Source organism: Haliotis rubra, unplaced genomic scaffold, assembly GCF_003918875.1.
Source record: "Haliotis rubra isolate DU_JTF1 unplaced genomic scaffold, ASM391887v1 Scf161, whole genome shotgun sequence".
Classification (NCBI taxonomy): Eukaryota; Metazoa; Mollusca; class Gastropoda; order Lepetellida; family Haliotidae; genus Haliotis; species Haliotis rubra.
In genome coordinates, this window is record NW_025765570.1 from 14,124 (window position 1) to 302,481 (window position 288,358).

General features: G+C 41.1%; 6 protein-coding genes and 3 long non-coding RNA genes across 9 annotated transcripts; 4 read left to right on the forward strand and 5 right to left on the reverse strand.

Annotated features, from left to right (window-relative positions):
* Positions 1 to 12,336: 12,336 nt before the first annotated feature.
* Positions 12,337 to 42,997, reverse strand: LOC124271516 (protein misato homolog 1-like). The gene is given in 15 exon segments (XM_046706663.1): positions 12,337 to 12,830; positions 18,464 to 18,579; positions 19,262 to 19,344; positions 23,808 to 23,951; positions 24,345 to 24,476; positions 31,040 to 31,192; positions 32,194 to 32,328; positions 33,127 to 33,244; positions 35,513 to 35,567; positions 35,570 to 35,650; positions 36,279 to 36,351; positions 36,780 to 36,855; positions 37,287 to 37,399; positions 37,962 to 38,051; positions 42,882 to 42,997. Coding segments are annotated over 15 exon segments (1,659 nt in total). The 5' UTR covers positions 42,960 to 42,997; the 3' UTR covers positions 12,337 to 12,618.
* A 152-nt stretch (positions 42,998 to 43,149) lies between these two features.
* On the forward strand, positions 43,150 to 55,547 carry LOC124271540 (6-pyruvoyl tetrahydrobiopterin synthase-like). The gene is made up of 6 exons (XM_046706681.1): positions 43,150 to 43,308; positions 50,906 to 50,985; positions 51,938 to 51,960; positions 53,283 to 53,339; positions 54,092 to 54,162; positions 55,389 to 55,547. Exons 1-6 carry the CDS (start codon positions 43,247 to 43,249, stop codon positions 55,516 to 55,518), a joined length of 423 nt encoding a protein of 140 aa, XP_046562637.1. The 5' UTR covers positions 43,150 to 43,246; the 3' UTR covers positions 55,519 to 55,547.
* A 2,538-nt stretch (positions 55,548 to 58,085) lies between these two features.
* On the reverse strand, positions 58,086 to 60,122 carry LOC124271517. The gene is made up of 2 exons (XR_006897063.1): positions 59,963 to 60,122; positions 58,086 to 59,788 (listed from the first exon to the last, which is right to left on the reverse strand). It is a non-coding gene; the product is annotated as an uncharacterized LOC124271517 (long non-coding RNA).
* A 3,856-nt stretch (positions 60,123 to 63,978) lies between these two features.
* On the reverse strand, positions 63,979 to 161,139 carry LOC124271531. The gene is given in 66 exon segments (XM_046706673.1): positions 63,979 to 64,613; positions 66,299 to 66,540; positions 67,506 to 67,808; positions 67,923 to 68,026; positions 68,598 to 68,768; positions 69,059 to 69,201; positions 70,460 to 70,580; positions 71,381 to 71,554; positions 71,748 to 71,930; positions 72,278 to 72,380; positions 73,671 to 73,837; positions 74,403 to 74,631; positions 75,202 to 75,310; positions 75,859 to 75,951; positions 77,298 to 77,313; positions 77,315 to 77,416; positions 77,833 to 77,980; positions 78,489 to 78,583; positions 78,958 to 79,056; positions 80,622 to 80,786; positions 81,240 to 81,386; positions 81,754 to 81,832; positions 81,988 to 82,094; positions 82,698 to 82,787; positions 83,002 to 83,148; positions 83,699 to 83,799; positions 84,671 to 84,738; positions 87,115 to 87,280; positions 88,315 to 88,509; positions 89,456 to 89,588; positions 90,738 to 91,454; positions 93,690 to 93,809; positions 94,804 to 94,866; positions 95,262 to 95,440; positions 99,617 to 99,727; positions 101,619 to 101,696; positions 103,630 to 103,726; positions 104,344 to 104,390; positions 104,787 to 104,882; positions 107,156 to 107,328; positions 108,519 to 108,621; positions 109,355 to 109,465; positions 117,535 to 117,676; positions 118,056 to 118,193; positions 118,452 to 118,590; positions 119,202 to 119,464; positions 119,917 to 119,995; positions 124,354 to 124,498; positions 130,322 to 130,508; positions 130,666 to 130,820; positions 131,299 to 131,414; positions 134,092 to 134,195; positions 134,640 to 134,762; positions 135,889 to 136,086; positions 136,396 to 136,650; positions 138,499 to 138,619; positions 139,455 to 139,594; positions 139,731 to 139,853; positions 141,139 to 141,350; positions 149,842 to 149,934; positions 150,753 to 150,876; positions 152,126 to 152,190; positions 153,139 to 153,280; positions 156,732 to 156,805; positions 157,075 to 157,961; positions 161,065 to 161,139. Coding segments are annotated over 65 exon segments (9,768 nt in total). The 5' UTR covers positions 157,568 to 157,961; positions 161,065 to 161,139; the 3' UTR covers positions 63,979 to 64,371.
* Positions 161,140 to 169,180: 8,041 nt separating this feature from the next.
* LOC124271541 (non-lysosomal glucosylceramidase-like) lies at positions 169,181 to 202,191 on the reverse strand. The gene is made up of 17 exons (XM_046706682.1): positions 201,915 to 202,191; positions 188,609 to 188,697; positions 184,507 to 184,622; positions 183,438 to 183,662; positions 182,556 to 182,795; positions 181,603 to 181,705; positions 181,327 to 181,480; positions 180,638 to 180,763; positions 180,045 to 180,208; positions 178,550 to 178,654; positions 177,935 to 178,042; positions 177,432 to 177,583; positions 176,892 to 176,998; positions 175,782 to 175,924; positions 172,429 to 172,538; positions 171,830 to 172,021; positions 169,181 to 170,938 (listed from the first exon to the last, which is right to left on the reverse strand). Exons 1-17 carry the CDS (start codon positions 202,082 to 202,084, stop codon positions 170,618 to 170,620), a joined length of 2,625 nt encoding a protein of 874 aa, XP_046562638.1. The 5' UTR covers positions 202,085 to 202,191; the 3' UTR covers positions 169,181 to 170,617.
* A 409-nt stretch (positions 202,192 to 202,600) lies between these two features.
* LOC124271542 (RAB6A-GEF complex partner protein 2-like) lies at positions 202,601 to 212,505 on the forward strand. The gene is made up of 9 exons (XM_046706683.1): positions 202,601 to 202,687; positions 205,348 to 205,458; positions 206,634 to 206,782; positions 207,343 to 207,426; positions 208,405 to 208,554; positions 209,457 to 209,597; positions 210,782 to 210,909; positions 211,463 to 211,640; positions 211,971 to 212,505. Exons 2-9 carry the CDS (start codon positions 205,349 to 205,351, stop codon positions 212,189 to 212,191), a joined length of 1,161 nt encoding a protein of 386 aa, XP_046562639.1. The 5' UTR covers positions 202,601 to 202,687; position 205,348; the 3' UTR covers positions 212,192 to 212,505.
* A 5,668-nt stretch (positions 212,506 to 218,173) lies between these two features.
* On the reverse strand, positions 218,174 to 219,562 carry LOC124271543 (putative ankyrin repeat protein RF_0381). Its single transcript, XM_046706684.1, has one exon. The coding sequence runs from the start codon at positions 219,129 to 219,131 to the stop codon at positions 218,490 to 218,492; it is 642 nt and encodes a 213-aa protein (XP_046562640.1). The 5' UTR covers positions 219,132 to 219,562; the 3' UTR covers positions 218,174 to 218,489.
* A 25,362-nt stretch (positions 219,563 to 244,924) lies between these two features.
* LOC124271518 lies at positions 244,925 to 246,139 on the forward strand. The gene is made up of 2 exons (XR_006897065.1): positions 244,925 to 245,177; positions 245,337 to 246,139. It is a non-coding gene; the product is annotated as an uncharacterized LOC124271518 (long non-coding RNA).
* A 20,550-nt stretch (positions 246,140 to 266,689) lies between these two features.
* LOC124271519 lies at positions 266,690 to 279,051 on the forward strand. Its single transcript, XR_006897066.1, has 2 exons — positions 266,690 to 266,967; positions 277,639 to 279,051. It is a non-coding gene; the product is annotated as an uncharacterized LOC124271519 (long non-coding RNA).
* Positions 279,052 to 288,358: the final 9,307 nt, after the last annotated feature.

The window sequence follows — 288,358 nt, forward strand, 5'->3', positions numbered from 1 at the left end:
TTGTTTATTCGAGTACCTATAACCAGTGATGATTTCGAGGTAATTAAACAGATTGGTGAGGTTTACCAGACCAGGAGAGACAGAACAGTGTACGTGATCTCCTCCAGACAATGTTTAGAGCCCATACTGGGAGTCGGGTGGGATTACAGAGTCATCAATGCTCAAGGTGATAACTTTTTTGTCAAAACTGACACAGTCAAGTTTTGGTTTGGTAAGCGGAGGTCACTGGTTGATTTCACAGTCTTTCCAGACCACGTAGAGGAGTGTTTCCTCGATAGAGGCTATCAACTTTCATTCACCTTTGTCAAAGCCCCAGGAAACGTGTCCCGACTGAAAGATCTCCTCAATGCCACCAGTTTATAGTCATATAGGCAAGAGTCCAGCATGAAAGTTACAGTTTTACGTCTCATCATGGTAGTCATTTCAAAACTGACGTTATTTAACATATTGCAGAGTAACTTTTGGGAAAATCAGTTGACCAAAGAAAACATGGAATCTTTCATTAGCAAGTTAGAGGACGAAATTGGTGTGTCTTATATTGTCAGCGAAAGGGAAAGGACAATATGAAATCAGAATTATTCAGACTCAGAAAACAAGCAGCAACGTGTAAAAGGAAAGGTGGAAGGCAGTTCAGACATTTTTAGCCAATCTTTCTAAAAAGAATACAAGTGGAATGTAAGTATAGATGGACATCGCAGTGAATTAAAAGTTAATGAAATAAAACAAAACTTGGAGTGCATCATTGATAATTTAAAACATGAAAACCAGCAGTTAGAAACTAAACTAGTGGAAGCACTAAAACCCGAATGTAAACTGAAAAGTAAAGGCTCCCAGACGGTCCAGGACAGAGATCGGAAAAGGAAAATACTAGCTGACTGTACTCACTCTTATGCAAAGAAAGGAAAATTGAGCAGTGTAAGGATGCACTATCTTTTGTTGAAGAGGACAACACCAAGGTTTTGTCAATACTAATAGAAAAGGGTGGCAAACACGATGAAATTATCCTTGAAAAAGACAAAGAAATAAGGAAGACAGCTTGAATAGACTCTTGTATGTATTAGATGTGTTTAATGTAAGCAACAATGCTTATCATGAACTTACTATGCTGTTCAAAAATCTTCCCAGATCTCACAAAATTAAAGAGACATATTCGCAGTTAAACAGTAACTTTATCATAAAGGAAACTCCAGACGGATTAGGATATGAACAGTCACTCCGAGAGCGGTTACATGCTGTTGTGCCAAATTTGATCATAAATGACCCAGATGCTTATATTGACGGGACATGTCTTAAAGTAAAAATCTCGGCAGATGGGACACGGATCAGGGAAACACTTACATGTGATAAACGTGGCTTTTACTATCTTAACGATAGTAAATGTGGTTCTGCGCTGGGAAATTACCCTCTAGCCATTGTATGCACTAGGGAACGACACTATGAACTTACTCAGGCCCTTTCCAATTTAAGGAAGGAAACAGATGAATTAAATGGAACGTGGATCTCCATAGCTGGTGTACAATTGAAACTTACTCTTTATCTAGGTGGAGATTATAAGTTCTTACTCATTGCTGTAGGAATAAGTTCTATTGCATCTCAACACACATGTATATACTGCAAGTGTTCAAAACAGGAACGTTATCGTGTCGAAGAAAAATGGTCAATGTCGGATCAAACAAAGGGGCGCGAATTGATTATAAGGCATCGAATAGTGACAAAATGCAGAGAGAAAAACAAAACTGATTATTCTTTATCAAACGATCCTTTGTTTCCTAACATACCTCTAAGAAACGTGGTGATTGACCAACTGCATCTCTTTCTGAGGGTTACAGATAAGCTGTTCAGTCTTCTTGTGTGTGAATTGAGACTGTTGGACAATGTAAAGACAAACACTTGTTTCAAAGCTGGCCTTGATAGAAATAAGCTTAAACACATGTCTAGACTGGAGAAACAATTAAAGAAGCAGGGATAAACTTTGAATTTTTATCAACAAAGATACACGGAAAATAGAGTTTCGTGATTTGCAAGGTCCCGAAATTGAAACTCTCAAAGGTATTTAAAGCCTCTGAATTACTTGACGATGAAGAGAGGGCAGGCGTTATACAATCCGTCTGGGATGGGTTTCACTCCATAAACGATTTAGTGAAATCAAGTGCACCAAATGTGAATGAAGTGTCTTCTGAGATTAATTCATGGATCAAGCTGTATGTAGATGCGTATCAGAGATGTGATGTTACCCCGTATATTCATCCTTCAGCATCATGTTCCTGAACTGATTGGAATTCATGGAAATTTGATTGGATTTACACAGCAGGGGCTAGAAAAACTTAACGATATCGTAACTAAACAGTATTTCAGAGCAAGTAATCATGGAAAAACGTCCTTGAAACAAATACTCCAGAAGCAAAACCGAATCACCTTGCTGGAGGAGAATTATAAAAGGGTCAAAATGAAAACTGGCACACAGTTAACTACTACTAAGCTAGTTCGAGTGACGTAGACTGAGTGGTCTCACCTCACAGAAGTGTTTAACATGCAGAGGAGGAAGTTTAACTAGTAAGAATTATGTTAAAAGTCTGATGTTTCCTCGCCGCGATATGCTACATGATATAGCACTCTTTGCCGACAGTCAAGTTTCTTTATTGGCATACATAATATCAAAACTTTTCTCCTCTTTTAATGGAACAAATGCACAGGAGCCGACTTCTGGATTACACTGTCTGCAAGAGTACAAATTCCTGTACTTTAGTGGTTGTATTCGAGGAGGGCTAAAACTCAGTAAGACACCTCACGCCAGAACTCAGCCTTACAACACTTTAACCTCGACTTTAACTATGACCACAGTGAGCCCTGGTGGCGAAGATGTGGGTTTGAGACTCGCATCATTCAACCACGAAAGTAAAAGAATTTGTACTACTGCAGGTAGTTTGCTTCTTTGTATTCTTGTCTTTATGGTTAACAGTTTTATTCTTTGGAGGGTAGATATGCTCTGTCAATGTTTTTGACATCTAATTGAGTTTGCCTATTTAATGCAATTATATTGTCTTGTTTTAAGACTTATTTTTGTTCAAGCAAGCAATTCCGTGTTGATGTCGGTTGGGTAGGAGAGCTGAATGCAAAGAAGCCGTGCTTATGCTTGCTTTTGGTTTAGATGATAATTTTCACCACATGAAAAATAAATTTATTATTATCTTTTGTTATGAAATATACCTAAGGATGAGGTATGATAGTTTCAGCTTGTGATTGCTGTGTGCAAGGTTGAGTAAACTCATGTTTGGATGAACGTTTAATATCATTCGGATGTTGTTTAGAAACCAAGATGTAAAGTGATTGAGATAAAATATCAGTATATCACCGTGCGTCTGTATGTCCTCTCCTTTTGAGAGAAACCGTTATTTGATTTGAGAATGTTATTATGTTTGGAGCACATCAAAATCTAGTCTGTATACAGAGTGTGCTTTCAAATAATGTATGCGTACATGTTTCCTATTGCTGTGAATGAATAGCAATGTCCCATGTCGAAAATAACATTGTGAATGATAGCGTTAGGTTTATTTTAAATGTTTACAGTTTGACAAAGACAAAAACTTGATTTTTTCCGTTAACATAACGGAAACAAAAAGTTAAACCATTTCTGGTTCGCCTTACTGTATTTACATTAAGTTTTGAGAGCTAAAAGGTAGCTGATCTTGCTTTTCGAACTTTTTCATGTTTGTAGGGAACATCGATCAGTTTAGTGTTTTCAATTTAGCTTCCTGGTTAAGGTAAAATACAATGAAGTCATTAGCCTCCTATGTTTCCATAAGAAATGAGTTTGTTAAAATTTTGTAGGCAATAATTACATGGTTTTTTAATTAAATGCTCAACACATAGATAAAAAAAAACGCTTCTTGAATGAGTTTAAGGTTCGGTGAATAAAGTTAAGTCACTAATGGGATTGGAAATTTCATTTTATGGTTCATGTTATTTAATTTTTAGCTCCACAGGCCTGAAAGGCCGATAGGCGTGTGGCATGGCACGCAATCCGGCGTCCAGTCATCCGTCTGCTCTAACAACTGAGTGCATGGGTCATATCTAATTTGCATATTTGACCTTGCTATGATCTTTACGCCTATGTATTTGTGTGGATTGTTTGAGATATCCTCTTCCTCCAAACAACAAAGAGACCCGAAGCTCACACTTTACATGTTCCACGTACTTTATCTTCGTCAGTGTTGCCCATGTAGTAGTAAGCTGATGGTGTTTGTATTAGATATTAAAGTTGATCGCCAGCAGGCTACACAGCATAATTCACTTTCTGCAGAGCCCGTAGCGCCGTTTTAATATGGTAAGTTGTTTGGTTTACCAATCTGTCATCAGGAAATGACATATAAATATATGTAGCAGCATGGAGTGCATTTATGTTGGATGAATTAATACAATAAAAGGAATCGCAAACATATCCTTGTGTTTTATTTTACCTGTTTGAACCTGATTTACCCGAGTTAAACAGTGTTGGTGATGACAGCTACATTAGCATTATGAAAAGCAAGCGTGTAAAGGCATGAAACCTGTTTATTCAGTTTTAAGAGAAACTTTACATGAATGATTCTTAAGGGTAACAAATTGCATGAACACCGGTTATGTTATATTTGCAATTTTCCGTAAAAGACGGTTTAAATATTTATGTTAGCGGTAATTAAAATATCGTATTAGGTAGCTGGAGAATTCATCTAACTACACCAGCTCGCAATGGAAACTCTATGAATAAATGACCTGTGGAAAACGAAGTTTTGCGAGCACGAAGATCTAAATGGAGCTGAACTCAATGCTACTGAAAAGGTTATTAAAATTTTATTCGTGATGTTTGACGGTTGAAAATATCGATGAACATGGGAAATGATTAGTTGTTTATTGTAAGCTAATAACTGTAAATGTCAGGTTAGGTGCATCAGGTAACCTGTATCTTGTTAAAATGTTATTTGCCATTAACCATCAGAAGTTACTGCTTTTGGTAACGGACATGGGGATAACATGCAGAAGGGGAGATAACTTTGTCGCGAACAACTTTCAGTTGTGAAAGTGTCCCGATATGCTGGGACGATCTTGGGTCGAATTGAAGCGGGTATATCGATGCCATAATCGAGATATAAGCCATGGTCGTTGAGGTATCTTTATCAAATATCAACAGTTATCAAAGTTCATAGGTTGGTGTATTATCTGGTGAACTCAAACACTGAGCGTAAAGGCATTCGAACTAAAACATATACAGCATGTATTAAATGCTCAAAAACATATATATGGATTTTGAACATAACTGTGAGTATATTAATGACGTCCCTTTATTGTCCATTTATCCTGTTTTATATCAGTGCCAGCTGTCTGCCAGTGGAATTAGCTCAACCTCAGTATACTCAGTGCTTTGTTGACAGAACCATACGCATTACACTGCATTCACATGGCTGAAACACATAGACAATGGCTACAGAGTCAACCAATGCATCTCTGCCCCATGGACATTCCTTTTCATCACATCAATCACTACACAGTCTGTTTGTTGGTTTTAAGATCAGTTATGATGGCAGTTCCTGATATTCATCTCTGACCATCTACAGGATGTAGATAGGCTTGTAGCAAGTCTTAATGATATACATGCATCGCCATATGAATCAAAGCTTGGGCGTGAACAAAATGGAGAATATGTCATTGAAACGATAAACATTTGCATCACCCATAATTCTGCTAAAATCATTTATTTGAACTTCAAAGGCAGTTCACACAGCCTGGCCGAGACGTTTGAATATGGTTGACTGGGTCTATACAATGTGATTGAAAGACATCACAGACACTATTTGTGAATGCATGGTTACTTTAAACGGGACGAATACATGGTGAAATAGATTGACATATATTTGAATTAAGTCAACAGTAAATCTTTGTGCATTGAATAACAATGTATGTATTCTGATTCTGTGCGTATACTCGTTTGTGTGTTGTATAGTGTGTGTATCCATATTATATGCTCAGGTTTGCCGTTCGTGTGATGAAATGTTATACAGAATTTACTCTCATACTGTTATTCTGGGATGACTCCTATGCCGCTTAGTGTGTGTTTGCCTTTAAACATAGCCCCCAAACCAGAACTGGTCCATCGACAGCCAATTTGTTACAATGTTGAGTTCTCTCCAATGAACATTTAGCCAAGTCCAGAGAATGGTCCATACAGTGCTAACAAAATTGTAATTAGAATGAACAAGTTCAGACACCAAATGAGTAACAAAACAGGAAAGAAAATTACTTTCAATTTCTTCAGTGTCATGCTTTTCACTACTTTCTAAAGTGCTTGGCTCTTGACAAACAATTACAATGGTAGCATACCATAGCAGCAGGAAAAAGCAATATAGTCAGTGACGAGTAATAGCATACAGTCATTGACAAAAATATTCACCAGTCATCATGCTTCCAAAACAGGATAAGATTTGATATCCAGGGTGGAAATATTATCTTAATGCAGCTGCTGGCCTTGGGATATGATATAGTAGTATACAGTGTGGTGATAGCGGTGTGAACATGCCCCCATATATAGTATTTAAAACCTTGGGGAAGGTTATTTTTATGCCAGCAGATCGGCGGATCCATAAAACAAGAAATAAAATTGGTCTGGCCTAATAATACATTTCTAAACCCCAGTTATAGACAGAAAAAGACACCCTTGATAGCGCTTGGCATAGATTAGATGAGAAAAGATTTTTATGCACAACTTTAGAAGACCCGAGCAGAGTTTATTATCCGAGTTGAAAAATCTATTGTATGCGTATTAATTCTGTTAGTCAGGTTCATATTAGAGGTATGGTATTATGGATTCTGATATTTTATTAATTTAACACTTTCATAGACAATGATTCACATCTATACATAGTAGAAACTCCACTTGGTATGGAACTTGGCTCGTTGGCTTACGAGAGAAGCAAGATGTCTTTGAATGATATATATGAGACCAGAAATTATTGAGAATTTTAGGAATATGTTTAATTGGATTTCTAGTATAACCAACCTTGACCAGCTATCAAGTGCTTGGTTTCATTCATGAGAGACAACTCCGTTAATCCTTTTTCATTAGTTTGTGAAGAGTTATCCCCCTTTGTTTACTTGCTAGCAGACGACATTTTCAGTGATCCTCAGTATGGATGATTTAGAGAAGAGGAAGTTGATTTTATGAGTATTATAACAAGGACATCAGATCAGTTAAAGTGATTTGAAGTAGAACAGGCATCCCTTTGTCCACTGTTTATCGTGTTTTGAAAAATATTGCAAATGGATATCCGGGATATGGCACTGAGCACCAGGGAGGCGCAGGTAGGCCCAGAAAATTAACCGTTGGTGACTGGAGGCGGTTTGGTATTCTTGTTTCTAAAAAACAAACGAAGGAGTTTAGAAAACTTAAGGCTGGATGTGACTGATAGAGGAACTGTGGCTGTCTGTAAGGGGAGACAATTAGAACTGAGCTGCATGCAATGGGTTTGCAGAAAAGTCGAGGAATTCCATCACCGATCATGAGAAGCCTGAACAAAGGAGGCAGAGAAGGTTGAGACTGGTGCTTACAGCATAGGAAATTTTAACTGGGACAATGTGATTTTCTCAGATGAAAGTTCTGTGTGGCTGTTTCCCTAATACCACTGAAATTCTGGGACTAAACAAGACTGAAAAGGCCTTTGTATCAGCACTTAAAAGTACAGTCAGAAATTTAACGTGTGCAGGGTTGCATATCTGTGTTAGGGGCAACGCCCCTGTGTATTTGAAGGGAATATGAACAGTGAGCGGTACACAGATATTCTCGAGGGACATTTACTTCCATCTGCTCACGTGTCCTATGGAAATGTTTGGATTTTCCAGCGGGATAACGACCCAGAACATCGTTCAAAGCATTCACAGGCCTGGTTTCGGACCCAAAATATGATATTATTAGATTGGCCAAGCTACAGCCCTGACCTAAATCCCATAGAAAATGTTTGGGGACTGTTCACCTGTCTTTGAATCTGGAGTTATGTTCTGCTAATATTCACATTTAATACGTGAGTAATGAGTGAAAAAAAAATATTTTACAATCTTTAAATTCTCAATAATTTCTGGTTGTACTGTACCTGCTGTGGATATATGCTAGAAATGAAGTTAAACTTTAGGGATACTATTCCAAACCTTTCATTTACAGAAGGGACGTTGTCATTTGCAGTATGATTAGACACATCCTTTGTCTAGAAGAAGCTTAATACCCAAAGGAATAGTGCCATTTTACCCATTAGCCACTTGGGCCACTCTCCATCACAGGATAGTTACCCAGTAAGCTATGATGTCTTCACCCAGGATAGTTACCCGAAGTAGCCATGACGTGCTCTCCATCACAGGATAGTTAGATTGCAGCACGACATATCTCAGCAATGCTTATAGTAGATTTACCCAATAAGCACGACATGCCTCCACCACAGGATAGTTACCCAGTGGCCGACATATCTCAGCAATATGATAGTTGTGCCCCGTAGGCATGACATATCTCCATCCCTGGGATAAATTACTCAGTAAGCTACCAGACATGTCTTCATCACAGGATAGATTTTGATATCCAGGGTGGAAATATTATGTTAATGTAGCTGCTGGCGCTTGGGATATGATATAGTAGTATACAGTGGTGAGTAGCGGTGTGAACATGCCCCATATATAGTATTTAAAACCTTGGGGAAGGTTGTGTCTTTATGCTGCCAATAGTCGGCGGATCCATAAACAAGAAATAAAATTGGTCTGTCCTAAAATATACCCAGTTACTAGATAGAAAAAGACACCCTTGATAGCGCTTGGCATAGATTAGATGAGAAAAGATTTTTATGTAACAACTTTGTAAAGACCCGAGCAGAGTTTATTATCCGAGTTGAAAAATCTATTGTATGCGTGTTAATTCTGTTAGTCGGAGTTCATATTAGAGGTATGGTATTATGGATTCTTGATATTTTATTAATTTAACACTTGCTGTGACAATGATTCACATCTATACATAGTAGAAACTCCATCTTGGTATGGAACTTGGCTCGTTGGCTTACGATGAGAAACAAGATGTCTTTATCGCAATATATGAGACCAAATTATTCCCAGAATTTTAGAATATGTTTAATTGATTTCTTGGTATAACTGCAAACCTGCAGACCAGCCTATCAAGTGCTTGGTTTCATTCATGAGAGACAAGCTCCGTTAATCCTGTTTTATTAGTTTGGTGAAGAAAGTTATCCCCTTGTTTACTTGCAGCTAGCAGACGACATTTTCAGTGATCCTCAGTAGGGATGATCTAGAGAAGAGGAAGTTGATTTTATGAGTATTATAACAAGGACATCAGATCAGTTAAAGTGATGTGAAGTAGAACAGGCATCCCTTTGTCCACTGTTTATCGTGTTTTGAAAAATATTGCAAATGGATATCCGATATAGCACTGAGCACCAGGGAGGCGCAGGTAGGCCAGAAAATTGACTGTTGGTGACTGGAGGCGAAACCCCAGTATTCTTGTTTTCTAAAAACAAACAGAAGGGTTTAGAAAACTTAAGGCTGGATGTGACTGATATAGAGGAACTGTAGCTGTCTGTGAAGGAACAATTAGAACTGCGCTTTGCATGCAAATGGGTTTTGCAGAAAAGTCGAGGAATTCATTACCCAGTAGCCATGACATGTCTCCATCACAGGATAGTTACCCAGTAGCTATGACATGTCTCCACCACAGGATAGTTACCCAGTAGCCATGACATGTCTCCATCACAGGATAGTTACCCAGTAGCCATATGAGGATAGTTACCCAGTAGCCATGACATGTCTCCATCACAGGATAGTTACCCAGTAGCCATGACATGTCTCCATCACAGGATAGTTACCCAGTAGCTATGACATGTCTCCATCACAGGATAGTTACCCAGTAGCTATGACATGTCTCCATCACAGGATAGTTACCCAGTAGCTATGACATGTCTCCATCACAGGATAGTTACCCAGTAGCCATGACATGTCTCACCCCAGGATAGTTACCCAGTAGCCATGACATGTCTCCATCACAGGATAGTTACCCAGTAGCTATGACATGTCTCCATCACAGGATAGTTACCCAGTAGCCATGGCGTGTCTCCATCACAGTAGCTATGACATGTCTCTACCACAGGAAAGTTACCCAGTAGCTATGACATGTCTCTACAACAGGAAAGTTACCCAGTAGCCATGACATGTCTCCATCAGGATAGTCAGTGGAACATGTCTCCATCACATGTCAGAATTTATATGATACTGACACTGTTGCATTGTACATCCATTGGTTCCCAATTGCGTAGATCGATGCTCATGCTGTTGATCACTGGACTGTCTGGTCAAGACTCGATTATTTACAGACCGCAGCCATATAGCTGGAATATTGCTGAGTGTGGCGTAAAACTAAACTCACTCACTCACATTGTACATCCCCTCAAGCTGTGCAATTTGGTCGCTCATTTATTACTTTTATATATATCTAGAACATAATCTTTATCAGGTGGAGACCCGTGAAGATCTGGGTTAGAATTAGCCTTCAGTAACCCATCCTTATTGTTAGAGGCGACTAACGGGATCGGGTGGTCAGGCTCGCTGAGTTGGTTGACACGTCATCATATCCCAATAGTGTAGATCGGTGCTCATGCTGTTGGTCACTGGATTGTCTGTCCAGATTTGATTATTTACAGACTGCCGCCATGTAGCTGGAACATTGCTGAGTGTGGCGTTAAGCAACAAACCAACCAACCAACCTTATCAGGTGGCCTTGGATACAGGAACCTAAACTGAAATAATTTTGATGAGCTTCACGTGTCTGTCGCACCTGTTTTATGTGATTACGTGGCATAACCATGTGTAATATTGTGTTTTCCTGAATGTGCTCTCGGGCTTGACTGTATGTTAAATTCCCCAAGTAAACATGAGTATTCTGAGCATGTGTACACTGTGTGCGTGGACCGTTGAATGGTAATGTGTTCTCAGGTGGACATTTATATGCCATGAAAAGTAACAATTCATGTGTGCATGTTTCAGTCACCAGATTGCATTGTCATGGACCAGAATTATATATTGCCATGAAAAGCAGGGGACAAGTAATTCATGTGTGCATGTTTCAACTTTGGCAACCAAACATGGAAAAATAGATTCCATGTGACAAACACGTCGCAAGGAATATTAGTTGATGATCTGTATTAGTTGATGATTAGTTAAAGAAACAGGCTGACAAACTCTTTCCAAAATCATGATAAATCTTTGCTAAAAACAGGTCTCCATTGTACCACTTGGCATGGGCATGTTTATGAATTACTAGTGATGATAAGTGAGTGAGTGAGTGAGTATGGTTTTATGCCGTTTTTAGCAATATTCCAGCAAAATCACAGCAGGAGACACCAGAAATGGGCTTCACACATTGTACCCATCGCAGATAAGTGAAAAGGAGTGACTCTCCTGCCCCACTGCTGGCACAGATCACTAACACATGCAAAGGCTGGACAACTGTTCCGTAAATATCATTGTAGCAAATATCCCTTTGGAAACTGAAATTCTGCTCAACAAATGAGAAAGCATACAATAGTAAGTCACCTTGTGTCACAAGAAGGAATTGCTGATGTCACTGAAGTTGAACCCAAATACCAAAATCAAACAAATGTTATATTTGGGATTACACTTTCTTAACTTTCTTGACACTTTCTGGAATTAGCAGGACCTCCTGTATCAGACGAAGACACTCTGACAGAACAGAAACTGTTCAGCAGCCAAACGTGACATCAGATCCACATTCTTCAAGTTTTATCCTTGTTCAGTTTCCCTGAAGAAGTCTTTGAAGAGAACTTTGGCCCAGGAGTAGGACTCAATATGGCATCCATCCAAGGCACATGTCGGCACTTTTTGTGCTCAATGTGCCGTGTAGTAGTAGGACACAAAGTATGGAAATTGTGGAAGCTCTGGATCTGAAGGTTTGAGCTCAGCACATTATGGGAGACACATACTCAGAAACATGGTGACAAATACAGTCAAAGACTTCAATCTAATATGGCTGACAAACGGTGCCATTTAGCCATGTGGGTCCTACACTTGAAATTGAAAGGAATGTGATTCCTGTACTAGAAATTTGGAAATCATTGGACCAGTAGTTTGGGAGAATATTGGACTTATTTTAATTAAGTTTGAATTTTCTGCCCTTTGTCCTTGAGCCTAGAACCTTGAACCCAGATGCACTTTGTAGATTTTTTGTGAAGAGATTCTGATCACCGGTTCTTGAGTTATGATTGTAACAGAAACGGTGGAATAATAATAATAATAGAAAAACTACTCTCAGCATTTAAAACTATGCCTTGGACACTTTGTTAAAAGCTCAAGGTTTACGGAGTCCCTAGTTTCAAATACAGACAAAAAAACAAACCAAGATCAATCCAATTTCCAAACACTGGACACGCATGCATGGATCACCATTTGGACATTGATGGTTGGTTTTAAGAAACCAGTTCCAGCTGATAACAGCAAAGCAGCATCTCGTTATATCAGGTTATGGAGCCTGTTTCTGTATTAAACACTGGACTGCAGTTCATAGTTCTGTCCAGGATGTTGCAGCAGGTGTCAGGATATGGATGTGTCTGTCTTGTAGCACTGCCCCAGTGTGGACACATTGTCCAGTGTCTCTCGGTATTCGTCCTCCTCCAACCCTGCCTCAAGGTAGTGATGGTGCTTCTTGATGTTGAAGCGGGATGCCTCATTGTGGAGACTGCTGGTCAGGTTGTAAACACTGTCATTGGACTGAAGAGACGTCATTACAGGAACTGACTCCACACCTGAAACAAAATTGGTGAAGGAATTGCATGAATGTTGAGTTAAAATTCGACATTGCATTGTTTTGGCCAAAAGCTATTAGAATCATTCCTGTTATATAGAAAATTCAGTATATTAAACCTATGTTAGCATATTAATCAATCATCAGAAATGAGCAATGGAAAATGCAATGTTTTAATACTTACCTGATGCTACAATGCTTCAACTTCCCTACCTTAGCCAAACAGATATTCCTAGAACGGAGATACAGATTGAAGTAAATGCCCAAATACCCCAGAGTTATCTACCTTTGACCGATAATCCCTCATATTCTTCAGCATATGACGGCAGACGCAGCATGGACAGTAGTGCCAGAATGGCAGAAGCAACCCTTCATGATGATCCTAACGAAGCTGTTTGCATGGAGGGCCATCCTTGACAACAAGGCTTATTTCGCATGTCAGTTGTGGGCTTCTGGGTGTAGCAGATCAGCCAACAGATAAGCTTGAAGTACTGCCGAACAGGGCCAAAATGGTATTGTGTTAAACATCACTTCAGCGATGACATGGTCGGAGACCAGCACCGATATTGGCATAGGGCCCAGATGGGCCCAGTGCTAGTTGTGGTCATTCCCTGGGCTTACTATCTCAGAGAAGGACAGTAAGTGGAACCAGAAATCAAGCTGGCCTGGCTTGGTTTTTGGTAAATCACCAAAGATCATGCCCCTGGACTGCTTTTTGAAACTGACCTTTGAAACATCCAGTGTATGAATCTTGCTAACTATGGCTGCCTTGGTGAGAGCCAGAGGAAAGCATATCTTGATAGAAAGGTCCTCAAAATGCAGACTCAAGTGATTCATAAGGTGCTTGACGGAAGAATGACCCTCCAGACGAAAACCACCAAAAATGGTGAAAGGTTCTGTGGTACTGAGGCCAAACAGGTATCTGGAGCAAGAATTTCTCATTCTACAAGTGTCTCATTTATCATTTTCAGTTTCATATGACAAGAGAGAAACGAAAATGAAGATCGCGAAATCTAACTTGTTTTCTTGTAAGGTCACCGGATGTGATGTCACAGACAGGGGATGTGATCTTTGTTATTGAATACACAGTAAATTTGAAGATATTTCGTCTGGCAAACCCAAATTTAACACAAATCACTATTTAGAATGATTAATCATAGCTCACAGGAAACAAGCATTGTCACTAAGGTGACATAATCCCCCGCCGCAAATGATCAAATCAAACTTAAAAAGTAATGAAAGTGAAGGTTGTAATTATAGTTGAAGTTAAATGTCAACAAAAACATGACCAGTCAACCTCTCTTGATATCTTGCTCTGTAGTTGTTCAAATATTTTCAAGAATCACTTTGACCTTGACATGAATGTCTTAGTGTATGAAATATACAAAAATAGTAATAAAGAAATTGCTTATTGAAAAACATTCAAGGGAAGTCTTGAAAGTCTATGAAGAAAATCCAGTGAACTGTTCTTGAGATATCTCGCTGACAATCTTAACATGCAGTTTAACATGCTGAAATTTCCAAAGTGTCACCGTGACCTTGAAATTATTTGATGGTCACCAAAATCAACTGGGCCTTGCACCTTCCCTAGATGAAGCTTGGAGTCAAATATGAGGAAAATCCAGTGAACGGTTCTTGAGGTATCTCACTGACAAGCTTGACATGCAGCTCAACATGTTGAAATCTTCAAAGTGTCGCCATGACCTTGAAAATTAGGTGAAGGTCACCAAAATTGACTGGACCCTGCGCCTTCCCTAGATAAAGCTTGGTGTTGAATATGAAGAAAATCCAGAGATCAGTTCTAGAGATATCTCGCGCGACAAGGGTAAAACGTTGAAGTCCCCTTGTGACCTTGAAATGAAGGTCAAGGTCACTAAACTTGACTGGGACCTTTCTTTTACTGTGATGAACCTAGGTACCAAATATGAAAAGAATCCAGTCAACGGTTCTTAAGATATTCCAATTCGTACGTACAGACGGACGGACGGAGCCTAATGCTATATCCCCCGCTTTGCGCGTAAACATGCGGCAGGGGGATAAAAAACCATGTTGTTTTTGGCTATATAATTGGCAATATCACGGAACCAGTTTGACCTTGTATACTCCCGTGACCCGGAAACAGTAGTTGATCAACACTCCACATGCAAGTTTCTCAGTATCTTTTATTTGAACATTTCTTGATATTAGGACAACCACTACATTCTACACTGAATATGCAGATAAGAAACATAATAGTGAGGATGTATGTTGATGCTAGTTTGTTTGTTTTTTTACTTTGTCCGATGCAGCAACGTTTACAAACATCGGCATCAACAACAGGTGCGCGGAAATAGGCGTGACATAATTTGTTTCAAAATAACATTGATGCTTTTCTTATTGTGATAAAATATGATACATGATGCATATGTATTATATTATATACTAAAATATAGTGTCAATTATAGTCTCACGTGAAATTAGTGATGATTTAATGAATTGTGCGGTCATATTACATGTATGCCAAATTTATAGTCTCGCTTCAGAAAAATTTGAATTAAATTTACAGTATAAATTTATGCAATAAATTAAAATCCTTGGTGAATACTGATGACAGATTTGTAATGCTTAATGTTTCACAGCTGGTTACAACTTTAGACATTTTCATGTATTTTCATATGTTTATTGTTATTAATAATATGATAACTATTTTTCTCTCCCAAATGGTCACGGGTAAAGACACTATAAGGATTTATCAAATGCATTAGCAAATTGTAAATAACCAATTATCAATTACTGTCTTTCAGTGATGTGGAAAACTAACAATTTTACATAATTATTTAAAACAACTATACCATAAAATATATGGATAGATGTTTCTTATTATTTTGTGTATTGTTTCAATACATTATCTTGCTAATATATACCTCAAATACAGATGGGTGATGAACTACTTTTGTTTTCAACAGTAACTCTTTGTTTTGTGAATTATTTATTATCACAGACAGTATTTATTCAGTAAAGAGGCCCTCGCCCATAATACAATCAGATTGACACTGTGTTTAGTGGGTGTGCAATATAACCTTTGCAGCTCTACATCCTGGAGTTTATCAATTTCTGTACATGGCATAAGTATAGGCCAACATTGTATATGACAACATCATTTTTCCTATCACAGAAACGGATGAAATCAGATCTACAGTAGTAAGAATGTAATGTAAATGGATTTCTTAAAATTTGGAATGACGAGATACAAAAATAGTCATAGTCTGTGTGAATGCATTTCACTCAAAATCGGTATTTGTTTTAGTCATTAAAACAGCCAAACAGCACATCATTTGTTCTCCAAGTAGGAGCAAAATTGAAATAATTATGTTGCAGTTTCAAAGTTTCAATTCTATCTAGTAGTTCTTCACATTGTTTGATGTGTGTCCATTTGTTTTCTAAAAATACTGGTCAAGTGACCCATGCATATCATTTGAGGCAATGACAATATCAAATACATACAGACCCTCATCTGGGAAACAGACTGAACAAACTGGTTTGGAGCAGTGCTGACAGGATTTTGCATGTTTGTAATTCATAGTGATGATGTTGTGAATCAAGATTGTTCTTGACATATTTTGTTTTATGATGGCAGGGGCAATTTACATACTGTAGTCAGTTTGGAGCTAATCCATTGAGCATATCACTATCAGACACTTCAGCACACAGCAACAATCCTTGAAAGTTCAGTAGACATACTGTAGTCATACGAGCATATCACTATGAGACACTTATGTTATTGCTCTAAAAACCCAAAGGAAAGATACTAAGGTAAGATTTCTATTTGCTTTAATTTTAACAGAATATGAGGCCTGTTGACTTTCATCAGAGACCATATAATTAATTACATGTATATTGTCTCTGTTTTCATCAAATGATAATATTTTCTGCTAATTATACTGTTACAGCAACGGCAGAAATGATACTAGTAATTTGTGACTGAAAATATTAAGTTATTGTTATGACATACTGACATTTTATAATATTTCCCCGTGTCAGAACATTAAATTATTCGAAAATCACCGACCGCGAGATCCATTACGACTTTGAATTTGTAAACATAAAGATCTACGCACTGGCGGCAATATTAGGGGACAAAATATACAATGAAAGCAAAAAATGACAATTACTGTTAAAAACAGCTAACAGTAACCAATTGAAGGGGATTGAAAAGTTAATTCTACTATTCATTTTGGATTTTACGGAATTTGAATCAATTTAGAAAATGTATCAATGGTCGTTTTCCAACTCGTACGTATTTTACTTCCATGAGTGCCGTGCTGTACGTGCTTCCGGTTTCACCAAGGGTGGGTACAATTACAAATATTGTGATAATGTTTCATGAGCTGCATTATTTAGGTATTCAGTCGTTTTCTTTGAATGTTTTTGAGTTCAGATTCTACGCGTAATTTCAAACATCCTTCATGTCTTGTCACCTAAAAAAAAGCGAGTTTGGCCACGCCCTTCACGTGTCACCTACGGCTGTCAACAATGTCCTTGTCGGAAGGTTTGTCAAACAAAATCATTATAAACTCGATAAATATGATAATTTTGTGACAAAGACAATAACATGTACCTAATCAGACCATGTAATTAATTCCAACGAAAATAGTTGGATCTATCAAAAGGATGGCACAATTGTTTCGGTATCACGATGCATGTGGAGTTGTTTGTTTACCACCATTGCCATGATCGTTCCCATTCATCCAATCGGCGATGTGACATTTAGATTGTTTTTGTTTATAAATAATTAAACCGAAAGTTACTAATTTTTAGAAAATGGGAAACTTCAGTGTTTTCTCTTTACCTAAGAACAAAAATATTGATGAAATTATAAAAAAATATTTCGTCATGAAGAAAATATTAGACTGGGTACCACTCGACGTGATGTGCCTGAAGTCCACAATGGCCGTTATTTGCGGCTGTGTGCCGAGAAATTTTAATTCGAGGGCGTTTCATTTTAAGGTACATAAACTAATTGAAGATGTTTAGACAGCTGAGAATTAATGCTTTCCAAACATAATTCAAATGACATGTAAATCCGACTTGTTAAATAATTATTGCAAGTTTAATTTGGGGATGTCATTTTGCTGCTCCCCTGTCGAATGGGTTCGACAGTAGCATTGAGAGGATTAATGGGGCAGGCATTCTGGCAACACTGCAGGTTGGTGAAAAAAGGGCACAAAATTCCTTTCATCATCACTGTGGTATGAATTATTAAGGGGCAGGCAATCTGGCAACACTGCAGGTTGGTGAAAAAAGGTCATGAAAAACTCATATCTGGCACAGACTTAAATCTGTTTCAAATATCATTCCATTCCAGTACAGTCTATTAAGGGAAGCTAAGGTATAGTGCCAGGTAAGGCAGAGCCACAATTTCTCTGCAAAAATCATTCTGCTTCAACCGTTTGATGTCAAGCTATTGCTATGAAATAGAAAATAGAGAGGTGTCAGATAAAACTGATTGAAAGTATAAGTGCTAAAGATCATCATCAAGTACTAAGGCTTGCATGCCTGCAGGATATCAAGACTTATGACAGTGTGGATGGTATACACACCCGTTAACTAGTGAAACCTACACTATATAATAGGGGAGACAACTTTAGTAGCTACCTTGGTATGATGGCCTGTCTGTATCACAAATGTAGCCACTGCTGGACACGTTGCTGGAGAAAACATGTGGGTAAGGGGAGACAACTTTACAAGCATCTCGCATTGTACAGCCAGCACTGAAATAGGAGAAACATATATAACTGCATCCGTTTCATCATTGGTATACAAACAATTGTCATCATTGTATCATATATACAAACTTATTTGGTTTATCTCCAAAAGGTTTATCTCAAAAAGATTATATTTATTAGGAACAATAAGAATGGTTTGATATGAATATGAACTATCAAAAAAGGCATAACACTGCTAAATGCATTCCATCAAAGTTCTATTCACTATAATATTTTTATCATTTAAAGAGGATAGGTTATGGTTCATACTAGTCAAAGCAGCAATCATTCGAAACTAAACATGATACAGCCTCAAATCATTTAACCAAATGTGCAATTGAACACGAAAACACTTTGGAAGTTAAAAGACGTTTACAAACAATATTGCACACGAAAAAAAATGTTTCAGAATATGTATAAAAACAGATGTTAATGGGAGAGAAAATATGTTGTATTGTGAATAAAACTGTTGAACAACATAAGAAAATAATGTGTATGCACATCGATGTTAACACATATATTTTCTCTTAACAGATATTCTCATTTTATAACACATCCTAATGATCATGTTTGAAAAAGAAGTATAAATATTAACCATTAACTTCTTGAGAGAAGTTATAATCAGAGGCATGTTATAATCAAAGTCGAAGACACAGGTGAAACCTTCAGACAACTGTGAGTGACTTACTTAAGGGACTGTGGATATGTCTCTGACAGGTAAAGGTGGAGAACCTCAGCGAGAGAGGAACAGCCTGTCAGTATTCGGGGATGTCAGGTGTCGGCTGAGATCTAAATACAAACATACATAAATGTAATTTTTATGATAAAATTGGAAATTTTAAATATAAATTGTATATTTATATACTTATCCTATCTCACGGTATGCACTTCTCTCGCTTGATTCGACACTGAGTGGAATGATGGAAACTTTTTTCCCTTGGCCTCTCTTGTCCATCCGCCCAAGCACTCCATGCTACCCTCATTATAAGACAGCTTCCTAGTTGTCATGCAAAGCATGCGGCATGCACCACTAGCTACCCACGTGACTATCTCCGAATCATCATTCTCATTCTTGGAGCCACTGGAATATCAAGCTTGGAGAATCTGCGTGGCGGGGAGGATGGGCGGGAATCCGTCGCGTGAGATAGGATAAGTATATAAATATACAATTTATATTTAAAATTTCCAAATTTTTAAACTTATCCTATCTCACGGTATGCACTTATCCCACGGTCGGACGGCTGGACGCAGATACCCTGTGTCTTGTCAGTGCGAACAGTAGAACTGTGTAGACTGGAAACAACCGTAGATAGCGATGCACAAGGGAGGCCTGTTACGACTAGCGCAACTCCTATGCCTGTGACGAGTTCCTCTGAACTCCTTGGCTTACTAAGCACAACGTCTCCCAGGGAGATGGGTGCTCCCGAGCGATGAGGTGTTCGTCCGCAACCTCCGGAAAAGGATGCAGCTCAGCGAGAAAGGATGTCACTTCGCCACGATTTTCAAGCTTACTTAATTGCTTCGAAAAGTAGAGGTCAGAACACGTGAAATGTCTAACTCTTCCACATCGGGATACAGAATCGTGCTCCAGATTCGTCCAACCTCTGAGGTGGTAGTATCTCCGTGTCTTAGTATAAAACTAAGTGAAGTAGTTCTAACCCATAGGCAATCAAAACATAAGGCAGACATCAAATTCAGACTTATATTCAGGAAAGTACTGGGAAGCAGCAACCGCGTGGGACCGTTCCCTATCTGCGTTGTTGGGTCGTACTCAGCTGTTGTGCGAGAAACAAGGGGTCCAAACTGGTACAGGCCGTAGACGTCCTTGACTGAGAGATCCCGAGTAGTAGGAGGAGAAGACCGAGTCAGATCGCCAGAAACATCCTTCCATAATGGCGTGGAGAGAGCAGTTACTATGCAAAGACATCGTAGATGCTAACGCCTGTGTCTCATGTGGATTGAAAGCTGTCAGTGGCGGTAACCCAGCGAAGGTGTAAGCCCATAGGATGGTGGCTCTCATCCAGAAGGATAATGTGGTGCGAGATGTGTGGTGGATGTTGAGGACAACAGAATGAAAAGGGCTTTGCTGTTTTCAGGCTGTAGTTGAAGTGATTCCTCCTAGAACTGGTTTATTTACAACCCAGTGAGCTTGCTGACACATGATATGCAAATCAGGCCTGCGCAGGGCATTGGCTTCTGTCCTAAACCAATGAGCTCCCAAGCATGTGACGTCAGCGGTGTTATAACAGGTGGGCCCCCATGAAATATGGTGCAATAGCTGGTTGAGTAAAAGTGTGCGTAAGAATTACGCCGCTTACATAATCCTCCAAAACCATTTGAATAAGGGTTGCTCCAGGTGTAAAGTCTTTGATGGATCGTTTATTCATAGAGTTCATAGTCTTACTGACTTACTGGTCCTTAAAATCCTGTGACCTCCTTGATGTATGATATGAAGAGCAATCAAATATGATGGGAGCAGCCCATGGTTGCGTAAAAGTGGCTTAATGTAGAGGTCGGTCAAAGGCACGAGGATAGTAGATCTTGTTGACGCCTTAAAGTGAGTCCCGCTTAGGGCGATGCTAAGTGATCCCACTGATAAGGGGATACGTTCTCTCTCCATTGTGGGTTTTAGAGTGCGTTAAGCAGAGTTCCAATAATTGTCTTAAGACAACACATATATTGTCTAGCTGGTGTTTATTCTGTAAGTTTGAGACTTGAGTTACTCAACAGTGAGTAATTTCCCATCCACTTCTGGTGGCTTAAACTGAGGCGTAGGCTGGCCCTAGTGATATAGTTGCTTCCATGACACTAATTCCATCTAAATTGATGAGTCGAGATTCTCCTGAGAGTTATCCTCAGCTAAATTCACTACAAATACAATGTTATGATTGCCAAAGGATATGAAGGACCAACTACCGCAAAAATTTGAGCCCTTATTGAGTATAAGGCCGTAGAAGGTAAACGAGGTGCCAGCCCAACCGTCTAGGTGGGCGATGGAGGAGAGAGTGACAATATGGCCACGGTCACCTGGGATGCAGTGGCAGGAAGCGGCAAGGGGCCCTATTGGGGTGAGTAAAGTTTTGACTGTTCTTGGAAACATTAGGACAGAGGTTTCCACTTAACCTTCGTATGGAAAGGGAGATAAGCAATAAATATGAGTCAGGATCAGTTTACTTTATAAAGATATGATCTCTTGTGGATACAAACAGCATATTCATTGAGTTAAGAGTTTGTTTGTGTTTACAGAGATGAATACCTAACACAACTGTGTGCGCACTGTATAAATCCTGTGGAAACTCAAAACAGGGATTGAAGTTGTGTTGAAAATGCCTGTCACTGGATGCTTCATTAATCAATAACATAAAACGATGGCAGACAAGAGTATGAAATCTTAAACATTGTTGGACGCTATAATACAAAACATTCCAACCCAGTCCATCAGCTGCCAATCAAGACACACTAGTCTGTGAGAGGGCAGGGCATTATTATTTTTCTGGGTTTGTTTTTTGTCTGTTTAAGAAACCATGCATGTCCCCAAAACTGTCATGGGATCCCAATATATTTATCGCTCACTGCTTTATGTTGTAAACTATACTATACACTCAAAGAGGTACACAGTGTCATATCGTGAATGCAGGGAAAGTGTAACTATAGGCTATTCTTCTGCGAGTGTCATATGAAATAATGACATACTGTTGTAAAACGTTATTGGAACCCATGAACATCATCTTGAGCTCCTCACAGTTAGATGATGTCAAGCCCACAAATGCCTGACAAATTACACCTGACACAGAGATTAGTGGTGTAGTAAGGTAAGTAGTACAAACTACACCATAGAGGTATTGAACGTGTTTGAAGATCTTTGTTGTGTAGAAAAGTCAGTATCGAGTCTTATGATGATGTCATGAATCTGTGACCATTATTGATCCACCACATGTGACCACTGCACTAAACAAGGAAGCACCTAAATGATATGCCAGAAGATGGCCTCGGATGTTTAACTGACTGGTCTGCTTGCTGGCATGGTTTCCAAAACAAGCAGTTAGAGGATTTGCCCACTAAAAATCCATAGCCCTGTGCACATATATTTCACAAGGATCATGCAAACCATGTGCATTATTGCACTGAGATGAACAACCTCTACAACAAAACTTGAACTGTTTCTAGTTTCAAAAACAAATGTCCAGGACAGTCAAACTTCAGAATCCACCATCCAGAGAACAGAACGGTTTCAGTCCCAAACACAACCTAAATGGTTTCCAGCCATAAGAAACGAATACAATCAGCCTCAGAATACAGCTCAGTTTCAGCTTCAGAAACAATTCCAGCTTCACAGTGACTGACATAAGATTAAAGCCATTTGTGATTGAGTGAGTGAGTTTAGTTTTATGCCACTTTTAGCAATATACCAGCAATATCACGGCGGGTGACACCAGAAATTGGCTTCACACATTGTATCCATTATGGGAAGCGAACCCGGGTCTTCGGCATGACGAGCCAACGCTTTAACCACTAGGCTTCCCCACCGCCCCCACCATTTGTGAGGGGCATTCCAGTAATATCCCAACATGTTAAGTGAGTGAGTGAGTTTAGTTTTACTTTGCACTCAGCAATATTTCAGCAATATGGCGGCAGTCTGTAAATAATTGAGTCTGGACCAGACAATCCAGTAATCAACAGCATGAGCACCGATCTGCTCAACATGTTAAGGAAAGTCAAAAGTGATGCAGCTCTCAGACACCAGCTGCATAAGCAAGCACCCAAACACAACAAATTTCTGATTATCCATGGAAGTTCTGATGTAGTAAATGAGATGCTTGGAACCTGTTGAACCAAAAAGTACAAAATTGTTGATAAATGTCGGCTCACATTTGTCTTTCAGTATTTATGATAGATGAAACACTTTCCTTTGAGTTTAAAATGTAAACCCTCCTTCTTAACTAAACTCTCCTTAGCATGTAATACCCTTTGAATACATGAGGGGTGGTGGGGTAGCCTAGTGGTTAAAGCGTTCGCTCATCACGCCAAACACCCGGTTTTGATCCCCAAATCGGTACAATGTGTGAAGCCCACTTGTGGTGTCCCCCTCTCCATGATATTGCTGAAATATTGCTAAAAGCAGCTTAAAACTAAACTCACTCACTTGAATGCATGTTTAATGCATGTTAAACAGATGTGTGTAACCGGAGTTCCTCACCTGGTTATCTTGTGGTCTGGTACACCCCTGACCACACAGGACTGCATGTAGGGTCAAGACAGGTGCCTACATGGGGGGTGAGGGAATACCAGGGTGGGTGGTCTTTGTGGGACATCAGACTCTCAACAAATGTCCCCTGGGGTGTGAGAGGGAAGGGGAGGCTGGAGTAGACAGCTGCAACCTGAAGTAAACAAGGCTGATGCTTAGACACTCACGTCACATGGGGAAACAAACTCTCACTTATGTGACAAAACATAAGCCATCTCAACTGTTTTCTTCTCACAATTTAGTGAATACATTTGTCTGCTTGCTGTGTAATGCTGCAGTCAGGAATATTCCACCTATAAAACATAAGCTTCTTTCCTCATGAAACTAGAACTACACAATATAGAACACAAAATTTGCAAGATTTAAAACTGATTTTGATGGTCTGTACACTAATTTGAAATGATATGCAGGATCAAAGGCTGGGTACAGTCTCCCACAGAGTCTCAGAGACTGTTGTGACTTTCATATCTTTAAATCCAATCTAAGACTAACATATTTGTGATGTTTATGCTTGGCTTACACGCACCTTTCTCCCGAGATTGTTGAATGACGCTGTGATATCAGCCAGCTGTGTTGCGAAGCCCTCACGCCTGTACGGGAGAGACAGTGTATCCAGACAAGCTGCCATGATGCCACTGGTGTGGTAGTCTAGTTCCCCCTGACAATGAAATTAGAAATATGTAATATTTTCTGACTAATATAGTTTTTACTTATCCTGACTCATGCTAAATGCTTGTCTCCTTCTTCTTGCGAATGATAGTGGAACACTTGAAATCCCTTGAAGTACTCTTCTAAAAAAACAGACGTAAAATCATCACTCACCCATGAGTAGTCTCCCTTGCTTCCTTTGGCACTCTTTTTGGTCACATGACCAGCTATGTTTGTCACTCTCTCCATTTGTACGCCCGACACCTGGATTTACAGGTTGGGAGGGTTGACCTCATGAGTCAGGATAAGTATAAAATATCAATTTTACTCAGAAAATTACATATTTTTCCTTATCCTAACTCATGCTAAATGCTTGCTGAATCAGTCGGAATCGGTGGTGGGTCAGGCCACTTCCTGGATTCACTGGCTGCTGTTTTACATCCTGTATTACCCCCCCATGGGAACTTATGACGGCACTGTTGATGATTCTGTTTTTCCAACTTCCATCTGATGAGTCGGGGGGGAACCACAACTTGTCAGATTTCTTCCGAAACTTCTGACATTTTCGTGTGGATTTTAAATATACTAATGTTCCATTAGTTATCTATTGCAACTCCATCTCTTGATGCATGCATCAAGTGGAGATACGACCCTTCTTCATGTACGAGTAAGTCCTATACAAGTACAGGGTCTATCACTCATGCTAGTCTGTCCTAGACGTATGCAAGGACTTTAACCATTTGCTCTCCAGAGCATTGGTTTTCACAAGTCACGTGATAAAAGGGTGACATTTTTCTCAGCGCCATTGTGGAACCATTAGTTGTTGTACTGCAGCAAGTGGCCCAAACTGGTGAATGCCTGAGACGTTTTCGGTGGCAATGTCTCTGAGGTAGTGGTTGGCAAACACCGTGTCCGATTTCCAAAAGCAGCCCTCCATTATTGTTGTAATCGAGCAGTTTCCATGCAGAGCAAGTGTAGACGCCAGGGCTCTGACTTCGTGGGGATTGGAGGCTCGTGGAGGCTCAAGTCCTGCTGCTTTGTAGGCCCTTAGTATAACAGCTCTCATCCATATCGATATCGTTGTCCGTGAGACTTCGTGGGCATCTCAGTGGATAAGGGGGATGAATAGGCATTTGAATTTTTGTCTCCTTGTTTTTGTCCTTTGTGGGTAGACTTTTAGTGATAAATCCTGTGAATCCTTTTGCCCAAGGACTGTAGAGAGTGCAGGGATGTGGAACTGTCTGTCAGGCTGGCCGGGCAGTTGGTTCTTGGCAATAAAGTCCCATCTCAGTCCTAGATGTACGATGTCATGATGTCTTGATTCAAATTGTGTTCATTCAAAGTCCAGAGCATGTATTTCTGACATGCGTGCTGCTGTTGCTAGGGAGATCAGGAACATCGTTTTCTGTGTCAGTAGTTCAAAGGATGTCCGTTCTAGAGGCTCGTAGGCGTCACTGGTGAGATGTTGTAGAACTACGTTGAGATCCCAGGCAGGAGGCTTGAATTTCTTTTGTTGGTCTTCCAGCTTGAACGAGCGTAGTAGTGCCAGAATCTCTGGTACTTTGGTCATCTTGATACCCGTTTTCATTGTGATAACTGTACTGAGGGCAGCTAAGTAAGTTGAGAGTGTTGAACCTTTTAAGTGTCTCGTCTGTCGCAAATGACACAAGTATTCCACCACTTGAGGATGGGTAGCCTTTACCGCTGTAAAGCCTTTCCTCATTGCATACTGTTCAAATCTCTGCCACTTGTCGTCATACAAGTTGCGAGTTAATCTGCGTAGAGCCAGTGTCACTGCTTTCACTGCTCTGGCGGAGTACCCTCTAGTCTTCAGGCAAGATACGCTCCAAGCGTGTAGCTGGAACAATGCCGGATTCCTGTGAGCTTGCTTGGTGTGTGGATGGATGAGCAGGTTCAACCACTCTGGTAGTTTCAGGTTTGGACTTCCGAGTTCTTGTATGAGGACGGGAAACCATACCCTCGCTGGCCAATAGGGCGTGACCCAAATCAGTTGCAACGTTGTCGTCTGCTTGATTTTCTGTATTACTTGTGGTAATAGTGCTGGAGGTGGAAACGCGTAAGTGTTTAGTCCTTCCCATGAGATGCTTAAAGCATCTGTTGACCATGCCTGAGGATCCGGAATCGGTGAGATGAATGTTGGTAGTTGTTTGTTGAACTTTGTTGCAAACAGGTCTATCAGCGGAGATCCTACTGTCTGTATGACGAACAGGAACACTTCTTGATGTAACATCCATTCCGTCAGGGATGGTTGTAGTGGACGAGATAGGGCGTCTGCTATGACATTCTTTGCTCCTGGAATGTGACATGCCTTCATGTAGATGTTCAGGTCGTTGACGATGCTGAACAGGAGAAAGCTGAGTTTTAGCAGAGTTGTCCGTGTGCACCATGAGCCTTGCGTTCCTTAGTACGCTGTAACAGTGTTGTAAAGCGTTGATCACTGCTTTCATCTCCAACAAGTTGATGTGCAGAATTTGATCCTGACTCGACCACTTTCCTGCTGCCACTTCGATGTCGAGGTGAGCACCGCATCCTTGTAGTGATGCATCCACATAGAGATGAGTGTTGCAAGCCGGCTCTGACAAAAAGGTTCCTCCGCAACCATTTGACTTCGGAGTCCACCATAGGAGTTATGGTTTCAGGCTGTCCAGTAGTATCAGTGGATCCAAACTGTTGAGACGGGCGTTCACAAATATTGTAGTGGGCGCAGCTGTAATCTCCCTCTGCGAGTCATGTCTTGAACTGAGGTGAGTAGACCGAGCATGCTTTGCCAAGCATGTAGTGTCAACGGAGAGAGCATTGCTTGAGATATCATATGTTGTATCTTGACCCAACGATCCTCTGGGACGACCGTGTGATTCTGTGGTGTGATGAGCCATATTCCCAGAAATTGAAGATCCTGTTTTGGTTCCAACTCCGATTAGGAGATTACTAGCCATCTACTGCAATCATGTCCTACGTTGTAGGTATGTGGATCTAAGAGCCCTTGCCATGTCCGTCATGGAAGCGGAGAGATGATTGATTCTGGAATCATGGCTAGAAGCTTGTCTCATCAATCTTCCGGTAATATGTAATGAAGATGTTGTCACCAGAATCTGAACAATGTGCATCGATGATGCATAATACGTCGTCTCTAGATCAGCAAAAATCTATGATGTACTGGGACTGCAATCGATGGGAAGTCTAAGCCGTGAGCAGAAACCATCTCACGCTTGTCATTGCAAGTCCCCAGATATGACCCATGAAGATAGTCGAACCACGCTGTACCCTGCTAACTGGACTGTAAATGGAGCCTTTCCCACGTTGAAAGAGTTGTGTACAACTGTAGACGACTTCTTGGCACGTGACTATGACCGAGTTCTGCGGAGGGCGTTGTCTCTCATGGACCAATCAGATTACAGATTGGACATCACCGGTGTTGCAGGTAATTGATCCTCATAGAATCTTGTGCAGTCGTTGATTTCTTCATCAACACTCAGCCTTGTCCGTAACCTCTCTGTTCGGCTTGTGCCGGAGTTACACGAGTGAACATGTGTATAGATGGCTGAGTGGAAGCGAGCGAAAACTTCGCTGCGTAGTACCAATGTAAGCAGACTGTTCCCTGTCTGTTGTGACTGTAAGCAGACTGTTCCCTGTCTGTTGTGACTGTATTCTTCAACTTTATAATCTTTACTGTAGTCGTCAGCCTATTGTTCTGTAAAGTTGACCGTAACCGATCTCTCGCTGAGGAACTGCGACAATGCTGTTAACTGGCCCCTTGATATCTTGTAAGCCCATGAGATGAAAATTCATCTTCAGTGTTTCATCGGATGTTCCTATCTGAAGATCCATAATGTTGTGAGTCTCTGTATGTAGAGCTGCGTGCAGGTGAACGGTCCCGATGTGACCATGTATTCCTCCTCGAGTCTTGAGATATCTCTCTAGGCCTTCACAAAGGCTGATTGACGTAATCTCCCCTCTGTGAGATGTGGAGTGCCTGCATGCAGGTTACCGATGTGAGTCTAAGTCCGACGGTGATGACGATCTGTATCTACAACTTCTGTAGGGTTCGGGAGAACGCTTCGATCTGCCTCAACGTGGAGAATTCTTAGCGGTTCCTTCAGGGACGTCTAAGTCTGAGCTGACGCCGGTAGCACTGTCCAGGCTCCTAACTTCAGACGGAGAAGATCGTCGGATGCGTGAGCCTTCACGCAGGCTTCCCTCCTCTCCCAAGTGTGTGGAGAGACTGCTGAATCTTTACGCAGGCTAGTAGTCATCATAGTGGTCTTCGTAGCAGATTTCTCCTGCGCGAAGCAACATTCCATCATTGACATCATCTGATCTGTAAACTGTTGCATAAACAGCCCCGGGTGGAAGCTGAGACTGCTGCAGGGTTGATGATGCTTCTGAGAACGATGAGGCCTCTTCTAAGGTACGCTGCACTTGAGAAGAGTTGACACTGCTGCTATCTCTGGTACCCGATGTCTGCGTTGATAGAAGGTCTTCTGTCAATGTCTGCGCTGACATTGTTGCCGATGTAGCTGTTGAAGCAGGCTTCGTCTTCTTGCTGACGACTGTGACTTCAGGTATGATGATGGGGGGGATCATCATACACGTCTGCTTCTTCCGGAGGTACAATATCGGCAGTGAAGGATCTCGTCTTCTGCGTAGAACTGTGAAGAAACTTCGACGAAGTCTTTGGAGCTGTAGACTTCTTCTTCTGCGCTGAAGAAGATCTCGTCTTCTTCGTCTGCGATGAAGACAGCTCCGTTGACGACGATCTCTACTTATTCGAGGCGGAGTTCATCACTGGAACAGCGACCTGCCCTCGTAAAACGCTCGGCAATTCACTGGAATTATGAACATCAGCATCAGTAGTTAACACACGGTTATCAGCGCAATCACTCGATTTACCAGACATGACTTGTGAATACCTTCTTACCCAGTCCTTTGCACGTCTATGAAGAGAAAAAAGGTAGTTATTAAATTCAAAAGTAGTTAGTTTCTGACAATGTTTACAGCGATAGCTGGAAGAACATGTAGTTGTGCAATCAGGACATAATATATGCGGGTCAGCCACAGACAGCCGGTACCTACAACGAATACAAGTTTTCATCAATTGTAAACCAGATGAAAAACATGGCAAACAACGTATAATTTAGACATAATATCAAAACATTTGATCATATACAATCCAAAACCATATACAGCTGCCATTTAGATGTAAAAGGTCCAAAATAGAAAAGGATATGTGCCATATAGGAACCCAAGTGCTCTCACAACCGTCCTCAAGGGCGAAGAAGGAGAGAGTGACAAAACATGGCTGGTCATGTGACCAAAAAGGGCGCCAAAGGCAGCAAGGGAGACTACTCGTTGGTGAGTGATGATTTTACGTCCACTTTTTAGTAGGGAACTTCAAGGGATATCAAGTGTTCCACTATCATTCGCAAGAAGGAGACAAGCATTGAGCATGAGTCAGGATAAGGAAAAATATGAATGTATCAATGCATCATATTACCCAACACATACGAGTTATAAACCCCCACCTTTATTCATCAATGCACAAAAATAGTTTCCAAACTAAATCCAATATTCCTTTATGTATCAAGCAGCACAAAGACAATAAACTTGATATACTTGTAATAAGATATATGATCTGAACAATGTTGAGTGAGGGAGCAGCATTAGTACAAGTGAGATGGTGAATGTAGTGTATAGTTTCAACTACAACACAGCAGACTGTAAATAAATGATGAATCAAACAGGTGAGTCAAAACATGAGCACTGATCACCACAAATGGGCTTCATGCCACTCAGTCAGTCTCCAAACATCTGTGATCTATAATGAGAAATGACATTTTCAGGAGTCCTGAACTACAAAATGGGGGTCCCAGACACTTAAATATTACTACTAATACTATGTTGTAATATTGTTGTAATTCAGTTACATTTATTGTATTGTGTATCATGATCATCACATTGTTACAGTGATTAAAATGCAAATGATACCATAACCCGGCTAGTAGCAAACTCTGGGATAACCTGTTGTTACTTGATTGGAATTTTTCACAAAAAGTATTTGGACTTTTTCTGCATCCCTATGGGACTAATAAATTTTGTTCAACCATGCTCAATTTTTATGTGTATAGGGCAGGAATTCTTGTCCCGTAAATCCCTCGTAATAAGTATGTATGGTGTGGACTTACTTTGACCCACAGTGAGACAAGCATGAAGTAAGGAAACATATCCTAAACTCACATACCTGGGTCCCATTCCACAAGCTATTGTGTCCTATGGCAATCACAGAGTATGTGAGTTACAATCACCTTGGTGGTGAGATTCGTGGGACAGGACCTGGAACTGCTACCATGGAGACAACCTGGAGTATCCTACTATGACCTAAACTCCCCAAAGGGCCATTCTCCCTGTTAGCTTATAACATAACATGGAGGATACCATGACACTTCCATGTTAATTTGTATTAAAACCCACTCATACTGGAAACATATTATGTACTATATAATTCTACAATGATGTTGTACTTGTAGATCCATCTTCTGCCCTACAGCCTCCTACCTTGTAGCTGAGATGGGGAAAGTCTCGAGATGGCCCCATCTTCTTCCACAGAGAGCCGGCCAGAGACATGGGGACAAACAGAGAGCTAAAGTTACTTCCCTTGTCTAGACAGAATGCGCTGTTGATGATTCGATTGGCACGCTGGCGAACAGTCTGAAACAGATCTCTGTTTGCTAAAAATCATTTCATTCATATTTCACTCTTATGGAAAATCTAATTACAAATCTTTAATTCTGTTTTCTTGTCTGGCTACCTCAATGTCATAACATGTTTGGGCTATAAAGGATTACTGCATCCAGTTAGGACACACTGACTTTCTGCCTGTTTGTTTCATGTCTGCCGGGTTTTCAGGTTGAGTGGTGACCCTTGGTCTGCATGGAGAATATTTTACTTTTTCTAAGATATCTAAATGTTTCAATCTAAAAAGGGTTTGTTGCTCAGATGGCCAAGTGATACCTCTTAAAGTTCTATTGCACCAAACTAACTACAGACACTTACAACAAGAACCTGTTAATAATGAATGGTATTGTACTCAGTGAGATCATCTGGATCATGTTTAGGAAGGACAAACTAGGACAGGAGAACATTTTGGCAAACTGTGAATGTTAAAGTGAGTGAGTGAGTATGGTTTTACGCTGCTTTTAGCAATATTCCAGCAATATAACGGCGGGGACACCAGAAATGGGCTTCACACATTGTGCCAATGAGGGGAATCGAACCCGGGTCTTCAGCATGATGAGCGAACGCCTTAACCACTAGGCTACCCCACCGTCCCATGAATGTTAAAGTCTAATCTATGATCAGATGAATTTGGCACCCTGTGATTGCATCTCTGAAGAGCATGTGTTGAGTCAAGATGAGCAATAGTAGCAAGCCTCTTGGCTGAATCAGCCATTTGGCAAAATGGAGCACATCCTATTCATGTACATATAGCTCCAAACATGCAAGTGTTCAAATGTAAAAAGTCTAATCCTCATTTCCAAACTTTTGAGTATCTTATTCGTCAGGAAGGGCTCTTACCATTCCTTGTTTTCTTACGGTGGCCCTGATAGCATTGTTAGCAATAAAAGAACCCTAATTAAACCAGGAATCACACAGAAGACAGAAATTCACAATGTTTTACTGGTATACGTGATGTCTATTGGCAAACTCACAGAATCAGGCATGACAGCAGGAGACACGGCACATGTCATCCGAGCCTTGTTTGTGTATTCGTCCTCCAGGTACTGGAGGAGGCTAGCCCCATATCCCCCGAACCCATCACACCAGTCCAGCAGCATGTGGAACCCCTGCAGACACAACCATCAATCAGGATACTATGGTTGCCATGGTAACAAGGTGACCTCCTCAACATTCCCGTGAACAAAGATAGAGGAAAACAACGTAGAACAACACAAAGTGAACATCACAAAATACTTGTGTCAGATTAGGTAGAGAATAAATAAAAATGGCTGCATATTGAAAGCCAGATTGAATGCAATGATTGATGAGTTTGGTGTTACGCTGAACTCATCCATATTACAGCAATATGGCAGCGGTCTGTAAATAATCAAGTCTGGACCTGACAATACAGTGATCAACAGCATGAGCATCGATCTATACACAGTTGGGATACGATGACATGTGTCAACCAAGTCAGCGAGCCTGCCCACCCTATCCCGTTAGTCGCCTCTTACGACAAGCATGGGTTACTAAAGACCAATTCTAACCAGGATCTTCACGGGTTTGAATGCAATGAACAGATAAAAACATACCAACGTAAATAATAATCTCACTTACACGAAAGGTGACAGACATAATGTGGAATTTTACCATCACAAAAATGGACACAGATCCAGCACAAGAGTTCATCTAGGGGTACAATCCCTGTGTTCACTTGGGTGAGTGAGTATGGTTTTATGCCGCTTTTAGCAATATTCCAGCAATATTACCGTGGGGGCAACCAGAAATGGGTTTCACACATTGTACCCATGTTGGGAATCGAACCCAGGCCTTCAGCTTCACGAGCAAACACTTTAACCACTGGGCTACCCCACCACCCCATAGTTCAGGTAGTCATGCCAACAAACTGCCTCCCCGTTGTGTACCTGCAGGTGGTCACACTCCTCCACAAAGAAGCGAATCTGGTCCTCCATGGCATCCATGGCATCAACATTCTTCAAAACACTAGCGCCAAGCTGGAACATGTCGAATGTCTGGTCCTCACTGGAAGACAGACCTCAGGTTATACTCATGTCAAGCAATTACACAAATATATCGGTCTAACATCATTGGTACCACACACAGCTATGTTAAACATATCCACTGCTGGAACTGAACTGATGCAATTTTACTGTGAATGGCAATAATCAATAACTTGGTTGAGACGAGTTGGGTGCCAGTATCAGACCCCAGTGTTGGTAGGCATCTTGCAGCCACTTTACACATCAACCAATACAACACAAGAAGTCTCTGAATGATCACTTAGAAGTGATACACATAATAGGGGGAAAGTACGAGGAACAATACATTCTTACTCCTTTATCAGCTGAATGAAAGCTTGGTTGATGATGAAGATGATTTGGAGATTTTACTTGCACTATGATGAAGACTGACTGACTGACTGAGTTTGGTTTTATGCCGCTTTTAGCAATATTCCAGCAACATCACGGCAGGGGACACCAGAAATGGGCTTCACACACTGTACCCATGCATGACGAGCCAACGCTTTAACCACTAGGCTACCCCACCACCCCCATGAAGAAGACAGCTATACAAGTAAATGTGAAAACAAAAACAAAGACTAGAAAGTGTTTTTACTCGTAAAAACAAACGTCTCCCCCTTCCCCCAATTCAACGTTGAAACCTCAAACAATTCATTTGATTCCTTCAATTTCAAGGTATGAAAAGCAAATAAAATAAAATTTAAAGAAAAATTCAAACCCCCAAAAGGTACATCTACATGATATGGAGAGGCAGTATACCAAATTTGGTGAAGATGGGTCAATTAGTCTCAGAATTATGCTCCGGAAACGAACTTTACCCTTCAAAAAGACAACGTCCAAATTGTTGCCATGAAAACACAAAAAAATAAAATTTAAAAAAAAAACCCCAAAACTACTCAAACCCCCCAAAAGCACATCTACAGGATATGGAGGGGCAGTTTAGCAAATTTGGTGAAGATGGGTCAATTAGTTTCAGAATTATACTCCGGAAACGAACTTTACCCTTCAAAAAGACAACGTCCAATTATTGCCATGAAAACAGAAATTGAAAAAAGACTCACACCCAAAAGGCACATCTACATGATCTGGAGAGGCAGTATACCAAATTTGGTGAAGATTGTTTCAGAGTAGTTTAGAGTTATGTTCCGTAAACAATGGGAACGCTGACACCGACACCTAGGCTGAGGCCAACGGAAACTCAACCAAATACAATATGTCTCCCGACCCTTCGGGGGAGACAAAATAACAAATGTGGGCACTTAACAAGAGAAGACTGTAGATGACAGGTAGTTAACTGATTATCGATGGCAATGAACAAATAGAATCCAGGAGTAAATAGTACTGAAAGGTGAATATGCAACGACAGGTATCAAAGTAATCAATACAAGAGGAGCTCTAGTTGGCAGGGTATTACGCCATAATGAGCCCCAAATGGGAGTATAGTCCAGTCATCCTGGTAAGATTCTGACCTAACCCACCACAAATTGCAACAGAAATGATTTCAACGGTTTTAAGACCCTGAACCATTCCTTTATAATATATAAAAAGTCTAGGAAAATCATATACAGTGGAAACCTGATAAGTAAACTTTCAAGGGACTCGCCAAAATTGTTTACTTGTCAGGTATTTTACTTATCCAAACTTATAAAAACATGCAAATGACAACCATATGCATGTATATGTTTGCATATGTAACAATGAACAACTTATCAGGGCTGGCCTCCAGTTGTCAGTGTATTGTCAACTGCTTGATGCCAGCGGCTGTAAGTAGGATGTTTGTTTAACTGGAGACAGACACGTGCCCCTCATGTCGGATTATGTGGTGATCGCTAATTTAGTTATCCAGTATCTTTTATTAAGTAATTTACTTCCAGGGACCGTGAGAAGACGTTTAGTTAAGCGGTATTGTTTACTTATCCGAGTTTAGTTAACCAGACTCTAATAGTGATAATTAATGAAGAAATTTGCCGGGACCAAAGAAAAGTGTTTACTTATCAGGTCTGTTTAGTTAAGCGGTCTTTACTTAGGCGGTTTCCACTGTATAACAAGGCACAATTGAGTAGATTATAAATACAGTTTGCATTTCCATCTAAGATTTCGAAAGCAAAGATGACCCCTATGACCTTGAGGGTCGAATTTGACCTTGTTCCACCACTGACTCTTTATATGTATAAAGGAATGGTTCAGGGTCTTAAAACAGTTGAAATCATTTCTGTTGCAATTTGTAGTTGGTATTCACAGAAATTGACTGGACTAGTAACCAACTCACTTCTTGTGTATGAAGTCATCCACTATGTGCAGGGACTTGGGATGAAGGTGGACGGGAGGAAGTCAGACCACACGGACACATTGTTGTCCAGATTGTATAGTTTACGACCAAACACGGCATCTTCAGTCTCTGACTTCTCTGTCGTAACATGGTTTAAACGCATGAACATCAGCCTTACAAATCTTGTTATGAATGCAGTTTCTATGGTTACAGATAAATACTAATGGGTGGTAGTAACATGGATTTGTTTCATTGCTGTCTAATGCATCATTCAGCCATATTCCAGTTGTATGTGAAGGCAGCCTGTAAATACTGGACCACGCAAACCAATATGGCCGACTCAACAACCACGGGTTGATGTGACCAGTCCTAACAGTTCCCCACGGTTCGGGGGGATAGCCAGAAACTGACATGCAGGTCACACCATAGCATACAGCACACCTGCCCTTCTGAAAGCATTACACTTATCTACAGGCACTTCAATCTTGTCATCGTCTTAACGGGAGGGAATATGGTTTTACCTCACTTCAGCTATATTCCAGCAAGTCATGGTGGGACACCAGAAGTGGGCTACATGTACAAAACCCTTAAGGGAAATCTGACAAGGGTCTTGGGTGTGACAAAGAAACATTTGACCTACCAAGCTACCCCATCGCATCTCCATAAACCATAAACTAAGACAAAACAGTCCAAACAGCCCCCATCGCCATCATGCTGATTCTATGTTTCTGAATCAAAAGGAATTGCAAACTAAAAGTAATCGTACCAAGTTTTGGTTTCTTATCGGGGTTATCAAGTTCCTCCTCTAGATTTGGATGGACATCTGACATCTGCTCAGCCTGAAACAAAACATTGAATGTCTATCTTTTAAACACCTATATACAAATAAATCATCCACAGTTACAACAACATGAAATACAATGTTAAAATACTTAAAGGTTCCCTACGTCTATCAAAGTAACCAGACTCTGACCTGGCCCTTAATACACTGATCGCTTTGAGTATTGGCGTTGCACATTTCACTGCTCAACAGTCTGAACACTCTTTAACAATTGTATTGTAACAATGTAATGAAACACATAAGATTTACACCACACACACTGTTGTTTTGTTTCAGCTAATGTTGAAAGAGAAGGCAATAAACAAATGGTACTGGTAGTTTGTTTTACCATTTAAAGTGTACTGGTCATCAAAAATCAATCACCTCAACTGGGAAATCAGCTCAACTGATATAAACTGTGAAGATCACCTGAACTAGGTAACTTACCTCCACACGATCCAAGTCTTCCAGGAATTTATTCTTCTGAACTGGGCTGGACTCATGAAGCGCAACATCACTCTCCCTGTATAAGCATGATCAGAAAGTGGCAGTTTATTGTTCTCTCCACACAACACTACATGTTTAGATAAAAACATGCTCAAAACACTCATCAATTCCGTATCAGATCTGTCTCACATTGTCTAAACTTTGCAAAAACATAATCAGTAGTTTCAACAAACTCAAAAAATCCAATTTGAACATGTTGACAGCAAGCAGTGTTCACATAACAAAGTGATGATGATAATACACAAATCTTACAAGACAATATGATAATGGAAGGAAAGACACGTCATCACTAGTCACCATCCTGGTAACTCGGAGAAAATGAAGACACACTTCAATCAAACAGAGCTGCCAAATCAAAGACTCGTTTGCATTTTTTCAAACAAGTGAAAGAACCACTAAGACTGACAGTTCATCAGTTCTGTGACTACAAACACACATACAACTTACCACTTAACTTCCTCCTCCTTGCCTGCCTCATACAGAATTCCCTCCCTTCTCAGTGCATTCAGGCTCCCTTTCAGATCCACAGCAATGAGACGAGGTGTGTATGTCACCTCCCCCTGGAACAAACATCAAACAGGTATTAAGGCAGCAAGAGAGGTCACAGTTCAGGCTTGGAAAAACTACATATTTAATAAACTCATGCTGAGACATTGGGAGAAGTACACCAAGGGTTACATGATAGAGATCTATACAGGCTCCCCCGAGAGTGAGTGAGTGAGTGAGTGAGTGAGTGAGTGAGTGAGTGAGTGAGTGAGTGAGTGAGTGAGTGAGTGAGTGAGTGAGTGAGTGAGTGAGTGAGTGAGTGAGTGAGTGAGTGAGTGAGTGAGGTGAGTGAGTGAGTGAGTGAGTGAGTGAGTGAGTGAGTGAGTGAGTATGGTTTCATGACGCTTTTAGAAATATTCCAGCAACATCAAGGCGGGGGACACCAGAAATGGGCTTCACACATTGTACCCATGTTGGGATTCAAACCCGGGTCTTTGGCGTGACGAGCCAACGCTTTAACCACTAGGCTACCCCACCACCCCTTACAAATGATGTAATGGTGATTGGGCAAGTGATTGGCTCGAGTGAGACCTCCTCAAGTTGGACATACTCGTCTGTTTGCAAAATCCAACCTACATGCAATGTTTGTCCCTCCCTGAAGAGCACATCATGGTTAATTTCCTTGGGCCCTGTGAGTGCCTGAGGTGTGTACACAAACGATGACTCCTGAAAATGAAGATATTTACAAGATAAAGGCTATTTTTCACATGTTTTCTAGTGTCAGAGTTCAGAAAATGCATTTGTTATATTTTCTTCCTATTATCAGTGAACCAAAACAAACCTTTAATACCTTAGAGATAGCTATCTTTGGCAGATTGACTCCAGACAGTTTTGGGGCTTCTGTCCTGCCCTACCTTGTCGCACAAGTAGCGTTTGTGGTATATCCTTAGGCAAGAGACTGTTGTAACACCTCTGGCATAGTAGCATACAAAGAATAGGTGTGTCTTTTCTTGCAGGACAACTACCGGTAAGTGAGGCTGGGTGTTTCAGTTTACACAGTGTCCAACAGAGACTACAATGGGAAGGTGGCAAAGTCAGCTGGGCAGTAGATGGGATGGATTGGCTGATGCAGATGAACGACTAACAATTTGCTTAGGTTCGCAATTCTCATGGGCATAAGCTGCTTAGATGGACATATTTCAAGGGGCTTGACATATCTCTGACAAGTGTACACAACAAATTGTGTTACACTGTTCAAAAAATGTCTCTATTCACCCACCCAGTGAAAAAAAGTACCCCTGGTAGGATGAGTGAGTAAGTCAGTTTAGTTAAACTTTTATGATGCTTTTAGCAATATTCCAGCCAAATCATGGTGGGGGGCACATCAGAAATGGCTTCACAAATTGTACAGAAATGGGCTTCACACACTTGGCATGTGATGAGCAAATGCTTTAATGACTAGACTACCCCCTGGTAGAGTGAGACAGATCTTGATTTGGCATTTACCCTCCTGGCTCAGGTTGTATACTTCCTATGGAGCTGAGAATAATAATCAAATGCACACTGATCGATAGACATTGTTGACAGGAGTGATAACGGTGTTAGCAATTTGAACATGGGTGTATGAATGGCTTGTAGCTCATTACAAATATCCATTCATCTGGATCTCTTTTGACTAATGCAGTTGTTTTACGACTGACCTCCCATGCTGGACACATGACACAAAACATTTTCACACTGAACCAGAGAAATCGACAGAGAAAGTTTACTTCAAACATACACTGCACACAACTGAATGCGAAACTTAATCAGTACTTGTGGAAACAATTCACAACTCTGAAGTGTCATGGAAAGTATTACAGTTCAACAGGCACTGATTGGGGTAGAGATCAATAGACCGATCCAGTCTCGGCCGATAAGCCCCGCCCACTTCGTTTTTGACGTTAGGGGGGACAACCACTGGCAAATCACAATGGCGTCACCGCCGGCGAAACGTTACGTGATTGTGAACGTTGTTGATGAATTCTGCTTGTGATACTTTGGTATCCGTCGTTTGTGAATGTTATTTAAAGAGGCAAGTTATACGTATGTGATCTTTAATATATTTTAGCTGGCAGATTACAACTGGCGAGTGAAAATGAGTTACATGCCCGCTGAAAAAGCGTCTCGACTAGCTGCTGAGACTGTAGGAAGCGTAATTTCTTTCGACTCAATTAATCTATCTGGCAATTCACCTCCGTCACAGATATTAGCAGGGAAAGGATAACTGAATTTTGTTGTTTGGGTTTATAATTTTTTAAAACTCGTGAACACAACCACATGGTCATGTTGCACATCGCTTTGGGTATCTATAAATAGATTATCAACACTGCTGTGGTGGCATACACTTATCCGTTTGCGTTGTTCAAATTTAGTTCAATAATCTGAAAACATGGGTTTCTATCTTTTAATGAATTAAGAGAATGGTAAATAAAAAGCAGAAAATATTTCCCGTCTACTACTTCATGCACCTTATTTGTCTGTACAATTAATGTTAACAAATCAATCACAGCATAACCTTTTTGATCTTATTTGGAAATCTGGAAAGGTAATTGGGCTTGTAAACAATATGTTTCCATGGACGATATCTGGACATACCCAGAAGCAACTATTCAACAGCTGATCTGCAGCAACTCTCAGTAGAGTTTCTCTCTGTACACCATGATAAAATGACACTGAATATAAAGGAAATCATTTTTAATCATCATTTCCATTTAATTTTTCTATATGTACTTTGTTGTGGAATTCTAATTTACATACAAACTTCCACAATACTGGACTTCATGAACTGCCAGCGTTTATGTACAGGTATGTCACAGCACCAGAACACAAAGAAGATCCAAGATACAGTCTGCACCTGTACACTAGCTGACCCATCTTCCAGAAATAGGAAACATGTGGAACAGAGAATCCACAGTTATTCAACAATTAACTAGCATTGAAATAGAATGTTACACAAAATACAAATGTAGATCTATTGTTTTTCATCAGAGATGTTTAACTGCTAACTACTAGTGTAAATAAGGTGCAAAAGAATATATCCTGTGTTCAAAGCCTTCTGTCAATACAATTATTGCTTCTTAATTAAACAATGATAATCTTTGTTTTATTAGATCTGAGACCATATCCCTAGAGTACATAACACTGATTTTGATCTATTTCCTTTTCTGAGATACTTACTGGTGTCATAAAAATTATAGTAAAGTTGATTCAAAATTTGGTAAAAGTCATAACAAAGGTTTAGGAAAACAGACATGAAAATGTCCTGAAGCGTTCACCTCCTACAAACCTGTGTGCAATTTAATATGAAGCTCATTTTGCAAATAACCATCAACAAACCTTGAACAATTTGTCCAAATCCACCATCTTAATAAACACTAGCTTTGGCTCAGTCTTCAAATAGTAGTAACCTCCTAAAAAACTTATGATTAATCAGAAGAATTACATCAAATGTGGGTTTAATATATGTTTCAATCTTTATTCCATTACATGAAAAGTCACCTGAGATTTTTGAAAGTTATTCTGTTCCAGGACTAGATAATGCCTGTCCAGGGTTTGACCAAAATGTAGCCTTTGCTTTTTCAAATATTCTGGATGTTGAAATAACTTTAATGAGTTATGATACTAGCAATCACTTACAGAATTATCTTATTAGTAAATGTAGTATTTTAAAAAAACATCTAAAAGCAGGAGCCAAGAAACTAAGTTAATACCAAGTGATTGTCCTGCCTTGATATGTATGGTGTTTGTTTGCCTAGTTCTGCCTTAAAATCTAAAAATCTGATATGTCAATCAATTAAATAATTATTTATTATTGATTAGATTATTATTAATTTTATTTCCCTTCCACGTTTACTAAAAAAAGCAAGATTCTGAAAACATGTACCTTGATATCATTTCCAGTGAATTAATCAAAATTACAGTTGTAATATTACTCCTAAAATGTACCATTATATGTGAATAATTTATGTGGTAACAAAACTTCAAATAATGTTCTCATAATTAAGATATATACTTTATTTCACTCTGTCCAATACTCCAGAAAGTCACTATTCTTCTCACATAGTTTTCATTATTCGATCAACCTGGAGGATGGTAATTCAGGTCAAAGTCCCATGCAATTCTTTATAAAAAATCTGAAATATTTAAAGCATGGTTTTATAGGCACTCATATGAACTAATTTTGATACTTGGATATTGCATGATAGGCAACTGCTGACACTGACAATATTTCCGTTTGAATAAAAAATATTACTCATCGAATATTTTGCTCTGTTAACAGATACTGTAGGCCTTCAGATTGTGCTTATGAAACTTAAGCATCCTAAAATGTGTGACAAATTGAAGAATATCTAAAGCCGAAGGGGACAATATCCGCCACATTGTTCTTTCATGTAACATGTTTTGCTATTTCGGTTGAACCTAACCGAAATGAAAATTTGTTTACATTGTGTCACTGACTTTTCGCCTGTCTCTTTTTGAGCTTTGTGGGTACCAACTCAATGCCTAGTAGTGACTAAAAACGTGAAGCAAAAACAATTTTGTAGTTACAAGAATTGTCCGTGTTTATAACACTTGCAAAGTTTTAAAACTGCTATTTGTTGTCATCAATTGGTAATGATTTTGCACATGTGCAAAAGTGTGCAAATTCGTGCAAATTCTCATCAGCAGGCAGGCGTGGGTTTCCTGAACGATGGTGCAGACATTTAACTGATCGTCAGGCCTATCGCGTTTCTTGATCCGCCTCCATTTTTGTTGTCTTGACCGTAATGGTTTTGTTAAGGTACACATCAAATCGCAGCAATATGTAATAAATATAGCAAGTGTAAATGGCATAATTTGAAGCACATCGCTTCGGATGCATCGTTTGACCCCGGAAATAAGTCTGACAAATCCACACAACGCGCCCGGCCTGCTGATTGGCCAAAATTGACGCATGCGCCAGTTTTGATTGACAGACTGGATCGGTCTATTGGGATATACAGGTATAGTTATAAAAGAGCAGGACTGTATACCTTCAGTCTAAGCTGGTAAACTTAGCATGTCCGTTGTAGAAAGTTTGCATAAGGAGAGAGTGAGTGGTTGAGTGAGTGCTTTATATGTCTCATCAGCAATTTTGCAACTATTCACAGTGAGAAATGTAGCTCGTTTTACGGTATGTAAGACAATAAATGGTTATAGGTGAGCTGTCTACATATTGTTTGATTGACAATCTAGAAGTTGGTGAATAACAATTTTCCGTATCCACGTAGCGACGTTAACAAGAAGTTTATATTCCTGTAGTGGTACGCCTCCTTATAGCTGTCTACATGATTATAATGCATAGTATCGGTGTCAGACTATGAAGACGGGTGACATGGATATTAGCATGCTTATATATTCTGTGCATCTGCACCGAAAAGTCGTCCGGAATGCAATATCCAAGAGTCAACATTCCAAACACAGCTACACGCACATTAGACCACTGTGACAGTCAACTCATTTTCTCTGCTAACATACGTATTCACATTTATATACCTGAATATTCCACCAATGTGTGCCCACAAAATTTGCATAGTGACCGATCTGTAATGTGACAATCTCCCGTGTTGACATTTTCTGTGCATAACACGAAAACACGTGCGCATGAGGAAGTTGCGTGACTGATGTAAGATAAGGTTTCATTGGCTAGTATCATTTCCAGTCCACTATTTTAGCCAATCACAACTGACAATACAAACAAAAGCGTACTTCCGGTGTAAACACGTGCGCATGTGTGCTGAGCTGTCTGCTTGACTGTTTGCGCTTATTAGTGGCCTTATTTTAGTTCACACATATTCATCATTCTTCAGTACCTGTAATATTTGCATTTCATAAATTTTTAATCGGCTTTGAAGTGTGTCATGGGACCAATTGTATACATCAGCAGGACGGAATCGTTTAGTGCTTGTCACAGACTTCACAGGTACAGTACGTGAGTCACATAATAACATCCCAAAATGTAACTTCAAGGATGAACTTTATTCGAAATAATTATTTTATGAAAATGGCATCTTCCAGTTTTAATTTAGGTAAGACTTCCGCCCGTATCCCCCTAAAATTTAGCGATGAGGGAAAATTTCTTTGAGCGGCATTTTTAGAAGTTAGATCAGGGATAATCAACACCAGGGATAGGTCACTCGCTTGCTTTCTTTACCATTTGTACTAATATTAGCGTGTGCCTCGTCATGCTCAACGCACACAGTGACTTGATTCGTTCCCAGCGCAACTTCGGCTGCGTTTAACAGTACTTCAGCCAGTTTATTGTATCAGTCGGAATTTTACAATGAATGAATGAATGAATGAATGAATGAATTAAGAGCAAGAGTTATATGTGAATGAATGAAAGAAATAAAGAAAAACAACAAAAGAAAGAAATACACATGTGAATGAATAAAAGAATAAATGATACACCACGGCCATCCCTCCCCAAACATGTTAAAGAACGCAAAACTATCGCTGGAACATGTGTTAACATCAGCTGTCCTTTTTTTTAAAATCTACTTTGAGACATTTTTTTACATTAGTAATTAATTCAGATATCTTATTGCATTTGTGGAATGGCATGGACATTGACAGAATGTTAAAGGTCACATGCAACCAAAAATCAAACATAATTAAAACACAATTATCACTTATTCATGACATATAATATACATTGCTGGTTATGAAAAAACATATAAACAAAATTATAAGCGTACAATCGCAAATCAAAAGTGCAAAATTGTGTACTTGGGTTTACTTCCCAAGAAACGAAGCAGCCGGGATACCGAACCCAGTCAGAGCGGGTGGGTGTGCACTCAAGTGTAACGGCTGGTTCATTTGCCGATGCCCTCACGGCTCATTGTGTGTGTATATATAGAGATGTTGGGTTTTGTAAATACATGCTCATTTTTTGTGTATAACATTTTGCAATCAACAGACATCATAACATGTCATGTGTTCAAGTATCACACCTGCCTGTCTGTGTAATTACATAATGTGACAGAGACCGAACTTCGGGCCATAAATCAATGCATTTTGTTTATGGTGTATAGCCTGATTGGTGTTAAGTTCAAATTGCATGTGGTCAGTGATCGCAGTTGTGTATTGAATATTGTCATTAGCAGACAGGCAGGCAGACACACAGGTGTCAATAAAACAAGACATTGAGTTTTGTCTGTGACAACGACATATCTATATCACAGTTAGAAATTCTGTCAACGCTAAATAATGACATTGCTTTTAAGTATCGAACTGAGAAAGTGACTTGGTAAGAAGAAGCGTGTGGTGAAATAGACAAATGAAATTATATAAACAGTTTAATTTACTGTCATAACATATAAAAGCTCGCGCCTGTGAGATATCAACAAACATTAGGAAAATAGCTCACACCAAAGCCTTCACCGAGGATTCACCGGACAGCCCGCTTCCAAGTTGCGCGAACCTATTTCATTGCGCACATGCTATGAGCGCAGCCCAGCTGTTGAAACCAGTTTTCCCCCGTAAAGTCGGGGGAAAATTAGTGAATCGTTTGAACTCCGATTTCGCTTGGTTTTTTTCATCGCGTTATTTTTCAACTTTATAAGTTGAATTTGCATTTTTGATGATTTGTTTCGGTAAGTCCATACCGAAAGGTATCAGAATCTGCAAAGTTGTGTTTTACGTTGCATGTGACCTTTAAGTGACACTGTCACACACCCCTCAAAAGCAGAAAGTTTAGAACTATCACAAAGCGTTGTAAACACCTTTCCAGTTTTGTCAAATACTAAGATCAACAAGAAAGAAAGCAGTTTTAGAACTATAACACTCAAGCATCACAAGCATCAATGGAGGATCAGAACAGATCGCGATATGTCATATTTTTCACACACCTCAAATACACCCTAACAATTTTTTTTAAATTATACAACTATCACTATTACTTGCAAACACCTTTCACCTGATGGTATATTCCCCTCATAAAAATTAAAGGTGTATGTGAAAGATGTTTTCAAACAATAACTAGAAACACTCAAACAACGCCCTGTAGTATTTCAATGGCAGATCGTCGATATGTCATATTTTTCACACACCTCAAATACACCCTAACAATTTTTTTTAAATTATAAAACTATCACTATTACTTGTAAACACCTTTCACCTGATGGTATATTTCCCATAAAAAAAATTATGTGAAAGAATATGTTAAAGAAGTTTTAGCGATAGAATTTAGTCTTTCTTATAAACTATCACTATTACTGTGTACCGAGAACTGAAGCCAGTGAGCTACAACATGCAACATACCTAACTTGAAACTTTACTACAAATCTACTGTACTAATACTGACACTAATAACAATTATTTGACTTAAAATGAAGTGACAGAATAGGTAACCTATCTTCTACATGTAGGTTTTCAGTTGTCAAAACACTCAGCGCAAATGTAATCAGCTGTTGAAAATAAACCAAGCTCAATCTTAAAAACTACGCTGCCGCCATATTGGCTACACTGGTCACGTGACCAGCCGAGGCATACGCTCAGGGGCTTTTTTCTAGGAGTGACCACTCCCCGTTATATAGTCTCCCTGGTTAGATATGTCTTTCAATATGTTCAGATACAATTATAAAAACATGTTAAACTTCAGGTCATATGATTTGATTAGAATGAAATTTCAGGGGGGATACGGGCTACATATAGATAAATGTAAAACCACAAATTAACCAAAAATGTATCAATTCTCTCCAACTGATTATCTACTATATTGCCGGAGAATTTTTATGCATCCTAAATGATTGAACATGTGGTGAATGAAAATCAACATACCAATGTTATTCATGCGCGCCTGCCTTTACAAAATTTACCAAGAGGTCACAATATTACGTAATTTGTGAAACACTGGCAAAACAGTATGCCCTTTTGAGTATTTTGTGTTCTTAATAAAGCCGGCGCAGACGTCAGTTTATGAAAACACTTTTATTTTAAATATATTTCATACAATATATTTTGCTTTCAACTGAACTTATGTGACTAAATGAATTCTAAATCAGAACTAATTATACATATGTAATTTTTTTCATTCAGTAATTACATCATTAAACTGGAATGGAGTTTATTGAGTATATATTCATCTTTTGCAATATATTTGTTCTTTAGAGATGACAAAACTGTATGGATGATCATTTTCTTTATCTTCACAATGGCATGCTTGAAAACGGTATAAGAATCTATACCAAAATGTCGCCCATAAAGAAGTCGATCATCCACAAAGTTTTGTCATCTCTATACCACCAACTTCTAGAATGCCACTCAAACAAAAAATATTAGTTCTTTAGGCTCTGGTTTTGTATTGAAAACGATGAGAGGCAAGTTCATGTGGTTGAAGGACTCGTTGTACTCCTGTGTTTTAAAAGGTCAGGAGCTGAAGCTTTTATTGGGTATTATATTTTCTTGCTCATTTTAATACTTTTCTCACCAAAATTTTTTTAAAGTACACAATGAAATAGTTTAATGTCGAAAATTTGGGCTAATGGAAACTTGCACTTTAGCCACTTTCACATGCCTTGTGACTTCACCAGACATGCTCATGTCTTCCTTGTTGCTTAGTCCAATCCACATTATATCCCGGTATCAGGGGTTTTCGACGATGTAAGACAAAAACGTAATTTTATCTGTAATATCATTTGAAGTTTTAATTTTACTAACCTTGGGTGATAAAGGATATATTCATCTATTTCACACACAAAAATATCAAGTGTTTCCTACAAAAATAAGGTTGATGACATCGTATCGGCGAAACTGTTGCCGTTCGCCACATCCATGGATTTTGTATTGGTTTTCGACGATGAGCCATACTTTTCGCTCCCACTGCGAGGGAGTGTTGTGATAACGTGGCTTTCTATTTAAATATTGCCTGTCACCAGCAGACGAATGATCTTACTGAATTTTCGCTTGCTATTTTTTGTTATAAAGGCAATTGATTTTGCATCTGAAGTGGTATTAATGATCTCGGGTAAATAATATTGATGTGTGTTTGCTTTTTAAACAACTTAACTTCCGGTTTTCAATTGTCAATACAACTCACGACAGTGACTGGGCATCCGCCCTGCCCATGAAATTGCTTGTGCTCACCGATCGCGCACGTACTCCCCCGATAAAGCGCCAGCAACGCAATCATCGAAAACACCGGAACGTCAAATTCAGCTCGCTTTGTGATACTTACAGTGTTCCCTTCAACACTTCTCTGTCACAAAGTTAGCCTTGCTCCAAGGCTGTTCTGAATGCTGAGCCCATGGATGTATAGTACTTCTGTCCTTTGAAGAGTCAAGGCTAGATAAGCGGACAATACAGCCTTGTAAAATATCGGAATTTTACCAACCGTCTCCATGGTTGGACCCCACATGGGTACAATGTGTGAAGCCAATTTCTGGTGTCCCCCGCTGTGATGTTGCTGGAATATTGCTTAAAGCGGCGTAAAACCAAACTCAGTCAGTCAGTCAGTCCATAGTTTGAGTCTGATATGGCCAGCTGAAAGTGAAATGTCTGTGTCCCCCTACACAGTCCCTGGATGCTTTCACCATCATCCTTTCCCTTTCTGATTAATAATGACCACAGACAGCTGGGAATGTTTAATTGAGTTCCCAAGTTCAACATGGCAAATAGAGATCTTCTGGGTTTCGTAGCTCCTGCTTCCGCATGGTCATCTTTCCTAAAGCACTTCTCTTTTACTGTGAGATATTTTGCCGAAATTACCTTCAGTGCTTCCTGACATTTGTTTTTTAAGCTTTCTAATTTAGTTTTAATTACTTGAATTTCTTTCTTACACTTGCTACACACTATATGGGTGTTCTTTTCTGGACAGAAACCAATACCTATGGGTGTTTCTAAAGAAAACAATTCTCCATCTTTTCCCTACCTCTGAAAAGTTTCTTCCATAAATTTCCATTTAATACAAACACTGTTTGTTCTTGGAGGTATAATCTTTCTGCAAAATTTTCCTTCTCTCTGTTTCCACATTGATTCGTTACATTTGTAAAGGCAAAATAATATCGAGACTACCATGTCTCTACTACTGTGTGGCTATGAGAGTGAGTTTGAGGTCAAATCTGTCATTTTGCAGCCAAGAGTCATGAACATCATTGTAAGTAACTAAGAGTCTTGACAGCACTGCCCAGATAAGGCAGTCGACACAGATGACATGTTGATAACAATACCAACATGTTTGTCCCAGTGCAAATCCGGATTTCACAAGTCTATCATGGAATAATAATTCATACAAAATTCATTATTAATTATAACCACTACAAGCGATATATTAGGATTCAGAATATTAGTTTCACTCATGTATCAGTAATAGCTTAGAGAAAGACTCCAGTCAAAAAATAGTAAAACTCATCTCACAGACATACTATTGAAAAGGTATAAGCATGGCTGCACAATATCACAGATGTTCAAGATAAAATCCTAGCCTAAGGTTTTAAGGACTCAAACCTTTCAGTAAGACGAAGTAATGTCTAGACGATTTAATGAACTGCTTTGATAAAGTAAACATGTCATCACCTCCATTAAAATATATTGTGCAAACACTTTAAATTAGGGTCATTAAGCCATCTATTGTAACACCATAACCACCCAAGCAACATGTCAGCACAATTAGTGCCAGTTAAATTAGGAAGCTTCCAGGACATGTGTGTCAGCACAATTAGTGCCAGTTGAAATAGGATTAGTAGGATTAAGTACTCTCCCCTGTCTGGTCATTTCATTTGTAGGACACACCCCATACTGCATATTCTGTATTTCATTGGTTAGTATAGGGAACACCCATTTTTGTATCATTCAACGAATCATAATCTTTTTATTGTTTCAATTTTAGATAAATAGTCACCAACTCCATTTGTTCGTCAGTAGGGTTTAGACTCCCAACACAGGTCATCTCTAACCCTCAGCCCAGAGGGTTGTACCCGCCAGTCTTTGTGGCCACCCCATGTTATTTTTGTTCTTGTTAATAAAACTGTAATTAGCTTCTTGTGACTTCGGACTATTTGCTGAGCTTAATTCCCCCCCACCAGCACGCCAGTTGGATAAGGGGTTTCACCAGAACCCTCACTTGGACCCAAGACCCATATCATAATAAGTCTCTTAGGACCCGAGTCTGATATTTATTTAATGATGATATCATTAAAACTATCAGCCCTCCCCAATTTCCCTCTGCCACGGGCTTACTTTTTCAAACAAGACCTTGGAGTCAGTTTAATCCTTCAGCGCTACTCCGAGTTTGCTAATACCACCCCAAATCATGACACTTAGTGAGAACTTAGGAACCATTTTACAGCAATAACTACCTCTTCACCATTGTTTTCTGGTGATCCTATAAAACTGGAACTTTGACTCGTCTGTAAAATCACATTTGAAAAGTCTTTACCCTGCATTTCTGTGCATCACTGGAGCCTTTTCTCCATATGCGCTGTTGTCATTAAAGATGTTTTTCTTTGGGACTCGCTTGACATACCCACATTGCTTCAAAGATCTTCTGATAGTCCATTCTGATACCACAGGGGTTTCTTGCCTTGAAGCCTTCACAGCAAGTATTTTGGCAGACCAGTCGCCTGTCATCCACACTGAGAGAAGCATGTCGTCCCGATCCAGCCGTTCGCTCTGACCCTAATCCAGCTTAAAATTTCTTCAAATTGCGGCAGATTGAAACCAGATGTGAACCTGTCAAATCTGTTAACTGATTTTATACCAAGATTCATAAACACCAGGAGTCGATTTCTGTTGCTTTGTAGTGTCATGCTAAAGCTTCGGTATCGTCAGCTAGCAACAAGGTCGTTTGTGAACTCAAGGGAGATAATCCTGTAAAACATAAGCTACAGACAGCTCAAAACACATTATTTGGGCTATTTCATGAGAGGGATCGAATCTGAGGAAAAATGTGTTTGTTGCATTTTTTCTGCTCGCTACTATATGTTGATCAATTATCAACAACTCTGGAACCAGCACATCAAAGTATTTTGAGGGGTTCGCTTTGGAATCATGAAATATATTTCTAAGAAGGCCATACAACACTATTTTTCTGAGAAAAAAAGAACTCCTAATAAATTACTACATTTACAGGAAACAATGAATTTTTTAATATTCAATTAAGATGTGTGACTATTTTCTTCAGTCTCTTTGGGCTGTTTTCAGAATGTCATTTGTCCGTTTGTTCCAAACTCAACCTTCGTTTTGGCCTGTAGTGGGCATGTATTGGTACTAACCCATAGAGGTTTGTAAATGAGTGAGTGTGCATGGTTTTACGTAACTTAAACTGAGTTAAAGCAATATTTCAGTTATATGATAATGTGGAACTCAAGTGGTTTTCACACTTGTATACTTTGTGGAATCAAACCTCATTTTTGGTGATGAGCTTAAACCATGTGATGACTACCCCAGTCTCTACAGGTTTAGGCCATAATATCACGGTGGGGACACCAGAAATGGGCTTCACACATTGTACACATGTGTAGAATTATAGTTTGTATCACCAGATGTTATACAATGTCAGTATTTTGATCCTTTCCTTTCAGCAACCAGTTAACTGATGAAGAGAATGCCAAGGTGTTTGGTAAATGCAACAACCCAAATGGTCATGGACACAACTACAAAGGTACCAGTGTTGTTCATGAGAGAGAACATTTCCTCTGGATTAGGAGTTAGACATAGTGTGCACAACAGTTTTTGCTTTTAAACTGAAGTTGTAATATACTGCACAAATGTTCACAAATAAAATGGGACGGTGGGGTAGCCTAATGGTTAAAGCGTTGGCTCATCACGCCGAAGACCCGGGTTTGAATCCCCACATGGGCACAATGTGTGAAGCCCATTTCTGGTGTCCCCTGCCGTGATGTTGCTGGAATATTGCTAAAAGCAGCGTAAAACCAAACTCAGTCAGTCAGTCAGTCACAAATAAAATAGATAATAAAGTGCTTGGGCACTCGTTTTGTATAAGTCACATGGCACACTTGCTTGTGTTATAATCTCTATTTATGGGGGGCGGTGGGGTAGCCTAGTGGTTAAAGCGTTGGTTCGTCACGCCGAAGACCCAGGTTCGATTCCTCAAATTGGTACAATGTGTGAAGCCCATTCTGGTGCTAAAAGCGGTGTAAAACTAAACTTATTCATTCTATTTATGGTATGGATTAGACAAAATCTTTAGGTTTTGACACATTTTAAGTTAAACATACTTTATCAGATCGAAGATTGCCAACATGCAATATGGACCGTTAGTACAGTCAATCAAAACAGTGAATTATCATGCCTATAGTTAGTCGGGTGACATACGGCATTAAAAACCAGTGTGATATGTATGATTATATGTACTCAACACTTGTGAAAACTACGCTGTAAAATCCAGTCACTTGAGTCAAAGAGCCACTAAAAAAACATCCACATACGTCATGTGCACTAAGGTTCCTTAGCACTTGTGCTTCTGTGATAAATTAGGATATACTAGTGTAATTCTTAATCTTCCAGAGGCCAGAATAGAATAAGTATCAGTGTGTGATTATGGATATGTTTGGTTCATTTTTTTGTATGTCTTACACATATATCTGTTTCAGTTGAAGTGGTGCTACGTGGGCCAGTAAGTAGCAGTCACATGTACATACACAATAATGTGTGTGTGTGTGTGTGTGTGTGTGTGTGTGTGTGTGTGTGTGTGTGTAAAAACCTTGGAGTCAGCTTTGTGCGCAGACTCTTTCAGTGTTGTCACAACCCCTAGTGTACAGTACACAAGCCTGTGCACTTAAAAAGAACCCACGAATCGGTTGGTACATGACCTAGTTGTGGGTACAGCAACATGCAGTAAACTTTGGACAAAGTACTGTGACTATATGTGTCCCAGTTCACCCAGCTGTGAATGGGTACCTCGTAACGATGGGAAAGTCGCAATAACTCGGTACGCCTTATGGAAGCAAGAGTTGTATGCGCCCCAGGGAGTTGAGATTGATGATAATATGTGCCGTTGAGATTGACAATCCAATGATCGGGGGAGAAAATACCAGCGCCTTGAGCATGCACTAGTGTTTGGATATGTATATATAAATATCCAATAATAATAATAATAATAAATAATAATATATATATGTGTATGACATCTGACAAGTTTTACTTGAGTTTGGTTTGTAAAAGCACCTACCTTTGTGAAATTTCTAAGTACCATGGGTACTTGTTACAGTGAATATGAGATACATGTTGATTACTGGTGTGTATGAGTGCATCCAGTCGTACAATGATCTTTCACTCAAACACAATGCCTCTGCATCAAGATCTGATGACATCTGCACAGAATCTAAGTGAAAGAGGTGAGGAATCTTGAGCCAGCTTTCTGTACCACCTCCATTCAGAAATATCAGTCTTGATAACGAAGACAGCCACAAAGCACACACTTACCTTCAACAGAGAATCTTCGGTTGGATGTAGATGCCATGATTCTCAGAAACATCAAGGAGGTATAAAACATCCACAACTGTATTTTGGGAATTCCCTGAGTGTTGGGTTTTGGTTAAAATAGCTCCCGAAGCCCATGGCGCTGGTGTCAGGCTGGAAATGCAAGGTGTAGTAAAGTAAAGATCCCTGAAGCCAACTTGAATGGCTTTGGAGGAATTTTCTGCCATTGTTGTCGCAAGTTTTTCTAGTTATAAGTGCTTTTATGAATGTTTAACTTTCACAATATGTATGGTAAATATATACTGCTCAAGAGAAGTTGAGGATTACCATGTGATCAGTATTGTTTAAAAGTGCTTTTACCATAGTACAGGTGAACCAAGACCATAAATATGAAAACCTCATCGATTAGCTGGTTCAGTTGCCTCCTGTGACAAGTGATAATACAGGTGTAAGGCAATATCATATTGTGTATGGTTACATGAAAGATGTATATATATATATATATCTTCTTTTTAGGTTGATCCAGTGACAGGAATGGTTTTCAATCTTGTTGATCTTAAGAAATATATAGCTGTAAGTATGTACACAAGCTGCCATTTTTCCAGATCTGTGTCATGGTTTACAACATCAGATGTGGAGACACAAGTAATACATAGGTTTTTATTTTAATAATATTTTGGACATGTCTCTATGGGAAACATTTACCCTTCTTATGAATTCATTCTTTATTTTATGTTATTCAAATTATGGAGCTTCTCCACATGATCATTATATATATACATTACATATACATTATAAGTTGTTCACTGGTCCCTCGAGGGAGGCATGGGTTGATGTACCCTTGATGTTTGTTTATGTTCCCTGAGCCCGAAGGGTACATCAACCCATGCACCCCGAGGGACCAGTGAACAACATATTTATCTTACCGAACGCCTTAATGTTAATTTTGAATTGTTTGAAGCAAATCTTTTTGTAGCCATCGCTAGATTTTGCTGACAAGAAAAACAGATTTAGAGTTATCTCCCTTCCATCGATTTGCATTCGCAAAACATCGGTAATTTCCGTACATCATACGTGATGCAATGTAATTCGAGATAAAGAATTACTACCACGAAGTACCAAATGAGTTGCCATTGACAGCGGGGTACATTGAAAATAATAGAAGAGCGCTCAGCCAATCAGAAAGCGACATTATGTGTGAGGTAAGATAATATGTACTGTGCCTGTGGATACAATATAAACAGTTTATGATAATAACTTTAAGAAATTGTTACTTTAACTTTAAGAATAACTTAGAAATATATTCTGACTGCTGTGAATTACAGGAAGGTATCATGGATCTATTAGACCACAGACATCTGGACAAAGATGTCCCATATTTCAAGGATGTTGTAAGGTAGGTATATTAAGCTGAACTTGAAATTGATGTAACGATGTAACAGATAAACAGTTGAAGAAGGTCTGTTGATACTGTACCCCAGAGGAGTTTTATGACATTGATGTAACAGATAAACAGATGGTCTGTTGATTCTGTTCCTCAGAGGAGTTTTGTGACATGGATGTAACAGATAAACAGTTGAAGAAGGTCTGTTGATACTGTACCCCAGAGGAGTTTTGTGACATGGATGTAACAGATAAACAGTTGAAGGTCTGTTGATTCTGTACCTCAGGGGAGTTTTGTGACATTGATGTTAACAGATAAACAGTTGAAGAAGGTCTGTTGATTCTGTACCCCAGAGGAGTTTTGTGACATTGATGTTACAGATAAACAGTTGAAGAAGGTCTGTTGATTCTGTACCTCAGGGGAGTTTTGTGAAATCTGTGAAGAATCCAAGTGACACACACATTAGTTTTATGAGCTATATATTTTTGCAGAAGAAACAGAAAGAGGAATATTTCACTTTTGGACATTGTCAGACTATTAAGTAAACAATCTCACATGTCTACTTTCCTTGACTACACATTGTCACTCAGTGTCATTAGTCTAACCCGGTCAGACTTGCTGACTTGGTTGACACATGTCATCGGTTCCCAATTGTGGTCCAGGCTCGATTATTTACAGACCACCGCCATATAGCTGGAATATTGCTGACTGCGGCGTAAAACTAAACTCACCCACTAGTCTAACCCAGCAAGCTCACTGACCTGCAACACGTCAGTTGTTTTACATAACACTGAATGGTCCTGACATTCCTCCTGCAAAGCAGTTATCTGACGACATTCACCATCAACTGCTATCACATGAACATGCTACTCCAATCTTCCTTGTCAACTTCATCATGCCACTTCCTCCTCGTGATCAATATGTTGTGGGGGCGGTAGGGTTGCCTAGTGGTTAAAGCGTTGGCTCGTCACGCTGAAGACCCGGGTTTGATTCCCTACATGGGCACAATGTGTGAAGCCCATTTCTGGTGTCCCCCGCCGTGATATTGCTGGAATATTGCTAAAAGCGGCGTAAAACTAAACTCAGTCAGTCAATATGTTGTTAGCCCCTCACACTTATGATGCTACAAGATTTACAAACGACATTCTATCCTAGATTGTGATGGTAGAGTTATTGTGTAAATTATTCACCTTGTATTTGGTGGAGAGTTTTGTAGCCTACTGGTTTATGTGTTTCAGTTCGGCTGAGAACATCGCAGTCTTCATCTGGGACCAGCTCAAGTCACGTCTCCCTGACAACTTACTATATGAAGTGAAAATTCACGAAACCGACAAAAATGTAGCATTTTATAGAGGAGAAACTAAATGAAAGCTATAACTTGATGTATATAAATGTAACAAGTACAGAATGTGTAAAACGTGTTATACGAATGGATTAGACCGCTAACTTTGTGCGCGCTGGCAATGAGGGCCTGACTCAGGACTGAGAGACTTGTTATATGAGAATATGAATATGTCCCGGTAATAATATGTATGTATATTTATATAATTCAATATTGATAAGAAAATTAATTTATTTGTTTACAAGTAACTTGCATCAACCTCCTTTTTTTCCAAAATATTTCTGATATACAAGTATTTGTCATGGCCTTTTGGCAAAAGTGCACATTATATTGTGTCGATTCAATAAGAAATGTAGGGCTACAAGCAATACAAACAAGTTGTGTAAGAAATTACTAAGAATGTAGGTTTACATTCATTCAACTCCCATCTTCAGTGTCCCACTTTAGGCTACATCCAAAACTATGAACACTTAAATTTATTGTGTTAACATAGCTGAAGCATAAAATCATTTTTCCTCTAGTCTTATTACATGAATTCTGATATGTGGAAACAGATGTGCACTTCATTTGAGCTGGAAGCTTAAATCAGAAAAGTGTTGTATATTTTCACTCTGTTTTGTTTTTTAGATAAATATATCCACGTAGGTATTCCCCAGGGAAGCGACTCAAAACCTCACCAATGTAACATGTGTCTGCCCGGGAAAGCCACATTTGAAAAAAATTGCCGCTAATGCCACATTTCAAGTACAAACCTCAAAAATCAAAATGTCATTACTGCAACGGTGGCAAAAATACTGATTTTCAAAATTCTAGTCATACATTTTACTTTAAAACAGCTATGAAATGGAAAGAGTTAGGTGTCACATATGTGGCTGTTTATAGGTATAATTGTGCAATAAATAAATGGTCATTCTTCTAAAAAAATAATAATTTATTTTATTGTTGAGTTTTTAGCATGGACGTAAACATAATAACTGAGGCAACAATAGCTCTCAAGTGAAGATGGCACCTTACATACATAAGAATTTAGACGTAGCTCTAATGGACTTTTACTGATGTAGTCAGATATAGGACCATAGCAGGAGAATGTAGAATTGGTGAGCAATGTGATCTGAATGTGATTCAAGATTAGTGTCATTGTGTGTCTTTTTTTGTCCATAATGTACCTAATTAAGGAGTACAGAACTATGATTTTATGTATATTCCAGTGAAAACTAAAGTATATCTTTTATATCAATTACTGTTGATTCTTTTTAAAAATTCAATGTTCCTTCATCATGTTATGTTAATTAGCATATAAATATATTTGTAAGCACTTGTTGAATTTCAGTGTTGAATAAACACATTCATGAAACCAATCACTGTGTTACAGATCCACTGTTCTAATTACCTGTGCTGGCATGGAAACTAACGGGTTGTTTATTGTATAAATCTATATGACTGCCAAACAGCAATTTAGTGGAATGGGCACAATTGATGGGCATCTGTTTCCACTGCCATAGTCATTGGACCTTCAGGTTTGGAGATATTTACTGTTAAACTTGAAAGATTTGATTTATGGCCTTGGGTTGTTTCTTATAGCATCCTCTTCACACTGACACGGATGCTGTTCATTTCTATGGAGAGATTGTGACCACTGACTGTCGAGTTGTCTCTGGTACAAAATTCAGTGGAATATATAATACAAATCATAATAATTACAGAGGCGCTCTAGCCTTAAAGGTTTGAGCTCTGATTAAAGTGAAAGAAAAGTTTTCATTTCTAATACTGTACTGTTGAAATTATCTTAATTATAATATATAATACTGTAATCGTTATTTTCACGTGGGATTAATTTTCGCAAAAAGATCGTGCGTCAATAATCATACCAAACGAAATATTCATGGTCAAGTCATGACAAATACTCTAGTAGGAAACAGCATGCAATTTGTTTATTCTTTCAGATAACAACATTGCATGTCTATCGGTTGTGAAAACTTTGTGATGGATACCATCACTCAGGTGTTTAAAATCTCGAAAAAACAACTGCGCTAACAGGTCTTTTGTGAACTTTCCGTGAAAATTTCACCCTGTGAAAATATATAGGATTACAGGATGCAAATTCCTTCTCTCTTCAAAAACCACAGCACACAGAACCAAAATGTGCTTCTGACCATGAGATACAATTCTTGAATCCCGACTTTTCTCACCTCTGAAAGCTCTCTGGAAATATTCTGACAGGGACGGGTGGGCTTCATGGTGTGCAGAAAAACAGTCCTCGAATAAAAAAGCCCTAACTTTGCCTAGGAAAAAACCATTGTATTAAAGATCAAAGATCAATTTATCTATTTAATAACTGATATGTGTGAGTTATCAATGTTCTTCTAAAATATTTTACCTCAAAGTTGATGAATAAATAGGTTTTTGTTGCAATAGGACTTTTTTCCCGGAGTACTCTTTTTCCAAGACTTTTCTACGGAGGACTTTTCTCCCTACAGTCTTGAATTGAAAATGGAACACATTGTAGAGTCATTATGCTTGTGAAAGGACATGAATTTGAGTGAATATTTAGTGTATGATCTGTGACTCTTTAAGTAACTACACAACTCTGTGATTCCTAAATAATGACTTTTATTTCACGTGAATGTATACAAACATGACATTTTACAAGACTTGCCCTACAACTTGGCCTACCTGGATCTAAAGTGAAAAACTTAGTGTTATTTAAATGAACAACAGGCAGGTGTCAGAAAGGGAGACAACTTGGTCACATGCTGGTGCCTGTGTGGAGGTTGTCTTGACCCTGGACAGTGAAAGTAGGGCAAATGTGAGAAAGACACTTTGTTTTCAATACTAGCCGTTCTATAATCATGACGTTGAAACAATTTTTGTCACAGTGAATAGAAATATGGAATGTACCTTCATTGTTTACTATAATGTATTCTACTAATGGACATTGAAAGTAAATTGAGTTATACATAATTACTTTGACAGTAACTGTGTCACAAGGCACCTCACCAGGTTGATGTATGTATATAGAAAGGCACAATAGCTTGATATTTCAAATCCTCCTTGTTTGAAGGCAGTACTGAAAGATTCCAGAGCTATACACATGAAACAAGACACAACTCACATTTTATCTTCATGTATCTTAAAATGTATAAAATAACAGGTGTATATTTTGCTGAAATACAGAAAGTTCAGAAGTTGTCACTGGACACAAACCCTACCTGCTGTTGTAATTCCTGCTAGAGAATCACAAACGGAAAATTCAGAATTACTGAACAGCAAAAGGCACTAGTTGAACAGTTTCCTGATAAACAATGTATTGTATAAAATAATGAGATGTTTTGGAAGTGAACCCTACTTACATTTGAATGAAGTCAGATTGTTTTGTTCAAATGAAACATCTTAAACTTAAAACTATCATGCACAGCAAAAGAGTTAAGCAATCGTCTTTTATGTAAAGTTTTACATGCCATATTGAAAACCTTACAATTTAAGGTAAGGAAATGATCCCTTGTTTCATTCGACGGTATGTCGACATGTTGCCGTGTAAAAATATCCAATGTATGCCTGTCTAGCAAGGGGCATAACTCTTGTCTCATGTATATACAAATGCTCATGATTCATCATAAGCAGCTTATGAACCCAGCCTTCATTTTCACTTGCTTCATGGAAAAGACTGGAATATTCGAAGGCACTTTCAACACCAGTGTGTATACCAAGTTTCAATGCTACTGAAACATTAATAAAGATTACAAAAGCCTGCCTTTAGTAGTGAGTGAGTTAGTTGGGTTCTATGCCGCTTTTAGCAATATCACGGTGGGGGACACCAGAAATGGGCTTCACACATTGTACCCATGTGGGGAATCGAACCCGGGTCTTTGGTGTGACGAGCGAATGCTTGCCTTTAGTAACCTACTGTACATCTTAGAATAAACTCTAGGTCAGTCGCTTAAACAATCCGACATCAAGAAGAAACATACACCTCAATACGGAAAAGGAAACTAAAACAATGCATGCTTTTGATAAACACGATGTAAAAGAACGTTCAGGAATAAACACATGACGTATATTCTAGGATGTGTCATGGAGAGTACTGAATGCTGCTTATAAGCAAACAAATTTCTGGCATCAACAGTCTGAACAGTCTCTGTGACCTGGTAAGGTCGACCTTGAGCGATAGTGACATAAACATTAAAGTGTTTCACATAGTATCACTGCATGAGAACAGTACATGACATCACTCTGCTGAGAATCATGTTGAGTCTAGACTACAGTGCACTTAAAAACAATACACACACCATGATATGACTGACTGACTGACTGAGTTTGGTTTTACGCCGCTTTTAGCAATATTCCAGCAATATCACGGTGGGGGACACCAGAAATGGGATTCACTCATTGTACCCATGTGGGGATTCGAACCCGGGTCTTCGGCGTGTGACGAGCCAACGCTTTAACCACTAGACTACCCCAATCGCCCACACCATGATATGAAATCACATATAATGTAACAACCAAACGAAGTAGAAATATATGAACAACTTGCATAACATTTCTGTTATCTCACAGAAGAGTGTAGCGTATGCTATATTTGGGATTACTTTCTCAGTGAAGTACAGGAACCGCTTAGGTTTGGTCTTTAGCAACCCTTCTTGTCATAAGAGGCGACTATTGGGATCGGGTGGTCAGGCTCGCTGACTGGGTTGAACATGTCATCGTATCCCAATCAATGCTCATGCTGTTGATCTCTGGATTGTGTGGTCCAGACTTGATTATTTGCATACAGCTGCCACATAGTTTGAATATTGTTGAGTGCAGCATTAAACAACAACAGTGAGGTACAGATTCTAGTACTATACTGAGAAAGTGTAATCCCAAATATAACATGTTACATTTTGCCACATTCTGTATGGCATTGTGTTTTAACAGAATGTTGTGTAAATATGAACATATTCATACCGTTCAGAGGCAGGTCGTACCTAGACTTACCCCCCTACTATGCATGTAATTAACATTTAATACTTTGATCAAAGACATCCATCGCCAGAACTCATCACTTCATGCTGTAGACTTTGTAAGAGTAACAATATACTGAATATCACAGGAATGCTAGCTGCTGGAATGAAGAGCCTGATAAATATACAGCAATCCCCGAGGTCTTCAACATGGACGGAACAAGTATAATTGACAAAACAACTTTTGTAATCATGAGACAATCAAAAGATGAGAGTCTGACGTGGACAGGTTTTTCTTTGTCCTTTTAAACATCGTGAGTTTGCTCATTCCTCAACATTGATAACCTAATGTTAGTTTACTGACACTGACAACTTCCGTTTAAAGATATTCATGTCAATATGAACATGAACCACCTGAATATTCAATGTTCTATTATTTAATGTATAAAGACTGATATTTCATAGTGTTTTATGAGTCTAAAATACACTTGGTGATGTGAGGCCAAACATATGGATTACACATCGACATACTTTTCTCAGATGTAAGTATCACAGTATTAACAACTTAATATCAGCTTGGTAAGGAAGACACATCATTAGGGACTGTTCATAATTTATGGCTGGTGTGTGTGTGTGTGTGTGAGAGAGAGAGAGAGATGATTTTAAGGGGGGTCAGCAATTTTGTACACAAGTACTAGGGGGGTCAACAATTTTGTACATGATAATATTTAAATATATTTAAAGATTATGGTGGGGGGGGGGTTGGGCATTGATTTTGCACATGATATGAAAGCGTAGGTCACTTACTTTGTACGTAAATATTTAGGTGGGGGGCATTCACATTGTACATGCTTCTGCATAAAAATCATCATCACCCCCCTTGCCATAAATTATGAACGGTCCCTTATTATGAATAAGAATAATGATAATAATAATAATGTGTCTATTTATATAGCGCCAAACTCCACACCAGGTATGCTCATAGCACTAACAATCAATAAGGCATTATTGAAGTCCATAGAACTTTTTGTAGAGAAACGTTTTGAGGTGACGCTTAAAGTTTTCAAGGGTTGGAGACAGCTTAAGGTCATCAGGGAGAGAATTCCAACTGACCGATGCCATGTTCTGGTAAGACTTGTAGCCAAATGATTTGAGGTTCCACTTTGGTACACAGAGCAGATTAGATGAGGATGAACGCAGAGTTCTTGTTGGCATGTAAGGAGTTCAATGAATGTATGATGTTGTCAGAGGAAATTGTTTGTGATGAAGGTCAGCTACCGAACAGGACAAAGATGCCACTGCCTCATACTGAGGGTACAGAGGAACAACTCCAGGCACCCCCCTATTGGCCGTGGCCCTGAGTCAGATGTTTCAACAACTGGCCCCCATGTGTATACTGGAGTGGGTATATATATAAGCTTGAGTAAATCAATATCTATATATGTTTATAAACTTGGTTAAATCAATATCTTATATGTTTATAAACATGTGTAAATCAATATTTATATATGTTTATAAACCTGGGTAATCGAATCCTTTCATGGGCAATACTTTCAGAAGAAGTGTACAGTGAGTGAGTGGGTGAGTTCTACATCACAGCAGGAGTCACCACAAATGCAGTTCACACATTGTATCCATGTGGGGAATCGAACACGGGTCTTCTGCATGGCGAGTGAACACTTTAACCACTAGGCTACCCCACCTCCCCCAAGATGTGTACAGTTGAGTGATGTGATTCACATGGCTGTTAACCACATACTCAGTTTATTTAATCAAATGAGACCTATAACACAGGGAGAACACATATAAGTGAGTGAGTGAGTGCGGCTTAGTTTATCCCAGACTTAAGCAATATTCCAGCAATATACCATGCCCCAGTGAAGGGACACTCAGAAATGGGCTGACTCGAGCCACATTGTGCCCATGTGTGGGAATCGAACAAGTACCGGTCTTTGCGGTGGATCGAACCCACGACCTTGGATGCCTTACTCCCACTAGGTGGCTACCCACAGGGACACACACATAAGTAGTGTTTTTATTTTGGAAGGATAATAGGAAATTGGTGGGGTGTTTTAAAGAGGTGACGGACGGAAATCGAATAATTGATTCATAATGGCCTAAAATCTAATCATATCACAAGGCCTAAACATAATATATGAAGAAAAGATTCAGTGTTTTAATGTACAGATCTATAAATTATTAAATATGGCATCCCAGGTAAAGGATAAACATGTAAATGAGCATCTCAACACAGTATAAAGATATGTAGAATATTATCATGTACATGACATGACAAGCAGACCATGGTAATGTCTCAACAATGTATCCCACTAAACATAATTGTGATATACATTGTGTATATAATATTATCACATAAATATGAGATGATGTGTAAACTGTAGAAAATGACATCTAAATTCATGTCTAAATTGTCTTATGACATCAAATACATGAACATGAGTAAACTAATTTTTACAAATGTTGATACATTTAAAACTTATAGACACCTGGCCATGATCCAAAATAATTCTGTTGGTTTTAGTTTGTAACCAGTAATGGCCAATGTCCTAACAGTAAAAAGTACAGACATTATTGATGTCACTCCATTTTCTGATGTCATTGTAACCAATGACATCACAATGGCCTGTAAAGTACTATGATGTAAGTCCCTAGCAGCAACATCTCAAAGGATATGTGGAGTATATCAGGTTAATTATGACACAATAATAAATATTATATAAACATGCATCATATAAAGATTTTACATCAGAAAAGTGAAAAGATACATCTATAACGTTTTGAAGGTTTTCCAAACCATTGTGCTTAGCTTGAGCTGACACAACACCTGAACCACAACTTCTACCATCACAGATGTTGGCAAGCTTACTCAGACGAGAAACATTTATTTCTTGTTTTACAGAACAGCCGGTCGTATTTTTTCAAGAATAAGAAATAAAATTAAAATTGGAAAATTTAATATAAATTGTATATTTATATACTTATCCTATCTCACGATTTGCACTTCTCTCTCTTTGCTTCCACACTGAGTGGAATGAATGAGAACTTTTCCTGTAGGCCTCTCTTGTCCATACGCCAGTGTTCCCCAGGCTGCTCTCTTTATAGGACAGGTCCCTAGTCCCTGGCTAAGCGTGCAGCACGTTCCTCTGTCTACCCACGTGACTACCTCAGAGTGATCATTCTTCTTCTTATTTTCTTCCTCGGATCAGGAACACGGGCGTATGGACAAGAGAGGCCTACAGGAAAAGTTCTCATTCACTCAGCATCGAAGCAAGAGAAAGAAGTGCAAATCGTGTCATAGGATAAGTTTAAAAATTTAATTTTCCTCGCTCAAAAAATAAAATCCAATTTTTTTGATTGTTTTCTTACCCTTGTAAACCTCATAAATTGCCAAAAATAAAATACTTTTATTATTTAAAAGGAAAATTATTTTGACTAGTGATTCTTATTTTTATTTTTTTTCCTCCTGCCTTTTGGTTTTCTGAGGACAAAAATCTGTAAAACAAGAAATAAAATTGGTCTGGCCTAAATTTAAAACAAAGTTCAAGAACCAATAGAAAATTTAGCTCAAGTTACACAACGTCATAGGTTAGTTTGTTTCAGCAAGTAGATAAATGCAATAGCACTTAAGTTTTTCTCAATGATTAATCTCATGAAAGACAGATCTTTTTACAATCATTCAGAACTGAGGAAACCTGAACTCATAACCTTAGGTACACATCCAGTTTCATCCTCCACATGCTCAGCTAAACAAATTAAGACCAGTTGAAGATCTAATATAAACAGCTTATTGATGAATGTAGTGGACAAAATTACAGAAGTTGTTTCAGAAAAGGTAACACAATATCATCATATTGAAGACAAGGTCACATGATTGCCTAGTGTTGCCTTGGGAGACCTACTTCTTCATGACCCTTGTCACATGACAGAGCAGGCTCTACTCTTTGTCTTGTTTCCAATACGAGGACGTCGAGCTGTCCCTCGTGGTTTGAGAGACCTGAGTGCTGGAGATGCATTTGACTGTGACAACTGGCTAACAGCCGACTGTTGACTCGATGCCTGGGATGTGTTTGAGGCATCACTTGATGGCCTTTCCTCTGGCTTCTCCAGGTCTTCCCCAGCACCATCCACCTCGTCCTGGCTACCAGAAGCCTCGCGCACTGAAGTGGAAAAAACACAGTGAATGTCAAAAACACTAGTATGATGACGATAAAGCTAGTAATGATCTATGTGGGCTAGGGGTACATAAAGCTCATACTAAGGGTCTGGGTCAGCGGTGTGGTCAGACTGAGCTGTCGATTAGCCTTATGTACTCCATTAATACAATTAAGACAGTGTGGCACCATGTTATCAGGTCAAAACCAAATTGTTCATGTAAACACAAACCAAACTAACCAACAACAAGTGTTTGGTTGGGTACAACAGTTCATGAGATATTGCGTTAACAAGAATCGGAACGAAAGTACGGACGGACATGTAAACACAAACCAAACTAACCAACAACAAGTGTTTGCCCCTGATATGGCAATGTCCCCCGTCGCTACAGAATGGAATATCTATATTTACTACTCTTAATTTTTTTGTCACATTCAAGATGCCTGAAATGACTGGCATCTGCATAATCACCCAATGTAGGCCGTCAACATAATTGATTTTAATTAATAATTGATAATATTTTATGAGATATCTCGTTCAAATAAGTTTGAAAAGCGGTCAAAGTGTCGTGGTGACCTTGAAGACAAAGTCAAGGTCACCCCAATAAACTGGTGTCTGCGTAATCCCCCAATGTAGGCTGTCACCAAATGTGAAGACATTGGGTACAACAGTCCATGAGATACCACGCTAGCAAGAGTTAAAAGTGTGCAAAGTGCTGTGGTGACCTTGAAGATAAGGTCAAGGTCACCCCAATAAACTTGTGTCTGCGTAATCCCCCAATGTAGGCTGTCATCAAATTTGAAGACATTGAGTACAACAGTCCATGAGATATCACGTTAACAAGAGTTTGAAAAGTGGTCAAAGTGTCACGGTGACCTTGAAGATAAGGTCAAGGTCACCCAAATCGACTGGTGTCTGCATAATCCCCAATTTGAAGAGGATGTCAAGGTCACCCAAATCGACTGGTGTCTGCGTAATCCTCCAATTTTGAAGACATTGGGTACATCAGTTCATGAGATATTGCGTTAACAAGAGTTTGAAAAGTGGTCAAAGTGTCATGGCGACCTTGAAAATAAGGTCAAGGTCACCCAAATCAACTGGCGTCTGCGTAATTCCCCAATGTAGGCTGTCACCAAATTTGAAGACATTGGGTACAACAGTTCATGAGATATAGCGTTAACAAGAATCGGGACGAAAGTACGGACGGATGCCGCTGAAATACATAGTCCCCCGTTCCACGTTGCGGTGGGGGACAATAAAGGATTTGTTGCTTAGTGGACAACTCGCACAATTGAGTGATTGTTTAGCAGTACAATTGAGTGAGAATTTAAGGTTTATCAAAGCCTGTCAGCTTGACGCTTGATGTGAGAAGAAATCCTGCTCTTATGCAGGTGTCAGACATTTATCATTTTGGTGCCAGACATGAACCAAGAAAATATTGCATATCTGGGTAAACGTAATAGCAACTGGATTCAATGACAATAAAGAAAACATTGTCAAAAGTGTCTTGATTGGGAATACATTTGGAACTTTTCACAGCCATTATTAGTCATTAAAAGTCAGGTTGTTAGAACCACCCATCAGAAATTTGAATATCTTGAAACACTGACTGAAAAAAATACACAAGCAAATATTTAAGGCCATGGCAAAGAAATAAATGGTCTGTATTGTACAGGGTGAACTACTTTACCATGGCTTCCTCCTCCGGTGTGTGTGGTCCTTCTTGCCTTCTGATCCACCGCAAGGCTGCGTATCCCAGCAGGCACCTTCCGCATGTCCAGCCCCTTCATAGCCTCCAGCATGTAGTCGACCCGTCCAAGGTCACCTGACCCATGGGAGGTCACTGCCGCCTCATCACTCAGCACCGTCACTCGCATCTTGTTCCGATGTTCTTCACACAGCCAAACTGTCTTTCCATTGGGTAGATGACACCTGCAGGAAGCAAACACTGAACCCTTTAAAGCACAGGTAAATTGACCACACTCACTGACTGCAATATCTTTTCTAGATATATTTGACAATTTCTGAGAAAAAAAACAAATATTTGGTGAAAGTTTTTCAAAATCCACATGAATGTGCAGAAATCACACACTTCTGATTCCAAAACATATTTGGATGTTTGTCCTGAAGCCACCAGCACTGTGGTGTGCAACAAACGTTTTACCTGGCTGGTAGGTATAACCTATATCTGTATGCTTATCAACATTTCCATTCTTTTTAATAAGCATGCCATAAAACATTATAATCTGCCAAAAATGTTATGTTGATTATTTTTGCCAGTCAGCATTGTGAGTGAGTGGATGTGTATGGTTTTATGCAACGTTTGGCAGTATTCATGCAATATCATGACAACGGACACCTGAAACAGGCTTCAAACATTTTCCTTGAACTTACCTTGCCAGTTTGACCCTGGCTCTGTCTGGGTCCACCAGTATATACTAGCCTCCTGTCTGATGTCCAATGTTTTCCTTGAACTTACCTTGCCAGTTTGCCCATGGCTCTGTCTGGGTCCGCCAGTATATACTAGCCTCCTGTCTGATGTCCAATGTTTTCCTTGAACTTACCTTGAATCTGCCCATGGCTCTGTCTGGGTCTGCCAGTATAGCCTCCTGTCTGATGTCCAATGTTTTCCTTGAACTTACCTTGCCAGTCTGCCCATGGCTCTGTCTGGGTCCACCAGTATATACTAGCCTCCTGTCTGATGTCCAATGTTTTCCTTGAACTTACCTTGCCAGTCTGCCCATGGCTCTGTCTGGGTCTGCCAGTATATACTAGCCTCCTGTCTGATGTTCAATGTTTTCCTTGAACTTACCTTGCCAGTTTGCTCATGGCTCTGTCTGGGTCTGCCAGTATATACTAGCCTCCTGTCTGATGTCCAATGTTTTCCTTGAACTTACCTTGCCAGTTTGCCCATGGCTCTGTCTGGGTCTGCCAGTATAGCCTCCTGTCTGATGTTCAATGTTTTCCTTGAACTTACCTTGCCAGTCTGCCCATATGGCTCTGACTGGGTCCTCCAGTATATACTAGCCTCCTGTCTGACGTCCAATGTTTTCCTTGAACTTACCTTGCCAGTTTGACCATGGCTCTGTCTGGGTTTGCCAGTATAGCCTCCTCTCTTAGTTCCAATGTTTTCCTTGAACTTACCTTGCCAGTCTGCCCATGGCTCTGTCTGGGTCTGCCAGTATATACTAGCCTCCTGTCTGATGTCCAATGTTTTCCTTGAACTTACCTTGCCAGTTTGCCCATGGCTCTGTCTGGGTCCACCAGTATATACTATCCTCCTGTCTGATGTCCAATGTTTTCCTTGAACTTACCTTGCCAGTTTGCCCATGGCTCTGTCTGGGTCTGCCAGTATAGCCTCCTGTCTGATGTCCTGATAGATCTGGCAGAAGTCAGAGGAGTCCACCACCAGGGGGCTCTGAAGAACATAGATATCTTGTAACAAACACTTAGAGCATGAGTATAACCATCTCAGTATTACCCCTGACCCTGAGGATCCTACAGTTAACCAGCGTATCTTGTGTTATTTTATCACCCTTTAACTGGGCACATATAGAGAAATGTTATAAGGTGCTTCCTTTATAGGAAACACACAACATAAATCAATAGCTGTATAAATAAAACTTTCATGATGTACACCTATACACTGACTGACTGACTGAGTTTGGTTTTACGCCGCTTTTAGCAATATTCCAGCAATATCACGGTGGGGGACACCAGAAATGAGCTTCACACAATGTACCCATGTGGGGATTCGAACCCTGGTCTTCGGCGTGACGAGCCAACGCTTTAGCCACTAGGCTACCCCACCGCCCCCTACACCTATACAAGATACTGAGGTGTAAGGTATCAGCTACCCTGTGTCACATGGTTGGTGATTTGAAACCATATGACATCTATTTTGTTGTACCTTTCATACAAACTTCTATATTAAGGACATTATAAAACATGTGATAGTACATTCCTGTAAGTATTGAGCTAGTACTGACCTCCTCCACCCATTTGATAAACTCGCGTCCTGCCTCTGTAGCCAGGCAATTGAGGACCAGTTTCTTGCTGTACTGAGCAATGGCAGTGATTCTGGCAATGTACGGCACACACTTCTCCAGGCTGGTGTTGCTGAACACCAGGGGTAGAGGCTCCCCGCAACTGTGCCATCCCTGTAGGTAGGGGATACAACAGGCTATATTGTGATGAGTCAGCAATACAACAAAAACACGAACATGTAATAAAACTGTGTTATTTGAAAAACAGGTCAATTCTAAGAAGAATACGATAAGCAACTGAATATTGATTTGAGCTATCATGACATAAATTCAGTAACACAATGTCATTGTTTCAAGCTATATTAACAGCATGAACAATTGTTATGTAATTATGATGAGATGAGGGTATAAATGTCATAACAACCCACAGACATGTTCTACCCAAGACTTAAGAAGAAACCCACCTCATCATGTTCACAGAGTAAGTGGATACAGAGGGGGTGTTTGAGAAAGTCTTTGCTGCCGTGATGTGCTGAGGCCTGTGTCTCCTGTGTCCGGGGTGTCTCCTTCTCGGACGTCTCCTTCTGGGGGGTGTCCTCACCAGCTGCTGCAGCACACACAACATATACACAGGCTCTACATAGTGTGTACAGGTAACACCACCTACTTTACAATCCAGGGATCAAGATGATGTCCCAGAATGCAACAGTCTTGAACAGGTCAATACTGTTTATAAAGCCTTAGATTCTTACCCCTTCAGCCATTCAGTGCTGACAAATCAACTAAAATCTGATTGACCTATGACTCCATAAGCCCAAGGGACACAACTCTGCAAAGCAATAACTGTGCCCATGCCCTCTCATCAGATATATATTGAGCTATAAATCTTAAGGTAGTCTTAATAAGTTGATGACCTAAGTCTAGAACAGTAACAGAGACCTCAAGTAAGAGTGATCTGGAGTAACATACCTCCACTAACAGTGTCAGGGGAGTTTAGTTTTATGCCGCTTTTAGCAATATCACGGCGGGGGACACCAGAAATGGGCTTCAGATATTGCACCCATGTGGGGAATCAAACCCTGTGTAACAGGCCAAACACCCCCACCACCCCCTCCCCCTCACACCCCCAGGCTTAATCTTCTCTGTGGAATGCTTGTCCAAGGCCAAACTTTCTCCACCCTTGAATCAACTTTAAAGGCTACTTCTTTCCGACCCGTGTTCTTATATCATTGGGGGAGAATCTTCGGCATAACGAGCGAATGCTTTAACCATTTGGCTACCCCACCGCCCCCTTGAGTGAAAATAACCTTAGTTACAGTGACCTGAATATGTCACAGTGAAATTCTCTTCTTGTACCATTGTTATGATCCTATCTCTAAACAAAGACCAGGTCCCCGTTTCAGAAAGCTATCGTAGCACTACGACTGTCGTAAGTCTATGTTAAAGTATGGGGCCCTGGGGCCGTAAAACAACTAAGTTTTGACTTAAGAAAAAACTTACATTTCTTAAAACTGACTTAGCCAAGTCAAAACCTTAAGTTGGTATTCACAAACGGGCTAAGTCTGAAACTTAGCTAAGTCCGCCGACAAAAACTAAGTCGATTTCGCCGAACGCGATCACGTGATCAACACCATGATCCTTCCAAGAGTGCACTATGCAAGCCTTGTTCTGGTACTGAGCAATCACTGCTGTCAAGTGATACCAGCAGTCTGCATGTTAAAGTTAAAGGTTCTAGCCAGTCACATCAAACATTTCATCCTGGACCAGTTGGTTTAACATTTTACAAAGGTGCCCGTGATATTATGAGCAATGGGTCTGACACCCTGGCAGTACTAGAACAGGAACTGGATTGATACTTTACGTACCTGGTTCCTCCTTCACAAAGTCGATGAGGAAGAGTCTGGGATACGGTGCTGTGATGTCCTGCTCCTCCGCATACTGCACGATCTGCCGCAGGAACTTCCTCTGTGCCAGCTCACATAGCTCCTGGTTGATAGAAGTGAGTGAGTGAGTGAGTTTAGTTTACGCCACACTCAGCAATATTCAAGCTATATGGAAATGTAAATAATCAAGTCTGGATTAGACAATCCAGTGATCAACAGCATGAGCATCGATCTGCGCAACTGGGAACCGATGACATGTGTCAACCAAGTCAGCGAGCCTGACCACCCGATCCCGTTAGTCACCTCTTACGACAAGCATGGGTTACTGAAGATCAATATTCTAACCCAGATCTTCACGGGTCTGGTTGACAGAAGGCACACAATGTGGTCAAGACCCATTCAATCTAAACACCAAACAATGTACTAAGGAGTAGTGGTGGTCCGATTAATTGAAATAATCGAAGATTGGTCACAGTGACTAAACGACCAAGCAATCGATCATGATTTCTCATAATCGAACACAAACAATTCTGGAACACTTGTTTTCATCAACAATATTTTTCACAAGGTTGGTTTTATCTATTACATTTCATAAGCACTACAAGCTTGTTCCAAGTCGTGATTGAATTCATCTTAAAGACACCAAGAAATTTATGTTCCTAACATACTAGTCATCCTTTAAAGATGTGAAATTTTGCCCAAAACACCCCAAAAATAACTACATGTTTTTTCCTTATTTTTTTGTGCATTCACAAATTTCATAAATGACGCTAACCAATTATTTTCGATGATTGATCGGTGGTAATGAACCAATCATCAATTATGAGATTTTGAACCAATTCCCAACACTACTAAGGAGTTATTCAGTATGTTGTTTACAGCTCTGTGACAATGGTCACACACCTGGTAAGACAGGTCCTTCTGCTGCTCATTGGTTTTGTCCAATTTCTGTTTGGGAGTGAGAGTGATGGTGGATGTAGCCAGAGTTTCCTTCACAATACTGAGGAGTTTATCAAAGGCATTCTGGTTGTTCTCTTGGAAGCTGACTATAGGGTATTTCAGGGACAGCACACCAATCTAGAACACAAAAGGGTATATAATATAAACCATGACATAGAGGATCTTCCATTTTCCTGTCTCTCATCTCAAGATCTGACATACTACAGCCATCATGCTTACCTCTCACTGTTGACTACAATATGTCTCCATTGTGTTTCTTATTACATACCACATCCATTACTTCTAACAAGAGGTATCCATGGTAACTGACCTCTGAGGCTCTCCAGCTGTTTCCTGTTCCCACCACAGCGAGGACAACAGGCAGCTTGAGAGTGTTGGCTGCGTAGCGGAACTCCATGGCACAGTTGGCTGATTCAGCATACTGGTCTGAGACACATACAATCACAGCCCGAGCATTTAGGAGACCCTCAGCAATATCCTCAAACAGGCCGTGCTGAAATACCATATATAGAGGCTATAAATCCTTAGGGGGCAACCACATAATATTCTCAGGTAGGGGGCCAGCTACAACAGATTATACTTTCTGCCAGTGTTTCAAAACATCTACAAAATATCCCTTAAAGTAAGGTACCAAAAACGTGTTGGAGGATGTCCAGATTGGCTTGTGAAATGAACTTCCTTTTATTGTTTGGGGTTGAGTTTATTTGTTAAAGCATCCTTGCTTTTAGCCACACAGGATATCAATCAGTTAAACTTATCAGCAATTTGAATGTAGTGATGAGATAATTAGATATATTTCTTGAGGACATGCTGATGCTGCTGCTGCTGACAGCCACTAACCAGGCCAACTCGCTCAACATCCAGCCAGCACTGGACTCCATGGTCGTCAAGGTATTTCTTTATAGCTCGTGGATCACCATATCCTACAGCACCTTCTGTAGATCTGAACAAAGAACAAAGTGACATTCACATTGTTGGAAAGGCTATTCAGTATTCAAATAATTATGTAATTCCCTTTCAGACAACAAGACAAAAGATCCCTGTGGTGTGAGTGAGTGAGTTTGCTTGAACAGTATTCCAGTGATGTGGGGGAAAGTCCTCGTGTTGCAGGTCTCAAACATCTAGCAGTTTGGTGAAACACATGAACTTGATTACAATGCAAACAAACCTAGAAACGAAATCAGGGCAAAGTTGGTCATTATAAACATGACCAATGTTTTCGGGAATGCCTGGAGGGTTTAAACTGTGAAATACTGCAGTGCTTCGGAAGACACCGACCACCCACTTGTGCCAAGTAGCCATCCCTTCCCCAACAGTTGTGATAGAGCACACAGGTGTTGCGTGAAGGTTCAAAACCAACTCAGAGGTTTTATTTGAAAAAGTAAGCCAATTTCAAGGAAAATTAGGAAGGGCCAATAGTAAGCCAAGGGCTTACTTTTTCAAACAAAACCAAGGAAGAGGTTTTGATCCTACTTAAAATACCGATGAAATGTACAATTTACATTAATGCATTTCGTTAAAAACAAAAACAAGGCTTCAGTTGTTTATACTGTTCAACTAGGATGCGACTGGCAGCCAATACCTTGCCTTGCACGCGCTACCCATGATCCTTCGTAGTCTAGTGGATATAACCACCAAGCTAGTTAGCGAAGGGTTGCAGGTTCGAAACCAGGCACTGATACAATATATCGGAAGTTTTCATTTTTGTGATATTTTATGATCATTTTCAGTAATAGCAAGACAAAGTCGTATCAAGCCTCAAACATTGTACAAGTAAAATAATTCAAACTCAATGGCTATTCCTCAGGAAAGACCTGGGCATTCTTCAAGAAAGCCCAGAGCATTCCTTAAGAAATCCCTTGGATTTCCTGGAGAATGCCTGCAAAACTGACTGCAGAGGTTCACTCTGTACAGGAAGAACCCAACTGAACAATAGAGCAACATCATCAGAGTTTTATAAACGGAAACCCAGCCCCAGATTCAAAGTCTAGATAAAAGAACGGAGTTTGGTTTATATGCCTCTTTGAAGCTGTAAACCTACATGGTACTATGGTAGAGCGAAGATTTGTAAGGTGTTAAACAGTTACGGCAATGAAATGTCAGAGAATGAATGCCTTCACAACAGCCTTAAAGGATAATACTGAGGTCAATGGCAATCATGAACTATTTTGGTGGCAATCATGACACATTTTCAGGCTGTAAGACAACAATTCTGAGAGCAAAGACTCCTCACCTTGTGCCCCTTGCAACGGCCTCAGCGGAGTTCTGCCAGCAGTAGCTGATGAAACATGGCGGGAAGTCCTGATTCTCTGTCTCCTTCTTGACCCTGACCTTCAACACCTTCATCAACTCATCAAACTTGTGTTTGTATCTGTCTGGATGCTGCATGGTCACATACACCTGCAGGTAATATAATCAGAGTAGATTAGCATCACCAGCACAACCACATACACCTGCAGGTAATATAATCAGAGAAGATTAGCATCACCAGCACAACCACATACACCTGCAGGTAATATAATCAGAGAAGATTAGCATCACCAGCACAACTACATACACCTACAGACAGGGGTCAGGGAAGATAAGCATCATCCCAGCACTCCTGCATACACCTACAGACTTGTAAGGGAAAGGGGAGGGAAGATGAGCATACATCGGGACAGGGGTCAGGGAATATAAGCATCATCTCGGCACTCCTGCATACACCTACAGACTTGTAAGGGAAAGGGGAGGGGAAGATGAGCATACATCGGGACAGGGGTAGGGAAGATAAGCATCATCTCGGCACTCCTGCATACACCTACAGACTTGTAAGGGAAAGGGGAAGGGAAGATAAGCATCATCTCAGCACTCCCGTGTACACCTACAGACTTGTAATGGAAGGGGTAGGGGAAGATAAGCATACACCGAGACAGGAAGCCTGTCTAGCAATGAAAGTACCAGTACAAGTTCCAGCTTCTCTCACCTCATCAGCCAGCAGAATGCCAAGTCTACTGGACTTCCACTCCATGCCAGATCCCACCACGACCAAGATGATGGGTTTCCGTAGCGTCAGACGGGCATACTTGAACAGGTTACAGCAGTTCTCGTCATTCACATACTCGTTGGATATGAAGACAAGGATGACCCCTGCGTCCATCAGGGCCTTGGCCATCTCATCTGTGGTGTTCTTGTGGGACTCTTCCTGGTACCAGCTGGGGACAAAAGAAGGTCCACAAGGAAGCACTGAATGTTCAGCTCTACAACTACTGTACCTCCCAATTATGGCTCATAACAGTTAGAGTGATGAGATAGCTTGGAGTAGGCAATTTTAGTGCTAAGATGATCAGAACTTCCATATTTTAGCAAGGACTTAGGTCAGGTTGAGCACTAGGATGACTCTGTGGCATGAGCATTGGTGGTGAACATGGAGCAGGTTGTATCTGCTGCTGTTCAAGGCGTTAATGTCTCTATCAGTCTGTCATGACAAGGAGAACTGCAAAATGTTCCCTTCATTGACAGAACTACATTTCATGGCAGAAAATTGCAGATTAACATCTTTTCCTTTGAATGTTGTTAGATTAAAAATAATTTTGATGAATATTACAAAGCTTTTATAAACTTTATTCTACACATACATCTACAAATAAAGACTCTGGCTAAAGATTTGGTAAATAGTAGTCAACATACAAACATGAAAGTGTAAGACTGGTTAGTTTTGTAGAAATTTGACTAAACTTTGAACAGAAACACTATCCTTTCACAAGGCTTCAGGCATAACTTACCATTTATAATCTGCCTTCTCCAGGTCGCTGCACACAGTCGAGGGGTGGATGATGATCCTGTTGGATCTGTCCTCAGGTGCATTCTTCTCACAGTACGACACAAAGATATCTGTGAAGAGAGGAGACATGTCAGGATTTCTCTGAGGTCACCTGCTTGTGTGTTTAAAACTTCACCCACCATCAGTCCGGTCAAACCAGTGATTGATTGAGTGAGTGAATATGGTTTTACGCCGCTTTTAGCAATATTCAAGCAATATGATGGCGGGGGACACCAGAAATGGGCTTCACACATTGTTCCCATGTGGGGAATCGAACCTGGGTCTTCGGCATGACAAGCGAATGCTTTTAACCACTAGGCTACCCCATCGCCCCCCAAACCAGTGATTGATATTATGATCAATGACATGATCATGACACTGACATGCTATGAAACCACATCACCCACGTGAACACCCTATAAGATGCCTCTTCACTCCAGGTTACTGGGGATAAATTGTTATCCAGAATCTCAACAGGACTGTGGCACAACCAGTACTGACAGATTTACAAAGAAAAATGTCATGAAATGAAAAATATCATAGACACATACAATTGATCCAGTTATGAGGTCAGATGACAAATATCTAAGGACAACTCCACAGAGGGTCCCACACCGACCTGCCACCAAGTCCTTGGACAGCTCCTTCAGGCCCTGCACAGCCTGCACCAGGTGGATGTCATAGGTGGCATGGGAGTCTGGTGGCATCATCCCTGCAACACAAACACCAGGAACAGTCATGGAGTTGCACATATTACCCGTTGCAACTGATCTACATTTCCCATCACACACTCAGAGATGACAAGCCAAACTTGAAGTGAACATAGGTAAAGGTAGCTTAAATTCTCCTGCTGTAGAGCAGTATGTTTAAGGGAGATGGTGTGGAAGAACTGAGGTGAGACAGACAGCAGATCTGGACCTACCTTGAAGTTCCACAAGGGAGATGGTGTTGAAGTACTGAGGTGAGACAGACAGCACATCTGGACCTACCTTGAAGTTCCACAAGGGAGATGGTGTGGAAGTACTGAGGTGAGACAGATAGCAGATCTGGACCTACCTTGAAGTTCCACAAGGGAGATGGTGTTGAAGTACTGAGGTGAGACAGACAGCAGATCTGGACCTACCTTGAAGTTCCACAAGGGAGGTGGTGTGGAAGTACTGAGGTGAGACAGATAGCAGATCTGGACCTACCTTGAAGTTCCACAAGAGGAGATGGTGTGGAAGTACTGAGGTGAGACAGACAGCAGATCTGGACCTACCTTGAAGTTCCACAAGGAGATGGTGTGGAAGTACTGAGGTGAGACAGACAGCAGATCTGGACCTACCTTGAAGTTCCACAAGGGAGATGGTGTGGAAGTACTGAGGTGAGACAGACAGCAGATCTGGACCTCCACCTTGAAGTTCCACAAGGGAGGTGGTGTGGAAGTACTGAGGTGAGACAGATAGCAGATCTGGACCTACCTTGAAGTTCCACAAGGGAGGTGGTGTGGAAGTACTGAGGTGAGACAGATAGCAGATCTGGACCTACCTTGAAGTTCCACAAGGGAGGTGGTGTGGAAGTACTGAGGTGAGACAGATAGCAGATCTGGACCTACCTTGAAGTTCCACAAGGGAGATGGTGTGGAAGTACTGAGGTGAGACAGATAGCAGATCTGGACCTACCTTGAAGTTCCACAAGGGAGATGGTGTGGAAGTACTGAGGTGAGACAGACAGCAGATCTGGACCTACCTTGAAGTTCCACAAGGGAGATGGTGTGCAAGTGAGGTGAGACAGAGCAGATCTGGACCTACCTTGAAGTTCCACAAGGGAGGTGGTGTGCAAGTACTGAGGTGAGACAGCAGCAGATCTGGACCTACCTTGAAGTTCCACAAAGGGAGGTGGTGTGGAAGTACTGAGGTGAGACAGATAGCAGATCTGGACCTACCTTGAAGTTCCACAAGGGAGATGGTGTGGAAGTACTGAGGTGAGACAGACAGCAGATCTGGACCTACCTTGAAGTTCCACAAGGGAGATGGTGTGGAAGTACTGAGGTGAGACAGACAGCAGATCTGGACCTACCTTGAAGTTCCACAAGGAGAGATGGTGTGGAAGTACTTGAGGCACTGCAGGAATGGTGCCCGCAGTTCTGTGGCTCGTCTGATGGTGGATGCCGCAAACATGTGGGGATCTTTCAGCACCTGTACAGAGGTAACAGTGTGCTTTACCACATGGTAGACCAGAGCATAAAACACACATATTGCATGGACATGAGACATAAGTTTGTAAATATTGTTGATTGTCGGACAACTTGTCATGCCTCAATCTCCGAATCATGATGTATAATTAAATGTAGCATAAAAGTGTCTCAGAGAAGAGCAAACTTTGGAAAAACCATGAAGTATAAAAAGGGTCACAGTTATTCACTCCTAACTTGCACACATGTAAGCTGGTGGGTGTATCATTTCCTCCCCTCTAAACTTTTCATGTGGACAGTTAGATGTAGGTTATGTCCTGCCAGCAGCACACAACACAGTACATGAGCAGTGAATACATAGGATTTATCACCAGTATATGCATGTGGCCCCCATCTGACACAACATAACACTCTCCTCACCAGCTTCAGACAGTCCGGGCAGGGCAACAGGTAGTCGTAGGTTACGCCCTTGAAGGACTCCATTATGAGAGTTTCAAACACCTCATGGACAAGGAACACGATGTTCTCGGGACGTGGACCCTGGGCTCGTACTATCAGCTCAGACTCCCTACAACACATAAGAAATTAATAACAACATGTGTCAGAGATCAATTTGACAAAAATTGATTAAGGGACCATTCATTATTTATGGCTAGGGGAAGTGATAATTATTTTTATGGAGAAGCATGTATAAAGTGAATGACACCCTCCTCCCCTAAAATTTATGTTCAAAGTAAGTGGACCCCCCAACCCCCTGCATGTCATGTAAAAAATCAATGCCAGTACATGTGTACAAAATTGATGACACCCCCTACCTCCCTAGCTGGTCTGCTGTATGAGAAATATATGCGGGAAGAATGCATTATACCGGATACCTAGCAGGGTTAGAGTTAGGGTTAGGGTAAGGTTAGGTTAGGGGTTAGGGGTTAGGGTTTAGGGTTTAGGGTTAGGGTTATTTTCATCTCAGTTATATTATTGTTTCACCTTTCCGCTCGCATCACATGACCTAATTAAATATGGCAGGCAGGTATCTGGTATAATGCATGTGTACCATATATGCTTGTATCCATTCATACCTGGTCTGCTGTATAAGACATATATGCTTGTTCTTCCGGAGGAATGAACCTCTCTTCCATATCATGGCACTGTCACTGAACTGGTGTAGCCGCACCTGGGAAACAAGAGGTTTCACATGGTTTCATGTGGTTTCACATCACACTCCAGACAATGCAGCGATTGATATTGTTAACAAAATACCATACTAGTGGGTCATGTGTAATTGATCAAGTAGACAGGCAAGGGAGCTGTTTAACCTGGTATCCCCATGGGTTGCTAAGAAGATGTTTTACCAGGTATCCCAATGGGTTGGTAGGGAGCTGTTTTACCAGGCATCCTCATGGCGAACAAGAGTGAGTGATCATGTCAGTATGATAAAGTCAACAAGTCAGCTTAATACAGTAAGAGACGTTTTTGGGTTGTAAGTTGACAGAAAGTAGATGTTATAGACATAGTGACATCTCAATGGATGAATGACATTCTCCAGACCTGTCCCCTGTTGAAGAGTCCGGCAGGCAGGTAGTCAAACTTGTATACCATCTTGGTTTCACGACTGGTTCCATTCTTCTGTACCTCTGGCCAGCTGAACTGTCAGCCCAAAACAAAGGAACTCAATCAGCATCATATAACTGAACAAGAGTCACTAGCAGACGACAGTTGAGTGCAACACTATATGAAGTCCCTTTGACAGGAACTGTGAGATATATTTTGGAAGAAAACAACTCTGCTCCAGAAACAAACGCTAATCCAGACTGAATCTTATCCCACTTTGTTAACATAAGAAAAGATATATATGAAACATTACTATATGCCAAAAAATACAAGTTCACTGTATTGTGTTTGATAACAAAGTAGAACAAGAAGACAAAGTGATCAATATCCCCTGCAACGGCAAAATACTCTTTATGAATATATCTACTAGTTATGATTATGTCAATGTTTTGGAGTGTATACAGCAAAGTGGAAGGAGAGTATTGAAAGGTATTTAAGATATGCTCCAGAAAGGAGCACTACCACCAAATTCAGTTAAAGCCTAACTTGTTGCCATGGAAATGCAACAAGATGACATCCTCATAGTCACAGCCTAAGTCATGTTTCCATGGAAACAGCAAAAAATATAATTCATATCTGGGTCTAACCCACAAAAATGAACATCTAGGGATGGATCATGCTTGATATGTGTACCAAGTTTGATGAACCTAGCATGTATAGTTTGGAAGATCTGCTCCGGACAAGATGACATCCTCATAGCCCCAGCCTAAGTCATGTTTCCATGAAAACAGCAAGAAATGAAATTCATATCTGGGTCTAACCCCCAAAAGGCACATCTATGGATCATGCTTGATATGTGTAAAAAGTTTGATGAACCTAGCATGTATAATTTGGGAGATCTGCTCTGGACAAGATGACATCCTCATAGTCACAGCCTAAGTCATGTTTCCATGGAACCGAAAAAAATAAAATTCACATCTAGGTCTAATCCCCAAAAGGCTAATCTAGGCATCATGGTTGACATGTGTACCAAGTTTGGTAAAGCAATCAAGTGTGATGGAAGACAAAGTGTGATGGAAGCACGGACGCACGCACGGATAGACCGAACTCGTTTCTAACATTTAAAATTAATTAGTTGAAAGAAAGGTGAGAGGTCATTTTTTCAGCATTTGTTAACATGATGAGTATCATACTAAGGTAGGAATGACAATGAAGAACAAGAGTATTGTATCTCTTTGAGACGATTTCAGAAGTTGTAAACAATGAGCATCTTATCAAGGTTTGAATGACAATGAAGAAGACTGAGGATTGTACTAAGGTAGGAATGACAATGAGTGAGTGAGTGAGTGAGTTTAGTTTTACTCCACACTCAGCAATATTCCAGCTATATGGCAGCGGTCTGTAAATAATCGAGTCTGGACCAGACAATCCAGTGATCAACAGCATGAGCATCGATCTGCGCAATTGGGAACCGATGACATGTGTCAACCAAGTCAGCAAGCCTGACCACCCAGCATGACAATGATGAACAATGAACATCTTATTAAGGTAGGAAAGACAATGAAGAACCATGACTATTGTACTACAGTATGAATGACAATGTAGAACAACAAGCATCTTATTAAGGTATGCATGACAATGAAGAACAATGGGTATTGTACCTCAGGCTCCCTCTCTGGCAACAAGCAGGGCACGAGGTTGACCTCTTCTGATGCCAGCTGGAACGTCAGGTCAAACTCCTCTGTCAGTCGCAACATCCAACTGTGGAGGGCTTCTGGGTAATCTCGCCATACATTCTGAATCTCATCATGTCTCAAGCGACCATCCTGAAGAAGAGAAACCAGTGTTACGACTGTCTCCAGTCTGGTGTTCAGACAGTCCAATTACCAGTAGTAAATCTGAGTTAAACTCAGAAGTCATCTTGCACAGATGAATTCAAGTGGACTTCAAACAAGATCATCAGAATTTGACTTTCCTTGAGACAATCCTTGACACATTGCAAAAAGATAAGCATTTCTAACTCAAAAGATGGAAAAAACCCAGAACTGCTGAAACAATTTTCTGATGTGGACATTTAAGTGTGTGAAGCATTAAGCTGGCATGTGCTTGTGATCATGTAACAGGGTTTTCTAACCATGCATTCTTTTCATGAATCTTCTGCCAATCTGAAGCAGTGCAGCCAGGAATTAGATAGACTTGTGATCATCTTATCTGATCAAAACAATACAGAGACATACAGTCATCTCTAACTTCCCCTTTGATGGCTACTGTGACAATACCTTGATATGGGAGTCCTTGACAGACACGACACAGGCCATAACATCAACGATCCACTGAGGGTTGACCACTACGTAGGACTTGAGGTAATCGTTGGTGAAGTACTGGAGGGATCCTAGCTCATGCAGGAACTGAACAGCCTGGGACACCTGAATGAGGACAACATTTCATCAACTTCCTGCAGACAGTCAACATAATAATCTACAGCTTCTTTAGGCCACCTCCTTCAAATTCAAGGTCATGCCGTGTGATGAGTGAACATTTCAACTACCATGCTGCGCCACTATCCAAATCTCCAAGGAGCCTTGAAAGCTCTTGCAGGCTATGTAATATGAATGGTTTGACAAGGCAGAGGAGAAAAAAGCCAAATAAATTACCAGGCCATGAATAATATTCCCAGGAGTATATATGGGCAGGCAGCTATTGGCTGCTTCACCAAAGGGATTAACTAGTTGAGGGATGTATACAGACTGTGATGCAGCAGGCACCAATGGACATCTGCGCTGTGTCACTGACCTCTGACTGGGAGAAGATTCCAGAGACATGGGCCTTCTTCTCCAGGTCCTTGTACTCTATCACACTGCTGTCCTTCAGGCTGGAACACGTAGCAGATGAGTGGCAATGAACAGTCTTAATTTCCAAATCAATTGTATTATACAGCTATTATGCAGATATGAATGTATGTTAGCAAGACACTTATCATGTTTAAGATCACCCCTGTCTGTCCAAGAACATTAACTCTGTATTTACCTCTTGATCTGTTCCTCAAAGCTGAGCCACACCCCCGGTATCTTCTCCCCCATGTACTGCTGCTGGAGGGTAACATCCAGCACATGGTCCTGAAGTTCTTTTACACCCTGGGGGATATGAAACATATCTCACTGCCTGGGATATACAAATGACTGAAAGACTTGTATGCTAACCGCTACATATGGTTTAGAAGGTGAAGGTGTAAAGGTTTATAGTTCGATTGGGTTCAAATGATTAAATATCTCGAAATAGGGATAAGTGCACAAAACACAAATAAGATACATGGTCCTGAAACCTCTGTACCCAACAGGATCTGAAATCTGATGTTTTATGAATGATCATGGAAAAAGTTGTTTAAGAAACCATCATGTAATATTACGCTATTTTCATGATTCCCAGCGAGGGGTGACAAGCGGATGGTGGATCATAAAATGTCAGATTTCGGATCCTGTTGGGTACAGAGGTTTTAAGACCATGTGTCTTCTTTAAGTTTTGTGCACTTATCCCTATTTCAAGTTATTTAATCATTCAACATTCTTATTTGAACCCAAACGGACTATAGATCCATTGAGAGAATTAAATACCACCTTTTATCATCTGTTGGTATGATATCAAACCATCTGCTCTCCAGGCAGATGCTCAATTCCCTGGACTATAGTCCAAGAATCAGGTAGATACATTATATTTAGTTTATATGACCATATAGCTACCTGTCCTGAGTGGGAGGATACAAAGTGGAAGCCTGCAATGCGAGGATATCGTGCCTGCATCTCCTTCACTGGAATCTCCACCTTTGACACCTGCAACACCGGACAAGCTCATGTCATAATGGTTATCAACCAGCTGGTCAAATATGGCGGTAGGACTGCCCATCCAACCTACCTGTTCAACTGCTGCTGTGGGCTAGAACTGCCCATCCAACCTACCTGTTCAACTGCTGCTGTGGGCTAGAACTGTTCATCAAGCCTACACTGTCAAATGCTGCTGTGGGCTGGGGGTGTCCATCAAACCTACCTGGTCAACATGAGTACCCACAACAAAGATGGGAGCCTTGGGAGCATGTACAGAGATGGAGTTGAGCCAGAAGTCCAGTCCTGCATGTTCATGTCCCAGTCTAATGTTCCACAGTAGCATGTAGATGGATCGGTCTGACAGGAAGAACTGGAATCAAAACAATCGTCTGAAAACCATTTTCAATGCATCTTGCATCAACATGTTTAAAGTTCCTTCCTGATTGTGTTATTTACTGTTTTTATATCTTGACGATGTGTTCAGAATCTTGACCTAGAACTTAAGTGATCATCTCCATCCTAGGCAACTAATGCCTTCCCTTGTGTGATACCTTTGATTCATGAAAGTCCCATTCGTTTGATGTTTGCTTTTGGTATTTCTTTGAAAAAGATTTTTATGATCCCCAATCCATTTCCAAGTCCCATGATGGGGTTTGAAACCAAGGCCCTTCAGACTGAAGGTCAAATACATTGTCCAGATGACTTCAGAGATTTACCCTGGAAGCTGACATGGTAAGGACATCTGTGGGACATATGACTCCCTGTCCCACTATATACCCAATGGTAGCCCCCTATTTTCTAACACTAATGCACTAATGTTAGCAAGGTCAGACATGTCAGCAAAATATCACTTCTGTACTTTGCATATGACAAACCAGGTACAATGTAAGGGTAAGTACTGGAGTGCTGGACGTGCCTACCTGATGTGTGTTGTAGTACACAGTCTGGCCAGCGAAGTCCCACACGCTGTACGTCACCTGACCATCGTCCGTCGCCACTGTCCATGGACAGATGTCAATACCTGGCAACAAACAAACATACATACATACAAACATGCATGCACGCACACACCCACGATGATGCCGCTCACGCAAGACCTTACGCGCACACACTTACATAACAATATTCTAAAACACTCTTTGAAAAGTAAGAGAAAGTGAATATGGTATTATGCCTCTTCTATAGATATTCCAGAAATATCACGGTGGGCAAAAGCAGAAATGGGTTTCAGACATTGTAATCATTTGGAGAATTGAACCCAGGACTTTTGTAGGACGAGTGAACATTTTAACCACTTCAAAAGAAGTAATGAAAACTCTTGTAAAGGAGTAAGTATTTGGAGTTTACATGTCACAGTAGCTGTTTCTATGCATCAGAGGGCAGTGCTCTAGTCATCCAGGGTGCAACATTTGCATCAGCTAGGCTTATGAATCTCTGATTCACCTTGATTGTTGGTTTGTAACCCATGCTTGTCGTAAGAGGTGACTAACGGGATCAGATGGTCAGGCTCACTGACTTAGTTGACACATGTCATCGGTTCCCAATTGCGCAGATCAAAGTTCATGCTGTTGATCACTGGATTGTCTGTCCAGACTCGATTATTTACAGACCGCCGCCATACAGCTGGAATATTGCTGAGTGCGGCGTAAAACTAAACTCACTCACTCACTCACTTGGTTTGTAAGCACAATACGGTTGTTCAATTGTGTCGTTCTCCAAGATGGTAAATGTCTCAGAGCATCATGTTTTCCTGCCACACTCAGTTGAGACACAGTGACAATCACTAAAATACTGATCAATTAAGCCAACTCAATTCACTCACGCAGCCGTGCCAAATGGCTGTTAACAACTCTTTATAACGCAGACAGCTTTCGAGAATTAACATATCTTACCATCTGTGATATCCTCTCCAACACTCAGCTTCGTCTTGTGGCTGCCACTCAGTAATGCCTTCACCAAACTGCGGCACAAACAAAAGTCCATTACTATACAGCAGTAAGAGAGATGTTCTATCTCCATATCGGCATGACATTACAGGAGTATCAGTACATCACATCCTCAGACTGGACTGGGCAGCCAGTGGAAGGCAATGACCACACCTGCACACCTGGAATCACCACAGCTACACACCTGGAATGACCACACCTGCAGGTTCTTTTCTGGCAGATCATAGAGACCTTTGGGTGACACTACTTCCCTCCAGTTTAGGTACTTGGGGAAGCTGTCCAGTTCCACACCAGTATATTGTTTGAGATGTCGCCTGCTTGTGTTATATCCTTATTTCAAAATTTGTTTCTGTATTTTTCATTTTTCACAGGTATAAAGGTAAATTCTAGCATACAAACAATGTAAGTCTGCTACTTCTGTAAACACAAAATAACATTTTGTCAAGTTTAGAATGAACCTTCAGTAACCCATGCTTGTCGTAAGAGGCGACTAACGGAATCGGGTGGTCAGGTTCGCTGGCTTGGTTGACACATGTCATCGGTTCCCAATTGCGCAGATCGATGCTCATGCTGTTGATCACTGGATTGTCGGGTCCAGACTCGAATATTTACAGACCCCATCATATAGCTGGAATATTGCTGAGTGCGGCATAAAACTCACTCGCTCACTCAACAGACAGCTCATTTGATCATTAACATAAAACAGTAGACAATGACACAAAATCAGTAAAATGGTGCAAACCCCAAACAAACCAAACAGTTATCAGCAGACACACTAGTCTGCTAACTGGAAATGTAAAGCTGAAAATCAATGACTCAGGCACACACTCAAGATGTCCTGACAAGGATGGGTTACCCAGACCTCCTCAGATCCACAATCAACACAGAAGTTGACATTCAATGACTCAGGCACACACTCAAGATGTCCTTACAAGGATGGGTTACCCAGACCTCCTCAGATCCACAATCAACACAGAAGTTGACATTCAATGACTCAGGCACACACTCAAGATGTCCTTACAAGGATGGGTTACCCAGACCTCCTCAGATCCACAATCAACACAGAAGTTGACATTCAATGACTCAGGCACACACTCAAGATGTCCTTACAAGGATGGGTTACCCAGACCTCCTCAGATCCACAATCAACACAGAAGTTGACATTCAATGACTCAGGCACACACTCAAGATGTCCTTACAAGGATGGGTTACCCAGACCTCCTCAGATCCACAATCAACACAGAAGTTGACATTCAATGACTCAGGCACACACTCAAGATGTCCTTACAAGGATGGGTTACCCAGACCTCCTCAGCCCCACAATCAACACAGAAGTTGACATTCAATGACTCAGGCACACATTCAAGATGTCCTTACAAGGATGGGTTACCCAGACCTCCTCAGCCCCACAATCCACACAGAAGTTGACATTCAATGACTCAGGTGCACATTCAAGATGTCCTTACAAGGATGGGTTACCCAGACCTCCTCAGATCCACAATCCACACAGAAGTTGACATTCAATGACTCAGGCACACATTCAAGATGTCCTTACAAGGATGGGTTACCCAGACCTCCTCAGATCCACAATCCACACAGAAGTTGACATTCAATGACTCAGGCACACACTCAAGATGTCCTTACAAGGATGGGTTACCCAGACCTCCTCAGCCCCAAAATCCACACAGAAGTTGACATTCAATGACTCAGGCACACATTCAAGATGTCCTGACAAGGATGGGTTACCCAGACCTCCTCAGATCCACAATCCACACAGAAGTTGACATTCAATGACTCAGGCATACATTCAAGATGTCCTTACAAGGATGGGTTACCCAGACCTCCTCAGCCCCACAATCCACACAGAAGTTGACATTCAATGACTCAGGCATACATTCAAGATGTCCTTACAAGGATGGGTTACCCAGACCTCCTCAGATCCACAATCAACACAGAAGTTGACATTCAATGACTCAAGCACACATTCAAGATGTCCTTACAAGGATGGGTTACCCAGACCTCCTCAGATCCACAATCAACACAGAAGTTGACATTCAATGACTCAGGCACACATTCAAGATGTCCTTACAAGGATGGGTTACCCAGACCTCCTCAGCCCCACAATCCACACAGAAGTTGACATCCAATGACTCAGGCACACATTCAAGATGTCCTTACAAGGATGGGTTACCCAGACCTCCTCAGCCCCACAATCCACACAGAAGTTGACATTCAATGACTCAGGCACACGTTCAAGATGTCCTTACAAGGATGGGTTACCCAGACCTCCTCAGCCCCACAATCCACACAGAAGTTGACATTCAATGACTCAGGCACACATTCAAGCTGCAGTTTGACCCCAGTAACATAAATCTTCATCATGGACGTACCTGGTTTTGCCTGCACCTCCCAGCCCTACCATCATGAGTTTGGTTCTCCGACATTCTACAGACCCACTCAGCAGACGGCGCAGGTAGGCACATGTGGCAGAAAATCCCTTAGCTCTTATCTCTTTAGGAGGGGTCTTCAGCATTGGGCATTCGTCAAGTTCCAGTCCTGAATATACATGATATCATTATAGAAGACTGTTGTTGCAGTTATTGATAAGTTCAAATTTTGGTCTGTAGCTCACCTTAATGTTTCTGGAATATCATATCAGAAATGTCATAAAATGGTGGAAGAAGAAGAACCAGACTGTAGACTAAAATACATTATGCATTTACAGTCTGTTTGGGTCAAAATGATAATAATATTAAATAATAATAATGGATATTTTTAGCTCGCCATTTTCCACCAACTGATACATGCTCAAGGCGCTACATAAAAGCATACATACAATGCATACAGAGGATAAAATAGAAAAATAAGTATACATTGAAATTGATGACAGAAAGATTGATTTTAGGGATAGGCTTTGGAAAAAAAGTAAGTTTCATGATCAAACATTCATTTCAATGCAGAATGTATTCAAAACATCAGACCAACAATAATCAGCAGGAATGACACAATCATCAAGGTCCCTGATCTAACTTCTTAGTGCTCATTATGTGTGGCTCCGTAGGCAAATGGGGGGTATTACAAGCATATTCTTCAGTAGGCAAACGGGGGTATTACAAGCATATTCTTCAGTATGCAAACGGGGGGTATTACAAGCATATTCTTCAGTAGGCAAATGGGGGTATTACAAGCATATTCTTCAGTAGGCAAACGGGGTATTACAAGCATATTCTTCAGTAGGCAAACGGGGGGTATTACAAGCATATTCTTCAGTAGGCAAATGGGGGTATTACAAGCATATTCTTCAGTAGGCAAACGGGGGTATTACAAGCATATTCTTCAGTAGGCAAACGGGGGGTATTACAAGCATATTCTTCAGTAGGCAAACGGGGGGGTATTACAAGCATATTCTTCAGTAGGCAAACGGGGGGGTATTACAAGCATATTCTTCAGTAGGCAAACGGGGGGTATTACAAGCATATTCTTCAGTAGAATGCCTACAGCAGATAACACATGAGTATATACATGATTACTTGGAATAACTTTAATGTGAGGCTACAGAGAACCTGAAGCTATGACTACACTGTACTGACGTTTGAGGGGCAGGCTGCCTGTCTGTGCGGGGATGGACAGGAGGTAAGGGTTGTGGCTCAGGTTCAGGACTTTCAGGTTCTTGAGACGGCCGATGTCCTCTGGGACGGACACGATGCCCTGGTACTGCAGACTCAGATACTCCAGCTTCTCCAGGCTCAGCAGCTCCTGTGGGAAGCCACACGGCGTGTCCTCATCTACAGTAGCAGGAGATATATCAGGACATGTCACCAGCTCATGTACTGTCATATGTTATCACCATATCATATGTTATTCCCATGTCATGTGTTATCACCATGTCATATGTTATCACCATGCCATGTGTTATCACCATGTCATGTGTTATCCCATGTCATGTGTTTCCATCCAGTCAAATGTTATCACCATGTCATGTGTTATCACCATGTCATGTGTTTCCATCCAGTCATATGTTATCACCATGTCATGTGTTTCCATCCAGTCATATGTTATCGCCACGTAATGCGTTATTACCATATCATGTGTTATCACCATGTCATATGTTATAACCATGTCATGTGTTTCCATCCAATCATATGTAATCAAAGTGTAATGTGTTATCACCATGTCCTATATTATCACCACGTCATGAGTTATCACCATGTCATCACCATGTCATGTGTTATCACCATGCCATGTGTTTCCATCCAATCATATGTTATCAAAATGCAATGTGTTATCACCATGTCATATATCTTCACCATATCATATGTCATTACCATGTCATGTGTTTCCATGCAATCATATGTTATCAAAATGTAATGTGTTATCACCATGTCCTATATTATCACCACGTCATGAGTTATCACCATGTCATGAGTTATCACCATATTCTATATTATCACCATGTCATATGTTAGCACCATGTCATGTGTTACCACCATGTCATGTGTTACCACCATGTCATATGTTATCACGATGTCATGTGTTTCCCTCCAGTCCTATATTATCAGCACGTCATGTGTTACCACCATGTGTGTTACCACCATGTCATGTGTTACCACCATGTCATATGTTATCATCATGTCATGTGTTATCCCCATGTCATGTGTTTCAATCTAGTCATGTGATATCAGAAAGTCATGGGCTACCCTGTATCACAGAGAAACCTTTCAGACAACTGACCTGGAGGCTCGCTGCCCATGTAACCAAATCTGGGGAAGGTGTAGAAGATGGTTGCATTGAGCTTCCCGATCTCCGCTGGCTCCAGCGTACCATTGGTGTTCTCATCAAAGTACTGGAAGATTGCTGTCCGGTCCTGTCGTCAGACACAAACACAGAAGGGTGTAATCTCCAGCAGGGTTGGGAGTTGACACAGACACAGAGTTACACATAAACACCACAAAGATGATGTTTGGGTAGGGGATCATAAAGTCACATTTTCACAGTTGGATCATTGAAAAGGTGATCGAGTATCACGGTCGGCAGTAGTGTAGTTGTTTCATGGACTATTGTTAACTGTGCATGCATCACTCACAAACCAGAGACAAATGGGTTCTTCACAACCTAATCAGATTCTAATATTTGGTCTGAAGTCTCTGGAAAATGTTATTTTAAGAACATATTGATATAGTTATGTAAATGATGGCTCAGTTTAGGTGACTTTTACAGAAAACTGAATAAATAAAGAGGAAGAAGAGTTCATGCTTAATGTTACAATACTGCAGACAATGCAAATCATCATGGAATATTTGCTTACAGACAAGAAAAAGGAAATGTACAAAAGTTTTGATTCAAAATTTTCTCAATTTGGACACATTTACATGGAGTCTCAAACACTGCTGTAAACATAGCCTGTACCTTGTGTGAAAGGTGATGTCTTACTTATAGATTGTTAAAACTGGAAAAGTTTTGGTGATAAATATCAGTGAAAGAATAAACCAATAATTTGTGAATTAGATAAATTGGGAACATTGATCCATGCCCACACAGAAAACCGTGACATAATCCAACTTTGTGCTTGACAGTAGATCTGTTTGACACTACTTCTTGTGCATCAGCTCATGGAGACAACTGACAGTGAAGAGAAAAATCTACAGATATTTATACTGTGAAAACTGCCATAACAGCAACTATGACTACGGGGTAATAGAGACTAGGTTTTCAAAGGAATTATCAAATTTCCCAAATTTGCTTGCCCACAGCTCTAACTTTGAAAGATAGATGTATCCCTGCATATATTAATACGAAACTGTTTCTCTTTCAGTCTGATTGTCCTGTGGATTCACAGGTCAATATCAAAATCCTATTCTTGGCACAACATTGAACACAAACATACTTGAACACAAATGTGTTCTATCTGGCATTGAACAAAATGTTTAATGATCATTTAGTAGGAGAGGTTTCATAATGATTTGAAGATCACAAGAAGGCTGACAGCAGACACAGTGAAGGATATATAACAGACCTGTTCATTCTTGTCCAGGAAGTGCTGGAGATTGGCTGCCCTGAGGGTATTCTCAAAGTTTCTCTTGGAAAGAATCGTGTTGGCTTTGATCTTGACCCAGCTCACACCATTCAGTGAGAGCTGCTTCAAGTTAGTGAGTTTGGTGAAGCTGGGAGGAAGTTCTGATATGGCATTCTCATTCAGATAGAACTTCTCCAGAAGTGTCAGGTTCCCTATTTCGTCTGGTAGCGAAGTCAGCTGCATAGTCCGTATATACAAACAGACAAGCTTCGTCAACTTGCAGATGCATGCTGGGACTTCCTTCAGAAGGTTGTTGCTGATGTCCAACCTGTTCAACTCTGTCATGTTAGCGATGCTTTCAGGAATATCACAGATTTGATTACGGTGCATTGAAAGATTCAACATCTTTGTACACAGACCGATTTCCTCAGGAATTTCTTGAATCTGATTGGTGGAAATATCCAAGTCATGAAGGTTTGGGAGCTGCTGGAAGAGCTGTTTAGGAATGGTGGAAAGGTTGTTGCCCTGTAGGTGGAGGGACAGCAGGTAAGCGGAGTAGTCACTGAGCTTCATGAGCGGGACCTCACTGAGTTCTTTATTGGCTTGCCATGCATTGTAGTGAGACTTACACAGATAAATCTCATCCTCCCCAAACAGGGTGATCATCCTCTCAAGGCCAGCCTTGTCAAAGTTCTCAAGAACAGGGTAGCGGACTGACTGTAACAATCAAAGAATAAGATTTATACTGGAGAAAAGCCTACAGAGTCACAGGTTACTGAGGTTTTCCACTTCAGTTAAACCAACAATTTGAAGATCACCTAATTGCTGCAACACTACACACCAAATAAAGGCAGACCATTGAGCCACTACCCTAGCCTCCATGATACAGTTTTCCCAGAAATTATTGAGGAAATCTTTGTTTCCTAATATGGAAAATAGCATTTTAAGGTAGGTGTTACATTATGTAGTAAGTTACTCAGTATGGGAGGCAACTCTTGTAGGTTTCAGAATGAACCTTACTACATCATAAGTTATCTCCCCTGGAACCTGACGGCTTCCTTTGTTGACATGGCAGATTTGACAGCAGAAGAGAAAAGAAAGCTGGTTCTAGATGAATTTGAAAGGGTTGTGACTAATGCAAAATAGTTAGCTGGTAGACATGACATTCCTCTGTCTACAGTGTACAGAACTTTGAAGAATATTAGCAGAGTTGTGATGATATATCATAGTATCGATAATCGTGATACTTTTTCTGACAATAAATATATCGATACTTTATTCCGTATAGTGATATATATCGTTGACCTTAAAATTGTAATATTCACCAGAAATTGACGGTTATGTCAAAATTTACACTGTTTCTTGTTATCAAAATACACTTTTTTTAAAGAAAATAACTAAAGATAGCATATCGTGATATGCATCGTATCGAATCGTTCCATGATATCGCGATACGTATCGTATCGTGAAATTTCTGTATCGTCACACCTGTAATATTCAGTCAGTTGTTGGGGTTGAGCACAAGACGGGGCAGGGAGGCTAAGGAAGTTCAGTACTACGGATCGCCGGCAACTTGGTCAGATTGTGAGTAGGGGAAAATTGAAAAGCGTTGAGAATATCAGAAATGAGATGATAAATAGAGGAAGTCCTCAGGTATGTAATGAAACTCTTAGACAAAAATTAGAAAGACTTAACTGGGTGAAAAAACACGGAATTCCCTCACCATTGATGAAAGATGCACAAGAAGAAACACGTTTAAGCTAGTGTAGGTCTCACGGAAATCAAGATTGGGACATGTTCTGATGATAGTTCTGTCTGGCTTTTTCCAAACTTTGTGAAAATTTGGACAAAAGATACCGTGAAATCTATCTACCAACACCCAAAACAGCCCGAAATTTCACATGTGGTGTGGGATATTTGTGTATTTTCACTGGAAATTTGATGAAGGAACAATATGTTGACATCTTAAATGATCACCTCCTTCCAAAGGCCTGAACACTGTATGAAAATAATTGGATTTTCCAGCATGATAACAACCCAAAACACAGTGCGGGCTGCACAAGACAGTGGCTGTTGGATGAAAATGTTCAAGTGTTAGACTGGCCAATCTACAGCCCAGATCTTACCCTATTGAGAATACATGGGGACTAATGGAGGACAGAATAAATAAAAAAGGAGTTATTGAGGAAATATTGAGGATATGAAGAAAGAAGTGGTTGAATATTGTGATATGCTGTCACATGATTCCTACAAATGTTGATCGGTAGTGTACCTAGGTGCATTCAGGCGGGTATTGCAGGGCAAGGAGGTCTCACAAAGTACTGAAAAGACACTTAGATTGTAAGTGAATCATATCTCGACATATTCATTTAAGTAAAACTTTTATAGTTTACATATATGTATTAGATATTTGCCGAAACAACTTTCTTGATAATTTCTGGGAATACTATATTATTCTCTGTTATTCAACACCACATGCAAGATATGTATTGGTGTTCAGCAACTCGCGTTTGTCGTGAGAGGCAACTAACAGGATTTGATGGTCAAGCTCATTGACTTGGTTGACACATGTCATCATATCCCAAGTGCGTAGACTGATAATCATGATGTTGAGCACTGGATTGTCCGGTCCAGACTCGATTATTTACAGACTGCCAGCATATAGGTTGAATAGTGTAGGGTGCTGCGTTAAACAACAAACAAACAAACAAACAATATATACCAGGTAAACCAGTAATGGATATTGGAACCAAACAGCCAGCTTGTCAGGGTACCCCGCCACCCCCACCCCCCACCCCATGGCCAGCACTGACTGCTGGGGACCAGTACTTGGAGTTCCTGCAGGGGTGGTGCAGTTTAGTCATATTTCAACTGTCAGGACAGATAAAACTCATGACATGTGCATAATTCTTTGACTTAAAAATTCCTTTTCCTCAAAAGATCTTTCCTTACCCCAACTGCCTGAGTGACAACGTCATCATCCTCAAAGTACTCCAGAGAGAAGCTGGGATCCAGGGTGAGAAAGAGGCGGTAAGACATCTGGGTGAAGTAGAACTGTAGCAGTGACACCACCTGCAATATCATGTTCAATACTATGTGTATATGATATCTCTCTATGTTCAATACTAGGTGTATATGATATCTCTCTATGTTCAATACTATGTGTATATGATATCTCTCTATGTTCAATACTATGTGTATATGATATCTCTCTATGTTCAATACTATGTGTATATGATATCTCTATGTTCAATATTATGTGTATATGATATCTCTATGTTCAATATTATGTGTATATGATATCTCTCTATGTTCAATACTATGTGTATATGATATCTCTATGTTCAATACTATGTGGAAATGATATCTCTCTATGTTCAATACTATATGTATATGATATCTCTATATTCAATACTATGTGTATATGATATTTCTATGTTCAATACTATGTGTATATGATATCTCTTTATGTTCAATACTATGTGTTATATGATATCTCTCTATGTTCAATACTATGTGTATATGGTATCTCTATGTTCAATACTATTTGTATATGATATCTCTGTATGTTCAATACTAGGTCTATATGAGATCTCTATTTTCAATACTAGGTCTATATGATATCTCTATGTTCAATACTACTTGTATATGACATGTTCGATGCTATCTGTATGTCTGTATAAAGCATAGTTCTATGCTTGATGCTATCTGTACACGGCATAGCTCAAAACAAACAGAATAATATCTGACACAAAACAACCTCCATCTAATAACTATAATGTTTCAAAGATTTTATTTAGGACACTCTCTATAGAACACACTGTCTTTCAAAGGTTTTTCATCCAAGGACTGGACATAACAAAAGAATTAAATCAGGAAGCTGTGAAATTCAGAAATCCGATTGCAGTATGGAATTTCGCCTTAGCTCGTTGTATTCAGAGCTGTACTGCTATCATAAGATGTATACAACTTGTATACAACTCATCGTATTTGATACTATCATTCTACGACATATCATTGTGATATTTCTCGTGTCTGCACACAACTGTATCTACACACAACAGACCTTGTCTGTAGAGGGCAGGGTGTCAGGGTTGAGGAACACCTCGGTATAGTCTGGCAGCTGGAACTGAAACAGGAATCCAGAGTCACAAAGAATCCTATTTAGACAGTTAATTTAAACACAAAATAACATCACAAATATAGTATCTTGTTGTGCCAGTTCTAGTTATCAACCATCTAAAATGTTATCATCATAACTATTTTAGAATTAGTGCAACAGTGAAAAAATTAGTTTCATTCAAATGCAAGATGATCTGAGAAGTAGCTTAAGTTCTATGAAGCATATATATGCACATTATGCACATTACCGGTATGTGGAACACGTAAACAAACATGCATTGCGGTAGCATCACAAGGGTAGACAGGCCTGGGCATCAACCAAACCAAGATGGACAGCTCTCATACACTAACAAAGATTTAGCTGAGATCGTTTAGTACAATCACATTGGTTGCATAGCTAACCTGCTTGTTGAGCGCCAGCACGAAGTGCCACGCCCACATGACAGGCACTGTGTTGGTGTTGTTGGGGTCAAGGTCAAAGGGAAACCCCTGGGAGCTGATGAGATGGGAGGCCCAGAAAGGCCTCATAATGTCCGGCAGAGTGTACGTTGGCCGCAGTGTCACCACCGTGGTCATGTCACCTAGGTCAGGAAATACCTTATATTCAACTCTGTATGGGGAATCTGCATCTCAGTAGACATAATTGTATCTGTACCATGAGGCAATCACTTTGATCTTGTGCATCATAAAATATCTTGTAAATAATAAATGAATTTTAATGATTTCTAAAGAGATTCGGAGAATTACACTCATGAAGGCATGTCCTTTGCATGACATCTTCCATTCTATTTTAAATTCAATCTTGAAGCGACTTACTGCCCTAGCAGAAGTCAAAAAGTTTGCAAACTTTCATAAAACGTTTCATTTCTTCATGTTTTTTTAACTTCTAAATGCCTAACAAATATCAAAGTCATGGATAAGATTAAAAGAAATATTTTTATATAAATATATTGGCCAGGACATAGATTCACATGTGTTATTTGCTTTCAAAGTTGAATTTTTTTACTATGAATTGTATATTTATATACTTATCCTATCTCAGGTCTTGTACTCTCTTTCTTCAATTCGACCTGCAGAGTGGAAATGAACTGCAAATAAAATCCTTGGCCTCACTTGTCCATACGTCCATGCACTCCATGCTGCCCCCTTATAAGGATGTCTGGGGTGACTCCTGGGAAGCATGCACCACGAACCACTACCTGCTCACGTGACCATCTCTCCTTAGTCACCTCGTTCTTGGAGCAATGTAAACAATCTGAGAAGTTTGGATGCCGGGCAGGCATCCATCGCGTGAGATAGGATAAGTATATATATTTACAATTTATAGTGACAGCATTGACTTCTAGCTTGTTGATGTGAAGAGCCTGATCGACAAATGACCATTGCCCTGCCACTTGACGATTGATTTGATGGGCACCCCAGCCCCTGAGAGACGCATCGACGATCAGATGATGAGTCGGTTCAAAGGGCGTCAAACAATCTCCTATGCAAATGTTCTGTTCATTGAGCCACCAATGAAGGAAAGGCTGAAGAGACTTGGGAAGACAAATGAGCACTTTGGGGTTGTTGGCTTGAAGGTACGGATGAAGGGACCTTTGAATGGGCCGAAGTTGAAGTTGTCCTCTGTAAGTCAGAGCCTGAACTGAGGTGAGGAGATCTAACAGCTCCTGCCACTGAAATAATGTTCTTTCCTGGGACAACGTTGGTGGAATCCAATGCTGTATTTTGAGCCACCTGTCTTGCAGCACACAAATCATCCCCAGACAGGTGTCAAACACCGTGCTGATGAACTGTAGCCTCAGAGGCTACAGCTTGGTGGTGAACTGAAGGTGATGTAAGAGGACGACCAGATCCTGCTCAGCCTGGAGGCAATCGTTGATGTAGGACTTGAACGGTATCCCCCGACAATGAAGGAAACATACGAAGGGCTTTGTTATCCGAGTAAAAAGCAACGGGGCTGTAGAAATTCCAAATGGAAGGACTTCCCATTGGTAGTGAATTTCCTCGAAGACGAACCGGTTTGCGAAGATGCGAGTGGATCGGAACATGGAGGTAAGCATCCTAAAGGTTGAGGCTGATTAGCTAATCTCCTTTCCTCAGAATGGTCTGAAACAGGCTTATAGACACCATCCTGAAATGAGGTGGTGGTTGCAGGTACTGGGCGTTGAACAGCTTCATACTGAATATGAGACGCAAAGCCTTTCTTGGGACAAGAAATATCGGAGAGTAGAAGCCTGGAGTGACAGGTACCGGGCCGAGAGACTCTATCACACATTTCTCAAGCAACATCAGCTGGTGAGATGGAGCGAAGGTCAGAGGTGGCTATCCGATGACGGGCATCTTGTAACCGTGAGATAACGTTGAGACGTCGTTGAGGATAATCCAACTGGGGGCGAAGAGTCCCAGTCTTCCACCTACAGGCTTATCCAAGATTGGCACGACAGGGGGTGGAAGGTCCCAGTCATGTGAAGAGTTCGGTGAGTCACTGACGTCCAGAGCCTGAGCCGTCACCAGAGTCGGATCTGTAGGGGCGTTTGGAGGAGCTACTACAGCCTTGCTTCCTTCCAGTTGCCTCGAAAAATATCCCTGCGTTTCGGGTTAGAGGAAGTGAACTGTGCTGTGCACCTTTGCTTAATGGTTTCCTGTAACTGTTTTTTTTAGATCCATGGAAACTTGTAACTGCAATCAACCTTCATAGAAACATCGTGAATCTAGCTATTACACAAATAGTCAAAAGACCATGGCTGGCAAAACAGTTCAACTCGAAACCTATCATCCCAGGACGTGTGGCTGAGAGGTCCCCTTCATCTGATAGCAAGCAGGTGTCCCAAAGAAATGAGTAAGCTGGTCCAGAACTGTTTGAAATTGATCCAGCACCAGCGCAATTGATTCATGAATGTAAGCCTGATCATCAGAAGTGGCATGCTGAGACCTCATCAACTGCTGACAGGATACAATTTATAGCTGGGTAGGGTTCGACGAACGTGTTTTTCCAGGTGAGCTAACTCACGATACACAATAAGGAAGGGTGACTGAGTCCGCTTAGCACACAAGATGCCAATACCCTCATCCACTGGCGGTTCAACCACAAGCTTGGTGAATTCATTAAAATGGGTAGAAGACAAGGAAAATCTTGGTGAGCTAAACCCGTCCTGGCTCATTTAAGGCTTCTAAAAGCATCATCCAACGAAGCAGTCATTTTGGAAATGCAGGAACGAGGTGTAAAAGTTATTGAGGCCAAGTTCCAGTTATGAATAGAGTAAGAAGTGGGTAGGTCATTCACAGAAGTACTCTTGGGCAGACGCAACTTATTCACGATCCAGGCTAGAACGTGTGCAGGCTCAACCACATCAAAACTACCCCCCCCGGGTAGAGACGTCATCCGAGTAAACAGGTAAGGGTGGCACAGGTTCAGTGTGACGTATGGGTGACAACGCTGAACGAGTCGGTGCATTCGTCACTCCAGACATCCTTGTAAGGGGGCAGCATGGAGTGCATGGGCATATGGACAGATGAAGCCTAGGCTTTTATTTGCAGTTCGTTTCCACTCAGCAGGTCGAATTGAAGAAAGAGAGTACAAGATTTAAGATAGGATAAGTTTAAAAATTTAACATTAAAGTCAAAGTTGGATCACAACTACATCAAATAGTTGTTTGATTGGCATTCTAGAAGTTGGGGAGTCAAAAATGAAGCATACAACTTTATGGATGACAAGTTCTTATTTATTGCATACAGTGACGTTTTGATGTAGATCCTTACATCGTTATCAAGCTAAAAGTGATAACTTGATAACGATGTAAGGATCTACATCGAAACGTCACTCTATGCAATGAATAAGAAGTTGTTATCCATAAAGTTGTATGTTTCATTTTTTACATCAAATAGCCTTGAAATGATGGTATTACTGGTGACAGAGATATGCTTCTTCTAGATCATTATACTTTGAAACGGGATGGGATTTACTATCGGAGAGAAGAAGGGTGAAAAAATTATCGTTATTTTATAAGATACATACAGGCCTTGCTCCAAGTTTTCTTTATGATTTACTCCCTCCTGTAGTAGGTAGTCGAACAAATTATGAATTAAGAAACTCCAGTAATTACACTCAACCCTGTACAAGACTACGATATTCGACTCTATCCTTTTTTCCATCAACAATTAAACTGTGGAATAACATCCCCTTAGCTATCAGAAACTGTAAATCTGTTGTGTCTTTTAAAACTGCAGTTCATGTGAAACAAAAATGTGCACCCGTATATTTCTCATATTGGAAAAGGAAACTAAATGTTTTGCATACAAGATTAAGATATATGACAAGTACACTTAATTATGATCTATTCAGAATTAATGTTAGAAATGATGCAGTGTGGCCATAATTGTGAAAATGCTTTTCATTATTTTCTTGAATTTCCATTATATATAATTCAAAGAGAACAAATGTTAACCTCTTTAGAAAATATAGTGAATAATAGAGCATGTATTGATATTAATCTCATCTTAAATGGCAATGCAGGTCTCTCGCTTAGCGAAAATCAGAATGTTTTTAAAAGTGTACATATCTACATCCATAACACTAAACGATTTAAATAACTCTGTCTGTACATATCTATACCCTTTGTCTGCCTCTTGTTGAACTTTTTTGTAATATACACTTGTAACTATGTGGAGAGGGCTTATTTAAGTTGGAGAACTTGTGCCCAATCCGTTTCTTAATTGAATAAAATATGTTTCAATCAATCACTGGTGACAGCACTCACCTCGGATATAACACAGTGGGTGCATGTTGGTGGGAGTGGTCAGCAGTTGTGGTGATGGCCAATCAGCTTCCTTCTCACTCACCTGCTGTGGCAGCAGGACATTGGAGCTTCCTGGAAGGGCAGGATGAAAGAATTTCAAGTTGGAAGTGTACAGAAGTGCTTTAGTGTTCACTGTTTATATGTCCTTTAGTGTTCACTGACTATATGTCCTTCAGTGTACACTGACTATATGTCCTTCAGTGTTCACTGTATACTTGCCCTTTAGTGTTCTCTATGCATATGCCCTTCAGAGTTCACTGTTTATATGTCCTTTAGTGTTCACTGTTTATATGCCCTTCAGAGTTCACTGTTTATATGTCCTTCAGAGTTCACTGTTTATATGTCCTTCAGTGTTCAGTTTATATGTCCTTTAGTGTTCACTGTTTATATGCCATTCAGTGTTCACTGTTTATATGTCCTTCAGTGTTCACTGACTATATGTCCTTTAGTGTTCACTGTCTATATGTCCTTTAGTGTTCACTGTCTATATGTCCTTCAGTGTTCACTGTTTATATGTCCTTCAGTGTTCACTGTTTATATGTCCTTCAGTCTTCACTGTCTATATGTCCTTCAGTGTTCACTGTCTATATGTCCTTCAGTGTTCACTGACTATATGTCCTTCAGTGTTCACTGACTATATATCCTTTAGTGTTCACTGTTTATATGCCATTCAGTGTTCACTGTTTATATGTCCTTCAGTGTTCACTGTCTATATGTCCTTTAGTGTTCACTGTTTATATGTCCTTCAGTGTTCACTGTCTATATGTCCTTCAGTGTTGTCTGTTTATATGTCCTTCAGTCTTCACTGTCTATATGTCCTTCAGTGTTCACTGTTTATATGTCCTTTAGTGTTCTCTATATATTGCCCTTTAGTGTTCACTGTTTATATGTCCTTCAGTGTTCACTGTTTATATGTCCTTCAGTGTTCACTGTTTATATGTCCTTCAGTGTTCACTGTCTATATGTCCTTCAGTGTTCACTGTTTATATGTCCCTTAGTGTTCACTTTCTATATGTTTTTTAGTGTTCACTGTTTATATGTCCTTCAGTGTTCACTGTCTATATGTCCTTTAGTGTTCACTGTTTATATGTCCTTTAGTGTTCACTGTTTATATGTCCTTCAGAGTTCACTGTCTATATGTCCTTTAGTGTTCACTGTCTATATGTCCTTCAGTGTTCACTGTCTATATGTCCTTCAGAGTTCACTGTTTATATGCCCTTCAGTGTTCACTGTTTATATGTCCTTCAGTGTTCACTGTTTATACATCCTTCAGTGTTCACTGTTTATATGTCCTTTAGTGTTCTCTATATATTGCCCTTTAGTGTTCTCTATTTATATGCCCTTCAGAGTTCACTGTTTATATGCTCTTCAGAGTGCACTGTTTATATGTCTTTCAGAGTTCACTGTATATTTGCCCCTTAGTGTTCACTATCTATATGCCCTTTAGTGTTCTCTATATATATGCCCTTTAGTGTTTTCTATCTATATGTCCTTTAGTGTTCTCTATCTATATGTCCTTTAGTGTTCTCTATCTATATGACCTTCAGTGTTCTCTATCGATATGTCCTTTAGTGTTCTCTATCTATATGTCCTTTAGTGTTCTCTATCTATATATCCTTCAGTGTTCTCTATCTATATGTCCTTTAGTGTTCTCTATCTATATGTCCTTTAGTGTTCTCTATATATAAATACGTTAGTGTTCTCTATCTATATGTCCTTTAGTGTTCACTGCCTATATGTACTTTAGTGTCCACTGTCTGTATTTCCTTATCTATCACTGGATGTTCAGGTCAATACTCGATTATATACAGACTGCCACCATATAGCTGGAATATTGCTGAAGACAGCCTTAAACAACAAACAAATAAATAAATATAATTCGCACACATGATACAAGCAGGGCCGGCTTCTCACACCGTCATAATGCTCCACCAAGAAATGCCAGTACACATGTAAGTCTTACCAGTAAAGTCAAAGCTCTCATATTGGAAGAGAATCCTCTCCAGCTTGTCTCTCATCTTCATCATCTTACACCACACAACTGCAACAATGTTCAACAGTAATCAACATGTAATGTTACATCACCTCAACTGCAACAATGTTCAACATGTCATCTTAGACCACCCAACTGCAACAATGTTCAACAATAATCAAACATGTCATCTAACACCACACAACTGCAACAATGTTCAACAATAATCAAACATGTCATCTTAGACCACCAACTGCAACAATGTTCAACAATAATAAAACATGTGATCTTAGACAACCATCTGCAACAATGTTCAACAATAATCAAACGTCATCTTACACCACCCAACTGCAACAATGTTCAACAATAATGATAACATGTCATCTTAGACCACCCAACTGCATGAATATTCAACAATAATCAAACATGTCACCTTAGACCACCCAACTGCAACAATGTTCAACAATAATCATAACATGTCATCTTAGACCACCCAACTGCAACAATATTCAACAATAATCAAACATGTCATCTTAGACCACCCAACTGCAACAATGTTCAACAATAATCAAACATGTCATCTTAGACCACCCAACTGCAACAATGTTCAACAATAATCAAAACATGTCATCTTAGACCACCCAACTGCAACAATGTTCAACAATAATCAACATAGCATCTTTTATCAACTCAACTGCAACCATACACAGCAGTGTACAATCATTGCCATTTTCTGCTGTGTAAAGAATGCTGTCTCCATGCATTTTTTAAATTATGCATTATATGGCTAAACACACTGAATGTATTGCAAGAAATGATGAATGAACAAAACTGATTCTTCACATTGGACATTTATTTGGGCTGTTAACCAGTCACCCTACCAGCTTGGAGTGACTGAAGCAGCCAGATGGACTCTAGCAGCTTATCAACAATCTGAGGGAACTGGCTCACTTGTCAATGAAAGTGTTCACAGAATGGTTATATTATCTTGACAACTGAACAATTATCTTGACCACTGAATAGTTCACTTGCCAAACAAACAATTCTCTTGACAACCGAATGGTTCACTTGACAATGAAACAATATCTTAACAACTGAATGATTCACTTGACAATGAAACAATATCTTGACAACCGAATGGTCCACTTGCCAAACAAACAATTCTCTTGACAACTGAATGGTTCACTTGACAATGAAACAATATCTTGACAACCGCATGGTTCACTTGACAATGAAACAATATCTTGACAACTGAATGGTTCACTTGACAATGAAACAATTCTCTTGACAACTGACTGGTTCACTTGACAATGAAACAATTCTCTTGACAACTGAATGGTTCACTTGACAATGAAACAATTCTCTTGACAACTGAATGGTTCACTTGCCAAACAAACAATTCTCTTGACAACTGAATGGTTCATTTGACAATGAAACAATTCTCTTGACAACTGAATGGTTCACTTCACAATCAAACAATTCTCTTGACAACTGAATGGTTCACTGGCCAAACAAACAATTCTCTTGACAACTAAACAATTCTCTTGACAACCGAATGGTTCACTTGCCAAACAAACAATTCTCTTGACAGACAAATGGTTCACTTGAAAATCAAACCGTTTGCTTGATAATTAAATAGTTCACTTGAAAATCAAACCATTGCTTGATAATTAAATAGTTCACTTGTCAATCAAACAATTTGCTTGATAATTAAATAGTTCACGTGACAATCAAACAATTTGTTTGACAATTAAATGTCTCACTGGACAACTGAACGCTCACTTGACAATTGAAAGGCTCACTGGACAATTGAAAGACTCACTTGACAATTGAAAAGGTCACTTGACAATTGAAGGGCTCACTTAACAATTGAAAAACTCACTTGACAATTGAAAGACTCACTTGACAATTGAAAGACTCACTTAACAATTGAAAGACTCACTTAACAATTGAAAGACTCACTTGACAATTGAACGGCTCACTTGACAATTGAATGGCTCACCTGATGGTAGGGGTACTTCAGTGCAGGGTACAATGAGATTGTTTACATTGGGGATGTCGTTTGTGAGAAATGATCGATAGTCCTTCTGCAACTGGGTCTGGAAGAGAAACATGATAAGACATCCATCAATCTACGATAATAATTGTTTATCAGTCTTTTGGAAGGAAACCATCCCAGCAACCATTTGTCCATTTATAAATATAGAACAGTAAAACAAGAGAACAGCAGTCTGAATAATCAATAATACCTTTCACTATAACAATGGAAGATGCCACTAGTCAAGAACATAGGAGATTTATCTCAAAATTGAGAAATATTACTTGTGTGTGATTACCTGTGACCAGATTTGAGCAAATTTTATGATAACTGGCCATTTACCCTGGAATCATTCCAAGAAAACATGGTTTCCAATGCACTCTTGTCATAATGGTAAAACGGAAATAAACTATGCTTTGAAATTGGAAATTCAAACTAAAATAACGGGTTTCATTAATAGGCACTGAATCATTTAAATGTGTTTACATTGAACAGAAATGAATCCATCCAATGCTCAAACAATTCTCCATCCAATCTGAATCTATCCATAATCTATTTGAAACCTATCTATTTCCGATGTATCCATCCATCCATTTGACTTTGAATCCCTCCAGTAACATAGTGTCAAATGTCTTACCAAAAATCTTAACTCACTCACTAACACACTTAGAATCTCACCTCATGAAACAGCCACATTGGAGCCAAACTAGGAGCCTTGTCCGCATCTGGAAAAAACACAAACATTTTATATATCTTCAACCGTGAGACACGAAAACAGAGAGTGTTTTATTTTACCACTGTAACTGTGCACCATCAGACAATGGTAATGGGACTTTCAAACCAGTAACATCAGCAGTAGTGGTAGCATGAACAGAGTGTAGAATAAACAACAGTGTGTGGGCTGTAGGGTATTAGTAGTGAGTGAGTGAGTGAGTTTGGTTTTACGCCGCTTTTAGCAATATTCAAGCAACATCACGGCGGGGGACACTAGAAATGGGCTTCACACAATGTACCCATGTTGGGATTCGAACCCGGGTCCTCGGCGTGACGAGCCAACGCTTTAACCACTAGGCTACCCCACCGCCCCGGTATTAGTAGTGAGTGTTGTGTTGACGCCACACCTATCTCGCCGCTGTGACCTGTGATGTCCTTCCACTGCTGCAGGGATAGAGGCTGAATGCTGTCACTCAGTGGGTTGTAGTATTCCTTCAGGGTACCTGCAACAGAGGGAGCCATATCATCACTACACCATGTATACTGAAAGGCAAAAAAAACGTCGTATGTAGATGGGGTAGTAACTGGTTGAATGGATCACTCTATGGTTATAGGAAACAAGGACACAATGAAAAGATAACAGAAGTTATTTTTGACAAACATTTGTTTATTAAGGCCTTTGGTGTTGTTTGTCACATCCTATTCACCGATGACGTCACTGGAAGGAACCGAAGTCAATATCGGGTGTGACCACCATTTGCATTCACAACTGCAGCACACCTCCTGACCATAGAGTGCACGAGGCGATTCACATAGGCCATAGGAATCCGAGCCCACACCCTCAGGAACGCTCTGCGTAGTTGGTCCGCAGTTGTTGGCCTTGGTCTAATGTCATTGAGGCATCTTTGGATCTCATCCCACAAATGCTCTATTGGGTTGAGATCTGGGCTCAGGGCTGGCCAAGGCATGGTTTCCACATTATGCTGCTGCAGAGTCTGGAGGTATGTGCACGCGCATTGTCCTGCTGGAAAACATGATGCCGATGACGTGCAAAAAACGGCACAACATGGGGTCGTAGGACTTGGTCGATGTACCGTGCAGCTGTCACACCATTCCCTCTTCCTGGACCGAGATTCTGGAAGATAACCGGTCCGATTTTCTGGTTAAGTCCGATTCCACCCCAAACCATAATGCTCTGACCACCCCAAGCGTTTCTCTCCATCACACACTCATCATTGAAGCGTTATCCTCTGCGACGCCAGACCCTAGTCCTCCCATCAGCCACAGATACGCAATAGCGACTTTCATCGGAGAAGATAACAGTTCTCCACTGTCTCTGATGCCAGTGTTGTCGCTGTTTTGCCCAGTGTAGACGTTTGCGGCGGTGACGTTGCGTTAGCACTGGACCCAGGGCAGGACTTCTACAGCACAGGTTGCGGGGTTGAAGGAATCGCCGAACGGTGTGGTCACTGATTGCTCTTTGGTGGGTGCCAATGGTGTTTCGAGCTGTCTCTGTTGCCATGTTGAACCGGTCTTGCAAGTGGTGGACGGACGATCTGTCTGTCCTGGCGGACGGATGGTTACCAGGGTGCGACCACTACGTGGGCGGTCATCTGTGCTGTTGGTGGTGTTGAACCGTTGACGGAGGCGTTCAATTGTTCTTACAGAACAATTGAAGTCATTGGCGATGACAGTAGCACGTTGACCTGCGTGGAGACGTCCGATGGCCTGTTGTCGTTGATCCCTTGTTAACCTCGGCATAGCTGCTGTAGTCTGGAAACGACTAAAGGATCGGTAGTCAAGCTGGGAATTAATACCCTGTATGCGCACGAGATGCACGTGCAGTGTGCTTTCAATGTTGCGTTTGGTTGAGCTGTTCCTTGTCCAAAAACAGTGAAACTTTTTGAAATCATCCAAAAAGTTGGTGTGTTGTACAAACTTATCATCTAGTGTTCGAATCATGTTTTTTAAATGTTGTTTTCAGTCATCAAGTGACAACTAGTTAATCAAAATACATCATTGATACCAAATCCATAATCTGAAAAATACGACGTTTCTTTTGCCTTTCAGTATATATCTAAGGAAACATACAGCCAATTACAAGGAATACAGAAATGCACATTAAACTTGCTAATCACATGTATACTTCTACTTTAAGTGGAAAGCTACCCTGCCACCACCAGTCATTTGCCTTCAGTGAAAACCTACCCTTCTTCTGTCTGGGCACAACCTACCATATATGTGACTGGGGACAGCCTACCCTTCACCTGACTGGGGACAACCTACCCTTCACCTGACTGGGGACAGCCTACCCTTCACCTGACTGGGAACAACCTACCCTTCACCTGACTGGGGACAGCCTACCCTTCATCTGACAGCAGACAGCCTACCCTTCACCTGACTGGGGACAGCCTACCCTTCACCTGACTGGGGACAGCCTACCCTTCACCTGACTGGGGACAGCCTACATTCACCGGACTGGGGACAGCCTACCATTCACCGGACTGGGGACAGCCTACCCTTCACCTGACTGGGGACAGCCTACCCTTCACCTGACTGGGAACAACCTACCCTTCACCTGACTGGGGACAGCCTACCCTTCACCAGACAGAGGACAGCCTACCCTTCACCTGACTTGGGACAGCCTACCCTTCACCTGACTGGGGACAACCTACCCTTCACCTGACTGGGGACAGCCTACCCTTCACCTGACTGGGGACAGCCTACCCTTCACCTAACAGGGGACAACCTACCCTTCATCTGTCTGACAACCTACCCTTCATCTGACTGCTTTGTGGGAAGAAAAGACGGGCAATCTGTTGGTCCTGCTTGTGTGCTGAAAACCAGCAGTTGCAGTTGAAGTTGGTGGCTAGCTCCAGGACGGGTGTCTGGATGATGACATTCTTCACGAACCAGCTGTCCTCCTGCCTCACACCATCATGACCAAGTCTGGGGAGAGATAGGTGTGTCGCAATAGATGCATTTAGGTGAGGTGAAAAAAGGTTTAATGGCCCTTCATTCATATGGCCCTTTTATTGTACTAATATGGCCATATGCCAGCAGGTGTGTGGCTGCTTGTAACAGTGTGGTGCAATGCCACTGAGATACCATGATACAATTCAACTTTGATACACTGTACACTGACTCTGGATCAACATGTCCTTATTTTATACCCTGAATGCCAAACGCCAGCTAGGGTAACTACAAGTACCATTGTTTAACATTGTGACCCGGAATTGAACACCCTACCCTACCACTCACTGGGCAGAACCTATATCACTGTGATACTTTTTCCTGTAAAATGCAGTATGACTGCCTCTGTGGTCTGGTGGATATAGGTTCTGCCCAGAGAGTGGATAGCAACACCAGCTTAACCCACATGCTTCAACACAGGCATATTACATATTAGGAGTGAGTGAGCATGGTTTTACGCCGCTTTTAGCAATATTCCAGCAATATCACAGCGAGGGACACCAGAAATGGACTTCACACATTGTACCCATGTTTAAATATGCTTTGAACAGTTATTCTAGCACGACAATGTGTGATACTTGATTCTGATTGGCTGAGAGCTCATCAAAACCGTACTTAAATGACAGTTTAAGGACCGCTAATTAAAGTGACCGATTCACCGCGTATGAATACAACGAACTCGTTGACCCTATTGTTTGTAAACAAACATGTCGGACATCGGCAATTTCTATCTCGGCAGCATCTTTGGTGTTTTTAAAGTAAAAAAGCGAATTGTTTGAAGAAGAATTTCTTGACCCTAATCCCAGTGAAGAAACTACGAAGCTGGAAAATCCGTAAGCAGTGCAAAAGCGGCAGTATATTCAAAGCGGGTCCAGATCTACGTGTGTTGATGTCGACAACACACGTCGACCCACACGTCCTAACCTGACCGCTTCCGTCCCGGCCGTAATGCCCAGTCCTTCCACTTCCACTGTCCATGTATCCCACATAAAACGTGGCTAACGCGTTCAGTTTTTAAATTACATTTAGCGGTCTTAAATCAACGATAAAGGACCGCAAAATTGAAAACAGAGTAGCTTTATCTTCAAATTTAGTTGCCTTAAGGATGCAACTCTGTACAGCCAACTGCTATAGATGAGCTTCCTGTGTAACCTGCAGAGACCCACCTGATACTAGTAATGGTGCCAATGTCTGATGTTTGGAGTTTGAACTCATCCTTCGAGTTTCTCTGGAACAATGTGTCTGAGGCGTTCTTCAGGCGTATTTTTTCTGAAGTTGGAATCATTTACCATAGAAAAAGAATCTGTATGAACATGTCTTCTGTTGAGAACAAAATTCCTACTGGACTAGACTCAAGACACTGTTTTTTGACATTTCAGTAATCACAGGCTGCTTCCTGACTTGTAGTGACATACAGAAATAGCCTTCCTTTCATGTGTACCATGAAGTGTATACAAACGTAGCTGAGTGTGCCGTTTTACTCTCAGTGTGACCAACAAGAAGACTACAACACATCAATCTTCAAACATATTGAATATCACATTAATACAAAATATGGTGTCAAATATGATTCTTTCTCTGGACAGAATTTACTTACATAATAATAATAATAATAATAATAGTCCATTTATATGCGCATTTATCCATGCACATTGCATGCTCAAAGCGCTGACATATTACCCCTGGTCAACGAGTACAGAACACTCCATGTGGAGAATACAACCGGTCACCTGTCAGGCGCTCAAGGTTCAAATTCAGACTACCGGTACCATCGTATCATACCAGGTACCCAATTTTACTGCTGGGTGGACAGAGGCAATTTTGAACAAACTCACTTGCCTAAGGTGAGACCACATGCGTCACATGCGCTTCGTTGTGGGGCAGGACTGAAGTCCTAGAAACTTTCAGGAGTCAAGCTGCCAAACACGGTCACCCATCCGAGGACTGTCAATAGTTAAACTATGTCTGGTGTAGTTTAAATCAACATAAACCCATCACAAACCTGTCTCGGCCTTGTCCCCGAACAGCTGTATGAAGACATCGGCCGTTGTACCACAGTTGTCCTTGTCCCCAGTTTGGACTGTTACCAGGAAGCCTGTCACTGGCGTGTGTACTGACATACAGAAACAGTTTTACTGCCATCAGTACCATGGAGTGCACTCAAACAAGCTTTGCAATCTAAGTATGACCAACAAGAATACTACTGATCAATCTTCAAACATAAATACTACATTTCACCACAAGCAAGAAAATATTTAATTACCCACATGCTTTGCATTTACAATGATAATATTCTTTTCAATTTCCAAATCCCCAGGGATATATTGTGAGTGAGTGGTCTAGTTTTACACCACACTCAGCAATATTCCAGCTATATGGCGGCGGTTTGTTAATAATTGAGTCTGGACCAGACAATCCAGTGATCAACAGCATGAGCATCGATCTGCGTAATTGGGAACCGATGACATATGTCAACCAAGTCAGCGAGTGTGATCACCCGATCCCGTAAGTCGCCTCTTACGACAAGCATGGGTAACTGAAGACCAATATTCTAACCTAGACCTTCACAGGTCATATATTTTGAAGTATTATGTGCACATATATACATATATATATATATATATTGCATAGATAAATAAAAACAGAATGCCTTTTTCTCCAACATGTTTCGTTCTTTACTCTTCAGGGCAAGAACGAAACATGTTGGAGAAAAAGGCATTCTGTTTTATTTATCTATGCAATATTTATGACTGAACACCAGTACTACTTTGGACATTTTGTGCGTGTATATATATATATATATATATATATATATATATATACACTTATATAAATCTTATATTTAATTGGATTTAGGAGATAAACGTACTGTGTTTGGAAATTAGATGAATGTTAGACCGAATTGATAGTCTCTAAATTTTATTTGAAGCCGAACTCATTTCCAAACACAGTATGTTTATCTCCATTCTACCATAACCGATTTAACATCGAACTTCCTCGTCCTGCGGAAGACACTGCGTAATCCGGCATGGGATGAGAGGCGAATTGAACTCGTCTGATAAAGGAGTGGTAGGTTCCGTTCGTATTTTTTTTAACATTGCAACATAAAAAATATTCTGTCCAAGGAAAACAAACTACTCTTTATTCAATGCAATAATGTAACACCTAAGAGCTCGGTTTTTATAATCATAACTCCACAAGACCGAAACCAGCCTATTGTTTTGTGTGCCTTATTACTGTACCCCCCTGGCCACAGTATAATGGAATCGTCTGACCTACTTATTTTCTTGGAAGTAGACAGTTACGCAACAGTTTGAAATGGCGGACGAGCCAGTGTTTACATTTTGCGAAAGGTTGAAATTCGAAGTGACAGTGGAAAATACTTGACTGACTGTCGAACCTGAACCCTGCAGAATCGAAGAATACATCCTTTTCTGATCGACCTATAACCTGTAACTCATCAAAGACTGTTGATTTTTATGACCGGCGAGTGTCGATCATGATTTCACGTCGTGCCTCCACCCGGCATGCGAGGAAGAGTGACAGTGCAGCTTTGTGTACATGCGACTAACTTGGGATTCCTTGGAACATTGTTCTCATCATTTGGGACTGGATTGTGGCCTAGCTTTTCAAAATGTACGAACATAGCAGTGACAGCCTTCGGGGAAGGTGGCAGAGAACTGAATTCTCATGGTTCAGCTTTTGACATTTTGAACGATGCAACGGGACATGATTGAGTATGAGTGGCAAATTTTGTGTTTCGCCTGACTGTTATCTTGCGAATTTCCCATTCTAAAGCGGAAACAAATATACCATTTACCAGGTAGGTAAATGTTTACTAACGTTTGGCCGCACAAATAGGGATAGATAGGGATGTATTTTTACAAGGTTTTCTGATTTATATGTTATATATTGTTTGTTTATGTTTGGGGCTGTGTATTGTAATTGAGTTTGAATATTTTTATAATAGTAGGTAATAATTATGATAGTGAGGTCCCCTAATAATTGTGGAGGAGAAATCGTATAATTGTATTTTTCGAGTTTTAATAAATGTTTCATCAGCATTTCCATCACGTCTGTTGTGTTGATATTAATCATGTTGGTCGCCAAGCTGAAGTAGTGCGGCAGTGTTGTATACGTGCACAGTGAAGCGCCGTGAAATCAGACGCATTTTCAATCCAAATTGATACCGTCTGATTTTATGGCTTGACCAATCAAATTCGAGCATTTCACGTAGCCATGGTAGAATTACTTTTTAAATCCAATCGTGCCATGAAATCCTTTGTTCCTGCCAGTATTAATCTTTTAAATGATTCCTTGTGTTTGTCTTACCTTGTTAGCGTGTTATATGTGTGTTATTTATTGTATGAAAATAGTTTAATAGTTTTATCAATGTTTGAGCTTTGTACTTTACACAAGAATTCCCTCATGGGTAATAAAGTATTGTCATTGTCATTGTCATCATCTTACCTTTAACATAATTCTACAGACAATAAGTTGCTAATGGAAAATATCCAGGGCAATAACATAAATTTGTTTTGTGTGATCTGCCAATGATGGAAGTGGATGAATGGCAGACTGTGGTATTCTTATGGAGTTGGATGAAGTATGTATACAGAAGATCTACACTAAACTACAGCCCATACCAGATCTCATCAGTCATGTATATTTCAAATACTGCAGCAGAAACACAGGAGCAAACTTGGACATTATCAACAATGATAATAATTCACAGAGTACTACCTCCAAAACCTGATTGCCCTTTTCCTGAAATTAGTATCTGAATCATGAAGTAATTTATAAGGTATTCTGGGATTGATGGGGGACCTTCACCTGAAGTGATAGAGTAGAGAATTCTTATGATTGTTGATAAACATTCTCGCAAATTTATCCCTCTGACCTTGATTGCTGAATCTCACATATGGTTTGAAAGGACTACAGTATTCCCCTTCCAAAGCAATGAAGACAGTCGCAGTGACTAAATTTATTTGTTGCGACAACACTTGTGAACCCTTTTTGTTGATGAGGAGAATCCTTCTTGCTGCTGAAGAGAACCCTTCTTGCTGTTGAATTGATTAAGATGATGGACTTTGACGTCATTTCCAGTCAACGGTTCTTCTGATGACGTATATGTTGACGACCCTTCCGGTTTATATCATGTCCACTCAGTGGTGAACGAAGTTGTATCCCTAACTGGATATGACCTGCTTGTTATTTTAGCTGTAGTCTACGTTTTGACTACCTAACTACATCAAGAAATGTTTCCATCCAATGGATCCCATCAATCAACTTCACATAACACACCATCGCTTGTGATTGTTGTATTAACAGTTGTCTGATACAAGGAGGTCAATCTATAATCAATGTCAAATTCAGATTAAACATTTCTTCTTTGCCGGGCAACTGAACCAACTCCCCACCCAATTTTTCTCCCTTCAACCCCAAAATGAGGCTAGGCAGAAAGGACAGACTTCATGTAGTCCTTGTAGGTCATGGGAGACACTCCTTAGAATGATGCGAAGGTATAAGAACATACAAGTCGTACATACCCGCAGGCTGACATGAACTGTTCCAGCAAAAAGGTCTTCCAAGATACTAAGGATGAAGTAATGGCTCTCATTCTCTTATTTCTTGTGGACATGTTAGTGGCTGATCAGTTTACCGCTGTAACAGGCCAAACCTTCCCCGGGGAAACTTAAGCCTAGGCCAAACTTTCCGCCCTAGGCTTAATCTTCCCCACCCTTGAATCAACTTTAAAGGTTACTTGTTTCCCATCCTTGTTCTTATATCAACTTCTTATTGAAAACAGAACAAAATATCCTAGTTTAAACAGTGGGGAAAGTTTGGCCTATGGGGGTAAAAGTTTAGCCTAGCATAAACTTTCCCCGGGGTAAGAATATCCTAGGACAAAACCTCCCTGGGGAAAGTTTAGACCGGGGAAGAAATGGCCTGCTACACCGGTAATGTAATAGTTTTTGTGAACCAAGCCAAGACTGTCTTCTTGGTATGATAATGTCCTTATCTTATTCAGAAGCATCCATGATGAAAGGAATCTGTAAATACCATTTCAGTGCTCTTACTGTACATAGCACCCAGTCTGGTAGGACATGATCCTGTGTGGAGACACGAGCTGGGGTCATGATGGCTTGTTTTCCCAAGATCCCTATCAATGTCTTTTGATTCTTGGCAAGGAACTCTTTCAGTGCTCTAGTTACAACCCTAGATGGATTTTTAATTAATGCATCCAAAACATGCAGTTGTGAAATTGTTGAGGCTGAGCTAAAGCAGTTTTCCATGACAGGTTTGATAAAGATGCTTCCTCCATAGGTTCAAAATGAAGATGTAATAATCCTGATAAAAGAACAAAGCCTTCTGTAAGTATCAGGAAATCCCTGCTGATGCGAAGTGGCGCTGGATAGTTCAAATATGGGTAGGCAGAGCTGATCCAAATTGCGATGGAAACTGTCTGACTTCTGTTGTTTGAGAAGGGTTTTCCAATGAGGAAGAGGAAATGGTTGGTCTACATGTAGCAATAATGGATATGAGAACCATGATCTTGTCGCCCATGCTGTTGCAACGAGAGGCATCATCATGTGATGGTGCGAATCTGTTGATATAGGCAACAACAGTGGTGTTGTCAGTGGCAACTAGTAGGGAGAATTATTGCCCAGTGCTTGATGGCTAATAATACTGTTTTCATCTCCAGGATGTTGATGTGGACTGGTGAATTGAACTCCCAGAGACCTGAGAAGCTTGTCTATCACTGTCATAAAATCTCAGGGGTGATAGCAATGCTCTATTGTGAACATTATATCCCTCTTTGATGACCTTGAGGACTGGTCAGTCAATATGATCTTCCAATTCTCTATACAGGCTCACAAACAGTTGCCCACTGGAAGCTGTAAAACCTTCACCAGGAATGCTGGTTTCCGATAATCGTTGAGTAGACTCCTTGCCTCAGGTTTCTAAGAGATTTATAAAGTCAAGTGGTTAGATCCAAACTTGCCATCTTTTCTGCCTGGGAAACCTGTTCCCATCTCCTCTGGATGGAGTCTTGGGTTGTCTTGACAGATATCGACCCCCAGCCAGAACTTCTTTTGTGGGCCCATGTGGCCCATTTCTGGACGGTAGGGCTTGCCTGCTGGTGTCTTATGTGCTAGGACAAAACTGAGCTCAAAGCTCTGTGGAATTTCCTACCCTCTTCCGACTTTAAGACCTCCAGCACCTCTTCGCACTTGCCGCTGAATGGCTATGTTGTATCCCAAGCTCCAGTTAAACAGATGATGGGTTGTCTCCTGCATCTGCCTCAGTAGTAGAAGGGAGTATCTTTCGAACTTCTGGGATAAACCAGGCCCTGGAGGTAGTTGACCAACCGCACCAGTAACTGTAGACAGTAAGGTGCTCCAGAATCCTGGCCACAATTCCTTAAAAACGTATAACTATGGAAGGCGATTTTCACTGTTGTTTGATGTATAAGCATCTCTGCCCTGCAATGATGAGCACCCCAGACGATCCATAAACTTGAGAGTGGCTAGGCCTTCATTCAGATCCTTTGAATATATTCAGCAGCTAAAAAACTGAAACTGAATTTCATCCCAAAGATGTTCAATTGGGTTTAAATCAGGACTAAGGGCTGGCCACTGCGTAATGTTGACACCGTTCTGCTGTAGGAAGTCCCGTGTAGCTCTGGCAGTATGGGCCCGGGCATTATCATGCTGGAAAATGTTGGTGATGTGCGAAATGTGGTATGACATGGGGTCGGAGAGCTTGGTCAATGTAGCGCACCACTGTGATGCCACCTCCTCTCCCTGGGTCAAGGTTCTGGAACACCACAGGACCCACTCTCCGGTTCGGGCCTATTCCACCCCATACCATGATGCTTGCACCTCCCCCATGAGTGTCTTTCCATAACACAATGGTCTGAGTAACGCTGGCCATGTCGTCGCATATTCTTGTTCTGCCATCTGCAGTTGATACGCAGTTCCGACTCTCATCTGTGAACAGAACAGTTCTCCATTGCCTGTATCACTAGTTTTGGTGTTGTAGGGCAAACTGTAAATGTTCACGCCGATGACGAGGGGTGAGGATAGGTCCAGGGTCTATGGTCTGTTAAGACATCGGCGTACTGTATCAGTACTGATTGGTCTTCCATGTGTTCCCACTGTCTGGCGTGCTGTTTTGGATGCCTGCATGAAGGGATTTTGTACATGCTGTCGCACAACATGGCAGTCTTGTCGTCTTGTGGTCACCCTGGTCTGCCAGTACGGGGGCGATCATTTGTGGTGTTGGTGGCCCAGAAACATTGCTGCAGCCTGTAGATGGCACAAACGTTGACCTGGAAGTGATTGGCAATGGCTTGTGCAGTGTGGCCAGCTTCAAGTCTTCCTAGTGCCTTGTTCCTGCTGACGTTGTAATATGAATGTTTCAACCAGGTTTGGGGTTGCATTTTATACGGCTGGTCCTTGTGAACAGCACGTGCAGCATGAGTTGCATGAAAAAACATGGAGAACACCGTACCATCTCCGAGATCAGGTTGCGTTTTTGAGACCATTTCCTGGATTCCATTCTAAGTTTGGGAAGGAACGTTTTTGCTCAGGTAATATTGGAGATGTTGTCAAAATTATACAATCAAAACATTAAATGAGTTAAGTATCTGAAACTTAACGGTGCGTGCGGTCCATGCTACCCATGCTAGCATTCTGTTGTAGCTGTAATCATAAGCTGGCTGATCTCTGTGACAAGGTTAGTAGATCCTCTGTGGCCTTGTGGCCCCTGCAGCTTGTGTTGGCTGTGTGGTAACCATACTTACACCAGGGAGATAACTCCTACAGATAGTGCTCGGGAAAACCACTAGGAAGAAAGGCAAAGCAAGACCAATCTAAAAGATTTATTCAAGCTAAACCTGTGGATCAGAATCAAGACTCAGGCAATAAGGCAATCAAGTGTTGGAAGGATGTATTCATAAGAATTACAGGATTCATGGACAGTGATGAAATAGAGGAAGAAGTATGTCCTTTTGTAGAAATACAGCTTGATAACATTAAAATCATGCAGTGCCTTTGGTGAAGAGCTGAACAAACTACATAAAATACAAGAATACACTTGTGGTAAGCATGGGAAGACTTAAGGTGAGTTGACTCACCAGCAATAGGCATAGGAAGACCTAAGGTGTGTTCACTCACCAGCAATAGGCATGGGAAGACTTAAGGTGAGTTGACTCACCAGCAATAGGCATGGGAAGACCTAAGGTGTGTTCACTCACCAGCAATAGGCATGGAAAGACTTAAGGTGAGTTGACTCGCCAGCAATAAGCCCAAGAAGGCCAAAGGAGAGTTGACTCACCAGCAATAAGCCTGAGAAGACCTAAGGTGAGTTGACTCACCAGCAATAAGCCCGAGAAGGCCAAAGGAGAGTTGACTCACCAGCAATAAGCCCAAGAAGACCAAAAGGGAGTTGACTCACCAGCAATAAGCCTGAGAAGACCTAAGGTGAGTTGACTCACCAGCAGTAAGCCCAAGAAGACCTAAGGTGAGTTGACTCACCAGCAATAAGCCCGAGAAGGCCAAAGGAGAGTTGACTCACCAGCAATAAGCCCAAGAAGACCAAAAGAGAGTTGACTCACCAGCAATAAGCCTGAGAAGACCTAAGGTGAGTTGACTCACCAGCAGTAAGCCCAAGAAGACCTAAGGTGAGTTGACTCACCAGCAATAAGCCCGAGAAGACCAAAAGAGAGTTGACTCACCAGCAATAAGCCTGAGAAGACCAAAAGAGAGTTGACTCACCAGCAATAAGCCTGAGAAGACCTAAGGGGTATTGACTCACCAGCAATAAGACCGAGAAGACCCAAGGAAAGTTGAGTCACCAGCAATAGGCATTGGAAGACCAAAGAAGAGTTGAGTCACCAGCAATAAGACCGATAAGACCCAAGGAGAGTTGACTCACCAGCAATAGGCATGGGAAGACCAAAGGAAAGTTGAGTCACCAGCAATAAGCCCGAAAAGACCAAAGGAGAGTTGAGTCACCGGCAATAAGCCCGAGAAGACCTAAGGTGAGTTAACTCACCAGCAATAAGCATGGGAAGACCAAAGGAGAGTTGACTCACCAGCAATAAGCCCAAGAAGACCTTAAGAGAGTTGACTCACCAGCAATAAGTCCGAGAAGATCTTAAGAAAGTTGACTCACCAGGTGTCAGTCGGAGAAAACCAACAGACGAGTTTGCATCTGGAACTCCAACTTGAGCGACCCTGACCCCCTCAATCCCGTGTGTGTCCAGGGTTGTGATGGCGACCTGCATACCAGTCTCAAACCGAGGTCCTTGGCGCCACTGTCACCAGAAACACATGTTATTATCAGCTAGGATTGTACATATTAAACAGATCATAGCGTAAGTAGTAACAGTTAATAGGTACAAACCTTTATGATAGGTCCAAATAGGCAGTTACAAACCTTTATGCTAGGATCTATGAGCAGGTACAAACCTTTACATAAGGTCTATATATACAGATACAAACCTTTACATAAGGTCTATAAGATACAAACCTTTACATAAGGTCTATATATACAGGTACAAACCTTTATGCTAGGATCTATGAGCAAGTACAAACCTTTACATAAGGTCTATATATACAGGTACAAACCTTTACATAAGGTCTATATATACAGATACAAACCTTTACATAAGGTCTATATATACAGATACAAACCTTTATGTTAGGTGTATGCATGATGACACTTCCAGAGTCATTGGAACTCAGTATGATGAAGGCTTCTGAACATCTGTACCTTCTCCGCCAGATCTCTTGCCCGCACAAGCTGATGACAACATCTTCCATGCCTGCCTCCTATAACATCATACCATCAAGACAATCTGTTTCCACTTGAACCACAACATTTACACTGACTAAGAGTTTTTCCTTTACAGAAAATAAGAAAATGCAATCTGATCTTAATTTCTCATGTAATGAAGCCTTCTGAGGTGATTATCTGGTGAATACTCAGCAGGTGCTTGCTTCCATCCTCCACATCTAATCCTAATAATCTTAAACTCATTACTACTGCTGTAATGATAGAATTGTACAGCCCCATAGAATAGTTCTCACCTTGGAATCCATCATCTCCAGCTGTACCTGGTAGCCTCCTCTACACTTCCAGCTTTCGTCTTCTTCAAACTTCTTCTCACCTCTGTGAGTGATGGTGCCCAACGAACAGTTGTACACCACAGGATGATCATAGCCTTTCCTGGAGGAAACCACGTGCCATATTTCATTTATAACCTATATGGGGGTGGTCATAGCAACATCAAATTTATAGCCCAGCCTGGAGGTCACATGCACTATATGATTTAAAGCCCAGACTTGAGGAGGCCACATGCAATGTTTGATTTAAAGCCCAGTCTTGAGGAGGTCACATGCAATATTTCATTTAAAGCCCAGACTTGAGGAGGCCACATGCAATATTTGATTTAAAGCCCAGTCTTGAGGAGGCCACATGCAATGTTTGATTTAAAGCCCAGTCTTGAGGAAGCCACATGCAATATTTGATTTAAAGCCCAGACTTGAGGAGGCCACATGTAATATTTGATTTAAAGCCCAGTCTTGAGGTCACATGCAATATTTTATTTAATGTCCAGTCTTGAGGTCACATGCCATATTTGGTAAAAGCAGTACATGGATATAACCCTGACTAGAAGTGATGCACAATATAGCTTTAGATTATTAATAACTTTACATGCAATTTACATCACAGAAACCATCATCTTCCATGATCTATATAATGTTGAGGAGAATACATCTGTTCTAATCTGGGAACAAACAAGACAAAGGGATTCTTCTTCTCAACAGACTACTCACATAATCAGCTTCAGGCTCAGATCTTTTGCCATGACTGGCATAAATGTAAGTTTATTGAAGTATTGTGGCGTTAGGGGTTGAAGTATGTGATAATCAATCCCTTTGTTCGGCCACAGCATACATCCACTGATTCCTGTTTTCATGTGATTTTGAAAAATGAAGTGTCCATCTTTGCGGATTTTCTCCTCCTTCACTTGTGACAAATCTCGCATTACAATGTGGTGTGGTCCCAGGAAGCTTGGTTTGACAAAATTCTCAATTTCCTGCAATGAGAAAATAATTTACACCTGATATTTGGCTTGGCTTTTCTTTGGACAGAGTGTTAACTGGTTGGCTGTATCAGGTGCTGGTCCACCTTTGGAATGTGACATGACTTCATGGCAAATGAAGGGTTGCTGAACCTTGAATGCTATAATGTTGAAGGTTGCACCTTTCATAATATTTCTGTCAAGTTAGCAAAACTAAATGGTACACTGGAAACGGTGCTAGTTTGAAGAAGAAGAAGTTTTTCAAATTGGACAAACACAATAATGTATATTATATGCAAAGTTGAACAGCAGAAGTTTGAATACAGAAATGAAACATGGACTTTTCAAACTTGCTGAAGGCATTGAGTATTTTTGGTTTCGACCCCGTTCCATACATAGATAACATTCACATTGCTGAATATCAGTTTCATGACCTTATCTTTTATAGGATTCTGAAATTTACTTACTGCAAGATGTCCGATACAGGTGCGACAAATACCGCAGTGATGACACAGTAGCACCTGGCCGACATCACACATGCAGCACCTGGAGACAAACACACATCTACGTACAGGTGCTACAACATCTACTCCTCTAACACAGTAGCACCTGGCCGACATCACACATGCAGCACCTGGAGACAAAACACATCTACGTACAGGTGCTACAACATCTACTCTCTCTAACAGGTGCTGGTCGACACAACATCTACTCCTCTAACACAGTAGCACCTGGCCGACATCACTACCTCTAACACATGCAGCACCTGGAGACAAACACACATCTACGTACAGGTGCTACAACAGGTGCTACAACATCTAGCTCCTCATAACACAGTAGCACCTGGCCGACATCACACATGCAGCACCTGGAGACAAACACACATCCTACACATCTACTCCTCTAACACAGTAGCACCTGGCCAACATCACACAGGTGCTACAACATCTACGCACAGGTGCTACAACATCTACCCCTCTAACACAGTAGCACCTGGCCGACATCACACATGCAGCACCTGGAGACAAACACACATCTACATACAGGTGCTACAACATCTACTCCTCTAACACAGTAGCACCTGGCCGACATCACACATGCAGCACCTGGAGACAAACACACATCTACATACAGGTGCTACAACATCTACCCTCTAACACAGTAGCACCTGGCCGACATCACACATGCAGCACCTGGAGACAAACACATGTGGCACCTGGAGACAAACACACATCTACATACAGGTGCTACAACATCTACCCTCTAACACAGTAGCACCTGGCCGACATCACACAGGTGCTACAACATCTACATCTACTCCTCTAACACAGTAGCACCTGGCCGACATCACACATGCTGGAGCACCTGGAGACAAACACACATCTACATACAGGTGCTACAACATCTACTCCCTCTAACACAGTAGCACCTGGCCGACATCACACATGCAGCACCTGGAGACAAACACACATCTACATACAGGTGCTGCAACATCTACACCTCTAACACAGTAGCACCTGGCCGACATCACACGGCATGCAGCACCTGGAGACAAACACACATCTACGTACAGGTGCTACAACATCTACCCCTCTAACACAGTAGCACCTGGCCGACATCACACATGCAGCACCTGGAGACAAACACACATCTACATGCAGGTGCTACAACATCTACCTCTCTAACACAGTAGCACCTGGCATCACACATGTGGCACCTGTGGCACTCAAACACACATCACACATGCAGGTGGAGCTACAACAGGTGCTACAACATCTACCCTCTAACACAGTAGCACCTGGCCGACATCACACATGCAGCACCTGGAGACAAACACACATCTACATACAGGTGCTACAACATCTACTCCTCTAACACAGTAGCACCTGGCCGACATCACACATGTGGCACCTGGAGACATCTAACAGGTGCTACACATCTACATGCACATCACTTCTCTTGTGGCAGCACCTGGTGCTATCTACATACAGGTGCTACAACATCTACTCCTCTAACACTGGTAGCACCTGGCCTGGAGACAAACACATCACACATGCAGCACCTGGAGACAAACACACACATCTCTAACACAGTAGCACCTGGCCGACAGGTGCTACAACATCTACTACCTCTAACACAGTAGCACCTAACGACATCACACATGTGGCACACTGGAGACAAACACATCTATGTACAGGTGCTACAACATCTACTCCTCTAACACAGTAGCACCTGGTCGACATCACACATGTGGCACCTGGAGGTGCACACGTTACAGGTGCTACAACATCTACTCCTCTAACACAGTAGCACCTGGCCGACATCACACATGCAGCACCTGGAGACAAACACACATCTACATACAGGTGCTACAACATCTACAGTCCTCTAACACAGTAGCACCTGGCCGACATCACACATGTGGCACCTGGAGACAAACACACATCATCAGGTCTACAACATCTACCCCTCTAACACAGTAGCACCTGGCCGACTCACATGTGGCACACAAACACAGTAGCACAGGTGCTACAACATCACTCCTCTAACACAGTAGCACCTGGCCGACATCACACACACAAACACATCTACATACAGGTGTAGCACCTACAACATCACATGCAGCACCTGGAACAAACAGTAGCAGGTGCTACAACATCTACTCCTCTAACACAGTAGCATCACACACATGCAGCACCTGAGACAAACACACATCTACATACAGGTGCTACAACATCTACTCCTCTAACACAGTAGCACCTGGCCGACATCACACATGCGGCACCTGGAGACAAACACACATCTACATACAGGTGCTACAACATCTACTCCTCTAACACAGTAGCACCTGGCCGACATCACACATGTGGCACCTGGAGACAAACACACATCTATGTACAGGTGCTACAACATCTACCCCTCTAACACAGTAGCACCTGGCCGACATCACACATGCAGCACCTGGAGACAAACACACATCTACATACAGGTGCTACAACATCTACTCCTCTAACAACATCTACACATGCAGCACCTCTAACACAGTAGCACCTGGCCGACATCACACATGCAGCACCTGTAGACAAACACACATCTACATACAGGTGCTACAACATCTACTCCTCTAACACAGTAGCACCTGGCCGACATCACACATGTGGCACCTGGAGACAAACACACATCTACATACAGGTGCTACAACATCTACCCCTCTAACACAGTAGCACCTGGCCGACATCACACATGCAGCACCTGGAGACAAACACACATCTACATACAGGTGCTACAACATCTACTCCTCTAACACAGTAGCACCTGGCCGACATCACACATGTGGCACCTGGAGACAAACACACATCTACATACAGGTGCTACAACATCTACCCCTCTAACACAGTAGCACCTGACATCACACATGTGGCACCGACAGGTGCTCACCCACACAGTAGCACCTGGCCGACATCACACATGCAGCACCTGGAGACAACACACATCTACATACAGGTGCTACAACATCTACCCTCTAACACAGTAGCACCTGGCCTGAGACATCACACATGTGGCACCTGGAGACATCTACCCTCTAACAAACACACACCTGAGACAAACACACATCTACATACAGGTGCTACAACATCTACACCCTCTAACACAGTAGCACCTGGCCGACATCACACATGCAGCACCTGGAGACAAACACACATCTACATACAGGTGCTACAACATCTACTCTTGTAACACAGTAGCACCTGACCAACATCACACATGCAGCACCTGGAGACAAACACACATCTACATACAGGTGCTACAACATCTACCCCTCTAACACAGTAGCACCTGGCCGACATCACACATGTGGCACCTGGAGACAAACACACATCTACATACAGGTGCTACAACATCTACTCCTCTAACACAGTAGCACCTGGCCGACATCACACATGTGGCACCTGGAGACAAACACACATCTACATACAGGTGCTACAACATCTACCCCTCTTACACAGTAACACCTGGCCAACATCACACATGCAGCACCTGGAGACCACACATGCAGCACCTGGAGACAAACACACATCTACGTACAGGTGCTACAACATCTACCCCTTTAACACAGTAGCACCTGTCCGACATCACACATGCAGCACCTGCAGACAAAAACACATCTATGTACAGGTGCACAACATCTACTACAGGTGCTACAACATCTAACACAGTAGCAGCACGCATCCGACATCACACATGTGGCACCTGGAGACAAACACACATCTACGTACAGGTGCTACAACATCTACCCCTCTAACACAGTAGCACCTGGCCGACATCACACATGCAGCACCTGGAGACAAACACACATCTACGTACAGGTGCTACAACATCTACCCCTCTAACACAGTAGCACCTGGCCGACATCACACATGCAGCACCTGGAGACAAACACACATCTACGTACAGGTGCTACAACATCTACTCCTCTAACACAGTAGCACCTGGCCGACATCACACATGTGGCACCTGGAGACAAACACACATCTACGTACAGGTGCTACAACATCTACTCCTCTAACACAGTAGCACCTGGCCGACATCACACATGTGGCACCTGGAGACAAACAGATCCTTATGTACAGGTGCTACCCGTCTGACACAGGTTATTTTCTAATACCTGTGTTGGACTAATGATTACTGACACATCATGAAAAAGACATCTTGTCTTTAAAACAATATCAAAACTCTCATAATTCACAACTAACAATAATAAACGTCAAGATGAAACTTACAATGGTTAAAAATCCATGTCTCTACAAAACAATATGTTTCTACAAGTCTAAAAGGTCAAAAGGTGTAATAATTCCACAGTATTTTGCTGATTTGACTGATGTGAAACAGAAGACGAGAGGTACCTGTCTATCCGAGGACTGACGGTGACCCTCTTCCGGAGAGTGGAGCCCTCCTCCAGGAAATCCTCTCCTGGGTCCCCTGCTTCCACCACGGGGTTGCTGGCCGCTAGGTAGCTGTAGTTATGGTAGGGGACAATGCTGGGGATATCTGTCATGACACACAAGACACAGACACGCGTTGATCAGAGTTCACACCTGGGACTTCTTTTGGCAATTCTGGAGACTGTTTAGAACCATACCAACATAAAATATTATATCAAAACTTTAACAAACCTGTAGAGGTTATGAATTCTTTGAAGAAAGTCCTCCTTGGGGTACATATAAGCATTAAAATGTCCATTTTAAAATATCTACAACAGTTGTAACAATATTTCAATATAATATTTTACCAAACAAAAACTCGTTTTGTTTAGTGAGACCACCCCCCACAGGGCCCCTTACAGCCAAGAGCAGGTAATTCTGGCTGCTTATCTCGTACCTCACTTTTCATGATGAACGTATCAGACAGAATGAGGAGAGGTGGGCGGTCGTACCCCAAGGAGGACTTTCTTCAAAGAATTCATAACCTCTACAGGTTTGTAAAATTCTTTTTCAGAAGAAGTCCTCCTTGGGGTACATATAAGCATAAGACAGACTCCCAAAGGTGGCGAGTCAGGAGCGGTATTCTGTCTGGCTAACATACCCTCTAGTTCAATCGAAGGCACAGCCGAAGCCGAGAGAGAGAGAAAAAACACACTTACCGAGTCACCTGACCGCTGATGTCAATCAGGCGGGGGTGTGGCAAGGCGGGGTATAAGGAGCCTAGCTTATATGCTACTGGCAAAATTATAATGACGGACATAAGTCCCACCCCCCAACCATCAAAATGGGAAGGAATGTATGGTCAAGTCCTAAATATTTCACTCATAATCCCAAACCAGCAAAGCGCGGTGCAGGGGAAAAATACAGTGGATATTGCAGTACAATGCTAGAGCCAATAAAATCGGTAAAAAACACCACCAATATGATACCACCACCGATAAAAATTGTGGAATTTTTATAACCGACACCAGGAAGCAAAAAACAATCATGACTTCGAAAGCTCATTCGACCGGAGAGCCACAACACTGCCCACTGGTGAGAACTGTCTGAGCACGTTCCCGTGAGTGTTTGTCCAGCTGGTAATGGCGGATGAACGTACTCTGTCGGCTCCAAATAGCCGCTGAGCAGATCTCCTCAATGGGCAGTGCCGCGGCATATGCCTTTAATGTAGCCACTGCCCTAACCGAATGAGCCTTTAACCCATCAGGAATAGTTAACCCTTTGTGAGTGTAACTCATACAAATGGCAGAGACAAGCCACCTAGATATGGTCTGTTGTTCGCCGGAAGACCAGCCTTACCACCGCCATAACAGCAGAACAGCTGTTTATCTTTCCTGATAGCAGCCGTTCGTTTGATATAAGCCTTGAGAGTCTTACGGACATCTAAGACCTGAGCACTGTGAAGAGAGGTACCGGATGATGGAGGCTGAGTGAAAGCTGGCAGTTCAATAGGTGCCGTTATGTGAAAGGCGCCTGTGATCTTTGGACGGTAAGAGTCTGGCAACCGAATACTAACTCTGTCTTTATGAAAGACAGTCAGAGCAGGATCCGCTCACATCGCGTGGATATCGCCTACCCGCTGGCCAGACGTTACCGCCGCAAGAAAGGCAGCCTTCCAACTTAACAGCTGGAGTGAAAGAGAAGACAGATCGTAAAAGAGAGGACCGGACATCCAATCAAGAATGATTGACAAGTCCCACGGGGAATAAACTTCAGAATGCTGCCGCCAGATCCTCACTCTTGTTTTCCGCTGCAGACACGGCCTAGCTCCTCCATACCTCTCTGAGATGTCAACATATATGCCTGCCCATTCTCTCCGCTCCCAGAATCAAGATCTTCTCTCAGTTCCCCAAGTTCATCTCAAACACTTTGGCCATAGGTCATTCAGATTTGCAGCACCAACCCTGTGGAACAGTCTTCCTACTCCCATAAAAAATGCTTCATCCTTAGAAGTATTCAAATCGGGACTCAAAATCTTCCACTTAAAAAAATCCTACAACCTATAACTGCGAAATATTCTCATGGTCATCTTGACGAACTGTCATATCTTCCTCTTGAACTCCAGTGACTCTTTTTATATGTAGCACTTTGAGCATGCTCTGGATGGACTATGGCGCATAAGAAATATCCATGTATTATTATTATTATTATGGGACTAATCCACCGGACAGTTGTACGGATTCTGTCCACGCCAGCTAAAAAGCGCTGCACAAGAGGGTGCTGCCCCAAGAGAGCACCGTCGGCAGGTACATGGAAGGAAGAGATTGTCGTGGAGTAGCCCCGGATAGTAGACGCGGCTAAGCCGGCCTCTAACCGAGACTGTAAAAACTCCAGCACTTCAACTGCAGTTGAAGAAAAGGGATTGAGAATCTCTCTGCTGACACACCAGCGCGTATAACAGGCCCACCTATCCTCATATTGAACTTTGAAGGGTAATAGTACAGGAGGCTGAGCCAGAAACCTGAGTAGTACCGGAAACCAGCTGACCAAAGAGGTGCAAGGAGCACAAGCAGTCGAGCAGGTTGGGTGGCAAGCTGCGAAAGGACCTTGGGAATCAGGGGTAATGGCGGGAACGCCCACAGAACCCTGCCTGTCCAATTGAGCCGGAAATAGTCCGAGGCGATAGCTCTCGGATCCGGTATCCGGAATCTGGTTCGTCCCTCCAGAAGCAAACAGATCCACCTGGAACGACCCGAACAACTGGGAGATAATCCCGAATATCTCCCAACTGAGCATCCACTCGTGCGGGGCCAGGATAAAACGAGAGAACGCATTTGCTCGAATGTTGTCCACCCCGGGGAGATAAACAGGCATCTCAAGACGAACCACACGGCCTCAAACCCGCTCTCGAAGTCATTCGAACACTAACCTGACTGCTCTCAATTCTAGCACATTGATGTGCAGTTGTGCCTCGCTCTGTGACCACAGGCCTGACACTGACAGGTCGCCCAGCACGCCCCCCCCCACCCTGTGAGGGAGGCGTCCATCTGAATCGAGAGATCTGGCGAAGGGATGTCCGAAGGGATCCCCCTGGATAAATTCCCTGCCATTGTCCACCACCGCAAATGAGGAATTAACCACCCCGGAGTGTGGAGAATCAATTCATAGCTGGGAGTGAACCCACATTCAAGCCAAAGCTTGCTGAATGGGTCGCATCCTCAACCGCACTCGCCAAACAAAGTCCACCGTTGCTGCCATGTTGCCTAGCAACTGGAGCCAAGTCCGAGCTGAGGCCATGGGGGACTCGAGATATTGCAACACAACTCTCTGGACTTAGGTGACGCAGTCCGGAGATTACACCTCGCGCTGTCTCGAATCTCGCTTCCCAAGAAAACCAGATCCTGAGTGGGAACCAGTTCTGACTTCTTGAGATTGATAATCCAGCCCAACTTGGTGAGTATACTCATCACGGAAAGTGTAGCAACTCGACTCAAGTGAGCAGCAAGTGCACGAAGGAGCCAATCGTCTAGGTACGGGTGACGGCACCTGCCCTGTGACCTGGCTACCTGCGCTGGAATTAGCATGAGTTTGGTGAACACCCTTGGCACCGTGGAGATGCCGAAGGGGAGCACACGAAACTGATAGCACCTCCTGTCGAAGGAAAACCTTAAGTACTTCCTGAACTCGGGGTGCATTGGGACATGGAGGTACGCGTCCTTCAGGTCGATAGACGTGAGCCAATCTCCCTTCTCCACAGATGAGATCACTAAACACAGTGTCTCTATCTTGAAGGACGGTACCTGTATCATGTTGTTCAGACCTTTGAGATTTAAAATAGGTCCTTTTTGGTGACAAGGAAATAGGTCAAGTAATAACCCACCTCTTGATGTCCCACTGGAACCACCTCGATGGCTGCCTTGTCAAGGAATGACTGGACCTCGGCACGGAGCGCCTCGACCTTTTCCGGGGCAGGCGGCACTGGAGTGCAACCGATCCCGGAGAAGGGAGGTGGGTCTCACTTCCCTGTGGCATGTGGCCTTCCCTGAGTGTGGACAGGACCCAGGGATTGGAGGTGACCTTTTCCCATTCCGACAGGGAGAGAGAGAGTCGACCACCCACAGTGATATTTGGCATGAGGCAATGGATACCAGAAGTCGGCAGTACTCCGACTGCTTGATCTGGTACCGAGCGCCGGAGGAATTATTGCTGGGAAGCCGGGGCTGACTGGCAACGCCAGTAGTGCCTGTAGTGCCGGAGAGTACCACGCAACAGAGAGCCAAAGGCGACAGAGGCCCATAACCGCTGACATCATTTGGCAAGCCAACGACCTAATAGAGTCGCACGCCCTACATTTTAATGCTTATATTTACCCCAAGGGTACAGCAAAGCTGTAGAGGGCCCTGTGGGGGGCCATGTAGGGGTGGTCTCACTAAACAAAACGAGTTTTTGTTTGGTAAAATATTTTATTGAAATATTGTTACAACTGTTGTAGGTATTTTTGAAATGGACATTTTAATGCTTATATTTACCCCAAGGAGAACTTCTGAAAATGAATCTAATTATAATAATTATGATATTGGAGTTTTTTTGCAAAACATAACTACACACCTTTTCCAACACTTTTCATTCTATTCATCTTCCCTAACAGCATATCCCACCTTCTCCAAACACTGTATCCCACCTTCCCCCAACACCATATCCCTTCATATAAAAACCTCAAGTGATGTCACTCTGTTGTCTCGTTAGGTTCTCCTGTTACCGAGTAAACCTCTACAGGCAGTATCGCGGGCATTCTCCAAGAAATCCCAGAGATTTTCTACCAAATTGCCTGCATCCCAGGGATTTTCTGAGGAATAGCCCTTGACATAGACTTATTTTACTTGTTTTGAAGATTGACATAACTTTGTCTGGCTATTACTGAAGACCATCGTAAAGTATGACATTATTGAAAACTGCCAATATATTGTGCTGATGCCTGGCTTCGAACCTTCAACCCTTCACTTACTAGCTTGGCAATCTTATCCACTAGGCTATGAAGGATCGCTGTGAAGAAAGAGATTGTTTTTCAGTATGAACCATGTGTTCCTCACAAGATGGGTAGTGCGGGCAGCGCACTTGCATGACACGGGTAGCGCGTGCAGAGCATGTGCATTGAGTGTGCAAGGTAAGGTGTCATGTTGGCTGCCAGTTGCATCCCAGTTGATTTTAACAGTAAATACCAAATATTAAAATTATATCTAAAGTATATCTTAGGTCGGTTCATAAGTTGGATCCAAACCTCCTCCTCCGTTTTGTCAGCACTCCCCAATTTCCCTCTGCCTTTTAGTTTTTCAAACAAAACCTTGGAGTCGGTTTTGATCCTTAACTTATCAAACACCATATTCAACCTTTCTCGGCACTGCATCCCACCTTCTCCAAACACTGTATCCCACGTTCCCCCAACACCATATCCCTTCTCATCCAACACCATATCCGACCTCCTTCAATCACTGTATCCCACCTTCTCCAAAGACCAAATCCCTCCTTTCCCCAACACTATATACTACCTTCCTCCAACATCATATCCAACCTTTCCCGTCACTGTATCCCACCTTTCCCCAACACCATATCCAACCTTTCCCTTCACTGTATCCCACCTTCTCCAACACCATATCCAACCTTTCCCGTCACTGTATCCCACCTTCCCCCAACACCATATCCAACCTTTCCCGTCACTGTATCCCACCTTCCTCCAACACCATATCCAACCTTTCCCGTCACTGTATCCCACCTTCTCCAAACACTGTAGCCCACCTTCCCCCAACACCATATCCCTTCTTATCCAACACCATATCCCACCTTTCCTGTCACTGTATCCCGCCTTTCCCCACACTGTATCCCACCTTCCCCCAACGCCATATCCCAAATCCACAAACACTGTATCCCACCTTCCACTAACACAATATCCCACCTTCTCCAAGCAGCTGCAGTTTGTCAGCTCGTTTCTTGGCATTACTTTTCTCTCGCTCATATTTACAGTGGAGACCACGGTCATGCCCGGCCAGGACAACGGCAGCACTGAAATGGTACACGACCGTTCTCTGTAGCGCCATCTCATGACTCATCCCAGCAAAACAGCTCTGACATGGCGTCGTCACCTGGGAATGAATCAGAACTGTTTGTAGTGGAGTAAATGTTTCACCATGTAGAACTTTGTAACAATCCTCTGTTGAAAAGTAGATCCTGTTTATACATATCATCAGCCCATTACATTCTGGGTACATTGTATGTTATCACTACAGCATGAAGACTTACATAGGCATAGACGTTGAACTTTCTGATGAGATAATCCACACAGTGACAGACAATGTTGAGAGTTGCGAAGACACAAGATCTTGAGAACTCTGTACTCGTGTGGTCAGCTGTGGATAAGCATGGCAGACGGGCACTGACGGCTATCACGGGCGACCCTGGAGACATAAAGGATGATAAAGTGAGACAGTCTTTCTTTCGGATATCGTTCGGTTTAACACAAATACTCTTGTATACAAACAGTCTTTTTGTGAAAGATAACATGCATAATTTAATGAAAACGCCTCCAAAGTTTTTCGGCATTCACATTTGATGTTAGATTACAGGAATATTATTGTGACAGAAAATGAGATCAACACAAAGCATATCATCATTTTTAAACACTATTTCTGCCTTTGAAACATGATAATTATCTTTTTCAAGATACAACACTAATTTCTGGTGTGTGTGTTCTCTGATATTCCAGTAAAGGGGTTATTGGGTTGGATTGTTTTTCAAATATCAACTTGAACTCAAATATTGTCAATCTGATTTTGTGTCTGCTTTGCTGGTTTTAATAAAAATAGATTTAAACAGTTTATGGTGATTAACCAGGATGTTTCTGAAAGATTCTAATGAGTCCCTGAGAGAGCCTACCATCTAGATCAGTGCCGTCATTGGTCTGTAACTCCAGAAGCACCAACACTGGTCCTTGCTGGAAGAGGGCACCGGTCCTCCACAGCAGAGTCGGGGGAAACACCTTCATACATTGTCTGAAACATACCAGTCGACACAGTTTGTGTATACAACACGGATAAACACCACCAGGTGTCACTAGTATATATAGTTCTGGGTAAGACACCATCAGGTGTATCTAGTATATATAGTTCGGGGTAAGACACCACTAGGTGTCACTAGTATATATAGTTCTGGGTAAGACACCATAAGGTGTCACTAGCATATATAGTTCTGGGTAAGACACCACCAGGTGTATCTAGTACTGTAAACGTACTTATTTTCGCGTGGTGCAATTTTCGCGGAATTGACAGTTTAGACTACATTGCGCGGTCAATTATTCGCGCAATCAGTAATTGCCGGAACTGCCAGCTGTCTCTTTTGCCGCCACTAATAGCAGTGAAAACAAACAGAGTGGCTTAACCTGTCAGGCGGCGTTTATTGCTTACTCACAGGAAATCCCTATCTGTGCGATATACTAGTACACAGTAACCCGTTTACTCCCGGAAGAGATGAAAAACACATCAGTCTTATGTTCCGAATTCTGACGATCTGACGAATTAATTTATACTGTATATGAAGCTTTTTGTGATTTCAAACAAGCCGGGTTGTTGTGAATGAGATGATTGAGTGTTAGTGACTATTCGCTTCATGATGATACGTTTGTATCTAAATGAATAAATAAAATACTGCTGTATTATTTCTTTCCGAGTCGTTTCATGGTAATCTGTTTTGTATCAAACCATCTGTCATGTGACCAATTTCCATGGCGGCCACAACACACATTGCTGTTTTCACTAATTCAGTGATGGGATTTGGCTCATTATTTAATTATGTTTTGGGAAATCCATTACAGTGACAGTTAAGTATGATTGTTTATGCTACTATCAGTCGTCATTTTAAGATTCCCGTAGATTTCTGTCTTCAAACTTGATGTGTTATGGTTTATTCGCGGTGTATAAATTTTCGCGCTAAAATGTTTTGAGCGAAAATCGCGCAAAAATAAAACCTGCGCGAAATATACTACGTTTACAGTATATATAGTTCGGGGTAAGACACCACCAGGTGTATCCAGTATATATAGTTCTGGGTAAGACACCACTAGGTGTCACTAGCATATATAGTTCTTGGTAAGACACCATCAGGTGTATCTAGTATATATAGTTCTGGGTAAGACACCATCAGGTGTATCTAGTATATATAGTTCTGGGTAAGACACCACCAGGTGTATCTAGTATATATAGTTCGGGGTAAGACACCATCAGGTGTATCTAGTATATATAGTTCTGGGTAAGACACCACTAGGTGTCACTAGCATATATAGTTCTGGGTAAGACACCATCAGGTGTATCTAGTATACATAGTTCCGGGTAAGACACCATCAGGTGTATCTAGTATATATAGTTCTGGGTAAGACACCACTAGGTGTCACTAGTATATATAGTTCTGGGTAAGACACCACCAGGTGTATCTAGTATATATAGTTCGGGGTAAGACACCATCAGGTGTCACTAGCATATATAGTTCTGGGTAAGACACCACCAGGTGTATCTAGTATATATAGTTCGGGGTAAGACACCATCAGGTGTCACTAGTATATAAAGTGCTGGGTAAGACACCACTAGGTGTCACTAGTATATATAGTTCTGGGTAAGACACCATCAGGTGTCACTAGTATATATAGTTCTGGATAAAACACCATCAAGTGTCACTAGTATATATAGTTCTGGGTAAGACACCACTAGGTGTCACTAGTATATACATATGGTAAAACACCATCAGGTGTCACAAGTATATAGTTCATGGTAAGACACCACCTGGTGTCACTAGTATATACATATGGTAAAACACCATCAGGTGTCACAAGTATATAGTTAATGGTAAGACACCACCAGGTGTCACTAGTATATACATATGGTAAAACACCATCAGGTGTCACTAAAATATAGTTCCGGGTAAGACACCACCAGGTGTCACTTGTATATAGTTCAGGGCAAGACACCACCAGGTGTCACTAATATATAGTTCAGGGTAAGACACCACCAGGTGTCACTAGTATATACATATGGTAAAACACCATCAGGTGTCACTAAAATATAGTTCCGGGTAAGACACCACTGGGTGTCACTTGTATATAGTTCAGGGCAAGACACCACTGGGTGTCACTAATATATAGTTCAGGGTAAGACACCAACAGGTGTCACTCATATATAGTTCAGGGTAAAACACCACCAGGTGTCACTAGTATATAGTTCAGGATGAGACCACCAGGTGTCACTAGTATATAGTTCAGGATAAGACACCACCAGGTGTCACTAGTATATAGTTCAGGATGAGACCACCAGGTGTCACTAGTATATAGTTCTGGTAAAACACCACAGGTGTCACTAGTATAGTTCAGTGTAAGACACCACCAGGTGTCACTAGTATATAGTTTGGAGTAAGACATCACCAGGTGTCACTAGTATATAGTTCAGTGTAAGACAATACCAGGTGTCGCTAGTATATAGTTTGGAGTAAGACATCACCAGGTGTCACTAGTATATAGTTTAGGGTAAGACACCATCAGGTGTCAATAGCATATAGTTCATGGTAAGACACCACCAAGTGTCATATATAGTTCAAGATGATATAGTTCTCTATAGGTTTTCTAACGATATAAAATCCTTAAATGCAAATGGGATGACATCACTTGACATATTGCTTATTATTCACCTCATCAAGACTGGGAAGAAGGATTGCGGAATGCCAGGCAGGAATGTGTAGAACTTCTGGCCCTGAAGTGTACTGTACGGGCAGACGTCCTCCCAGAGGTGCGACTGTAATAACATCATGACAGCCAATCTCTTACAATCATTTGTGTAAGTGTTAGAAACCAATAAAAACCTTTGTCAGTCAATAGCGGAAGAAGACAATCACATGTAGTCCTGGCTGAAGAAATATCTTGCTTTCTGTCACATTTAGTAACTTCAATAATGCATGTTCAATATATACACATGAATAATGCATGGTCCCTGTTATAGACAAATATTCCCCAAATAGACATATGAATACTGCATCCACAATATATAACTGAGTATCTGCTCCAGTAGTGAAACTGTTCCTTTGTACTATATTTCTCTTCAGGATTTACTCTCATGGAACTCGACTTTGTCCATTATATATTTACACTGGCAATATTTGTTGTGAACAGACCTTCCATGGAGAACTGATAATTGTTGACAAATACATATGATGATCCTAAACAAAATGTGTCCACTCACCAGCTCCACAGCAGGGAGTGAGGGTAGATGAGCTGTCAGGACGTAGCACTGTGTAGAGTTGTCGGTGGTACGGAAAGGCAGCAGGAGGCCCAGCTCAATCAGGAGGTGATGCAAGCCTTCTGCCTGAACACAAACACTGGGTTCACACTGTCATAAAGTAATGTGGTCAGATTGAAAACTCCCAGTATCAGAGACTCACCTGACTTGGACTGACCAAGGACTTCAGGTATTGGAAACTCACCTTAGTAGGATGGACACAGGACTTCAGGTATCAGAGACTTACCTGAGTTGGATGGACAAAAGTCTCTTGGTATCAGAGACTTACCTTAGTAGGATGGACAAAAGACTTCAAGTATCAGAGACTCACCTTAGTAGGATGGACATAGGACTTCAGGTATCAGAGACTTACCTGAGTAGGATGGACATAGGACTTCAGGTATCAGAGACTCACCTTAGTAGGATGGACAAAAGACTTCAGGTATTGGAGACTTACCTGAGTAGGATGGACATAGGACTTCAGATATCAGAGACTTACCTGAGTTGGATGGACAAAAGTCTCTTGGTATCAGAGACTCACCTTAGTAGGATGGACAAAAGACTTCAAGTATCAGAGACTTACCTGAGTAGGATGGACATAGGACTTCAGATATCAGAGACTTACCTGAGTTGGATGGACAAAAGTCTCTTGGTATCAGAGACTCACCTTAGTAGGATGGACAAAAGACTTCAAGTATCAGAGACTTACCTGAGTAGGATGGACATAGGACTTCAGATATCAGAGACTTACCTGAGTTGGATGGACAAAAGTCTCTTGGTATCAGAGACTTACCTTAGTAGGATGGACAAAAGACTTCAAGTATCAGAGACTTACCTGAGTAGGATGGACATAGGACTTCAGGTATCAGAGACTTACCTGAGTAGGATGGACATAGGACTTCAGATATCAGAGACTTACCTGAGTTGGATGGACAAAAGTCTCTTGGTATCAGAGACTTACCTTAGTAGGATGGACAAAAGACTTCAAGTATCAGAGACTTACCTGAGTAGGATGGACATAGGACTTCAGGTATCAGAGACTTACCTGAGTTGGATGGACAAAAGTCTCTTGGTATCAGAGACTTACCTTAGTAGGATGGACAAAAGACTTCAAGTATCAGAGACTTACCTGAGTAGGATGGACATAGGACTTCAGGTATCAGAGACTCACCTGAGTAGCATGGACATAGGACTCCAGATATCAGAGACTCACCTGAATAGGATGGACAAAGGACTCCAGAAATGTATTGAGCTGACTCGGTCCCCAGGCTGGAATATCTGAACCCAAACATTTAATGCTGGTCTTCTGTGGTGGCTTGCTCATCAGGAACTTCTGCAGGATTTCCCCAAATTGAGGTAGGTCTGTAACACAGGGGCTGTCCTTCACATGGGGGAAGTACAGCGCAAATCCCTGCAGTATCCAAACACAAGTGTCAATGGCGTGGGTTTATGGTGTACTTGGTATTATTTTTATCAAAAGTCATTTAAGTTGGTCTACTTTATTATGTTATTTTTTGGACTGCTGGGTGAACAACAGGATATTTTGAGCAAAGTCACTTGCCTAAGGTGACACCACAGTATGGGGTAGGACTAATGCTGACATACTCCAGAGTCAAGCAACCAATATTTGTTAACTTCATCCTATGTGTGACCTGTAAACTGGACCACATGCCACCATGCCAGAAGGACTATCGGGCAGTTGTTTACTGTAATGTCTCACCATGGTATTCTGCAACTGCAACAGCTTCCCAATGTGCTGGAAACTGTTGCGAGGATTAAGTGATCGCTTTGTGTCTTCGGCAACATTGTAGAACACCTTCTCCAGATTCCAGTAGGTTCGAGGACGTATTTCCGTCAGCGCATCCAATGCTCCCTTTGAATATTTGTTGAAGATCCATGGAAATTGCACGATCATGGAGGTCACAGACTTGTAGAATGAGTCACTGATAGATGATGTATCTCGGGTGGTCTTACTCTGAAAGAAATGAGTGAGTATTTTCATTGCTAATGTTAGTATTATCATAGAGAGCAATATAAAGATTTATATCACAATTGTCATTACGGGTCTGAATAGTGTTTAGATGGTAGTCATTAATGTTTGTGTGAACAATGAGTTGTGAGGAAAGCAGCATTAATCCTGTTGTGTCATAGTTCGGCAGTGGTCAGTCCAAAGTGGTGATGCCAAAGACATCAACAGTACTCACCATGGACTGTTTCAGGGGATCAGTACTTATCATGGACAGTGTTGTCGGGCAGACAGTGTGGTCAGGTCAGCACTCACCACAGACAGTGTAGTCAGGTCAGCACTCACCACAGACAGTGTAGTCAGGTCAGCACTCACCACAGACAGTGTGGTCAGGTCAGACAGTGTGGTCAGGTCAGCACTCACCACAGACAGTGTGGTCAGGTCAATACTCACCACAGACAGTGTGGTCAGGTCAATACTCACCACAGACAGTGTGGTCAGGTCAATACTCACCACAGACAGTGTGGTCAGGTCAGCACTCACCACAGACAGTGTGGTCAGGTCAGACAGTGTGGTCAGGTCAATACTCACCACAGACAGTGTGGTCAGGTCAGACAGTGTGGTCAGGTCAATACTCACCACAGACAGTGTGGTCAGGTCAGACAGTGTGGTCAGGTCAATACTCACCACAGAGAGTGTGGTCAGGTCAATACTCACCACAGACAGTGTGGTCAGGTCAGACAGTGTGGTCAGGTCAATACTCACCACAGACAGTGTGGTCAGGTCAGACAGTGTGGTCAGGTCAATACTCACCACAGACAGTGTGGTCAGGTCAATACTCACCACAGACAGTGTGGTCAGGTCAGCACTCACCACAGACAGTGTGGTCAGGTCAATACTCACCACAGACAGTGTGGTCAGGTCAATACTCACCACAGACAGTGTGGTCAGGTCAGACAGTGTGGTCAGGTCAATACTCACCACAGACAGTGTGGTCAGGTCAGACAGTGTGGTCAGGTCAATACTCACCACAGAGAGTGTGGTCAGGTCAATACTCACCACAGACAGTGTGGTCAGGTCAGACAGTGTGGTCAGGTCAATACTCACCACAGACAGTGTGGTCAGGTCAGACAGTGTGGTCAGGTCAATACTCACCACAGACAGTGTGGTCAGGTCAATACTCACCACAGACAGTGTGGTCAGGTCAGCACTCACCACAGACAGTGTGGTCAGGTCAATACTCACCACATACAGTGTGGTCAGGTCAGCACTCACCACAGACAGTGTGGTCAGGTCAATACTCACCACAGACAGTGTGGTCAGGTCAGACAGTGTAGTCAGGTCAGCACTCACCACAGGCAGCATGGTCAGGTCAGCACTCACCACAGACAGTGTGGTCAGGTCAATACTCACCACAGACAGTGTAGTCAAGTCAGCACTCATCACAGACAGTGTGGTCAGGTCTGACAGTGTAGTCAGGTCAGCACTCACCACAGACAGTGTAGTCAGGTCAGCACTCACCACATACAGTGTGGTCAGGTCAGCACTCACCACAGACAGTGTGGTCAGGTCAATACTCACCACAGACAGTGTGGTCAGGTCAATACTCACCACAGACAGTGTGGTCAGGTCAGACAGGGTGGTCAGGTCAGCACTCACCACAGACAGTGTGGTCAGGTCAGCACTCACCACAGACAGTGTAGTCAGGTCAGCACTCACCACAGACAGTGTGGTCAGGTCAATACTCACCACAGACAGTGTGGTCAGGTCAGACAGTGTAGTCAGGTCAGCACTCACCACAGGCAGCATGGTCAGGTCAGCACTCACCACAGACAGTGTGGTCAGGTCAATACTCACCACAGAGAGTGTTGTCAGGAGGTCTTTCTCCAGCAGTTCCTTCAGAGCCTCCTTGTCTGCCTGTCCAGCTGCCATGGCGATCTGTCCCACGAAGTCTGTGCACTCCAGACGCCAAGCACGCCTGTAAATTCATGATCATCATGTAACTAACTTCCACACCATCCACACATTAAATATATCTTAGAAAGTGTATCCTACTGATCAAAGCCTGTTTCTGTGAGAGTGTGACTGATGATAATAATCTATCCAATACAGTAAGGCCAACCAGTGTTATTCAACTTCCTATTTTACCATCTTAGTGTCCATCAAACTCATCTATTGTATACACTCACCTCTAATCACAACCAATCACTCTGTACATCAACCGATTCTGTACAAATCAGTAATAAGTAATCCAATGAACATCAACCTTGTCAATTGTATATCCCGTATATATATGCAGCTATGTATATATTCTCTTTGTTTCAACTCTTTGTATCACTTCCTTGATATCGGTGTTATCACCGAAACGTCTCACTCATTGCAATAAAGAAATTGACTTCCATAGAACTTTTCCTTCATCTTTACAACTTCTCAAATGCCTCTCAAACAAGGCAGTGTTATTTCCATTCTATTCATCACTATGTACTCCAGTACAACGTCCAGCACAGTTCACTGGGCTCTGTACTTGGAGCTCATGCTCCACCATCTCATCCAGTCTCTGACTCTTGGAGCCCCCGATCACTCCCAGACAGATACAACCTTCTTGATAGCATGGCTACCCAACATGGTGCTGCTTACACAGGAGAAAAGTGGGGCAAAGGGGCTTAATCGATAGCACTTCCACTAAATGGAAACTTTCTTGTGCCTTTCCCTCTTCCAAAATTAGGGCAGTGAGGTAGCTCACTTGTGGTAGATGTGTTCATAGTGACACATCGCTGCTACCTTCCAATTCCTTACTCACTAACTCTACTCACTCTGTTAGAAAATCCAGCTGACTGTAGATCGCCCCCTTCCAGTTCTGTAGCCTCTCTTTCACATTATTCAAGATGTCTTCCGCTGACCCGACTGCCTCTCCAGACTGTACGGCCAACAATTTCACCACGACGTCACGACACTGGAGCCAAACAACATCACAATGTGAGTGAGTGAGTGAGTGAGTGAGTGAGTGAGTGAGTGAGTGAGTGAGTGAGTGAGTGAGTGAGTGAGTGAGTGAGTGAGTGAGTGAGTGAGTGAGGACTGGGGGTTCTCACCTTGGACAGTGCAGCTGCTACTCTGCGTGCTAGATGGAGGTGGAGGGCTGCAGGGTCGGCCTGTGTGGGTGTGTAGGCCACCACCATGATGCAGCCAGGACTGAGCAGTGAGTCCACCAGGGGCTGAAAAAGGGGCCACATCAAATATATCAGACATAGAGTCACAGTTCATATAACAAATGTTTTATCGAGTTTTCTTTCATGGTGTACGGATGTTGTTGGGAAAATACTAGTCAGTAACTGGGGGAGTTGTAACCTTCTATGTTGTAGTATATCCTGTTGCAACCTACAGTCTTGTAGTTTATCCTGTTGTTATCTACTGTCTTGTACTTCAACCTATTGTTATCTACTGTCTTGTACTTCAACCTGTTGTTATCTACTGTCTTGTACTTCAACCTATTGTTATCTACTGTCTTGTACTTCAACCTATTGTTATCTACTGTCTTGTACTTCAACCTATTGATATCTACTGTCTTGTACTTCAACCTATTGTTATCTACTGTCTTGTACTTCAACCTATTGTTATCTACTGTCTTGTACTTCAACCTATTGTTATCTACTGTCTTGTACTTCAACCTATTGTTATCTACTGTCTTGTACTTCAACCTATTGTTATCTACTGTCTTGTACTTCAACCTATTGTGATCTACTGTCTTGTACTTCAACCTGTTGTTATCTACTGTCTTGTACTTCAACCTATTGTTATCTACTGTTTTGTACTTCAACCTATTGTGATCTACTGTCTTGTACTTCAACCTATTGTTATCTACTGTCTTGTACTTCAACCTATTGTTATCTACTGTCTTGTACTTCAACCTATTGTGATCTACTGTCTTGTACTTCAACCTATTGTTATCTACTGTCTTGTACTTCAACCTATTGTTATCTACTTTCTTGTACTATAACCTGTTGAACATACTTAAACTGTTTTAAACCTTAAACTTAGACTATGTACAATAGTTCGTGTGGCGAAATACCATGTTAGCATTTGGCAGTTAAAAGGATGAGCATGTTTGAGGTATAGAAAACCCACAGATGTAACTCAGCTTGTGGTGCTGGTGCTGTGCATATATTCAGGGTACCCATAAAGTAGTGCCATAAAGCTTGAACCTGAATATGACCCAACAATATTTTGCAACAGCATCTACAATAACCATTTGCCATTTATGATCCGTGAGAAACTGAAGCTACTGATGTTAAGATCCACTGCAATTGACCTAACCTGGGTATGCTGTCAACAGTTTAAATTATCAACATAAGATGGCCACTTTACTTAAGTTATATAGAAAGTTTGGTGAAGATATTTATATTGTGATGGTGTAACCTTCTCTGACATGAGCATCTTTTTCCAATGACCTTGAGCTCTAACATTGACTATCAGGTAAGATGCAAATGATGAAACACTCACACTATCTGCTGGAACCTCCAGGATGTTGAATTTGCCTTTAAGTTTCCTCCTGGGGTCAGGCAACCAATCCTTCATGTACATTAGCCCAGGGGAAGGCTTCTGATTTGCTGAGCCAGTCAACAGCGATGTCACACTGACATCTATGTCCACATCACGTTGTACCACAATCTTGTAGTTTGGGAGTTTCACATATTCTTCAGAGTCGCTTTCATCTATTCAGTATGGACAAGATTAGTCAAAATCATAACATCAACATTTCAGCTGTATTCAAGTCCTTGTAAACATTCAAAGCTAAAATAATACTACCCAAAAAGGTAACTGCACTTCATGTAAAGTAGTGTTGGGAATTGGTTACAATCTCATAATTGATGATTGCTTTATTACAACCGATCAATCATCGAAAAAAAATTGGTTAGCGTCATTAATGAAATTTGTTAATGCACATAAAAATAAGGAAAAAAACATGTAGTTCTTTTGGGGTTTTTTGGCAAAATTTCACATCTTTAAAGGATGACTAGTATGTCAGGAACATAAATTTCTTGGAGTCTTTAAGATAAATTCAATCATGACTTGAAACGAACTTGTAGTGCTTATGAAATGTAACAGACAAAACCAACCTTGAGAAAAATATTGTTTATGAAAACAAGTGTTCCAGAATTGTTTGTGTTCAATTATGAGAAAACATGATCGATTGCTTGATCGTTTAGTCACTGTGACCAATCTTCGATTATTTCAATTAATCGAACCACCACTAATGTAAAGTGGTGTAAATCTTTGTCCACAATACAACCAAATACTTGGTTACTTGTCTCATCACCTACTCCCACATCTGGTTATAGAGGGCATCACATTCCCCAAAAGAGGGATTGCATAACAACTCATTTAGCCACATAATGTAATTTTCTGATTAAAATTGATATTTTATACTTATCCTGACTCATGCTACTTGCTTGTCTTCTTCTTCTTGCGAACACAGTGGAACACTTGTATCTCCCAATTGAAGTTCCCTTCAATGTAAAATCACTAATTAGTACTCACGCGTTATCTGTCCCCTCAAAAGCGTGGGAACGAGGGCGCCACCTCCTGCCATGTGCCTCACTCTCTCCTCATATAGTGAGCCCAACACTTGAATTTACAGGGAAATCCAAAGTGTTATGTGGGGAGGACGGGAGAGCTTACCTCATGAGTCAGGATAAGTATAAAATATCAATTTTATTCAGAAAATTACATATTTTTCCTTATCCTGACTCATGCTACTTGCTTGTAGAATCCTACGGATATGGAGGTGGGAATACAGAATACTTTGGATTTAGATCATTAGTGATTTGTACTGTAATGACTGTAATAACCCTTATGGGAACTTCATAAAGGCACTGAATTGATGAATTCCTGCTGCTAACTTATCAGCTGCCATATATGGGTTATTACAATATAAATATTATGATAAAAGTATATACAACATGAATACTATGCTTAAGACTAAATAGACTTAAGCTTGACAATATGATAGCATAAACTTCATAGAGTTTGTTAGATAATATACTTTAATGATATAACTATAGAACTGAGTTTAAGATATGATTAAACTTAAGCTAAATATATAATAGCAAAGACTCCGTAGAGTTTGTTAGCTAATATACTTTATGATATAACCATAATACTGAGCTTAAGATATGATTAAACTTAAGCTAAATATATAATAGCAAAGACTCCGTAGAGTTTGTTAGCTAATATACTTTATAATATAACCATAATACTGAGCTTAAGATATGATTAAACTTAAGCTAAATATATAATAGCAAAGACTCCGTAGAGTTTGTTAGCTAATATACTTTATAATATAACCATAATACTGAGCTTAAGATATGATTAAACTTAAGCTATATATATAATAGCAAAAACTCCGTAGAGTTTGTTAGCTAATATATTGTTATGATATAACAACCTTAGTACTGAGCTTAAGATAATAAATGAACTTAAGCAAAATATATATAGCATATAGCTATTTAGTACTGTTATAAGATAAGTAGTAAATCTGTAAGATTGACTTATCTTCTCCGAGGAACTGTCAACTGTTGTGCGAGGACCATGGGACCGAAATGGTGGATACCCGAGACGTCCTTGGTGATATCTCTCAGATAATGGTTGGCAAACACCATATCGGATCTCCAGAAACAACCCTCCATTATGGTATTCAAAGAGCAGTTGCCGTGTAGAGCAAGTGTAGATGCTAGCGTTCTAATTTCATGAGGATTAGATGCTCTTGGAGGGTCGAGTCCTGCAGCCTTGTAGGCACGTAGTATGACAGTTCTCATCCAAATGGAGATAGTAGTACGTGAGACTTCAGTCTGCGTAGCTGTTGATAGAGGAATAAATAATCTCTTGAATTTTTTTCCTCCTCTGTTTGGATCGGTGGAGATATATTTTCAGTGCTCTTACTGGACATAGTGATAGATCCATCGTATCATGAGGTCCAAGTATAGATGAGAGAGCTGGGACGGGAATAACCTGTCTGGTTGACCTGGTAATTGGTTCTTGGCAATAAAATCCCAACATAGTCCCAAATGCACCATGTTATGAATATCATCAAAGCGTGTTCTCTCGTAATCCAATGCGTGAATCTCTGACATCCTGGCAGCCGTAGCTAGAGATAACAGGAACAAAGTTTTCTGAGTCAGAAATTCAAATGATGTAGATTCTAACGGTTCATATGCCTCACTTGTGAGGTGTTGGAGCACTATATTTAGATCCCAAGCTGGAGCGTGAAATCTTCGTTTCTGATCCTCCAATCGGAATGCTCGTAGCAAGGCGAGTAACTCTGGGGTCTTGGTTAGCTTGACACCCGTTCTCATAGTTATAACAGAGCTTAATTCTGCAAGATAAGTGGATAAGGTTGAGCCTTTTAGATTTTTAGTCTGATGTAGATAACCTAAGTAGTCAGCCACTTGAGGATGAGTAGCATATCTAGCTGTAAATGCTTTCTTTGCAGCATAATTGACAAAACTGTGCCATTTGTCATCGTATAAGTTGCGAATGGAGTTACGCAAGGCAAGCGTGACTGCTTTGCCGCTCTGGCTGAATAACCTCTCTTATTTAGACACGCCTTGATACAGTCCATACGTGAAGTTGGAATGTTTCTGGCTTTCCGTGTGTTTGTTTGGTGTGCGGATGTATTAACAGATTTGGGCACTTTGGAAGTTGTAGTATTGGTTGTCCGATTTCTTGTATAAGAGTAGGAACCACGTTCTCACTGGCCAGTAGGGTGCTACCAAAAGAGTTGGAGGCTTTGAGTTAGCTTGATTTGAGTAACACTTGTGGGATTAACGCTGGCGGCGGGAACGCGTACGCATTGAGTCCTTCCCATGATATGCTTAGTGCGTCAGTTGCCCATGCTAGTGGGTCTGGAACTGGCGATACGAATGTTGTCAGTTGATTGTTGAATAGAGTGGCAAATAGGTCTATTAGTGGAGCTCCTATTTCCTTGATAATTTGTGCGAATATCTCTGTATGGAGCATCCATTCTGTAGGCGATGGTAGGTGTGGCCGAGAGAGACCGTCTGCTATCACATTCTTTGCTCCTGGAATGTGACATGCTCTGACATGTATGTTGAGATTGTTGATTAAATCGAACAATTGAAAACAGAGTCAATAGGTTCGGGGACCTGGTTGAGCCTTGTTTGTTCACATAAACGCCACTGTTGAATTGTCTGTGTGAATCATCAACTGAGCATTCTGTAGTAAGTTGCTCCAGTGCATTATGGCGTTTATCACTGCTTGCATCTCTAGCAGATATATGTGTAATTTGCTCTCTTGATTGCTCCATAGCCCTGATGCCGTCCTGTTGGCAAGATGAGCTCCCCAACCTTGTAGTGACACGTCTACGTAGAGATGTGTTTCCGATTCCGGCTCTATTACGGAGACGCCTATGCAAACATTCGATCTCTTGGTCCACCATAGTAGGTGAGGTTTGACGTGATTCGGTAGACTGAACGGTAGAGAGTCCTCGAGATGCGAATTAATGAGGACTTGCAACGGACGTAATTGTAGTCTGCCTCTGACTGTCATGTCTTGAGCTGACGTGAGTAACCCCAACAGGCTCTGCCACTGTCGTAGTGGTAGCGGAGAGAGTAAGGTTTGTGGGATTGATTGTTGGATCTTGATCCATCGGTCCTCCGGTACAAATATACGATTCTGCGCCGTTACAATTCAAATACCTAGAAATTGCAGATCTTACTAGGTTCTAGGTCCGACTTAAGTAGATTTACTAACCATCCTAGTTGATGAAGTTCAACTGTAGTCTGAGACGCTGTGGATCTGGATCCACTTGTATCCCGACGTCGAGGTAAAACGCGCTGCGAAGTCCTTGACGATGTAGGTGAGCAACCAGGGGTGACTGCCATCGTTGAACTTTATGTAAAAAATCGCCTGACTGCCGTGCCCTCGTCCTTACTTGACAGGGGGAGGTCTCTAATCTCATGAAGGCAGCCCAATCATGAAGGTTCAGTTTAACTGGACTGTAATGGAGGCTTTGCTCGTTCACTGATATATTGTTGTCACTTGCAACCTATGTCTTGAACTGTGAACTATGATCGACCTCTGTGTAGGGCGTTGTCCCTCGTGGTCCAATCAGAACAAGGCATTTTGATTCTGTAGTGTACCCGCGCTGTGATGTCACCGGTGTAGCAGGAAAAGGAACCTTGTATAATTTAGTGCCGTCGTTGATATTAGATCAATCGTCGGTCTTGTCCGTAACTTCCCGAAGTTACACGAGTGACCACGTGTTACGAGGGTTAAAGGTAAACGCGCGAATCTTCCGGCGCGAATTACCTCGCCCTGTAATATTAATGCTGGGTAGGTTATTTTCCTGGCTGCTGTGAATGTAACTTCAGTCTTGAAGATAATGCCGTCGTCCTTATATATAGGCTCAATAAAACTTGCAAGTTGTCAGCTTGTAGACTGCATACATCAATGCAGCGTCAAATTTGTAGAATTAATGCTGAACTTGTTGTACATATTTCTTCTCAGGAAATCGTTGACGATTATGTGTTTTACTAGCTGTAACAAGGCTGCTGCTCAATTTCGTTATTGAATTGTCTGCAGAACTGCGTAGTGGTCAACTTGGTGTGACTGTATGGCGCCTTGCATGTAAATAATCGTATCGTAGTCCGGGATTGCATACCTAGCAATATATACGGAAATGGTGATTCCTGTGATGATCTGCGAAACGTCGTTGATGCCCTTGATGTAGGTAGTCGGCCTGAAGATCCTTAATAGGCTCTTCATCTGTAAATAGTACTTCGCGTACCTATATAACGTTCAAGTTAAAAAGTTAAGTACTGCGACATCTCCGTCTTGTGGAAGTCTGTGCGAATACCTACGCCGAGGCTCCGTAATGACATATAGCGCTCTGTTGATAAATAATTACAGCCGACGTTCTCATGCGTTGTAAATAGCCTGTGCGAGTGCCTTCGCGTAGGCTTGTAGACGGCATGTGGCATACAGTTGATAGACAAGTACTGCGATGTCTCTGCTTCGCTGGATTCCATCCAGTATCTAATTTCTGCATCCGAGAATACAAACCCTCTTCTTCTTCTGACGTCTGATCACAGATAATAGAGTGAGGTGGAGTCCTAGATCTATATGAGGATCGACGAGAAGAATGTGGTGAACGGACTGACGAGAGGCTTGTATAGGGAGACCTAGGTGGAGACTTCCTTGGCGAACGCTGGTGGCTTCGTGAAGCTCTCGATGAATCCCTTAAAGATCTTCTGGATGAAGATGACTTGGAGCCACTTAACCTTCGTGGAGTCCTTCGTGAAGGTATCGAGTCAGAGTCCGAATCATTAGATAGGAGCTTGCTTCGCGAACGACCTCTGTGTTCTTCAGGGTCTGAGCTCGGTGAAGCACTCCTCCTCCGTGAAGCCTTTCGCGAATGATGAGGATGTGGGTCCTTCGTGGAGGCGGCCTGGGAGGTCCTTTGCGAAGGCTTGGATACGGGTACGGTTGCCCTTTGAGGAGGCGCGTCTGTGGGCTCTAGGGCCCTACGCGAAGTCATAGCGGGCTCTGGGGCCCTACATGACTGTGAGTGGGGTGGGCTCTGGGGCCCGCGGCTCTGAGGCCTCTGTAAACCGTATCGGTCTTCCATCAGCATCATAATCTAGTTGACCAGGTCGTCTGGGACGGTCTGCGCTGATGTAGACGCTGCCCTCTGTATGGTAGCGACGGGACCCTCAGGTAGAATCTCTGGCGTCAGCGTAGGCATCTCTAGCTGTGTGTTGATCTGCGCTGAGGTGACGGTAGCCGATACTGGTCGCTTCTTATGCCGTACATCTGGAATGATTATCGGTAGATCGTCATCATATAAGGTCAATTCTGAAACAGGAAGAATGTCAGATGAAAAAAATTTTTTTAGTAGTCTTCGTAGGTTTCACTTTTGACGAAGCTGTAGCCCTGGGGGTGCGGAGCGTACGTTGTGACGACGTAGAAGCTCTCCTGGTCTTAGACTGGGACGACGGGATGTCCTGGGATGCAGGTCGCTTCTTGGATATAGCGGACTGCGTCCCACGCTTCTCCCCCGAGGGTAACTCAAGCGGAACACCAGACGGTAGAGGGTCGTCCGCCAACAGTTGACAGGGTATATCTGACTCTGATCTATCAGCCATGACTGAAGTCTGTTTCCGTGATCTATCTGCTGTGTGTCTCAAGACGCAAAATAAATATTTATCAAAATTAGATAATTTTATACAATAATTGCAACGTGAAACAGTAGAGCATGGCGTAGTACAACTAGAGCATATTAAAAGCGGATCAGCAGCAGAGAAACGTCATTTACAAACAGTGCAGATTTTTATTAACGCAATCTACAGAGCAAGCACGGCAAAACCGTGAATAAAACTGTAGAAACACGAATAAATATCAATGCATCATGTATAAGGATACTAGTTACACCTCTATAGAAGATTATAAGAGGTAAACAACTAAATATAAATAAAGGATATAATGTGTAGGGAGACACAGGCGCTCTCACGTCCAGCTCACTGGGCGAAGAAGGAGAGAGTGAGGCACATGGCAGGAGGTGGCGCCCTCGTTCCCGCGCTTTTGAGGGGACAGATAACTCGTGGTGAGTACTAATTAGTGATTTTACATTGAAGGGAACTTCAATTGGGAGATACAAGTGTTCCACTGTGTTCGCAAGAAGAAGAAGACAAGCAAGTAGCATGAGTCAGGATAAGGAAAAATATAATGGGTGTGACAACCATTTACAGACACTAGATGATTGAAAACAGACCCTGGAGGTTGTTGCCAAACTTTCACTGAATTGAACTATTATTATTGACTGGTTTTGGTCCTGTTGGGTGTGTTCCATCAATACGATCTACCCAGAAGAGGTCTGGAGAAAAAGTAGGCATGGCATGTACTTCATACCAACATACTGATGAAACACATGGTTCAAGTTCCACACATTTAGAACATTAATCATGTGACTTTTAAGCATAATTTCCCTTTCTAATGTTTTAAGAACAGTTCACTTGCAGAAATTCTGCTCATAACCTTTGTGTAAAAGAAAATCATGAAACACAGTTTTGGATTAGTAATAAAAACAATGCAAGATGTCTTTATTTTTTCTCATCCTGACTGAAATGTAGTGGTAACTGTGTTCTTCTAAATTAGCATTAGTATATCCACAATGTATTTTTCTTATTGGGCATTTAATAAGCGATACTTTGGCTTAATTATTCAACCTCATTGCAGACAACTGAGGAAAATAAACGAGATTGGAGACAAGGGTTGGTATCACAGTCTTCCAGAAGAAGAGAGTTAGTTGAAACATCTTTCTTCTCAGCCTGTTCCAGTTTCTCCTTCACAGGGTTCATCTCTGGGTAGTAGAAGTATTGACACAGTGATAAAGAAGACTACAAATTATCAAAGGAGATCACCTACAATCTCATCAGATCATGGTAAAACTCTTCAGAGATTGGCCAAGATGAAGAATATCTCCTCACTAGCTTCTCACATCTTCACAAAGTCACCAGCCGGGAAGGATGAGATCTGGGCCCAATAGTTACCAACCACACTATCTCAGACATCTGTTAACCCTTCTACACTTCTGCTTGCAGAGGGAGGGAGCCAATGACCTGTAACAGCGGCAGTGTTGGGTCATAAGGGTAAATGCACGTGCAGTTCATGATAGTTACCTGTGCACTGCACAGTGATAGACCGTTTGGATCATTCACATTGACTACTTCTAGCTGTCATCATGAAAGCTTATTCAGATGATGCTAAACGTTTAATTAGAAATGTGTTGAATTTTTTTTAAAAAGAGAGCAAACGTAGCAAACCGATTTATCAGGTGTCGGATTACATGAAACGTACATAGCTGACCTACATTGATGAACGATGACCTTTATGACCCAACACAGCCGCTGTTACAGGTCACTGGCTCCCTTCCTCTGCAAGCAGTCTGCGGTCTGCTGTTTATTTTGTTGACAGTTAGATAGACAGATTCTTTAATACAAATGCATAAAATCGGTGATTTACAATGTGATTAGGTTGTCTGACAAAACATCCACTTGCACAATTTGAGATCGATTAGGGTCATTGGATGAAGAGATATTTACAAAAAAATGGGTCCACATATATTTCATGCCAAACTATAGTGAATGAACATATTCTCTAGCGGAAACTGATCTTGGAGACACCTACCTTTACTTGCAACACTTTGGTTGACAGAAAACTTGGGGCAGCCAGAGATGATAGCACAGCCATCTATCATCACCTGAGACACCTTTGTTTCACCTGTTGTAGAAGAGAATTGTGACAGCTTGCCCACAGGGCTATCAACATATTTAGGCAGCACACCTTATAAATCTGGCAAATGAACACATTTGGGATTTGTTTTCTCTTGAATTTTCTATTTCATTTGTGCTGGTAATCCTAAAGTGTATGCTTATAATACCCTATATCAACCATCATCATGCATGAAATTTTTAACAAAATGAGATAACAGGAAGTTTGATTCTCCCGGCAAGTATTTTATGCCACTGAATATGGAAGCATTTAGCACTACTACAACTACAACATAGTGTAAGCTTTTAGGAAACATTCGTTTATCCCTCTGTGTTATTGGGAGGCTGGTTTCCTACCTCACCACACAACACTAGGGCAGACAGTACATGGACTCCCTGGATAGCTTCATGCACTGATGGACCCGTGAAGGTCTGGGTTAGAATATTGGTCTTCAGTAACCCGTGCTTGTCGAAAGAGGCGACTGACGGTATTGGGTAGTCAGGCTCGCTGACTTGGTTAACAAGTCATCGGTTCCCAATTGCGCAGATCGATGCTCATGCTGTTGATTACTGGATTGTCTGGTTCAGACTCGATATTTACAGACCGCTGCCATATAGCTAGAAAGTTGCTGAGTGCAGTGTAAAACTCAACCCACTCACTCACTCACTCATGCACTGATGGACATACAGTCACCCATTAGGAAACATGACCTACCACAAACAGTCTGACAAATGCATCTGTACAAGGACAACACTGCCAGATAGCCATGAAGGTAACAGGCTTTGCGTTTATCTTAGAATATTGTGAAGTGACAGTAATGTTCTCACATAGTTTTGATGGCAGCTTGGAAACTCCAGTACCAACTATTCCCAGGTTGAGTAGCTTGCGACACGTCTTGGCTAACATATGGATCCCTTTCTCTGTTATTTTAGGACATCCGTGAAGCTCTGCCTAAAACATACATATCTCAATCTTTGCCTGCTCATGTCTATGCCTACAAACATATAGATCCCTTTCACTGTTATTTTAGGACATCCGTGAAGCTCTGCCTAAAAACATACATATCTCAATCTTTGCCTGCTCATGTCTTTGCCTACAAACATATAGATCCCTTTCTCTGTTATTTTAGAACATCTGTGAAGCTCTGCCTAAAATCATACACATCTCAATCTCCAAACATATAGAGCACTTTCTCCATTATGTAAGGGCATCCGTGAAGCTATTTCTATCAACATAGAGATTTGTTTCTCTGTTGGATGTGAATAAATACAATACAGAACTGATTTTGCAAGTTGCAATTTATAGACTATGAATAATTTGGATTACATAGAGCCATGAAGGAACCAGTCCACTCATGGTGGAATCTACTACAGGATCTGAATGTAGAGAAGGCAGAGAGACGATCACCGATGGTTGGGAAACATGAACAACAGGAACATACAATAAATGGAATACAACCGTAAGCATGCTAGCATTGTACAAGACTGAACATAATTCTTTTGAATAACAAAAACATTTTGCCTCAGGGGTGGAAATAACCCATTGCCCGACGCCCGAGACCAGTGTTTTTTTCTGTCGGGCAAGCAAATTTGTATATCACACTGTACCCGTGTCCAGTTGATATTCCAATGTTAATTATATTGTTTATTTAAAAAATCAACAAGAAAATGGCCAGTATAGTGGAAAAATTATCAGGGCAAGTGATTTTACATGTGCCAGCAATTTTAAAGTTATTTCCACCCCTGTACCTGTTAGTGAACAAGTTATTCAGAGTCTGAGATTTGTTGTAAATCAAAATCAATGCTGTATCCAGGAACATCATACATATATCACGCTTAGATGCATGTGTGTTTTTTTATGAGGCCAATCGTAGCCAAGGTGTTATCTGGATCCTGAACAGTAAAACAAGACATTTACATTTACAGAGAATATAGTTTCTGTCTGTACCATGATAACAATAGACACAAGTTTCAGAAAAAATGTCAATGCAATCCCGGATGGGACTCAACCCAACAAAAGTACTAGAATCTGTACTTTACTAAGAAAGTGTAATCCCAAATATAACATATGTTACATTTGACCACTTTCTAAATGGCATTGTGTATTTCAATGGAATCCTGATTTACAATTTTTTTAGTAATATTACCATATCATATCCTGCAAGTGACATACATCTACCTCACTCAAAGTCTGCACTTACCCCTAATAATTTTGGAAAGAGCCCTGCTGCCCATGTCAACCCCTGGTCAGTGAGATGAACACACCCTACAAGAAAAGGCATGCTCTCATAGTTAGCAGAGGCATTGTTCATTCAGAGGGAGGACATGAGTTATATCACTGTGTCAGGTTCATATAGGAGGGAAGTCTCTAGGTGAATGAGTCCTTGATGTTTCCAACTTCAGAAAACTCATGAGCACAGGAATGGTGCTGACAAACAGTCCTTGTGACATTATTTCACATCATATTTCATATGATATTAGTTATTGTCACACCAGTTATTAAACACACATAACATGAAAACATATAATAACACATAACTAAATAATTTGGGCTATAATCCCAACACAAATATAAATTACTTGCCAATATGTGTTTAACTTCCAAATACAATTGATCCTGAATCTCATTAAAATGAGATGTTTTACCCTGACACTGTTCCTTCCTGCTTGAACGTGAGAGGATACCTGAGAAGTTTATATACTAAGAAGCCAAATGATGTCATGGCCTGTAGACTCTCAGTACGAATGAGGTGTGAGTGAGATGTGTATATCTAATTTCTCTATACATGAAATGAGCTGAAACAAAGAGAATGGAGAGTACTGGAGAGTACTGGAGACTGTTCATATCCTGTATCACCATGGCGTCTTCACCTAACAGGAAGTGCTATGACAAAAATATCTGTGTTTCATTTGGTTTTCTTTTCTACAAGTGAACATGTCTGACCCTGGGTGGAAATGATGACTTTGTTTATTCTACAAACTAATTTAGGTTTTGGTCACCTCTCCAATAAAGATTGGTCGGCTCCCTGGCTTGGTTGACACATGTCATCGTATCCAAATTGTGCAAGTTGATGTTCAAGATGTTAATCACTGGATTGTCTGTTCCAAACTCGATTATTTACAGACCGTCGTCATATAGCTGGAATAATGCTGAGAGCGGCGTTTAACAATAATCAATCAAACAAAGAGAACGATAAAGTGTTCATAGACTCACCATTTGCAATGAACTTCTGCATGGAAGGGAAAGTGGATCTTGTAGATTTGAACAAGAGGAAAAGACTGTCTGTTAGTTGTTCTATGCCAGTGAAGTCAAGGGATACCAGGTCCGACGTCACTGCTTCGTTGCGTATCGAGTCCTACACAAACATATATTTGGGACTAGATGGACCACAAGTTCCAAAGGAGGTCACCAGTACACTGAGGAAGGTTTTTGTAAATGAGATAAACAGATGAAGAACCTCATAACTAATTTATTAATGTATTGTAATCAGGAGGGAGGAACTAGAGTCACCGACACGGCAGGCAGAGGGAGGAACTAGACTTACCAACACAGCAGACAGAGGGAGGAACTAGACTCACCGACACAGCAGGCAGAGGGAGGAACTAGACTCACCGACACAGCAGGCAGAGGGAGGAACTAGAGTCACCCACACAGCAGGCAGAGGGAGGAACTAGACTTACCGACACAGCAGGCAGAGTGAGGAACTAGAGTCACTGACACAGCAGGCAGAGGGAGTAACTAGACTTACCAACACAGCAGGCAGAGGGAGGAACTCGACTCACCGACACAGCAGGCAGAGGGAGGAACTAGACTTACCGACACAGCAGGCAGAGGGAGGAACTAGACTCACCGACACAGCAGGCAGAGTGAGGAACTAGACTCACTGACACAGCAGGCAGAGTGAGGAACTAGACTCACCGACACAACAGGCAGAGGGAGGAACTAGAGTCACCGACACAGCAGGCAGAGGGAGGAACTAGACTCACCAACACAGCAGGCAGAGGGAGGAACTAGACTCACCGACACAGCAGGCAGAGGGAGGAACTAGAGTCACTGACACAACAGGCAGAGGGAGGAACTAGACTCACTGACACAGCAGGCAGAGGGAGGAACTAGACTTACCGACACAGCAGGCAGAGGGAGGAACTAGACTCACCGACACAGCAGGCAGAGGGAGGAACTAGAGTCACTGACACAACAGGCAGAAGGAGGAACTATACTCACCAACACAGCAGGCAGAGGGAGGGACTCACCAACACAGCAGGCAGAGGGAGGAACTAGACTTACCGACACAGCAGGCAGAGGGAGGAACTAGACTCACCAACACAGCAGGCAGAGGGAGGAACTAGACTCACCGACACAGCAGGCAGAGGGAGGAACTAGACTCACCGACACAGCAGGCAGAGGGAGGAACTAGACTCACCGACACAGCAGGCAGAGGGAGGAACTAGACTCACCAACACAGCAGGCAGAGGGAGGAACTAGACTCACCAACACAGCAGGCAGAGGGAGGAACTAGACTCACCAACACAGCAGGCAGAGGGAGGAACTAGACTCACCAACACAGCAGGCAGAGGGAGGAACTAGACTCACCGACACAGCAGGCAGAGGGAGGAACTAGACTCACCGACACAGCAGGCAGAGGGAGGAACTAGACTCACCAACACAGCAGGCAGAGGGAGGAACTAGACTTACCGACACAGCAGGCAGAGGGAGAAACTAGACTCACCAAAACAGCAGGCAGAGGGAGGAACTAGACTCACCGACACAGCAGGCAGAGGGAGGAACTAGACTCACCGACACAGCAGGCAGAGGGAGGAACTAGAGTCACCAACACAGCAGGCAGAGGGAGGAACTAGACTCACCAACACAGCAGGCAGAGGGAGGAACTAGACTCACCAACACAGCAGGCAGAGGGAGGAACTAGACTTACCAACACAGCAGGCAGAGGGAGGAACTAGACTCACCAACACAGCAGGCAGAGGGAGGAACTAGACTTACCAACACAGCAGGCAGAGTGAGGAACTAGAGTCACTGACACAACAGGCAGAGGGAGGAACTAGACTCACCGACACAGCAGGCAGAGTGAGGAACTAGAGTCACTGACACAGCAGGCAGAGTGAGGAACTAGAGTCACTGACACAGCAGGCAGAGGGAGGAACTAGACTCACCGACACAGCAGGCAGAGGGAGGAACTAGAGTCACCAACACAGCAGGCAGAGGGAGGAACTAGACTCACCAACACAGCAGGCAGAGGGAGGAACTAGAGTCACCGACACAGCAGGCAGAGGGAGGAACTAGACTCACCAACACAGCAAGCAGAGGGAGGAACTAGACTTACCGACACAGCAGGCAGAGTGAGGAACTAGACTCACCAACACAGCAGGCAGAGGGAGGAACTAGACTCACCAACACAGCAGGCAGAGTGAGGAACTAAACTCACCGACACAGCAGGCAGAGGGAGGAACTAGAGTCACTGACACAGCAGGCAGAGGGAGGAACTAGAGTCACCGACACAGCAGGCAGAGGGAGGAACTAGACTCACCAACACAGCAGGCAGAGGGAGGAACTAGACTCACCAACACAGCAGGCAGAGGGAGGAACTAGACTCACCGACACAGCAGGCAGAGTGAGGAACTAGACTTACCAACACAGCAGGCAGAGGGAGGAACTAGAGTCACCGACACAGCAGGCAGAGGGAGGAACTAGACTCACCGACACAGCAGGCAGAGGGAGGAACTAGACTCACTGACACAGCAGGCAGAGGGAGGAACTAGACTCACTGACACAGCAGGCAGAGGGAGGAACTAGACTTACCAACACAGCAGGCAGAGGGAGGAACTAGAGTCACCGACACAGCAGGCAGAGGGAGGAACTAGACTCACCGACACAGCAGGCAGAGGGAGGAACTAGACTCACTGACACAGCAGGCAGAGGGAGGAACTAGACTTACCGACACAGCAGGCAGAGGGAGGAACTAGACTCACCAACACAGCAGGCAGAGGGAGGAACTAGACTCACTGACACAGCAGGCAGAGGGAGGAACTAGACTCACCGACACAGCAGGCAGAGTGAGGAACTAGACTTACCAACACAGCAGGCAGAGGGAGGAACTAGAGTCACCGACACAGCAGGCAGAGGGAGGAACTAGACTCACCGACACAGCAGGCAGAGGGAGGAACTAGACTCACTGACACAGCAGGCAGAGGGAGGAACTAGACTCACCGACACAGCAGGCAGAGGGAGGAACTAGACTCACCGACACAGCAGGCAGAGGGAGGAACTAGACTCACCGACACACAGCAGGCAGAGGGAGGAACTAGACTCACCGACACAGCAGGCAGAGGGAGGAACTAGACTCACCCCACACAGCAGGCAGAGGGAGGAACTAGACTTACCGACACAGCAGGCAGAGTGAGGAACTAGACTTACCGACACAGCAGGCAGAGTGAGGAACTAGACTCACCGACACAGCAGGCAGAGGGAGGAACTAGACTTACCGACACAGCAGGCAGAGGGAGGAACTAGACTCACCGACACAGCAGGCAGAGTGAGGAACTAGACTTACCGACACAGCAGGCAGAGTGAGGAACTAGACTCACCGACACAGCAGGCAGAGGGAGGAACTAGACTTACCGACACAGCAGGCAGAGTGAGGAACTAGACTTACCGACACAGCAGGCAGAGGGAGGAACTAGAGTCACCGACACAGCAGGCAGAGGGAGGAACTCGACTCACCAACACAGCAGACAGAGGGAGGAACTCGACTCAACGACACAGCAGACAGAGGGATTATCTAGACTCACCGACACAGCAGGCAGGGGGAGGAAGTCCATGTTCCAATCATAGTCACGCAGGATGTCTCGCCGTCCCAGTTTAACTACATCAGTGAGCAGATACATGTATGAAACACTCCTTGTGTGTTTATTGTTAATTCATTCCTTGCTTCAGTATTCAAGCATTATTACAGTTGTCTGAAAAGATTACAGTTAGTTTTATGCATTTGTACTTGCAGTCATTGATACATGCATGTATTTAGGTGTTGGTGACAAAAATAGAACTTGCCAAGATAATGTTTTCATCTTTGCCAAGTAGAGGAAAGAGCCCAACTGGAGTATTTCCTGTAGCATAACATTTCCTTATTCTCACCTGGATTGAACTGGGCCTTCCTGTTGACACTCTTGAGGCGCCTCTTCTGTGCCAAAAGTTGATCAGATGTGAACAGCTGAGGCTGAACATCAGACTTGGTTACTCCTAGTTCCTTCTTCTTGTCCAGGGCTATCAATAGGTTGCTACTCTCATCCAAAAACTTACTCTTGTCCACAGCTTCAGTATATATGCTCTCATCCATATTGTTAAGGTTTTTGCCTAAAGACATAGCCTCTGTCTCTTCTTGCAAACGCATTTTCGCTGTTGATTTAGAGATTGCTTTCCTCTTTTGAAATCCACCCTTTCCCATCTTTGACTTAGATGCCTGTGTGTCTACAGGTGCTGCCACTGTAGATTCATCAGAACCAAATTTAAATGCTGATTCAGTTTGAGGACCTTCTTGGGTGGCTGTTTTAGTCCTGGAGCCTGGCACTAATTCCGGTTGACTGCTGAATGAAAACAGTCCTGTTTCTGAAGAACTGTCTGGCAGCATGGGTGGAGGTGCTACAGGTGGGGGAAGGGGGCCTGAGGACTGTGCAGGTGGGGGTGGATTTGAACTTTGACCTGGGGAGAAGGTGGTCTTGGTGGGGGTGGGGTGGGGTGGGGTGGTGGTTTGGTGGATGAAGACTGCCTTGCAGGGACAGAAGGTTTGGCTTCTGGAGGCTGACTTTCAGGGGCAAGGGAGGTATTCTGCTTGGCTGATAATGGACGTGATGACTTGGAACCAGAAGGAGCACTAGTCATTGTTCCAGAACCTGGGCGTGACCGTGATCCAGATGAAGGTCTTGAAGGAGATTTTGGATCCATGATCACAAATACGTTCTCTCTTCAGTTTCAGACTTCGTGAATATATCTTCTGTGCTGGAATTCATTCATTTCTCACAATTCTAAATAAGAAAAGAAAACTAAATTAGTGAAGTAGTTAATTCTATACACTAAACAAAAGTACTTGGTTTCTGGTTCAATGGCAGGTACAATCAAACTGTTGATGAAAGTTACATGCACCAAGTGAGGAGAGTTTATCTGGTACAGGCTTTGCATTATCTTTTTCTGTTAATGGCACACTTAACAATATTCGAGTTATATGAAGGCTCACTGTAAATAAACAATTTTTATCATTTTTCTTTAGATTCTGGCATGAACATGACACATATATCTGTATCAGATTGCTAAAAGTCATATCACTGTTTTTGATTCGCAGACCTTGAAGAACTGGCCCTAATTATAAGCATGAATGGATGTTGCTGAAGTACATTGAGTCAACACAATGGATATTTTCTTCTATTTTCAGTTAAGTGTTTGCCGTGTCAACATTTAAATTGTGGTCTGAAAACAGGTGAGGCTGGAAATAGTTCTATTGGTGATGTTTTAATAGTATGATGGCTGGGGATGGGGTTCACAGGAAGACAACCTGGTGCAGTGGATTCCATGATTTCTGAAATATATGTTTAATCTATTGGCATCTGGTCTTTTTGAATGTCAGTTAAAAGTGATATACATAAGGAGACAGTTTTATGGATGTCAGCTTCTTTGTTATAAGGAACACAACATTCACCTGATGAAGGAGTAAGTATATAATCCGAAATGCTGTGTTCCTCATAATAACCTGAAGTTGTTGAAATATCAAACTTTCTCCTGGGTTTATAGTGTGGAGCTGGCAAGTATATTTGCACCTTTAGAATACAGCACCACAATTTCTCGTTAGGACGATCTCTGCCGTAGGTCACGTGTCATTAAGACAAGCAACCAGTTTGTGAGAACCCGTCGGACGCGAACCCGCGACCTTCGGATTGTTAGCTCGACAGCTAACCGACTGAGCTACGTCCACACTGTTGCACAATGTGCAAATTTATCGACTCATTCCTGTGACATCATGGAAATGAACGGAAAGAGTCGAATAGGTCACGGACAATTACGAAGGTTACGGGTAGACTTGGTGTCTCATGATTTAATCTACTGACAATTGCTGAATGGATCCGATGCCATTTGGGCACACTCATCCCATTACGTAATCTGCAAGATAACGTGTGGTGTGGAATGAGCCAATATGCCTCAAACTGAAAAGGGTTGTTGACGTCAGGCGTCAGACGTAGATTTCACGGTGCATGCATGAATGATGCGCTTTTATATAAATCGGTGATTTTGTGACAGAAAAGTGATGTAGGGAACACTGTAAGGATAATGTGGATCGCACTAAGGAACGAGGGAGACATGAGCATGTGTAGTGACGGGTGAGTTAGCCTTCGAATCATTACTGAACCAAATTTATGTTACGTGTGAAAGAGGCTTGAGTGTAAATTCCAGGCCAATTTCCATTAGCCCAAAATTTCTACATTAAACCATATCATAGCGTACTTTTGACGTTTTTGGTTTCCTGTTTTTGTGTGAAAAAAAAAGTATTACAATGCAAAAAGGAAAAACAACAAATGGTACTCACACTGGACATGTACCTACTATATTGGATTAGGTCCCTAGCCCTAACCCCTAACCCTAAACCCTTGAAATAATCCTAATAAATAGAATGCATTGACCGAACCGGCAGTATTAAAATGCAAAAGGAAAAACAACAAATGGTACTCACGTATTACATCGGACATGTACCTACTATATTAGATTAGGTCCCTAACCCTAACCCTAAACCCTCAGCCTAACCCTAACGTACCTGACCGAACAGGCACAAACATGACTGACGTGTCCAGTGTAATGCATTATTACCGCTTCGAAAAATAAAATACTAATATAAAACTTTTCTACGTAATGGTGCAAATTACTGAATGAAAAATATATATATGTTTGTCAGTTTGCATTGGTAAATAATTTAGACTTAATAGTTACTTAGAAACCAAAATATAAAATATATTTACATAATTTAAATAATTACATTGACCAAAATTGCGAATAATCGAATATATATAATGTAAATAAATCTAAAAAAAAAACAAAATACAATAATACACAAAGCATATAACACCTCAGCACCCCATAATACAAATAAATATGAGTGTATTAGTGAAAAAAGAAAAATATTTCAAACTGGTGCTTGCAAAAAATTGCGCATCCGCCGGTATACAACTACTGGAAACTCTAAAACATCGTTGGGCTTATGCAGTGACATAGCTAGTAGAGATGAAACACCAGTGAGCGGAGCTTATACGCATTCGTTGAGCTAAACCACCGTGTTGCCATGCAGGTGTCATAGGGCATTGTTTCGAGAGCATGCTTTCGAACAAAATCACATTACATTACGCAAAATGGTATTATGACGTATTTTTAAAGTTTGTGATGCTTTATTCTAAAGGTAGGCCTATATTTGCCATATTGCTTGTTTCTTTAACCAATCCTTAGCAACATCTTCATGTATCTTAGCCGCTGCAGCGTTTTTGTATTGCTCCTTTCCCTTTCAAATACCACTGTGGGTTGTAGTAAATTTTATCCATAATTTATTAATAATGATATTTTCCTTTAATACACCATCGTTGTTTAACGAGGACAAACGTAGCGGGACATCATTTGGGACAAATTGACTGCCAATTAAGTCATCTCAGGTACTGGCTCTAAGTCCAGTTTATGCAGTCACTCAGCTCTAAATCCAGTCATAACGTCTCGTTTGTCATGATAAAACAGATTCAGTACTTCACTAATATAATTTATACACAGGTTTCAACAACTTATTTATAAAGAGCTTTTTCATTTCGATCTGTATTTTTGTTTCAGACGCATTAACATGCGGATGAAAACATGCTGCCGTTCCTGAAAATAGTTTCCGATATATGAATAGGTCTATGCATTTAACAATGGGTCATTGTCGCTTTAACCCGGAAAACCTTTGACAGGATCATCCAGTGACAGCAATGCTAAACATGAGCCTTGATCTGTATTTAGATCTATCGCGAGGTGCCATCGCGAGATCGGATGTCGTACACAGTTACTGTGAGTGAAATTGTCATTGTGATGTTTGGATAGCGTCAAGTAATCGTGATATATACTGACTTGTACACTGACATCGGTTGACAGTCTTTTCGGGTATGCCGACATATTAATACAATCGCTGTCGCCATGCACTTGTTTATAGTTTGCCGAAAACCGGTCGTTAACAGGTGCGCGTTGTTGGTATGTCGTAAAATGGAAATTGCCTCAAAACAAATATCTGGGACAAATCTGTCCAAAAAATGTTCCTCTAACGTTCATTAATGAAAATTATGGTAAATGTATTCTATTTATTAGGTTATTTCGAGGGGGTAGGGTTTAGGGTTAGGGTTAGTGTTAGATTTTGGGTTTAGGGTTAGGGTTAGGTTTAGGCTTTTTATAAAAAACATAGGCATAGAATGATTAAAACAATACGTGGGTTACGGGAGGAAATCTTTCCAAAATTATAATATATTTCCTCTGTGGTTTTTGCAGCTTAAAGTTAAAAAAGGTTTACGAACAATTCCAGTCGTCAATACTTGACACACAGAAACAACGAACCAAGCTAATTCGTATTACATGTGCAAGTACTGAAGATCAACACTTATTCCGCACAATGACTTCTAAAAAGAGGAGATTAAAAAAGCATTTGACCAGTGTTAACAGTACACCCTACACACACACGTGTACACGCACACGCACGCACACACACACACTTGAAACAGATGCTCTCTCTCTCTCTCTCTCTCTCTCTCTCTCTCTCTGTGATATCAAGCAGAAAATAATAAGAATGTACATGATCACTTTTAACATTGTCTATGGCGTCTATTAACGAATGCACGAAAGTATTTGTCAGTACCGGATTCCAACGTTTTCGAGTAATCACTGTATTTTCCAGTTAAGACGTTTAATTTACCTTTACAGTTGCCAGTGATATTGCCTGGCAAAAGAAATAGTGAGTGAGTTAAGTTTTACGCCGCACTCAGCAATATTCCGGCAATATGGCTGTGCAATTGGGAACCGCTGACACGTGTCAACCAAGTCAGCGAGCCTGACCACCCGATCCCGTTAGTCGCCTCTTATTACGACAAGCATGGCTTACTGAAGATCAATATTCTAACCCGCACCTTCACGGGTAGGCTAAAGAAAGACCACGCCAATATTTGATGGCGGGTAAAACTGAAACAAACAAGAAATTTAATGTTGTTTTTAAATGTGATGTATTTGAAATTGATGTACATGTTTGGAACCATAAGTTTACAGTGTTTCTGTGACCATTTACATGCTAGTTGTAATGTTTTCGTCAAATATGACGTCATTTTTTTAAATAACATATTGTCGAGTTTAATACTTTCACATATCTACACATTTTCACTAAATATGACGCATTAAGAACAAATTCACAGATTTTAGTGTTCTCCAACAGCATGAACTGGAAGAAAAAAGGAACCTGTGCAACAGAACAATATATTGCCCCTATTATTGGTCAGCATGAAACACGGATTCACCATGACAGGGTCAACCCTATGCTTGAAAACGGTACATAAATATCTTTAAACCACTAAGGAAAGTTATATCCATTGTTCTTGGAAGTGTTTTATTAGCCTAACTGAATAACTTCCCTAGGGCAATTATTTCTATTTAAAAACAGTAAAATTGTACTCCTTTTGATAATCTTCATCATGCCTTATACATTACACGCGTATTAAATAAGTATGCCCTCGTGGTGTAAGCCGTTTAATCACCCTCACTACGGTAGTTTTTTAAATAAACTCTGCTCGGGCTAATGGGTGATTAACCTATACCTATCGTAACATCGCTATTGCACAATAAAGAAGTTGATCATCCATTAACGCTTGTCATTCCTATTACTTACAACTTCTAGTATGAGGGTAATGCTATTTTTGAGGGCATTATCATTTGCAGAAGCCCAAGGTCTTCTATTAACTGCATGATAATTCCATGTATTTTAGCTATAAAACAGTTTAACCCATGGACATCATCTTAGTCTGAATATGGCGTGGAGTCTGTTGTCACTTCACAAGTATCAGTTCAGACCACCGTTGCAGATAGCAGCTTGACAACGGCGCTTTGTAGACGACACAGGGTGGATGAAGACTTCGAAGGTTTGAGCTGAAGCAATACGAGCGTATACATGCGTGCGTGATTGCGAGAATTTGTTCCTGAAGTAGAAATGTTTCTTTCAGCTATTTTCTCTTCAGGAAATATTCCCATAGAACACTTTATACTTAGAAACGTTTTGCACGATCGCGCTTGCTTGCGTGAATCGTTATTTGAGGGCTCAGGAATCACTGAACTCTCTTCTATGTTACTGTAATGAGCAAGGCCAAGGCTACAGGGGAATATTGCAACACAAGAAATATATAGTTTTGGTAATCGTTGTAGGGTAAAGGGAGAAGAAAATTGGTCTTCTGATGATAACGATGATGATCATGAACGTATGGTTGTCGATAATTTAAGTTGAATCATTTAGCAAATGTAATTACCCTTGCTATATAATTGTGGACATGCCCAACTGACTTCGAAAGCTGTGACTGTTCCACTGCATAATATTGAAAATGATATTTTTCTGCAAAAGCAAAATGCCGAATAAAATAGTTAAGTATTCTTTAGTGTACATGTCCGCCTCCGTGGTGTAGTGGTTAGAGCGTCCGCCCGGAGAGCGGAAGGTCGCGGGTTCGATCCCCGACCGCGTCATACCAAAAGACGTTAAAATATGGTACTTGTTGGTCGCTGCCTGGCGCTCGGCATTAATGGGTACAACAAGGACTGGTCGGCTCGGAGTCAGTATAATGTGTCTGCTTCACTGCCGCATGGTATCTCAGTGTGCTAGCACTATAAAACCAGCTTCAGTCTGGGCTAGTACAAGCAGCCGCACATACACATACACACGCATGGGGAAATTTCATGTGTTCCATTAAAAATCACATCAAAATGGGATTGTGTGGTGTTATCCAAACCATTAATGATATTCACGTTTAGTCATGATTAACTTAACAAGCCTACAGTTCCACGAGTGAGAAATTCGCCACACATTCGCAGTAGACGTTGGCGTCAGTTCAAACAGTAAGATGTTGAAGTGGTTTAACTGTGCAAGGCCACTTTGCCAAACCTTGCGAACATTATATGCCATATCTATCTGATACTGAGCGGTCAAAAGCAGTAGGAATGCTTGAAACCGCAATCACCCAAAACCTTGTTGCTAGGCTTTTTCTGTGTTCATCGTAGCACCATACTCATCACTATGGGTTTGGTGCCAGTTTACTGACAACGCCATGGCATGACACTGTTCTGGTTGTCCACGACTCGCATCAGGTCTGGCATTGTGTATACATAACGTCACCTGCTGATCGGTTTCACACAGCCACTTTGACAGCTGGCAGCATCCATGGCTTACGTCGGATGAGTTAAAGACATTGAGCACGACGTGCATAACATCCGACCACGATGTCCTGCTGTTCGTCTTCGGACTCCATGCCCGGTATGGCCAAGACATCCGAAGTTCAGGTGACAGGCATGGAGGCACGCACGCATGCACACATACAGACTTTGACTTCACCTGTACGCGTGCAATTCAATCACCAGTGAGATCAATGTTTTACAATTTTCTGTATTTGATAAAAAAACGTTAAAGTTATCATAATCTCCACCAGAGGTTGCCTGACCATGGTTATAACAGTAAAGCTTTCAAAATGTTTTATTGGAGATCTGTGAAAGACATTTCCAAATTGGAGGCATCAGTGACAAAATGTCCCACGCAATTCCCCAGTTTCACAAGTAACACATGTTTCTGTCTTTCTTTTGGGTAAACAATTGACTATCCTTTGTTTATGATGGGTTAAGCAGGGTATGCTCATCTTTACTGGAACACTTCATGGTACCATTATTTTGAAAGTGATGCATATACACATAGGAAATGGGCAAAGGCAGATATTTCTTATGTCATGGATGTAGTAAGTGTTTTGTGACTTTAGTTGTATTGATAGTGTCTTAACGTTTTTAGCCATCCTCTTATAATTTTTAAATTGAATTTCTTCGGTCCAAGACATAAAAGATGAAAGATCGTTTGATGAATGGGTTTATCATATGTGTGTAATCTGATTGTGATTTGTTTAAATACTCCACTTAACATATTCTGGACCAGTGAAATCCCGGGTTAGAATTGATCTTCAGTAACCCTTGCTTGTCATAAGAGGCGACTAAGGTGCTCTGGTGGTCAGACTCGCTGACTTGGTTGACACATGTCATCATATCCCAGTGGTGTAGATCAATGCACATGCTGTTGTTCACTGGATTGTCTGGTCCAGACTTGATTATTTACAGACCGCCGCCATATAGCTGGAATATTGCTGAGTGCAGCATAAAACAAAACTCACTCACTCACTTACATATTCTGGCTGAAAGAGGTCAGTCTGTAAACCCTTATTCTGGACCAGACAAACCAGTGATCTATGTGGCCAATGTTTCAGCCATGTCTTTGACCACCAGTACATCTTCTTGCCTCACACCCCACCTTGCTGGATGAAGTTGGATTCAACCTGTGATTGTAGCATGAGATAAGGAAGACAGAATTCTCCAGCACAGGTTTAGTTTTTATTTTGTGTAAAAATTTGAAGAAATATACAAAACATATAAAGAAATGGTTATTCAAACATTCCACCAAGCACATAAATTAGCTGCATATGAACTGTTCAGTGTCTGTACAATATTCTTCCTTGAAACAAGGGCAACAACCAGGGTCTACCAGTTAAACTGTCAAGCTAGTTCCTCCACAACAGTTGTGAGCTTATTGCTGTTTGGAACAGCACTTCACATCCCGTTCACAACCACCCATATACACGTCTGTATATTTTGTTTTGTTAAGGTTAATGCCAAAGTCAGAGGATGATATAATTGCTATATCTGTTGATTTGCATACACTTCAGTTAATTCGCACTCAGAGGCCATTCACATACACACACATGTAGCTACACATGAGCAAACTTACTTAGGTGAATGGTTGTATTGCTACCATTGGGAAGTAAAACCCTCTCCCCCTTTGATGAAACACACCACAGTCCTACAGTCACCATGATGATACCTTATTATGAAGCAAATGTCGATCTTGTTCGACTAATTTGATTTGACTATGCATAGACTCGTTAGTCCAGCCAAAATATAACTCCATATTGCCAGCCTAGTTTGGCAAGGGTGGAAACTAGACTTATATCGTCAGGTATCTCCCTTGACTCAGGAAGATTTCCTGCACAAATAAGAATGTCATATGAGTGAAAAAGAACTAAAATTGGGTGGGTCTAAACACAGCACTACACTTAATGATTTTACAAACTCAAGCAATCATTGGGTTTGTGAAAGACATAATCATAACGAAAAATTTGATTTCCAAATGTAGGACAAAACCCCCAAGAACCTTGCATAAAATGGCTAGTATAGTGGGATCTACAAATCTAATCATTAACAGTAAGTCATATTTATGCTGCCTACAGCCACTGACTGATAGAGTGTAATATACACATCATGCAATTGCACTCCCACGAGTAAGATTAGCCAACTCATAAGCATAAGTTATACATATATTGGGAAAGATTTAGATACTAAAGAAACAAAGCGACATCAGGAGCATGCAAAGCTAAGAATAATTACATATCTATCTCGATGAAAAAATAAGCAATGGAAACAAAGTCGCGGTGGGCGAGCTGGCTAAGGCGCCAGGCTAGTGATCCAGCGAGCTTGAGGTGTCGGGATCGAGCCCACCTGTGACCGGGTGTAAAAACCTTGGAGTCAACTTTGTGTGCAGACTCTTTCAGTGTTGTCACAACCCCTAGTGTACAGTACACAACCCTGTGCAATTAAAAGAACCCACGAATCCGTTGGTATATGACCAGATGGTGGCCACATGAATACGTGCAAACACCAAGTTGCGGGTACAGGAACGTGCAGTGAACTTGGACAAAGTACTGTGACTATGTGTCCCAGTCCACCCAGCTGTGAATAGGTACTTCGTTAGGATGAGAAGGCCACAATAACTCGGTGCGCCTAGTGGCTGCAAGAGTTGTATTCTCCCCAGGGAGTTGAGATTGATAACACGATGTGCCGTTGAGACTGACATCCAATGATCGAGGGAAAAAAATACCAGTGCCTTGAGCAAGCACTAGTTGCCTGGATATGTGCGCTATATAAATATCATATAATAATTAAAAAAATGCTGGTGGAACCTAGCTAAGCAATACGACAACAAACACTTCCCACCTACACATTATGATAAACTGTAGGATGATACCGAAACAATAGCAAATACTTACTGGCTATTTTGTTATCAGCCAAAAGTGGAGTATGTTGACGAGCCAATTGCTAATATTTGTCAAATGTTTGAAAGTTACCTGAATAATATGATATTAATACCGCAAAGAAATAAAAGATGTGCTTCTGTCAGTTGAAGCAGGTAATGCCAGTGAGCCTGACAACTCGGTAACAGATTCAGCAGGTAATGCCAGTGAGCCTGACAACTCGGTAACAGATTTATCAGGTTAACTGCAACCAAAATGCCCTTGACTCTTGTAATTCTTTTTACATATGTCATTAGCTAAAAATAAATGTCCTAGTATCTGGACAAAAAAGCTTCAGTGATACTATACACAAAAATGGTTGTGTAAATGAATGTCAAAATTATAGACCACTAGCACTTACAGGTAGTCTGGCAAAAGTTTTTGAAAAATGTGTATTCAGACACCTACTTAGTTTCTTCAGAGATAACTTAAAATCTGGCTATATTCCTGGAGATTGAACTACTTACCAAATGACATATATGTTCAAGTTTATTTAAAATGTCTCAAATAATGGCAATGACGTCAGATCACTCTGTGACATCAGACAAAAAGGCATGGCACAATGGGATACTATTAACACTTTAAGTTTGCAGCATCCATTGAAGTCAACTTAACGGTTTCAAAGCTATCTAAAAAACTGGTTACAGAAAGTGGTAACTGGCTGTTACACATCTGGGGACCCGTGAAAATCCGGGCTAGAATTGATCTTCGGGTTAGAATTGATCTTCAGTAAGCCATGCTTATCGTAAGAGGCGACTAACAGGCTTGGGTGGTCAGGCTTGCTGACTTGGTTGACACACGCTATTATGTCCCAGTTCAGTGTGTAGATCTACGTTCATGCTGTTGATCACTGGACTGTATGGTCCAGGCTTGATTATTTACAGACCGCTGCCATATAGCTGGAATATTGCTGAGTGTGGTGTAAAACTAAACCCACACATCAGGGGCACCTGCCACATATTGATACAAGAGGAGACTAATTATGTCACAAGCTGAAAGAAGACACAATTTAATATAGCTGCTGTTCTTCAAAATGATTAATTTATCACATCTTATTCCAGAAAGAGTTTCAACATTAAGTACTTGTGCATTTAGAAACAGTGACAAGACATCCAGACACCTTCATATCACCATAAATCGTTCCTACTTGAGGCCAAGAGGAGAACTAGGGAATCAGAAACCTGATATTATAGTTAATGCTAGTTCCAAACACTTCCCAATAAAATATGTTTAAACTATTAGTTCTTTGGTAATTACAAACTTCAGTCATATGTTCTCTTGAAGTTAGAATACATAAATGCTGTCCTCTGTTTGTCCTTGCCTTATTAATGTCCCAAGTGAAGAAGCTCACCCTCATAACAATCATACCATTACACAGTTGAAGGTTACAATGTCACACGAGTTCTGGTGAACTTTTAAAATATAGATGGAATTCGTAATCATCCTTTTGATGTCACACAATGAATGGAGATCTTAATCATCTTTCCGATCACAATGTCACATGTTGAATGGAGATCGTTATCATCCTTCCATTAACAATGTCACACGTTGAATGGAGATCTTAATCAACCTTCCGATCACAATGTCACACAATGAATGAAGATCTTAATCATCTTTCTGATGACAATGTGTCACGTTGAATGGAGATCTTAATCAACCTTTCGATAACAATGTCACACAATAACGGAGATCTAAAGTTTATGAGAACTATGTAACATAATGTATGTTGTTCTGAACTTCATAATACTATCACACAGAACAATTGGAACTTTTATTTAACCTTGTGATAACAGTATCACACAATGCAGTTGGAGGTCTTCTCAACCTATTGATAACAATGTAACACAATGAACAGAAATCTCATTCATCTCTATGATAGCAACTCAACAATGTCACACAATGGAACTTCAGGTCCGGGTGTACAGGAGGTTACCAAATATCGGTATACATTGTCACAGGTGAGGTTATTTGAAATGCCTTATGATATTATGATGTATGTGTTCTGGATCATGTACTTTTGATACCTTTGATCATTTAGTAAAGCATCTTAGAAATTGTGGTGATCTACATAATCATGTCAATATCCGTCCAGTGGCTGGTCACTAGATTTGTCAGGTGGACTATATTTCTAAATATGCCGATATCACACTGAAAGCATACAGTTTATGGAGTTCACAACTCTTACTGCAGGAACAGTTTTGGAGAATTTGTTCAACCTGCATCGAACATGAATGTTGGAACTGGTGCAATGTGCAGTGTATAGTTCATGGAATTCAAGTATTTGCTCGTGCTCTAAGATACAACACTCTCTTAAATAATGAACTTTGTCTCTTGAGCATAAATTGGCCCCAATCACGCTCTTTGGGCATCGATTACTTCTTCATAAGGTTCGCTTTGTAAACATTTCAACTCCAATTTTATAGACTCTTTTTCAAAGTAGTCTTTAATGATATTCTCAATGTTGGTGGTGTGAAAGATTTAGCCATTTGTAATCATTTTCACAGTTGTATTGGGAAAGTAGCCTCAAGGACAGCAGTCATACCCCCAAGCAGTTTCAGTAGAGAAAAGAGTAATCCAAGGCCACATGTTATTCATTCAAACAGAACACAACAATATTGATAACAATATTGCACGGTATAGAATAAGCCTTTGGCACTCAAAGTATATCTACAACAACAACAACAATCTGAAGGATGCCATATATACACTGCTGGTCTGGTTGTTAGTACACATGATTGCATAGGTATGACCGCACCATCACAGTTCTACCTTATCCATACACACTAACTTCTGGTTTCATATAAACAACGTTCTAGCTTTGCCACTTAAATAAATTATGTAGTAGACTTAAGGAGCTAGATTTAACTTCTTTTATCATTAGCATACGATTAAACATTATTGGAGGTCTACAGACATCAAAATCCAATTTGATATTTTAGATGAAATATTTGATATTGTAATATACAAGTAATTATATTAAATATGAAACAAGGACAAAGAACGATCCAAACCTGATCGTCCTGCTTCAAAGATGAGTTCTTAGTACTTTAAGTTTTGATAATGGAATCAAATCAACATTTTTCTATATCACAATCTAGAAAACTTTAAGCATAAGAATTTGTGTTAATTTAATGTAACTACAAAGGCAAACAGGGTGGGCTGACATGATGGATAAGGTAAAGTATTTCCAAGAGAATCATCTAATAAATAAAACCCTTTAAATCTTTCACACACAAGTTATGATACAATGCCAAGTGAGGTATCATGAGTTCCTATGGTGAATAATCAATTTATTGCTCAGTGACCTCCAGCTGGATGTCGGTTCTTGTGACCCCGGACTCTGCAGTGCCAGGGACTTGTGGTTCCACCTCCTTCACAAGGACACTTCTTGTAGGCGTGACTGCAGCACCTTCTGTCTGCTCAAGTAACTGTGGCTGGAATCGTTCTAGCGTCCACTGCATGGACCAGATGCATAATGGCCGCATGTATCCGAGTGAACGATAGTGTTTGGAGGTCATATAGGCTTCAGGTGTTTGGAACTGCAGGCCGTACTGCTCCCAGCACACATGGTAGGCTCCCCATGCTGTCTGGAAGCCCTCCGATATCAAACCCTGTAAACACAACAAGTCCAACATTGGAAGGAATTGGGATAAGAGAAGAATTAAAACAAGACGACGACTGACTGCTAGCAGCTGATATCCATGATGATATGAGTCATGTATTTGGTGCTTCATATTTTCTTTCTCATGTCCCATTTACAGCTCAGTCCATCACTAGTGGGGTTAATTGAGTTTGGTTTAATGTCAAATGGACACTGTTACAGTTTATTACCTACAAGGGCAAAAATATCGGGGTTCATATTTTTCATATGACACCTAGGGCAAAATATCACTTTGCCATGGTTTACGTGACATCATGAATAATGCTAAGACGTCACGTTTCCTCTATGGCGTTGCGTTCTACTTGCGATGACGGTGGGTAGCCAGCCTATGTTTGAAAGTAGATTTGGGTAAATTTTCCTCAATTTGACGACTTCGGTAATAAATAGAATATCATATTCGTGCCCATATCATACTATGTTTATGTTTCGCTCTCGCTTGGGAAATACCAACATTTAGGCACTCGTGTCGTAATTGTAGAATGACACGGGCACTCATATAATATCCTCCATATATTATGGTGCATGGGTTGGATGTGGGAGAAGTCTAAAAAGATGCAGGTCACATTTATCTCCTTGGTGAAACCCACATTCGAGAGTATGGTGCTGACAAACTCATAACAATGTAAGATTCAGACTGATGATCACAGATACTTTGCTCGTACCACATACGGGTAGATAGAGGTTAGACCAAGAGGATCCAATGTTTCATCGTTAAAACAGTCAGTTAAACACTGAGGAGCTCAATTTCAAACAATAAAGAAGTTTCTTCACCCTCTTCACCACCAGAGAAACATTGCAGTGGTCATCAATGTTCATTACCAGCTGTGGATCATCTACTCACCTCCTGGATCATGCTGGCAGCCAGGCCGTATATCACTCCCACCCAGAATTCCTCAGCCTGGCAGCTACTGGTGTCTCGACTGCCATCGGGACGGGTCCCGTTGATGGCACCCATGTTACCGTTGCCATACTTCATGACATTGTTCTCGTAGATGGTCTTCAGGACACTCTGTACATGATCTGGGGGGAACACCTGAACAAGTGACAGAACAATACATAGTTTAGAACTACATACAGGAGAAAGAGAGACTATCTCCAGGAGATGAGAGTGAGACAGAGAGTTAGGCTTAACACCGCTTTGAACAAGTATATAGCATGGTGTCACCATGACACATAAGACTTCTTGTTTAACACACAAATTAGCGATATTTAAACTTCATGATGACGGTCTGGGAGTCACAAGATAATCCTGTTGTTGATATTGTGGACAATGATCCACAATGATCAAGGTTCAATGATCCTCAAGAACCAAATCACTCAGGTTGCCCTGTAAGTCATCTCTTACCAGTGGCCAGCAGATAAGTCAGGGGAATAAACAGAGGTACATTACTGATACAAAGGGACCTGCTCTCTACGAGGGCAAGATGAGTCTTGTTTTACCTCGTCATCCTGCAGCCCTGATGCCCGCAGGAACCACTGGCCTGCAAGTTGGTCGGCCATCAGGCTGTCATGGTGCCCACTTGTGCTGCTGTCATAGTTGTAGTACCGGCCTGAACACAAGTAGTTATAGAGTCAGTATGGTTTTACGCCTATTTTAGCAATATTCAATCAAAATCTGACAGGGGATTCCAAACCCGGGTATCCAGCGTAACGAGCAGACACTTCAACCATTAGGCTACCTCAGTCTATACCCTGCATATTCACTGACAAATGAGAGGTCTGTTGTGACTGTCATAATCTATAACCCACATATCAACTGACCAGTGAGAGGTCTGCTGTGACTGTCATAGTCTATATCCTACATATCAACTGACTAATGAGAGGTCTGCTGTGACTGTCATAGTCTATATCCCACATATCAACTGACTAATGAGAGGTCTGCTGTGACTGTCACAGTCTATATCCCACATATCAACTGACTAATGAGAGGTCTGCTGTGACTGTCATAGTCTATATCCTACATATCAACTGACCAGTGAGAGGTCCGCTGTGACTGTCATAGTCTATATCCTACATATCAACTGACCAGTGAGAGGTCTGCTGTGACTGTCATAGTCTATATCCTACATATCAACTGACCAGTGAGAAGTCTGCTGTGACTGTCATAGTCTATATCCTACATATCAACTGACTAATGAGAGGTCCGCTGTGATTGTCATAGTCTATATCCTACATATCAACTGACCAGTGAGAGGTCTGCTGTGACTGTCATAGTCTATATCCTATATATCAACTGACCAGTGAGAGGTCTGCTGTGACTGTCATAGTCTATATCCTACATATCAACTGACCAGTGAGAGGTCTGCTGTGACTGTCATAGTCTATATCCTACATATCAACTGACCAGTGAGAGGTCTGCTGTGACTGTCATAGTCTATATCCTATATATCAACTGACCAGTGAGAGGTCTGCTGTGACTGTCATAGTCTATATCCTACATATCAACTGACCAGTGAGAGGTCTGCTGTGACTGTCATAGTCTATATCCCACATATCAACTGACCAGTGAGAGGTCTGCTGTGACTGTCATAGTCTATATCCTACATATCAACTGACCAGTGAGAGGTCTGCTGTGACTGTCATAGTCTATATCCCACATATCAACTGACCAGTGAGAGGTCTGCTGTGACTGTTATAGTCTATATCCCACATATTCACTGACCAATGAGAGGTCTGCTGTGACTGTCATAATCTATATCCCACATATCAACTGACCAGTGAGAGGTCTGCTGTGACTGTCATAGTCTATATCCCACATATCAACTGACCAATGAGAGGTCTGCTGTGACTGTCATAATCTATATCCCACATATCAACTGACCAGTGAGAGGTCTGCTGTGACTGTCATAGTCTATATCCCACATATTCACTGACCAATGAGAGGTCTGCTGTGACTGTCATAGTCTATATCCCACATATCAACTGACCAGTGAGAGGTCTGCTGTGACTGTCATAGTCTATATCCCACATATCAACTGACCAGTGAGAGGTCTGCTGTGACTGTCATAGTCTATATCCTACATATCAACTGACCAGTGAGAAGTCTGCTGTGACTGTCATAGTCTATATCCTATATATCAACTGACCAGTGAGAGGTCTGCTGTGACTGTCATAGTCTATATCCTACATATCAACTGACCAGTGAGAGAGTCTGCTGTGACTGTCATAGTCCTATACATATCAACTGACCAGTGAGAGGTCTGCTGTGACTGTCATAGTCTATATCCTACATATCAACTGACCAGTGAGAGGTCTGCTGTGACTGTCATAGTCTATATCCCACATATCAACTGACCAATGAGAGGTCTGCTGTGATTGTCATAGTCATAGTCTATATCCTACATATCAACTGACCAGTGAGAGGTCTGCTGTGACTGTCATAGTCTATATCCTATATATCAACTGACCAGTGAGAGTCTGTCTGCTGTGACTGTCATAGTCTATATCCCACATATCAACTGACCAGTGAGAGGTCTGCTGTGACTGTCATAGTCTATATCCTACATATCAACTGACCAGTGAGAGGTCTGCTGTGACTGTCATAGTCTATATCCCACATATCAACTGACCAGTGAGAGGTCTGCTGTGACTGTTATAGTCTATATCCCACATATTCACTGACCAATGAGAGGTCTGCTGTGACTGTCATAATCTATATCCCACATACCAACTGACCAGTGAGAGGTCTGCTGTGACTGTCATAGTCTATATCCCACATATCAACTGACCAATGAGAGGTCTGCTGTGACTGTCATAATCTATATCCCACATATCAACTGACCAGTGAGAGGTCTGCTGTGACTGTCATAGTCTATATCCCACATATTCACTGACCAATGAGAGGTCTGCTGTGACTGTCATAGTCTATATCCCACATATCAACTGACCAGTGAGAGGTCTGCTGTGACTGTCATAATCTGTCATAATATCCCACATATCAACTGACCAGTGAGAGGTCTGCTGTGACTGTCATAGTCTATATCCTACATATCAACTGACCAGTGAGAAGTCTGCTGTGACTGTCATAGTCTATATCCTATATATCAACTGACCAGTGAGAGGTCTGCTGTGACTGTCATAGTCTATATCCTACATATCAACTGACCAGTGAGAGGTCGCTGTGACTGTCATAGTCTATATCCTACATATCAACTGACCAGTGAGAGGTCTGCTGTGACTGTCATAGTCTATATCCTACATATCAACTGACCAGTGAGAGGTCTGCTGTGACTGTCATAGTCTATATCCTACATATCAACTGACTAATGAGAGGTCTGCTGTGATTGTCATATTCTATATCCTACATATCAACTGACCAGTGAGAGGTCTGCTGTGACTGTCATAGTCTATATCCTATATATCAACTGACCAGTAAGAGGTCTGCTGTGACTGTCATAGTCTATATCCTACATATCAACTGACCAGTGAGAGGTCTGCTGTGACTGTCATAGTCTATATCCTACATATCAACTGACCAGTGAGAGGTCTGCTGTGACTGTTATAGTCTATATCCCACATATTCACTGACCAATGAGAGGTCTGCTGTGACTGTCATAGTCTATATCCCACATATCAACTGACCAGTGAGAGGTCTGCTGTGACTGTCATAGTCTATATCCTATATATCTCCTGACCAGTGAGAGGTCTGCTGTGACTGTCATAGTCTATATCCTATATATCAACTGACCAATGAGAGGTCTGCTGTGATTGTCATAGTCTATATCCCACATATTCACTGACCAATGAGACGTCTGCTGTGACTGTCATAGTCTATATCACACATATTCACTGACCATTCCAAAGTTTGGTTTCGTACGACTGCCGTCCCTTGTCCAGCACCAGCCGATACTTGTCCATGTCCTCCTTCAATCCCAACAGACTGGCCATCTCTATTGTCATTCGCAGTGAGGCTAGCCACATCCCACCACAGTAGGCGCTGCAATAGGGAAAAAATACACAGGATATACACACACATCCCAGACTGTCATCTACCACAGTAGGCGCTGCAACAGGGAAAACATACACAGAATATACACACACATCCAAAACTGTCATCTACCACAGTTGGGGCTGCAACAGGGAAAAAATACACAGGATATACACACACATCCCAGACTGTCATCTACCACAGTTGGCGCTGCAACAGGAAAACATGCACAGAATACACACACATCCCAGACTGTCATCCACCACAGTTGGGGGCTGCAACAGGGACATACCACAGTTGGGGCTGCAATAAACACACACACACATCCAAAACTGTCATCTACCACAGTTGGGGCTGCAACAGGGAAAACATACACAGGATATACACACACATCCAAAACTGTCATCTACCACAGTTGGGGCTGCAACAGGGAAAACATACACAGGATATACACACACACATCCCAGACTGTCATCTACCACAGTTGGGGCTGCAACAGGGAAAACATACACAGGATATACACACACATCCCAGACTGTCATCTACCACAGTTGGGGCTGCAACAGGGCAAACATACACAGGATATACACACACATCCCAGACTGTCATCCACCACAGTTGGGGCTGCAACAGGGAGATCATACACAGGATATACACACACATCCAAAACTGTCATCTACCACAGTTGGGGCTGCAACAGGGAGATCATACACAGTATATACGCACACATCCTAGACTGTCATCTACCACAGTTGGGGCTGCAACATTGACATCTATTACAGCAAGGACTGCAACATGGATAACAACATGCCCACATCACAACAACATGATCAACAGGGACATCACCCACCACAGACACAGTTTTTCCCACATAACCAGACAGTGACAGTCTGGTAACACACTGGTCAGGAATATTTGCCCTGTACTCCAGCAGTAGCTGGGAAGCTATGCCTGTTGTCTACATCTCAACCATTACCTTGCTCCACTCATGGTCCATGCATCAAAAGTCTGATCGGCAAAGCCACTGTTGTCAATGATACCGTCATCGTCGATGTCCCACTTGAGTGCTGTCTCGATCACTCCCTGAAAGTTATCAATAACAATATCCCCATTTACTTGTGGAACAACAATCAGTAATAGTCTAGCAATATGACCAGAATTTAAAGAATCATGTCTTGACTGGACAATCCAGCAATTAATATTGTGGCACAAGTATCCATGTCATCCTAGTACGATGACATGCAATAAATGAAATCACATAGTCTGACGTCCCGATCCATTTGGTGACCTCTTTAAAGTAAAGCTAAAAACTATAATGCAAGGTGAGAATCAGTACCACAGAACTTACAATATTCGAGTAAAGTCTATTCTAGGCTTCAGTTCCAACAGGGTTTACACTGTTGACCTTAAATTTGTAGCAACATGGAGTGAGGCTTACAATTACTTCAAACAAACACTGAATGCAAAACACCACGAAACACAGGGTGTCAGCACATCCTACTCCCTTGGTCCTCACCTTGACCTTTGGGTACATATTCTCCATGAACTCCTTGTCCTGAGTGACATGGAAGTCTCTATACACCTGCAGGACAAACTTGAGGTTCAGGTCCTTCCAGTTGGCTGTCTCATGGATCCGGTAGGCATTCACCCGCTTCCATGGCTCATCCTCTACATGAAGAAAACAGTTGACATGCTGCAATGTAATCACTAGGCAGACACAGAAGCTGAATGTCGTCACACTACCAGGTTCAATGACGCAAATACAGTACAAGCAGTACATCTCACTATTATAAGTGAGTGAGTGAGTTGGGTTTTACGCCACTTTTAGCAATATTCCAGCAATATCATGGCAGGGGACACCAGAAATGGGCTTCACACATTGTACCCATGTGGAGAATCAAACCTGGGTCTTCTGCGTGACGAGCGAACGCTTTAACCACTAGGCTACCCCGCCGCCCCTCTCACTATTACAACAATCAAGTCCTGAATGGTAATACACGTTGATGAATTCCTACTAACCTGGGTCCCCAACGTCATGGGGAACAGTGTGGAGAGTCTTGAGCTGTCCCTTATTACCAGACGTGTAGTATTTCACGCGTGTTCTGTCCTCACTCATCACAGACTGAGCTGAAAGGTACAATATATATATAGACGGCAATGAATATCAGTTCACATGACAGAATACATGATGTGTGATATGATTTACAACTTTCACATTCCAAATGATTCAGAAATGTATTGATGTTTTACAGCACACATCAACAGTAGCCAGTTGGGAAGAAAACACCATCCACATTACTAACACTGCACAGGGCCTGGTCAACGAGTACATAAATGTTGTTTATTCAAATTTCAGCTCAAAAAAACAAATCGAGACTTGGACAGACAAATTGGTGGTTGAAAGCAATGATTGGCATGACTGAAACTTGTAAATGATTGATTTCAGACCAAACCAGTGATTCACACATGAGCAAAATCAAATGTCATCAGGGTATGATGATACACAATCAGCATGGCCAACATGGCTTACCAAGTGAGTCAAATGATCGCCACTTAAGAGACGCATGGGTTGCAAGGGAACGATTCTGAACTGGAATCCCCACATGGAGCAATACATTACAAGAAACTCTGTACCGATGTCATATTGTAGAGAAAGCTGTATCTTGGGCCACAGCTGGATGAAGGCAAAAGAAGCGTAGTGATGCACGTCGTAGGTGTTGAACATCCGGTATTCATGACCTGGGAGACAGAGACAGCTTCATGAACTCACCATGATCAAAGTATGCAATCATAAACTCGCCATGATCAAAGTATGCAATCATAAACTCACCATGATCAAAGTATGTAATCATAAAGTCACCATGATCAAAGTATGCAATCATAAAGTCACCATGATCAAAGTATGCAATCATAAAGTCACCACGATCAAAGTATGTAATCATAAAGTCACCATGATCAAAGTATGCAATCATCAACTCGCCATGATCAAAGTATGCAATCATCAACTCACCATGATCAAAGTATGCAATCATCAACTCACCATGATCAAAGTATGCAATCATAAAGTCACCATGATCAAAGTATGCAATCATAAAGTCACCATGATCAAAGTATGTACTTATATAGTTGAACATATTTGGACATCGTCATGAAAACAGGGTTGACCATACCTAAAATGTGACAGGACAATGAGGTCAAATGAAAATGTGTCGGTTTGCTAATATCTGTAGTACAACAACACAGTAGGCTGGTTGATGCAGACATGGCATCATCACAACAAGAGTATATGTTGTTTAATGCCTCATATTGGTGACTAATGTTGTTTTATGCCTCATATTGGTGACTAAATGTTGTTTGTAGTCTCCCATGGTTTGAGTAAATGTTTCAGGCCTCATATCAGTGAGTGAATAATATGCAACAGTGAGCAATATCACAATGATAGGTAACAAGGACATATAATTAGCCCATTAACAATGGACTCACAGTGTTACATTCCTTTTACCCGAGATCTGTAGATCTAAGTTCCCTGGTAAGAAATAAAACAAATGAAAGAAGCTGTAGGGTGAAGTTTTCTGTCCCTCACATTACCATCTCATAGAGACTGGTCCTCATTCACTGCTGGGTGAAAGAGAAACTTTTCAACACTGTCACTTGCCTATGGAGACACCACATTAACACTTAGTGTGGGCAGGACTCAAGTCAAACTGTAAGGACTGACATTCTAGAACAAGATGTCCTGTCCACCTGTTCTCAGTGACCTACTTCACCTGAGTGAGTTGTGTGCAGTACAAACCACTGTGTATGGCCTGATGTAGGGTCTCTGTCTATCCTTCTAGGGCGATATCAAGTATGCTGTGTGCCATACAGACTCATGTTCTATCTTGCACATGTTGTATTTACCCATTACAGCATGACTGAGGCCTATCAGCTGTGTTCTTTGAGGGACTCGGGGCGGTGGGGTAGCCTAGTGGTTAAAAGCATTCGCTCGTCACGCCGAAGACCCGGGTTCGATTCCCCACATGGGTACAATGTGTGAAGCCCATTTCTGGTGTCCCCTGCCGTGGTATTGCTGGAATATTGCTAAAAGCGGCGTAAAACTAAAATCACTCCCTCACTTTGAGGGACTCACCTTCCAGATAGAGGAACTTGCTGTACTCCTTCACCAGGGCATGGTCCTTGTGGAAGAAACATGTGCTGCTGTCTCCATCAGCAGGATCCACCCACACCGTGCCTCCATCACTCACAAAGTACAGTTCATTAAACAATGCAGACTTGTACCATGCTGGCAGGTTCCTGGTAAAACATATGGGTTATAACCATTGTATATGTTTATAACCATTACATATATTTATAACCATTGCACATATTTATAACCATTGCATATATTTATAACCATTGCACATATTTATAACCATTGCACATATTTATAACCAAAAAAAGTCATCAAGCATGTCCAATGAACAGGATATTTGTATTGTTATATATGCAAAAACTGATTCAAATTTCTACTCTGGATGACTGGATAAAGACCATTTGGGTATCATATGGTTTGATTATTCTGAAAGATGTAGTTCCATTGTGTACCTAAATTGGAAAAACTCCAAATAGATGGAGGCACCTCCATGTAAGTAAACACATTCACACAGCATCCTGTCTATGTGTACAGGCATCTGTTGGAGAGTATAGCTCCTATCTGTACAGTCATCCATGTGCCTAGGTTACCTGTTGGAGAGAATTGGGTTTTGCCATTCTTCTATCTTGCTCTCCCAGTCCTTGTATCGGCCTATTGCATGACTGCTGAGCCGCCGGGCGCCAGTACCATCAGTCCCGAACCAGCGGGCGTAACGTCTGAAACAGGTGAATGCAGCATATCATATAGCATCAGTGAACTAGCACACAAAACATACCCAATTCATGTAGATTGCTGATATTCTAATTCCCGAATCAGGGGACACCATATATGAAACAATAGTTCTGGTAGTATTTTAAGAATACTACCTCATTTACATAATAAAACATTAATTCCTGTTTTGGCTGTCAATCACATAACATAGAGATTGTCCTCTTCCCTGCCAACAAGCTCTGCATGGAAGACATCCTTACTTTCAACCCATAACCATTACTACTAGATGCAGATATCTTGGCAAGGCAGAATGAACTCATTCCTTATTTAAAGCAGTTTTCTTAGATTCATACTCAATATTACAAAGTGTTAAACAAATCCCTTCGATAGCTCACTTATCTGTGCTTGTTTTCTCACCTTGAGCTGAAGTGTATACGGGCATGACCCACACCAGACTGAACTGTTTGAACCTGCTCACGTACCTGTGGTATTTCAGTCACCTTGAGCTGAAGTGTATGACGGGCATGTCCCACACCAGACTGAACCCTGTTTGAACCTGCTCACGTACCTGTGGTATTTCTGTCCCCTTGAGCTGAAGTGTATGACGGGCATGTCCCACACCAGACTGAACTCTGCCGTGGCCGACGTGTTGGCCCCCACATGACACTGCACACAGACAGCAGCAGCGATCTCCTTTCCCTTCAACGTCTTTTCACTACTTTCTGCAACAAAAAAACCCCCAACAAAAACACTTCATTGCACAGCTGTCATTAGTCAAACATTCAAATGTTCTGTATAACACAAAAAGACAAACAATGTCTAACACATCAAAATACATCAGTACCTGCTGAAGATGTAAGTTGTCCATCTTCCTTGAGGTCTGACCATACCTCGCTTCCTGTCCCCTGGGGGTCAAAGCTCACCAGATGACTCACGGACACGCCCTCCTGGCATCAATAAAACACATCACAAATATTAAAGCAGAGTCTGTATGACTTAAGCTATCATTGTACAACTATCATTGCTATAGAATATTTTCCTACATAGTTCAATTTGGGTAATTGAAATAGTATATGAGAGTCCTGTGTTCATTCTAGACTGTGCCATTGCACAATTCGTGCACTAACATTGTATATGTTGCAGTTTCACACTTTTGTTGTCACAGCAGACACACTGCTTGTCAAACGCCATTGTCAGTTTAAACTCCTTTTGTTATTCATTCAGTTTTCTTTCAAATTCATGTTGAATTGATGTTAAGTGTTTAATAAATGTGTTGAGCAGATCTTGATTTGGTTTCTCTTGTTCAAATTGTTGACCTAACCTGTATTGGAAGTTAAAAAAGATGTGAACACGTACTGGTAACTACTAAATACTGTATGGGTAAGAAGTCACAGCAATTGACATGACCCACAATATTTTCTACATGGCCCACTTTTAGACAGGGCTTAAATGAACATTGAGAGTCATGCTTCCCAATAACAGCAAGCTGTGAGGAAACAAACTGTCTTGGGTAAATTCCTAAGTGCTTATAAATGTTTTCTGCATTTTAAAATGTCAGTAAGCATCATGTTGATTTTTTTTCAGAAATGGAATACAACCTCGAAGAGTAAATTGTACCAGCTCACACCTGTTGGCTGCTGGAACATCATCATCATGTTCATAGAAAAGATCATTCCTCAAACTAGATCCACATGACTAATAACTGGCCTCATAAATTGCATTTCTTAATCTAGATTTTGAAGAGAATAAGTACTAGCTTCTGTTAGCAAGTCTCTCCTAGTCTCAGCAGTTACTGACCCTCTGTGCTGCAGACAGTGCGTATGTACAGGCCATATCTCTGAAGGTCTGATGTATGAGGACGCCGCTGACGTCGCCCCCCTCACTGTCACACTTGAAAGGCTCATTCCAGCAACCACCTGTCTTATCCTCCTTCACACCACGGCCATTTTTGAATGAGAACATGATGCTGATGTCAAGGTCGTCTGTGCTGTTGTTCTCGATGGTCCAGACAAACACGGCTGCAGGCAGTGAACTCTCCTGATCAGGAAGAGGAATGACTGCCATCAACTTTTCATTGCAGTTTAAAACATTAACAAAAGATCATTTACACATGATCTATTTTTCAGTTTACAAAAGTATATTCTTCATGAAGAGAGGAAAAGATAATTCTTGTAATGCATATACAAGACCAAAGAGTGAGTGACCGAGTGAGTTTAGTTTTACGCAGCACTCTGCAATATTCCAGCTATATGGCGGCGGTCTGTAAATAATCGAATCTGGACCAGACAATCCAGTGGTCAACACTATGAGCATCGATCTATGCAATTAGGATACGATGACATGTGTCAACCAAGTCAGCGAGCCTGACCACCCGATCCTCTTAGTCGGCTCTCATGGGTTACTGAAGATCGTTTCTAACCCAAAAAAGGCCAAAGAAATGCATACCACCTCCTGCATTTCAAAGTTAACATATTTCTGTTAAACCGACACTATGTCAAATAGTGATATTGCTGTGTGGACTTCAACTTTTATCATCAGATCACAACTGCACATCATAACATGTGCCGGCTTATTCATAATAATTTACTGTTGGACAGAGTAAAAATAATATTTCAAACTTATCATGAGTCATCATACTTATGTCAGTATGTTCAGTTTGAAGTGTCCTCCTCCACTTACCTTGTACTCGTGCGGATAGACGGGTGAGACCTGCCTGCATACCAACTTGACATTATACTCAGGAATGTTGTACACGGTCCATGCTCGGGGATATAGAGCATGGTAGGTGGCATTACCAGCTGGGAAAGTCCAGTTCCAGGCCTTGAGATGTTTCCCAGTCTTCTTATAAGATGAGAGCACCTGTTGGAGCACTGTCACTCCATTCTTGCGGATACACACTGTGAACTGTGGACATTCACAACTCATATTGAACAGGTGCTCCAATATCTGTGTCAATTTCTGTTACTGTTTCTACATGTTGTCATTGTCCAATTGTGTCACATTATCACTGTATAGAGATGACAAGACTTTATGAATGATCAACTTTTTTATTTTGACAATGGCGACGGTATAAGAATCTATACCGAAACATCACCATTGTCAAAATAAAGAAGTTGATCATTCATAAAGTCTTGTCATCTCTATACCACCAGCTTCTAGAATGCCACTAAAACAAATTATGACTGTATAGTTGGCAATTTGTGTCAAACATACATTATCAATGTCATTGGTAACTTGTGTCAAACATGCATTATCACTGTCATTGGCAACTTGTGTCAACATATACATTATCACTGTCATTGGCAACTTGTGTCAAACATACATTATCACTGTCATTGGCAACTTGCATCAAACATACATTATCACTGTCATTGGTAACTTGTGTCAAACATACATTATCACTGTCATTGGCAACTTGTGTCAAACATATATTATCACCGTCATTGGCAACTTGTGTCAAACATACATTATCACTGTCATTGGCAACTTGTGTCAAACAATGATCATGTTATGCTCCTACGTAACATGGCAACAAATATCATCACTGGCCACATGTATCAAGAAGACATTATCGCTGTGTGATTGGCAACTTGCATTTACTGACACATCAAGGCATAATAGGAGTGGAATAGGAAGAGGCAGTCACTGCTTAACTGTCAAACTGCAAAAATCTTTCCAGACATTAACCAAACACTAATTAATCCCCTTTACAACCAAACACTATTACCATTCAGGTTCCTGCACATACCTGATCTGCATCTACAACATTGTAGTCATAGAGACCAGGAACCATGTGGAAACGACAGAACTCCCCGCGGTATCCTCGACCAATGGAACCACCTCCCATCCCACCAATAGGACACCCTAGGAAAAAACGAGAAGAAATAAATCAATAATCATCGCAAACAGATTTAACTTCAACAATGTTCAAAGTTATCAAACTTTAGATTATTCAGTTCGTCTTAAACAGCACTTACAATGTCACTTTATGATAAAGATACAGAGATCTTTACCTTTGTGTTTCCGTACTGTAATTATCACATATTAGGAATACAAAGTATATCTTATGCTTGCCAAGGTATGAGAATACTTTTGATATAGAGGCACACTTGGCTAGTAATCTAATTAATGAACTTTTCAGCATGTCTGAGACCTGGACTTGTTAATGTTCACATACCGTATTTCCACTAATAAGCGCCGGATGTAAAGCAGCTCACTAACAATTATGGTAATTACACCCAGTAAGCACAAAAAAGCACTGGGCCTCTAATAAGCGCCAGGTCTGGAGGTTCGTTGAAAAAATAAGCAACCGGCGCTTATTAGAGGAAATATAGTAATTACCTACGAATTATCAGTAAATTCCATCAATAGGCTGACTGACTGACTGACTGAGTTTAGTTTTACGCCGCTTTTAGCAATATTCCAGCAATATCATGGCGAGGGACACCAGAAATGGGCTTAACACATTGTGCCCATGTGGGGAATCGAACCCGGGTCTTCGGCGTGATGAGCCAACGCTTTAACCACTAGGCTACCCCACCGCCCATCAATAGGCTGAAGATACATTAGTACAGGTATGTTTCTGTATCTAAAACAAAGTCAAACAAAGTCCACATTCCTCAACTGAAGCTGGTTCATGTTATCATGTTATAGTTCCTGTGCACCTCATTTCGAGTGATACTATTCAGTGCAAAAGAATGGTCACTGTCACTGATTTCTTACATAATGCAATAAATTGCAACACATGCAAAAACATGACAGTTCTGATTAAGAAAATGGTGCAATGAGGAATGGACACGTTCTACGGCATGTTTCTGTAGTGTGATTATGGCTAGGGTACATGAGGTATATATCTGTAGAATCTGTGCAGACAAGGATCACTAGGGAGAAAAAAAGACTAAAAATATACATTAATAACAGTCCTGGAGCAACTGATCGAATATTCAGTCAATTGATAGATCCTGCTTGCATCAGCGATTATTGATGGATTCGGGAGACTAATCGATATTCATAAAAATGAAACAGCAAATTAATTTTTAGAAAGTATGTTTCTTATTGTCATGTTTGTTACATCAAGACATAAACAACCGAAGTAGTTTCCTGCAATGTAAACAAGATACTTCTGTGTGTATCTCAACATGAAGTATCCTTGATCGTCTTGATCTTAGTATTGATGGGTGCCTGTTTCGTTTGCACAATGTTATGATTGTCTCCCTTTATTGCCTACATGAGTTTGCAATTAAAACAGATTATTGATCAATTACTGAGCTCAGTTTATTGATCTGCACATTGTGAGCCAGAACCAGCACTAATCTATAATAATTAACAGATAAAAATACCTAAAAATGTTAACTGCCATCAATAATTCAGCACTGACAAATCATCTGTATTGAAAACGGACATTCATTTATTACATACATTAAAAAACTACTGGAATAAAGTAACTGTGCATTATTTGATATCATGCCATTTTTTAATGCAAAAAAAACAATAACATGATTTGTGGTGTTTTCCTTAATCACTGTTTAACTGTTGTCATTGATAATATCTGTATGATTTGTCATTAGGCATCGTGACATGCCCTTGAAGAGATGTGGTGTCAAAAGTCAGTCCACAACTTCAATATCGGGTGTCCACCATTGGCGTTGATGCAGGCTTGACAACGACGACTCATAGATGACACTAGGTGATTGAAGAAAGATCCATATCTTCCCAAATGTGCCTGATATGGGACAGGTCGGGAGAAACAGCTGGTCAAGGGAGTACCGGAGTGCTCTGCTGTCTCAGGAAATCTGTCACAACACGAGCAACATGTGGAACTGGAAGGGCATTATCTTGCTGAAGCGTGAAGTTCTGTCCTTAAATGAACAGTTGCACATGAGGCCCAATGATATCTTCACTGTATCGCAGACCTGTCTGATTACCATTGACAATGACAAATTGTGTCCGACTATGAGATGAGATGTCAACCCATACCACAACGCTCCTGCCACCAAACTGTTGAACAATGCACATGTCAGCATACTGTTCACCTTGCCGTCTGTACACCCTTGCCCTGCCATCAGAGCTGTCCAGACAAAATTTCGACTCGTCAGTGAACAAAACACCATCCCAATCTGGTCTCCTGTACTGTTGATGCTGTCTGAACTGGGCAAGATGTGACTGTCATTTGAAGTAAAATTGGACGTATTGCATTGATTGGATGCAGGCCAGGAACGGTCTGTGCAGTCAAACTGGCAGCCAGGGAATCAATTCGTTAGATGTGTCAGTTGAATGTGGTTGTCTTGCTGATGTGATGTCACTCGTGTACAGGTGGTCCGACATGTTGTTGAAAATGTCTCCATAGAGAAGAAATCGGGTTTCGATGGACACCAAGATGTCTAGTCACTTCATTTTGGGACATTCCAGTCTCCAGCATACCCACGACGTCTAGACACTGATTTTCTGTAAGCCGTGGCATGACGATGTAAGCACAGTGTAGGTAGAAATAACTGGTAACATGTTTTCCACAACATTAAGAGGCTAGAGAATAATCAACCATTCTTCGATTTTCAATATCAGGTGTGTGAACTTCAGGTTTCAAAAAGTATGCAAAATGTCAACAAGCATTGTCACTAAGGTGACATAATCCCCTGCCGCAAATTATCAAATCAAACTTAAAAAGTAATGAAAGTTTAAGATGAAGTTAAATGTCAACAAAAACATGACCAGTCAACCTCTTTTGATATCTTGCTCTTTAGTTGTTCAAACACACAAATATTTTCAAGACTGACTTGGACCTTGATATGAATGTCATAGTGTATGGAATATGCAAAAGTGGTACTAAAGAAATTACTTATTGAAAAACATTCAAGGGAAGTCTTGAAAGTCCAGTGAATTCAGGTTAACATGCTGAAATCTTCAAAGTGTTGCAGTGACCTTGAAAATTATGTGAAGGTCACCAAAATTGACTGGGCCCTACCCCTTCATTAGATGAAGCTTGATGTCATATATGAAAAAAATCCAGAGAATGTTTTTTGCGATATCTTGCTAACTATGTTAACATGCAATTTAACATGCTGAAATCTTCAAAGTGTCTTTGTGACCTTGAAAATTATGTGAAGGTCACCAAATTTGACTGGGCCTTGCACTTTCCCTGGATGAAGCTTGGTGTCAAATATGAAGAAAATCCAGAGAATGGTTCTTGAGGTATCTCGCTGAGAAGCATAACATGCAGGTTAATATGCTGAAATCTTCAAAGTGTCACCATGACCTTGAAAATTAGTGAAGGTCACCAAAATCGACTGGGCCCTGTGCCTTCCATAGATAAAGCTTGATGTCAAATATGAAGAAAATCGAGTGAATGGTTCTTGAGGTATCTTGCTGACAAGCATAACATGCAGGTTAATATGCTGAAATCTTCAAAGTGTTGCCATGACCTTGAAAATTATTTGAAGGTCACCAAAATCGACTGAGCCCTGTGCCTTCCCTAGATAAAGATTGATGTCAAATATGAAGAAAATCGAGTGAATGGTTCTTGAGGTATCTCGCTGACAAGCATAACATGCAGGTTAATATGCTGAAATCTTCAAAGTGTTGCCATGACCTTGAAAATTATGTGAAGGTCACCAAAATCGACTGGGCCCTGCGCCTTCCCTAGATATCTCATTCGGAAAAGTGTAAATGTTATTTTGAAACACAAATTAATTTGTCACGCCCATATTTGTGCACCTGTTGTTAAGGCTGGTCTTTGTAGATATCAGTAAATGTTTTTGTGTTGGACATAGTGAAAACAAGTATCACCAATATACCTTACCCCATCCCTTTGTCATACCTGTGCTGGTTATTTCCAGTTACAAATAAAAACTCACCATAGATGGTCTTGTGACCGATGGGGTTGAGGTGATCAATGAATATCTTACGTCCCTGTCTCTTCTTGCTGATCCAGTATGTCATATACCTGGGGAAGGAAAAGAAAAAAACATAACATTTTCTGACTGAAGACAGGTGTGGTATCATCACAGAACATGAAAAACAATGCACTCGATAACTTCTCAATGGTTAAGGTACCACCATTTTACCTCAAGATAAAGCATGCTCATCTCAAAATGAGTATTTCTGTATATTATCTGTATATTATTCTTGTACACAACAAATACACGTCTCAGCTTGGTGGGTGGTATTCTATAACCATGATTATTGATAACCATAGTAACAAATAATTTGCTTATCTGAAATTTACCTGTACCAAAAATATAGCCTGGCAACTGTGATTTGATTTATTGTTTTGTTAAAAACCAGTTAGTTGCCGAGGCTGTAAGTGTAAGTGAGGTTTATGATTCCTCCTGACAAAGACTGGAAATGTATATGTCCATACTGTCTTGTGTACGTTGCAGACTTTGTACAGCAGTGTAGGAAGGGAATGCAATTGACTTGTGAGTTATATTTGACAAAAGTTGTACTCTGGTCTTTGAATGGCATTTGGAAGTGGTACACATAAGGAAGATAGTTTTATGGATGTCAACTTCTTTATTATGAAGAACATCACATTTTGGAGAATATCCTTGCTCCTTCATTCACCTCACTCCAATTTCACGAAACAAACTTAAGTCTGAGTTTTGACTTAAGTTAAGAGTTTTTACTCAAATTTGAGAAAACGCGGACCTTTACTGTTTAGTCTGTACATTCTTCCCATTGGTGACATTGTCCGAAAGCACTCACTGAAATTTCATCTTTATGCTGATGACAATCAGTTATATCTGTCAGCGGAGCCTAACCTTGCTCAAGGTTGTGCACTGATGATACAACAATGTATTGCTGAAATAAGAGACTGGATGACCTTGAACTTTCTGAAATTGAATGACACAAAGACTGAGTTCTTAACCATCGGATCCAGGCAGCAACTTTCCAAAGTGCCTGACAGTTTATCTCTTGAAATTGGACAAGATGTTATCACGCAGTCCGACTCTGCAAAAAAATCTTGGTGTCATCTTTCAATCAACAATGTCATTAGAAAGTCAAATCAAATCACTCAGCAAAGGATGTTTCTACCATATCTTCAATATTAGCAAGATCCGAACCCTCTTAGACTTCAACACCGCCCAGCTTCTAACGACCAGCCTTGTTCTCTCTAAACTTGATTACTGCAACTCCCTCTATTACAACATTCCTCAACAGCTCCTTTCACAACTCCAACGGATTCAGAATTCAGCCGCCCGTGTTGTTGCCCGTGCACCACGCTACCAAACTGTGACACCTATCCTCCAAACTCTTCACTGGCTTCCTGTATCAAGCAGAATTCAATACAAACTTCTTCTTCTTACACACAGCTGCATCCTATGAAAACATGTTTTCTCAATATCTTAAAAGCCTCATTCATCTCCATGTTCCAAGCCGATTGCTCCGCTCATCAAACTCCCTACTGCTTACACAGCCTCACGTCAAAACAGCCATGGGATCAAGAGCGTTCTCTGCTGCAGCCCCCCTATCTCTGGAACATTCTACCACTCACCCTAAAAGAAATAGAATCTGCTGATGCTTTCAAAACTGCCCTCAAAACTCATCTGTTCAAACTCTCTTTTCCATAGACATTGTCTACAATCTTTTCTCTTCATAGCGCCATTGAGCAATATCTTTTGGAAATAGGCGCTCTATAAATCAATTATTATTATTATTAAATGCATTTCCCAGAATGAACTGAAATCGATATCAAACCCAAACATAGTAGACAATTTGAGTTTGGTAGATAGATTACTTAAGTTGTTTGGGCTTTTTTATTTTAAAAATGCAGTTGAGTTAAATATTCAGCTGTTTAAAATTGTCAAGCTCAGTTTGAAATTTGAGTAAACACTTAAGTTTGTTTCGAGAGATCGGGGGCCTGAAGGAGTAAGGATATACTCTGCCGTATTGAAGATATGTCAGTGAGATCATAAATCTCGAACTATTAACAGTACCAGATGCTGACCAACATGTCTCAGCCGACCAAAGTGAAACGATAAACATGAAGAATGGAGAAATGTGACATCTATGTGTTTAAAGTTGTGGGAAAAGGTTGATACTTTAAGGCACATGTTGAAGGTGTGCGGTTATCCTGATACACCAGTATCTCAGGATTTGAAATACTATTGAATCAACCTAACGATTAACTTAGGAAATACAGATGTATCACATTTGGCAAAGCTTACATCAGTGATGAGTCGAAATGAAGTTATGAAACTCTGAAAGCAGTGAAGTCCAGTGAGTATAAAAGTGACACTATTCACTATAGTTCTATGTAGAATATGTCCATTATGCCTACACTGCAACCATAGCAACATCCAACACAATGTGTTAGGTACGTCCAGTGTATGGGTCTATTATTATGCAGCTGCAAAGCAACATACAGATGAAAGAACAATATACTGTAGAACATATCACAATACATAAATGTTGCCATACAAAGACAGGCCAATAGCTATCACCAGTGTCGAGTTTTGTACTGACAGATACATATTGCTAATTATTATATTGAATTTCACCAAATGGGGAGTCTGGAAAATTCTCTTTACCCACATCAATGCCATATTCTGACTGTCATCCGAACTGGAAGTACAATTGAAATACCATACATTGTATATTTCAATTTTTCAACATGATAAATGCGCAGTTAGATTTATTATAGCTCAGTCTTATGTATCATGAACAATGCTGAATAATGGTGGTCATGTGTACCTGGCTGTAGCCTGTATTAACAATGATTAACATTCAGGCTGTTAAATTAATTTTAGCATAAGGCATTGTAAACAATGTAGGTGATTTCAAACAACTGGTGTGTCATTAAATAAGGGACAACTGAAAATATATTTGGCACATTAATACTAGATAGAAATGAACATTATTATCCAAAAATATCCTGATAATTTTGGATAATAATGTTATGTTTCTGTAAATTGTAAATGAAGAAAATATTAGACTGAGTACCACTCGACGTGATCTGCCTGAGGTTAACAATGGCTGTTATATGTGACTATGTGCTGAGAAATTTGGTGAATTCATTCTTATTTGTGGGCTTGTAGTTTTAAGGTATATAAACTAATTAAAGATTACATATTTAGAAAGCTGAGAATGAATGCATTCCATACATAATTCAAATGACACGTAAATCCTACTTGGTAAATAATTACTGCAAGTTTTATTTGGGGATGTCATTTTGCTGCTCTCATCTCTAATGGGTTTGACAGTAGCATTGAGAAGATTAACAATTACAGCATAGCATAGTGACTCCTTTAAAAATCACAAGCCGTGGTGGTAGAGGACATGCCCAGTGACTACTACCGGTACATTTAACAACCACCACTTTATTTGAAACTGTGCTGTCCTCAGTTGCTGAGGGGAGGTGTGTTTGAGAAAATAATAAATACATGTTTGAAACAAGATATATTAGAGTTGTATTTCTGAGATTTCATCATTTCTTGTGTGGTGTATAGAGATACTGGTGGCATCATCAGTCCATATCTAATGTGTCTTGTTGCAGTGTACCAGGTGATACTCAGCCCTACCAGGTTCCCCTCAACCTGTAACTTTATACGTTCTATCGACAAAGGTCCCTCGACTTTCATGCCAGACTTCACACCCATTATACTGTTATCATGCTTTGTGTGCTTCAACAAGTTCAAGGTATCAAGGAATAAGTAAACTTTGCACCTCTTCACAAGTTACCTTGACCACCACAACAACTGTATCCTATGTAAAAGTCAAAATTTGCAAATACAAAGGGACACATGTGGTGTGAGGTGTTGTCTGATTCAAGAATTCATCTATTACCATTTTATTTAGTGAAACAATAACAAAATATCTTTGGTGACATAGTTTGATCACACTGACAATGTTAATTCTTAATATTCAGTTAATTGAACTCATGAAGGGGCACAGTTTGATTCACCAAATACACGAGTGAATTGTGTGAATCGATACAGCTCTCCTGACCACCAATTTGTGTGTCCAGTGACACCACATGTACTATACATGCTAGATATTTACCAAAAGCTGGAATTCACAAGTGGTGGAATAAAAAATGCATGTGTGTAAGAATTGTTTAACTATGTTGACTATGATTTGAGATACAGACATGAATTACAGTATTTATTATGATATTACTGGAATGTGAAGCACATTGCAAAATACTCTTAATGAATATGTCTACGGGTTATGACTATGTCAAATGTGTTGGCGTGTATATAGCTAAGTGGAAGGAGAGTACTGAAAGTTTCAAAGTTCTGCTCCAGAAAGGAGCACTATCATCAAATTCACTTGAAGTCAAAATTGTCGCCATGAAAACACAAAAAAAATTATTTGATTCAGAAATCCAAAACTACCACAAGGCACCAGTTCACCACCAGATCTATCTATGTGCCAAGTTTGGTGAAGAAACATTGAACGGTTTTAGAGTTCTGCTCCGGAAAAGAGTACTACCACCAATTTCAGTCTAAGTCAAACTTGTTGCCATGGAAACGAAAAAAATAATTTATTCAGAAATCCAAAACTACCAAAAGGCACCAGTTCACCACCAGATCTATCTATGTGCCAAGTTTGGTGAAGAAACATTGAACGGTTTTAGAGTTCTGCTCCGGAAAAGACGTGCACGGACGCACACACAGACAGAGTCCATTTTAATACCCCCCGCAAAACGCGTTGAGGGGGATAAATAGTGATAGTTATAACTTATATCATGAATTTCCCATGTATGAGGGGATATGTGTGAAGGAAGGTGTGCTATTAGATAGGCTTGAGGGGGGATTCTACTTTCATATTTCAATTTTGAAACCACCATACCTGAAAGTATCGAGTAATGTGAAAACCAAACATATGGAGAATTCTTATATTAAATAAGATCTGTCCTCAAAGATAATCATTAACTTATTGCTGCAATAATAAAGACCTGTTTGTTCATATGCCAGTATGCCAGTATGATTAGCATGCCAGTATGATTAGCATGACTTACTGACTGACTGAGTTTGGTTTTATGCCGCTTTTAGCAATATTCCAGTGACATCACGGTGGGGAACACCAGAAATGGGCTTCACACATTGTACCCATGTGCGGATTCGAACCCGGGTCTTCGGCGTGACGAGCCAACACTTTAACCACTAGGCTACCCCACCGCCCCGATTAGTATGAATAGTACTATCACCACTGATGGCTGACATGCCTGAAGCTAATGAATTAATAATTGAACAGAATTCCATTCTGTCTCAGAACCTGACATTGATAAGATCTGCAGCCATCTCAAAACACTGCAGACTAGCAATAAACAAAGCCAAAGGCATGGTGTAAATTAACTATTTACAAGCCCAGTCTAATACTGAGACCAACTATAATCGATGAATTCAGCTATATCAAGGGACAGAACCAATGTGGTTCAACCACAGAACACCACTCTATTCCTCCACTGCTCCAGTGAGTACTGACAGAACTCTTGCCAAGCATCAATAAACAAGTTGTTGTTGAGGCACGGAAAGCTACTGATTGACTGTAGTGACTGGGGAATTTAAATAATTGGCAACTTTGAAGTAAACCAATGCAGAAAACATTTGTTGTTTGTTGATGCCAGGACAACATCCATAACAGCAATGCCCTGAATTTATTTATTACCATAACATTTGGAGCGAGTGGGTGAGTTTAGTTAAACACTGCACTCCGCAATATTCCAGCTATATGGCGGCGGTCTGTAAATGATTGACTGGACCAGACAATCCAGTGATCAACAGCATGAACATCGATCTACACGATTGGGATGCTATGACATGTGTCAACCCAGTCAGCAAGGCTGACCACCCGATTCCGTTAGTCGCTTTTCACATCAAGCATGGGTTACTGAAAACCAATTATTACCAACATCTTCACGGGTGCATAACATTTCGAACAGGTTATAATATGTTTCTTTTTGAAATACAGAAATCAGGAAGCAAGTGTCACCTGTGCCGAGAATTTAGAAGCCTTGACAATGACTTGTACACTAAATATAGAAACTTCACCCATTGAGGCCTCCTTGGGAGGTGACTTCAGATCTGTATGCACAAAAGTATCACACTGAAGTAAACACAGTAAAACATCTTAACAAAAGTGAAAGTTTGGGGAAAAACAATTATGTCCTATTCCTAAGGTGACCACCATACAAACTGCAAACAAACCATGATAAAATATGCAGTGTATGTGATGCATTATACCTGTTACAGATTGTTTGAGTCAAACCTTATTGTCTGAGTGAGGCCATTTTCACATGGTAGTAGGACTGTTACAATTCACTCCTGTATTCAGTAAATCGAATTGTAAACTTTAATGAATTCAATTAATTATTTGTGGTCACTAGAATATTCAAGATGTTTTTGTTAACAAGGATTGTTTATACTTGAACTTGGGTGGTATTTATCAAGGCAAGATATGAAACATTGAATATATCCAAGCCATGCATGATCACAGTCAATGGTTTTCTATATCTAAGTTGATAGTAACATGGTCACTGGCCACTGTCAATGTGTCATGATAAACTAACACTATCAATGTGTCATGATAAACTAACACTGTCAGTGTCAGCATGCCAAAGAATTTATTTTGTTATTGTTATGACAATGATGATATATAATACATCCACTGCTGAGTTGTTATTTTATTTGTTTCCCATTATTCGTATTATGTATCATATTCTATTCATAGTGGGGCGGTGGGATAGCCTAGTGGTCACCCCGAAGACCCGGATTCAAATCCCCATAGGGCTACAATGTGTGAAGCCCATTTCTGGTGTCCCCCGCCGTGATGTTGCTGGAATATTGCTAAAAGCACCGTAAAACCAAACTCAGTCAGTCAGTCAATTCATAGTGGATTTGTTGCAGTCCTAATGGGCAGTCTCTATATTGATGGAATATCTTATCATAACAGAATATCAAATAAATCCCATTTGCATGATTTCATTTCTTTAGTTACAATCATTCCAGCATCTCCTTGTTTGCACCGACGGGACTCAATGTGGATACTGTTTGAACCAACTTATTGTTCGATATTTTGTACCTCTAACAGACATTATTATCAAAGTAAACTACCGGGCAAAAGAAAGTTATCACCGACTTCACTTGACCAAAATATATGTATGCGAGATTTATGATAATTATTTTACAAACAAATTATTTTCCAATAATTTTATTGAAAATTCATTGTAGTGATGGTCTGGCATTTGTCACAATTTATTAAGAAAGAGTCAAGTGGTCAAAATAAAAAAATTACACAAATCAGAGTTCAAGAGTCACATAATGAGACAGGAGTCAAGTGACATGTCATCAATAGCGAGTGGGACCATCCTGGGCATCCATACACGCCAAAACTCATCTCCTAATTGACTCCTGTTCTCCTGAGAGTCTGTTCACGTTCCTGTCAGTTCACGTTCCTGCCAGTTCGCTGGTGGTGGTACACACTGTCTCAGCTGATGATCAAGATGCTCCCAGGGATGTTCAATGGGGTTCATGTCTGGAGAATGTGCTGGCCAAGGCACTACGTTGACGTTAACGTTGTGCTGGTATTCTTGAACAATTCTGGCAGTGCCAGGCCTTGTGTTGTAATTCTGCAAAGTGATTCTCTAGGCTGTTGTCTAGTTAAAGGCACCACAAAAGGTCTCCACACTTCATCCCTGTATCACTGGACATTCAGATTTCCTCAGATGATAACCTGTCTTGTTGCTCTCTGGAAACAAATGCTGCCCCATACCATGACGCCTCTTCCATTGAACGGATGAACTTATTCAACGCAGTTTGGCGCCAGTTGCTCTCCTCTACATTGAAAAACTTGAATAGGCCATTGTTTCTGAACAGACTGAACCAACTTTCATCTGTAAAGAGCACTCTCTCCAAGTCATGTCACTGTGATGACAGTGTAGATGGGTCAAGGTCATTCCACGGAAAGGGCGGTAGGCTCATATCAACCATACCAAGTCGTCAGAGGACTGTTTGTCTACTGATGGCAAAGGTGTATCTGCCAGATGTAGTGGTCAGTCGGGACTCTTGGTCTCCCTGATGTTGGGTGGTCTTAGGACTGGCCTGTTTGCCTGTAGCAGTTTATCAATTTGCTGATGGTGGCCTGGCTGCAGTTTTGTGTCCCCCATGTTGGCCATACCAATCACCCTGTCTTGTGCTTGCGTTAGTCTTGGCATATTCGTGGTGGTTTTTTTTGGTTACTGCAATGCATGCTCTGTCCAACAACAATTATTATGCCACAATCATGCATGCGCATTTGGACCAATGTCTCACAGTACCCGTGCTGACTTGGTGAGTTACGCCAGGTCAACAGGGCCACATATTCATCAAACCTGTTTGAAATATCCTTATGTGTACAAATCCTCATCTTCTACTTTACCACAAATTCTATTCAAACAATTCATGCAAGAGATCCTTCCTACCTATCGGGATTGAGTGAGTGAGTTTAGTTTTACGCCGCACTCAGCAATATTCCAGCTATATGGCGGCGGTCTGTAAAGAATCGAGTCTGAACCAGACAATCCAGTAATCAACAGCATGTGCATCGATCTGAGCGATGGGAAACCGATGACATGTGTCAACCAAGTCAGCGAGCCTGACCACCCGATCCCGTTAGTCGCCTCTTACGACAAGCATGGGTTACTGAAGATCAATATTCTAACCCGGACCTTCACGGGTCCTACCTATCGGGAGAGGTTCTTGTCAACATGGACAAAAATCGGCCACTCTGTTATCCAACAAGGCTTACTTTCTTTTCCTTAATGATGTCATTTCTAAATAATATTTGTAACCTTAACACATCAACCAAAAGACATGAAATATTCAGAAAACTGAAAATGTCACAGAGAACAGGAAAGAGTGAATGAGTTTTACGCCACTTTTAGCAATATTCCAGCAATATCATCGCGGGGAACACCAGAAATGGGCTTCACACATAGTACCCCTGTGGGGAATTGAACCCAGATTTTTGGCGTGACGAGCGGACGCTTTAACCACTAGGCTACCCCACCGCCCCAGAACAGGAAAGAAAACCCAATACAAACTACATATAAGTGCTGGAACAATTGATTGACTAATTGATCAGTCAATAGGTCCCGTATGTGTCAGTGATTATTTATGAGTTCAGGAGATTAATCAATATTCATAAACTACTGATGCAGTTTCCTGACTTGTAAAACTGTGTATTGTAAACAACAAACTCATGTGCGTGTCTCAACAGGAAGTGTCCTTGATTGTCTTGATCGTAGTATTAATCAGTGCCTGTTTTGTCTGCACAATGTTATGATTTTGTGTCCCTCTTTTGGCCCCACAGGTTTTGTGGTAGGGTTTACAATTACAATCGATTACTGAGCTCCGATTATTCATCTGCATATTGTGAGTGATAACCAGTTCTAATATACAATATGCGTGCAGCTTTGATAAATATACTCACTAAACTCCATTTCTGTGTTATGATGCAACTTACTGAATGAAAATATATTTTTATTATGTGTATATTAACTCCCTTTTATGATTCATAAATTGTATTGAAAGCGAAACATAATAAAAATAGAAGTGCTTTCATAAACTGATGCTTGCTAAAAAATGAGTCAACTCTGTCGGCTATGTTTAGCACACAAACTCTCAACAGCGCTGGGCTTAGTCAATGACAATGTGTATAGAGATGACAGAACACTGAGAGGAGCTTAGGTACACTCTATAAGTCTGCAAGAGTCTGACGTCACAGAGCACTGTTAGGAAATTAAGTTTCTCAAAACACCATTAGGTATTGTGATGTAATTTGTAAAGTTTGTGTTGGTGAATTCTAAAGGTAGGCTGAATTTGACTGATCCTGAAAGATTCATATGAAAAGGTTTGATTCCTGTCTTAAAAGTTAAAACACACTAACATTAATAACTCTCTTCTGCATCTCTTCAAGAAATTATCAGTACTGAAAACCAGTTATTTTAACAAATTCATGAAATTCTGTTTCCCACATCTACAGACCCGTGCCAAAAGCATTGGTCACTTTCTATGATGCTGTCTCAAGGAAATAAATGTGCTCACTTCCGTTAATGACTGTGCATTGTCATATCATTGTCATTCATGGCTGACAGATTCTGTTACCGCTTCCAGCACGTGACTATCACGTGATTGCCTTTTTATTGTCTTCTGCTTCTTCGTTTCTGGTCTGTATGTCGTCTGTAAACATGGGTCACAAATCGTGTGAAGTCGACTATGCCAACAAACAAGTGATCGTACGGCTTCATGAAGATGGCAAAAACAATTCTGAAATATCTCTTTGGTGGACACACCAAGGACTACAATTGGAGATATCAAGCAACTGGCGGCGTTGTGAACGAGCCGCAGAAAGGACGATCTAAAGTCATGTCAAGTGGAGACAAGGCAGCACTTTTTTGGATCGTGCAAAACAATCGCAGGTCAAGTTTAGGTGAAATAACTGATGAACTTAATAACAACAATAATCATCCTGTGTCGAGACTGTCTGTGCAAAGAATTCTTCACACGGAAGGTTATCACCAGCAGATTATTAAGAAGAAAATGGTTGTTCGGGAGGTGAACCGAAAAAAAAAGCCTCGCATGGTGTAAGGAACAGAGACACTGGAATGTTGATGCCAACTGGAGTTCAGTGATTTTCTCTGATGAAAGTCAAATAGTGATTGGCAAGAATAATCGTGTCTTTATATGGAGGAAAGCCGACGAAGTAAACCGACCCGAGATTGTGTGTCCAATGAGTGAGCGGAAGGTGTCTTTGATGGTGTGGGGCTGTGTGTGTATTCATGGTGTTTGTACTTTGGTACCTGTGGAAGGATATATAAATGCTGAAACGTATATTGACATAGTGGAACTGGAAGATAATTTGTGGCCTGTAATAGCACGGCATTTGGAGATGAACAATATTTGTTCCAGGATGACAATGCCCCAGTTCATCGAGCTCATATTGTTGCTGATTATAAAGAACAAAATGACATTAATTGTCTCACATGGCCAACACAATTTCTGGATTTGAATTATCGAAAACATTTGGCTCAAACTCAAAATTGCCATAAAAAGCAGAGCTGGCGACATAAGGACACAAGAGGACCTTTTTGGCGTAATTCACAGTGTGGCAAAATCTGCCGAAAAATGTCATCGAAGGATTGCATGCGTCAATTCCCCAATGGATGAAAGCTGTGATGTCAATGAAGGGACATCTGACCAAATATTAAGGTAGGTTGATATCCCATTTTTATTTTATAGCAATTTTCATGAATAAATGTGTTGTGCGAACCGATGATGTCAGCATCAAAGTGACGAGTACTTTTGGCACTGCTCTGTACTTTGTGCCATGGAACTGCAATGTTTTAACAACAATCACTTTCTAATAGCCTTGAAAATGTGAGTCAGACAAATTAAGAACTTGGCATCCCATAACTTACTTTCTTGAAGTTGTAAAAATGTGACTTCTTTAAGCGGCATTTAGATGCTGGTTTGATGAAGAGAACAAATTTTGGCCTACCTTTAGAATATAGCACCACAAACTTAAAAATATGTCATAATACCCTTTTTACGTAATTATATGTGATTTAGTTCGAAACCTAATAATACGCCCATATTTATTTGTATTACGGGGTGCTGTGGTGTTATATTTTGTGTATTTTGTATTTTTGAAATTTAGTAAGAATGCGTTACACCGGACACATTCTGCCATATCCTATTATTAGCAATTTTGGTCAATTTAATTATTTATATTATGGATAAATATATTTTATATTTCGGTTTCAACGTAACTATTAGGTCTAAATGATTTACAAATGTGAACTGACAAACATATAAAAATATTTCATTCAGTAATTTGCACCAATACATAGAAACTGTTATTTATTAGTATTTATTTTTCGAAGCGGTAAGAATGGGTTAGACTGGACACATCAGTAATGTTCGTGCCGGTTCGGTCAATCTATTCTATTTATTAAGATTATTTCAAGGAGTTAGGGTTAGGGTTAGGGCTTAGGGACCTAATCCAATATAGTAGGTACCTGTCTAGTGTAATACGTGAGTACCATATGCTGTTTTTCCTTTTGCAATTTAATACTTTTTTCAAACAAAAACCAAAAACGTCGAAAGTACACTATGAAATGGTTTGATGTAGAAATTTTGTGCTAATGGAAATTGGCCTGGAATTTGCACTCACGCCTCTTTCGCACGCAACATTTGTTCAGTAATGATTCGAAGGCTAACTCACCCTTGTGCCGTCACTAGACACGCTCACTTTTCCTTCGTTCCTTAGTGCGATCCACATTATCCTTACAGTGTTCCCTACATCACTTTTCTGTCACAAAAATCACCCTATTTTTATAAAAGCGCGTCATTCATGCATACACCGTGAAATCGACGGCTGACGCCTGACGTCAACAACCCTTTTCAGTTTTCGCCATATCGGCTCATTCCACGCCACACGGTATCTTTTAGATTACGGAATTGGACGAGTGGGCATCGGGTCCATTCGGCAATTGTCCATAGATTAAAATCATGAGACACCAAGTCTACCCATAACCTTCGTAATTGTCTGTGACCTATTCGACTCTTTCCGTTCATTTCCGTGATGTCACAGGAATGAGTCGATAAATTAGCACATTGTGCAACAGTGTGGACGTAGCTCAGTCGGTTAGCTGTTGAGGTAACAATCCGAAGGTCGCGGGTTCGCGTCTGACGGGTTCTCACAAACTGGTTGCTTGTCTTAATGACACGTGACCCACGGCAGAGATCATCCTCACAAGAAGTTGTGGTGCTGTATTCTAAAGGTGCTCCCAAATTTTATGTATTGACAACTTTTTATTGCAATAGATTGCAAGAGAATTTAAGTTGTCAATCGATAAAATGTATTCTTCATAAAAATGTGAGCCAGACAAATAGGATAGAATCCTGGGATTACCACTTGGCGACCCCACCTGAGAAGATACTAATTCTTACCAGCTCCTTACTAAAAATACGATACCATCATTGGTATAACTTGTTCTCAATGACATGATTTCACCATTAATTTTGTCATCAAGCTGTCATGATGAGCTTGATCAACCATGCTGTTCATTGGTCTTCGAAACAGTCCACTATGAAATTTCATGGTGAATGTCAAGTATTCGCTGACAAATAACTAGCCATAACTACTAAAAGCCAAACGTTCATATTGATGATTTACCTCAAACTTAGTCCCACGAAACCAGGAATGTGCTTCAGTCGGGGAGTCGTGAAGGGATTGCATTTCGGTGGATTTGGACGATCTAGTGGTACACGCCATCCAAAATCTGGCACACCATCAATATGTTCTTGAGGCGTAGTTGGACTCTTATCTGGGCCCACAAACGACATTGAAAGCTGCTCTCTTTAAAACTTAAAAATATGCACACTAATGACGCCACTTTTATTGCAGCTTTGTTGACGTTACAAGCCTCCCAGTTCACGGCCGGTTTCAAGGAACTATTTTCTGTGCAACAATCGATTAGATATGTAAACATGCTTAGTTCTTTTCCTGTTTAGAGCGCTATTCTCGCGTATAATTGACATATACATACACATTAGTTCGTTAGAAACTTTCAGATATTAAGGATGGGATTATTACAGCATCAGCATTACATATATTTATCACCAACAAATAATATGTAATTAGTTTTTTAACAAAATGTTTTCAAAATGTATCGTAAATGAAACTATGTCGTAAAATGACGCACAACGATACTAATGATTTTTTCCTCCCATGCATCATATATGTCTTATGGATGAACAAAATACGAAGGATGTCCACAATCCTATGAAATATCTACCTTAAATGTTTCAAACCCCAAATGTAATCAACAAACCATGTTACGACACCTAGAAGTGGTGACGTTTAGCACAGAACACAGGCAGACAGCTTCTGTCGTAGGAAATTCTCGGAAAACTTTGACAGATGTGCAAGTGAATATTCGACAAAAGGTTGTTCACTGCATTTCTATATCTCATAACATTTTATTTTGTAATATCTTCAGAGGCGTTATTCTGATTATCACTCGACTGTGACAGAGGAATGATGAATTCTACATCAAAGTTCCAACCTCGGTTCCGCTTGCAGGCAGTCCATGCAAAAACAATTCACTTGTCTAAAACAAGAAATTGTACTGCTCAGACGACTTGTACTGTCCAACACCTTCTTGTGATTACTGCTCAGTAACTAGTTGCTTGTCCAGTACTGTTAGTATTGAGACTTTGCCTCTGCATTCATGTTGAATGTTCTCCACACACCCCTGCCCTTCCTAATGTGTCTAATTCCTTTACTTAGAGTTCCCTCCCCCAATCTTTAGCTTGACAAAATATTAGTTGCACGAGAAGTCATATTGTGACTCATGAATGCGATATTTTTTACATTCAAAGCAATGTTTTTTTACATTGAAACATTTAGGACCCTGCTGTACTGTCATTTCATCAAATGTGTGTAATCCATGTCATAATCTGTAATTAACAAGTTACAGTATTGACTGTTAATTATTATATAACACTTCCTAAACTTTGTGAGCAGTTAATGTTGCATTATATAACTTAATGCTGTAATGATCTACTCGTTCCAACTGGAATTATTAAAGGGGTACTGATCTAGAGCATTTACCTGGGACTGGTTCTTATAACCATGATAACCCTAGCATCAAATGTGTGTTTTAATATTGTGTGTTTTTAGGTCAACTGAAATGACATTATTACACGGCACAAAAGACAGAAATCTGATCCAAATCAATCTCAGTCATCATACCGCCCATGCCTCAGTGATCTGAAAATGTTTCCACCGATAGGATACTTTTGTAAAGTCAGACTGGAACCATCAGGGATGTTTCCAAGAAACAGCATCTGATGGCCATCCAACATCCTTTTTGTATGATTGTTTATGTCAAAGAAACTGAATAACATGCACAGACAATGCTTCTCTCAATGTTATTATTGATGATCCCACCCAGGCTGCTTTTATGCTTAATAGGGACATATCTTAAAGCTCATTTTGGGCATGGGGCGGTGGGGTAGCCTAGTGGTTAAAGCGTCTGCTCGTCACGCCGAAGACCCGGGTTCGATTCCCCACATGGGCACAATGTGTTAAGCCCATTTCTGGTGTCCCCCGCCGTGATATTGCTGGAATATTGCTAAAAGCAGCGTAAAACTAAACTCAGTCAGTCAGTCAGTCATTTTGGGCCAAAAAAGGGCAAGTATTTTCAATCCTAATAAGACTAAAGTTTATTAGTTACAAGTCCACAAGCTCCCAGAAAAATTTATACTTGATGCATTGAGAACAATATGTGGAGCAGTGAGCTGAACAAGGCAAAATACAATATGTGCAGAAACAAACTTCCAACCCCTAAGTAAAAGACAATACTATCCAAAAAGAACTTTGTTTTTTTAAATGACTAATAATTTAATGCCTGATTTCCTTGAGAGATCTTATTCCATCTACAGTGGCCAAATCCAATCAGTGTTAACCTTAGAAACTAATCGAGTATCCAAACTATACATTGCAGTATGAAACCATTATGAAAAATCCTTTTCACCTCCTCAAGCTATGGAACAAACATCCCAACGAATATGCTTGCTCTGACTTGTTATTCAGCGAACAATCAAGAAGTAAAACGAAACCTTGCATGTGTTTCGACTTAAATTATAAACGTCGTTTTACAGTAGATTGCGTTCTTTCTGGCAACAAATATATTGCAAGGAAAACAAATCTAAACGACCTACATTTTATCCACTGCTTCATTTCATTATCTGCCCCTACAGATAATAGGTTCAATACTCATGCTGGGTTGGAGTCATTGATCAGTGCCCCTTTTAGCTGACCCGTGAAGGTCCAGGTTAGAATTGATCTTCAGTAACCCATGCTTGTCATAAGAGGTGACTACTGGGATTGGGAGGCCAGGCTCGCTGGCTTGGTTGACACATGTCATCGTATCCCAATTGCTCAGATCGATGCTCATGCTGTTGATTACTGGGTTGTCTGGTCCAGACTCAATTATATACATACCTCCGCAGGAATATTGCAGAGTGTGACGTAAAACTAAACTCACTCACTTTCCCTTTAAGCTGAATCTTAAGTGGCAGCAAACATGTCAGACTTTGAGAAATTTACAAATGTTTGGTTTTCAAATGAGTACTGTTCATTATGTAATTCAGATAAAACTGAATGGCCTGATATTTTTCATACTTTTATAAGTCCGTGATAATTTTCAGATAGACATGTTTTGTAAGTTCAGTGATGGGATCTACTATGTTGAACTTGAATTTTTGCATTGTTTTCAGTGTATTATATATTTAGTAGACTGTACATTGACTAGTCATGTTGGAAATGTGATTGTGAAATATGACTGGGGGGTCAGTAATATCTTGTCTGCAAAGACAGTGAAGTGTGGTGTCATTATCATGAATATTCATAACATGTCACAATATATTCTGATAGTGATAGTATGAAAACATGAAAAATCTATTACATGTATATGAAAGCTATTGGTAGGATATTTTATTCTGCAAAGGAGCCAGTGTATTACCAGTTTTTCGTTCGCTCACATTTTAGATTATGAAATGAAGTTAGGTTCTTTTCCTCACGAATCTAAATCCTTTTGCAGAATGATTGAGGTGAGCGCAAGTCTCCCAAGAGGTCCTGTGTTTTTAGCAGGGGAGACAATTCAATGTGATATCCACTTCACAAATATTGGATCAAGATCAGAGAATGAACCGTGAGTTAATTTTTCAAGAAATGTCACTTCACATAACAAAGCTGTCCCAATAAAATATCAACTTCATGCTCATGGACATCCATTGGTGTGCAGTGCTGCTTTGTGAAGCTACTCAAGCTATGAACAACTCAGGTCTTTCATAGTGCTATAGTCATGCCATCACAGAGTATCTGTAGTAATATGGAAGAATCAGGGGCTTCTAAACTCCTTTTGAGTAGCATAAACAAATAGGACTCCTGAAGCCTTTCTATAATTTCTTGGCCTATGCCACCTTTCTTAAGGCCTATTTTATATGTTTGTGGTCTTATACAATCAAAAATAGAAAAGGAAAAGAAATTTTATTTTGAAATATCAGTGGGTCACTTCCTACACTTACTATTGGCATCCAAACCCTACAATGACCTGCACTCAGTCTGGTAGAACACCATTGGGACGAGATTCAAAGAAGACTGCATGACCTCCAACCAAGGACTACAATTGCGGCTAAACTCGATCAGGCATTTTGCAGAGTATGGAGCCAAGTGCCTATTGAGTATGGCCATCATCAACCAGCTACTAGTAATTCATTCCATGTACAGACGGGGGCGGTGGGGTAGCGTTGGCTCGTCACGCCAAAGACCCGCGTTCGAATCCCCACATGAGCACAATGCGTGAAGCCCATTTCTGGTGTCCCCCGCCGCGATGTTGCTGGAATATTGCTAAAAGCCGCGTAAAACCAAACTCAGTCAGTCAGCCATGTACAGACGATGCCCACACACGATACTGACTTTCTGGTAACTTAATGGTACCATTTTTGGTGATTTCGTTTGTTTGAACTCAAAATGTGATTCCCGAAAATATGTTAACCATAATTGTCAAGATTAAACTCAATCCTCCATTTTGATTGTTAATTAGAGCGAATTAAAGTGTGTGCTTTAAGAAACCTCTATTGGTGAGGTTTCTTTTGTGGTTCAGTATATTTTCATTCATGTAATGTGTCCTACATACATATGATGTTCCCCACATGGGTACAATGTGTGAAGCCCATTTCTGGTGTCCCCCGCCGTGATGTTGCTGGAATATTGCTAAAAGCGGCGTAAAACCAAAACTCAGTCAGTCAGACATATGATGTTGTCGCAGCATCCTTATGAAGACAAGGATGATGAGAACTGTTGACAAGCTACTGTATGTTTCAGTGATGTGAGCAGCCTGGCGTGGGCAAGTGTACAGATAATTTGTCAGTGTACAGTGAGTGAGTCGCGGGTCATCCTTCCCCGAGCACAGAACCTGTCCACTGAGGATGCTTCAACCACAGGATGTGATACGTCATTTGTGCCAACCAAAGGTCAGCTTGTATTTGCATTCAGACAAACACAAAAATACTTGTGTTTCAGGTAACATGGACCCAACAGATATGGGTCAGATGATAATGTTAGGGTATTGCATTTATTGTTTTCTGTAGTTTTTAATACAAAGGGCCTGTTTAGAACGGATGCTAGATGCAGTATTTTCAGATTTGTTGGTCGGTTTAGCTACTGTAACAATAATATATGGAGACATTTGTTCCAGTTGTTACTTCCAGATTTCTTGATGGATGTTTTGAGCTGTGAATGATTAATGGAGGTTGTAAGTGATACAATGTGTTTGTCAGGTTACCTGAAACACAAGTATTCTCCATTCTTTTGCCTCAGCAATGACCATTTTACAATATACATATGCATATTTTTATGTTTGGTTAATTTTCTATGCAGGTTTCAGTAGAAATTGTAAACTGATCTCTAAACAGAACTGCATCGTAAAGTGTTTAAATGGAAAAATCCTTTGGTCATGCTAGTGAACTTAATTAACATTTGTTATGAATGTGTCATGTATGTGAGATCACTATTCTTGTTTCCATGGTGACAGGAGAACGAGGCCTCACAGTTTTATCAACAAAACCCAAGATTCTCTTTTGTGATCTTAGACTGCCCCGAGGAGACTCCAGGTCATGTGAGTAAAGCTTCCTGTGTAGAGATGTTTTAACATTGCCTTCAATAAAATACCGTAGTGTAGAATAATGTGAGCACTTTACTCTGGTTTGTTTCTAGGGAAGTACAATCTGGCCGCAAGCCAACAACAGTTTGGATTGTGATTTCTTTGAATGGCATTTTTGGAGTTGGGAAGTACACATTAACTAAAGTTCTTTATCTTCTTTTGAGCAGTATATTTATTTGACAGTTTGTCTATCTTTTTGTAATCTTTTATTATATGTAATGCGAGGGAATATAGTCGACGCCTCATCTGTCCGTCAGCCGTCTGTCCCTAATCATTTTGTTTCCAGAGCATAACTCGAAAACCATTCAATATCTTTCAACAAAACTTGACAGATATATCAAACAGAACCTAAAGTGGTACCTTTTGATATTTACAGCTTTTTGTCATTTTCTTTTCTCGGTTTTCATGGAAACGTTTTGGACTTAGTCTCCAAACTGAGGGATGGTCTTTGTGTAGCACAGCTCGAAAATATCTTTTTACAAGACTTGGCAGATATATCAAACTGATCTTGAAGTGGTGCCTTTTGCTATTTGCAGATTTTTGGCATTCAAACTTTGCATTATTTCTGTGGAAACAATTTGGACTTAATCCCCAAAAATCAAGTTGGACTTTATGTAACTGTCAGGTGATTTGTTCTTTCAAATTTGTGGGGGCTGGGGGGATTTGCTATCTTCTGATGACTTGTCTATAGTGTCAGTGACACTTACATACTGAGAGTGAGTGAGTGAGTATGATTTTACGCAGCTTTTAGCAATATTCTGGCAATATCATGGCAGGGGGACACCATTGTACCCATGTGGCTAATCGAACCCAGGTCTTCAGCGTGATGAGCAGACGCTTTAACCATCAGGCTTCCCCACCACCCCACATACACTGAGACTGTTGTGGTAAATACTATTGATATTTCAGTGGTAGTTCATTGTTCAATTTCAGTCACATTCCAAGATGCCATTCCCACAGATGCACCACCATCGTTCCGCGGGCAGGCGGTTAAATACTCATACAAAGTGATTATTGGCACACAGCGTCTGGAGAATGTGACCAAGATGTTGAGAATCCCCTTCAGAGTGATGGTCATGTATGGTGAGTAGGGTTACAACAAGGCATGAAACATCATGTCATGCAATACTTGGACGCATTCCAACTTCATTTCTTAGTTTTTGTAAATTTTTCTTTTTCAAATACATATATTTTTGTTTGTGACATTAATAATATGCTAGCATTATAACAAACATACTCACATTGACTTATACCGAAATGGATAATCTTTTTTTCCAAATTAGCAAAACCGCCACTAGTGACACTAATTTGTGGCTTTTATAGTGAAGTAAATATATTTTTGCTCACAATTTTTGTGTTCTTGATATTTCTGCTTTGGACATATATTCTCTTGTATCTGACCGCCTCCGTGGTGTAGTGGTTAGAGCGTCCGCCCGGAGAGCTGAAGATCGCGGGTTTGATCCCCGACCGCGTCATACCAAAAGACGTTAAAATATGGTACTTGTTGGTCCCTGCCTGGCGTTTGGCATTAATGGGTACAACAAGGACTGGTCGGCTCGGAGTCAGTATAATGTGTCTGAGTGGGGTATTCATGCTTCACTGCGGCATGGTATCTCAGTGGGCTAGCACTATAAAACCAGCTTACGTCTGGGCTAGTACAAGCAGCCACACATATACATAGGCATGCATGTCGTCATATGAGCGAAATATTCTCAAGCACGACGTTAAACCCACTTTCACCTCACCTCACTTGTATCTATCAAACACACATCGTCTTATCATCCTGGTTTTAGTGCAGACTTGAATAGGCAAGGCGAAGTAGTTTACTGACTGTGTAATTTCAGTTTCCACCCTTGCTAAACCGGGCTGGAGTTTTGTTGCTTGATCATAGTGCTACCAGTGCCTTCATGTCATGTCCCTTTCATGTTGGTTTGTAGGATGATCCTGAATGTAGTGTTGGGGGTGAATATAGCTTTGTATTGCAGGTTTAAATGACATCAGTGTGTATAATGAGTCCGAGGAGTATGCACCAAGTAACCCATTCCTCAACAACCAACAGAAGGAGAACTCTGTGCTGGACATTGCACTGCAGGTCCTTTCAACCATCACAGCCAGGAAAGCTCCACGTATGTAGCAGTGCATGTCACCGTAGTGGAAGGAGTGTCAGACTCCCTCCTGTAGTATGTCTGCATGGAGGACACATACGTCCTAGAGATGTACACTCTTTGTAGGTCCAGACTGTCCCCACTGTCAATTGCTAACAACTTTACTGCAGTGTTAAAACAAACCTAAATGTAATTCAGAACCTCATGTTACAAGTTAAGAATTAAGATGTGCCCCTTGATTTAGGCACTGCCCTGTGGTGTAGTGGTTAGAGTGTCCGCCCGGAGAGTGGAAGGTCACGGGTTCAATCCCCGACCGCGTCATACCAAAAGACATTAAAATATGGTACTTGTTGGTCCCTGCCTAGCGCTCGGCATTAATGGGTACAACAAGGACTGGTTCGGCTTGGAGTCAGTATAATGTGTCTGAGTGGGGTATTCATGCTTCACTGCGGCATGGTATCTCAGTGGGCTAGCACTATAAAACCAGCGTAAGTCTGGGCTAGTACAAGCAGCCGCACATACACATACACAGGCATGCACGTCGTCATATGAGCGAAAAATTCTCCAGTACGACGTTAAAACCAATTTCACCTCACCTCACCCTTGATTTAAAAACACATGACTGTAGAAACAAATGTCCAGAATAAGTACAGTTTTCATAAACATGAAATTCTCCAGACAACATACCCAAATACATGATATTGTTCAGTGAAATAATGGAACACAGTTCCTGCCCTTTCTGTTATTATTAGCCAATCAGAAAGTAGTAGGCCCAGTTTATTAATGGTCATCACCTAACTGGTTTCAGTTCAGTAAAATATATCTAACAAACACACTCACTGTGGACTGATGGTTGTAATGAACAGTTTGTTTTGTCCTGATCAATTGCTTCATATTTGAGTTGAAATGCACCACGTAACAAAGTGAAATTAGTGGTCTCTTTCAGTTCATTAAAACCATTGTTATGTTCTGAAAGTGAGTGGTAAAACTCTGACATCTGGGTTGTGATTTTTTGTTTGTTTTTCACTTTCGTACATGTTATACAGCTTTCAAACTTCTGTGTAGTCAAACATGGATGTGTAATCATGTACCGATGAACAACTATTGCATGTACAACTTGTACCAAAGTACATGTATTGCCATCACCACATTGTCAGTTGGAATTGACAAATGTAATCAGTTGTCCCCTCGTCCTTGTCTTCCAGATTCCTACAACATTACCAATGCGAGGGGGCGTGTGGCCAAGTTTCTGTTGTTCAAGCAGGCCTACAAACTTGGGGAGGACATTATGGGGATATTTGACTTCTCAGATGGGACAGTTCCCTGTGTGCAGGTGAGCTGAGAACTTGCCACTTGCTGTGATCAACTGTCGATAATTGTTGTAATGTTCGATAACTCTTGTATTGTAAGAGCCCAACTTGAATTTCAACTCTCCAGTTTATTCATCCCAGCTAATTCTGATGTGCTATAGCCCTTTTTTGGCAGGTTGATAATCATTGTAAGCACACAAACACAAGCTTTACACTGAGGTTGGTCAATTTGATATTTAGTGGGAGGGTGGCCCACTCAATTAGTACTACCCTCTATTGGCAGTATTGACTTGAACACTTTCCCGGGACACATCAGGCTTTGAAAGTCATTATTGCCCTTGGGGCAGCTAATCTATACAGGAGTATGTAGTGAAAAATATGATTGCAAATTGTAATCAATCTGGTTTATAATATTAAATTTTATGCCTCAGTTGTGAATATTTGTAGTCACTATGGCTTTACTTTGTATTGAACAGGGATATCACTTTGAAATACTGGATGCTTTAGGTAATGAGAACCACATAGCTTTCAGTCCTGTGATTGGTTGTGTAACCAATGGTTGATCTCTTCTTGTAGTACTCCGTGACACTTCAGAGTGAGGAACAGATTGCAGAGGAGTGTCGACGGAAACCTAGCCAGGGGACAGCCATTACATCATACGTTAAGCACCAGGAGATGTGTCTACACACGCTGAGAACAAATATCTCAATCCCACTTCCTCTCACAGCATCACCAGGGTTCATTACAGATATAGGTGAGATGGTGTGAAATCAGGCACAGATTACAGTATTGCAGCAGCCTGCTCTTAGAAAATATTGGTACTCCAGGGACTGAAATACAGCAACTTGTTGTTTTATAATAATAACCTTGTGTTATTCACACAGTAACAACTTTGTGCTATTCACACAGTAATAACTTTCTTATTCACACAGTAATAACTGTGTTACTTATGTTATAAGACTTTCGTTTTATTCAAATGTTTAATCACTTTTTGTTTTCCGATGTTCAAATTGTAGTAAATATGCTGCAATAAACACTTAACCTTTTGTAAAGACATCTGATCCATGATGGGTCTGTTTGACAGTGTGTCTGCGATGGAGATTACACTTTGAGTTTGTGACATCGTGTGATCCGGTGGAGGAGGTGGAGACGTCGAAGACTGATGAAGGCAGCATGTGGCGAGGTCCCCCCACCATGAACGTTGAAACAATGGTGTGGGACATGCCGATCAAAGTGTTCCCAACCAACCCACTCCATGCATCAAGTGTCACGCTGATGAAAACAAGCTCAACGATACGAGTGTGATCATAACATTTCGCTTGAACAGACAATTGCAATTACAAGTCATCTGGTGTGATTATTACAGCTTTTGGAGAATTGTGTGATTGTCCCTGCAACAAGCATATGGTGATGGGTATTCACAGGATGCAGGGGTGACACTGAAGGAGAAGCACATTGAACAGGACACCCAGTAAGCTGGAGTCTCATGTATCTGAGCTGGTTGTTCTGGGGTATATTTTGTTGGGGTAGCCTAGTGGGCAAAGCGTTTGCTAGTCATGCTGAAGACCCAGGCTCGATTCTCCACATGGGTTCAATATGTAAAGCCCATTTCTGGTGTCCCTGATATGATATTGCTGGGATATTGGTAAAAGCAGGGTAAAACTATACTCACTCACTCCATCTCAATTTGGTGACTCATATGAGCGAAATATTCTCAAGCACGACGTTAAACCCAATTTCACCTCACCTCACCTTGGTGACTCAGCTGGCTAGCGTGTTGATCTGTGTTGATATTTGACAGTAATTTACACATATCTTTGGAATTTGAGCTTGAAGTGAACTCAGGCAATGGTGTTTGTAAAGATCTCTTTTGCTTTTTTGTTTATTACAATAATAAAAGTTACAGAAAGTAGGCAACACAACACTGTCACAGCCATTAATATCTGCACACAGATTATGACTGGCCAAGTGTCCAAATACACTGGTGCTCTATGAGATTAGCCAGATAATATTTACATGATCAACTTCATAGTGAAAAGACTGTTTCACTAGAACCCATGCTTGTTCTTTGGAGAGACTGTTCGGATTAGGGGCCGTGGGGTAGCCCAGTGGTTAAGGCGTTTGCTCGTCACGCCGAAGACCCGGGTTCGATTCGCAAACAGGGTACAATGTGTGAAGCCCAATTTTGGTGTCCCCCCGCCGTGATATAGCTGGAATATTGTTAAATGCGGTGTAAAACTGAACTAACTCACTCACTCACTCACTGTTTGGATTGTATAATCATGCCTGCTGATTTGGTTGACATATGTCATTGTATCCCAGTTGCATATGTCATGATGCCAATCACAGGATTTTTTGGCCCTGATTTCTCTATTTACAAACTGCCATCATAGAGCTGGAGTATTGCTGAGTGCAGCATTAAACAAAACAAACAAAAATTCAAATAGTTGTCAGATCCATCTGTTGTGGTATACTGCTAGACATGTTGGCAAGTTAGTGTACATAAGACAATACATTTAATCATGTGCATCCATGACTATGTATCATCAGTATGTGATTATTTATTCATTTCCACACCCTTTACATGTAATACTTTCAATAACTGCAGATGTCTGTTTGGTGTTGGGTCTAGCTGGAGAAAGCATGTGTGCTGGTTATCACATTATGAAGTTTAGAATCCTGTAACTCAAACATCATTGTTTGAATTAGATACTTGCCATGCTATTGTTTCAAGTAATAAGGATGCATTTAAGATTGGTGTATGGTATATCTTGAAAAGGTTTTTGATTTGAAACAAATCAAAGGTGTCAAGTTTATGGCTTGATGATGAATATAAGAATCAAAATTCTTGCTGGTAAGCTTGTTCAGATATGAAATAGTATCTAAATGTGTTCCATTTCCCAGTGATCAGCAAATTTAGTAGCTGTCAGCTTGATTCTGGACATTCATACTCTTCACTGATTTTGACCATTTTCGAAGTCTCATGAAATACTGTATACATATTTTCTTACCTTAATAATCAATTTGATAGAATGTATTTGTAAAGCAGTTTGTATGTGATTAAGTACCTTGATGTCATGTGTAAGTCTTTAGTCTAGTGTTGTGCTGGTCATTCACTCTTCCATAACTTGTTCATGTTCTTTTGAATTTATCTGACATATCAGTGTTGTAAAAATGTACATATCTTGTAAATTCTTTCATTGTAGTAAAAAGAATATCAATATAAGGATGAGTATTGTTGTTACATTCATTTCATATCTCTTTTTGCATCATCCAGTAGCACTTTATTCATTGAGATGAGAGAGCATATGGACACAGTGTACTGTCCAGAAAAGTAGAGATTCTCCACCACAATTACACATCACATGAAGACAAAGACATATAGCAGTGGTGGTATTGGATGGCTGTGAAAGAAGTGACTAGGAGTGACAGTCAACAGAACAGGTTGGGGTGTATTGTAAGGATGCAAATAATTAACTCTAAAAGAATTGTGCTCACAGAGTGGCATGGTTCGAATCAATTTCCTAATGACTGTTTTGTTCTCTGCTAGATAAAATATATGGTCCTGATGACATAAAAGCATTTAAAAGTTGTTAGTTGTTTTGAAAATAGGAAATATGTAATGAGCAAATCTTTGAAGGGCATTTAGAAGTGGAATGCATGAAAACTGCAAGATTTATGGATGTCAGCTTCTTTATTGTTAATAACATTTCGGGAATGTATGCTTGCTCCTTCATCAGGTGATCTCATTGATCTCGTTATAAAGTGCTTTCAGGGTCTTGTTGTTTTCTGGTGATGTTTTCTGACTGAAGGTATTGAGTTGTGATTCTTGCAGGTGGGCACAGTGTGGACCACTATCACAAACTAATGGAACAACTATCCATGCCAGTAGGACTTTCCAGAAAGTGCAGGGTGAATCTGGACTCATCTGAAAACATTTACCCCAGTAAATCAACATTCCTCCTATTTTGTATCTCTAATCATCTTTAGCATCTATTTAGAATGTGTCGATTTGTTCATGGTGGAGCCTGCAGACTGTTCTTGATGGTCTTGATACTAACCTGAACTTGGGGAAGTGACAAGAAATTTGATTAGCTGTTTAGGTTGGATATCTTTAAGCCAGGCTTCTAATTGCTGAATTGTGGACTTGTGTTGTCGATCCTAGGTGTCATGTGACCGATCAGTAACACATTTGTGTCAGCATAAGCCTGTTCCAAAGTTTCAAAGACTCCTCCGTTTTTAAAACATTGCCGCATGACGATAGTGGTATTAGGGTGCCGTGTTATAACGTTCAAGGATGGCTCTCCTTGTTGCCCTGCTGGCGTTGATAATACAAGGACTGACCGGCTGGTAAGTATTATGTGTCCGAGGAGGGTAGCTTCCACGTCCTTTTTCAGTGTATAAAACAGTCATTAGTCCTACCTTGCACAAGCAGAAACACCCACATTGGCATCGTTTAAAACAAACATCAAACTCCAATCACCTCCTCTCATCTTAACCTGTGTAACAAGTGATGCTTCTCATATTTACGAGACGGACGGACGTTTTCTGATCAGAAAATATACTTCTCAAAGTTTAAGGAAAACCAAGTTCTATGGATAGTCAACTTCTTTATTGCAAAGAGTGCGAAGTTTTGGGTGTAGTACTAGTAACACCGTTATCAAGCAAGTAACGGTGTTAGTACCTACAAGGAAACGTCGCACTAACAAAGAAGTTGACTATCCATAGAACTTGGTTTTCCTTCATCTATATAACTTCTAAAATGCCTCTCAAAGAAGTTCTCAAAGTTTACTAAAGATAAGTACTTCAAATGGTAAAGACGCGATGCCAACCAACAAATTGTGCCAACTGTTCAGTCTGCGGACGTTCAAAACGAGAGTATCTGACCAAAGTAACCCAGGTTACACCTTTCCTATGCACCTGGCTAATTCTCCAATCTTTCAAAACATGTCTTTGACCCTGAGGGGTCATAAATGCATTCAGTTATTTTCATGAAAATGATGTGCCAGGGTTCTGTCACGATACATCCAGACATGGTCCGGCGGTAATATTGAGAGGGCCGAGATATTTCAATCTCCCTGTGACGGATGTTTTTTTTATATGCTAAAAAACTTGATCCTCAGCAAACTTTGAACAGTATATGTAACACTGGTCAGAAAATAGTTAGGCCTAAATTCACCGAAGATCTGCGTTCCACCTAAAGTCAACAAATCTGAGCAGGTCAACGCGCCAGTTGCCTAACCTGATAAAAGCTACGGAAGTGCGATTTCAGTGATGTATGGAGAGTTTAAAATCCATGCTTTCAGAGGTGAACAGCCTTGATTGCACGTCAAATACTTGTTTGGCGTGGAAGACTTGGGCAAATCTTTCAGTATTGGTGAACAGGTTTAAAAGAAGAGATGTTTGAGAACCATGTTAAAACAAGCATGGTCCTTCATGTGAGCTAAAACTCACGTTTTCAGGAAATGTATGTCTGCATGTACATATACTCGTGTTACATTGAACCAATAGGAACCGAGACATTTGGTAACAAAGAATAACATACCAATTGCAATTAAAGATGGGACTGACGTCTTTATAGATCCATTCAACAAACACTTATTCAGATTGTGGTAGTGTGATTTTATAGAAGAAGAGAAGACTCAAATTATCACAAAACTATAGGGAAAAGCTAAAACAAACTAATTGTGTTTAACGTGTCATGAAAAGTATGTTTTGGGACAAATCTAGCGGTTTAGCACAGCCTTGCGTTCGCTTTTCTATTGAGGTACGGGTTAGAATATTAATCTTCAGTAAGCCACGCTTGTCGTAAGAGGCGACTAACGGGATCGGGTGGGCAGGCTCGCTGACTTGGTTGACACATGTCATAGGTTCCCAGTTGCGCAGATCGATGCTCATGCTGTTGATCACTGGATTGTAATTATTGCTGAGTGCGGTGTAAAACTCAACTCACTCACTCACTTCTGTTGAGGCGAGCCACTGCCCCCTGTGACTGACTCTGGGAATTTAGGTAAGTGTCGATACGATCCATATTGCAAGTACCTGTGATCACATCAGGTCTTCCAGAATACCTTTGAGGAGCATATGTTGCCCTACCATCGATGACACCTCTACAAACACACGCACGGGCAAGTCATCTATTCACCTAAAACTATGTACACATCAAAACTTAGAACTGGTTCTGTGAATAATCTATTTTCCTCCTCTACAAATAAATAACATTTACCTCTGTCAACAAACTGTTCAACAGGGCTGTATTTCTTTCCACACGTAGAAATCAAATCAAAGAATTATATATCGTATCAGGTGAGCTAACAAATGTGATGCATCAAACCTATACCAGATTAGGTATTGAAGTAAACTGTACTATAGTACAGTATAGTAGCTATGACGTCTTTGTACAATAAGCCTACACCAAGAACTCCGACAGGGTGCATGTGGTTTTAGGCCGCATTTCAGATGTGTGCTTGAGAGCACGAACAACGACCCCTTCCATCAAGATATGATAACACTCGGTATTCAAAAACCCTTGTTTGGAAAAGGCGGCTAACAGGAAAGGATGCATATAGTCGTTTCCCAACTGCGTAGATCGATGTCAATCGCTGGATTGTCTGGTCCAAGTTGGGGCGGTGGGGTAGTCTAGTGGTTAAAGCGTTCGCTCGTCACGCCGAAGACCCGGATTCGAATCCCCACATGGGTACAATGTGTGAAGCCCATTTCTGGTGTCCCCCGCCCTGATGTTGCGGGAATATTGCTAAAAGCGGCGTAAAACCAAACTCAGTAAGTTCGATTATGTACAAGCCGCCTTCATAAATGTGGGGCAATGATGGGTGCGGCGTTAAACAACATCATAACATCAAGACTTGTCCCGGGACGCCCGTGGGCTGTCTTTTAGAGTAAGTCTCTGGTAGTGAAGATACAACTGATATACTGTTAGCAAAACAAATCTTAGTGAGTAGAACGCATGTGCAAGAGACCTCATATGTATGGTGGCTGATTAGGGCCATCGCTTTCTCGCCTTAAAATTCGGAGGCGAGAAAGCGAGAAAGCCATAACGCGAGATGAGAAAGCGATAGCACGAGACGAGAAAGCGATAACACGAGAACGAGAAAGCGATAACGCGAGACGAGAAAGCGATAGCACGAGACGAGAAAGCGATAACGCGAGAACGAGAAAGCGATAACGCGAGACGAGAAAGCGATAACGCGAGACGAGTAAGCGATGACCCTAATCAGCCACCTTACATATGACCTCTTAAGCGTGATATGAATAACAACAATGTTGATAACCCATTGTAATATTTATTTTGGTATAACGTACAAAATGTGACTTGTCACGTTATTCTGGATTGATGTAAAAATGATTATTGATCATGATGGTTATATTAGAAATCGATATAAGAGATTTGTACAAACATTGATATAGAAACACCAGTAAAATGCAACATATGTTATATTTGGGATTACACTTTCTTAGTAGCACCAGTAAAAGTGTGGCGTTTAAATGAATGTTACTAAATGACATGATTGAGTTTGTTAAAAATGGCATCAAGTGGTATATACACATTTAATGGAATAATGCCTTGGTGTCCCGTTGAAATACCTCAGCACAAACTTTCGTGGTTCGCAACCGCACTGGACGGAACGTGGGCTGAGGCGGGTTGGGAACGCACTGCATAATGCAAGGGAGATAACCCCTTATTGTCCTTGAGATTGACATCCGCGTTGTTAGACATGAGTATTTTACAGACCCCTCCGTTACCTGCTTCGGCTGCGTAATGCAGAGGTGTTGAGCTGTCGCCTTCAGCAGCGTTCACACACGCCCCGAGGCCCAGTAGCTTCCTCGTCAAATCCACTTGTCCCGTTATCGCCGCCCAGTGTAATGGAGTGCGGCCCGTTTCATCTCGAGTCTCAACATTAACTCCATAGTCTGTCAAAAGCTTCATTGCCAGGTTACCGTGACCGGACGATACAGCAAGGTGGATGGGTTTTCTCTGCCAGACCCCGTCCAACAAATCAGGGGTATGTGGGTCGAATCCTTCGCTCACAAGAAGATCAAATATTTCTTCGTCCCCACCCACAGCAGCAAGAGAAACAGGGTTGCGCACATTTGTAAACAACTGAAGTTTCGTCCTGTCTCGATGGTTACCAGGCTCGAACCACTGTTTGACAGCTCCCACATCTCGATCTTCTATACAATGGTTGAGGTAGATCCAGTCTTCTTCCTCCCTCTGAGACGCATTCATCCTGACAGAGTATTATGCCTGATTTTGTGACTGCACACAACGAGGCCCGCCTTTGAGCCAGCTAGGTTGAGATCGATACCTTCACAGTCATGGAATACAGCGCGACATAACCCACCAGGTCGCTGTCGATGATACATACATCCACGACGAAATGAAAAGACTGATACAAGCCACGTATCAAAGGAATGTTAGTTCAGTTCATACACTGACAACTACATATTACTGTTTGCGCTGCACAAGAGAGTCAATAAAGCATGTCGTCAAGAATGACAACGCACACACATCCAGCACAACCCGCTCGCGTTTCATTGTCCCAGTGACTTGCCTTCAATTTTTAACTACGTACAAGCCATTAAAACGCACGAGAGAAGTTATTTCAGTAAAGTTGAACAGTAATATATGTCCGGGTCCGTTATGCGATCCTGACTCGTACGTTGATAATTTGGTGGGTCACGCTACAAGGTACAGTCTCACCCACACCAGATGGACGGAAAGATTACCTGTGGCGAATGTTGTTAACAGTGTAGATAGCGTCCGTCCGACTGTGTACACTCAGGTCAGCAATACTCGCATTTCGTGGGAAAAAGCTCTTTTTTGTTTGTTGTAAGATTTAGTCGGTGTATGTCGGCAGAAACGATGCATGACTCGCTGCTCGCTAACACGTCCGGATCAGTGATCTTGTATGAGGACGTCGCCGAAGGGGGAAAAGTTGAATATTAATGTCAGACAAACGCTTATATGTTTGCATAAGCTTGTATACAATATAAGAACGAGGTCATAGAGTTTGCCTTTGTGAATTAAAGAATTTAATACTATTCAGGCTGGAATGTGTGTGCAGGTAAGAGGTGATTGTGACAAACAATTGAATGAGGTAGAATATCTGGTATGTAGTTTCAAAAGTTCACCTGCTCAACTTGAGGTAATATAGTATTTTCTCTCTGACGTCGCGCTGATGTTGGTATGCAGTGTATTTACAATGTGTGCGTGCGTGCGATATAGGAATGCATTGTTTTAATTTCATTTGCTAAACAGTTTGAATCAAATTGTCAATAGTTCCGGATCCAGTGTGTTTGCCAAGCTGTATACCTACTTTATATAAGTTTTAGCTCCACGGTGTGCTACTCTAACATGCAGCTGCCTTGTAAGTCGTCATGTCACTGGTATGTACAGTTCAGATGTAAAGGCCTATGGTTATTCAGCTATAGTCTATGTAACATGATCGGCCTACGGTAGCCAGGAACCTGCTGACCGTGTAAGTGGACTGTATGAAGATTGAACGAGCGCTTCTACTGATTTAGCATTGGGGACATGGACAATCAGCCTTTCTCACTTTACTCTTAGTGCCCCTCGGATACAATTAGTGGAGAGAGAGAGAGAGAGAGAGAGAGAGAGAGAGAGAGATATAACCGCCTCCCTGGTGAGAGAGAGAGAGAGAGAGAGAGAGAGAGAGAGAGAGAGAGAGAGAGAGAGAGAGAGAGAGAGAGAGAGAGAGAGAGAGGGAGGGAGAGGGAGCATGGTATCCTCAGAGAGAGAGAGAGAGGGAGGAGAGAGAGAGGAGAGAGACCCGCGAGAGATTTCACCTCCACATGAAGACACGGGTCTGATTCCCCACATGGGCACTATGTGAGAAGTCCATTTCTGGTGTCCCCCGCCGTGATATTGCTGAAATATTACCAAAAGCGGCGTAAAACCAAACTCACTCACTCCAATGTGATCTTGCTGGAATATTGCTTAAAGCGGCGTAAAACCATACTCATTCTCTTTAGCGGATACTGACATTGCATCCCAGATGTCTGTTAGTGATGAAATTGTGTCTTACGCAGTTTTTGACAATATTTGAGGTTATAGATTGGCGCTTCAGTTCAATGTTGAATGGGAGTCCAATGTCAAGCGGGTTGTTTGTTCAGTGCCGCAAACATCAAATGTCCCTCTTTATGACATCGGTCTGCAAATAATTGCCTGGACCAGACAGTGTGGTGATTGAAATTATTCACCAATAACCATAATAAGAGCAATCACGGTGTCGGACCCCGCGGATTCTCCTTCGACGAAGGGGCGCAACTCTGCGTAGCTTCTGTTTGGCTTCCGACAAGGGTGTCACTGTGTCATCCGTGTCCGTGACCCACAGACATAACTACAGCTTTCCTTGACAGATCGGAATCAGAAATATGCAGTCATGAAATCAATAATAACAGTTTCAGTATAACCCCATGGGTAATGATTATCGTGGACGCTGACAGTGTGATCATTACCGATATTCCATCTCAACTTCATCTTCATCAAGCTCTCTGCTTACCGACTGCTTGTGTTCGAAACTGTTCGTGTTCTCCAATTGTATCACGGATGGTATCTTTGATACATTATACATGACAGGTTGACAATAAAATATGATTGCAGAATCCCACAAGGAAACCCTTATAAAAATAGCGTACAAGTTACCATTGTAACCTAAACTGGAAGAAAAGCAGTTGAGTACATAGAGTTGTACAATTAATCCATTCTATATACATTTTATTCTTCTTTTTTTTATCGCCAGCCGTATGCGCCGTAATCCGCTATGCGAGGTCGGAGCCTTCATTTCAGGTGCTAAAAACGCTATGATTGTGGGTTCGAATCCCGGTTCGACTTCACTGTTTCTAATTTTGTGTCAACCCGCGTGCACCTGGGTCCCACCAACGTATTAAACGTGTAAGACCCACTTCAGGCTTCTCTCTCCCCCATGATGCTGCGTGCTTTTTCAGCTAAAGTATAATAATTGTACATTCTGAAATATAAAAATGACAAATTCACCAAATGCCCAGCAAAGCATTCTGAAATTTCAAAATTTATCTTGAAAATTAAAATTCATAACGTCATACTGTATTCATATATTTCAAAATGTCCCTTGTAGGTTCCACTACAAAAGAGAGCATACATTGCCTCCGTGTGGGTGACTGTGTGTCGACGCTGACAAACATCTACGTCGATTCGTACACTTAATGTCGTCCACCCTCGCTAGTTTCTTGAAATTGCCTCACCATTCAAACAACACAATCAAAATACGATTCTTTTCACATACGTCCAAATACAAGTCGCCACGGGTGTCCGATTGGAAATCCGTATCCCAATCCGTTAATGATCAAGTGGTGATTTTCGTACTGCCTTAACAGGGCCGAACCGATGTGTCTGTTCGGGTAAATCGGACCGTGCCGCGGACTAAGTAATTGCGTGTGGTAAGCTATGGGCAATTATAGCTGGGTGTAATTGGTTGGAGACTGGCAGTCCTAGGGCAAGGTAACCATTGTCAGACTCGCAACCATTCAGCTGCCACTGAACACGTCAGATCTGATGTCTAGTTTTGATCAAGTTTTCTGGAGAAAAAGGCAGCAACAGTGAGATAAAAGACCTTTGCTGATTTACTGTAACTTCGGTTTATAAAAATCTGATATAACCCGGGGAGGTGGGTGGTGGGTAGGGTGGTGGGTGGTGGGTAGGGTGGTGCAGGGATATGTGAGTGCACCGATGTGTGAGAGAGTGTAGGGATGTGTGTGTGTGTAAGTGCAGGGATGTGTTTGTAAGGATGTGTGTATGTGTGAGAGCACTGATGTATGAGAGAGTGTAGGAATGTGCGTGTGTGTGTGTGTGTGTGTGTAAGTGCTGGTATGTGTTTGTAAGGATGTGTGTATATGTGAGAGCACTTATGTGTGAGAGAGTGTAGGAATGTGTGTGTGTGTAAGTGCTGGTATGTGTTTGTAAGGAGATGTGTGTATGTGTGAGTGCACTTATGCGTGAGAGAGTGTAGGGTTGTGTGTGTGTAAGTAGAGGGATGTGTATGTGTAAGGAAGTGTGTCTGTGCAAGTTCATTGATGTGTGGGTTTTTAGGTGTGTATGTGTGGTGGGGGTTGGGGGAAGGGTAGGGTGTGTGTGTGATGAGTGTGCAGGGAAGTGTTTGTGTGAGTGTTTGAATGTGAGAGGTGTGGGCCTCTTAGTGTGAGTGTTGTGAGTGATGTTTGAGGGTTATTTAGGGTGTGTGAGTGTGATTGTTGTGAGGTGCTGGGTGCTGGGAGTGACCAATGAGTGGTGTGTGATGTGTGGTGTGGGGGAAGTGAGTGATGTTTGAGGGTTATTTAGGGTGTGTGAGTGTGATTGTTGTGAGGTGCTGGGTGCTGGGAGTGACCAGTGAGTGGTGTGTGGTGTGGGGGAAGTGAGTGATGTTTGAGGGTTATTTAGGGTGTGTGAGTGTGATTGTTGTGAGGTGCTGGGTGCTGGGAGTGACCAGTGAGTGGTGTGTGATGTGTGGTGTGGGGGAAGTGAGTGATGTTTGAGGGTTATTTAGGGTGTGTGAGTGTGATTGTTGTGAGGTGCTGGGTGCTGGGAGTGACCAGTGAGTGTGGTGTGTGGTGTGGGGAAGTGAGTGATGTTTGAGGGTTATTTAGGGTGTGTGAGTGTGATTGTTGTGAGGTGCTGGGTGCTGGGAGTGACCAGTGAGTGGTGTGTGGTGTGGGGGAAGTGAGTGATGTTTGAGGGTTATTTAGGGTGTGTGAGTGTGATTGTTGTGAGGTGCTGGGTGCTGGGAGTGACCAGTGAGTGGTGTGTGGTGTGGGGGAAGTGAGTGATGTTTGAGGGTTATTTAGGGTGTGTGAGTGTGATTGTTGTGAGGTGCTGGGTGCTGGGAGTGACCAGTGAGTGGTGTGTGGTGTGGGGGAAGTGAGTGATGTTTGAGGGTTATTTAGGGTGTGTGAGTGTGATTGTTGTGAGGTGCTGGGTGCTGGGAGTGACCAGTGAGTGGTGTGATGTGTGGTGTGGGGAAGTGAGTGATGTTTGAGGGTTATTTAGGGTGTGTGAGTGTGATTGTTGTGAGGTGCTGGGTGCTGGGAGTGACCAGTGAGTGGTGTGTGGTGTGGGGGAAGTGAGGGGTGTTTGAGGGTTATTTAGGGTGTGTGAGTGTGATTGTTGTGAGGTGCTGGGTGCTGGGAGTGACCAGTGAGTGGTGTGGGGGAAGTGAGTGATGTTTGAGGGTTATTTAGGATGTGTGAGTGTGATTGTTGTGAGGTGCTGGGTGCTGGGAGTGACCAGTGAGTGGTGTGTGGTGTGGGGGAAGTGAGTGATGTTTGAGGGTTATTTAGGGTGTGTGAGTGTGATTGTTGTGAGGTGCTGGGTGCTGGGAGTGACCAGTGAGTGGTGTGTGGTGTGGGGGAAGTGAGGGGTGTTTGATGGAGGCCGGCAGGCGTTGAGCCGGAAGGGGCTTTGACACTGGCCGCAGATTCTTCAAGCGTCACTAGCCGCTATGTTCCGTTGCAATATGAAAATTGGTCTGTTTCGTAAAACCTGGTCTTGAAAGCAACTAACACAACGACAGATGCAGCTGCAAGTACTGTCATATAGCAAAGTCTCCGCAGGCAGCAACATGGACAACATCCCACAACATCCACAAAGAAACACTGCACGACAACTTCACACATACATGAAGTCGAAACTGCGTCTTGTGTTTCTGAAAATTTAAACACCCACCCATGCCTCTGGAGCTACTTTTCCATAAACCTATATCTCAGTGACCTATCGATGTCTTGCAAAATACAAACCTTATATCATGCTTGGATCGTGATATAGCTTGATAAACACGAGTAACATGATAAAACTGTCATGTTGAGAATGATACAGATGTCAACATAAGAAGCATATTTAAGTTACTTCTAGATATTCTTAAAACTACTTTGGCATCATTAAGAATTAATCATCAACGGATACTGCATCATTATACACAACCGGAGTATGATTATGCTTGTTTCATGACCTTGAGGATGAAGGTGTCTGAGGGTAAATGTCTTCATAATTACTTTCGGGTGTTTAGATCAATATCTGGTGTGTCCGTTATGTTCGGCGATACATGCACGACACATGTATGACATACTGTTGATAATCTTGGTTGTCCTTGGTACTTCCCACCATACTGCCTGAAGAACTACCCCACTGGAGCGTGTGCCAGAATATTTGGCGTACACTGGCCACCCAAGAACATCCGACGGATGCTCTTCTGAGAACATGCTGAGGGAACTAACGGTATGATCAGTAACGACCTGGCCCCGTTTCACAAAGCTCTCGTAGCGTTACGACTATCGTAAGTCAATGTTAAAGTTCAGGAGGAAGGAATGCTACGAGGAAAGTTACTACTTTTTAGGCTTACGAGAGCTTTGTGAAACGGGGCCCTGGCCAATATGTGGGGTAACATTGTGATGTTGCAGATCCAATTGCAGCCGATAATTCCAGGGTGTTGAACAACGCCGGGACCACAAACTTTCGTCGACATATTGCTCGCCAGTCAAATGATCATTCATAATCAGATCGCCTGTTACGCGTGAAACCATCCCAAGCCGTGGCACTAACACTCCCATACAGATCATGGGGAAGAATTGTTGACCGTTACCTACAGTTTAACGGCATAGCAGATCGTCCCTGGTGTTGCTTTAGCCCAACCCACTCCTTGCCGCCGATACTGAGCTGATAGGGTCACATCCTTTATGGCACAGCATACTTTTAGGTGTGTGCAACCGTTTTCTTCATAAAGCCGAAACTCGCAATACCATTGTTATTGGTAACAGGAGCAAAGGAGCAAATTGTAATCTACTAGGAAGGATTCGCCGACTAAGTAAATGATATTGCTTTAGGTTTTAGTCAGTAACGATTGCAGATGGTCTAACCCAGTGGACAAACCAGTGTCATCTGTCACGGAGAACATTAACGATATGTGGGTACCAAATCACACGGGTGCAAATCTCTCGTTACAACCGGTGTCATCTGTCACGGAAACACACACACACACACACACACGCACGCACGCACGCACGCACGCACACAAACACAGAGAGAGAGACAGAGAGAGAGAGAGAGAGAGAGAGAGAGAGAGAGGCCTGTTGTGACATCTATATGAAATTACGATCAACAAGTTTCGAAAAATCTAAAGGAGAAGCTTAACCCTTCGCTTTTACGCTGAAGACCTGATTCCCACGCTGGTAAACCGTGTAATGTGTCTTGATGTCCCTGTATACTGCACACTGTCCACCATACACTACATAGGCCCCACAAACAATGCAGTTATTACGTTCCTCACTCTCATCATAAGTATTGTCCTTGTCATGGAGGCCTCATCGTGACTGTTATAACTTATATGCTGTCTGTACATCTTTTTGATGATTCAACTTTGAGCTGATAGCATTGCTCGTTGAGCCTTCTGTTGAACCAGATCGGCCGATATTTGTGCTCAATGCATGGTTTTGACGCTTGCAGTCGTGGTCTAAATATGATGACAATCTGCATTCGATGACAGTTATCACTCAGTAATACACGGAAGTATCTAATATCCAATTGTATTCGCATGTTTCCTTCATGGCACCGTTACAGTTTTCATTTACAAGCCAGCGTCTGTCGATCTTAGGAACCATGTTTGATGCGTGATGTAGGGTGATGTGTGTGTATATGTGTGTAGTAGTGTTAAGCTTCTGTAGTGAGACTATAGCTAATGCCTGGACGTCCGCCTGCCGGACACTGGCTGGGCAAGGCGACGTAGCCGGAAATGCATGAAAGAAAGAGAGGAGTAATGAATGTCGGTGTAGGGATATTGAAATGTTCTTCACCATGAAACACTACGCGGTGAAATGTAGGTCTGGTTTAGTTGTTGTCTAGGGCGTTGCTCGTGACCATTTTGAAAACAGAAACGACGACAATAGTAATAAGCCATAGATGTTGGCCCCGATCTCAGTGTCGTTTTTGATTGAGGTGATCGTTCATTACTGCTGGTACAGAGTGTCACCCTAGCGAAGTGCTATTTTAAATCACAGGCTCGGGTTTTCAAGGGAAGGCTCTCTGAACAACCGCTGCACCGGGTTTATGTGTGAAGAAGAAGAGCAGTCCTGTCCAGTCCTTTGCTTGGATGAAGTCGGCTAGACAGAAAACGGAAACTGGAGGTTTTCTGTTTGCTGCTCAGGACCAATCACCGTCAATCGAAACCGTCAAAAAGTGATTTTGCATCAAATATAAATATGAAATATTGTTTATGTAATGAATTTAGCGAGACTGCCCAACACCTTAATGCCCAGCGTTGGCAAAGGCTCAGTATCGAAGGCGACAGTCTTCGCCATGCTGGACAAGGGGGGGGAGAGTTCTATGGATATACACTTGTTTATTATTAATGTAAACGACGTTTCGGTGTAGCTTGCTAATACCGTTATTGAGCAAGTGATGTACAATACTGCAGGAAATGCTAATATATATACTAACGGAAAAAAGTAACTGTGCACGACATAAAACTGCATAAAGTAAAAGTTATTGGAAAAGTTATAAAAATAACCCTAAATAGACATGAAGCTCAGCACTGTGCATGACATTTGATGTCACGTATTGTGCGTAGCACGTGCACGTTGTGAACAATGAAACTTGCTCACTTTTTTGCATCCTTTTTGACACCTGAAGTTCACGCACCTGATATTGAAACTTGAAGAATGGTTGATTATTCTCTAGTCTCTGAATATTGTGGAAAGTTAATATCCGCCTAAACTGCGCGTACGTGATAACACGGCTTACAGAAAATCAGCGTCTTCGCGCCGTGGGTATATGCTGGAGACTGGAATTGCCCAAATTGAAGAGAACAGACATTTTGGTGTCCATCGAAACACGATCCCATCTCTATGGAGACGTTTTCAATATAATGGGAACACGAGAGATTTGCCTCGGACGGCTGTCAACGCGTGACGCACGTCAGTAAGGCAACCGCATTCGACTGGCCTGTTCCGATTCGTTTCCAGCGAACCACTTTGACGACTTGGACCATTCCTGGCTTACGCAAAAAAACAGTTCCAGGTCTGTACGGACACGACTGAGAGAGCACAACATCCGGCCCCGATAGCCTACAATAGGTCCAATATTGCTCCGTCACCGACATTGACTGACATTGTAACGGGTAATTGGATCTGTTGCCTGCCAGTGTCGTGACTGACATTGTATCGGGTACCTGGTTCTCTTACCAGCCAGTGCCTTGACGGACATTGTATTGGGTCCCTGGGTTTGTTACCTCCCAGTGTCTTGGCGGACATTGTATTGGGTACCTTGGTCTGTTACCTCCCAGTGTCTTGACTAACATTGTATTGGGTACCTGGGTCTGTTACCTCCCAGTGTCTTGACTGACATTGTATTGGGTCCCTGGGTCTGTTACCTCCCAGTGTCTTGACTAACATTGTATTGGGTACCTGGGTCTGTTACCTCCCAGTGTATTGACTGACTATTGTATTGGGTCCCTGGGTCTGTTACCTCCCAGTGTCTTGACTGACATTGTATTGGGTCCCTGGGTCTGTTACCTCCCAGTGTCTTCACTAACATTGTATTGGGTCCCTGGGTCTGTTACCTCCCAGTGTAACATTGGGTCCCTGGGTCTGTTACCTCCCATTGTGTCCCTGGGTTGTTACAGTGACATTGTATTGGGTCCCTGGGTCTGTTACCTCCCAGTGTCTTGTATTGGGTCCCTGGGTCTACTAACATTGTATTGGGTACCTGGGTCTGTTACCTCCCAGTGTGTTGACTGACATTGTATTGGGTCCCTGGGTCTGTTACCTCCCAGTGTCTTGACTGACATTGACTGTCTCGACTGACATTGTATTGGGTACCTGGGTCTGTTACCTCCCAGTGTCTTAACTAACATTGTATTGGGTCCCTGGGTCTGTTACCTCCCAGTGTCTTGACTGACATTGTATTGGGTACCTGGGTCTGTTACCTCCCAGTGTCTTGACTAACATTGTATTGGGTACCTGGGTCTGTTACCTCCCAGTGTCTTGACTAACATTGTATTGGGTCCCTGGGTCTGTTACCTCCCAGTGTCTTGACTGACAACTGTTACCTCCCAGTGTATTGTATTGGGTCCCTGGGTCCCTGGGTCTGTTACCTCCCAGTGTGTTGACTGACATTGTATTGGGTCCCTGGGTCTGTTACCTCCCAGTGTCTTGACTGACATTGTATTGGGTCCCTGGGTCTGTTACCTCCCAGTGGGTCCCTGGGTCACTAACATTGTATTGGGTCCCTGGGTCTGTTACCTCCCAGTGTCTTACCTGGGACTGTTACCTCCCACATTGTATTGGGTCCCTGGGTCTGTTACCTCCCAGTGTCTTGACTGACATTGTATTGGGTCCCTGGGTCTGTTACCTCCCAGTGTCTTAACTAACATTGTATTGGGTACCTGGGTGCTGTTACCTCCCAGTGTGTTGACTGACATTGTATTGGGTCCCTGGGTCTGTTACCTCCCAGTGTCTTGACTGACATTGTATTGGGTACCTGGGTCTGTTACCTCCCAGTGTATTGACTGACTATTGTATTGGGTCCCTGGGTCTGTTACCTCCCAGTGTGTTGACTGACATTGTATTGGGTCCCTGGGTCTGTTACCTCCCAGTGTCTTCACTAACATTGTATTGGGTCCCTGGGTCTGTTACCTCCCAGTGTGTTGACTGACATTGTATTGGGTACCTGGGTCTGTTACCTCCCAGTGTCTTAACTAACATTGTATTGGGTCCCTGGGTCTGTTACCTCCCAGTGTGTTGACTGACATTGTATTGGGTACCTGGGTCTGTTACCTCCCAGTGTCTTGACTGACATTGTATTGGGTCCCTGGGTCTGTTACCTCCCAGTGTCTTGACTGACATTGTATTGGGTCCCTGGGTCTGTTACCTCCCAGTGTCTTGACTGACAGTTACCTGTGTTGACTGACATTGTATTGGGTCCCTGGGTCTGTTACCTCCCAGTGTCTTGACTAACATTGTATTGGGTCCCCTCCCAGTGGTCTGACATTTATTGGGTCCCCTCCCAGTGTCTTGACGGACATTGTATTGGGTCCCTGGGTCTGTTACCTCCCAGTGTCTTGACTGACATTGTATTGGGTCCCTGGGTCTGTTACCTCCCAGTGTCTTGACTAACATTGTATTGGGTCCCTGGGTCTGTTACCTCCCAGTGTGTTGACTGACATTGTATCTGGTACCTGGGTCTCTTACAGTGACATTGTATTGGGTACCTCCCAGTGGTCTGTTACCTCCCAGTGTCTTGACTGACATTGTATTGGGTCCCTGGGTCTGTTACCTCCCAGTGTGTTGACTGACATTGTATTGGGTGTATTGGGTACCCTGGGTCTGTTACCTCCCAGTGTACCTTGACTGACATTGTATTGGGTACCTGGGTCTGTTACCTCCCAGTGTCTTAACTAACATTGTATTGTATTGGGTACCTGGGTACCTGGGTCTGTTACCTCCCAGTGTCTTGACTGACATTGTATTGGGTCCCTGGGTCTGTTACCTCCCAGTGTCTTAACTAACATTGTATTGGGTCCCTGGGTCTGTTACCTCCCAGTGTCTTGACTGACATTGTATTGGGTCCCTGGGTCTGTTACCTCCCAGTGTCTTAACTAACATTGTATTGGGTACCTGGGTCTGTTACCTCCCAGTGTCTTGACTGACATTGTATTGGGTCCCTGGGTCTGTTACCTCCCAGTGTCTTAACACTGTTATTCCCAGTGTCTTATTGGGTCCCTGGGTCTGTTACCTCCCAGTGTCTTGACTAACATTGTATTGGGTCCCTGGGTCTGTTACCTCCCTGTGTCTTGACTGCCATTGTATTGACTGGGACATTGACTATTGTATCAGGTACCTTGGTCTGTTACCTCCCAGTGTCTTGACTGCTATTGTATTGGGTACCTGGGTCTGTTACCTCCCAGTGTCTTTACTGACATTGTATTGGGTACCTGGGTCTGTTACCTCCCAGTGTATTGACTGTTATTGTATTGGGTACCTGGGTCTCTTACCTCCCAGTGTCTTTACTGACATTGTATTGGGTCCCTGGGTCTGTTACCTCCCAGTGTGTTGACTGACATTGTATTGGGTCCCTGGGTCTGTTACCTCCCAGTGTCTTGACTAACATTGAATTGGGTAGCTGGGTCTGTTACCCGCCAGTATCATGGCTAACATGGTATTGGATACCTGGGTTTGCTGCCAAATTCACAACCCTGGCACTCTTGTTATTCAGAAGGCACTATTATGGTCGGTTGTCGTCGGGGCAAGGACCAACAGCTAATGATAGTCCTTACCAAGTTTATCGTGTCAGCATCACCGGAACGTTCCTTCTTTTACTTTAATCTGTAAATAATGATATAAATGTAATACGAGACTGGGCGTTAAGACGTTTACAAGTCTATAAAGTCATTCATCTCCTTTCAGCTCCAACAGTCAGCAATGAGAGAAACCGCAGTCGTGCTGTATTCACCTAGATCTTATCACGAAGTCTTACTGTGTCCGTAGATGACGGCGGTAGCAGGTGTCGTCGTTTCAGTGTGGGAAGGTGTTGCTGCTGACGCCGTTACTATCAGACATCAGCTGCCGGTGACAGCCCCAGTGTGACTAATAGTTGCCTACAGTGGTCAGTATGTACAGATACATCAATATGTTCAGACAGGGTGGAAAGCCCAGACTCCCGCTTCCTGGCCGTGTCCTACTGGAAGGCCATGTCCCAACAACTTCTGTTTTAAACCTTTGAAACTTTCAAACACCGTTAGAGTACAAAGAGTAACATGATATAACACACTAGTACATCCAGTATCTAAATATATGTGATAGAAAACATTATGCTTCTGTTACAAATATTCTAACGATTTACCCCACAAAATGCGAGACAAACCTTCTTTTATCCTACTTGCAACGAAAACGCAAAACGTCTATTGTCGAAATGCATTCAAAATACAAATATATTGTCCTACTGTATTCCTTTTTGTACTAAAAGTGCGTTTGCAACTCAGATCAAGTATTAAATTTTAAGGAACAGTGTTTCATCATACAACTCCTCTAGAGTTTACATAACTAAATATATCTTACATCTTTACTAAACCTTTACCGATGATTAGCTTTTTGGTTGGTTGCTGTTTAACGCCGCACTCAGCAATATTCCAGCCGTATGGCGGCGGTCTGTAGGTCCCCTCTTATGACAATCATGAGTTCCTGAAGACCAATTCTAACCCGGATCGAACGAACGAACAAACAAATAAATAAACAAACAAACAAACAAACAAGACGAAGAATTGCCATTCTGTCTTGGCAATTATTACTTCGGCCACTGAGTTATAGTCCCAACAACATGTCCCGGACCACCAAACTATAGTTGGGAGAAGACTGTCACAGGTTTCTACATGTACGATACAACCCTGATACAAATGGGCCCTGAGAGACACCCCACCAGTGCTACAGGATGCTCACTGCCCTTGATGATATGGGACGCACCACTTATGCTACTAATATTAAAAATATTTTATTCAGATTTGGATTTGGATATGCATGGTTTTCCCAAGATGTTGGAGACAAAAATATTTTCTTATCAATGTTTAAGCAGAGACTATTTGACAATCTACAACAAACCTGGAGTGTAAATGTTAATAACCTATCTGAGCTCTTATTCATATAAACAATATAAATCCCTACTGACTATTGAATACTATCTGAACTCATCACTTCCATCTCGCTTAAAAAGGATCTTATCACGCTTCAGATGCAGTAACTTTAGAATAGCTGTCAACACTGGAAGACATCAAGCTACACCATATGAAGAAAGACTCTGTCCTCTCTGTTTTTCCCGAAAAAAGTATTTTATTGAAAATGAATATCATGTACTTCTAATCTGTGAAGCTTATAGTGTTTTCCGTAATACACTTATTGGTAAATACATCAATACTACCTCTCAACATAACTTTATTTCTATAATCGCTTCTCATAATTATGATATTTTGCATCACACTTCAATCTTTTTATTTAATGCACAACAAATAAGGCAAAGTACTATATACTATATTCATATCATGCATTTGTACTATTTTATGCTATGGAATGTATGTAAATATGTATTATGCGCAGGGATAGTTTGTAACCCTATATTGTCTGTATTTTGGGCCAAAGGCCTTATACTGAATAAATCTGTCTGTCTGTCTGTCTGATACCACCCTGGCAGTGGTAATATCACCATGCAGAACGAGGACCTGGTCGGAATGTCTCCCTGCGATCTACTGTGCATACCAATATGCAACCAATCGTCTGGGTTGCCACAGACAAAGGATATAAAGAATGAATGTGAACATAAAACTAAGTCGAAATAATTGTTTTCTAGACAAGGGACCGTCTCCTTATGGGGATTAATTACAGACGTTTACGATGATTGTCAGATGGTTATCGTGAATCTGAAACTCGTCTTTGTAACGCATGAATTAGAGTTTCGTCACCCGGGTTCCCTTGCGCCACATTACCGAGCACGCAGATCAACGGCAAGCCATGACGGCGCTTACTTACGAATTTCACAGGTATTCAAACGTCATTATCCCACTCTTTCAAACGCTAATGCTGAACAGATGAGACACAAGGTGATCTGCAGCAATCACACTCTCGTTACTGCTGCATTAAGGAGATATAGTTATCATACCGTCTTGCTGGCTCAGGGCTCTGTTACATCAAACCAAGACGTGCTTGACCTTGGACATCGCCTGTGCACTACCTGACCATTAACTGTCCACACAAATGGACCTATTATGTCGTTATCAGGAGATCAACATTCTTTTGAAACATTTCTGGAAGTAAAGGGAAGTTTCTTCAGGTCTGTTTGGAGACGTGGATGTTCATACTTATCAACATTTGAGTGGAACTTGTAAAACGAATCTACAAAGAATCTGTTCGGTCCCCCTTCGTCACATCTCATACCATTAAGTCATCATGTATATTATGCTAATGTTGTTGCTTCACTCGCTCTAAACTACAATGTTCCTATAGGAATACATGTAAAGTACATGATATTCTTTGCACCGGTTCTGTGTGCATATTTTGAATGATTTCAAGTGAAGATCGTGACGTGTACATCTGCGTCATCCTTTGAAACATCTTTAGTTTTGTCTTTTGCATTGTCTTGTGTATTGTCTTCAGCATTGTCTTTAGTATTGTCTTCAGCATTGTCTTTAGTATTGTCTTTAGCATTGCCTTTAGTATTGTCTTTAGCATTGCCTTTAGTATTGTCTTCAGCATTGTCTTTAGTATTGTTTATAGCATTGTCTTTAGTATTGTCTTCAGCATTGTCTTTAGCATTATCTTTAGCATTGTGTTTAGCATTGTCTTTAGTATTGTCTTTAGTATTGTCTTGAGCATTGTCTTTAGTATTATCTTTAGTATTGTCTGCAGCATTGTCTTTTGTATTGTCTTTAGCATTGTCTTTAGCATTATCTTTAGCATTGTCTTAAGTATTGTCTTTAACATTGACTTGAGTATTGTCTTTAGTATTGTCTTTAGCATTGCCTTTAATATTATCTTTAGTATTGTCTTCGACATTGTCTTAGGTATTGTCTTCAGCATTGTCTTTAGTATTGTCTTCAGCATTGTCTTCAGCATTGCCTTTAGTATTATCTTTAGCATTGCCTTTAGTATTGTCTTTAGTATTGTCTTTAGCATTGTCTTTAGTATTGTCTTCAGTATTGTCTTTAGCATTGTCTTTAGTATTGTCTTTAGCATTGCCTTTAGTATTGTCTTCAGCATTGTCTCTAGTATTGTCTTTAGTATTGCCTTTAGTATTGTCTTCAGCATTGTCTTTAGTATTGTCTTTAGCATTGTCTTTAACATTGAATTTAGTATTGTCTTTAGCATTGTCTTTAGCATTGCCTTTAGTATTGCCTTTAGCATTGTCTTTAACATTGACTTTAGTATTGCCTTTAGTATTGTCTTTAGCATTGACTTTAGTATTGTCTTTAGTATTGTCTTTAGCATTGTCTTTAGTATTGTCTTTAGTATTGTATTTAGTATTGTCTTTAGCATTGTCTTTAGTATTGTCTTTAGCATTGTCTTTAGTATTGTCTTTAGTATTGTCTTTAGCATTGTCTTTAGTATTGTCTTCAGCATTGTCTTCAGCATTGTCTTTAGTATTGTCTTTAGCATTGCCTTTAGTATTGTCTTCAGCATTGTCTTTAGTATTGCCTTTAGTATTGTCTTTAGTATTGTCTTCAGCATTGTCTTTAGTATTGTCTTCAGCATTGTCTTCAGCATTGTCTTTAGTATTGTCTTTAGCATTGTCTTTAGCATTGACTTTAGTATTGTCTTTAGTATTGTCTTCAGCATTGACTTTAGTATTGTCTTTAGTATTTTCTTAAGCATTGTCTTTAGTATTGTCTTTAGTATTGTCTTCAGCATTGCCTTTAGTATTGTCTTAGCATTGTCTTTAGTATTGTCTTTAACATTGACTTTAGTATTGTCTTTAGTATTGTCTTCAGCATTGACTTTAGTATTGTCTTTAGTATTTTCTTAAGCATTGTCTTTAGTATTGTCTTCAGCATTGTCTTCAGCATTGTCTTTAGTATTGTCTTTAGCATTGTCTTTAGCATTGCCTTTAGTATTGTCTTCAGCATTGTCTTTAGTATTATCTTTAGTATTGTCTGCAGCATTGTCTTTTTTATTGTCTTTAGCATTGTCTTTAGCATTATCTTTAGCATTGTCTTTAACATTGACTTTAGTATTGTCTTTAGTATTGTCTTTAGCATTGCCTTTAGTATTGTCTGCAGCATTGTCTTTTGTATTGTCTTTAGCATTGTCTTTAGCATTATCTTTAGCATTGTCTTAAGTATTGTCTTTAACATTGACTTGAGTATTGTCTTTAGTATTGTCTTTAGCATTGCCTTTAATATTATCTTTAGTATTGTCTTCGACATTGTCTTAGGTATTGTCTTCAGCATTGTCTTTAGTATTGTCTTCAGCATTGTCTTCAGCATTGCCTTTAGTATTATCTTTAGCATTGCCTTTAGTATTGTCTTTAGTATTGTCTTTAGCATTGTCTTGAGGATTGTCTTCAGTATTGTCTTTAGCATTGTCTTTAGTATTGTCTTTAGCATTGACTTTAGTATTGTCTTCAGCATTGTCTTTAGTATTGCCTTTAGTATTGTCTTCAGCATTGTCTTTAGTATTGTCTTTAGCATTGTCTTTAACATTGACTTTAGTATTGTCTTTAGCATTGTCTTTAGCATTGCCTTTAGTATTGCCTTTAGCATTGTCTTTAACATTGACTTTAGTATTGCCTTTAGTATTGTCTTTAGCATTGACTTTAGTATTGTCTTTAGTATTGTCTTTAGCATTGTCTTTAGTATTGTCTTTAGTATTGTCTTTAGCATTGTCTTTAGCATTGTCTTTAGTATTGTCTTTAGTATTGTCTTTAACATTGCCTTTAGTATTGTCTTTAGCATTGTCTTTAGCATTGTCTTTAGTATTGTCTTTAGTATTGTCTTTAGCATTGCCTTTAGTATTGTCTTCAGCATTGTCTTCAGCATTGTCTTTAGTATTGTCTTTAGCATTGCCTTTAGTATTGTCTTCAGCATTGTCTTTAGTATTGCCTTTAGTATTGTCTTTAGTATTGTCTTCAGCATTGTCTTTAGTATTGTCTTCAGCATTGTCTTCAGCATTGTCTTTAGTATTGTCTTTAGCATTGTCTTTAGCATTGACTTTAGTATTGTCTTTAGTATTGTCTTCAGCATTGACTTTAGTATTGTCTTTAGTATTTTCTTAAGCATTGTCTTTAGTATTGTCTTTAGTATTGTCTTCAGCATTGCCTTTAGTATTGTCTTAGCATTGTCTTTAGTATTGTCTTTAACATTGACTTTAGTATTGTCTTTAGTATTGTCTTCAGCATTGACTTTAGTATTGTCTTTAGTATTTTCTTAAGCATTGTCTTTAGTATTGTCTTCAGCATTGTCTTCAGCATTGTCTTTAGTATTGTCTTTAGCATTGTCTTTAGCATTGCCTTTAGTATTGTCTTCAGCATTGTCTTTAGTATTGTTTATAGCATTGTCTTTAGTATTGTCTTCAGCATTGTCTTTAGCATTATCTTTAGCATTGTGTTTAGCATTGTCTTTAGTATTGTCTTTAGTATTGTCTTGAGCATTGTCTTTAGTATTATCTTTAGTATTGTCTGCAGCATTGTCTTTTGTATTGTCTTTAGCATTGTCTTTAGCATTATCTTTAGCATTGTCTTAAGTATTGTCTTTAACATTGACTTATAGTATTGGTATTGTCTTTAGTATTGTCTTTAGCATTGCCTTTAATATTATCTTTAGTATTGTCTTCTTGAGCATTGTCTTAGGTATTGTCTTCAGCATTGTCTTTAGTATTGTCTTCAGCATTGTCTTCAGCATTGTCAACTGGCCTTTAGTATTATCTGGGTAGCATTGTCTTTTTGCATTGTCTTTTAGTATTGATCTCTTTAGTATTGATCTTTAGCGTTGTCTTTGATTGCCTTTGGTATTGTCTTCAGCATTGTCTTAGTGTTGCCTTTAGTATTGTCTTCAGCGTTGTCTTTGGTATTGTCTTTAGCATTGTCTTTAGCACTTTTTGATTGTCTTTAGTATTGCCTTTGGTATTGTCTTTATTGCACTTTAGCATTGTCTTTTAGTATTGTCTTTAGCATTGTCTTTAGTATTGTCTTTGTATTGTCTTTAGGTGTTATCTTTAGCATTGTCTTTAGTATTGATCTTTAATTATTGTCTTTAACATTGCCTTTGGTATTGTCTTAGCATTGTCTTCAGCATTGTCTTTAGCATTGTCTTTAGCGTTGTCTTTAGTATTGTCTTCAGTATTGTCTTTAGCATTGCCTTTAGTATTGTCTTTAGGTATTGTCTTCAGCGTTGTCTTTAGTATTGTCTTTAGCATTGTCTTTAGCATTGTCTTTAGCATTGTCTTTAGTATTGTCTTTAGCATTGCCTCTTTAGTATTGTCTTAGCATTGTCTTTTAGCATTGTAACTTTAGTATTGTCTTCAGCATTGTCTTTAGTGATTATGTTTTGCGTTGATCTTTTGTCTTCTTGGTGTTGATCTTTGTAGTTTTAGTGTCTTCAGCGTTGGCGGCTGGTGTTAGCATTGTCTTTAACATTGGTGTTAATTGATTGTCTTTAGCATTGATCTTTAGCATTGATCTTTGGTATTGTGCCTTTAGCATTGTTATCTTTAACATTGACTTTAGACGTTGGTTTTAGTATTGTTCTTTAGCATTGATCTTTAGTGAATTGTCTTTAGTATTGTCTCTTTAGCATTGTCTTTAGTGTTGTCTTTAGTATTGTCTTTAGTATTGTTAGCTGGCATTGTCTTTAGCATTGTCTTTGGTGCATTGTCTTTAGTATTGTCTTTAGCATTGTGCTTTAGTATTGTCTTCAGCATTGTCTTCAGCATTGTCTTTAGTATTTGCCTTTAGTATTGCCTTTAGTGTTGTCTTCAGCATTGTCTTTAGTATTGCCTTGATAGTTTTGTCTTTGATGTTGTCTTCAGCATTGTCTTTGTATTGTTGGCTTTTGTATGTGTCTTTAGGCGTTGTCTTTGGCATTGTCTTTAGTTTGATGTGGTGTTGATCTTTGGTGTTGTCTTCAGCATTGATCTTTAGTATTGATCTTCAGCATTTTCTTTGGTGTTGATTGTCTTTATTTTATTGTCTGATGTTTTGGTGTTGTCTTCAGCGTTGACTTTCCTTTAGTATTGTCTTTAGCGTTGTCTTTAGTATTGTCTTTGGTGATGACTTTGATATTATTGTCTTTAGTGTTGTCTTTGGCATTTGACTTTTGAGTGTTGTCTTTGTGTTATTCTTTGGCGTTGATGTTTAGTGTTGATCTTCGGCATTGATCTTAGCATTGTCTTTAGTATTGATCTTTAGCGTTGATCTTTGGCGTTTGGCTGGTATTGATCTTCAGCGTTGTCTTTAGCATTATCTTTGGTGTTGTCTTGCAGCATTGTCTTTTTTATTGATCAATTTGTCAGCATTGATCTTTGGCATTAATCTTTAGCGTTGTCTTTAACGTTGACTTTAGTATTTCTTTTTAGTGTTGATCTTTAGCGTTTATTTTAGTGATTGATCTGCAGCGTTGATCTTTTTGTGTTGATCTTTAGCGTTGATCTTTAGCGTTATCTTTAGCATTGTCTTAAGTGTTGTCTTTAACGCATTGACTTTAGTGTTGATCTTTAGTTATTGTCTTTAGCATTGCCTTTAATATTATCTTTAGTATTGTCTTCGACATTGTCTTAGTATTGTCTTCAGCGTTGTGTCTTTAGTATTGATCTTCAGCATTGTCTTCAGCATTGCATTATCTTTAATTATTGTATCTTTAGCATTGCCTTTATTGTATTGATCTTTAGTGTTGATCTTTAGCGTTGTCTTGAGTATTGATCTTTCAGTGTTGTCTTTAGCGTTGATCTTTAGTATTGATCTTTAGCGTTGACTTTAGTATTGTCTTTAGCATTGATCTTTAGTATTGTTGGCTAGTATTGTCTTCAGCATTGTCTTTTAGTATTGATCTTTAGCATTGTCTTTAACATTGATCTTGACCTCTTTAGTGTTGTCTTTAGCGTTGATCTTTAGCATTGCCTTTAGTGTTGTCTTTCATTGTCCTTTAGCGTTGATCTTTAACGTTGACTTTAGTGTTGGTTTAGTATTGTCTTTAGCATTGAGCTTTAGTGTTGATCTTTTTAGTTATTGTCTTTAGCATTGATCTTTAGTGTTGATCTTTAGTGTTAATCTTTAGCATTGTCTTTAGCATTGTCTTTAATTATTGTCTTTAGCATTGATGTTTAACGTCTTTGCCTTTAGTATTGTCTTTAGCGTTGATCTTTTAGCATTGTCTTTTGAGTATTGTCTTTAGTATTGTCTTTAGCATTGCCTTTAGTATTGTCTTCAGCATTGTCTTCAGCATTGTCTTTATTGTCTTTAGCGTTAGCTTTAGTGTTGATCTTCAGCATTGATCTTTAGTATTGCCTTTAGTATTGTCTTTAGTATTGTCTTCAGCATTGTCTTTAGTATTGTCTTCAGCATTGTCTTCAGCATTGTCTTTAGTATTGTCTTTAGCATTGTCTTTAGCATTGACTTTAGTATTGTCTTTAGTATTGTCTTCAGCATTGACTTTAGTATTGTCTTTAGTATTTTCTTAAGCATTGTCTTTAGTATTGTCTTTAGTATTGTCTTCAGCATTGTCCTTTAGTATTGTCTTAGCATTGTCTTTAGTATTGTCTTTAACATTGACTTTAGTATTGTCTTTAGTATTGTCTTCAGCATTGACTTTAGTATTGTCTTTAGTATTTTCTTAAGCATTGTCTTTAGTATTGTCTTCAGCATTGTCTTCAGCATTGTCTTTAGTATTGTCTTTAGCATTGTCTTTAGCATTGCCTTTAGTATTGTCTTCAGCATTGTCTTTAGTATTGTTTATAGCATTGTCTTTAGTATTGTCTTCAGCATTGTCTTTAGCATTATCTTTAGCATTGTGTTTAGCATTGTCTTTAGTATTGTCTTTAGTATTGTCTTGAGCATTGTCTTTAGTATTATCTTTAGTATTGTCTGCAGCATTGTCTTTTGTATTGTCTTTAGCATTGTCTTTAGCATTATCTTTAGCATTGTCTTAAGTATTGTCTTTAACATTGACTTGAGTATTGTCTTTAGTATTGTCTTTAGCATTGCCTTTAATATTATCTTTAGTATTGTCTTCGACATTGTCTTTAGTATTGTCTCTTTAGTGCATTGTCTTCAGTATTGTCTTTAGTATTGTCTTCAGCATTGTCTTCAGCATTGCCTTTAGTATTATCTTTAGCATTGCCTTTAGTATTGTCTTTAGTATTGTCTTTAGCATTGTCTTGAGGGTATTGTCTTCAGTATTGTCTTTAGCATTGTCTTTAGTATTGTCTTTAGCATTGCCTTTAGTATTGTCTTCAGCATTGTCTTTAGTATTGCCTTTAGTATTGTCTTCAGCATTGTCTTTAGTATTGTCTTTAGCATTGTCTTTAACATTGACTTTAGTATTGTCTTTAGCATTGTCTTTAGCATTGCCTTTAGTATTGCCTTTAGTTTAGCATTGTCTTTAACATTGACTTTAGTATTGTCTTTAGTATTGTCTTTAGCATTGACTTTAGTATTGTCTTTAGTATTGTCTTTAGCATTGTCTTTAGTATTGTCTTTAGTATTGTCTTTAGCATTGTCTTTAGCATTGTCTTTAGTATTGTCTTTAGTATTGTCTTTAGCATTGCCTTTAGTATTGTCTTCAGCATTGTCTTCAGCATTGTCTTTAGTATTGTCTTTAGCATTGTCTTTAGCATTGTCTTTAGCATTGTCTTTAGTATTGTCTTTAGCATTGTCTTTAGTATTGCCTTTAGTATTGTCTTTAGTATTGTCTTCAGCATTGTCTTTAGTATTGTCTTTAGCATTGTCTTTAGTATTGTCTTTAGTATTGTCTTTAGTATTGTCTTTAGTATTGTCTTCAGCATTGCCTTTAGTATTGTCTTAGCATTGTCTTTAGTATTGTCTTTAACATTGACTTTAGTATTGTCTTTAGTATTGTCTTCAGCATTGACTTTAGTATTGTCTTTAGTATTTTCTTAAGCATTGTCTTTAGTATTGTCTTCAGCATTGTCTTCAGCATTGTCTTTAGTATTGTCTTTAGCATTGTCTTTAGCATTGCCTTTAGTATTGTCTTCAGCATTGTCTTTAGTATTATCTTTAGCATTGTCTGCAGCATTGTCTTTTTTATTGTCTTTAGCATTGTATTTAGCATTATCTTTAGCATTGTCTTTAACATTGACTTTAGTATTGTCTTTAGTATTGTCTTTAGCATTGCCTTTAGTATTGTCTTCAGCATTGTCTTTAGTATTATCTTTAGTATTGTCTGCAGCATTGTCTTTTTATTGTCTTTAGCATTGTCTTTAGCATTATCTTTAGCATTGTCTTTAACATTGACTTTAGTATTGTCTTTAGTATTGTCTTTAGCATTGCCTTTAGCATTGTCTTTAGCATTGTCTTTAGTATTGTCTTCAGCATTGTCTTTAGTATTGTCTTTAGCATTGTCTTTAGTATTGTCTCAGATTTTCATGTCGCTGTGGTGTTGAGTGATCTGTATGCATGAACACGAAAAGCCAAAGGTTTGTACATTCGTAACTGTCTGGGTTGTCAGGAAAAAAGCGTTTGATGTATCTTGCAAAAGCTACCAATGAAAACCCATTCCAGCAAATATCGACTCCTTGTATAGTACATATGTCCTGTTCATTAGCTTACTGATTTGCTTGTCTGTCTGATGGGAATCCTACTGAGATAACGATGAAGCTAGGAAAGGTAAATTTGCTGCACCAATTGGCTTTTGATTAAGGAAGCATCGCCCGACGAATTGCTTGTATCTATGGATATGATACGATCACGAACAAAAAACCACGTGTTCAGCGTTAGTTTTATAAAATGAGAAAGATCATGATATGTTATGAAATGTAGACACCAAACTCTGGAGCTGCTGGAACATTCCTTGACATTAAGGTAAAGTGGACTATCGGTAAGTCGAAGTCATCCCAGTTGTCACATGGTCTTGGGATTAGTTGTGTCACTCCGAATCTTTGTGTATACACCTAAACACGAAACAGATCAGGCCGTTTCACTGGTCTTATATTTCCGGTTTGTTAACCATTGGAAATGTTTGGCCAAAATTTATATAAGATCATCCATTAATATACCTGAATCTTTTGGTCAAATTGCTTTTTAATGATTTTGTCCATATCACGGTCATATTGCCGGTTAAGCTGTTTGTGACAAGGCCATGGTATGAAACTAACAGGGATATCTGAATAACCACGACTTCAATGATACAATTTTAGTACAAAAGTTTTCATCTATTTTTTTAAAATATATTGCCTGTTAGGTCCATACTAGTGTTGGGAACTGGTTGAAATCTCATAATTGATGATTGCTTCATTACCAACGAACAATCATCGATAAAAATTGGTTAGCGTCAATTTTCAGATTTTCCTATTCAGGTTGTTATTGCAGATATGTATAACATGATGCACCTTGCTACTTTAAAGTGATGTTGATATATCATGAACATAAACCTTCTGGGGTCTTCAAGAAATATTCAGTCATAACTTCTTAGTTAGTGAAGTGAGTTTTCTAAGAATTAAACAAGTTTTCAGGCCCTGACAACTTCGAAGATATGTTCCATCGTCAAGTGTTTCAAAGACTAAAACAGCAGTTCCAAAATCGTTTGTGTTCGATTATGAGAAAATGTGATCGATTGCTTGGTCGTTTGGTCACTTTGAAAAATCTTCGATTATTTCAATTAATCGGAACATCACTAGTCCATACTGTCAGTGGTGGGACAATCTAATGTTAAATCTAAAGTCAACCGTCTTCACTTTTCATTATGCACAAGTTCTTAAGTGCAACTACTCTTGTTGCCACCAGTAATCGCTAATTGAATTGCAATCACCTGATCACTCGGCAAACAGTATAGATATCTATCCGGGATGGTTATATTGAGACTGAGCAAGCCACGTTATATCCACTTCTTGATATTTGTAACTGATCAAACGCTTGTCACACCTCCAGAAATCGCAATTACAAAATGACATTTATGTATTAGAGGCATTTTGGACGCCGCTGGGGACTCATTAACGGTGCCTCCATGCGAATCTCAGACGATTCAATCGGTATTGAGGCTATTTTATTTCCATAATGAAGTGTCCATTTGTTATAAATCCTGAACAAATCTCAGAGGACATATCGTGAAACGTAAAATCTCGAATGAGGAGTTGGTTTATAGTTATAGTGGGTAAGTGTGGGGGGCATCGTGATTCGAGTGGAACATATGGGGCTAATGGCACTCTCAAGAACATTGCACTATAAATGTGGAGCTTTATATAATCACGGCCATAATTTGACCATAACCACGACTTCGCTACAGGTAAGCAATCATTCCTTCCATACCTATCTATTCCAGTCAACTTCAGTCGAGAAGCAAATGTCATTTTGAAGGGACATTTCCGGATTGAATTCACTCACGAGAAAAAAGATCGGATGTGCGAAAATTATGTACCCCAATAAGCAAGTAGCGATTCCACTTATTACATCAATCACGCTTCTTCTGTGTAGAGATGCTTGGTAATTGAACAAATAGCTGTCCCCTTGTGGGGAATTAAGGCAGATGTGTTGTGTTTTCAACCACTTCTTTCTGGTCGCGAGTTTTTTCTCTCCATCGGTTTCCGCCCGTGATATCAATTAAATCTGATAATTTCAATGATCGGACAACCGTCAATAGAGTGGGCACTTTTTTACAGTAAAAATAATAGATTTACGCTCGAAAATAGCCTTTTATCCCGCAGTTACGTTCTTGAACGAGGCTTTCAAGGTTTAGAAGTGGTCGAGAAGGTAGGTTAGCTGGAGGAGGCGTGTTAAGGTGATAGGTGTGAGATACATGGATTTACATGAGTACCAGACATTGAAGCGATAGTATTTCTGCAAGGTAAAGTTGGTTTTTTTTGGGTGTTTAGAAACCCTTTATTGTTTCCGTAGTTCAAGAATTCCTTCTCCAATTAATTTTTCATTTGAGTTTCAGGTTTTGGTTAATCATTTATGTGTCGTCGTCTTATCTTCGTATTTATATTTTAGACGATATACGATATTAAGATTATTGTGCGCATATAATAATAATAATGTTCCAAACTAGTAATACACCATTTGGAAGGTTTGCATATATATTGCAGAAAAAAAAAATTCCTCTGAAATTTGACATTTTCTTTCACTTTCATGAGTACTGAGTGTGATTGTTTCACTTGTAAATGATCGTATCCCGGGCTGAAGTTGTAATTACTTAAACGGAACAATCAACATGATGCAATGTCAGTGAGTTTAATAATCACACAGAGATGACTCTGGCACTCCAGTCACGTTGTTAAGGAGAGTACATCCATGTTTATTGATCTCGCTAATGTGTGTTGGTTTCACTTGAACGATGCACAGTTTTGAAGTTACGACATTATTTTCAGATTGTTTTTTAAAACCTGTGATGACCTCCAACTAATTTATTCAGTATATAGCGAGTATTGGCTTGGCCGTGTATACTTATCACATATAGTGGTGTTATCCCTGTGAAAGGGATGAGTATTGGAAACATATCGTGAACTGAATTGTACCCTTGGTTCTGGCGATGGTAACTGGACATTTTAGTACTGATTTGCTGAGGGACTGAGGATCACCTTAATTGAATGGGTAATTGATTGATCGTAACCGACATCAGTTGTAATTGTTAATTCAGCAAGTCGTTATTTCCGTATTTGATATTTTAGTTGATGTTGGCGTTTGCCGTGATTTAGCTTGTGTTCTTTCCACTCCAGCTGGACACTGTTCAAAGTGTTGGGTTTGTTTCAGAAATGACGGCTGTCTACTGTATGTACGCATTGATGGTACTTGGCTTGGTGGACTTGGGGGTCACACAAACATTGTACGAGGACGTTCCACAATACATGCAAGGCACTGGGAGCTATGACAAGAGAAATGCAGAGAGTGTCCGGACATTCCACCGTAAAACAAGATCTCCAACATGTGGATGTTGCGTTCAGAGCAGAATGACTAACCAGTTTTGTTGTGATTTGTGTACCAACTTAGTGAAGCGATCGGATCGGGAACCCAAGCTGGAACAAACTGTGGCCCCGATATATTCAGAAAAAAGGATGTCTAGCAGTTGCTTCTGTTGCAAAACCACCCTAAACAGGAAATGTTGTAAGAACTGCAAATTCTTCGTCTAGGAGCTGTCATGTTGCCGGTGCCTCTCATTGCCAGATTTCTTGGAACTCTCCTGCAAGGATGTACGTTTCGTTCGATCTTTCTCTGTGTATGACGAAAACATACTCTACTCATTGGTTGTTTTGAAAAGCTATATTCATCAGACTTATCAAAGGTGGGACTATTGACAATATTAAGTAACGCACACCCGAGGTGCTGACGACTCTAAACGTATGTGTTCCTATGTTGAATCTCCTCAGCGCAGTGCAATCTTTGGTATGTTGGGTTTTGTTTAAGTAACTCTTGGATTAGGCTATATTTGGCCAAAATAAGCATTTCTGACATTTCCAGATACACATGCCCATAGCATGAAAGTGATCCTTACATTATAATTTGACGATGACTAGGTAATTAAAAGAAATATAATAAATGTCAGAATTGAATAACAACCTATCTTTGTGTTATATTTATTTCAAGTCCATGTCAACAGTAAAAAGTATTCTTTTTTCTATATTTATATATATATTTCTATATTATATTGAACTTCAACGTCATAGAATAATCCTCAAATTAACTGCCGAAACTATTCATTCAGTATTGAAAATTACGTTGACGTTATATATCCTCGACGCTTGTTGGATTTTGCATGTACTTAGGACGGATGCCACTTTGTGTATACAGTGATCTCATCGCTATCCGAACACCTGGTGTTATAACTTTTTGCATGTACTTAGGACGGATGTCACTGTATGTATACAGTGATCTCATCGCTAACCAAACACCTAGTGTTAAGGGACATCCTATACACACTCCGTTTCCATTTGTCATAATACGTCATGTTGTTAATTTAGTCAGTTGGGAGAAGAAGGCTGATGCTTGGCACATCATTTGAAACATGACAGTTGTACACCTGCTGATGAAGACCAGTTGTCAGTTGATAGAGACAGTTATGTCAGCCAACGTCATTACTCACTATACTTCATTTTACCACAGCTATCTGTTAGCGATGTTAAATACACTGTAATGAAGGGTTGGTTTGTTCTTGTCTTATGAGATTACACAGAAGGTGGGGTTGTCTAACGAATGGTTTGAGGTGCTGCTCGTCGATATTGCCAGTTGCCATTAGTACTGCTACTGTGGCAGCGATTTACCATGGAATCTGCTTGGAAAATGTGCAGTTATGGCTTGGCTTGTGTGATATCGTGATATTTAGGGATTACCAACACGTTGTTTACTAGGGGTGGGTATTGCAGAGAATTTTCATATTGCGATATATTGCGATGCGAAAACATATATTGCGATGTGTACTGCAATATATTGCAAGAAGTTTTTTAAAACAAAAAAACTACTTATAATGGAGTTAATGCTTAACTATAAGGCAAAAAAACAACAAAATCACTATGCTTGATTAAGCTTTAATAATAACTTTTAATTATGACAAAATAAATAATATTTGTCACAAATGAAACGAGGAAAAGAACAATTTAGCATCAAGACAGTGGTTGCTAGTTTGAACTACTTTCTCCACTCTCAAAAAAAGCCCTCAGATTTTCGACAACAACATGACCTGGTCAGGACATATCAGAGATCACTGGCCGTTAATGAGTAAATATTTAAAACATTCAGATCCAAAACATTGCGAAGCACTTGAAAAGATATTAAGAAAACAACTTCAAACCGAACTTAACTTGACTTGAGGTGTGGAAAACGGAAATATCCGAAAACTTGACCTGAGTGTTACGAAGTTTACCGAATGTATTTGAAATACCGGTTTTCGATCAGCGTATCGCAATACGTATCGATTTCATGGCTGAACCGGAATTGCGCAGCCCTATTGTTTACTGCCGTATTCTGTGTACATCCGGCTCTACCTGATCTTGCCAGAACATGAAGAAGTACGACAAAATTCATGCGAATTGTCTCCTACAAACCGTGAAACACGCCAAGCCGTATGCCGAGTATACGAGACTGTTTGTTGTTGCAGTACAACTAGGGGAAGTAATGTCAACTGGGATAATCTGCCATATAGCTGTAATATTGCTGTGGTTTCTTGTACCAGACCGCCATATAGCTAGTGTGAAAACCATGCAGCAGATTAACATGGATATTCCACTCAGACACAACATGCATGCTGACACCACCCTAACACCTTCCTATATCCTTACATGTAGAAGCAAAAAAGTACCATACTTTACTTTTTGGTATGAGCGTTCAGGGATTGAACCATGAATTTCTTCCCGGGCAAACCATCTTTCAAAGTAAAGCGACAATTTTTGTTAGGGCTCCAGATAATTTTTTTTTCAATACAGGAGTACTGAAGCGTAAAAGTACATTTAGAGTACTAAATGGAATTTAATCGAGTATCAGTTATCTTGTGTTTCGTTTCATATATGCACCACAACATTGCTGCTCTTGTGTAAACAGGTCAATAAACAATACAACAATATTTTTCAGATAAATACTTTTGTAAATAATTCTAAGACCGTACACCATTACTGTGGTGCGTACCGGCTACGTATTCTAAATTATTTATTTATATCGTAATTTTATTTACCCACCGATACAGCCCTTATCGTGCCAGGGCTTTTATCGAAACGTTCGTAGCCCTACGAACTTCTTAAGCCCATTCTTAACACTTTGGCCGATCAAATAAGACTTCGGCTACGAACGTTTCGAGAATAGCTAGCCTGGGCTCCAGATAAGGGCCGTATCGACGTTTGTACGGCCCTGGTCACCAATTAGTCCAATCTGGAATGAGTTGTCTTGAAATTTGTTGTCAAATAGAATGCAAATACAAACTCATTCCAGATTGGACTAATTGGTGTTCCGAAATGGTGTTCCCTCAGAGTCATGCGTCCTGGCTGTTCAAAGTTGGACAATTGGTGACAGATATTCAGGCGAAACTGATATATACGCAACACAAGTCGAAACACATACACGTGACAATGTCCTGTAGGCTGTTTAAACATGGTACTGGCGACCAACACGAAGAAAAGGTGAGTGTATAGTAGCGTGTATCCTCATAAATTACCGACGTGATGGGTGAGGTGAAATTGGGTTTAACGTCGTACTTAAGATTATTTCATGCTGCAGTTAAGTATGAATACCCCACTCTAGTCTGTCATACAGACCCTGAAGCAAATATATCCAAGAAAGCCCACGCAAGTCTAGAAAATGTGGCACGTCTAGATTTCCACAGCTTCTGAAAATGAAGAAAGTCTCATGACTCATTAATGACTCCTTTTCATTATATTTTATAATTTTCACTATGGGCTTTTTTCTGTAAAATATGTTCATTTCAGAGACTAGTTGTAAGTCTAACCCGACTCAGACACCTTATACTGACTCCGAGCCGACCAGCCCTTTTTGTACCCATTAATGCCGAGCGCCAGGCAGGGACCAACAAGTACCATATTTTAACGCCTTTTGGTATGACGCAGCCGAGGATCGAACCCCAAACATTCCGCTCTCCGGGCGGAGACCCTGAAGCAAATATATCCAAGAAAGCCCACGCAAGTCTAGAAAATGTGGCACGTCTAGATTTCCACAGCTTCTGAAAATGAAGAAAGTCTCATGACTCATTAATGACTCCTTTTCATTATATTTTATAATTTTCACTATGGGCTTTTTTCTGTAAAATATGTTCATTTCAGAGACTAGTTGTAAGTCTAACCCGACTCAGACACCTTATACTGACTCCGAGCCGACCAGCCCTTTTTGTACCCATTAATGCCGAGCGCCAGGCAGGGACCAACAAGTACCATATTTTAACGCCTTTTGGTATGACGCAGCCGAGGATCGAACCCCAAACATTCCGCTCTCCGGGCGGACGCTTTAACCACTACACCACGGAGGCGGTCGACCGACGCGATAAAGGCGAGTCAATATAGTAGTGTGGATATTCATAAATCAGAATTATAAGCGTGCTGGACAATCTGTTGCAGTTGTTGCACGAACCCCTGGTTGTAATCGTCAGACAATACAGAGCCTGATGACCCCTGTGGAACTGACGGCCATCGTTTCAGATCGTCCAAGGGCACTCCAACCTCCACCAGCAGGCAGTTGTCCAGATGTAGGGTCAGCAGATACCGTCATTAATCGACTGCATACTGAGGACCGATTTGGATGGTCTTCAGTGGTGTGTGTGTTTGTGTTTGTGTTTGTGCGCGCGCGTGCGTGCGTGCGTGCGTGTGTGGATCTCGATTGTCGTCCAGGGGAATCTTACTGCCAAACTGTGTCGGGACCATGTATCTAACCCAAATCCTTCTGCTATTCATTCTGTTTCCGAAATGCCATTTCAACATGACAACGCTACGCTCCATACTACAGTCCTGACGCGTAGCTTGTCGATGTCATGGACTGGCCTTCCCGTTCCCCAGTCTAATTAGACCCGATTGAATATACATACAATAAGTCTAACCTGTTGGGAATTATATTTTTCATTGCTAAAAGTATATTTTAATTCTAACTTGGCAGCGATGGCGTTTGATAAAAAATAATTATTGGCCTTATTTTAATATTTATCGGATTTTAATTCCACAATTGTCGGATTGTATTGTTTATTGATAGCACAATCCATCATCAGAAGATAAAGTTTATTGTTTGTCGGGCTCTGTACTTATACCAGGATATATTGTCAATCTCACAATGCGAATAGTGCTCTCCTCAGGGGCATCAGTCAGAAAAATGTCGAGCTATGCATACTCTGGGAATACGACGACGTCATATATTTCCACTCCGAACATGTAAATTGCATCTCTTACGACGATAAACAACTAGATTCTAAATGGGACCTACCGCATCAGACTGATGGGAATGGTGCGCTCCTTTCCTTCAGTCCCTTGAGACCTATCTTGCCTGACAGTGTTTCAGACTTCAGTCAATATTGATAACAGCGACAAAAATCATTGCATAATCACTTAAACATATATAAAGTTAAACAGACGCTAAATTGACGTTAGACCATCCTCTTCTGCAACAGCAGTTGTAAAGACGTTAAGACGATAAGAACGTCTTTGTAGGGGTCATTAAGGAAGGACCTAAATCTACACGTTTTAATGAACTTGCTCTAAAAATGAATGATAATAAATACATAACGTTTTTAAAAGGATAAAAGTCTTATCAGTATATAGCTAAAGTCTTTTACAAAGGTAAATACCACAAATAATGATACTTGTTTGTAAAATGCTAAAAATACTACTGGTGATTTCCCCGTACGCCTTGGTAGAAAAATCTGGGCACACCAGGTGCTAGAGAGTTGCAAAGATGGCAACCCGTCCCCTTTGATGTGTGTTCGGTAGTTGCATTGAATTGCACTCCCAGGGATGTTAAATACTTATTTAAGACAAATTGAATGGTGATGTTTCTATATACAAACCTGCGGACACTTACATTCTTAATCGACACGATATATTTCACAAAACACATAGAACGCCATGGGTACAGAAGTTATTGGTATGAAAGACCCTATAACGAATAATAGGTTACATTTTTTGTTTCCGGAAATATTTTATTTCTCTGAAACTTTTGTGATACCTATATTTAAATGACCTAATATTTTGGCGCGAATGCATGAGAGATCATTCAGAAATAGATATAACAAAATGATACTGGTCGCACTAAAACATCAGACAGCGAGTGTCCATTTGAAAATCCAGCAAACCAGGTGAATTAGAGGAAGGGAATTTGCTATTTGATTGTTATTGAAGTATCTCAGATCAACCATATATATGGTATGATGTGCTAATGACTTTGTTCGACCCACTGGACTTCAAGAACAAAGCTGACAGGTCGACACACACACAGGACTGAAGTATGTTGGAATAGCGGTTTATCATTTGGGGTGTTCATCCACTGCGCAAACACCCGGTGTTATCGCTGTGTCGTTGTTCCATTAATTGCTAGTAACGGATCTTCCGTGTTGCAGTGCACGGTTCAACATAAACATCATGTGATGGAGGCGTAATCGATTCATGGCATTATTAAAGATAAATGTTAACAGCACACAGACAAATTTGTAGCATCAATATCCACCTCCACAGTCCTCGGACACAAAATGTACTTTCTGACATCATATCCTCTAACAAATATTCTATCTGACTCGAAATCGTGCCCCCTGTTAGTAGATTAGATTTTTTCCCAAACGGAATATAAAAATCGCAATCTCTATTTAAAAGCAACATTCGTCAATAAAGTTCATGAAGCAAGAAGCAATACAAGCCATATCTGCCTCAACCCTTTGATGCGGCTAGGTGATGCATTCCCTTGACGTGACAGGATTCGGTTAAAGTAGGTTCGAATCCCAGCCTTATTAAGTTGAGCACTAAGTTAATTACAAACCATATTAATACAGCACATCCTATATGCTTATTTGCACATCAGCATGAATAGCCCTGACTGATCAAAGTGTTACATTATTGTACGTCTCCACTATTGGCCGTCCCCTTAGTTTTATAACCTGAACTATCGTTACAATTGTAAGTATTTTGTTTGTTGTTTAACACCACAATGACAACATAAAACTATACAACTGCGGTTTGAGTCTGGATTGTCCAATTGTCCAGTGTTTGACATGTATCAGCTGAGTCTGCGAGCCTGCCCACCCGATCAAGTTATTCACCTATAAAGACAAGCACGGGTTGCTGGAGACACATTCCATGGGTGAAGCACAGGAACCCGTTATCGCTATGTAGGTTACACATAGACCATAGATCTACACACACATCCTACACATAAATAGTATATGACGTGTGTGTAGTAGATATATGGTCTGTGTTTAACCTACATAGCGATAACGGGTTCCTGTGGGGCTGAAGTGAGTGAGTGAGTGAGTATGGTTTAAGGCCGCTTTTAGCAATATTCAAACAATATCACGGCGGGGAACACCAGAAATGGGTTTCACACATTGTACCCATGTGGGGAATCGAACCCGGGTCTTGGGCGTGACGAGCCAAAGCTTCAACCACAAGGCTACCCCACTGCCCCTGTGGGGGTGAAGTCACTGTAGGGAACGTCTGTTTCACTGACAGCACTGGCGCCATTGTTGGTCGTCACTGAATCTCTGACCACCTGTAAACAGGTGGTTCTAGTCACTAGAAGGCAGATACAGTGAATACGTTGGCTGGGGCTGCAGCCGTCGGGACATGTCTCTACAGCAGGCATTGCAATAAGCATTGCGTCAACTGGAACACCATGTTGATGAAGCAATAAGGCACACGACTTTATGAATAACAACTTCTTGTTTATTGCACAGAACGACGTTCCGATGTAGATTCTTACACCGTTTCCAAGCTCACTTTTAGCTTGAAAACGGTGTAAGAATCTGCATATTATTGACTCACCAACTTGTAGAATGCCGATCAAACAATTAGTGTTAATGGATGTTGAGATCACCCCGTGGTTTGCCGAGCCGCTTGTGAGACATGCGTAAGTTAGCATATTATTCATCATTCAGAGTTGTTCCTCCTGGTATGTTACCGATCTCGGGGCAGCTTCCACGTCAATACTGTGAAATCGTTCATCAATATCCTTTGGTGAGGTGAGGTGAGGTGAAATTGGGTTTAATTGGGTGGGCAGGCTCGCAGACTCAGCTGATACATGTCAAACACTGGACAATTGGACAATCCAGACTCAAACCGCAGTTATATAGTTTTATGTTGTCAAGTGTGGTGTTAAACAACAAACAAAATTGGGTAGCCGACCAGTCCTTGTTGTATCTATTAATGCCGAGCGCCAGGCAGGGACCAACTAGTACCATATTTTAACGTTTTTTGGTATGACGCGGTCGGGGATCGAACCCTTGACCTTCCGCTCTCCGGGCGGACGCTCTTACCACTACACCACGGAGGCGGTCAGTATATCCTTTGGTGATTTTCCTCCAGGATATAGACGATGATTGCTCCATCCGTAGTTTTGATCATTTCAGTCGGTTGGTTTGTTGTTAACGCCGCATTCAGCATTATTCCAACTGTATGGCGGTGGGCTGTATGTAATCGAGTCCGGATGAGACAATCCAGTGATCAATAGCATGAGTATCGATCTAAGCAAATGGGATATGATTGCATGTGTAAACCAAGTGAGTAAGCCTGACCACCCGATCCCGTTAGTCGCCTCTACACGACAAGTATGGGTTGTTGAAGAACAATTTTAATCCCGATCGTCACGGGTTCAATACCAAGGGAAAGTGTACCTCAGGGTCGAAGGTGCAGGACGAGGACCTAGCAGAGAGACCCTCGTCTCCACCCAGACATAGCACGGTGGTTGGTGGATATGTCGGATCAAGCAGATAATTAATTCTTCAGAGACATCATAAGATTTGCCTTCTAGTATCGATTGTTTGTAACAGGTGACTTGTTTGCTCGGGGTATCAGACCTGTGGACGTAGCATTGATATATACCTGGAGCTAAAGTTACACATATATTACTAGTACACAAAATGAAAGGGTCAGCTATTGAATTCGTTCAACCCACTGGTTTTCAAGAACAAAGCTGACAGGTCGACACACATACACATATGTGGTCTACGGCTGTCCCTACTCAAAACCGCCACCGAACATCGACAAAGACAACCATTACCACCCCCCACCCTCCTCTGTAAACAAATGCTCGAAACGACCCCCAAAATCACAATAAACCGAACACCAACACGTCCACCACTCCCAACAAGGGCAACCCCCTCCCCCGTCAAATCAACAAAACATACCCCCAAAACAGTCAGCACCACCCCCCACCCCCAGACAAAAAGAAAAAGAAATTAAATAAAACCAAAGAAATACCAAAAGACCACCCCACAAAAACAACAAACACCAAAACAACAAAAAACCAAAAAACACCCCCCAAAAATTTTTTTACCCTCAATAATAACAAAAACATGAAAAAGGTGCAATCTCCTTCAGCATACTTCAGGATAGTGAGTATACCTTTAACTGAACCGAACATATCTTTAAAGATCATGGCTGTTGACTTCATAGATCATGCGCTCTATCAACGACCGAGTTTCAAGATTCGAAACCATTATATTACAACGAAGGAGTTCTTGCAATTGATTGTAGGCGGTGTTTTGTCAAGCTCATTCCTGGCCATTGTCAACAGACAATATGTGCAGAAGAGACACAAAGAACATCATACGGGTTACTTTCCTCTAACCGATCGGAGCAGGAGATGATTTGATGCTAGAATCAGTTTGTAAAACCTTTATTGTAATTTTCACGGTATTATTTCACCGAATATAATATTTTCTGTTTTATGATAAAACTCCTGATAGACTAATATACTAATTCCAACGTCCTCAGCAAAACCGTGTCGGGAACGCAACTAACGTTGTATTCAGAATTCAAATAGCAATACACATGAGTTGGAGATGTTATTTCTCGAGGAAATGTAACTTTAACATTAAATAACACTTAATGATTTTTGTTTTATTTACGTAATTTGATTTCTACCGGAGAGCATTATTCATAACTGGCACACATTATCTGTCAAGGCGTCAAATGAGACACAAATTCAGAAATGCTGACTGTAGTCTCAGACTACCTTATAAGGGAACGTCCCAGGGGGAAAATACATGTAAATCTTCACATTGCTCCAACAAATAAACTAGACGGGATAGATGGAAGATATCATTTCTTACAACAATGCCAAATTACGATGAAGATGTTCCGTTCGTGTATGCACCAAGGTTGAGAATCAAAGAAGCCTGTGTTTCCAAGGCTCCCTCTGGATGAATACATTCAAATTGATCACAATCTACACTATCAAGGTGGCGGGCATGAAGGAGGATTCTTCATTTTTCATTTCCCCATTCATTCCGAGCAATAGGGCAGCATTTTTATTTTTTGTATTTATCGTCCTTCCGACCCTTCTGATTGTTTTGCCGACCCCTAATAAAAAACCCAACATTTTTTTTTCATTCCAACACCGTCGACTCGAACCTAAAACGTACCGCCTCGTCATATAAAATGTTTATCTATCTAAAATGTTTTAATCAGTCGCTGCCACGAGCCCAAATAACGCAAGAACTTGTAACAAGAATTACAATAAATGAGAGTGAAAAACATTATTCGGATAACTTTGTCTTTATTAATTTTTTTGACCGAACCATGTTCAGAATTTGGTGGCTACGTGAAACACATAAAGACAATGATACCCATATATCGTCAGTCAGCCCCACCTTACAGCGTCTACATTTCTCATTTGCTGAAGTATTTCAATAGAGCATGTAAGTGAGTGAAAACAAATCTTGATAAGACACATTTTGGTTACCACTGATCTTTTCAATGAATGTTTCTCTGTCAAGGCCTTGTTTAGTGATTCCTGACATTTTATGGTCGACATTTAAAGCAAAGTGGTGAACATGACATGTCGCTGGTAAACATGATGCGTGATGGTGAGTGTTTGGATGATTTTAATTATACGCCGCTTTTAACAATATTCCAGCAATATCACGCCAGGGGACACCAGAAATGCGCTTCACACATAGTACCCATGTGGGGAATCGAACCCGGGACTTCAGGGTGACGAGCGAACACTTTAACCACTAGGCTACCCCACCGCCCCATAATGCGTGAAAGTATCTCATACGATTGCGTTTAAGATTTCACATATCCCTACTTCTTTACCCATTGGCACATAAATGGATTGGGTGGTCAGACAGAGATTTGATGTCGCACCCCTACAGCGTGGATCTTTGCTCGTAATATTAGTCTCTGGGCCCCGTTCCTCAAAGCGCTGCGACAGTCGTAAGTCTATGTTAAAAGTATGGGCGTTACGATCACCTTAGCGCTACGATCGTTTTGTGGAGCGGGGCCCTGGATTGTGCACATGCCGATCGTGTGGCAAGAGAATTGCTGAACAAACAAGCGCTCTTATATTTTATAAAACACAATTTGTGCGAGAGCAGGGTGTCATCGATTGAGCAGGACATACTCAGCATATCGCGAGCATCTGTTTTCATGCAGATTGTCAGTGATCTATTCACATAGATGTAATCTTTATTTGGCATTTTACATCGTATTTAATCGACAGGAAATCGAGACAGAATATTCTCGGTCGTTGACGTTTTGAAATTATTTCGGTTCAAATCTAAAAGTGCACAATTATCACCTACTGATTGTGTGTCGGCATCTCGTGTGAGAGACGTTACCTGAGCTTGTGTCCGGCAGCTGCTGCCTTCAACACATAGGTGACATCTCACATGGCTGGTGCTGGGTGGGCGTGGCGGTGTATCGGCGCAGTTTACTTCACATAGAAGCAGTGGTAATTGGTCTCTCAGACCACTTATCGAATCGATATCTACCGGAAGTGAGCCTCGGTATCGTCATTAAGCCAGGACTCGGGGCGAGTATGGTGCAGTGGTGTAGTTTCAGCTGAAAGGAGTATTTTACGTTGAAGAGGTATTGCTTCAGTTTACTCGTAGTAAATCTCTGTAGACATCCTGGGCGTCGTAAAGGTATTTTGTGTGATTTTAGGGGTTTAGGGCTAGGGTGTTGAAAAGGTGATTAAAACTGCTACCTCTGACTTTATAGCTTATTTTTTTTCTTTTCTTGAAATTGTTTTGACTTCATTGTTTATAAACACGAGATACAAAGTTTCGGGAGGATAGCACACACGTGACCTAGATTAATGGCAGAGGCTTACTTTGACTGGATTCTTTGACCAGATATGTTCCGTCCGCCCTTCAAGTATTTAATGACCAATCCATTTCAACACCGACACTCGGTGTTTAGATGTGTTACTTCCACAGATTATGATGAATGTGCCGATTATTTAGTAAGCTGACGGATACATTCACATAGCAAATAGTGGCACTGTGCTCTTTTCACATAATGAACCTTATTGCCTTTGGTAATATGCGGTCATTCAAAATCTGAAACCACGGCTTTTAGTGGAAAGGCACAAAAACATTCAAACGAAAAAAGATTTCGAATTACCCCCCTAAAAACTCCAAAACCAACTGTATTGACGTTACCATGGTGATGTTGCAACCGATGGATGTGATATCTTCGGAAAAAATACATAGCAAGCAGTCTAGCTTAAAGCATCTGTTTCTAGTATTCTTTTTGTCATTCCATGAAAGAGACTCTCTGGGTATCTTGGTGGCATTTCTTCCCTATCTTGCTGTCAATAACTTTATGCCGGTCCATCTGAGCGTTATCAGAATTAACTATTAAAGTGGCACATATTTAAACAATGAAATAGGTTACACAAATGGGTTGTTCCGTATAGTGTCAATTTAAGAATATATTAAACGTGATTACCACGCAAGTTTGCGAAAGAACAGATGTTGTTCTAAATCAAATTAAGAGGCCATGAACAAATAGTGGCATTGAAATATACTGAACCACAAGAGAAACGTCATACCGATAGAGGTTCTTAAAGCAAACACAGTAATTCACTCTAACTAATAATGAAAAGGGACGATTGAGTTCAAATTTGACAATTATGATTAACACATTTTCGGAAATCGCATTAAGAGTTCACACAAACGAAATCACCAAAAATGGTACCATTAAGATACCCCAAAGTCAGTATCGTGTGTGCCCTCCATCGATGAAAGCGTTGCATTGTCTGTACATGGAATGAATTAGCCGGTTGATGAAGGCCATATGCATTTGGAACCATACTCTGCAAAATCAATGATCGAGTCCAGCCTCAGTTGTCGGACTTGGTTGGATGTCATTCAGACTTCTTTGAAAATCTGTTCCAAAGGTGTTCTGTTGGACTCAGATCCAGACTGAGTGCAGGTCATTGTAGGGTTTGGATGCCATTTTGTCTTAGGAAGTCCAATGTTACCCTGACAGTGTGGGCACGAGCGTTGTCTTGCTGGAAGACGTGATTTCTGTGACGTCCAAAATATGGTACAGCGAGGGGTCTTATGACTTGGTCAATATAGCGATCAGCTGTCACGTCACTTCCTCATCCTGGACCAAGATTCTGGAACACCCCGGTGCCACTTCTCTGGTTCAGACCGATTGCACACCGCACCATTATGCTTTGACAATCCTACGAGGCTCTTTCAACAATACACTCATTGGAAAACAGTTCCCCGCGCCTTTGCCATATTTTAACTCTGCTATCAGCTGTCGAAACACAATATCTGCTTTAATCAGAAAAAACACAGTTCTCCATTGTCGATAACGCCAATTTCGTCCTTTGCAATCGGGTTTGGCTGTGACAAGCGGTGAGGACAGGACCACGCTATTGTGTGTGACAGCAGAGGTTTCTTCCGCGTAAAGGTTGACGCACTGTGGGTTTGTTGTGAGTCCCAATGGTCTGGCGTTGCCGTTGCCCTGGGTAAGCGATCCTGCAGATGGTTGCACACAATCTGTCGGTCTTGAAGTTGTGATGTTGCTGCGTGGACGGTCTTGGATGGTGTTAGTGGCCTGATACCACTCCTGCAGTCGGTAGATTGTTCCAACATGAACATTAAAATGATTGGCTACCCTCCGTGCAGTCTAGCCAACTTGCAATGGACCCAAGGCTTGGTTCCTCTGATCTCTCGTAAAGTGGTGGCATGGCGATTGTATCAAAACAAAAATGATTTCAGGCGAGTTTGTGACTCGCTTTCTTTGGTAGGGTTGTCACGATATGCACGTGCATTTTCATTGTCACGAATGTCATACGGAACCTTTTACCAGGTCTGCCTTATACCAGGTCTGCCTTTTCAGGTGCGTTTGGTCGATACGCTTTATCATCAGGAAACACACTGATGTTGGTAATAAGTGTCAACTTGGATTGAAAAACATGTTAACAAAACTGTACAATCGTAATAAATACACCACCTTGGAAGAACAAAATTTTGCATTTGGTTTTGAAAAGCGACGTTACTTTTGTAGTTCAGTATATATCATCGTCAGGAATACCCGCAGTCGGTTTCCAGTAAAGAATTTCTATAACGTACACGATCACTGGAATAAAATGGTAGGTTTTCGATCTCATCCTCTATTCTAAAACGTCTACTGAGGTGCAGCCTGCGATGCCATAATGGTAAATAGCTTCTAACACCCCAATTCCTTCGATTTTTGTTTGGTTCGAAACAAGAGCCTCGAGCATGTTTCTGTACTTAAACACGATACATGATCAGACATGACAAACACTCGAAACACAAAACACCACGAACGCTTGTCATTTCTACGTCTAACGGATGTTTCAGCAAGGTTATTGACCTGTGACCACTAAAAATTGAAAGCTGACCTTAGTACGCCATAGCCAATAAAAGTAAAATGGTGGCTTTATATTTAATGCATCATTTAGTTGTATAATAGAGCATTAGTTTAATGACATGTGTCTATCGTTATAGTGTCACTAGAATATATACTGCCGCTTGATGTCTCCGCGCTGAAGTACTTGATCTGATAACACCAGTGCCCCAGCAGGGATCCCCCTTTCTAATGTATACGGCCACATGGCGCGAGCTAATGGCTCTTGGTGCTGGACGAGTGAGTGTGATATAACAATCTCTCTAACGTACACGATTCACTGTTGGGTGATACAATTCACTGTTGGGTGAGTGAGAGTGATGATGTAAAGGGCTCATCTAACAACAGTGCATGCATTGTACGCTGGAGCAGCAGCAGCAACAACACTGGCAACACCATCATCAACTTTGCCTCGGGTTTAAACATTTACAAATATTCCCTGATCATGTTGGATGTTCTGAAAAGAAAATATGTTGCGAAAAAGGGTTTGTATTCGTCTACTCCTTTTAGAGTAAGAATGTATGATATGTAAATATATTTATTTATGTAATTCCCCATCATATATGTGTATGTACTATAGGTCTGTGGCCACTTCAGTACGAAATAAAGATTGATAGATATGAGGCAGTGACTGAGAGTATATTCTGTTTCAATCTAAATATTGAACATGATGAATATTTGACAGTTTATTTAGACTGGTTAATACATATTTCATTATACTGAGGCAATAATCAGACCTATGTCTGCAATGATGAAAATATTCTTTCAGGGTTAAAAACCGCGATAGAGACAACCTCAAAATCTGATTTTTTCAGCATGAATCCTAGTGCTCACAACATTTCAATATTCGCAATGTGGTATATTTTTAATAAAAGAGCAATTCCAAATTCCAAATATACATTTAATATCTCCACAAAGTGTTATTAGTTGATTGGCAATTCGTACATAGAGAGTATCAATGTAAGAATATATATGGATGGAAATATGAATCGCAACAGCTATATCCTCAACTGAAAACTGCTCGTAGATGGCAAGTCATTGGTATGCGGAATACTGGGATGTATGAAGGGTTATTGCAAGAGTTGTTGGTTGTCATCCAACCACTATCAGCCGACTTCCAAGAAATCATCACCACAATAAAGACGTTAAGGACCGTCAGCGTTCAGATCGATTACGAGTGACAACCCCAAGGGACGATACATCCCTTTTCAGAATCACAAGTCGAGTGGTGTGTTAAATCCGAGGCTTCCACATCCTTGTTTGTCCAGCAGAACGACCCGAAATCGTCTAAAGTCGGTCGGGTGTAGAGCCAGTCGACCTATCAGACGTCCGTAGTTATCTGCAGAGCACAAAGCAACACGACCAGATAGGTGCCCAGCTCGACGTCATGGGGAAGGAGGAACGTTGATTTCTTTTGCTCATTACTGATAGCCGATCTCAGGGGACACTGCATATACACAACGGAATATTTTGAACCTTGTGACGATCGGACAAAGTCTGAATTTGCAACGGTACATCAGGAATCCAGATCTCAATCCCATAGAGCATGTTTGGGATATGATGGGCCCCAGAATACAGCAAAGAGATTCCCCATTAAAAAGTCTTGATGTATTGGAACAAGCTCTCCATCAAGACTGACTGACTGACTGAGTTTGGCTTTACGCCGCTTTTAGCAATATTCCAGCAACATCACGGCGGGGGACACCAGAAATGGGCTTCACACATTGCTCTCCATCAAGAATGGAACGCAATACTTCAACGTCACATTCAATGTGTGATGCAGTCAGTGAAGAGAAGGTTTGCGGATGTTGCTGCATTTGGAGGTGGTTACGCCAGATATACACACAAAGGACTTAATTACGCAACCCCAGTATTTTGGCAATGATAGGTTTTCAACACGTGCATAAAACTTGTCGTGGTGACCAGTATGATCCTTTGACTCATAAAAAAAACGACAAAATGATTGGAATCCATGTTTATTTTATGTTGATAATTGCTAATTTAAAAAAAGCAAACACTGATTTTCATATAAAACCATGTTTGTACAAATATGACCCTGGAATGTTTACTGTTGAATTTTTTGGGGAATGTGAACATTCAAAATGTCATTTTGCGTGTCTTACACGATTCAAGGTCAATACCGAGTGTAACCTCCATGTGGCTGTATGGCAGCCAGCACTCCCCTCCCCATACTTCCTGTCAGCTTTCTGATCCTCTGAAGAGGCAGTCTACACCATTCCTCGTGTAAAGCAATTGGGCCAGGTTCTTTACAGGACTATCCCTTTGATGCACACGGCGACCAGTCATGTCCCAGATATGCTCCATAGGTTTAAATCGGGGCTCATTCAACCGTGAGATATTTAAGGGGGTGCTTAACTAAGTTCTTTGTGTATAGATATTATACTTGGTTATTGATATCTATGTGATTTCTTCAGGACTGTATACCAAATTCTTGAAAATAGTTAATTAAACTGAGGTTTGGATAAGTTCTTTTTTCGATGGTTATAATATACTAAGCAGCAAAAGAAATGTCAGTTTGGAATTTGTAAACTCATTTAATGTTTTGATGGTATATTTTTGACAACATTTCCAACTTTACCTGAGCAAAGACATTCCTTCCCAAACTCAGAATGGAACCCAGGAAATGGTCTCAAAAACGCAACCTGATCTCGGAGATCGTACGGTGTTCTCCATGTTTTTCATGCAACTCATGCTGCATGTGCTGTTCACAAGGTTCAGCCCTATAAAATGCATCCCCAAACCTGGTTGAAACATTCACATTACAACGTCAGCAGGAACCAGGAGCTAGGAAGACTTGAAGATGGCCACACTGCACAAGACGTTGCCAATCACTTCCTGGTCAACGTTTGTACCATCTACAGGCTGCAGCAACGTTTCCGATCCACCAACACCACAAATGATCGCCCCCGTACTGGCAGACCAAGGGTGACGACAAGACTGCCATGTTGTGCGATAGCATGTACAGAATCTCTTCATGCAGGCATCCGAAACAGCACGCCAGACAATGGGAACACACGGAAGACCAATCATTACTGATACAGTATGCCGACGTCTTGACAGCGGGAACCTCCATTGCCGTAGACCTTACCGTGGACCTATCCTCACCCCTCGTCATCGGCGTGAACGTCTACAGTTTGCCCTACAACACCAAAACAATACAGGCAATAGAGAACTGTTCTGTTCACAGATGAGAGTCGGTACTGCGTATCAACTGCAGATGGCAAAACAAGAATATGGCGACGACGTGGCGTTACTCAGACCAATGTGTTATGGAAAGAGACTCATGGAGAGGTGCTAGCATCATGGTATGGGGTGGAATAGGCCTGAACCAGAGAGTGGGTCCTGTGGTGTTCCAGAACCTTCGTCCAGGGAGAGGAGGAGGCATCACAGTGGTGCGCTACATCGACCAAGCTCTCCGATCCCACGTCATACCACATTTAGCAAGTCACCGGAACAACGTTTTCCAGCATGATAACGCCCGGGTCCATACTGCCAGAGCTACACGAGACTTCCTACAGCAGAATGGTGTCAACATTATGCAGTGGCCAGCCCTTAGTCCTGATTTAAACCCAATTGAACATCTTTGGGATGTAATTCAGAGGAGACTGAATAATGTCATACCAAGGCCGAACACAGCCGATTTTATTGCGTCAAGCCTTTCTCAGAGTGTGGTTCCAGGTGCCAGTGGCCTTCATCAATCGATTGGTGCACTCCATGCATAGACACTGTGCTGCAGTTATTGCCGCTTGTGGTGGTCACACTAGATACTGAAGTCAAGAGTCTGGATGGACTGCAAACGTTCTCATAATGTCTTTGAGTTGTGCTGAGATATTCATTGATGTGTCAAGATATTGTACCCAAAAATGTTTTCGATCCGCTTATTATGTCCATTTCTGTAATGATTTGATTACAGTGCCCTATCTAATTTTGAATTCGTACTGACGTTGTTTTTTAGCTGCTGAGTAATAGTAACATATTGATTCTAAGGAAAATATTGGGTGTTGCGTTACTTTTTTATTTGTGTATAGACGCAACTTTCCTTGAAATCTAGTTGTGTTTAATATCTACCAGTACTTAAGGTTCGATCATTCGGGTTGCACTATATCGGACGATATTTCGTCGGGAGGATACCAATCAATATTAATCAGCAACAGTAGACAACGGCACTTAACACTTTCGTCGTCGAATTATACATTGAGGGTACCAGCCTGGTTTAAGTATGAATGCGAATTGTGATTCTTCGATCACATCTGAACCATTCTTCATTCCCGTTCTACAGTCGCGAATTAAGAAGAACACCTGGTTACAGTGCCTTTATCTCATATCTTGTTAATAGGTAAGACATATATTGCTCCATTGTCAAGGAAAACTGTGTCTACTGGACGATTCCTACACTATCAGGAGCATGTTGTTGTTATGAATAATGCTATGTAGCATTGTTGCCCTCAATGTCACGAACATCTGCAAAGGTAAATGCTCACTTAAACAGACACTGGAAGTAATGGGTTAATGTTTGTCACTGATGCTGCAATTTTGGAAATGTCAACATTTCTGCCATAAAACAACATAACAACAAATACACACACACATACCCGCGCATACAGTGACATGCACAAACATACATAATTACATCCACCCAGCCATCCATCATACATTCATCCATACACCTATCCATCATATATAAATACATCAATACATCCATCATACATCCACCCATCAATCGATCCATCATACATAAATACATACACCCATCCATCCATCATACATAAATACACCATACATCCAGCCATCAAACATAAATACACCCACCCATCCATCCATCATACAAAAATACATCAGTATATACACCCACCCATCCATCGACATATCATACATCCACCCATCCATCATACATAAATACATCAATACATCCACCCATCATACACCATACATCCACCCATCATACAAAATACGTCAATATATACACCCATCCATCCATCATACATAGATATTTCAATACATCCACCCTTCATACATCAATACATCCACCCATCATACACCATACATCCATACACCATACATCCACCCATCATACAAAATACGTCAATATATACACCCATCCATCCATCATACATAGATATTTCAATACATCCACCCTTCCATCCATACATCAATACATCCACCCATGCATCATACATACATACCTCAATACATACACCCATCCAACACACACACACACACGTACGTACATACATACATACGTACATACATACATACAAAGAGACAGAAACGCACACACACACACAGGCAGAGACGTACTACCCCCTGCGAAGGGCTGCCATGCAGCGCTGGACATACAAACATTGCCAAGGTGGGGAGGTCACTTAAAAAAATCGCTGCAGGCAAAACTGTCACCTCAGTTGATACTAACTGGTGTATTGTTTGTTTATTTCCGTATGTATGTACCGGCCGACGTCATATCGCTGGGATGCTGCCACTTCGGCGTGACTACACAATCAAAACCCGTGAAGGTCCGGGTTAGAATTATCTTTAGTAACCCATGCTGGTCGTAGGCGACTACCGGGATCGGGTGGTCAGGCTCGCTGACTTGGTTGACACATGTCATTGGTTCGCAATTGCGTAGATCGATGTTCATGGTGTTATTCACTGGACTGTCTGGTCCAGACTCGATTATTTACAGACCGCTGCACTATAGCTGGAATATTGCTGAGTGCGGAATTAACCAACAAAGCGACCAACCAACTACACAATCAAACATAAACTGCTGCTGTGCACTCAGTTTACAGACAAAGTGTACTTGGACAACGTTTTCGGGATGACAAATCTTTTCAAGTTAAATTTTCTCCTTTTTGGTAATAGTTTACGTGTATTGAAAAAAATGCTCAATAGTACAATGACATAGAGATTTCTCAACGTCTTAAACCTCAGAGAGACAGCTATGGGACTGACATTTGTAGGCCCTCCATGATCTTCATTGGGCATCTACCGCCGCTTGGAAACAACTGCATCGATCAATTCTGGTCACAACGTAATCGGCATGTTTTACGGTCCGATAATTCGAAGAACACTTTCTCAAGTCTCTGAATGGTCCCAAAGACGTTTTCCAAACACTACTTTTGAATACTTCTATTTAAGTGTACAGACTGTTTCTATTACTGTGTGGCCCTATGGGGATCTTTAGGGATATTTGACAAAAATATGTCTGTTTTTTTCCAAGGCATATTACAAAGGTTCATCTATTTACCCAGATGTTGTAATGTGCCATCGACAGACAGCAAATGGCCACAATTAACAACAATGACGTGTGTGTGTGTGTGTGTCGAGGAGTGGCCCGGCGTGGGCGACTCACAAACTTCCTCCAGGTCTACGTAACGCTTGGTATCGATCAACGAAGGAAAGTTGTTTGTTTGATCACATTCTAACTACAAGACAGTCTAAGACTCTTAAAAGTGTCAAAAGACCAATTACAACCTGCTTCGCTTGCTGAAGAAATATGGCGGATGTTGTTTTTACCGCCCGCCCTTCTGCACCACGAGTGTTGTGATGCGGCCGCCCACGGATTCAACCTCATCATTGGTCAGTAAGTCCCATCACACAAACACGAGGGCGTGTTTATACCACTAGTGAAGAAAATTAGGAAATTTCCTCTGAGATACATCATATATAATGTATATCTATATATAATTTAACGGAGTGGGTTCATATTTCACCAGAGGGGGAATAGGGTATGTATGCCAAGGAATTTCACCCACGACTTTGTAAAAATCAAGGTGCAAGTGACCAGTGATTACTCTGATTACTGATCATCATGGCCAACCATATGGAACCGGTTGCTCGGAGTTATGTCACACCTTGATGAGCGCAACTCGCACCCTATTCCCCTGACAACTGAATGGGAGCATCTCCACTACTGAATTGATGAATCAATATGAATATATTTGGGAGTTGATTAGACACGGGATAAGCACGCACTGAAAGCGTGGAGAACTTGGCGGGGTATAAAATCTGGTGCCAGCATCAACAGTCAGCTGGACACTTGGACTGCACGGGTTGCACGTGAGGTAGGTGACATGTAACGCCGTGATTGTTGCCGAGAGCATGCTGTCATGATTGTTGGTCATATAGATATATACATATATACTTCAGTCATGGTTCGTGAACCCATTACAGTACGTTCAGTCTAATGTAAATGAAATTAAATGTTTTGCGTTTAAGAATGAGATACTCTGTACCCTATCATGGATTTGCAAATGGGCATTTCAATTATACATGTTCAAGTGCTTGAAAACTGAAAATACAGAACAGTGATATTTGGATATTTGATTTGAGAAAATGCATGGATATAATTAATTCACATCTCACTTTAGATTTATCACGATGTGTAATGAACAGCAATGTCTTTTTACAATAAACATACTGTTCGTCTGATACTGTTCAGTCACCAGTAACCCAGTGATGTCTTCACCTGAACACGGCATGGTAATAATGGTCAGCGAGACCTGCTCCTCTGTTGCATAGATTCAGAGTGACAATGTGAGCAACATGTTACCAGCTCCAGTCCTTGGGTCACAACTTTTTGAACGTATAATCGAGCGTGATCTTTCTACAAGATTTCAAAGAAAAACAAATGAGGTCCAATGAAGGTCCCCATTTTGATTCGTAACATATGTTTCCCTGATTTTTCCATATGCATATTTAACTTGCTTTTGCATATGTTTGTGATCGGTGGGGCAAGATATTATAAGGTTTTCGCGAACACTCTTTTTACGGTCATATTTGTTATTATGCAATGGGTCTTCAGGAAGTCCGTTCCCTGAAGCGTACTTCTTCTATGTCCACTGAACAAATCAATTATTATATCTTTTTTGGCGAAAAGATATTTGGCACTATTTGTCAAGTATTTAATTAGAACCAGACTCCATGCACTCATTTTATGTTATAACTAGGCAAAATACAAAGAGTGCATAGATATAAATTTAATTCACATACTAGAAATAACAGAATGTACAGAGAATGTTTATTACAAAAATACTGTATATCACCCTTATAACTGCTTCTATTTATAAGCATTTTCTAATATTTTCACATATACTTGAACAAAATAGTTGGTATCAGTAGCTATGTGGTTAATTATAGACATTCGCAAGTTATTGTGCTAAGTTGTCTCCCTTTGTCTTCCAATGGATTGTTTAGGAATGATGCTTGGTTGGCAGCACCAAGCCAAAACATGGTAGTTTCACTCAGAGGGGCGCCTGGATCTCTACTGTCATACACTGCGTCACTTCCTCTGTGAACAACATGCAGCACAATCATGTTAATAGAACTAATATGACCCCAATCATGTTATTAATTCAGTTGAGATCAAATGTGAACGCTCTGACGTGGAATAATACGATTGCGTTGGTCCAGACTTACACATTACGTTACAATAGGGAATTGTGTAATGTTATTGGCAGTAAATAGCCGATGGTAACAATTGGTGTATATTGTAATTTCATTTGCAATTACAATACCTGTGTTCGTCTATCCTGCCTATATTACATTGGCCTGTACATATACAAATCTCGTGGGGACCAATCAGTTGTTGATATCACGAGCAACGATCCCTGTCAGGTGTGATGACACACACCAAACCAGGCCATCAATCTACACACCCCATATATACCCGCCTCTCGCGGCTCGGTACCTACATTGTCCCGGTCCCCCTCGTGGTATGACTGGTTTAAAGAAACGGATACGAAAACGTTCAAATTACAGGTGTTCACATCAAAACTTACCAGAAGTTCATGTATGGGAGAATGAATGATGTCATTCTTCTTCCAAGTTTTCTTTTGATGAGTATATGATAAAAATGGGAGTGATGCTCTTTATCAAGGTTGTTTTGTTGGAATACATGGGGAACTCTAGATAGTCATCTTCTGTATTGAGTTTTATATGTAGAAACATATGGGAATATTGTATGTTACGTTGTTCATCGAGTTTGTTTTACGTAAATATATGTTGGAACAGCGCGTTGTACTGAGGTGTCTTTCATTGACTTTCATGTTGTATGAAAAGACGTTTGTTGTATTAAAAAGTTGAGAATCTGTGCTCTTCATTGTAGAACTTGTTAAATGAAACATATTGCTTCAATACGTTGGCATCATATAGGATGGTGTAGAAGATATAGATGTATCCATGTCACCACCAGCGTCCATTTAGTAACAGAGTACAAAGCGGCTGATCAGCACGAGGCAACGAACGCAAGGGACATATTTCAGAGTAAAGGTATACATGTCATTCTTCAAAGAAATTTTGGTATTTGGAATCTACAGAATAATATGAACGTGAATAACATCCAATCCAATCTCCGCTAACGGTGTGTCCGGCAGTGGGCCTAACAAGTACTGTATGGACTAACAGCCTGTTTCTGGCAGAGGCAATACGGTTATATCATCCTGGACTCCTCATTGAACCGATGGGAAATAAGAACAATACGCAGTCTAATCTCGTTACCTAGCCTCCAGGACGGAATTGAATGCATGACATATAGATGAAGAGATAACGTCCTGGTATAAATCTATACTTCATCAACAGATTATAATCATATTGAGGAACAAAGACAGGTGTGGGCTAACATCCGACTGGGTTTAATCAGTATGCATTATGCATTATGAAGGAGGGCTATAGATGATGACATCATTACTAATGGAAGTCTCATCGGTAGATGGGGTGTGGCCCTGTGCATAGTGCTCAGGTCACGAATCAGTTGAAGTTATGCAACGTCGAGATCGGACAGTCCTTGGATGGGTGACCGTGTTTGGCAGCTTGACTCCTGAGAGTTTCTAGGACATCAGTCCTGCCCCACAACGAAGAACATGTGATATACATGTGGTCTCACCTTAGGCAAGTGAGTTTGTTCCAAATTGCCACTGTTCACCCAGCAGAAAATGGGTACCCGGTTGGATAAAGTCATGTGACTATAACCTTCTAGCGCCTAACAGGCAGCTTGGGTTATCCGGGGTAATAAGAATCAGATTCTGATTAAGCAATCACTTGGTGTTTGGAGACTGTGCGCTATAGAAGATGACTTATTATTATTATTATTATTAGATGATGATAGTGACGACGAGGACCACGGCGAAGATGATAATAATGACAATCTTTTATTGCTAAAAGTCTCTTTGAAGAACACCGTTTCAACTTTTCGGCACATATACTGGTACCCTTAGCTTTGTGTTTACCTTCAAGAACTGTCACATTTTAGAATTGCATGTGGAATATTTTCAAGTACATCGTATCAAGTTTCCAGAAAATGGACCTGACGGATGTAACATCAGCTTATGGACCAAAGTGTGTTTGACAAATTATGACTCTGTATTATTTGTTGGAAGAAGTCCTTCAGAAGCAATTTGAAGTTGATAGTTGATTGTCATTTTGAGTAACTTTAATAAGGAACTTGATCATAAGTAAATGCAATCACCGAAACCTTTTTGTTATGTCTCTGCTCATATGGGATTAACCACAGTGGCATCGTTCAATAAGAGGGATTTGTTTTGTAGGTGTCTGTTTTTAACAGTGTTTTTCAAAACTTGTATAAATATATTGGTATCACTGCATGGTTAAGGAAGCTGGCAGAAATTCTGTAGATCTCTTAGAATTCATTACTGGGTATAAAAACATAAACTGCATCGATTTAGGCCCAAGCGTCCCCAGGAGGGACATCACAGCCTCCCCCACGAGTCCCAAGGAGGGACACCCCACGCATCTCCAGGAGGGATAGGTCTGCCGAAATGCCAACAGGCGAAGGCGACCTCCAAAGCACCTAACCGAAGAAGAAGAGAGTGAGTGAGTGAATGAGTTTAGTTTTACGCCGCACTCAGCAATATCCCAGCTATATGGCGGCGATCTGTAAATAATCGAGTCTGGACCAGACAATCCAGTGATCAACAGCATGAGCATCGATCTGCGCAATTGGGAACCGATGACATGTGTCAACCAAGTCAGCGAAACTGACCACCCGATCCCGTTAGTCGCCTCTTACGACAAGCATAGTCGCCTTTTATGGCAAGCACATGGGTTGCTGAAGACCTATTCTACCCCGGATCTTCACGGGTCGAAGTAGAAGAGAAGATTTAGTTTCAGGCGTTAGGTAACTTAGTTCTTTAAGTTTAAAAGTAAAAAAGGTAATGCAGTATCACGTGATAGGGTCTTTGTGAAGACCTAATTGATAGCCATGGTCGATAGTGCAGGCGTACCACCAAGAATAAATCGTAGAAGCCTCTTACACCGCCTTAACCAATTAGGGGTCCAGTGTTTGCTGATCGGCTTGACGCTATTAATTTAATGCTACCGGATGGCTGAGCGTGGTTGGATGAGTCCAAAGATCGTGACAGAGCATCGCGCTTGTCTCACAAACACTGACTGGATTAGATCATACTGATGAAGGCTTTAGAACCAGTTATAGATTTCACGGGGGTGAACCCCCTGTTTCCCAATATGTAAACGGTTTAGGAGTCAGATCAACGTTGTCGATATTCGCATATCAAATATTGAAACAAGGACACATTATCTCTTTAATTACATTTTTCCATTTTGTTTACATTCATGAGAATCTATAAGGCTACAACTTAACATTTGAAACCCTTGGTCCGCACCAACCAATGCCTGCCGTGAGGGGCGACTAGTGAGTGAATGAGTGAGTTTAGTTTTACGCCGCACTCAGCAATATCCAGCTATATGGCGGCGATCTGTAAATAATCGAGTCTGGACCAGACAATCCAGTGATCAACAACATGAGCATCGATCTGCGCAATTGGGAACCGATGACATGTGTCAACCAAGTCAGCGAGCCTGACCACCCGATCCCGTTAGTCGCCTCTTACGACAAGCATAGTCGCCTTTTATGGCAAGCACATGGGTTGCTGAAGACCTATTCTACCCCGGATCTTCACGGGTCGAAGTAGAAGAGAAGATTTAGTTTCAGGCGTTAGGTAACTTAGTTCTTTAAGTTTAAAAAGTAAAAAAAGGTAATGCAGTATCACGTGATAGGGTCTTTGTGAAGACCTAATTGATAGCCATGGTCGATAGTGCAGGCGTACCACCAAGAATAAATCGTAGAAGCCTCTTACACCGCCTTAACCAATTAGGGGTCCAGTGTTTGCTGATCGGCTTGACGCTATTAATTTAATGCTACCGGATGGCTGAGCGTGGTTGGATGAGTCCAAAGATCGTGACAGAGCATCGCGCTTGTCTCACAAACACTGACTGGATTAGATCATACTGATGAAGGCTTTAGAACCAGTTATAGATTTCACGGGGGTGAACCCCCTGTTTCCCAATATGTAAACGGTTTAGGAGTCAGATCAACGTTGTCGATATTCGCATATCAAATATTGAAACAAGGACACATTATCTCTTTAATTACATTTTTCCATTTTGTTTACATTCATGAGAATCTATAAGGCTACAACTTAACATTTGAAACCCTTGGTCCGCACCAACCAATGCCTGCCGTGAGGGGCGACTAGTGAGTGAATGAGTGAGTTTAGTTTTACGCCGCACTCAGCAATATTCCAGCTATATAGCGGCGGTCTGTAAATAATCGAGTCTGGACCAGACAATCCAGTGATCAACAACATGAGCATCGATCTGCGCAATTGGGAACCGATGACATGTGTCAACTAAGTCAGCAAGCCTGACCACCCGATCCCGTTAGTCGCCTCTTACGACAAGCATGGGCTACTGAAGGCCAATATTTTAACCCGGACCTTAACGGGATATGATATGTCATCGTATCCCAGCAAACATTTTCTTAATTTATGATTAAAATATTTATACTTATCTTCAAATAACTAAAAAAATATTCACAAACATCTATAGAAATAAATGAAAAGTAACTCTTGCAAAAAGCATGTGCACCATTTGCTGTCTTGTCATCTGTACATTTATGTCCTAGTGACCCACACCACGACAAAATGTGTATCAATTTCACGGGACCTTTAACGTTTAAATACATAACCTTAATTAGGGATAGGATGCGGATATCAACCCTCCGTGATGCACGTGACATGTGGCCCTTGGGAATTTAGCACGTGTTCTTTCCACTTACATATTATTTACACAGGTTGACGGGCTTATGATGAACAAACAAAGCCTTAATCAATGCGCAATTACTTTCTGCTACGGTTTTGTTTGCGAAAGATTTGAGCTTCAAAGTGCTGAAGAACGTGTAGGCTATCATTTGATTGTTCTCGGCGTTTACATACATACATCACTAGCTCCACACGTTATTGGCTCGGACGTCCTAGTAGTGGGCGAAGTAGATTGTGCAGGTTTTGAAATGTTTTTGTTATAAACTTATTTTGTCACCAATATGAGGTGAGGTGAGTTGAAATAGGACATGGATAAAAATTGTTTAGGTTTATATCGCTCATGCAATTGTGTGCACGTGTGGGTGGTGCGTACGTGTGACTGCTTGCACCGGTTTACATTGCATGACATATATGTAAATCCTACTGACTGACTGACTGAGTTTGGTTTTACGCCGCTTTTAGCAATATTCCAGCAACATCACGGCGGGGACACCAGAAATGCTTCACACGTTGTACCCATGTGGGGATTCGAACCGGGTCTTCGGCGTGACGAGCCAACGCTTTAACCATAGGCTACCCCACCGCCTATGTAAATCCTACTACGACACATTATACTCAATACGAGCAGAGGGACAAATACCTTCATTTCCGTGAATGGTTGATGCTATCCATAGGGCAGGACGTGCCCTTAGCGTTTTGTGATCGCATGGTGTCATCGCTGTTTTAAGTGGTCCATCAAAATCCATACCACCGCCGTTGTGCCTGTTGCGCCCCGTGGATGATTGAGACTTGTTCCTGGGCGTTGGCGTTGGCGTTGGCGTTGGCATTTCACTTTTCATCAAAGTGATGAACGACTGCATAGTAAACTACGTTTATTACGCACATACTTATAACGAAGTGATAGCTATAACCAACTGTTTTGTCCCGACCACGAGCTCTATAGTTTAGTTGAAATGCATATAACGACCTACGGTTGTAGCGAACTAATATAACGCGCTACAAAGGGTGTCAAACTTAACTCACACGCCATTCTGTGAGTAATGGAGTCCACAGGCAAATTGTAGCGCAAATAGGTTGCGCAGCAAAGAGAAAATGACCAGTTTTCCCATGTGTGAGCGAAGCGAGCAAAGGTTGGCAACCATTACCCCTGCCAGCTTCCGGTTCAATGGAGTGAAGGAACAGGGGAGTTATATTTAAATATGCTATTATTTTATTTACCCGTTACGCCAGAAGTGTTTCTGTAGAATAAATGTTACGAAAATTCTATCACTAATGATGGCAGGTAAGAAAAAATAATCCCCAACAGTTTAACGGTAAAATTATACAATATGATATTTGTGTTTAATTTCTGCTTATTCTTGTTCCTTCACTGCGTTGAACTGGAAGCTGGCAGGGGTAATGGAGGCGAAGAACGATTTGACATGCCACAATTTGCGCTTAAAATGTTGAATTAAATATATTGTTCGTGAGCAATTATTAAATATAAGGTTGGAATTCTGAGAGCACAATTCTGTGAGGAAATGGGTGTCTACCTTTGATGATGACGATATTTTATTTTGAAATTAAAAATATTTTCGAACCGAAGCGAGGGAAGCACGTTGCCAACCTTTGCTCGCTTCGCTCTATTATGGGAAGACTGGCCATTTTCTCTTTGATGCGCAACCCTATTTGCCTGTGTGGAGTCTCACTGTGGTTTTCATTGTAACACCATTGTTAGTTAGAATTCTAAACACGCTCTCCTCAGCATGCAATACGGACATAGTCAAATCAGCCAGGGTGTAAATGGAAGTCACGTCGACTGATCGTTAACACGCGATTTCCCAAGGATGCATCTGTCACAATCATGTCAGGTGGCTCATGCATTTTCCCACTCTCAAGCCTCGTTCCGATTCATGAAATCTCGCTTTCGTTTGGGGCGATCAAAACCAAGAACACGTTACAAATGAAGTGTGAATGTAAGTCGACACCCACCTTTCTCTGTTGAGAGATGGCTAATGTCTTAACGTGGTGGAGACCTACTTTATATTCAGAGCTCGGAATTCGATTTATCTATTTCAAACGATCACACGAAATGTCTGACCTAAGGCCTTTGTAACTTATCTATATGCAAATATTTGGCCGATCTCAAACATTTCAACATGAATACTGACACTTTGATACATTATTCTGAAGTATAATGGGACGTGCACAAAAACAAATATTTTACAAAGTTACAGTTCTCTCCGAATACTTCGTCGATATTTTCAGAGAACTGACTGGCGGTCCCACGTCTCTGAAGATCTGGCCCCGATTTCTTGAAACAAACTGAAGTCTGAGTTTTGACTTAAATTAAAGTTTTTACTCAAATTTGAGAAAACGCATGGCAATGCATTTTCCAGAATTAACTAAAATCGATATTTAACTCAAACATAGCAGACAATTTAAGTTTAGTAGATAGGTTACTTGAGTTATTTGGGGTTTTGAGTTTAGAAATGCCGTTGAAATAGAAATTCAGGTGTTTCAAATTGTTTGTTAGGAGAAATCAGGGGCTGGCAGTGTGTACATTGTGCACATGAGCCTGTATAAACAGGGTGATCATTAAAACACAAAACAACAGAAACGATTTAAGATCATAGCACTGTCATGTTAAGATACAAGCAAAGGTATGTAATGTAACACGAGGCACGAGAGAGAGTTGCTGAATGAGTAAATGTGATGAACAGCAGTTCAGTGAAATCGAAGTGTGGGGAAAAAGCTACAGAGCGCTGTCATTTACCACCCTCCGTGAAGATCCGGGTTGGAAATGATCTTCAGTAACCCAGGAGGCGACTAACGGGGTCGGGTGGTCAGACTCGCTGACTTGGTTGACACATGTCACCGCATCCCAATTGCGTAGATCGAAGCTCATGCTTTTGATCACTGGATTGTCTGGTCCAGATTTGACTATTTACAGACCGCCGCCATATAGCTGGAATATTGCTGAGTGCGGCGTAAAACTAAACTCATTTATCATCGTGTTGAAACAAACGTGCACGGCGGTGATAAACGACTGACAATAATTGGGACGATTACCGATGCCTTACGTCGCTGTGCCAAATGTTCCCAAGTAAAGATACATGACGCCTGCTACGTGCACGTCCCTATCACGTCCATCAGCTAAGAGTCCATAATCCCTGACTGTTAAGTGAGTTTCATGTTTGAATAATTGTGGTTGTGTGTTTCACCCATGCAGGAACATCTATCACGAGTTCAGCCTACGATTGTATTGATTCGTCTTCTGATGCCGTAATATCCTTGTAATTTAATCCTGCAGATGATCTATAATGGTCTTATGCATCTTGACCTCAGTCACGAGACAGTTCAAATGCATCTTTCATCGTATTGCTGCCAAGTAAATGATGTATTGTTTAGTTCAGCCGGGGAATGCTGCTCCCAGTTCCGCAAAGTGATCTAAGGGCTACGATAGTTGTAGCTCCTATAGCGTACCCTATAATTACACTTTGGTTATACTGATCGCTTTGTAGAACGAGGCCCTGGGTCTCATACGTTAGTTCTGTTAGGTATTGCTGAGAACATTGGTAGGTAACGCATTTCACTTGTACACCAATGTGAATCAAAACTGTAAAAGAGTCACTTCATTATTAATTTTCTGACATCACATCAGTTGGTTTTGGCGTGTATAGACATTACGGTGTTTGTTCACACTAGTTTCCAATAGGCGATTCGGCGAGGCAGTGTTCTTGAATTGTGGACTTTGGTACTCACCATTGCTAGTTCTCACCATTGTTGGTACTCACCATTGCTAGTTCTCACCATTGGTGGTACTCACCATTGCTGGTTCTCATCATTGTTGGTACTCACCATTGCTAGTTCTCACCATTGTTGGTACTAACCATTGCTGGTTCTCACCATTGCTGCTTCTCATCATTGTTGGCACTCACCATTGCTGGTTCTCACCATTGCTGGTTCTCACCATTGTTGGTTCTCACCAATGTTGGTACTCACCATTGTTGGTACTCACCATTGCTGCTTCTCACCATTGTTCGTACTCACCATTGCTGGTTCTCATCATTGTTGGTACTCACCATTGTTGGTACTCACCATTGCTGATTCTCACCAATGTTGGTACTCACCATTGCTGGTTCTCACCATGTTTGGTACTCACCATTGTTGGTTCTCACCATTGTTGGTTCTCACCATTGTTGGTACTCACCATTGTTGGTACTCACCATTGTTGGTACTCACCATTGTTGGTACTCACCATTGTTGGTTCTCACCATTGTTGGTACTCACCATTGTTGGTACTCACCATTGTTGGTTCTCACCATTGTTGGTACTCACCATTGTTGGTACGTACCATTGCTGGTTCTCACCATTGTTGGTACTCACCATTTTTGGTACACGACATTGCTTGTTCTCACCATTGATTGTTCTCACCAATGTTTGCAATGTTTGTGCTTTGTCCTAGCTCCATGTATTTGTTAATCCAAGACATCCAGTGATTGACAAAATATAGAACTATCGGTGCCATCGGCTCACACATTTTTACCTTCGGTCCATGTTTTACTTTACTCTTACAAGCAGAGGAAACCGAATATTTATTCGTCGATCTCATTTGTATTCGAGTCACGTTGAACGATTCGACTTTGTAGTGTGTATATCTCTTCTTGTTCGTTTCAGAGATTGAACATGGTATCCTGGAACACTCTCGTGGTCAACAGCTTGTTGGTGGCTGCTGTCTGCCTGGCAACGGCGACAGCCAGTATCTTTCCAGATGAAGACTTTGGCTACAGACACTACGCAAAGAGGGAAATCAGCTCTGATTGTTTGAACTGCGCGCGCACATACAACTACTTCGTGTGTCTCCGATGCTGGAGCAGCAAGTATGCCGTTATTCCATTTCACTCAAAGAGGTCGTCTGATACGTCTGCAATTGAATTCACCGGAAGTGAGCCTATGTCACGTGACAGGCGCTTCGTCGGCTGTAACTGCTGTTTGGTCAGCCGGTTCACCAACTCCTACTGCTGTGACGTATGCGGCAGCTCCAGTAAGAGAGCGGCGAAGAGGAGTGACGGCGTAAGTCTAACGTCAGAACCGGAGAAGCGGATGAACCCAGCTTGCCTCTGTTGCAGCAGATCTGGCTCCCTAGGATGCTGCGAAGACTGTATGTCAAGCTTTGTTCAATACTGAAACTGAGAACCGTATATTTACATGAAAACTTTGACGTAACTTGAGATTGACTGAAGGAAACCGATTCTAATTCCGTATTACAGCAGCAAGACTCATTTGAAAGCGATGTCACCGTATCGTAAGCTCAAACAAGCATGGCAGATGAATATTTTAGAGGACAAATGATGGTACATCTGAGCAATAGAAACTGCTAGGTCATGTATTCACTCGCCCCGTTTCTCTAACGGTAATGAAGGTCTTAAAGTCAGAGCTAACATTACCTGCTAATGACAACGTGGATAATGGCTTGACTAATGTCGAAGATGGATATGGAATCGTCATATATCATGCAGAACACGTCACTTGGGGCACGAGTTCTCGAAACTATCCTAAATCATGAGCATATACAAGTCAATCACATTGTGTCGGTAACTATCACTTCATGTTTTACCTGTGGAACTTCTACTTTGACTGTTTCGGTAGAAGGTATCTTTCGTGTTTTACTCGCGTACATGTATATTATATGATTTTGTAAATAATGTGTGTGTTTCCGCGCTCAGAAGTAAATGTTTTGGCGTATCGATATTTCTGAATTTCTGAAGACATGTCTCGAATTTGAAAATAATCTTGGTCACATTTGAAACAATGCTTGTAAGTTCGTGATGTGTGCACTGTTGAGTTTAGAGCACTAGTTTAACGTATTTGGGAAAAGTATCATGTGATAATTTTGTCCGGTCAATAAAACCAAATGTTTTCACAGTATAAGGTGGATATATATGTAATTTTATTTGTAATACATATTAGTCAGTGGTTTGTAATATGGTATCCGAAATGTTCATTCACCACATGTATTGTATTCGTCTATCATTGTAACTTGTGTAAACCTATATGAATGGCATTTATTAAAGATATTTTTTCAAAACGCGTATGTTTCAGTTTGAATTAATGTCTATTTTCGCCCTTATAACAACGAGCAGCATGTTGATATGATCGCAATGTGGCGTTGTCACCCTTTTCCAATGATTATGTAGCAAGTGAATAATTCTATGCATTCACAGAAAACCTCGTTTTTAAACTCAAGTGATCGTTTGTTTGGCACAGTCAATCAAATGACAGGTGAACTAATCACTCCGATGCAAATACCACAGGAAACACAAACACAATACTATATGTAAAACAGTACAGTGGCCAACTTTGGTCCAATCAAACATGTAGTCGTGGAATTAAGAGCTATTCGAGTTCATTCAATCCTATTAAATGATTTATTCGATACTAAAGGGCACATGTTTCGCTTTGGATTTGTGGCAACGCGGCAACAGCGAGACTGTTTATCAATATGTGGAGTTGTCATTGCAGAGTTTCAATTAGTTACTGCTTATTTTGAAATTATTAACAGAACATGATGTTTCGTTATCATATTTTAATTGACTGCGTTGTCGGTGACACACATACATACACCCGTTAGGGAGGAGTGAGATGTGGGGTTAACGTGTTGTCGGTATCTCAGGTATTAAGTGTGTACTATTCAATACAGACATCGGAACCAACCAACCAACCAACCAACCAACCAACCAACAAACAAACAAACAAGGTTATTGTGAAGTCTGTTTTTAATTCATCAAAGTGTGGTTTCGTCACACTTTAACGCCGCTTTGATGAGAAGTTTAGTTGTTTCACAGTGTACCACCGGTAACCTCCCAAAACAGATATAGCCCATAACTCCTACAGCTTCTAATAGCAAAGTTCTTGCTCCAGTGCACTGCTAATCTCCTGCCTGTTACCTATTTCTTACAATGGACTAGCCCAAGGAAGTTAAGAGAATGATTTTAATGAGCAATAACAAAACTAAGAGTTTTAGAGAATGCTTTGAATGGATGATACCAAAAATATCTTAACAAAAGTTCAATAATATTGAACTTGAGGTTTAATTAACTTCATTAAATATCATAATATCATAACATATTAAATATCAATTTCCATCCAAGTACATTGTTTCAGTGTCTCTTATTTTAACAAAGGTTCAGCAATATTGAACGTGATGTTTAAGACTGAGTGTTTCAGTGTCTCTATCCAAGACAGGATACATGCCAGACAGGTAAATGCCGCCTGTTGTTTTAACTAATTGTAGGGGTACTGGGCTGTAGGGGTTATGGGCTGTAGGGGTACTGGGCTGTTATGTTTATGGGCTGTAGGGGTACTGGGCTGTAGGGGTACTGGGCTGTAGGGGTACTGGGCTGTTATGGTTATGGGCTGTAGGGGTTATGGGCTGTTATGGTTATGGGCTGTAGGGGTACTGGGCTGTAGGGGTACTGGGCTGTTATGGTTATGGGCTGTATGGTTATGGGCTGTAGGGGTTATGGGCTGTTATGGTTATGGGCTGTAGGGGTACTGGGCTGGGCTGTAGGGGTACTGGGGTTATTATGGTTATGGGCTGTAATGGTTATGGGCTGTAGGGGTTATGGGCTGTTATGGTTATGGGCTGTAGGGGTTATGGGCTGTTATGTTTATGGGCTGTAGGGGTTATGGGCTGTAGGGGTTATGGGCTGTAGGGGTACTGGGCTGTTATGTTTATGGGCTGTAGGGGTACTGGGCTGTAGGGGTACTGTGCTGTTATGTTTATGGGCTGTAGGGGTACTGGGCTGTTATGGTTATGGGCTGTAGGGGGAGACTTGTGGGTGGAATGTCCAGTGTTAGGCACTTGGATGCTGCTGGCTATCTAACCGACGTGTATCAGATACGCACCACGAAAGGAAACAATGGGGCATGGCGACACTGACAATACGTCACATTGTCGTGCATTTTTACGCCCGTCACATATTTCAGATAGGAAAAGCAATATTCAAAGTGTGACAAGACGACACATAGTCCAAATGTAGTGTTGTCGCATTGTCGTCGCTCTTTGGTTGCTATGGTGACCGTTTTCTTGGTTTTGCACTGACGACGATAACATGACTCTATCCATGAGGCTTTCATAGTCATGTGATCGATTCAAGTCTCGCTAGTAAAACACCACACACTAATTTATTCCAGACTTAGTCTTTACAAGATTATACATAATGGATTCTAAAACTTACATGTATACATCATAACACATACTGCAAAAAGTAGTGAGTGAGTGAGTTTAGTTTTATGCCGCACTCAGCGATATTCCAGCTATATGGCGGAGATTTGTAAATAATCGAGTCTGGACCAAACAATCCCGTGATCAGCATCATGAGAATCGATCTACGCAATTGGGAACCGATAACATGTGTCAACCAAGTCAGCGAGCCTGACCACTTTGCGGGACTGGGAGCAGCACTTCCTCGACTGAATTGAACAAGACATCATTTACTTGGCAGCAATACATGATGCATTTGAACTGTCAAGATGCATAAGACCATTATAGATCATCTGCAGGATTAGATTACAAGGATATTACGGCATCAGAAGACGAATCAATACAATCGTAGGCTGAACTGATAGATCTTCCGGCATGGGTGAAACTCAAAACCACAATTATTCCAACTCATGAAACTCACTTAATATATAGCTAGGCATTATGGATTCTTAGCTGATGGACGTGATAGGGACGTGCACGTAGCAGGCGTCATGTATCTCTACTTGGGAACATCTGGCACAGCGAAAGGCACCGGAAATTGTCCCGACTATCGTCAGTCGTTTATCACCGCCGTGCACGTTTGTTTCAACAAGATGTTAAATGAGTGAGTTTAGCTTTACGCCGCACTCAGCAATATTCCAGCTATATGGCGGTGGTCTGTAAATAATCGAGTCTGGACCATACAATCCAGTGATGAGCATCATAAGCCTCGACCTACGCAATTGGGATGCGATGACATGTGTCAACCAAGTCAACCAGCCTGACCACCTGATCCCGTTAGTCGCCTCTTACGACAAGCATGGGTTACTGAAGATCAATTCTAACCTGGACCTTCACGGAGAAGAAAAAGCAGAAGCATCAAGAAGAAGAAGAAGAAGAAAGAAGAAGAAGAAGAAGAAAGAAAAAGAAGACTGAGAGAATCAAGGGTGACTGTTTGACTCAGTGAGTGAAGGATGGGTGAATGGGCGAATATAGCATGAGTGGCAGATCGTGTGATAATTGATAATTGGGTGAATGAAAAATGGGCTGGTTGATAAGTAGGTTTGGGGAAAAACGGCTGACGAATAAGTGGGCGATTGACTGTATCAGGGACTGAGTGAAGAATAAGGAATGATTGAGTCACTGGGCAAAGAATTGGTATGTGGTTTGGTGACTGGATTCATAAGCCAATCCAGGAATTTCTAAAGGGGGTGGGGTGGAGTGGAGTGCAGGTTTGAACCCCCTGACGTTCCCCGGCTCCACCAATGCAAAACATTAACTTCAATGCGATCTGTAGTCATTTCAAAAGGGTGGGGGGAGGTTCGAACCCTCTGAAGCACCACCCCCCACTCCCATCCCCTCCTTGGATCCGCTATTGGATTTCATGAACTGGACGATAGCAGGGACTTTGACCTAAAAGAACTCTTTTGTCGTACTATTGCAGTTCTATTGCAGTAGTATTTTCATGTTTTAAAGTCGCCATTTACTTTCCCACGATGTAGATATCCTTCCACTGTTTGATTCCCTCATGTCCCGGATTGAGCAGAGGCTGTTCGGCAGTGAAGATAAGGTGTATACCTACGTCTGATATACATTTAGCAACATGCTCTTCGATTGTGACACCTCGAAAGAGGTGAACTTTACAAACAACAACCAGTGAATGAGTGAATACTGCTTTACGCCGCATCACCAGTCTGCCAGCTTTTCGCGGCGAACCAAGGAACGAAAGAGCTAATTGATCAATGATATCGATAATGTGTGATCGATCAGTGATATCGATAATGTATGATCGATCAGTGATATCGATAATGTATTAATGTATGATCGATCAGTGATATCGATAATGTGTGATGGATCAGTTATATCGATAATGTGTAATCGATCAGTTATGTCGATAATGTGTGATCGATCAGTGATATCGATAATGTGTGATCGATCAGTGATATCGACAATGTATGATAGTATCCATTTCCAAACTTCCGTTATGATTCTGTTATTTTTTGAGTTAGTGAACGTGTTTGTTTGACGCCGACCTCCTGTAAAAGATGGAGTCTCACCAAGGGGCTGAAAGTGACCACGGGACTTTATGATATCGGTCACCACGACTGACCGCCGGATCCTCTTCAGCTGGCAGGGGGTACTGAGGACCTATTTTTTCCAGATCTTTATTGGGATTTTGCAAACATCTGGTTTCACCCAAGACTTTCATTGATTTATTCAATCATTTTCAAAGCTATTTTTCTGTTTACAACCAACGGAATCATTTTCGCCCCTGATCAGTAATGCTCTGGCTTTGACGTGTAAAGTCCGCTGAAGGATTTCACTGATCCAGTGTCTCAGCTGCCTTGCTGAATGGTCGCTAAAATCGGTTGTCACAATAACATTACACTGATTTACAAGGATGGGTTTGATCCAATAGCTTTTAGTATTTGTTTAAAGTTTGAATTTCTTGCCTCAGTTTATTTAGGTTTCAAAGCATATGTACTCTTATTGATACGGACATAATCTTTGCGTGACAGTTAAAGCTTGTAGAAGCCGTGAAGCAAGTCTGCCGCTTGATAAAGATCGAAAAGTTCCTCTGAAATAGTGAAAGAAGTTATATTAAAATCTCAGCGCTGTCAGAATGATTTGAGAATTGCTATCAAATAACAAATTTGGATTATTCAATCCAAATGACATTTACTTCGGACATTCCTGTATCCTGTTGGTATTACATCCGAGCAAGGTGACATCCGAGCTGGGTGACACCCGAGTCGACTCGGACAGACCTCCTCGTATCCAACAGTGTCCAGCAACAAACAGGTCAGTTCTTGTGTCTGGACATTGCCTATGGGGGCAACATAACAACAATTACCCGCCGACATGGGACGGTGTGATTGAGTCTGATCATCACTGGCGTCAAGCCTGGTGTCGCATGGCTAATCAGTATAACGCAAACTGAAAACGATTTCGTGATCAGAGAGGGATACGTATGATAATCTTATTAGCTTTCCTGTCACTTGAGACACCTTGCAGCCTATCAACCGAGCAGATGGATACATGCCATGTTTCTGTGTGTATTTGGTGTTGGACAGTTCTCGCCACATCACTTATATCTATAAACCGTCGGTGTGTACAGGTTCACGCACTTCACAGTTTCGTGCATAATTCTAAAATCATATTTCAATGTATCAATTCCCAGTGTTTACAATGACATATACACTGAATACAGACATAATGCATTGCACGTTTCTGTGATGAAGTAAATAATTTTCGAAATATTTGTTAAACAACAATAAAGAATATCGTTGTTGTAAATCATGTAAAATGCATTCTCCAGCAACACCTCGTGTTGCATGTCCCGTTTTCGAGACCAGGGATAGAATAGGTTCCAAACACTCCATTTCGCGTTTGTTGAGTACCTGGCTAGAGCAGGTTTCTATCACTCTATTGTCCGTTCCGTAGTGGTGATCTTATTTAGTGTAGGTCCCTATGATTCTATTGTCTGTCCCGTTGTGGAGACCCTGGCTTGTGTAGGTCCCTGTCACTCTTTTGTCTGTCCCGTTGTGGAGACCCTGGCTTGTGTAGGTCCCTGTCACTCTATTGTCTGTCCCGTTGTGGAGACCCTGGCTTGTGTAGGTCCCTGTCACTCTTTTGCTTTTCCCGTTGTGGAGACCCTGGCTTGTGTAGGTCCCTGTCACTCTATTGTCTGTCCCGTTGTGGAGACCCTGGCTTGTGTAGGTCCCTGTCACTCTATTGTCTGTCCCGTTGTGGAGACCCTGGCTTGTGTAGGTCCCTGTCACTCTATTGTCTGTCCCGTTGTGGAGACCCTGGCTTGTGTAGGTCCCTGTCACTCTTTTGCTTTTCCCGTTGTGGAGACCCTGGCTTGTTTAGGTCCCTGTCACTCTATTGTCTGTCCCGTTGTGGAGACCCTGGCTTGTGTAGGTCCCTGTCACTCTATTGCTTGTCCCGTTGAGGGAGACCCTGGCTTGTGTAGGTCCCTATCACTCTATTGCTTGTCCCGTTGTGGAGACCCTGGCTTGTGTAGGTCCCTGTCACTCTATTGTCTGTCCCGTTGTGGAGACCCTGGCTTGTGTAGGTCCCTATCACTCTTTTCCTTGTCCCGTTGTGGAGACCCTGGCTTGTGTAGGTCCCTGTCACTCTATTGTCTGTCCCGTTGTGGAGACCCTGGCTTGTGTAGGTCCCTGTCACTCTTTTGCTTGTCCCGTTGTGGAGACCCTGGCTTGTGTAGGTCCCTGTCACTCTATTGCCCGTCCCGTTGTGGAGACCCTGGCTTGTGTAGGTCCCTATCACTCTATTGCCCGTCCCGTTGTAGACACCCTGACTAGTGTAGGTCCCTATCACTCTTTTGCTTCTACCTCTCTTCTTCCCTATCCACCCCAGCACTCTCAGTTAGAATAGGTTACTAGCATACTCTTTCTTGTTCCTTCTTGGGAACCCAAAGATCTCTGTTTATTCTTCTCTCGTGAAGACCCGGGATAGAGTAGGTCTTTGGATTGTATTAGTTGTTTTAAAGATCGACTCAGTTTGATGGATTGCCAGACGAGCTGTATTTACTAAATGGCGTGTTACGGTGTCACGATATCATGCAGAGATGCTTGTTTTCGTCAGTATATGGTTCCTCTGGTCGGGACTCGATATTAACAGACCATCATGATATGCCTCGAGTATATTTTGTTAAGATTATTCACTAACTCTCCAACACTATGTGACAACAAATTGTCTGTTAAGAATTAGTGAGTGAGTGAACTGAGATTAGACCCTCTTTTTCCAGTTTTATCATTCATTCCTTGATCCTGGGCATTTGCAAAACAAATTGTACCTATAAATCTATCGTCAGAGGTTAAAAAATGAGAAAACAGTAGGTGAAATGTTGGACTTCCTTATGGATAACATCTTTGTAAAATTTGGAGGTAAAACATTTAGACAAGAAGGAGACATCCCATATTCACCAATCATGCTCCCCTCCTTGCGAAAGTTTCTTTATGTATATGAAGAAGAATTTCTGCCCCGGGTTGGCATAATCAAAAAAGATAATTTGGTCTAGACGTTTAACTTAAGCTTCAGGTACACCGACAATGTGATATCGTTCAATAAACAATCAGCCAATTCCTTTCCACTGATTTACCCTCCTGAACTTAAAGAGACAGATGAGACCGCCACAACTGTTTCATATTTAGATCTATTACAACTTCAGAGTCACAAAAAACTCTCCACAAGCCTGTATGACAAAAGTGAGGATTTCAACTTTCCAATAGTCAACTTACCAAGTCGAGCACTATTCCAACAGCTCCAGCCTTGGGTGTTCACAACCTTTGAGGTACAATCGTGCATGCTCATTTTACCAAGATTTCAAAGAGTGTCACGCGACTCTTGCTCAGAAGTTGTTTGATCAGGGTTACAATATTCAAAGCCTCATTAGCGCTTTCAAAACGTTTTATTTTATGGATTTTAAGAACATTTCTATATATATGTGACAAAAATATGTCCAATGCAAATCCCCATTTTGAATTGTACCCATTCTCTTCCCACAGAAGTTACTCCTGTCATATCTTCCTACGTAACCTCTGTTCTAATACGACCCTTTCATGGTGTGAGCGTTCAAGACTCGTGATTGGAGGCAATCAGATTTAGTTGTGCAATCAGCGACGTTGTTTCAAAAGGGATCATTCGCAAGGCCTCGGTAATTTCCGTATACTTCGAGAAAACTAAACCTCTTCCCCTGCGCGATGCGCAAACGTTTCTTCTAGACAGAACTCAGTCATGTTATGGCGGATCAGTGGCGTCTCCATTGCCCTCGTTGACAACGGACAAGCTAACCATTAAACGTCTTGTGTGTAACATCAACACAAGTCCCCGGCAGATGGGGGATATTTGTGGCCTCACATTTGCTTGTGTTAGTCAAGTTGAATCTAAGTCGATGTAACACGTGTTCTGATTGGATAGAAAGAAGGGAGATAATTCGTGTTGCGATCTTTTGCCGCTAGGGGATTTTACGAGAACCGGGAAATATGGCCGTATTAGAACAGAGGTTCGTAGGAAGATATGACAAGTAACCTCTGTGGGAAGAGAATGAATTGTACCATACGTTCAGGATTTTTAGAAGGTGAACAGTTGACTAGCCTTTGCATGTGTGTATGATGGGTGTAGCATACAAACACCTTTTTGCGAGCAACTGTATCATCACTATTTGATAGTGAATCATAAACACATGCCCAGTAATCGTATCTCATGGTGTCAATCACTGGGTTGTCCGGTCGATTGTTTACAAGCCGCGTCATGCAGCTGTAATACTGCTGAAAGCGGCGTATAAACCCCAGATATCCATGATACAGTCAGACTTGTTCGATCAACTCTGCTTTTAGCAGGTTTTCTTACAGATGTTGAAAGGGTTTTGACGTTTTTATATACAGGTTCTAGTACACAGAACAGAATGAATCTTTTAACCAGCAGTTTTTGTACTGAGCCTTCAGTGCAGACTGAGATATCTGGCAGCTGTGATTGGATGATTGTGTATAAGATTTTTATGGGTTTCTTTTAAAATAATTCCAATAATTGAAACTGTCCACGTTTTTCAATAATTAGTTCAGTCTTTTTAAACATGGCTGATGGTGAATGAGACCAGATATATTTTCAAGCACATGACATTTGGTGCGGAATTGGGGGTGATTAGCTTCCTGTTGTTGGAAAAGGAACTGATTAAGCTAGTCCATTTTTTGTTTGTTTACCTTGCTTCTTTACATCTGCACACACGTACACTAATAGTTCTTCAGAGCTTCGTTATCTTTATAAACACTATAACAATCTACAGCAGACTATGGGGAAAGCATTTGGTGGACGCCCGGGTCATCTGTGTCTCCCAAGTGTCATGTGAGTATCAGAAACTGATGGACAACATTTGGATAACAATGAAGCCATACACGTTTTACCCAAACAGACGGGGATACACTCACATATAAATGTTTCAGACGCAGGAAAGACATGAGCTTGTTGTACAAATAGATAGTTCACACACAGATGTTCATCCTGTAAGTGTTTACTCTTCACAAATAAACATTTCTTGTCTCACAATAAAAATATATGTTTATGTTCAACACTCAAACATACATTTCTTTCAAACGGGATTTTCTGTTGTTTCTCACAAAAGCCACT

Coding starts and splice junctions, on each gene's coding strand:
- LOC124271540 (XM_046706681.1), top strand. CDS start 43,247: ATGGGACCAATTGTATACATCAGCAGGACGGAATCGTTTAGTGCTTGT. Junction 51,961..53,282: donor AAGTGGTGCTACGTGGGCCA/GTAAGTAGCAGT, acceptor TCTTCTTTTTAG/GTTGATCCAGTGACAGGAAT. Junction 54,163..55,388: donor TATTTCAAGGATGTTGTAAG/GTAGGTATATTA, acceptor TATGTGTTTCAG/TTCGGCTGAGAACATCGCAG.
- LOC124271542 (XM_046706683.1), top strand. CDS start 205,349: ATGATTGAGGTGAGCGCAAGTCTCCCAAGAGGTCCTGTGTTTTTAGCA. Junction 206,783..207,342: donor GTCATTTGTGCCAACCAAAG/GTCAGCTTGTAT, acceptor CCATGGTGACAG/GAGAACGAGGCCTCACAGTT. Junction 210,910..211,462: donor GGACAGTTCCCTGTGTGCAG/GTGAGCTGAGAA, acceptor CTCTTCTTGTAG/TACTCCGTGACACTTCAGAG.
- LOC124271543 (XM_046706684.1), bottom strand. CDS start 219,131: ATGAATGCGTCTCAGAGGGAGGAAGAAGACTGGATCTACCTCAACCAT.
- LOC124271541 (XM_046706682.1), bottom strand. CDS start 202,084: ATGTCGTTTGTGGGCCCAGATAAGAGTCCAACTACGCCTCAAGAACAT. Junction 180,764..181,326: donor AGGGGACAGAAATACCACAG/GTACGTGAGCAG, acceptor CACCTGTTTCAG/ACGTTACGCCCGCTGGTTCG. Junction 178,655..180,044: donor CAAGTTCCTCTATCTGGAAG/GTGAGTCCCTCA, acceptor TCTGTCTCCCAG/GTCATGAATACCGGATGTTC.